The sequence below is a fragment of the Grus americana genome, chromosome 5 (genome assembly GCF_028858705.1).
Source record: "Grus americana isolate bGruAme1 chromosome 5, bGruAme1.mat, whole genome shotgun sequence".
In the NCBI taxonomy this organism is placed as follows: Eukaryota; Metazoa; Chordata; class Aves; order Gruiformes; family Gruidae; genus Grus; species Grus americana.
The window spans coordinates 19164310-19376483 of NC_072856.1; the positions used below are offsets into that span (position 1 = coordinate 19164310).

The 212174-nt window shown below is 40.1% G+C and overlaps 2 protein-coding genes and 1 long non-coding RNA gene across 10 annotated transcripts; 1 reads left to right on the forward strand and 2 right to left on the reverse strand.

Moving 5' to 3' along the window:
* Positions 1-81705: 81705 nt before the first annotated feature.
* On the forward strand, positions 81706-94663 carry LOC129206512 (uncharacterized). 3 transcript variants are annotated; one of them, XR_008577181.1, is made up of 5 exons: positions 81706-82291; positions 84457-84627; positions 87807-87868; positions 92390-92539; positions 94522-94663. It is a non-coding gene; the product is annotated as an uncharacterized LOC129206512 (long non-coding RNA). The 3 variants fall into 3 exon arrangements; XR_008577180.1 differs by lacking the exon at positions 94522-94663 and adding an exon at positions 93122-93739 and having other exon boundaries at positions 83033-84627; XR_008577179.1 differs by lacking the exon at positions 94522-94663 and adding an exon at positions 93122-93739.
* Positions 84627-136009, reverse strand: LOC129206511 (mucin-5B). Of its 6 annotated transcripts, none has more exons than XM_054825761.1 (49): positions 135928-136009; positions 129023-129222; positions 127140-127395; positions 126347-126461; positions 124849-124936; positions 122707-122840; positions 122098-122323; positions 121170-121295; positions 120332-120449; positions 118919-119057; positions 118182-118283; positions 117070-117139; positions 116711-116848; positions 115870-116034; positions 114927-115021; positions 113281-113407; positions 110249-110501; positions 109150-109202; positions 108672-108772; positions 108222-108373; positions 106820-106958; positions 105962-106072; positions 105022-105201; positions 104409-104645; positions 103345-103501; positions 103028-103156; positions 102506-102590; positions 102262-102299; positions 101060-101215; positions 100166-100231; positions 99746-99838; positions 97965-98206; positions 97249-97426; positions 96701-96951; positions 96097-96280; positions 95490-95682; positions 94642-94820; positions 94049-94118; positions 93775-93896; positions 93379-93410; positions 92754-92931; positions 91663-91767; positions 90997-91037; positions 89794-89916; positions 88766-88861; positions 87466-87594; positions 86553-86592; positions 85765-85888; positions 84627-85182 (listed from the first exon to the last, which is right to left on the reverse strand). In XM_054825761.1, the coding sequence occupies exons 2-49, from the start codon at positions 129102-129104 to the stop codon at positions 85008-85010; spliced, it is 6393 nt and encodes a 2130-aa protein (XP_054681736.1). In that variant the 5' UTR covers positions 129105-129222; positions 135928-136009; the 3' UTR covers positions 84627-85007. The 6 variants fall into 6 exon arrangements, with proteins under 6 accessions (XP_054681736.1, XP_054681739.1, XP_054681735.1 ...); XM_054825764.1 differs by lacking the exon at positions 135928-136009 and adding an exon at positions 131814-131984 and having other exon boundaries at positions 127140-127265; XM_054825760.1 differs by lacking the exon at positions 135928-136009 and adding an exon at positions 131814-131984.
* A 3830-nt stretch (positions 136010-139839) lies between these two features.
* Positions 139840-195145, reverse strand: MUC2 (mucin 2, oligomeric mucus/gel-forming). The gene is made up of 55 exons (XM_054826477.1): positions 195076-195145; positions 193178-193442; positions 190641-190755; positions 189855-189945; positions 189352-189461; positions 188900-189116; positions 188322-188447; positions 187499-187616; positions 187043-187181; positions 186292-186402; positions 185282-185351; positions 182519-182656; positions 181801-181965; positions 181097-181191; positions 180048-180178; positions 179121-179372; positions 178171-178223; positions 177782-177891; positions 177206-177357; positions 176598-176736; positions 175919-176029; positions 175429-175608; positions 174189-174428; positions 172802-172958; positions 171540-171668; positions 169507-169654; positions 168597-168640; positions 167829-168026; positions 167428-167457; positions 166589-167056; positions 164864-165064; positions 163950-164159; positions 163036-163245; positions 162122-162331; positions 160386-161039; positions 159472-159681; positions 154539-158372; positions 152320-152597; positions 150977-151151; positions 150189-150436; positions 148870-149053; positions 148534-148738; positions 147722-147900; positions 147242-147311; positions 146819-146919; positions 146623-146654; positions 146273-146450; positions 145569-145673; positions 144909-144949; positions 144149-144271; positions 143576-143674; positions 142779-142907; positions 142063-142102; positions 141642-141771; positions 139840-140223 (listed from the first exon to the last, which is right to left on the reverse strand). Exons 1-55 carry the CDS (start codon positions 195143-195145, stop codon positions 139968-139970), a joined length of 12474 nt encoding a protein of 4157 aa, XP_054682452.1. The 3' UTR covers positions 139840-139967.
* Positions 195146-212174: the final 17029 nt, after the last annotated feature.

The window sequence follows — 212174 nt, forward strand, 5'->3', positions numbered from 1 at the left end:
ACAGGGCTACACAGTGAAAATCCTTCAGCACTGGACAGTCGGTAATAAGGACCTTTGCTTGAGGTCTTCTTCTTCTCACACGGGCAGTTTTAGTGCTACTTCAGCTGTTTGCCTTCTGAGTAAACATGATTTCACCATAAACAAATTAGATTGATTTTACCTACAACAAAAAAATATCAGTTTTCTTAGTGACTGCTGTTCCTAGAGACACACAAAGACTGATTTGCAAGAATGTCCTTTGGAATGTTCCTTATCTTAGAAACAATGAGACAGTGAACAATGTTTTGTGAATATGTTAATATATTTATTTACAGCTATATTACTTTGGTGAATTAACCTTTTATAATGTTTTAACCTGGGGTGCAGAGAAATGGTCTTTCAGTAGGAGGGTGGATCCCATAATACCACATAGGATCAAGCAGTTCCTGTAAAGGAGAACGTACTGGGATGGTCTCCATATTCTCTAGCAGGAGGACAAGATGTAATTAGGATTTAAATTGGACATGAAGTTTAGGTTACAAATTGGGGGGAAAAAACCTTTTTGCAAGGATGGTGGAGTACTCATATAGGTTGCCCAAGAAGACTGTTGAATTTCTATTACTGGTGCTTTTTAAGAACAGATTAGACAAACACCTACCTGCGAATGGTGTAAGTGTGGTTGATAGAGCCCTGGTGCACGGGAGTAGACTAAAAGGCCATTTGAGATTCTTTCAAACATAATTTTTTATTATTTTTTCTGAAAGATAATATGTGTTCTCTCTGTCAGAGCCGTTATATTTGAGGAAGTAACTTCAATATTAAGAGAGAAATAAAAGGCACTTTTTTTTCCCTAAGTGATAAACAGAAGCAAGAAAAGATGATGTCTTTCCTGAACTTTTTAAAAGTACAATGGGTTATTAATATTTAAATAAAAGTGACATAACTAAATAAAATTGGAAGTGGTGACGAAAAGAATTGGTCGATTTCAGTCACGGGTTATACCTCTGGCAACTTCATTGACATGTAAGTGTGTAGAATTTACCTAGTATTATTTAAATGAGGAAAAGAAGATGACTACAAGATACTTGTATATACAGAAATACATATAGTGAAAAATTAAGGGAAATGTTATCACCTCTAACAGTTATTATCAAAGTTCTAGGATGAAGATCTAAAAAAGAAAAATTTTAATGGTAACACACATAAACTTATTAAGTGATTCTGTTGGTGAGAAGAAAAATATGCTTTATGAATCATTACATTGCTTACCATTGAAAAATCAATTCATATCAACAGTTGCTATGCTGTGGTTTCATATACACAGGTTAACATTTCCTGCATGTTCAGGGAAGTATTATGACCTCTCAGAGATCCCATCATTTTGGTCACTACTGATGATTCCCTTTGTATGACTGTCACAAATTAGGCTGAAACTGGTTTACAGTTAAATTTAAGCCCTTTGACTGAGCTTTAGAACATCATCAAAAGTGATTACCTATATCTGCATTTTTGGCTGAGTCTCAAATCTCTTATATGTCATTATCCATACACTCCTAAGTGGTTACTTCATTGATTAATCCTCTTGCGATGTTAACTTCCATTATCTTGTGCTGATTCTTTTCAAAAATTATTATAAAATGTGTCAGAGTATATGAGGCTTGCAAAAAAAATTCCAAATATTTATAATAAATTAATTTAGTAGTATTACTAATTATTCAAGGCAAAAATTAATCTTCAAATTACATTTCACCTCCATTCAGTCAATAGACCTACACAGGTGACATGGGAGTATATTTTTTTAAGATTCATTTGGAGTAATTAATTGTAATTATGATAAAATCAGTATACAGTTGACTGCATAAGCAGAAGCATTAATATATTAGAAAAATTTATTGATATATGGATTTTTTATTTTTTTAACAAAAAAGATAAAAAAATCTGACATTGCATTTGATCTGAAAACCCTGACACTTCTTTCTATAGCTTCTCTTTCTTTTTCACAGGATCGTATTCCTACTCTCTGCATCTGCAATATTAAATTGAATGAAACATTTCAGTAAAAGAGTTGTTAGCATTTTCAGATCCATTCTTTTTAATCCCACATGATCAAATGCTCCATGGCGATCATGTTATTCATGTATCTTACTGATGATTTCTGAATCTGGTTCTTCATAACAAGAAACAAGACATATATTATTTTCATACATTCTGTCTGTAGAATGCAAATCAAATGTCATTGCAAATTTGGTTAACTTTTGGGTACAGTAATGGTTGAAATCAATGTCTCCATTTATATTTCTAAGAGATAGAATGATGGACTCATAGAGACATACAGAAGGTGTCTAGTCCACCTAGTGCTATATTGGAGTCACTTCCTTTTGAGGGAAGGATGAAACAATTTGTAATTGATAGAAACTATGTAATTTCCTCTGTGCCAGTGCTAAAATACAAGTTAACAAGTATTTGTTGGACTTTGGCTGGTCATTTGTCTACTTCTAAGGTCAAGTTTAATGTCCAGAATTGGTGCTGGGACATTAGGCTTTGCATTCAGCTGAAGTACCATTCTGATTGTCCCTAAATTTTGATCTGTGCAGATTCAAATCCATGGTTTTTATCTGAAAGTTTCCATGGAAAAGTGAAACAAATGATCAGTTTCTACTCAAAAGTTGTTAATTAACTTTTTAGGTGTTCTCTTAATTATTCGAAGATGAACTGCATCTCAAACAGTTGCAGTAGGCATTTTGTAGTATGATATGATATAGTACACCTAAAGTAAAGCTATAGTTAAAGACTAAAATAGGGATAAAACTCCTTTTATGTCCTTTACTAGGTCTTAGTCAAACATGGTGCCATTGATCCATCCCTTTACTTCCAAATGCTTAAATAAAACACATTGATTGAATGAGATTTGAACAGAGATTTGAAATCCTGTTTCATTAACATGAGCAGTTCTGCTGCTGTTTTTTAGTGTGTACATTGTACAGGACCAAGTACATAATGCTTTGATCTCCATTGCAGCCTCTATGCTTTATTGTAAAACAGGTAATGGGTAATATGATTAGGATCTATTTCTGGTTTTATTTCTATTGTCTGTTCATTTCAAAGCTTCCAGTGTCATTTAGAAGAACCCAAGCAAAGCATAACAAGTTAAATCAGGAATTGCAGTCAGTGACAGAACATCTTACAGTACTGTATTAAGACATTCCACCTATGCGGTTAGCAAAGAGACCTCATTTTATAAGTATTGCATGTCAAATATACCCATGTTCTTATATTAACCAAGTCCCTTTCCTGGGAAAGATCTGAAATGTCATGAGTGGTGTGGACTGGGTCAAGTGGACAATAGTATTAGTATTAGCACAATAATGTGAGATTACCACAAGTTCCCAGAGTAACCCTGCAGTGGTATGTGGTGTTTCCTCTGTAATAAAACATTCAGAAGTTGAACAGCATTGTTTTAGCCCATGCCTTCCTTCACACCTTTTCCACAACTCCAGTGCCAAATTTCAGGTTGTCATTCCCAGGATTTTTGCATACAGAATAACCCTTCTCATGACTGGCTGCTTCTGCCATCTGTTTCTTTGCTTCAGATCTACCTGCAATCAATGCTGGTCTGCATTCCTCTCTTCCTCTTCTTCCTCTAGTGTACTTTATCTTCTTGACATACCCCATTGAAGACAACTTGAGATCTGGGTTTTTTTCAGAGTATTTGGCGTTACACACAATGCTATTTGTTCAGAGTGTGGCTCGCATTGGTTTCAGCAGTAACTGAATGCTCAGCACTTCTGCATGTTCAGTCTCAGTGTTTCAGCTGATTGTCCAGAAAATTGAGAATGCACAGTTAAAAACCACAATTATAATTTGATATAAATATTTTAACTGGCATCACAAATGAACTTTGTGGCACTCAAGCAGCTTGATGATATTGCCCTTGCTCTTTTCAGCATTTCCCTCATTCCTCAGTCACTTCAAATTTAAGTTCTGCAACAAACAAATAAATAAACAAACAAAGCAGGAGTTCTTAAAGACAGTTTTACTGGAGAGATCCCTGCAATGCTCTAAGAGAAGGTTCTGCAGAAAAAATAATGTGCATCCTGTACCATGAGGTGTATGAACACAGGGAAGAGAAAGGTTTCCATGTTGTCTGAACACGTCCAGTATATCTCTGTGTATAAAGGGGATAAACACTTAAGCCTCTTTATAGCTTGTAAACACAGACGCCGCCACTGTGCATACTAATATTTGCAATTGGTATTATAGAGTAAAAAATTGATGTACACACACATACTTGAGGACATATTTACATTGTGCAGTGGTGCGTGTTGCAGAGATCCCTCTGCTAGCAACAGCCAAGGTAAATTTATAATAGGAAATAGTGTCACCACATTGATATGAACTTGCAGCTAAGAGAATTTGCCTGTCTCTGAGACACTGACACCGGAACATTGTGTTTGGCATCTGAACTGTTCTCTCTATCCAGAGCTATGCTGTGCCATATGGTCATAGCAGCACTGCCTCAAGCCAGCTGAAAGCTGAACTCTGTTATGCAGCGCCATAGTGCCCCAAAAATCAAAACCCAGTCTTTACAAGCAATTGGTAAGTGTTTGCAGGTTCAGAGAAATAGATGGTACAATTAGTAAAAAAGCAGGTGAAACTGAATGCTAAGCTGAGCAGTATAGCTAAACTCTCAAAGGCAGCTGTTAGGGATGCACAACATGAAAAAAAGTCTACATGTGAGAATACTCTGGTGAACATCATTCTGCTGAATGACACTCAGATACATTTGTAATAATATGAACAACAGACTGTGTAAGAAGTGGACTTCTATATTATATATATAATATATATGTTATATATATATTATACATATATTATTACCAGTAGCAAGTTTTGTCAGAAATCCTGTTATTAGTGGAAGTTGTATAGTTTGTCCTCCACTGGACCCTTTCAAATATACCCTTAGTTTAAATCTGTAGCAGACTTTCTTTATCCAAAAAGTGCATGGAAAATATAACCAAATACATATAAACAAAGACAAACATGGAGAAAGAAACAAAATTCTTTAGTCCATGTATGATTCAAGACTCTGAGAAATTAATTAAATTTATAGCTGTGGTATAAAAGTTAGCAGAGACCCCTTTAGTATTTCAATTCAAATATTGCCATTCATTTTAATAAAGTTTCAGTTATGTCATCCTCCTTGACGATGGGGGGGGGGGGGGTATGTGTGTTGAATCTCTATTGTAAAATAACATTTAAAAGTTCATTTTCTATATTTAGCACTTCAGTTTACAAACTTAGATAACAGTACAGCAGAAGACTTAAACTAGTGGAAGACGTTGTTCAAAATACAGGAAAGTACAAATTGACCAGAAATTAATTTCACACAGAAATTTGGATGATGTTTGTAAGCATCAAAGGATCACCATCAGTTCTGCAAGACCTTATTGCAGTAGCAGGGATCAGGACCATAAGTACTTTGAAGACAGTCCTTATGTTCACTCATGTGTTGTGCTTTGGATTAACATTGTCTTCATCCATTGTTTTATTTTTAGTTTAGCAAATTTTATGCAAAGCTTCTATTTACTTTTATAAAATATTGTTAAGTTTTCAAGGTCAAAACATTAGAAGCTATTGGTGTTAAGAACATCAGTGTAGTTTCATGGGATGGTTTTAAATCACATGAGTGAAATATTATGGGTTTTAGAGGGTTTTTGCTTTTTTTTGACAGAGTTTAAATAATGAGCATCTCTTCAGTAATTTGTTCAATTATTTTCAAATATGTGTCCTAACACTTTTTAACCGTGTGTTATTCAAACCTTACTCTGAATATAGACTCATCAATTTCCTCATTTATTTTTCTGTCCATCACTGGAGTACCTGAGAAGTTCATCAATAATAATGTATTGCTTTTGAAAATATGTTTGGAAATACTTGGAGTTTGTTATCTTTGTTTTACACATTGCTAGATGAGGAACAGAACAGTTATGAGTATCTGGTAATTTCAGTGAACAGTCTAACACTCCTAGGATTGATTTTTCAAAGTACTGAGCTTTATTTTGGTAATGTGCGTGCATAGACTGTAGACTTCAGGTAGAACTGTGAAGGTACCACAGCTGAGATGCTGAAGTTTCCAGCACGTCATCTAGAAGAAAACAAATCACTAACTGTGAAAATTGCAGTTTAAACAAAACGTGCAGCATTGAAAAAGAACTATTCAAATTGAGGGATAAATAGAATCCATTTCAACATAGAATCATAGAATCCTAGAATGGTTTGGGTTGGAAGGGACCTTAAAGATCATCTAGTTCCAACACCCCCGCCATGGGCAGGGACACCCTCCACTAGACCAGGTTGCCCAAAGCCCCATCCAACCTGCCCTTGAACACTTCCAGGGAGGGGGCATCCACAGCCTCTCTGGGCAACCTGGTCCAGTGCCTCACCACTCTAACAGTAAAGAATTACTTCCTAATAGCTAATCTAATTCTAGCCCCTTTCAGTTTAAAACCATTACCCCTTGTCCTATCACTACTCGTCCTTGTAAACGGTCCCTCTCCAGATTCCTTGCAGGCCCCCTTGAGGGAAGGCTGCAATAAGGCCTCCCTGGAGCCTTCTCTTCTCCAGGCTGAACAACCCCAACTCTCTCAGCCTGTCTTCATAGGAGAGGTGCTCCAGCCCTCTGATCATCTTCGTGGCCCTCCTCTGGACCCACTCCAACAGCTCCATGTCCTTCTTACGTTGACATCTGTGTGCCACATTCACTCCACAACAGACAAATTCTCCAGGCAACGAGAGAGAGGACTGTGGACAACCACCAAACTCACAACATGCTCTCATTCAACCCTGAATCCGGGTTCACCCTCCCTACAGCAGGTGCTTGATGTGCACCATTGAAATAGAAACCCAGTGGAGAACAGCAGGATCCAATCATATGCTTAGAGATTGTGTAATACTGCATACGCACAAAGATGGCACATTATGACTTCAGATAGCCCGCACTCATTACTCACGTAAGTAATCCTTCCTCATTGAGTCTGAGCGGGTAGAGGAGAACTCATGAGAAATTTTCTTTCTCTGGGCTCTATGTTGTAAGTTATCATAGACAGTGGTTTTTAGATATATTCTCTAAATATGCATCATGGAGGTGACTAATTGGTCCGCATAGTTTGTTAAGCTGAGCTGTCAGCCTCCTTATCATTTTGGAATGCTGAAGTATGATATAAAAAAAGAATGCTGTCAAACTTGAGCAGCTAGACTTGTACTGTATTGAACATTCAATACGTCAGTGGATGAATTGTCTGTTGACCTCTTTTATAGTCAGTTTTTTGCTTTATTGATCTGAAAACTATGAAAATCCTTATCTGCTTTGATCTGTTGCTGCAAGTGACTGAAAACTGGTGTTGCACGTTCATGTTTTGTACATAAGAACTGTATTCAGTGAAATTTCTTCCCTTGGCCTGAAATGACTGCCAGAGTTATGGATGAGTAAAAGATGATTCTGCTCCTTTCTATTGTCATAATCACGCAAACTTTATCAATGGCAGTTCTACTGTCAAACAGTTTTCAATAGGATTATGATGTTATAACCTGGTAGTGATTGCTGTAGCCATTGTCTAATTTTGACAGAGTCCATCTTCTAACTCTGCAGCTCCTTGGAGTGTTAACAATATTTGTGACTAAATGAAGGCAGCATCTGCATTATTAGTAATAAAGCGAACAGAGAGAATCCAACATAGACTTCAGATCTGAAGCAGATTTTGGTGAACTGCTGATTAGGAAAGTAAGACTAACTTATAAACTGTTTGTAGTCACCCTAGAAATCAAAATAATGATATTTCTAGATTCCCTGTCAAATTCACCTAGTTTTCGTAACAAAAATGATATCGAAGTACTTAATTTCTAGAGGATTGATTGCCTTTTTATTTGCTTCTCTAGGTTTTCAAACACTTGATCTTCTTCTGTATCTCACCTGTCTCTTGATACAGTGGCCATTGTGGTAAGGTGGAATACATGCAATATTTTTTTGTCAAATTTTATCTTCCTGATACTTTTGTCCTACATTATGTTATCTTAAGACTTACTCTGTGCGTGGTTAGTTCTGATACAAGCCCTGTTGTTGAATAAAGTCAAGTAATTTTATGGAGAGCAAGCTTTTGACTGTTGACTCAAACTAACCTCAAGACTGTTGTCCATTCCCCTCTTAGTAAAATAGGAATGTTGTTATTGTTTCTGGAAAGTGTTTTGGACACTACAGACAGAAAACACTGCATTAGAGCAAATAAGATATGCAATAATGAATGCATCACATGCAGATCTGAACTGACAATCCTACAATCTCTAGCAGCGGATGCTGAAGAGATCTGAAGAAAGCTTGTCCATTGTAGAATTAATTAGACCATCATGAAAATGGCTTCAAAACATATTTCTGTAAAAGGCTGACTTTTTTGGAAATTGAAAGTGAAGTAGGGTTTCTTGTTGAAGTTTCTCTCAGATTAATATTGACACAAAGGGTTGTCTTCCATTGTTAGCCTTATCAATGCAATAACAGTTTTGATAGAGAAAATGTTGTCATGAAATGAGGAGACATTTTTTCTGTCTTTGCCAAAAGAAACAAATAAATTAGTCTACTACAATCCTTAGAAAGAAACAGAAAAATTTGACATATGTTTCATAGCAGACAGTGAGCTCTTAAGCTTTCTGAAACAAGTACAATCCAGAAGGCTGTCCATCTCCATTTTCTGCTTCTGTCCAACAAGAAGAGAAACAGGAAAAGTAAGTTTGCTTTTATGGTGTGGATCCTGCAGTTTTGGAACTCCTTTGTATGCTCATTTGTTCTCTCTGAATCATTCTTGCAAACAGGTGGGGAGCGCTTTCTTTTCTTACAGGTTTTGGATTGAATTCAAGACTCCAGGAAACTCAAGCCTCTTATGCTGGTGTACTTTCAAAGTAGTTCAGCATAACAGTTGAGCTGCGCAGAAGTAAACCTGCATGTGAGTTCCATGCTCTTTCAAACAACTTCTAGTACATTTCAAGACACAAAGATTTAAAGCCATCAGAGATCATTGTGATCATTTTTATTGAACCAGACCTCCTCTATAACCTAGACTGCACTCTCATACATTTTTTACCCTGTACATTTTTCATGTAACTTACCAATTTACATTTGATTTAGGGCAAAGCATTTAGGCAAACATCCCCTCTTGGCTCAGAGATTCCTAATGACAGAGAATTGTCTGCATCTGTTGATTAGCTGTTCTAGTTGTTGTATACTCAACATTGCCAAATGACAGAGTCTTGTTTTCCTAAGGGAAGAGTCAAGGGGAGGAAGCATACATACATCAGCAGCTGAAGCATTGTTCAGCTGAGCACTAAGTCAGTTTACCGAAAGATCAATGTTAAAATTTGACTAAAATAGGTTTGACTGCCCTGTTTTTCATGGACAGTTTCAGTTCCCAGGAATTCAGTCCAGTTTTATCCCACACCAAGTGAAGGTGGATCAGATCAAGACAAAATACTGCCTGTAGCAGAAAAAAAATGAAAGAAGCCATTCACTGTGTTAGGAATCGTTTGGGTTGCATGTAACCAAAGGTGTTTTGACCACTTTGGAGCTGTAAAATGATCACTTCAGCATACTCTTAAGTTTTGTGGTGTATTTCAACTTTGCTGTAACTGCTGTGTATCGAAAAGCTTAAATGATTTTATGTTTTGTCTTACAATTTGTATAACGCTTAGTAATCAGTGAGCTATTTATGCACATTACGGCTCGAAGCTCCATCAAACTAGACCCCCGTTTGAACCAGCTTGTCTCACATGAATTCATTGTATTTACACTGATTAAGCTAGCTGAGGAAATACAAGATGTTTTCTTACTGCAATTACTTTCCCCTCTAGTGTTTCCAAGCTGAACTTACAAGTATTAGTAAGAGTTCCTAATGCAAATTTTGTACTTTTTCTCTCATGCAGTAGCCTAGATTCTTAGGTAGTAAAAACATGTTTCAGTGTATCCGACCTATAAAATCTTCTGATATTCATTAAACTTTGCCCACTGAAAAATTCCTTTGCAGATATTCACAAAACTTACTATGCTGTTCTCAAATCCAAAAGCAAAATCTTTGCTCAGCTTGCCCTCAAGTCTACAGGAAGTAATGATTATCTCTGTGTTGTGCAATACATTAAATTCAGTGGTCCTGAGAGATGATCCACCTTGATAAGCAGTCGTCTTTGAGATCTGCTTTTCCACTAGAAAAGCTAGGGGAAAAATTCCATGGACTTCGAATATGAGTCTTTTTAACTTGTAAAGTGCAAAAGGAGGGGGTTTTGTGTGTTTGTCGTAAGTAAAAATAGATATGCGCAGTTGTCTTCTAGCTTTGAAGTTTATCAGAGGCATTGAAGGGATGGTGATTTGTGCTGGTTTCCACCTTGTTAAATAAAGGTATAGGGGTAGAAACACCTGAGAAATCTGGTCAGAGCCAGAATTGTAAATGAATAGGTAAATAAATAGGTCTAAGGACACTTTCCCTATGTAAAGAGCAATGACTGTTTTACACCACACAGTTCCAACATACAAGATTAGCCAGGACAAATCCCATTAAAATCTTAAATACACAACAAGCGTAGCCACTGTCTAGGGTAGTGTATAACAAAGCTCAGTATTTAATAACACCGGATGGCAGGTTAAGCGCTAAGAAAGAATGGAGGCCAAAGCTATGGCATTGATGATGATTTTAAATGCTCATACTCGGGTTGCATGAGTTCAATCACTCTTCCCTTTGCCATTCCCTGAAAATAAGGCACTTAAAACTCAGAGCCACATTTCATAGTGTGAAAACAGTATTTGTTGAAATACTGGAAGTCTGAAACAGTGCTTTTGTTGGCAAACTTCTTGACATGTGCCTATTCAAACCAGGGAAGAAATGGTGTGATACACAGTATTTGAGAAACAGCGCCAGATAAAGATCACCTCTGCATTGCTTTTTCTCTTCATTCCAATTGCCACAAAAATAAAACTACCATTGATGGAAATTCTGCCACAGAATGTGACCCAGCAGGCATGCAGAGAATTTTCTTGTGTTCCTCTCATGGGAATTTTGGGAGATAAAGGAAGAAAAGTGGAAGGAATGATTGTTGTTAGTAGAATCTTGTAGAGTGGTAATGTTGCATCTTAAGCTCTCACCACAATAACAAAAGAGATTTGCTTATAGCATGCTGTTTCTTGAAGGTATTGCAAAACTGGTTAAGATGAGCTAAAAGAGCACCTTCTGGAAATACAGTTGGGAGAGGTTGCGCTGAACTGAAGGTGTTATGAACAGACTTCTTCCTTAATGTGTCACTACCATAACCTGCAAGTAACATCTTTAGGCTCAAAGAGAAGGCTTACCTCTACAATTAATGATGTATTTAGAGAATTATGCAGCTATCTAGCTTACTGGCAATTGCTTCTCATGTCCCCAACACTTTGGGTCTCACTAGTATATCCTTGACTGCTTTATTTGAAGATAGCTGTAAGTCTGATGGTGATTCCTGATGCTCTACTATTGCCAACAGGAAATGTAATCATTGTAAGAACCACTGGTAGTTACAGGTTGAAGTTGAAGTCTGATTTAAAATATCTCTAATAAGGATGAAGCTGCAGTATAAATTCCTGGCACCTTGCATACATAAGGTTGTGCAGCAGTGCTCTGGATGCTCTGTAGTTTCAAACTTACTCAATGGTAAACAGAGAATAACTGAATGGAACTACTATGGTGCTATTTTACTAACATGCTAACTGGAAATTATAGCAAAATTATAAAATATATATTTTTAGCAAAATTATAGAATTATAGCAAATTATATACAGTTTATCTGGATAATTTTGATGCCAATTATTTTTTCCAGAGTACTTGTTGCCCATCCAAGGTTGGTATCATCAAGAAATGCCATTATCCAAATCATGAATGAAACACTAAATGGATCTATATCCAGAACAGGTACCAATTTACATGTTCATACAAAGAACTAGTAGTATTTGTGATATTAGTACCACATATACTAATGATGTGCTATATTAGTTTAATAAATAATAATTTATAGAATTCCTGTCTTAGCAATTTCCCATTCTGTTAACTATTAGTGCAGAATCTGTGCTGTTTGAACATGTCAGTATTTTCTATTGGAATGAAGAGCGGATTCTTATCATAACAGTATTTTTTAACAAAATATTTAGCAAGTACACAGCCATAGAGAATGCACGGCACTGCCAAAAGGTTGTTCTCTCTGGTGCCAAAACACTAAATGAACAACTTCGAGCCAAGCATCTGTGAAAACAAAGACCAGCCTGTTCAAGCCATTATCTAGGAGAACAAGAACAACAACAAAGAATACCATTTGTTGGTTGGTTTACACCCAGAAATGTATGTTTAATACTAAGCAGTGCTGTGCAGACAGGTATCTGAAAGGAAATTTCTCATGTTCAGTAAGAACAAAATACAGAACTCCCACTTTATTTTATCCCAGATAAATACCAAGCTTTCTCTTGATAGTGACCATACAGACCATAACCATACAGGTCCCAAATTTGGAATTCTTATTCAGCCAAAATTTCACATGTGAAGCACTACAAGGTTAAATCTGTTTGTTTCTGCAATGACTGCAAAAAAGAAAATTGCAGTTTTACCTGAAGTGGTGTCCTGGTCAATCTAATGTAAATAAAACAATAATTTATTCCTGGCGGATGTTGTGGAGCAGCAAGGAGTTTAAATGTACTGAGCTGAATATCTCAGTCAGCCAGCGTATATACTAAGCATGCCAGTTTACATATGGCTTCTGGGGATGTCAGACAGCATCTTTTACACAACAGAAGAGACAAATGTTACTGTATCTGTCACAGGTCCTTGGAAACAACCCTGAGCATCAGCACAAGCTTTATTCTGGACTGACTAAACAGAGAGCAACACATCTGAAAGGTCATGTTCTAGTTGATAGCTATGGTGCAGCAACAGCAGGAAATAAACAGAGTCCTTGGACATCTGTCTTGCCACTGCACATGCCCCAGGTTCTTTCCATAACGACATTCACTTGCAGATCAACACATTTCAGTCAGGAAATTTAACTCTATTTTGAACTGAAACACTGTGGACAGGTTAAACCCTGGATCATGAAGTGTATTCTGTCTTTATCTGTAGTAAAATCTACTGTTGAAGTAATGAAATATGTTGACCCTATAGTCCTTGTAATTAATTATATCAAACATCTGTGCAATTATCCCGTGACTTCTGATTGTTTGCTTGGCTGTTTGAGAACATGACTACTTGCAGTGTGTGACTTCCTGTTGACAAGATCGCGCATTTTCATTGCTTGGAAAAGTAGTACTTTAAATTCAGAAAACACTCTGGTGCTGTCCCAGTGAAATTCAGTCCAAATCAAGCCTTGTTCCAAGTCCCATTTCCCACTTGTTTGGTAGAGATTTGGCTGATGAGTCCTGACTATGTCTCCTAGCAGGGCTGCCTAGGGAGGCAGCAAGACTCTCTGCAACTGCAGAGTCTCTCTTGGCTGCTTTGCTGTACTGGCAAGGAGTGAAGTAGGGATTCGAGGAGTAAAGCTTGTGTGAGAATAGAGTGATGACGCTGACAGAGTTCGATCTGGGCAGTTTGGATGAAACAGATTCCTTTTGTGGCACAAAGGGGAAAAAGTCCATTTTTCTAGTTGGTAAAGTCAGAAAATGAGGGAGGAATGTTTTGAGCCTTCTCACCATAACTCATTTCATTTTCAAATATCACTTAAAGAGGAAATTATGCATTCACATGAACTTAATGACCGATGATTGTGGCTAGAGTTGCTTATTCTATAATTATTTGTTTCAATTAACAGCTTCCAGATCACCTATTTGTATCTGCCATCTTTAAGAGTTATAGAATATTTGTCTACTTTTATTTGTTTAAGTTTCCATATTTACTCAAGGTGCCAGCTGGGAAGTGGCTTTTGGTAAGCACAGAAAATAACACCTACCTTATCATGGAAAAAAATTTAAGTCACATTTCTAACATGATTCTTACATTGGAAAAATGGGTCAAAGTGGTGCTCTCCACACTATAATGCCATCTTGGGATCAGATGGGAAAGTCATGTTTAATGCTGCTGGAGAGGGAAACAGGATTCACCAGTAAGATCCAGCTCAAAAGAAGCAGAGGAGCCTGGCAGAGATTTTCAAGGCAAAAGGTGAATTGTCTGAAAGTGCTGCATCTCTCCACTGAATTAAGGACACAGATGCTGGAGTACTTGGTGTTTGTGGTAAGGCACCCTGGTCTCTTGCTGCATATAGCAAACAGTACTGCAAAAGTTTGGAAGGTGACCTCTAGTCTCCCAAATGGTGAGGCAACAAGAAAGGCTGCCTGAAGGCACACCAGTCATGCAGATCTCTCACTGGAGGAGAAGAAAATCATCTTGGTCGCAAGTAAGATGAAGGGAATACACAACACCTTAGATAAATGCTGCTTTCATATAAAACCATAGAGATGCATTGCTCAGAAATGCAATTTTTCATATGAATAGTGGGATGGAAGTCGGTTTTTTTGCAGAACTCTTTAAGGTTTCTGTTTTCACCTGCTGTTTGATTATTGACCTTTAACTAACTGAAGCAAGGAAGGAAGTGTCCTGGACCAGCTAACACTGGATTTTTCTGCCAGTTCAGACCCTCTAGCTCCTTTGTGAAATTGTTTTCTGTGACATTTGCTGATCTCATTTAATATCCCCTTTGATATTAACACCCTTCTAGAGGTGTTTGACCACTTTACTAGCTCTGCAGCCAGCAAGGCAAGAGACAGTAACCTTTGAAAAGCTGCCATCGCTGAGACCATTGCTGAATTTTTAGAAAGAGTAACTTAGAGGAAATCCTGCTGACAATATTTATTTGGTTTTTATTGTGTAGTTATGTAATACTTTAAAATTAAAGATATTTATAACTTAAATTAGCCCTTTGGAAAGACTGAAAAGTCTCTTTTAAAGAAAAAAAAATAAAGTAAGTCAAACTAGGACTTGAGGTAAAGTTCAGCTGAACTTGCAAGTTAGACCTGGTGGAATAACTATTGACCAACTCAATTTTATTTTTTTAAATGGGGATAAACCCACTGACTTTGATTTACAAGCACATAGAATTAGGTTTGAGTTTAGCCTACTCTATAGCGGGGAATGATTATTATATCAGTGTATAGACAATTATTAAACCACTCAAAGAAGATATAATGCTTTAGGATGGATAGGAATTTTTTCCTTTATCCCAAATTCAGTGGATGTGGACACCTAGCTATAAAAGACCTGTATTTCTAATATTTGATCTCCCTAAACACTGGTCCCTTAAATGAGGTTTCAGAACAAAGGTTGTGCTACACTTCAGTCTCACACTTAAGCCCTCTAAATATTTAAATTAAAACAGGATTCTAGCAGGGTAGATATTCTTTGCTGTCTATCCATGAAAATTAAATACAAGCCAATCAGAATATCATGTGCTATTCCTAAACCTGTGACAGCACTGCAGTCTTGTAATACTGTTCTGGTAAAATTGTCCCCAAAAAACTGAAAAATTGACATTAATTTAAATAAACATTTATATTAAATGTCATAGGAAGACATTGTTTGAAAGCACCTGGCTAGAAAATTTCTATTTTGTTACCAAAAATTAATGGAGGTAAATTCTTGGGTACTGTAAACCATCTCTCTTCTACTTGCTTAAATCTCTCTCTGTTGATTTAATTATGAGTCTGGTCCATAATTGTCATGGTTTAACCTGGCTGGCAGCTAAAACAACCACACAGCCATTCGCTCACTTCCCTCCCCACTCTCCCCTCCCCACAGTGGGATGGGGGAGAGAATTGAAAATGAAAAACAAATAATATACAAAACAAGTGATGAACAGCACAATTTCTCACCATCCAAAGCTGATGGTCAGCTAGTTCCTGAGCCAAGACGCCTCCCGGCCAACCTCTCAGTTATGTATGGAGCATGACGTCATGTGATATGGAGTACCCCTTTGGCCAATTTGGGTCAGCTGTCCTGGCTGTGTCCCCTCCCAGCTTCTTGGGCAACCCCGCCTTCTCACTGGCAGGTCAGTATGAGAAGCCGAAAAGTCCTTGACTGCTTGGCAACAACTAAAACCATCAGTGTGTTATCAACATTATTGTCATCCTAAATCCAAAACACAGCGCTATACCAGCTGCTAGTAAGAAAATTAATTCTGTCCGTGCCGAAACCAGGACAAGGAGAGGAGCAAATAGCCACTGGAGCTAACCTTTAGAAGAGATGCTAAACTAGGATCCTCTGCCCTCCACTGTGGCAATTCAAATGTACACCTGAACATTAACCCTGAAACCATAATTTACATCTTCCAAAAGCCAGAGAAAGTTTTGATTTGGATTACACTCTTCTCTTACTTCTGGTTGCAGACTGGGCTTTGCATGTTCCATATTTATGACAAGCAAAGGTCTCTTATTTTATAATACATGGCTCAGACCATGTCTAGTAAAAATGAACTGTTGAGAATTGAGGGAAGATGGCCCATTACAGGAACAATGAACTAAGAAAGAAGGAGAAGGATTTGGGTGACCCTGATCTACAGACAGTCTTGAGTAAGTTGCTGTGGAAGGTGGTATGAAGTTGTGAACATATGAAGAGAAGTTGAACTGCTGTCCTTCACACACACACACACATATATAAAAATATATATATATATGTATGTATTTGGTCTCAGGTCAAATCTCTGCTCTGCTAGAAGTGCAATTACAGGGCAAAATATTTCTCTCTGCCACAAAGTTCTTGCAACCGAAGAATAAAACAACAGACAGCAAAATAAGCCACGGATGGTATGCAAATAATAGTGTATGGGGAAACAGTCTTAGTTAAAAAAAAGTGCAAAGGCTAGAAAGTGTGGAGAGCAGGGTATAGTGCAACTGTTCCATGGAATATGCACAGAGGACAACTCTCTGAGTAAATATTAGCAGAGAATTACTGCAGATGTTTATCCAGGTCCAATGAAAGTGGACATGTGTGTGAAATCGGCTGATCTGTTCAGCCATTACACACCTGTTCTCTTGGAGGCATTCTTTCAAGCGGAAGAAGCAATTGTGACACTGAAATGCCAAAACACCCTGCCACAGCCCGTTCTGCCAAACTCATGGCATTGCATAAGATGCTCATAAAAGGAGAAATTAATGAAAATGCATGCAAAATGAAAATACCCTGCAGGAAAATCGTCTGCCCCCTCCAAACATTTACCTCCAAGATGTTAAAGTTAAGGCTGGGACTAAGTCAAGGAGGGAAATGAGCTGCATTTTAAACCTCTTTACCTTCCAGTTATTTGTGTTCAGTCAGTCACCCAAAGCTAATGTATCTCCTTTTTTTTCACTCTCTGTTATCACAGATCTGAGCTAGTCAAGACATGTACCATTTGTAGAAACAGCACTCTAGTGAATAAGGAGGTCCATGAGGACCTCCTTCAAGACATATTCACTGTATCATGATGCTGATGGAAGAGGCTCTCAACCAAAGCTCACACCAATAGCCACTGTTTATTGCTGCTTTAATAGCCATGTCAACAATGTTCAGAGTGGAGAGTGGTCATGATAATGACCTTTTTTTAATTTTTTTTTTTCAATAATGGTCTTAAAAGCAGATTTGACAGTGCCACACATATTAGCAGTTCCCAACAAGTTTGCTGTGCCAACAGGAAAGATGACATTTGGAGCAGAAAACAATCTCATCACAAACAGTTTTGCTCTTAGTGCAGGCTGGGAGGTTGACTCCAGGCTTCCAGGCATTTGCGCTGCGGTGAGTTTGTGGAGGTCAGAGGAGCAGGGACAGTATTGGGGCTGAGGGGAAGAAGCTGGGAGGTGAGAGGGAGGAAGGAAGCAGTGACTGGGTTGGAAGGAGTAAGAAGAAAGAGAAGCATGTAGCAGTAATGAAAAAGGCTGGAAACTAGCTGCTTTTATACTAGGGTGGGAAAGGTGATGTGATTTAAGCAAGATAATAGAAAAGATGGTAGAGGTTTTTTTAAGTGTAGTGAGATTCACTGATATATCTTTAAACATTTAGTTAGGATGTCAGATTAAAAAAAAAGGATTCAAACCTACAATGAAAATGAAATTGCTGGCTTTCCATGTAAGGTTGTCTGAAGAGTTGTGAACATGTGTCTTATTAGCTTGATGCTTTGGATTTGTGGCACATTGGTGAAAATCTTTTAGAGAAGCTCTGATAAATTCCTGAAAAGCTCTTAAAGCTTGCTGGGTGTCAGTATGAAACAGCAACTGGAACAGAACAGAGTTCAGTTCAGGTAAAAAGGATAACAGTATGAGATTTTTTTTGTTATTATCATTTTAAAGACCTGAAAGTTAGAACCCCATAATGCTGAGCACCACACACATGTAGAGTGAGATTTAGTCCCTTCCTAGTCCAACTCACACTCTGAATAGATGTAAATACTGAGAAAGAGTAGTCACGACACCAAGCTGTGTGGTGCAGTTGACACACTGGAGGGAAGGGGTTGCTGTCCAGAGGGACCTTGACAGGCTTGAAAGGTGGAGCTGTGCAAATTGTGTGAAGGTCAACAAGGCCAAGTGCAAGGTCCTCCACATGGGTCAGGGCAATCAGCATCCCTGAGGAGAAGAACTTGGGCGTCTTGGTGGATGAGAAGCTCAACATGATCCAGGAGTGTGCACTTGCAGCACAGAAAGCCACCACATCCCGGGCTGCATCAGAACTAGCATCACCAAGCAGGTCGAGGGAGGTGATCGTCCCCCTCTGCTCTGCTCTCGTGAGACCCCACCTGGAGTACTGCATCCAGTTCTGGGGCCTCCAACATAAGAAGGACATGGAGCTGTTGGAGCGAATCCAGAGGAGGGCCATGAAGATGATCAGAGGGCTGGAGCACCTCTCCTATGAAGACAGGCTGAGAGAGTTGGTTGGGCTTGTTCAGCCTGGAGAAGAGAAGGCTCCAGGGAGGCCTTATTGCAGCCTTCCAGTACCTCAGTGGGACCTACAGGAAAGATGAGGAAGAAATCTTTATCAGGAAGTGTAGTGATAGGACAAGGGGCAATGGCTTTAAATTGAAAGTGCGTAAATTTAGATTAGATATTAGGCAGAAATTCTTTACCGAGAGGGTGGTGAGGCACTGGACCAGGTTGCCCAGAGATGATGTGAATGCCCCCTCCCTGGAAGTGTTCAAGGGCAGGTTGGATGGAGCTTTGGGCAACCTGGTCTAGTGGAAGGTGTCCCTGCCCATGGCAGGAGGGTTGCAACTATATGATTGTTAAGGTCCCTGCCAACCCAAACCATTCTATGATTCTATGATTCTATGTAGCTTGTTCTTTGCTCTCACATATGTCTGTGGTGGAATTCGGGAGGGACTGCAGATATGCTAGTGTGGTTATAGCCACTAGTTGTCATAATTTCCCAGATTTTCTCTCCTTATTGACATCCTACTCCATCCTTCCACGCTATAATGGATGAAAAGTTCTAGTGTTAGTGAAGGATCATGATTCATTTCCAAAGTTTGGTGGATTACTAATATTTAAGCAGCTCTTACTCCAAAGTATTCTTGCCCTTTACAATTGCATGTTTTTAAATATTTTCAAATCACAGATCTTTGGCTAGCAATCAACTACATTTCTTAATGGCTTGAGACTAGTATTCGGCTAGTTGCTCCTAGGCATAAACCTTGCATATTAAGCTTATGCGTTCTTTTCTGGAGTCCAGTTACACAGCCTGTTTCTCATTTAAAAAAAAAAAAAAAGTTTGGATATTTCAGAACAAAGCACACAGGAAAATGTTTAGAGTTCTCAGTATGTAATATGCATCACAAATGTAGCAGTCAAGAATTGGCACATATTTTTCCTCTCTTCCCCTGACTTTCTTCATGGTCCCTAGATCAAATCTCAAGATATCTCCAAACATGACTTCTCATTTCCCTACTTAGTCCAGAATTTTTGCGAGAGTAACTTCTTACCTTAATAGAGTCTTAGCACAGCTAACTTTGGTTCAGCACCTGCAGTCAGCTCTTTCAGATGCGGTGACCTTCTTTACTGGTTACCAGTCTGCTCTGATAATACCTTTTGATGACAAAGAGTAATTAGGAGAATGGCTCATAAAGAGATAACTCACAGAGATACAGCCAGAGGTCACCAATTAACTGCATGGGATGCTTGTTCTGCTCAGTAGCTTCCTGAAATAACCTTATATCAGTTCTAGGATTAAATAAGAATCCCTGCTCCATGTTAACACAGGTCCTTATTTGTGTGTGTGTCCAGGGAGGAGGGATAGGTGCATCACTAATAGTGGAAAGGGAGAAAGTGGAAAAAATCTTGAAACGTATAAGCCCTCTACTGAACAATTGTTTATGCTGATGTACTAAAACATCTCTAAAAAGTTACAAGTTATGCTGCCTACCAGCTATGGTTCTTTCACCTGATTTTTGTGAATAAGCTGATTGTTTGGACATTTGCATGTCAGAATTGCAGCCAAAGCCAGAAGACATATGAAGCCATAGTAACATGGACATTTCATAGATACTTATAATGGGATGTGGTATATGCTCTGGACATAGAGAAAAAACTGCCAACTTTTTTTTAAGAAACAGGGAAACCATTTTTAATATTTAATAAAACAAAAGCAAACTCATTTATTCTTCTCTTTGACACACTACTGTGTCAAAGTAGAGCTCATATTCTCTATCTGGCCAATGAAAATGTTAGCAGTGTGTGTAAAAGTAAAGAGAGAAGTATTTTACTTTAAAGAGAACACAAAAAAGATATAAAGAGAGCACACGTATATGAAATCCATAAATGTTACAATAAAGAGCTTGAGATAGGTATATGTACATCAGAAGAAAGCAAGCCAGAAGCTCACAAAAAGAAAAAGGTAAATATAAGGAAGAGGGGAAAAAAATTAGTTGGCAGTAGCCAAGAAAATGTCAAGCAGAAAGTTGCCTGGTTTAAAATAATTTAGAAAAAGAAATTCATATTTTTTTAAAGGAAAAATATGGACAGAGGAAAGAAAATAGGTGAAAGAAGCAGAAATACAGCTTAATTTGAAATTAATTCCTTTGGGAACAAAACTAATGGAAGTGGCTTGTGAAAGACAATATTTTCATATTAACAGGAAGCACAGAAAAACTAAAAGCAAATATGTAAAAATAATGTACAGGAGTAAAGATGATAGTTATAATTATAGTTATTTTTCTTTTATAGACTTGCAAAATCCCCCATTCCTCCACCCCTTTCACCTGATTATTTTTGAAGTATGGACCCTTTCCTCTCCTTTCCTTTCCTTTCCTTTCCTTTCCTTTCCTTTCCTTTCCTTTCCTTTCCTTTCCTTTCCTTTCCTTTCCTTTCCTTTCCTTTCCTTTTTTTCATATTCAATGCTACCATAATGTAGTGCAAGCATGTGCAAGTGCTTCTCTGAATGCCTGCTACTGGTAGCACTAACTGTAGTTCCATGTAGCATTAAAAATGGACTTCATCACCTACGTGGAACTTACATTTCTCAGCCTGCTGCTTATTTCCTGTGCAGCACTTCAGTGTCCTTGTAACTGCCAAATTCCTTGACTTTACTTCTGAGTTAGAGGAGGTGTTGCTCAAGGAAGCATTTAGACTGAGAGCATCTCTGAAAGTCCACTTATAGGTTCAAAAGAATGAATATTCACAACCAAGTCAAAATAGAGTTTCCCTCCCCATCAGGGGAATATACCATTCTTGTACTGAGATATGAATACAAATACTTACTTCCTTTGAAGTCAGGAAACCCAACCATTTACTGTCTGAAAATGGAGGTGAACACTGAACCAGGAAACTCAAAGGAACCTAAACTCTCCCATTGCCTGGAACATCCTGATTTAACAACTCAACATAATCTTGGCTTCCATGACAGCTTAGTAATGTAGGTGCTATAAGTTGTTTTCCAGGCATGATAGAAAAATGTGTCACCTCTGACACTTTCCGCTGAAAGCTCTGCTCACTTCTTTAAAGTAGAAACCACGGCTATAAGAAAATTTGTACAGTGAGTAGAAAGCATGGTGGAAAAATCACCTTTCCACCAGATACGTAATAAAGAATTGTAAGGGGTGTCAAATTAACATATTCAGCACACTCTTCTCCCTGACCTTTCAGGTGTTTATGAAAATGAGAAAGGAAAAAAAGTAATTTCTCTTGAGGTTTTTATTTTAATTTCCTATGTAGTTGTTGGGTTTTTTAAAGTGAATTCACATTTACTCAAAAAACCATTTTTATCTTTGGGACTGATTCTAATGGGAAATCTTTTGATTACATTATTGTATATTATAGCTAGAAAAATAAAAGTATAATTTTTTCATGCTCTGTCATTTATTTTATGTCTTTTGATCTTGTCTCTGTCCTAGAGATCATATTACTGTGAAAAGTCTGTGGTAAATCACCAGAGTGAGAAAGAAAGGAGCTTAGTTCTTTGAAATTAATGTAGTCAAATTTGTGTTACACCCTCTGTGATCTGATAACAACAAATTTAACATGCAAACTATATAGACATAGACACGCAAGTAATCCACTTATTTGCAGACTTGAACAAATATTGACAGAAGAAACACCATACCTGTGGGTAATGACCCACCACACTGATGACAGATCACAGCCCTAACTAGAGCTGGAATATGAAAATACTGGATGTACAGGGCTTAGCTCCATTTTTCTAGCAGTATGATGTGTTTTCTTCTTTTGCATTAAAATTGATCAAGTCAAAGGAGTAATACTGACCTTCCTGGATCAGGTGTCAGAAGCTGCTTCTCAATGCTGCTTTAATGGTATTTGCTAGGGAATGGTAACTTCAGGTTTATCTATACTATATGTTCCATTCAGAGGAACTCTCCTGAGGTAGTCTGTGCCAAGGATGCAAGGAGCCTCCGGGCCAGTCAGAATCAGAATGGTTTGGGTTGGCAGGGACCTTAACAATCATATAGTTGCAACCCTCCTGCCATGGGCAGGGACACCTTCCACTAGACCAGGTTGCCCAAAGCTCCATCCAACCTGCCCTTGAACACTTCCAGGGAGGGGGCATTCACATCATCTCTGGGCAACCTGGTCCAGTGCCTCACCACCCTCTCGGTAAAGAATTTCTGCCTAATATCTAATCTAAATTTACGCACTTTCAATTTAAAGCCATTGCCCCTTGTCCTATCACTACACTTCCTGATAAAGATTTCTTCCTCATCTTTCCTGTAGGTCCCACTGAGGTACTGGAAGGCTGCAATAAGGCCTCCCTGGAGCCTTCTCTTCTCCAGGCTGAACAAGCCCAACCAACTCTCTCAGCCTGTCTTCATAGGAGAGGTGCTCCAGCCCTCTGATCATCTTCATGGCCCTCCTCTGGATTCGCTCCAACAGCTCCATGTCCTTCTTATGTTGGAGGCCCCAGAACTGGATGCAGTACTCCAGGTGGGGTCTCACGAGAGCAGAGCAGAGGGGGACGATCACCTCCCTCGACCTGCTTGGTGATGCTAGTTCTGATGCAGCCCGGGATGTGGTGGCTTTCTGTGCTGCAAGTGCACACTCCTGGATCATGTTGAGCTTCTCATCCACCAAGACGCCCAAGTTCTTCTCCTCAGGGATGCTGATTGCCCTGACCCATGTGGAGGACCTTGCACTTGGCCTTGTTGACCTTCACACAATTTGCACAGCTCCACCTTTCAAGCCTGTCAAGGTCCCTCTGGACGGCAACCCCTTCCCTCCAGTGTGTCAACTGCACCACACAGCTTGGTGTCATTGGCAAATTTGCTGAGGGTGCACTCAATCCCACTGACCATGTCACTGATAAAGATGTTAAACGGTGCCAGTCCCAATATTGACTCCTGAGGAATGCCATCCATCGCTGGTCTCCACTTGGACGTCAAGCCGTTGACTGCAAGTCTTTGAGTGTGACCATCCAGCCAATTCCTTATCCACGGATTGGTCCATCCATCAAATCCATGCCTCTCCAATTTAGAGACAAGGATGGCGTGCAGGATAGTGTCAAATGCTTTGCACAAGTCCAGGTAGATGACGTTAGTTACTCTTCCCTTATCCACCAACACTGTAACCCCATCATAGAAGGCCATCAAATTTGTCAGGCACAATTTGCCCTTAGTGAAGCCATGTTGGCTGTCACCAATCACCTTCTTTTTTTTTCATGTGCCTGAGCATAGCCTCCAGGAGGATCTGCTCCATGATCTTGCCAGGCACAGAGGTGAGACTGACTGGGCTGCAGTTCCTCAGGTCTTTCTTTTTTCTGTATTTAAAAGTGGGGGTTATGTTTCTCCTTTTCCAGTCAGTGGGAACTTCACCGGACTGCTACGACTTCTCAAATATGCTGGATAGTGGCTTAGCAACTTCATCCGCCAGTTCTCTCAGGACCCATGGATGCATTTCATCAGGTCCCATGGACTTGTGCACCTTCAGGTTCCTTAGGTGGTTTCAAACCTGATCTTTTCCTACAGTAGGCAGTTCTTCATTCTCTCAGTCCCTGCCTTTGCCCTCCGCAACTTTGGCGGTGTGGCTAGAGCACTTGCCAGTGAAGACTGAGGCAAAAAAGTCATTGAGTACCTCAACCTTCTCCATATCCTAGGTAACCAGGTCTCCCGTTTCCTTCTGGAGAGGGTCCACATTTTCCCTAGTCTTCCTTTTATCACTGATGTAACTATAGAAGCTTTTCTTGTTGCACTTGATGTCCCTGGCCAGATTTAATTCTATCAGGGCTTTAGGTTTCCTAAGCTGATCCCTCGTTGCTTGTACAATTTCTCTGTATTCCTCCCAAGCTACCTGCCCTTGCTTCCGTCCTCTGACTTCCTTTTTGTGTTTGAGTTTGTCCAGGAGCAACTTGTTCATCCATGCAGGCCTCCACAGCTTCCTGGCATTTTTGCCTTACTTCCTCTTTGTTGGGATGCATCTCTCCTGAACTTGGAGGAGGTGATCCTTGAATATGAACCAGGTTTCCTGGGCAACTCTTTCCTCCAGGGCTTTGTCCCCTGGTAGTCTACCAAGCAGATCCCTGAAGAGGCCAAAGTATGCTCTCCTGAAGTCCAGGGTAGTGAGTTTGCTGTGCGCCCTCCTCACTGCCCTGAAGATCTTGAACTCCACCGTATCATGGTCACTGTAGCCAAGGCTGCTCTTGAGCTTCACATTCCCCACCAGCCCCTCCCTGTTGGTGAGAACAAGGTCCAGCATAGCACCTCTCCTCGTGGGCTCCTCTATCATGTGAAAGAGGAAGTTATCATCAATGGATTCCAGGAATCAAGCATCCTGGATTGCTTATTCCTTGCTGTGTTGTCCGTCCAACAGATATCAGAATGATTGAAGTCCCCCATGGGGGCCAGGGCTTGTGAACGTGAGACTGCTCCTATCTGTCTTTAGAGGGCCTCATCTGCTTGGTCTTCCTGGTCGGGTGATCTGTAGCAGACCCCCACTATAATGTCAGTTGTCCCTGCCCTCCCTTCAATCCTCACCCATAAGCTCAGAGGTATGTCTGATTTTAAGACCTCTCTAATTATGTTCCATAGCTTGCTGAAGTGAAGCTAAAATGATACCTTTCGTGATGACAGTAAATCAACTTTTCTACCTGTTTGGGTGGATATGAAAGCTTGTGTCCTGCTGATGCCTTTGGCTCAGGACTGCTAAAGGAAGTCTGTGAAGGAAAGTCTTATCACTTGGCATTTCTTACTTGCTAATCTGATTTCAAAGAAAAATTGTTTATGGGAGTTCCTGGTTCAGATCCTCTTCCTTGCTGAAGTTGATGTCAAAGCACATGCAACAGTAACTGGATGAGCAAGTCAAGCTTGCTGAGTTCAGACTCAGATATGCTAACTATTTACTGATTTAGCAGGTCTCAGATGCCAGTTAATAACCAGAGAAATAGCAACCCATTCAAAGTTACTGAGTCAGACAATCTGACTTCTTCCTGTACTGGTGCCAAAACCAAGTCTGGATGATGTTCCAAGTCAGTGAATCTCTGTGTCAATGATTATGCTTATCTGATGCCCCTGGCTAGATGAACTGATTAAAAAACAGCCTGCATTTTCTCTCCTCCAACCCCTCCTCCCCCCTTTACTTCCACTTGCTACTTACGTGGGTTTATTACCCACACTGTCTGTCTCTTGCAGCATAGTCTGACCAAGCAAGTGATACGGTGAAAGAAGAATGCAACTCAGGCTACTTTTCGTGTACCCATTCAGCCTCTTCAATAATAGTCTGCACTCAGACACATCAGAGAAAATACCTGCCTGAGGAAATCATGTGAGGGGTGACAAGATATGTGGTACCCTTCACAGGATCAAATGGTATAGTTAGAGAAGGTGATGAGCTCATCACGCTTTGGACAGAATAGTTAGCATTTTCCAGATGTTTTCCTTGTGCTTCAAATCAAGCTTCCAGTTCGGTCTTTAAAAGTCTGTATTCCTGACAACATATAAAATGTATTACAGGAAATAAACATCTGTGGTCACAAAAAGAAAAGTTTTCATGAGTTTTCTTTTTCTTTTTTTTTTTTTTAACTAAAGTATTGACTTGACTTGCTCAAGAGAGAGAAGCCTTGGGAAAATAATAATAATAGGACTCTTACTTATTTACTCCAAAGTAGCAAAGACTTCACCTTTGTGATACCTTTAGGGACTCTGTCCAAGCAGTTGGTAAGAATCTTTACGTTGATACCCTTGAGCATACCCACCAACAGAAAGACTCCATCACTGAGGTCTAACAGGGAGGTGGACATCTTTTGGGAGACTTCAGAATTCAATTCTGCATGACTGGTGTCAGCACTCAGAGCCCATGTGGTGAGTCTGTCAGCTCATCTGCACCCATGGCCAGTGGTAAGCCATATTCCTTTATGGTAACACTGACTATACATCAGTTCCCTTAAAAAAAAAAAAAAAAAAAAAAAAAAAAAGGTGTCCAGGAGGTGGGCCACTTGCATCCTGTTGGCACAGTCCACATTCATGGTTTTTCCTATTTGGCTTCATTCCCTTGAAGAGTCGAGGAACAGCTGTGCAGGAAGTGATGTCCACACCACCTAATTCTTCCTCCTATACAAACAAATAGTGAGCTACACAGCCTGGTTAAAGGCATGCACAGTAGTGCTGGAATCAATTCTCCTCATGTACATGACCACATGACTCCAAATGAGGGCTGCCACAACTCGTGGCCAGGCTGGAGATGTCCCATAGCTGGGATCTGACCTCTACAGCTGACAATATTGCAGAGGCTTGTGAATGACAACTTGACATATCCAGCTCTTAGGCAACAGCCTCACAGAGCAAAATTTTTCTACCAAAATATCAAAAACTTTCAGTTACTTTAATTCCATTATAAAAAGTTTTGAGCCCTTTTCCACTGATTATTCTAAAATTAATTATATGTGGGGTTGTTTCTTTATTGATTTTTCTATTTGCCACTTCTGAAAACTTTCAAAAGGAAAGTGAAACTCCTTCTGTGCCACATCACTGTGCCAGCAGTGAGCAGAAAAGTAACAGGACATAAACCCAAAAGTGCAAGAGAAAATATGAACATAAAAGAACCTCTGTCATCTTATTATATTTGCCCTAAAGAGAAGAAGGGCTTGGAGATGCAGAAAAGAAGGGAAAGAAGGCAAAGGTGGAAACAAAAATCTGATCATTTGAAACATTCAGAAGAATATTTTCTAAGTATGCTTGAAGGAATGAAAGTATGTTGGACTTTAGTGTAAAACAATTTCAGATGTCTAATTTATGATAGGCTTGTATGTGCATGTGTGTGTGTGTGCATGTTTAAAACTGTAGAGATTGATATAAAAAAGTATTTCGCTTTAGAAAATCAAAAGCTAATATGAGATGCCAAGTTTTAGCTACGTGATTATTACAGAGGAAAGTAAAATTAGTCTGTAGACATAAACACCATATTACACTTTCACAGCTAAAGACATCATCCAAACAACCTCTGACTGCCAAGGCTAGTTTCCTCTGGAGCAGACTGGCCACATTCATGTTGGGAAGCTCTTGACCTGGATTTTCTCTAGGTGCTATGTGGGGCTTCTGTGGCACTAAAACCTAGTTATTCTGCATTTGGTTTGGGCCTTTTCCAGTCTAAAGTGCACAAATCAATGAGAGGGAGAGGTGTGTCTTAAAGCATGATGCCAAACACTTGAGTTGTGAACCCTGGGCATGGGACTAGGACATTTGATGATTTAAGACCTGGTTGGATAATGCTAAAGGACCACGTAGGTCAGAGGGAGCTGGTCCTAACATGGGCTTCTCCAATCTGTCTCAGGAGGAAAGTTCCAAAATGGGGGTATCTCTCAAATCCAGGTTTCACCCTGGGTGGAGTTAGACCATTTCCAAAAAGAGCCTGGGAGTAAGCTGGCATACATGCAACATGAGTGAGCAATTGAAACCAAGACTTAGGAATGAGTATGAGGGTGTAGAAATTCAAATTTCTTGTAAGGGAGGAACTAACGTCTGACTTTGCAGGTTCATGGCACCAGGGATGTGGAATAATTAGACTTGCCAATATATATTTTCAACATTTTTTTTTTTTCTGTTCTGTGTTGAATTCTTTGGCAGACTGCCCACTTGCTAACTTTTGTTGGCCTGCAGAGCCCTATTAGTCTTTAGGCCAAACTGTAATTAAGGGCTTTTCAAATCCATGGGTGGATTTCGTCCAGGTGACAAACACATTGAACCATTAAACATGGTCTTGTGTATTGCAGTATCTCTCTGCCTGGAAATCCCCATTTCTTTTTGGTGAAAGTATGAGCAAATATTTGAAGCAATGTGAAAATGAGATCCTACAGATTCTTACAACAGCTTGTTGATCTGAATTACTGCTAGTAAAGAAACATACGCTGCTTTATTCAAAAAAGGTCAGGTAGTTTTCATTATAAAGTGCGTGAGATATGAGGTAGCAAATAGGGAGATATTTTGTAAGATCCAGTTTACTTTGCAGTGTATAAACCTGGTTTTTTTGTAGTGGCTGCAGATGTGGTAAAACATACCAACTTAATAACACAGCAGTTTTCAAATGAGCAGTTTAATTCCTAGTCATTTAGTGTGACTTTATTTTTCTTCCTCAGTTTCTTAGCTTGGGTTCTTTTCCTTAATTTACCTGCATGCTGAACTGAAAACAAAAGGGAATTATTTTTCTTTAATAAGAATGCTCATTTTACTTCTTCATGCTACTTTCAGGCTTGAGGTGCTTGCAATGTTCATGCCTGACAGTGGATTTCAGGCTTTATTTTAGTGATGAGAAAAGTTCATAGTCAGATCCAGCACCCAATTGACCCAAGATGACATATGTGAACATAGGATTAAAGATCTCACTGAAATGTGGACAGGGTTTTAAAAGCTGAAGCTACCGCACTTTGGTAGAAAATTGCTTGGATTGATCTTTAAGAAACCATTGCATTTCACATAGAGATGGGAATCCTGTCTTTGTTTTATGAGACTGGCTTTTCTGATGATACAGTAGATCGTCACGGTTCCAAGAGCAAGTACATTGCCTTGTCATCACATAAAAAGGTGTTGTCACATAGTGGTTGTATGGAGTTCATAAAATCTTTTCCATAAAGAAAAGAATAAACACAGATAAGGGAAAAATAACAAGCTGGTGAAAAATGAAGTTATAGATCCATAAAATGCGACTTCCTCCTTTTAAAAATACACTTACAAGAGTCAGTCTGAAAGAAAACATTGCATTTTATTCACCAACACAGAGAATTTAAAGCATTAGTGGTCAGCTGGAGGTTCCCTCTCATATCATGAAGTCAAATATGATTTGGAAAATGTTTGTAATGATAGAAAAGGCAGATCTACAGGACGGTAGAATTCAGAAAGACATTAATTGCTCATTTATATGGACAATGAATATGTCTTCAGTTCTGTTAGGTAAGCTATATACATCATATTTCAGAATCTCTTCAAATTATTAATTGACAGGAATTGGATAGAAACTTGCAGTGTGGTTGAACTATTTTTTACTTGACTGATGTGAGAGTTTTTGCACCACAGTGTTGAATTTGTTAGATCACTGTAGCATCTCCTAGCAACCTAATGGTGTAAATTCTAATATACACCAAAGAATGGAAAAGATACTTCAATTTTGTTTATTTCTTGTAATATTAAAATAGAAACAACAGGCTCAAAGAACGGAACACTGTATATTCTTACATTCTTGGTGTAAGAGAAGGGAAAAGTTAGTGCTTGTCAGCTTGCTTTCCATGAATGATCATAATTACATTTTGCAAGCTTTGTTGATGTAGATAAAATTTATTTCTGTTTTCATGGGATAATTATAATAGACCATGGATACTATTGCAGTTCTGTCAGGGGTTACAGAAGGGGTTTCCCAGACTGTACAGGGAGTGGGCTTATACTTGGAATGAGAATTCAAGGTCAGCAGGTATGAGCCATTGACATACCTGCCCAAGTCAAAGTGGATTTCAAAGCCCATGGAAACTCACTTTACTTGTACACCAAATACCTGCCAGTGAGGTAGAATACCAAGAGCAGGATTCCTCCTCTTGTATAGTGCCATAAAAGTATAACTATTATGCAGCAATAATTTATATTTGGTAGGCATCTTAGCAAGCATGTTGGAAGGACATCACATAGTACTATTCTGAAAAAAAGGTAGTGCCTGTTTCATTCTTCAAGCGTCTTCCCTTTTAATCTTTGACAAATGAACTAAATTATCTCTTGATGTATCTGTTTTATTACTCTGTACCTGTGACTACTGATAACTTAGGCTTGGAAATTTAGGCTGTTATTTTCTATATGGCTCGAAAACAGGAGCTGGAATTTTCCATGGGCTCTGTTGACAGTGGGTCAGATGAGACTGGGCTTGGATGGATGATGCACCATTTTTATGGTTATAGATAATGCATCACATCTTATTTTTCATTTACAACTTGTACATTCTTGTGCCCTCTTTTCCAAATAGGGCTGAAAGTGAAACCTGTTATCACTGAAGAAAACTACTCGATAGATTAGCAAGGAGTTGTTACTTAAGAATAGAAGAAATGCTTCCTCCCTCAGCACTTTGTTATCTTTTTGCATTTGGGAGCACCGGGGACTCCCAAGCACAGCCTGATTTTGGACATCCTTCTTTAGACCCCAGAAGGAGGATTTATTTGCCTGAATGCAGTGACAATGAAAAAGCCTTGTGGCCCTTTAAACGGCCCAGGATACCTGAGAGGCACAAACAGAGAATTTGTGCCCTTCTACCTCTGCAACCACAGGCATTGCCAGATACTTTCGAAGGGCACCAGGTGCCTGTGTTCATGTAGGCTGTATCCCACCTCTTCCACTGCTAGGAGAGCATAGCAGGATGCTAAATTTGATGCTGTAAATATCCCCCTGGAAGAGCTTGATTCCTTCCATTGACTTTAGAGGGAATGTGGTCTTCCACCTCAGGTGTCTGAGTTGCAACCCTGAACTTGAGTTTTGTGACTATTCACTGTTGCTGCAGAGTTGGCCAGTTGGGAGAAGTCAGCAATCCTAGAACCTCGTTATGGCTACTGCTGTGCAACAGAGCCAGCCACACTATTGCCATAGCCTTTGACAATGGCTCACTTTGTCCCATTGATAGTAGGAGAAGAATTCAAGCATGTGGAATGAGGAGGTGAAAGAGAGATTGAATGGGTTGTTTGCTCTTGTCTTACCTTGTATCACCTGTATTAATTACCACTGCAAGTGTTATTAACACAGGCTGTGTGACTTCCCATCAGGCAATGAGCTCAAAATCTGCCTGAAATTCTGCAAAAACACACCCATTGATCCCTGCTGGTATAAAGATACTATCATAAAAATCTGTGAGTTGAGTACCTCTCTCAGTGCAATCTTTTGTATACAGCTTGAGCAACATACCTAAAAAGCTCAGCTGCATTCACTCCCTTGGAAACCTGGAAATTAGGTCATTCTACATGACCATATATAGAGCTGCCTTTCTGAAGGCTGTTAGCAATGTTGTGGTTTGATGGCAGTTGTCCTAATAGGAAGCCACTGAACTACAGCATAGGTTGAACTGTCCCACGTAGCAGTCGGGAGATGGTAAATGCTAGTCAATGGAGCTAAGGCTCAGAGTTGCCTCAGTGTTGGTAGAAAAAAGACTTTACATTTCACTATTGATTCTCTAAGCCATTCAGTACTTGTGCTTCATTATCAGGATAAACCTGTGTAACCTAAGATTATCAGATTCTCATTTGGACAATACACTCTTCATTTATTATCTCATATACATCAACTAAGTGAATTAATCTTCTTTAAAATTTATTACTACACTGGTCTATAGTATGACACAGTTACCCAGTGATACAATGAACTCGTGTGCATACGCATATGTCATGAAACAGGGAATCGATTTCCAGCTTCTCTGGAGTGCCTTCGTAAGGATACTGGAGCTTTTAAATCTGAGAAGCAACATTCAAATTAAACTTTTGGCTTCTTAGCTGAATGTTATCCTTTTTTTTTTTATTGCACACAATCTTTTCATTAATAATGTCAATGCTGACTTAAGCAATGGTCTACTACCTGATCTGTTAAGGGCAGTATGCACAGAATGGGTCTAATGGCAGTAAGGTGATTGTTAGGATCTGTGTCTGTCTAGGAGGGTAGAAATTTGTTCAGTATAACTTTGAGCTGTTCAAAGTCAGTGGCAGAGAGAAGCTCTCTGCTTAGGGTTTCTGATTCTCCTAAGACCATTCAGATTCTCTGATAATACAATTAGGGATCTGAGGCACCTATGTTATCTGTGAATGTTTCCTTTGAAGCCTGTTGGCTTTAGTAGTATGTGGGATGGTCTTTTGTAGTTTTTCATCTCACTTGAAGCTGAAGCTTCAGGTCATTTTGTAGGGTACACTGGGAGGGTTTTTTAATTGTAAATTTATAATGAACATAATTGGTTTAATCTTTAGGGCTTATTAATTTCCTGTGACAGCTGATATCTTCTGTTCTTCTGGTCATTCTTGTTGCATTGCTGCTTGGAAGCATTTCACTGCTGCTGTTGCTCCTTTTTAACAGAACAAAGTTATTTATCCATTGGACATAATGTTTAACACCATTTCTGGCAGAAGATAAAACATTACACTTGATGTGACTGACCAGACTATTGCATTAATTAACTAAGTGGGCAGAAAGGTGGGAGAAGTCATAGTGTCAATGTGCCTGGTAAACCAACCCCTGATGATGTTTGTAATGAAACAGTGAAACTGAGTTGCTCTGTATTCTATGCACTAGGGATGCTGTACAAGGAAACCCAGCACACTGTAACAAGTTGGGCACTTCTGCCCTGTGTGTATTTGTCAGGTTGAAATTCGTTCATAGATGTTTGTCTAACTACCACCACTGATGAATTCGACACCAATAAATTGGACTTGATGATCCTTGTGGATGCCTACTAACTTAAGATATTCTGTGATAAGGAAAATCCTCCTTCTTTCTGCCTTTTATATTTGCATAATTCTATGTTTAAAAGCATTATTAAGGGCTTGAAGGTGAAACAAAATATTTCTAACAAGTACACAAGATGTTTTAATCAACTTAAAGATTTTTGGTTTGGTTTAAAAAATAATTTCACAAAGAAAATTTTTTGCATGCTGATCTCGTGACTGGCTCTTGTAACACAGTGTGTTGTTTTCTCTGACTTAAAGCATTAACAGCTAGATGATGGCACTAGTATGGAAGTAATTTTTTTATGACTGGGCTTTATTAGGATTCTCCTAAGAGTTAGCTGAATGCCTTGGTTTTGTTTATGGACTCATTCTCTCCTAATTTATAGACACCACAAAAAAAAAAAAAAGCTAAGAAAACTCTAAGGCACTGGTTTTCATGCAGGAGTACAACACCAAGAGTTAGGTACCTAAGAGTTGTAGAAAATCAAAGACAAAATGCTTGCTAAAAATTATACAAGAATTCAGGTATGAAACCAGGAGTCATCACAGCCAGATCTCCAAGATAAGAAGTCCAGTGCTGACCGGCAGACATTCTGAAGATAAAATTTTATTAAAACTGTGAAATACTTCATTCATAATATAATGTTCATTTTTCTTTACTTAATATGAGTGAGTTGGTTGTCAGTTTAACCACACAAAACTCAGTGCTTAGAGAACGCATTCAGCTTAGCTAAATCAAAATCTCAGCTATGTGGCAATTTAAAATCCATGGAACTACAGTTGTTTATGAGAAATTAGGCCCTGGGTTCAAAATGTCACATAGCATTGCCAAGGCAACAATATCAAATCATGATTAGCAGCATTACTCTGAACAGTAGACATAGCTTAAAATGAGGTTAAACCAGCTTTTTCTGAAGGTCGAAGAGGGCCACAACACTCACCAGTTGCCTTTAAGTAAACAGCACCTACAATACCTACAATATCTTTAGCCTCTATAATGCATAGCATTGCCTTTGTGCTAGATATCCTATTGACTCTGTGTGACTCATATTTTATGACCTCACCAATGAGATAACACCCTCATTCGATAAAAGGCTATATCGATTAAGAAAAGCCCTGCTGTCTGATAACCTGATTAAGAGCTGAGTACTCAGGGTGGTGTTGTGAGACCTTTCATTTCTAATCACTTCTGGCTTCTTGCTGAGCAGCTTTATGGAATTATCCAGCCTTTGGCAAACTTTTGTGTGATGCTTATTGCACCTAAAGATAAATTATTCTCTATTTGTTCAATTTGCTGCAAGGTGGGGCCCATCTGCTTGTAGGGATCAGTTTTCTAAAGACTTGGTATCAAAAGGTTCATTTTCCATTTGAGTGTCCTTAGGGGTTTTGTATTTTTGCCATCTTTAGAAGTCAAAAAAAAAAAGAAAAAAAAAAGTAATATAGAAACTTGAGTTTTAAGATTACAGATGTAAATGCTGGTTTATATGTTCTCTGACCGGAAATGTCAGCAATTTATACCAAATTTAAGAAAAATTCCCAAATCCAGAACTGGAAGCAAAGTTTTCCTTGTTTACGTAATTCCTTAACTGCAGATCTAACATATATTCATTATTCCCACAACGTGGCCAAACCCTTCCCTCTGTGAAACTGTTGTCACACATCTCTATCAGAAAGTAATGGAAAATTTGATACATGTTGTGAGACATACTATTAGGCCTTACGTTCCCTTTTCTAAGGGTGGAAACATCTATGGGGAAATTGTCATGTAGTTTACTTCATAGCTTGGTTCTCCTTTTGTTGCTCCCCTTTGAATGTCTAATCTTAGGATCAATGTTGAACTTTTACTAACACAACCCTTAACAAAGCACCTGTGTGGCAAAGACATGTGTCCATTTTTTCTCTTTCAGTTTAAATAAGAAAAACTTCTGATAGCACTGATGTAGATAGCAGTGAGGTTTTGCTCCTTGGTAACCAGCAGTGTTTTGTGGTGGCAGCACGAGCCCCAAGCGGTTCTGGAAGGCATTGGTAGGGCACTGGGGCTCAGGATAAGCCTGTCCCCACCCTGCCTAACAACATGCAGGCAAACCAGAAAGCACTGTGCTACTTTTTTTTTTTACTTTTTTTTTTTTACTTTAAGATTCAAGCCCATCTGTTTAGAACCTTCCTGTCACTCACCTGGCTTTTGCTGTTAGGATCACTACAGTTTTACTTCATGAGCTGAGACCCAGTTTAGAGAGTGCTTCCTCTGATAGCAACCTCTCACAAATATTTTAGAAGCTAGTAAACAACATCCCATCTTAGGCAAAGACTGTTGGATCAAAATTCAATCCTCCCAGGATCTCCCTATTTCAATCAAAGTCCTGTGTCCATTCTTAGATTAAGTCTGGATTAGGTTATGTTCTTTGTCTAAATCAGAGCCTTCTTTTGACCTCTGGTCCCTTTTGTATTTTCAGGTCTCCTGAACCATGTATATTCACTTAAATGTTACACTGCCCAAGCAATGCTTAAGTGGAATAGGTATCTGCAGACATCTCACACTAGAAACATCATTTCTTGCACAAAACCTCCCTTAGCTGACTCATCAGAAAAGTGATTGTTAACAGACAAGTAGCAGTTATAACAATACATATAATAATATATACAACTATACAATAGCCTTCAAATATTCTTTGTTCATACATCAATCATGCCTCAGTAAAACGTTTGAACACTACATAATTTTACAACAGTCTTCAGAATAATTTGTGTGAGAGCCCAAAGGCAGAAAAGCTGATAGTCCCAGCAGGTGTTGAAGGAAGAGAGTGTCTAGAAAAGCACTTGCAGTGTTGAGAGAGCATAATGTCAGATACAAACAACAACCTAGGTAGATCAGGCAGAGGTGGGATCAAAACAGCCACTTGCCATTGCTGGCAGAAGTGTAGATCAAGGGAACATCTGTGGAATCTCCAGAAGTGGAACAGACACCTCACCAAGAATGTGGACATTGTGGTCTAATAAATATTCTACTGAAAATATAAGAACCTAAAAAGTGTGAATAACTGGGTGAATAGCAGAAGATGCTTACAGAATATTGTGAGTACAGGGCATGTGTAAGCTGTATTGTTCCTCTGGGATATCTCAGCCATACCTTACAATAAGCAGTTTAGAAACTTCCTGGAACATGAAAAACACCAAGAAAATACACCATCAGATATTTATACATAAGGCTAAGGCACCTTGTGAGCCGCCTCTTCTCCAGTCTAACCAATCCCAGCTCTCAGCCTGTCCTCACATAACAGATGCTTCGGTCCCTTTATCATCTCTGTAGCTGTTTGCTGGACTTGCTCCAATAGCTCCATATCTCTCCTATACCGAGGAGCCCAAAACTGCACACAGCACTCTGCATGTGCCTCACCAGTGCTGAAAGGATCCCTCCCCCTCTCAACCAGCTGGTAACACTGGGCCCTGTGCAGCCCAGGAGGTTGATAAGACATAATTTGTACTGGCAGTATGCAGATGGATGGGGCAATGTACAATAAAAGCATTCTGAGATAGTGGGCAAAAGCAGTTGAAAGCTAATGAGATAGCTCACATTGCCTCTTCTGTATGGGAGTACCACCCACTACTGGGCAGCAACACAACAGAAACTGGATTAAAATTCAGGACATCAATGTAAGACCTGAGTCACGAGTACCATAATGATGGGCCCTGCCCAGAATTGTACCAGGATGCAAGAACATATAGCAAGGTGACAATCTGGTGAAGTTAGGACCAGGCACCTTTGAGAGTATACTAATCATATCACATCATACCATACTATATCATATCTAATAGATACATATAAATATATACACATATATGTACAAGCAAAGGCATAGAGGAATGTACTAGAAAATCTGTAAAGAAGAGGAAGACTTCCCCAATTAGCATGGTCACACTGGTAAATTTATAGTCTGGTAGCAGTGAGAAATCTTTCAGGTATACCACCAGCCTGCATGGATCCCAAACTGCTCAACAGTGCATTGAAAAGCAGTCATTAGCTGTTACTGGTAGAAGATGTACTATCTGATTTATCCTGGGCAAAATATCCAGAGTGGATGGTGGCACATTAAGTTAGATGAGCTATCCGTGGCATATCTTTCACTTGTTATCAGCTGTGGGTGATAAACTGATCCCAGAGACGTTCCAGTGTAAACTGAAGTAGGAATATTGCAGTCATAAAGACTTTCTATTTTGCAAGAAGTAAATACCAGGGAAGAGTCAGGATAGGACCTTGTTATCAAACAAATGAGGGCCAATGTACATTTATAGTGAAAGCAGCAAATGGAAATCGTAGAGAACTGAGAGCATATTTATTGGCTCTGAATTAAGCCATAAGGAAATGCTTAATCAAAACTAGAGGATGGGAGTCCAGAAGTTGTGGAAATCTTTCCAAATTATACACATCCCATTCTTGTCCTGCAGTTTTGTTTCTCCTGCAAATGTTTCACTTTTTTTTTTTTTTTTTTGCCTCCCCCTCTGGCAAATATGCCAACTATGCAAATGTTTGAGCCTGTGAACATTCAAAAATTGATTGTGTTTTTTGGCCTTTCTGAACATAAACCAACCTGTGTCTGCAGAAACAGTATTTTCCAGAAACAACAGTGAGTATGCACAGACATGTGCTCTGCTTTACTAAGGACACATGCCAAAGCCTTGTGAATGTGTCCAGAAAAGAGAAATACTCCTGATCAGTCAAATCACTCCAACCTTTATCAACAGTAGTTAGTAGAAAAAATCCCCTTTTAAAATAATGACCTCTTATTTATGTCTTATGCAATAATAATATGTACCCTGGTGGGTGCAAGCATCTGTCTGTTCACCAGAACATTTTCTGGACCTTTGGGCAATTTCAATCAAATTTGGCAGATGGCTAGATGTCTCAAGTTTCTGTAAGTTTCTGTAAGACTAGAGAAATTAGTTAGCCAAGTAAAAGAAAGAAACTTTATTAGGATATCTCTGTTAATGACCTTCCACTGTAGGAGAAGCTTCAGTATTAATTTACCCCTTATTGCACAGGGAATCAACATGAGAGCTTAACATCAAAATGCTTATATGTTGGAAACCAGGCTTCATTTCCCCACACCTTAAAAAACCTCTGACCTGACGTGATGTCTATTAAGATTAATATACTGACTGAAAGCTGGCACATTCGTAACATTCTTAGCTTGGATGAATGATGTTAATGTAACTCAATTAAAGTTTCAGTGGACCAAAAAGACAGAACCGACTAGGAAAACAGACTTTGTTAGGTCCAATGCTTATGGATACTGTTCAGGAGATTTTTTGCACTGGAACTAAATGAATCCACTGTGGTCATCCCTCATCACACACTACTATTCTGAGAGGAATGAATGAGCTTCCCCTTTAGCTGTAAAAAAAAAGATGTACTTTTTTATGCAAACATGTACTTTCCAGTCATTGTGAGTCATGAAGGCACTTTCAGCTCTCCTGCCCTTTCTTCCCCTTTCTTCCTTCTGTCCGAGACTGAGAGCGTCCTGGTTGTCTGAACTAGCTCTTGTGCTCTGTTCTGCCATCTGTGCACACCAAGATAATGTTCTTCTTGTCTGTGACTTCGAGAGCTTCACTCATCTTCCTACTTTCAGATCTTTGTTCCTGGTACTTTTATTGAACTACTATTCCTCCTTTATAAATTGCATTTGAATTTCAGATTTTTCTGTTGTTTGTCAAACTCTTTGTTGTTAGTTCTTAACTCTTAATTTCAAAATTGTTTTTTCAGTATTCAGTTAGTTCTTCTGCAGTTTTCTATTTGGGTCACAAGGTTAAAACCAGCGTGTTTAGGAGGTTATTTTGAGAGATACAAAACTCGAGAAATCCCACAAAAAAAGCAATACTGTTTCAGAGCCAGCTTCCTCCAGCTGCATTCACGAACAGGGTTAAAACGCACACAGTGCATCAGAACTTGCCGCTATCAGAAGTAAGGCTACTTTCTCATTGTCTTGCTTTCCACTGTCACTCATCCTTTGTAACTATGGAGATAAATGCTCCTGAAATCTTTTCTTTCATCTTTATAGGGAATCTTGCAAGTAAGCAATCATTTGCACAAAATCACAAGGATGGGCTTCAAAGGGAAATATTGAGGAGCAAAATCCAGCGCGTTACCATGAGGGTGCAAACTGTAGTAAGAAGAATAATGATGGATCTAATTCAGATGTGAGGATGCTCCCTCAGGCCTATCTGTGGGAGAGAGCGAGCACTGCTTCCTCTTACAGATGTGTGTTGAGACAGGGAGCTCTTGGCAGCTGCTCTTACTCCCAAGATAAGTGCATTGCAAACCTGGTCTAAAGTTTCTTCTCATGGACTTGGGACCTGTGGAGGTAAGCTTGATATTTATTTGGGCAAGTTTTGATACTTCTGGTAAAGTGGGAACAGCATAGATTCTGAAACCTCTGCTGATCTCCAAGGCACCTTTTCCCAGGTGACTCCATGACCATATCTACCATGATATTCACCCAAAACACTCCCCTGGACAACATAGTGCTATAGACAAAGGTTCTGCATCAGACCTCCTCGTCTCCCTGCAAACTGGAGTCTCCCTTCCTTGATTAGGTTAGCCATAGTCATCTTCTGGACAGTATTTTGACTTTGTCACATGCTCAAAGCCCAATCCCATAGGTGACTTCCTGCCAGTCTTTAGCCTTGTACAAGGAATAGCCCCCTTTAACATGTTACTACCTGAAAGTCAAGTCATATTGACCAATAATTTCAGGAAACGGAGACTGCTCTGTCGTCCCCATAGCTCACAGGAAATGACTTTACACTGTTTGGAACTTGGGTTTGAATGCTTGTAGTTTAAGAGGTACTATTTCCCCAGTCAAATGCTTGATGGAGAGTGGGCAGGATGCAAGCATTTCTGTCAGTGTGTCAGGTGGAAAAGGCAGCAGACACACCTTCACAAGCGCATGTATAGCTCCTGGAGAAATTGGGAAAGCAGGCTGGGGCATTTTAGCTCTCCATGCTGCAGTATTTTCATTTGTGTTGTTCCTGGTATGACATCCACATTTTCCCCTTTCCTCTCCTCTTCTTAATATACATGCAAAGGTGAAAGAAAATCTGCTCATGAATGATTTATCGAAGTGCTACGAGAGGGTCAGTCCTTCTGGTAGATTTGTCAGGTAATGTGACATATTGCATTACACCACATGAGTTATTGATCTTTGTCATATTCCTGGGGAGGGGTTAGTGAGGGAGTGTTGAGTTGCGTTACCAGCAGTGTAAATTTTACTGTAAGCTGTGTGTGACATGCAGATTCAGATTCTCTTCCTCATTCTGCAAAGTTATGCATTTGTAAGGGACACCTTAGCAAATCCTTCAGCAGCTGAGAAGGAAGTCTCTAGTTGTGTTTCAGTCACCAAGAAGAGGTTTTCTGGAAAATACAGTACAGGAAATAATACAATTTATTTGTTTTCATTTGGCTGGGGGACTATTTTAACTCCACAGCTTCAGCATGGGTAATGTTCCCCCCCGCCAGCTTCCTTCAGTTCACTTCTCAGTCTCCAGTTAACTTATTAAAGATGTGTTCCAGGAGACATTTCCAGATCTGGTGTCTTGATTTTGTTTTAAATCAGGGCTTCCTTGGCATTGGCACAGTAGCGGAATGTATGGTCTGACAGCCTGTGGTGGGTGGGAAGGGGCAAACAGGGAATGAACAAGGGTTGTTGGTCTTTCTGCTTTTGGAGAACACAGGCAAGGAGCAAGGTGCGTTGGGGACCAGGTAACTGAGGACAGATAGGACAAATTCAAAGGCAGCTTTAAAAATTAAGAAAGCTGTTTCAAAACTGATTTGAATTGAAAAAAAGAGACCAAAACTTGTAGTAAATTGATTGTGTGTTTCTCTTTCCCAGAGCAGCTTCAAAATTCTGAAGTTTACAGTTTCATAGAGTGGGGTACAGGTCCCTCTGCACATTTGGATTAGATAACTCTTCTGGGTCATTCATATTTAAAGAAAACAGTAAGATGGTTAAAAAAAAAAAAAAAGACAGACCATGGCTTTGGGAGGAAGAGCAGCCTGCAAGATCTGGACTTAGAATTGATCATGTTTCCTTCCATCTTGCCTATTTTGGATTTTTTGTAAGCTATGGCCTTTGTGAGGCAGATTTTTTCCAAAAATGGGATTGAGAAAGGTAAGAAAAAGAGTTAGAAGTCTGGTTTTCCAAAAAAGGACCTTCTGCTTATCAAACAATTAGGAAAATTAATAGTGCAATTAGTTAATTTTGATATGAAACAATGTCTTTCTGTTTCTGGTAGGAGGGACATGACTAATACTACATTTCTTCTGAGTGTAATGAAGCCTAAGATTGTATTTGCCTTACTGACTTATACATAGCTGATGTCTCCATGCCCCTGTTTTTCATATAACTGTGACTCACTTATTAAATAATAATAACCTTATTTGTATTATTCCTCTCAACTTTTTATTTTATCTATATGTTTAGCTAAGGAGGTAACACGTCATACAAGTTACCAAACAGAAAACAAGTTCAACGGATGAAGATTGCAAAAATTACACGAGAGAAATAAACACAAGAAACATAAAGATATGTAAAACAGGAGTTAATCTCCAGCACGCCTGGGTGGATGCAACTCTACAACCCTTATCCAGCTTGTCCTTTGACTTTTTTCTTCCACGGTGAAATAAAATCATTTGGTATGTGGGAATCCTGGAGATCCTTTCTGGCTTATATGGCCTCTCTACCTCATTTCTGTCAAAAAGGTAAGAAAAAAACGGGCATACCTTGGAGGAGGGACCTGAACAGGCTGTATCTGCAATTGTTGTCAGCAACTCCTGCTCCTTCAGTTTCACTAGGCTTACTTACCTTGAGTTTTAGCTAGTGCAGGATCTGGTCTATTAACTCTCTAACTTTAAATGTTTCACAGCGATATGCTCCATGTCAAAGTTTAATTCCCCATTGAGAGAATTTGTGAGGGTTTGCTGCTGATGGAGAAACTATGTAGAGGCAAGTGCAACTTCTTTCCTGGTCCTAGTTTTGTATTTGTGTGACTGTTAAGGTTAAGTTCCAACCATGGCTGTAAGATGAAGATACACACAGTCTCTAATAAATATTATATGTGCCTTAGAAATTGTATTGGCTAAAGAGAAAGTCTGTAACGCTTAGACAAGTAGGGGAGTGACTCTGCTATCTAGTTCTGCGATCAAATGTGCTCAAAAGGCAGTGCTGACAGACTGAAAAGCATGTTAAAATACTACTGAACAGCGTCTAGATGGGCAGAAAAAGATCAATTATTTATGTTGGAATGTGGAAGTATAAGCATCCCCCAGGAAACACTAGGGAGGGAGGGTTTAAGGTTAATCTAGAGGAAAAGGAGAAATATGAATAAGCTTTTCTACTGAAAATCCAAAAAACGTGAATATTTGAAGAGACTGGGATTTCCTGTTAGATTAATTTTTCAAAGTGGGTTTTCATTTTCTCCCCTTTTTTTTTTTTCCTCAGTGTCTTGATAGATTTGGATCTGTGTAATAAACTGTGTGCACAGGCAAAGCTTCTAAGGGACATCAGTTTGCATACTACTTTAATTTCAGTCTATATGCCTTTGATCTGCATATTTTAAAGGCAATAGATTATGGAAGGGAATATTTTTTTATCCTTTAGCTCTCTAAATTAGATATTGTTCAGTTGTAAAGAAAACTGATAGTGTCTCAAGGAGAAAGAAACCCTAATCCAAATCCAAAGTCATCTTCAGTGCCCATAGAGGGAGATGTCCTCCTTCACAGGGATTCAGTCTTCCACAGGCTGGAACTGCCTGTCTCTCCTACCCATGCTCTGGCCTCCCAGGACCTTCTTCCCTCTCTGCACAGTTCATGTCTCTGGGGTATAAAACAGCCCTACCTCTTGGAGTAAGAGGAACTGGTGCTGGCAGACTATGTACAGTCTTCTCAAGTGCTGGCAGTCCAAGAAGCCCTTCTGTAATTTCCCGGGAATAGTTGTGAAGCAGTTATGGCAGGAAAATACCAAGAACACCCTTACAAAGAGGTACGTCAGACTAATTCTGGCAGCCAAGCCTGCAATCCTGTAAGTTACCTTTAGCAGTAACTGGCCAAGTAGTGCCTTACAAGGAAAGTGCAAGAAACCTCACGACAGACAGCAAAAAGGAATAGCTCACCAATAAGAGGAATTTACTCCTACCTCTCCTCAGGTAATGGAGCCTGAAGGTTTGTGTAACGGTATCTTCAGTATCTGCCTATCAGCCAGAGAGACCCAGCCACCTACTGCATGGGGTTAGGGGCTGTGGGGTGAAGTAGCAGCTTTGTTTACTGCTGTCGATGTGGATGTAGCTGCCACGTGAAGGAGCTTCAGTGATATTCCAAAGAAAGGAAAATATGTGGATTTGAAGGATATCCGAATGAGCAGTAGAGACACAGGGAGTGATGAGCTTGTGGTAGGGGTTGGTAATTCTGGTAGAGTTCAGGGTGATGAGTTAGGAAGACTGGAGATGCAGCATGCTCTGTATGAACCTCTGTGTGTACATCTAATGAACCAAGGGGATCCCTGATATTTTTACTCTGGGGCTAGACTGAACTAGCTTTGTGAATCTCAGAAATAATTCTGTAACCGTAGTGTAATGAAACCTCTAGATTGAAACTAACACTCCGGCTGTAAGTAAACATATTGGGTCAAAAGCATAGATGTGCTACTGTTCACGTAAATGGTGTTTTATCAGTTTGCTTAAGTGCTGACTCTTAGCTTATAAAACACTTGAATTTACTGCATAATACAGTCAACTTCAAGAAACTGCTTGTAAATAAATGTTTCTGATGAAGACTGATAAGTCTCAGGGCCACAAAACCATTTTTGTTTGCCAGTTGAGATTCAGTGGCCTGAAGAAAAAGTAGATAAGGAAACAGATATTTGTTCTCTACAAATAGCTTGTTTTTACTTTTGGTAGTTCATGCATGTTTGAGATAAACACCAGATAAACAGGTATAGTTTCTAATTCTTTCTACATTGTTCCCAAGGAAGAGAAACAATGACTTCAAGATTTAGTGCTGCCTTTTTAACTGTACCACTTATTTAAGAAAATATTGCTGATGTCAGGAAACCACCTGCTTTTTTTTTTTTTTAATGAGAGATCTGAGAATTTCAGAAAGAACCTAGACCATGATGATTTCCATCATGTAGTGTCTAGTTTGTTTCATGGCTTTATTTTCAGTTGTTTGTATTACTTTAAAAGAGCATTATAAATTACTAAACAAGTAGTACACTCGAGTACTACTGAACAGTGCACACCCAGTGGTACCCAGCCTGCATTGAGCACATTCACTGTCAAGGCTTCGGGGCTCTCAGTGCCTTACATGAATCATTAAACAAACTGACATCCTGTTTCCTAAAGGCATATCTTCCCTGTTGTCACTCCAACTCAGCAAAGTGCAGACATACCACAAAGCCTAATTAAAACAAAGCTGATTTATAAAAGTATCTGTATTTTTTACATAAGCTAAAATCTCTAAGCTAAATCTCTCTTAACATGACATGCTGTCATGTTAAGCAGGACTCCTTTCACTTAACCTGAGCCATCTGAAGACAGCTCTCTGGCCTTATGGGTTCATATAGATCTCCCTTAGTCCAGAGAGAGAGATGGGCACCTCTAGAAGACGATTCTTCTCCCTTGGAGTGACTGGGAAAGTGAGGTGGTTATGTGGTCCTATGTGCTCAAACTTCAAATCCCCAAAGTTAGGTGAAAAGAGCCTTCTGCAATGTGGTTGCTCTGTGTTTCTATCCAGTTACTGTGCACTCACAAATCTTTCCAAATCAGGACTAAATTGGTTTTTCGTGTGACACAAGAGCCCAATATGGCCCCTTTTGGTGTCCCCACTGAAGGTCCTACACAGTTCTGTGAAGAACAAAGTCTGATGCTACGTTGAAGATGTGCACATACAAAATGAGAGCTGAAATTAGTAGCCTGTGTCAGGCTTTTTAATACATCACTACATGAATGTAGAAGGCAATCAGCTGGTCATATTCACTATATTAAAGCTTTTGACTTTAATGGCCATAGAGCTGTGCAAACAGAAACCAGTAAGTGTTTGAGAGAACTTGCTAAAAGCTGCATAATTGCTTGGACAGACAAAAGAAGATATGAGCATTGAACATGAGAATAAAATAAGTATATTATGATTTACTTAATATAAGAACAGTCACATGACTGCCTTTCAAAGAATAATATGAATAATTAATCTTGTAGTGCATTCATGTGGTAAGATTGAAATATTTATAAATCACACAGTAAAGATATTTTAACATCAAATATCCTTTTAAGTCCAGCAGTATTTTTCGAGACGTTTACAAAGTTAATATTTGACATTAAGTTTCTAGTGATATTAATAATATAAAAGCGATGTAATTATAATGCTAACCAATAAAATAAGGGGTATAAAATACAGAACCAATACAAGCCCAATCAAAACAATTAATTAAATAACTCTTCCTTTCCAACATCTGCTATTCTTTCTTCTCTTAAGCAAAAAATGTTGAGTATGAGAAGAAAAAACTGTTCTGATATGATATTATTACTGAAAGCTTCTAGAGTATTAGGACTACTTAAAATAGTTCCTATTATACTGTAATAAATATTGCGATTGCATTGAAACATGATACTGATTTTAAAAAACAACTTTTTAACTTGCCTGTCATTGTTTAACATTCTATGCATGTAGTTCTGTATCATTGACTTTAAATAGTTTGCATATTTTGAAAGCCTTATTTAAATGGGTAGCTTTTACTCCACTTTTTCCATGTTTGCAATCTCTGATTTTTGTTAAAGTCGAGTATGCCTGGTATCCCTAATATTCAATATGTATTGACACTGTGACCTTTAATATGCACTTTAATGGATGTTTTTGTGGACTTTCTTGACCATTGTTATTGAGTGTGTGCAGGTAAAATATTTAACTTGGGAAGTTTAAAAAATACCTCTTACGTCTGGTTTTTGAAGAGTTCATGATCGGGAATTTCAATCCAAAACCAAACTCTGAACCATTTAAAATCAAATAGTATAGAATATTGTTTTCATGTAAACCTGAAACCCTTTGGAAAGATCCATCAGTGCCAGAGAACTGTCTGGGGGAGCCCTACTTCTAACAAAGCCTCAGGCTTAGAAGCCCAAGAGCCACCAAGTGAAAATGGCATTGCTGGATATAATTTTTACTGATTTCCTGGGAATTGGCTAGTATTTTTAAAACTTCATATGCTAGCTTATGAACTAACATTTTCATTTCCAGCTTGTTTGTTTCTTTAGTCTTAATCAGTTTGGTCAAAAACTTTCCCTTTGTTCTTTATCAGCATTGAGAATTACACTGCAGTCACTGGATAGATGTTGATTTTTTATTTTTTTTTTTTGGCAGTATTTGCAGACATTAAGTCTGTAAGTAGGTCTATACAGTAGTTACTAACTTAAGGTATTTGAGTTCTGGTGACAGGTGAAGGCAAATATTTGTAGTTTAGTTACATTTGCTAAAAAGAGGAGACAGCAAAGTAGTAAAGCTGGGAACAATTTTATTGTAAGTTATTGTATAGAGTACCTATACTTGGAAGAAAACATAGATCTGGTACAGTCACACTCAATCAGTCTATACTGTAATCCTTTCCCTGCAGTCCTCCTTGTTTGATGTCATTTTTAGACTTGGATCATACAAGAAATAGAGCCATGCTGTCCATGTCATCATTTCCTCTGTTTTACTTATCACTGGGTGGAAGTCCAAGCAAAACTTTGATTGCTGTTTCAGCAGTGACCACCAGTTTTTGGTAAGATGCATTCTTTTAAACCATTTTCCCATCCCCACCCCTTCTTTCCTAAAGCTGGTCATTGACAGTCCTCAAATCAAACTACAGCAGTTGCAGCCCATTCCCCAGAAAGTTTTTAGATACCTAGTCAAGATCTTACAGATTTATATCCTGTTTGTATTTAAAAGGGCTCATTCAGTAAGATCAACTTCACTAGCTTGTACTCTATATCCCTTCTTAAAGCATCTGAGAAGCTGCTGCAAGTTTTTGCTCTAAAACTGGCAGGGGATACATAAGGTTATTTGCTATTTCTGTACTCTAAAGAGATATGAATCATTGACAGGCTAAAGTTGTAACTTTTTTTTGAACAACCTAAATACTTCTAATTGATTGGCAATTGAAATAGTCCCAGATGGCAGAACACAAAGTGGTATCAACTCACAGGTCCCACATGGAAGGTGTTGTCCCTTCTATAGCTTGGAAACAAATAAGGAAATGAAAGTATTTGTTGAGGATGGGCTGAAAGGAGTGGTCCTCATTGTTGGATCTGTTTTGCTTCTGTGCCACACAAGACTGAAGGGGATGCTGGGAGGGAAATGCCACATTACAGCCGATTTATTTTGCTCCAACATACGCCGGTTGATCATTGTCACTGAGTCAAGATACTGTCTGGGAACAAGGACAGTTTGGAAGAGATGCACCCACCAGGTGTGCAAAACCTGTGGCACAGAGCCGACTGTGTTGTCATCCTTTGCTGAGGAGTCTCTCACCCAAAGGTTTCCTTCTGTCATCGGAAAGGCTTTTTACATCATTCCCTGGGGGAAGGGGAAATTCTCTGTGTGATTTTCCAGGTAAAGGGAGTCTTCGTATAGGCGCATGAACTTCATTGCCCAGGAGTGTACAAAGAGTTGGTGTGGGAGGAAAGCTTGGGCTTCCTTGCGTAGGCGAAACACCAAACCTTTCATTGCTATCTTGCTTCACTGCTCCTCAGCCTCATCTATGCTCCTCTCCCCTGCTGCTCTATGTGACAGCCTTAGGCTCGCTGAGAACGCTGTGCATCAGCACTACACCTCACTGCCTAGCACTGGTCACCCCTTCCTTGGCTCTGCTGCAGGACCTGTCAGAAAATGCAGACTGCTGAAAGCCACAAGGCCTTTCTGGAGATTCAGCTGTGCTAAGGGCATTTTTGCATCTCTGCCTTCAAGGTCTTTTTCTACCCCCGGTTATGGTGCTCTGTTTCACTGATGTACTGGACTTGGGAACAGAGACAGGAACAGAAAAGCGGAATGTTGGACAAAGGTATATTTAAGGGAGTACAAAAACCCACTGCTTCCATCTGTCTACTGTATTGAATAAAACCTGTCTTTTTTTTCTCCTTGGTTCAGGTTTTTTTGTGGGAGTTAACGTCATTCAGTGATGCAGCATGGGTCTATCTGTCTATTCATCCTGCTGTTCCAAGAAAACACCTGAGGCCAGTGGCTGATTTCAGTGAAATCTGATAGAGGTATGTGATCCCAGAGGCCCTATATTCTTGCAAGCTCCATGAAACTAGGGGGTCAAGCAAAAGAAAAAAATGTCTCTACTAAAAGAAAGGCCATTGTGTGAGCTCAACCCTTGTTATCAATTAGAAAAGCCATGAACTAATCACCAATAATGCAGATCTGCATGAAACCAGGCCTTCTTGTTCCACAGCTCATGCAACATGTTGGGTTTTTTCCTCATAACCTTGCTTATTTTGCTAAATTTTACATGTATCCCTCCAAGCAGACAATGTTTTTTGATTGGTTGTTTTCAGATTTGCTTTGTCTGTATGTAGAAGTCACGCACCTTTACCAGAACAGAAAATGTAGCATGGCTTTAATTTGAGTAGTACACATATGGTGTGCTCATAGTGTTTATTTCTACACTAAGATGAACCACTTACAATAGAATGTAATACCTCTGTGCTGCTATAATCACGGTCACACTATAGACTGTACTGGTGTAGGAATGACAAATCATTCCTCAGGAGAATATGGCCCATTATTTTTCTTAATTGAAGTGATGGGTATTTCTCCACATGAACTTGCCCACAAGTCAGATGAAGTGATGTTTTATAAAAAGGGCAAATGATTTGACATACTTATGAATAATGAATTTTCACCTATCTAGAGGCTGCAGTGCAGTTCACTTGGGTAGTCACCCATCTGGCATATCTTTACTCCTCACCATCCAACCTTTGAGCTGGGCACTGGATTTTTATCTTTATTATATGTATAATATTTACTTTTTATTGGGGGAGCATATTTCACACAATCCAAGAACATTCTGAAAATTTGTTCTGCACCAGACCATCAATATAATTCATGTTTCAGCCTCGATGCGATGAAGTCATTTGTTCATTACAGACTTTTGGTTATTTGTCAAAAATTCTTCCTAGTGGAGTGATTTAATATGGGGTTTACAAATTACTCTGTGCCATTGCAAACCAAATCAGACAGATTCGGACCTGGTGATCCACCGATCTAGGAGTATAGATGGGAAATACAACTTCTCCCTTGCTTCTCTGACTGTGCTTGACAAAGTTAGCTGTATATAGCAATCATTTTCCCTTTGGCATAGTATTTACCCCACTGACTCACTAGTACCAAGAGATACTGTACCCATGCATGGAGGAACAAAACCATTAGGCCAAAGTTGCCTCAAAACAGGCAGGGGGTGAATGTGTAGATCTTTTTCTTTAGTAACCATAACAAACCTCACTACATTGTATTGCATATTTTTAAGTTAACAATATTGAATGAAATGGTATGACGTAAAGGAACACCTCCCAATAGATCCATAACAGCGATAACAGTTTACAGATATGGCCATTATTACTAGAATGTAATTAATTAGACAAAAGAAAAAAGGTGGACTTCATCTTACCCACTGTTGGTGTGGCGGGTTGACCTTGGCTGGATGCCAGCTGTCCACCAAGCCAATCTATCACTCTTCTCCTCAGCAGGACAGGGAAGGGAGAAAAATAAGATGGAAAAAACTTGTGGGTCAAGATAAAGGCAGTTTAGTGAAGCAGAAGCAAAAGGCCATGTGCAGAAGCAAAGAAAAACCGGAAGATTTATTCTCTACTTCCCATCAGCAGGCGATGTCCAACCACTTCCCAGGAAGCAAGGCTTCATTATGCATAGCGGTTGTTCTGGAACATAAACATCATAAATAACAAATGTCGTCCCCTCCTCCTCCTTTCTCTTAACTTTTATTGCTGAGCAGATGCCATACAGTATGGAATATCCCTTTGGTCAGCTGTCCTGGCTGTGTCCCCTCCGAAGATCTTGCCCTTGCCATCCCTGTGGGGGGGAAACGTTGGAGAGACAGCCTCGATACTGTGCGAGCACTGCTCAGGAGCAGCCAAAACACTGGTGTGTTATCAACATCTTTTTAGCTACCAATACAAAGCACAGCACTACGAGGGCTGCTATGGGGAAAACTTACTCCATCTCAGCCAGACCCAATACAGTTGGATATCTGCAGTGTTTGTGTTGGATGCCTATGCCTCCATTTGCAATGTCTGGACAGAAATGGGCTCTTTTATAGCACTATTCACACAATACAATTCATAACATAGTACTGAAAGAAAGTTGGATGAACTTCATCATAAAAGTTGTGGTCTCAGGGCTCATGGAAAAGAGGTTGAGTAAGGAGTGCAGTACTGATAGACCTTCTCAATGATTGTACAATCTCATTACACTTTTGTCCTGTTTCCATATAATCCAAGAAACTGGAATTAGCTGAAAGCATAGTTAAAGAAACAAACTGAGATCATTTATACGCAATTATTTAGTTTGTTCTGATGATGATTAATTTATCTTTTTTGAAGGTTAACAGTCTACAGTAAAAATATTATTTTCACAAGAGGTAGATCCAAGCTTCCTCAGTGTTTGTGGACATACTTATATCTGCTTGTGTCTTTGACTAATTGCATAAAATCTTTATCATACTTTTGAGATTATCTCCAAAGGGGCTTAAACTTCCATTTCCTCAAACAAATCTGTCAGTAATTTCTCCAGGTTGTCAGCCTTCCCTGAACTTGTTTCAGCCTCCTGGATTTCAGTTAGGTCTTGAGAAACATTGATTGAATTTGATTGTCAGAGAAGATAAACTCCTCTAACATAAATAATACTGCAGCATTCATTAATTTCAACAAAAAGTTGTCTGTTTGAATCCCTTTTCATCTTCCTGATGCACAGCTAGCAGGTCAATCTGCGTATGGACGTAGACAAAATCCCTGCTAACTCCTTTCAGTTTGGTAACATATTAAAGCATTGATCACTAAGTAGAGATGTGGCCAACAAATGAGTGATGTACAATAAGTTCACTGAAGTTAATGGTAAGATACACAATAACTGGTTTTTGGAGCATGTCCCACCTGAGGAAGTAAAGCTCAGTTTCTCACCCTTGGGCCAAAAATAGGCAGGCACCTGAAAGTTTATTGTGAAAACAGGTCAACACTGCAAAGAAGGTTGCATCCAGTTAATTCACTGACAGGTTACTTTGATTTGAGAGAAAAAAGGAACAAAGAAACAAACAAACAAACCCCCAAACAATAAAGGACTTTCCAAATTGTTCAAAACACTACTTACTGCATGTGACAAATAAATAAATAAATAAATAGATAGATAGATAGATAGATTAAATAAAACTATTATAAGAGGAATTTACTGAGGCAAAGTAGGAACTGGTTGCTTTAAGAAGCTTCCAAACCAGTATTAGATTGCCCTTCTGGATGGAAATCTGATGGGATGTCACCATAAATCAAAAGTACTCAGAAGTGTACTAGACATAGACCAAAACCTGTTGAGCCACTCTACTACAGTCACGCAAAGCTCGTTTACAGTATCTCATCTGTGATTAGATTATGATATGTGAATGTTTCCATGAATCTTGTTGTCTAGGTAAAAACAGTGAACCAACAGTAAGACCTAAGTAAACATCCACAGAGATTATATGGCAGTGTGTGCTGGTCAAAATGAATGCCAGCCCTAGAGATTAGAGTAAGGTCATTAGGAGGAAGTTTTAACCATATTGCTCTTCTTTCTTCTGGGGTCCCTAAGGTTTAATCACCAAAGATAGTGTGGTAACACCTGATATCTTCAAGATGATCTCTACATTCCTAGGTATATTTTTACTATACTAGTAATACTTAAAAAATTTGGAACAATACTCCAAACTTTGGAGTAGTTTGCCACATAGGTGTGGGGGTTTTTTTCTAGTAAAGCAGCAGCTAAAAATACTAAGAGTCTTGACTTTTAAACTGTCAAAAATTGGGAAAGCAAGGCAGAAGTGACCATTGGCTCATATCCACTGAAAATTCAGTAATGTATGTACAAAGTCACATACTTTCTGATTTGTTCCAATGGAAAATAGAGCAAATTCTTAGGCATGGTGATCTTGGTTAAAATGCCAATTAAATCAATGGAAAGGCTCCACTTGACCTCACTGTGTTTTAGAGCAGAACCACTATGATAATAACTGTCAAAACCCCCAAGAACAAAGACCTGAGAGATATGTTCAGATATTGATTGTTAAGACCAACCCTTAAGAGCTTTGTTTTGGATATCTTTTCATCCCTGTGTGTATTTATGAGTTTTCCAGTGTCATGAAGGACATGAAGTTTTAATAAAAACATTATTAAAGGAGAATTAATTATACTTTCAGGAAAGTAACCTCAGAGAACAATTGCATATCTGAATTTAGCAAAGATTTCTGATACTATGCTTCTTTAGTTTTCAATGCTAGTAAGCGCACATGATATCTCTGATTCCTGTACTTACTTTTGCTGGATATGGTCTGATAGCATAATCTCAGCCATTTTGTATTTGAATGGCACCTTTCAGAGACCCTTAATGAGTGGCATAAGCAATCCAGTAGGTGACTCATTCACCTTTTATCCCAGCATTAGGCCATTGTTTCCCATTCATCATGCATACCATTAGAAGATGATATTTTGCTAAAAGAACAATTATACAGATAAAAATTGATGACCAGAGGTAAATTCAGTAAAGGAGAAGATACTAATCCCATGGTGGTCTGATTCCAGTTTGGAGGAATTTTCATGGTGAGAAAACTTGCCTTATATTTTCAACTAAACATAGTACTATTGCGATCCTGTATTCTGTGGTTCTCTGTGCTCTGCATTGCCTACAAATGGAAATCACCTATCCACGCAATATTCTTAAAAACAGCTTGTGAAGCCATAGAGGATGAAAGGCCCTGAATTAATCTGAGACAGTGTTATTACTGGGGATGTGTATGTGCTTGAAGTGCAGAGAATTGGACAGTAGAAATGTTTATTCCAGTAGTTTTCATTCTCATTCTGGTTAATTTTTGTCCTGTCTAGCATTAAAAACTAGCAGGATTAAGGTAAGTGAAAGACCAACATTTTTTTCTCCAGCTATGTCAACATTAGAGATTATCACTTGGGAAAACTTTTCTGGAGCAAGCCAACACCTTGCTGCTTTGCCTAAAGCTTAACCACTGCAAATAATGGGGTGGCCCAAGGAATGCATTCAGTGAAGAATCTGTGTACGTGTGTTCTTACCCAGTTTTGCATAATTCTGCTATGTCAGTAAAGCTGTAACTGTCGTCAAGATTACATTGTCCTTAATGTTGGCCTTGGGCCTCTGTCTGTTTTTCATCTCAACCCTAAGTTTTTTTACTTGACCCCAAACAGCAGTGCAGCCTGACGGTGGTGGGAGATCTGGTCACCTCCACGTAGCAGACTGACCCGGTTGCTGCTGACTTTGCAGCCAGTGTCTGTGGAGTTGGAGTCTACCCATGTGCAGATCTTAACACAGAAAGCTGATGGACAGGAATTGCACAATTCCTTGTTCCTGGCTTCTGACCTGTCAGCATACCAACTCTCTCATTCTGCATGGAATAGAGAGATGTATGGAAGAGAAGCAAGTGTCTGCAGAGATGTTCCTCACAGGAATGGAGATCGCATGGCAAGGTGATGCCCCTTTGGCATCATTTGGCCATTGGCAGGAATCTTGGTGCTGACTTAAGAAATGAACATCAGCAGAGACAACTCTAAGTGAGCTTTTGCAGTTGCAGAAAGGATGTGCATTGAAGCCAGGTTCTAATCTACTTCCAAAATAAGACACTAGTTTTGTGTTTCTAGATTGTTTCTAGTCCTGTGTTTATAAATCAGTATATACATCCTGAAAGAAGTTAGTAAAAATGACTCAACTCTTTGGGGCAAGTCAGGTCTGTTCAAACATGTAGCAGATGCTCAGCATCCTGTTCTCAGGGGTGAAAAATGAGTGAATTTGGTGAGCAGCAGCTCCTAGGGTTGAAGGACGTGGGGACTGCTGGAAGCAGTGGAGGTATATGGGAAGTTTAAAGGTGTAAGAAAAGGTGATGAAGGTAGTGGCAAGACTCCTTGGGAATGTGATAGGCTTTGAATGAAGACAACAACCACTTTCTTTCATGATGTCTCTTTTTTTCTAAAAAAGATAAGGTAGAGGGTGGGGACCCTTACAGACCTTGCCTGCATTTCAAAGGTAACTACCCAGGCTTTTCAAACAGCTGTTCATATAATTCCTAACACAAAGGTAGATGTGGTATTTCTAACAAGTTAAAATTTACATTTGGATAATATCTTTCATCCAAAAGCATTTCCAAGAGGATTCACCGGTAGCACCTGTATGTCAAAAGCATCATCATTCAAACAGCATAATGAGGCCAGAGAAATGCGTCAGATAATTTCTCATTCCTTGGGTAGAAATATGCAGAGATTTAAACTGCATGCCACAGACCTCCCAGGAGTTTACATTTATCTAAAATTTCATAGCAGGGGAGATATCATAAAAGGCAACTGCCAAAATTATATGTAGAGGGAAGTAAAAGCTTAAAGAGCATATTGATGGCTCATGTCCTCATCAAGCTTAACCATCTGTATTTAGCCAGTGTTACTGCTGCAAATAAGTTTGTGTCTTATCAGCTTGACCACAAAGGTTTATTAAACTTCTTTCTGGATTTGATATTTTTCCAAGAACATGTAGCAAATGATTTGTAGAGGCTAGGCAGTTTGCTACAAGTAATGCTGTTATACACAAGAAAAGACAAATCAATCAGGGCACAATGAACCTATCAGAAATCTGCCAAGGAAACAGGGAGTAAGTTCCACTTCCATAAAATTTCCTTATGTCAAAGAGACTATATGCTTAAAGTCAGGCTTGGCATCACTCACTATTTCATGACAAGCCCCAGAGTCCTCTGGTGCCTGTCTTAGCAAACATTGCTGATGTTGAGAGGTTGCATGAAAATCTCAACTTTCCATTCAATGCAGTGGTATCAGGATAAAGCTCTAAAGTGAGAATGGAGCTGTCAATAAAATAAACAGTGTTATGTAGGCAGAAGATCTCATAGAAATGCTGGAGCAGATATCTGCTTGTCACTATTGCTGCATAGGAGACATGACATAAAAATGTCACTGTGCCCTACTGTATTTTATTTCCTAAAAGCATTTGCCTTGCCTCTTGAATGGATATCACATCAAAGGCACAATTTCAAAAAACTGCTTTCCTAGAAGAGGCTCATCTGGAGGCCATAAATCAGGAAAGCATAAACAAAACAGCCTAGCCAGAGCTTATGTCTTTACAGACATCCTACAATGAGGAACAGAGCAAAGGATACAGAAAGGAACAGCATGTGGGTTTTGCTGTTCACATCAACTTTAACGAATCACACCCACATCAGACAGAAGAGGAGAAACACCACCACCACCACCCCCAAACCCATCAAGCCCTTCCAATACACTTCAGTGAGAAAAAATTTTCTCAAGAATTCTGCTCAAGATCTGGTTTAACCCTCTGTGTGCAAACAGGTTACAGCAGCTGGGTATCTGTGAGAGGGGAATGACAGATAAGCACTGCTACACCCTCTTTAGCTCTGCCCAATCTCCAGGAGTTCAGAGTCTGAAAAATACACCTGGCAGCCAAATCATGCATGAAGGGACATGGGGGGGAAATGATTGCTTCCTACTCTGTCCTTCAACACCCTCCCTGTCCCTGGAGCTATTGCGAGGATGGGGTGGCGAGGGGGTATCACAGCTGTAAAGTCTATTTCCAGGATCTCTCCTCCAAATTTACCTCATCCCTTCTGTAGGGATTGAGCTCCATCTTCAAGTTATCTAGTTTTCTAATAGTCTTTTGGAAGACCAATGCCAAATCTGGTACTTTTTGAGGTCATGACTGGTTTCTCATTGTCTGATATTGTGCCTGCTTCAGTTTCCAGTCTGCATCATTCTCTTTGCATTGTTCTTCTCCCCACTTCAGATTCAAACCTTTTATGTGTATACCAAAAAAAAGTCATAGCCACCTTTGAATCTCTGGCTAAATAAGCTATGCTATTTTAACTTATTTTAATATACTACTTCATAGTCCTTACTTCTTTTGAGCAACAGAAACTCAGAAAAAAAAAAGAGAGATCACATGCTAAAATATATGTATTTTATAGAAAAAAAAGAAAGATTGAGCAGATTAGACAAGCAAAAGTTTGAGTGAAAGACCTGGGAAAAGAAATTAAGCAATCCATATTTATATTCAGATATGTATAAGTACAAGTGCATTTATGCACACATTTGTTTTCCTCTCCATATAAACAGAGATTTTACACAACGAACTGTCTCAATCTCTTACTATACATAAAAGTGATGAACATGATGTTTTAGTACGACAAGGAAATATGTACATTTGTGATATTAGAAGATACTCAGAATCACTGCCTAACTCTTCATTACCCTTCAGTAGTTTCTGTCCAGACAGGAGCAGCTAGTCAAGAAATTTCTGATTTCATGTGCAGTGAGAAAATACCTACATGAGGTAAAACAATTTTTTTTTTTCTTTCTGGGCAATGATTGAAAATCAGAAACTTTGCTGAGTGTCTTCACAGAGATGACGTTAGTTGAGAGGACTTGGGAATTTGGCTTTTTTATTATTATTATTCATTCTGTCTTAACCCACATCATAGCCACGAGTGTTTGAATCTAGGTTTTGGCTCTGGGTAGGTTTTGTCTCTTCCTTTGTTTTGTTCATGGACCCTGTCAGTGCAATAAGCCAAATGAAACTAAACTCTTCCACTTCGAAAGTGTCTGAAATTCAGATCTGATTTGTTTTATGGCTTGAACCCTTTCTTATCTTCCTGCAGCGAGCACCTGAAGAGTTAGGTCTCTGATATCAGAGACATTGCAGCAGACGTTCACAGTGTTTGATACAGATCCTCTGACTTACGCTCTGGTTTCCATGGAAATCTCTATAATCCCTATAGTGATTGTTCAGTGATTATACAGTGATCTACATAAGCTCCTGTCTAGTTCTCTTAATTGTGTGTAGGATAAACCTGAACCATGTTATATCTATTCAATTGTATGCATATTAGGGGGATTTAAACAAATCAACACACAATACCAATATTAACTTTAAAGATTTGTACTTTTTGGAAAATATGTTCAAAGACGATGTCCACACATCAGGTAGCTTCCTCCTAACCAAGGGAAAGCTACAAAATGGCATTAAGCTTTTTTGCTCACTCTGGTGGACCTTGTACTAGGTCCAGGCACATCACAGCATTTTAGTGGACTATTGGAGAACTAGTTACCCATGAATAATGTTGGATAAATAATGATGTTATCATGTTAAGTTAAATGAATGCATTTTTAAAAGTATAAAACATCTATTTTTCCATTGGGAATCATAATCCACTTCTGTTTTTTTACCAGTTAGCATTTCAGAAGATCTAGTAGAAGTTTGTAGCAAATGTGATATATAGTAGTAATAAGCTATCATTTTAACCCAAACTGCTGTATAAATACAGAATGCTAAAGGCAAAGTGACTCAAATGTTAAGAACTGAGCTAATCTGAAAAATATTAATGAAAATGCCATTGATGCATTTTTGCCTTGAAAAGAAAGAAAAAAAAGGAAATATTTTGCAGGACCATGTTAAAGACAATGACACTTTTAATCAAGAAAAAAATTGTTTCAGCAAAGTAAAAATGCCGCTTTAGAGCCACTTTTTGTGGCTCTAACTTGCATTAATTTTTGGTTGTCTGTTATGCTATGGGAAAATATCAATATTAAATACATTGACTATATTCAATGCTAAGAGAAATGTATGTGTATGCTTGTATGCTTATCATAGAACAATAGAATCATAGAATCATAGAATGGTTTGGGTTGGAAGGGACCTCAAAAAATCATCTAGTTCCAACCCCCCTGCTGCGGGCAGGGACACCCTCCACTAGACCACATTGCCCAAAGCCTCATCCAACCTGGTCTTAAACACTTCCAGGGAGGGGGCATCCACAACCTCTCTGGGCAACCTGTTCCAGTACCTCACCACTCTAACAGTAAAGAATTTCTTTCTAACACCTAATCTAAATCGACCCTCCTTCAGGTTAAACCCATTACCCCTTGTCCTGTCACTACACTCCCTGATAAACAGTCCCTCACCATCTTTCCTGTAGGCCCCCTTTAGATATTGGTAAGCCCCAATTAGATCTCCGCGGAGCCTTCTTTTCTCCAGGCTGGACAATCCCAACTCTCTCAGCCTGTCCTCATAGGAGAGGTGCTCCAGCCCTCTGATAATTTTTGTGGCCCTCCTCTGGACTCTCTCCAACAGCTCGATGTCTCTCCTGTACTGGGGCCCCCAGAGCTGGATGCAGTACTCCAGGTGGGGTCTCACAAGAGCGGAGTAGAGGGGCAGAATCACCTCCCTCGACCTGCTGGTCACACATCTTTTGATGCAGCCCAGGACACGGTTGGCTTTCTGGGCTGCAAGCGCACACTGCCCGCTCATGTTGAGCTTCTCATCAATCAACACCCCCAAGTCCTTCTCCTCAGGGCTGCCTTCAATCCATTCCTCGTCCAGCCTATAGCTGTGCTTGGGATTGCGCCGACCCACGTGCAGGACCTTGCACTTGGCCTTGTTGAACCTCATGTGGTTTGCACGGGCCCACCTCTCCAGCCTGTCGAGGTCCCTCTGGATGGCATCCCTTCCCTCCAGCGTGTCGACCACACCACACAGCTTGGTGTCATTGGCAAACTTCCTGAGGGTGCACTCGATCCCACCGTCCATGTCACCGACAAAGATGTTGAACAGTGCCGGTCCCAGTACCGACCCCTGAGGAATGCCACTCATCGGTGTTCTCCACTTGGACATTGAGTCATTGACCACAACTCTTTAAGTGCGACCATCCAGCCAATTCCTTATCCACCGAGTGGTCCATCCATTGAATCCATGTCTCTCCAATTTAGAGACAAGGATGTCATGCGGGACAGTGTCAAATGCCTTGCACAAGTCCAGGTAGATGGCATCAGCTGCCCTTCCCTTATCCACTGACACTGTAACCCCATCATAAAAGGCCACCAAGTTTGTCAGGCATGATTTGCCCTTAGTGAAGCCGTGTTGGCTGTCACCAGTTACCTCCTTATCTTCCATGTGCCTGAGCATAGTCTCCAGGAGGGTCTGCTCCATAATCTTGCCAGGCACGGAGGTGAGACTGACCAGCCTGTGGTTCCCTGGGTCTTCCTTTTTACCCTTCTTAAAAATGGGGGTTATGTTCCCCCTATTCCAGTTGGCGGGAACTTCACCAGACTGCCAGGACTTCCCAAATATGATGGAGAGTGGCCTGGCCACTTCATCCGCCAGTTCCCTCAAGACCCACGGATGCAACTCATCAGGTCCCATGGACTTGTGCACCTTATATGTGAGGGCACTTAAACAAATTACAACTATAATACTATAACAAATAAACTCAAAACTGAGAAAAAAAATTACTTTTTTCCCCTTTTACAACATCAAAGAACTCATTTTAAACCAACCTGGATGTTGAGTATCTCCTGGTTTAGTTTTCCCATTGAAATCCCAGCAGCTAAACTGTCAGCTGTGTCGCTTATAAACTTTCATGGTTCAGGTGTTGACAAAAGACAAATTGCTGAAGAGGGGCTCTGTCCCTTTGTCAAGGAAAACTGAGGATTGAAGATACAAGTCCTCTTTATCCTAAACTGTGTGGATAGCATTCTGCACAGGCAGCTGTGTTAATGATTTGATTTTTATGACAAGTAAACAGTGCTTAATAAAAATGGATTTATTAAGATATATAAGACAGCCTACCTTCTGCTTTCCTGTGAGTGTCAACATTGCTGAAGCCTAATATTGTATAGACTTTATGACACTCTTAACTTGCACTTGTCTGATCTCTGCTATTCACATAACCTGATAAGGCACCATTGAGGCATGTAACTTGTTATAAATGCTTTATCTTTTTTTCACTTGTAATCTTGTTATGCCACGATCAGAAAGACTCTGAAACTTATTTATTGGTTCCAGATGAATTTTCTATGTTTGCTGCAATAAAACAATCTGTGTTTTCCTTTTGGAAACATAAGAAAAAGCTTCTTACATGGTTGCCAGGTTTCCAAGAGCCCCCATGGGAATACACAGGCATTTGGTACTTTCTAAAACATGTTACTTTTCCTACATAATTAAGTTAATCATATTTTTTGCTAGCTCTTTAACATCAATTTATTGCTTCAGTTTTGTCCCCCCTGACTCCAAACACACACACTCATGGGCAGAATGGCCTAACCCCTCAGGTAAAATACACTACCATCAATTCAGCCAAATCAATCATGTTTTTGAATGAAACCTGCAAAATACCTCTGATCATACTGAAATTTAACCTTTTAAGATTTTGTTCAATTCCATGCACTCCTTAGCATCTGCAAGACTAGGACTTTCACATGTGGAATTAACCCATTCAATTCACATAGCCTTAGGATAGCAGCTGCTCCAGTAGATTTTGGGGTACTTTTTTCTTTTGGAGTGCTACCTCCTATTAAATTTAATAGAAAATAGGGTCCTGCCTCTTAAATAAAGAGAGATCCTTTGGGTAATTTTTTCAGATGCTCTGTAATTGGCATTTTGCTGTTTTACTTTCCTCATCTCTTTGTGGACTTGCTAGCCCTGCTCCATAGTAGTGCTATGACAGCTCCAGCACCAAATAAGACTGGTTTGGGGTAAAGGTCAACATTCCCTTTGGGTTAATGGTTTCATATAAATATTTGAAAAACTGATTTGGAATTAAATGGGTAATATTATCATGAGGAATAAGCACCTCAGATCTCTTTAGCTAGCTACTCTGTCACTGTTAAGCCATTGATACCACTGGCTTTCAAAGTTTGAAATAGCCCCCATGACAACTTGCATTTAGCTGTAAACTGTATTGTTTTGAATATGGGAAAGAGAAGCCATAAATGTATAAAATCAATGACTCCTGGCCATTCCAGTGGTGTAACATTTTTGTCAGGAGCCTTTTTATATCAGATTTTTAAGCATCCTGACCAAAAAAAATGTATGATTTATGGTACTTTAACCCTGAGAGCTGTCACATAAGTAGCCACTATGAAGCAAACAATACGCTGTGGATTTTAACTGCTTAGGCTATGGGGAAGAGTTCTCTGGGGGGAAAAGCAACCTCCCCAACCTACAATAGATCACGTTTCCTTCACTTCTGTTTTTCTGGGACACATGTCTGATGTATTTTGGTCTATAGGGACTGTTGTCCCTACTCTTATTCACCTCCAGCCCTGCCTACTCTGAAGTCATTCCTGCAGTAGAAGCCAAAGATTTCTTCCTGGCAGAAGTGTCCCACAGTGAGCTCCATATTCCTCTTTGCTGATGTTACTCAAACCTTTCCAATCCCTTCTGTATCGGTAGCATTTCCAACCTTGACCTGCTGCTGCAAGGGTCCTGGCCTTGAATGTCCATCCACTGAATGTTGCTGTGCTCCCCATTGGCAGCACAAACATGATCTTAAAAATTAAGGATATGCCTGCTAGGAAAATAATTCTATATAGGGGCAATCACTGCTAAGAGAACTCTGGCACTTACAGCTCAGTAACTTCTCCCTCGCTCTTGATCTTCACCAATTCCTAGTTAAAAGCAAGATGGGGGGTAGGAGTGATGTATCTTTATGAGGATTAGGGGAGGTAGGATAGGGAAAGGACTCAAAGTGGTAGAGCAGACCTTACTAAACCTCCACCTCCTTGGTCAGTTATAAGAATTAGTTAGGTGTAAATTGAGCAATCCAGATCATCCCTTTGGGGTTATCTCTGGCTCTGCTTCATCCAGTCAGTCAAAGCAGACTGTTTAGCATAGACTTTAACAACTTTGGTTTTAAACAGGTAAGAGTATCCCAGCAAAGGAAATCTTCTGGTCTGAGTACAGCTATGCAAACATACAATCATGGTTTCATTACTGTGGAAATGTTATCTAACTATTCCCTTTTATTTACCTATGACTTCATCTCCCCTCAAAGGGAAGTAATTAACATTCATCAATGCACATTTAGTTTTGCAAAACAATTCAATGATCTTGTAAAACTATAGGAATATTTTCTTAAGTTCTACTTAATCAGGATATTTTTAATCTAAGAAAAAAGTCAAAGAAAGAAGTGTTCTGAAGAAACAACAAAATCCTAACATGTAAAGATGGAGGGTTAATAATATTGTTTTATAAGTCCAACAATTTAACAGTACCCTGTACTATTATTTCCCAGAGTTGATAGGAAAGCCTAATCCATAAAGAATGGTTTCATTTTCCTGGGTCTTGTAATTGACTGTCCCTGCTATTTTAACTTGAAGGTTTTGCGGAAGGTTGGAAAACAGGTAGAGGCCAAAAGTAGGATAAAAATCCAGCAGCTGAATTTAGTAGGTGGGTCCTATATTTTAAAAAAGGATTAGCCTTCATTAAGTGACACTTTATAGAATAGCATGAAATACAGTATTATTATCCTCAGTGCCCTGATAACACCAACAAAGTAACCTAGTAAATGTAAGTTTGCTGTGACAGATGGGATAAAGAGAGCAAGCTGTGAGGGAAATTCACAATGCAAAGTTCTTATGGGATACAAGGAAGCTGGATGAACTGATGCTAATAAAGGTGAAGAACCCTGACGGTTTCCAAAAATAAATATTCTTTATAATTAATTTTAGTCATGCTATAGGAAGTTCCTACATGTTTACAACTGCTACCACTGTTCACCAGCAGTGGATATTAAGCACAGACATGGAGGCATGAGGCCTTCCTCATACTGATTAATGGGTGGACCTCTTTGTTGCTGAGTTGTTCCTGCTGTTCTGCTGAAGAAGGTCCTTTGATTTCCTGCAGCCCCTGCACAAGGCTTCCCTCTTGGCACCCTGTATTACATGTACCTACGACCCTATTTTGGAGTGCTTTTCCTTTGTGCCAGCTGATACACAAAATCACCAGAGGCAGTGAAATGAAGATGACAGATGGGATGCAAACCCAGCTGTAGTCAGTGAGGATTTTTCCCTTGACTTCTCTGCCCTTGAGATCTGATGCTTCATGTGAAACGGACTCAGCTCAGGATGCTGAAACTGACCCCGGAAATATGGTCCTTCCTGGAAGCTCATGTGTCTGCTGACTTGAGCTGACTTCCACGAAAATGCCACCGATCACAAGAGCACACATGACAAGGGTGATGCTAGGATTGGGCAGCTTTGCAGGACTAAGAGATGGAATCAGTGACTGCCTTCGGAAATCAAAGTAATATTTAACTTGACATTTGCTGACAGCACAACTGAACTCTGCTTCCCCAAAGTTATGGAAAATTTCCTTGATTATGAAGTTACTACCATTTTTATGCTGTTTTTCAAATCTTCACTGAGAGTCTGTAATCTCAAAGCAGAGCCATCTCAGGATTTATTGTGGCTGCTGCTGTATGATTGAATGTAAATGCAGGTTAGACTGTGAGCTCTGTGGACAAGAGGGTTTACAAAGCATTCAGTTCCTCCAAGGAGCACACAGAAGGAGTTGCAAAGTATCTGGACAATAAATTACAGCATAAAAAATGGAAGGTCAAGTCTAGGGCCTATTTCTGATAGAATCTCTCTCTATCAGACAGGTGGTCTATATTTGACAAGTGGTCAAATTTTTGATAGGTAGGGAGGCTGAGAAACACTTTGTGCTTGGTAAGTCAAGGCTAGTGCCCTGCTGAGTATATTTAAATGACTACTCACAGCAAATTCTGGTTTTAATGGATGCCAAAAGCTTACCTACCAATAAAATATGAGGGCCCTAAATACACTCAGTCTGATGTGGGCACTTAACTGAGGTACTTACATTAGGACCTGAATCAGTGGAGAGTAACACAATGAGATTTGTATCTCTAATGAGCTGAACTGCCTTGATGAGGTATTTACTTGATGGGCAACTGAGGGTCTTAACTCACTAACACACTTAAACAGATGAAATTAGGTAGTATAAGCCCAAGGTGGAATTTAGAGTGTTCAGGGTCTGGTCTCACCTATACAGATTAAAACTTGAAGAGGATCATAGGAACCAAAATCTAATTTGATGAACCCCTGACACTCAGAAAATTTGTATTTATATGAAGTCCCCTTGAACTAGGGAAGTCCCCTTGAGGTCTGTAGCTGTGAACTACTGCCTAAGACTTGACAGCTGAGCTTCTAGGAGTTTCTTTCATGCCTAAGCATTGTTATAATACATATAACAGATGTGTTTTGTTTCACAGGACTATGATCCAGATGCGTTTCCATCATGCTACGATACATTATGCTTATCCACCAAGCAAACTTGTGCTCCAGCTCTTCTGCTTAGGCACCTGACTCATGTAAACACAGGAACAGATGGAGCAAGGATGTATATATTATCATACAGTGGGCTCCACAAAATTTGTCACTAATGTTGGTATTATGCCAACCTACGATTATGCAGGGTAGGTCAAGCAGCAGGTTGTATTTTCTCATTAAATGAGCTTAAACCAGTGTTCCTATGGAAATGAACTGCTGAGAACCTTCATGAAGAATGCAAATACTTAGAAAATATTTTAGTTACCTTGGGAAGAAGCAGTCATCTAGGGAAAGACAAGGCATGGTTCAGGAGAGAAAAGAGACTGAAAATTGGATCTACTGGTCAACAAATAAGTGTCAACACTGTCATGTGTCATGACACTGGAGAATCTGCATAGCACTTTTTCTGGAGATTTTTCTTCTAGATCTGCTCATTTCTTTTTCTAGAGATAAATTTATTTTTACAGATAGTTCCACATAGCAGCTAATGTTGTTTTGACCAACTGGATAACATCTTTCTTAGAAGATGGATTTTAGAAGATGTTAATACAATTGATAGCCACTTTTAGCAATTCACTGTTCAGATTGGCTTTTCTATGTATAACTCAAGGTGCTCTGGTTACCCTTCTAAACACTCACCCCTCTCAGCTTCAGCCAGTCACTTCCTACTGTCCTCCACGGTTAGCAGAGCTCGAAGACTCAGTCTTACATATATCCATCCAACACACTTCTCCCTTCCCATTGCTGCAACTCCAATCACAGATGTTAAACACTACAGCTCTGATCACAAGTGTTAAATCTTCACTGAATGATATATCAGGAAGAAGACTAAACAACTTCAAAAGTTTCAGTTTACTTGGAATTGTTTAGAGTAAATTGCTAAGATATTTTTTCTGATGGTGTGACCAGACTCTACCAATCACAACTGCCTTTAACAGGAAAAGTTTTGACTTTACTCTCCATGTAAAACCATTAACCCAGAAAACAATGCCTCAATTCTTAACATCTCTCCCTCCTCTCAAGTTGCCTGTTGCCATTTACTCTTCATTAACTCTTCCAGCTCTACAAATGCAGTAATCTTGGGGCTATAACATTTCTTCTGTGAGCATGGGCTGTGAGGCCACGTGCTGTTCCTGCAATTGCATCACAAGCATACGATATAGGAAAGAATGAGTAGAGGAATGAAGATAAGCAGTGGGAGAGGCAATTCAAAAGGAGCTTAGCCTCTGCAATGCAAAGCCACATCCTTCTATTTTCTCTTTTAGACAAGTTGTAAAATAGGGAAAGGTCCCATATGGAATATCAGAATGCAGAATTTGAATGCCTTAAAGTTTGGTTGGCTTTGGTTCCAGGATCTGGTTTGGAAAACACCTGAAGTCTTTCTGGTTTGTTTGAGGGAGAGAACAGGTTCTGGCCTTAGGCATAAGGAACAGTGTGTGTCCACATAGGGCCTCTGTTTATTTAGTAATTGAAGATGGTACGTAGTGAAAGCTATTCTAATTACTCTCACTTAGAACTTTGAGTTTTAAATCTTCTTCTTCACTTTACTAGAGAGAAATCCCAGCTGATATAAAGGAAGATTATCTATCTCATTCCAGCCTCCTTATTCTTCTGCAAAAATGGAAGTGATCAAAACAACTACAGGAATGGCCACTAGAGAACAGTAATTATATGGGGGGCAGGGGTGGTGGTGGTGTGTCACATCATGTAAGGGTAACAACCATGCATGAAATGGGTTGGGAAGAGCACTACACCCTGAGGAGCCTTTCACTTACAGCATAGTTTTGAACACCCTTGAACGGGCCTATTTACACCAAAGATGGGCAGGTCCCAACCAGGGCAGGGTCTTTATTCGAGAAGCATATTTTAGCATTTGTTTCACTTTAGGCCTAAGTTCCACTGACTTCACATAAAGGCTTGTTCAAGCGAGGAGCAAAAAAGTGACAATTTAAGCCTTTTTTCCCCTCTATTTATATTACATTTCAGTGACTGCTCTTCTTGCTCTGGCTTTCCTTTGAAAAGAATGCTACGGACCAATAGCAACTCTGGTTATCAGCCATGCTGATGCTGTTCTTGGCAATGAATGCGGGGAGACTGGAAAATGATTTTATTGATGGAATTTCCTCAATACCTTTGGCATTAGACACAATGGAGTGACCATGACTTTGACGTAATGAATTCATTGGGATATTTATTTAAGACCAACCCTCCATGACTCTTGAACGTACCTCAATCAAGAGGGGATGGGCTAGAAGCTCAGTAATTAATTTTTTAAAGGAAAAATATCCTATTTGCAGAAATATACACAGCTTTAGGATCTATAAAGGCAATAGATTGACAAACTAAGGATTTTTCATTATTAGGACAGACATGATCCATCAAACACTTGATACTTCTGATATGGTATCAGCAAAAATGTAATCAGCTTCCTAGACTGTGTGTGTTTTGAAGTCACAGAACTGCATGCTGTGACCCTTTAAGAAAGGCAGCAGGTCCATAGCTGTGGCTTCAGCTGTTCCACAGCAATTTCTATCTGCAGGCACCTAGGCTGGGAGACATATGAAGTACCAAAAAAGAAGGGGTGGTGGGGGAAGTCTCCATGTGGGTGCACGCTGTGAAGTTGGTAGCCAGATGTAATGTGTTGAGGGGTAGAGATGGCCTACAGGACTGCCAGTTCAGGACTGCACGTAGTGGCTTGCATTGCTTACACCTGGAGTTGCCAGAAATTTATCTATAACCTCGAAGAAGGTCCTTGGATAATCTTGAACATTTTGCAACTGCCACTTCCGTCCCTCCCTCTCCCACCCCACCAAATACTCTTACCACGTACAAATAAGGCAGCTGGGATGCAGGAATCATTCTCAGAGAGTGCTCCCAGTTGGTGAGGGAAGGAGATTGGGCAATCCATGCAGGCTCTTGCAATATCATTCAGCACGATTCCCTATCCAACACCTCCCCTCCCCCCACCCCATCCCTCGCCATGTAGCTTTTTGTGCTATTAAAGAGGAAATGTGTTAACAACTCTTAGCAAAGTCTGACTGGGATTGGTGTAAATCTAGAGCACCCACTGGGCTGGAGATCCTGAGGAGCAAATGGTGGTGATGAAAAAGCAGCACAGGAGTTCTTTCACTGCTTCTGAGAGAGAGGCAGTGCCAAGAACATGTAATTGAGGGACAAAGGGAAACGCCAGTAGTAAAATCGCCATCTACCTGGGGAAGCTTAGAGCCAAGTGGGGTCAGGATAGGGCACCAATGCATCAGGCTGGGGACCATCTAGTTCTGTGATAGATGCACTCATTCAAAATACAGGGCTGCTTTTTCTTACTTGCAGCAAGTTAAAAAAAAAAAAACCCACAAAACCAACCACATGCAGCAGAATGATAAAAATGCCAACACTGGCTTTAAAAGTCTGTAGCACATGGAATAGAGGGGTTTTCCCCTCAGCTCACATGTCCTAGGAGCATTATGTAACCTTGTTTTGTAAGAAGCACACCGATCTCCTGGCACTGAAAAAAAAAATAGATGTTGACTGCAAAAATGAGAGCCAGGAATGTATTATATAGGAACAGGTCTTGCCAAAGTAAGCAAAGTCCAAACATCCCACACTTCCCAAATTATCTTTCTTTCCTGCTTAATGCACTGTAAATGAAATTCAGTTGGACTTTGACATTATTGTGGACTGGATTCAATCCCATTTATACTGAACATAGATTGGAATTGATGATAAAATTATATTGTTTGAACAAATAGCTCACTTCCTTTGCAATAATTCTTACAACTGTTAACATATTAATAATTATAATAATGTGTTGCATTTATAATAGCGCCTTTCTTCACCAAGAATCCTAATGCTCTTATGAAATAAAGTGATTGTACTGTGTGTATGCTATCTTAAGTGAAAACATATCCGACATCACAGCTCTGCTTGTAAAACATGCTTTAAAACATAAGTAGGTTAAGTTTCCTACCAATCCATTGCATTTTCAGTGCCTTTTTTATAGTTAAATATGCCTCTGCTCATTCCTCCATAGAGCTTATAAAATGCTTTCCCCCAAAATAAATGTATAAGAAATCTGCAGCATTAAGCAATCTTCCTAGGGAAACTCTTCATTTCTTTTCAGTGCTGCAGCCATTCCAGTTAAGTTTGATTTCCCTTGATTTTCGAAAAAACAAGACAAAAATCAGTGGCGGAAAAAGTAGACTCCTTAATGAACAATATTAGTATTTCAACGGTTCCATTCCGCCATTACTGTTGACACTCTGGGTGTGCAGAAAAATGAGGTAAGCCCTCATTGCCCAGTCTTGAGTGAAGCAGCAAGATGCATGCTGGTTTTACTCAAGAAAGGTATATGAGATCAGTCCTGGGAAAAACACTCTTAAAAGTAGTTCATGCTGCTTAATGTCATTACACTATACATCCTGGCAATTTAGGCTAGGTATCTCAATTAAAAATAAACAAACAATCCCTGCATCTTTATGTAGATGAACTAACAAAACTACTCTTAATTCTTGATTCAGTAAACACAGACAGGCTAACGAGGGTCATATAGTTTTGTTTAGCTGTAACGCAGGATTTCAATTGCATGTTATGGAAGTTGCTACAGCAGGAACCCCTTGCTGCTAGCCAGGCTAAGAGCAAGGGGAGGAGTTCATTGCAATATTAAATCTGATGGTCTGGCCCAAAGGGACCAGGGGTGGAGATTGCGATAGAAGTACCTTTGAATTGTTGTAACCCATGATTTGAGTTGCATGTTATAGGAATTACTGTAGCAGGAACCACCTGAACCAATGGAGGACAAGCCTTACAAGAAGCAATGCAAGTGCAGCAGTGGACCTGACCTGAGCTGGCTTTCGTGCCCAGTAACTCCATGCAACATACCACCTCTCCTGCCCTGAGTGACCACCATAACAGATGGAGCCCAAAGTCAGGGACCAAATGAACTCAATGGACATTTTATGGACATTTCTGGATATTTTACAGACATTTCATAGGGGTGGTCTACAGACTAAGGGAATGATATCTATTATATCAAAGGATGAGAAGGGTGGTGGTGGTTAATGAAGTTGGATTGGATAGTGTGGTACCTAAGCATGACATAAATGATATGGAATAAGGGGTGGAGAATGTGCTGGCTTTGGCTGGGATAGAGTTAATTTTCTTCATAGTAGCTACTATGGGGCTATGATTTCAATTTGTGCTGAAAACAGTGTTGAACATATAGAGATGTTTTTGTTACTGCTGAGCAGTGCTTACACAGAGTCAAGGCCTTTTCTGCTCCTAACGCCACCCCGCCAGCAAGTAGGCTGAGGGTGCACAAGAAGCTGGGAGGGGAAACAGCTGGGACAGCTGACCCCAACTGACTGAAGGGATATTCCATACCATATGATATCATTCTCAGCATAGAAAGCTGTGGAAGAAAAAGAAAGAGGGGGATGTTTGGAGTGATGGTGTTTGTCTTCCCAAGTAATTGTTATGTGTGATGGAGCCCTGCTTTCCTGGAGATGGCAGAACACCTGCCTGCCCATGGCAAGTGGTGAATTAATTCCTTGTTTTGCTTTGGTTGTGTGTCCAGCTTTTGCTTTACCTATTAAACTGTCTTTATCTCAACCCACGAGTTTTCTCACTTTTCCAATTCTCTCCCCCATCCTGCCAGGGGGTGAGGGAGGGAGTGGCTGCATGGTGCTTAGCCGCCATCTGGGGCAAAACCATGACAGTCCACAGGGACAGTCGCATCAGAAACTAAAACATACAGAGTAGTGTTTAAGGGAGCTGGGTATTTCTTTAAATCCAAAAGTAAAAACTTTCCAATACAAACTTAATATGAATGATTCCTCTTTCTCTTACTGCTCAAGGGTTAAACACAGATGCTTTGGAGGAATTTGTTAGGAACTGGACAGTGAAATGTTTTTCACCATGTATGGCACATAGCCATTGTAAATATAGTGTGTCCCATCACTGCTTTCACTGCCTCAACATCTCTGAGTGATGGGGAAAAAAGCACAGATTCTGTGCTACTTTCTGAGAATGCTGCAAAATGATTTTTTTTTTTTTCCTCTCTTAGGACCTGTGAGTATTTTATTATTGTCATTAGCCAATGTAGATAGTAGAAGTAGTCAATACTGGCACAGCTTACAAGCCCAGTGTCAAGATTTAATCAATCTCTATTCTTCTTGGTGTAGATTTTTATTTGTGATCTTAGAGTTAGTATGCTACTTGTATCTATTGGCCCTTTTAATCATACCTACAGATCAGAAAATAGGGAAAAGACAAAGAACGGCAATCACTCATGACAAAAACAATGATGTCAGACAAACAAGTCAAACTATTTCTGAAAAACAAAGTCAAAGTCTGGAAACTATTTTTCCAGTAAAAACAAAGCAAAACAAAACAAAACCCAACACAAATCTCTTATTGGCCAAGAATGGAAAATGAATATTCCTGAGGTAATTGTTTGAATAGCTAAAATAATGAGGGAATCATGGTGTTAGCTAAAATGTTTTGTGCTTGGGTGATATAACGAGCTTTCTTTACCAGACAGATGTAATAACAGTGCGAGCTGTAGGAATGCCCTGCCCTGTGAGTCAACAGACTGACAACATGGCTATTATTTGCCAGTTTAGAATAAGAAGCAGCAAATGCTTCGGTTACAGGAGCTGAAACCACAGGGCATGGATAAGCAAAATGGAAGTATGCATGCTGGAATATATCCAGGATGCCAAGTTGTTAACACTTCTACCTCTATGAAAAATACTGTAAATACTGTATTGCCCACAAATAAGGAAGAATTGTAAATGTTGTCCAAGATTCCAAATCATTCACAGAAGGTATATGGAGACTTAACAGCAGGAAATCATGTCTTTTGTCTCAAATGTTATCAGCTCTTGCTGGTTACGGAAAAGGTGGTGGGTTCATGCTTGATGCTTTATAGGGCGAATAGCACAGTCCTTGTCTTCCAGCCCTTCCTGCCTCTTTTAAGCATCACACAGCCCTGTGTGACCCTGTTATTCCAGAACAGATGTACTTTGTAAATTAAGGCAATTCAGAAAAAAAAGCTTTATGAAGCTAGAAAGAGTGTTTTATTCTGAATTGGCTTTGTGCACAGACCACTCTTAATTTCCAGATAAGAACAGTCACCCAGGAAGCCAATCAATGACAAGCAGCACAGTTTAAATTCATACACACACCCTTAATCCAAATTCACTTCCGTAAGGAGATAAGCTTTCAGTAAGTTTACTAATCAACCAGCATAAGTGGAGAAAGCAGAATGGGAGGTGTGGTTTCACTACTTAGTTTATTTTCCAGGATTTACATTTAATTTAAGTCAAAGGTAAAATGAGAGAAATGCTCCCATACTGGTTTCCATCAGAAACATTTATTTTTTAACAAGCCAGCATTTGCTGATAAACTCAGTCGAAAAAATAAACTGAGAACCAAGAAATAAAAGTGTTGCAAAATTATAAACAACCATTGAAAAAGATGGGCTGAATACAAAGGAAAAGAAGAGTGAGGAACCTCAGTAGGCAGCAGCTTTTCCAAAGCCAGTGGTGTTACTGGGAATGGTTTTATTGCATACATGAACCATTCAGGACATTGGGTGATGTGCAATACAGCTGACAAGCTTAGAGGCAAACCCTCCAGCAACTATACTAACTTTTGGCTCTGCAGAGGCCCAGCCTTGGTGGCTCATGAAAAGAAACTGAATTCTTCTAAAAAAAAAATAGAGAATCTTTAGTAACATCATTGGGAAAAAAACATGAGGGCACCTAGTTTTAGCCCATTTCTTGGGAAGTTTGTTGCACAGGAGCATTTCCAGATTGTGAACCTGAGGTACAGTTTAAAAGGGAGGAGATGGGTCCATCGTCTTTGCAACTAAGTTGCTTCATTAAGTCTGGGTCGTTTTTACAGGAAAACAGCGGACCTTTTGTAGCAGACCTGGGTTTATCTCATTACTGCTATATTAACATCTCCAATGAGCACATTAAAAGCCTTTTGCATCAATACTTTTGTGCAGTGTTGGCCCTCATCATCTTCCCTGCACATGTTTTGAGCGACAAGCCACAGAACTTCTCCAGACCCCATGCAGATCATCCGCTGTTCCCCAGACAGCTCCTGTCACTTACGCTGACATTGCAAATTTACTAAACTCCTGAATTTGTTCACCTTTGGCATGGAGCTCACAGGTACATGGCGAAAAAGACTCAGGGCTGGACACAGATAGGAAGAATGAAGTCCATAGTGCCTTAAAAGCTGTTCAGAAGTGCTTGTTCAGTTAGAGTACATAAAAGTTTTGTCTGGGTAGCACTTTGTCCTGTTTTCAGAAATGCAATGACTTTAAATTGTAGCTGCTTCCTTGTAATTAACTAAGCACAAAAGCTGAACCCATGGAAATTGTACAGTAAACACTACTGCTTGCTGGTATACTGGAAAGAACAAAGAGGGCACAGACTCCCATGCTAAAACGTAACAGCAACACAATATACTGTATTTTGGGGTGATTCCATTGTGCTGGCATTTGATTTAGGGAGAAATAGTTGCTTTTGCCAACACAGAAACAAATTTTCTCCTGCCATTATGTTTGGGCCCCTTTGCACCTCTCCTGTGTACCAGTGTTTACTGAAGTCTGCCTGGCCAGTTAAGCAGGAGGTTAACTGTGCTGCAGCAGACATGTGGAAAGCAATTAAATGATTTATTACCTCTATTGAACACAGGCTTTGAAAAGCAAACATTGTCCAGCACAAGAACACCACTAGTGACACACAGCAGTTTGCTTCACTAATGTTTTCCTTTGGGACCTCCCAGAGCATGGCAGAATACCACTGGAGTAACACTTGGTCCCACAGGATTATGCTATCCTAAGGAAAATATGGCTGAGCTAGGATGAAGGAGATACAGTCACCTTTTTTTGCAGTATGAACGCCCAAGAGAGTCTAAATTTGCGACAGGCAATTTCAAACAATACATGAATCATGAAACAGAGGCCTCCACATCTCCCTGTCAGGCACAGCAAAGAAAAGCCAGGTCACTTGATTTAACTTCAGGCTTTGAGATCAGCACACTCATGGTGAAGAAAGGATCACAGATAAGGTAAGGTGACATTCAGTGACATTACCGCACTTATAATAGAAAATTACAAAGCTAGTGCTAAAAGCCCAGTGTGGGAGCAGGGTGAGAAACACTAGCTATTTCAGTATGTAAGCTACATTAAATGCTCAGTCTGGCAAAGGTCCTGAACATGCCATTGCAGCCATGATTTATGTCAGATCATGTACCAAAAGCAAGAGGATGAAGTTTGACTTGGCTCTTTGTACAGAAATATGCCAACGGTTGGGAACGTATTGTTCAAACAGGCAATATAGACTTTAATGTGCACTAAAAGCATCAACATGGCTGTCCTGACTTGTGTCACTGAAACTCATGTCCCTGGTCTACCCATGAAATTTGTTAAGAACCTCAAAGTGGAAGAGAGTTCTCAGGTCACCAGATTGCCTTCTTGTATCTAGAAGGAATCATATCAGGTAATCTCTCATAAATGTATTGATCTCTACCTTAAACCAAATAGTTTTTGTGCCTTTGCTATTCCCTAAGAAAAATTGTTACAGGGCCTTTCACTTTTGATGGCTTACAAACTGTATCTGACTTCAGATTAAGGAAGAAAAAGCAAATACCTCTGTAAAACCTGTTGATTATTCCACCCTTCTAGTATTGACTTTCTGGGTGCAGATGGTGTGTGCACCAAAATATGGAAACTGGCTCTTTATCCTTCACCTGAAAAAGCTCTGTCAGCATCAGATCTTTTTGGTTCTCAACAAACATTCATATTTACAGACAGAAGGACTATGGTTCTAAGTAGGAAAAAGAAGAACTATAATATGGGATACATGAAATAACAGGATCAGTATACAATCTATAAACAAAAGAATTACTCTCTCTTCACACCATTTCTTTATTGTCTCACTAAAGTTCTGTTAACTTCAACAAATTTTGTTCTGGCTTATATTGGCCTAAGTAAAACCAGTAACACCTGCAATAGCAACATAGCATTGTTTCAAGTGAACTTAAAAGATAACACAATCAGCAGTACTTACTATTTTCTCTATACATGCATATGCTATGCTAAAACTGATGTAAAGTCATCCATAATAAGATGTTCTGTAACTGATAATATAAATGTATTGAGAGAATGCCATTAGTAATATGACTGCACTAGACCCTGGTGCAAGCAGGAAAAAAAATACTATCAAAATACATAGTAGGAAATAATAAATTATATCTTAAAAAATGAAAAAACTATTTAAGAATAGTTAAGTATAGCCATAAGGATTATAAATAAAATTCTCATCATGATAAATATTCTGACATTTAATGAAATGGAGGGCCATCAAGAAATTTCTTTCTAGAACTGCTTTAAAAAGAAATTTTCTCCATGTTTCCCTTAAAACCAAAAATAATTTCCAGTAAATCAAGAAAGTGTTTACCTAGGATTGATACATGGTCAAACTGTGGCTGTTTTTTCTTAAAATTTCACCTTTGTGGATGCAGTTTAGTCTAATCCTCTATCAAAACATGAGAAAGCATCTCAATGCTTTTAGGTCTAACATAGACTTTTGGCTTTTAATTTGTCCTGTTAATAGCTTCATTGTATTAATTGTGCTCTCTAGATATTGTAAAGGAAAGATCAAGGTCTGCCAGAGTGAATGAACTGGCACTTTATAAAGTTTCATTTCTGGAATGCCTACAGTAGCCCTGGTATAATTTAAAAGCCAGAACACAAATAATATTATTAATATAGCAGTATAGTAATCTAATCTAAGTTAAACAGTTTTTAAAAAATTGCCTTCTGGATTTTTTTCACCTTGGCAATTTGTCACATTTAAAAATACTGCAAAAGGTTCAGACCAAGGTTATTTTCTGACACAGTATTGCAAATCTTTGCTCAAAGAAAACCAGGATTTATGTAAAATAAATAAGATGCCACGGTCAGTATTCGTAGTGAGCCTAGGAGTAACAATGTCACTGAAGAGGAAAGACAGATTTGCAAGAGGTTTCTGTTCCAGTGATGCAATTATGCATGAAATTTTTTAACAGCAGAAATTACTACAACTTACTGTTACTTTGCTAACATTTTTGTGGGACAGAAGGCTGCAAAATGGCTGACACCAGCTGCAAGTTAAACAGCTAGAAAGCCAGTGGATGTGTCCTGGCAGGTTAGACACAGAGGCCCAGAGAACAAGCAAGGAGGTTTTGGTGGTGGTGGTAGGAGGTACTGAAGTGATTTCCTCTACCTAAGAGGGATGCAGAGAACTGCCATGCTTTTCATTGGTCTTTGTGTTTATTAAAAATAAACACCCCTCAGAGTAACCATTACTGATTTTCAATTTGGTGAAAATAACTGCTGTTTGTTGCATGTTCTGTTAAAGAGTGTATCTCTGTAGGAAAAACACTTAGAATCATAGATTCATAGAGTGGTTTGGGTTGGAAGGGACCTTAAAGATCATCTAGTCAACCCTCCCATGCTAGGGGCATCTTTCACTAGATGAGGTTGCTCAAAGCCCTGTCCAACCTGACTTTGAACGCTGCCAATGATGGGGCATCCACATCTTCTTTGAGCAACCTGTTCCAGTGTCCCACCACCATTACCATAAAAAAAAAAATTCTTCCTTATATCCAGATTAAACCTACCCTCTTTCAGTTTAAAATGGTTGCCCTTTGTCATGTCACTATAGGCCCTGGTAAAAAGTATTTCTATATCTTTCTTATAAGGCTCCTTTATACATTGAAATGCTGCTGTAAGTTCTCCCCAGAGACTTCTCTTCTCCAGGCTGAACAACCCCACCTTTCAACTTCTCTTCATAGGAGAGGTGCTGCAGCCCTCTGATCATTTTCATGGCCCTCCTCTGTACCTAACAGGTCTGTGTCTTTCTTGTGCTGGGTGACCCAGAGCTGGACGCAGTACTCCAGGTGGGGTCTCACAAGAGCAGAGTAGACGGGCAGCATCACGTCCCTCGATCTGCTGGTCACGCTTCTTTTGATGCAGCCCAGGGTACGGTTGGCTTTCTGGGCTGTGAGCACACTTTGCTGCGTCATGTCCAATTTTGCATCCACCAGTATCCCCAAGTCATTCTCTGCAGGGCTGCTCTCAATCAATTCATGACCCAGTCTGCTCTGATACTGGGGGATGCCCAATACATGTTGCAGTCTGAAGTAGACCCTCTGGAGCAGAGGGTGAGGAAGGGGAGATGGCTCCTTTCCTGAGAGTAATTGCACAGGCTTTGCTGGGAGAAGATTTGGGAGGGCAAATGGATCTAGACAGAGTGTAAAAGATATGGGATGAGCCTGCAACAGGAGTACAGACAGGCAGAGAAGGAGCAGGGGGTTTCTGCAGCCAAGAGCAGAAAGCCAGTCTTCAGAGGTGAGGGAGAGAAGGAGTCTTCCCAGGGTCCCTGAAGAGACCTGGCAACCCCAGTGGTGCTGGCAGGACCCACTCTTCACAAGCACAACTGACAGGGGATCCATTTAATCAAACCTTTTAAAATCAGATTTGCCCAACAGTTCTGCAGTTCCTCTGCTGAGAGTCACCCTGTTGCAGATTACTATTTTGCACTCTAGTAAAATCCACCTGTAGGGACTGGAAGTATCTGGTATTTTTTTGGCATGGGAGAGCCCTTTTTACTTTAAAAACATTCCACTTCAGTGAACTGGCTGGCTAGGTATCCTGTCACACCAAGTTTCTGTCACATCGTAACACCACTTTCAATATCAACTCATATCAAATGACAGGTTGGGTTTTTCACAGAGAGCAAGGGCTTTTCTCACTTTCAGATTCTGCTGGTGTAAGCATATATTTCACTCTAAATGACAGTACTGACTCATCTCATGTCTCCAGCTGTAGTGCAGGCTGAACATATAACTAATTTGTACTTTCTTCAAAGCAAGCTGTGCAGATGAAGCAGGACCTGCTAGTCCAGTCAGAATCCATTTTGCAACAAAGATTACATATTTCAATGTTTGCTCCGTTGTTTTGACTGTGGGAACAAGGAGAAACAGTTCTTAATTACAAATAATCCCTTGCATGCATTTTTAACAGACTATTCTGTTCAAATAATTGGAGCCTGCAGTGTTTTACAAGCTCCACGTACAAATTATTCATCTTTGCTGATGAAAATGAAAAACTTTGTTATTTATTGTTCTGTTAGGAGAATTTTTCTCTGGCAAGAAGACCACCTTAGAGGGAAATAAAAACTAAAAATGTAGTTCAGTTTTACAGCTTTAATAAAAAGCTGTGATTAAAAAAAAAATTATTCCTGAATTATCCCAGATTTATAAACTAGAAACTAGAAAAGAATCAGGCTCAAAGCTATTAGAAACCAGAGAATTCAAAGTGAATTCACAGTACCAGTGAAATGTAACTAAATTATGGAATCCCCCAGTATCTACGAGCAAGGGTGACATTACACAGTGATGTAGAACTGTTCATCAAATAAAATAATGACTAATTTCTTTAGGATTTTTATAGAACAGATAATTTTTTTATCAGAAGTGCCATGCTATCCCAGGACAAATATCAGTCAGGTAGACTTAAAACACAGCAATGACACTCATATCCAGGACGCAAAGAAACTCCTTTCACTGAGTCTTACTCTGCAGTGAAAAATCAACATCAAAAGCAAGCAGCTTAATTCATTAGTTATTAATAAAAACACATCAGGGAAGTTGAGTACACTCTCAAGCATTGCTCTGAAAGCAAAATATGAGACTGCTGGGAAAACTTTGTTTGTTTAGTTTTTCCCTTGGGTTTTTTTTTTCAAATGTTTTTTGAGTCATTGAGCTTGAGGGAAAAGTGAATTAATAGGCATAGCTTCTGTTTCTGCCAGAAATCTTTGCATGACCAGTAATCAAATACCTAATTATCCAATTATGAAAGTGTGGATGTAGAGTGAGAACATGCCTGAAACTGCTTTTCCTTTTATGAAGGCTATAAGGGTTATTATTATAATCTAGTGTGAGCAGCACAACATGGGATACAAAAATGTCACCCAATCAACTACTTGCTGCTGGAAAGGCACAGATGTCTTTAGGAAGATGTCCAGTCCAATTTATTTGGTGATGTAGAAGAGTAAGCATGCACACTGGTGCTACAGGGGCTATTCTGGTTCTCAGTGAACAGCCCCAGACATGCACTTCACCATACAGAGCAAGCATTGCAAGCTATAAAAATTATTTTAAGGATTTCCCAAACTAGTTATTTAGGAAGGGTGTAATGAATTGTAGCAGTTCCTGAAAATTTTCCTGGGGTAGCAGTTAAGAAAGATGAATTTATAGCATATAATGCATACTGAGGAAATCTTTCCATGCCTATCCTGAAATGACTGCATCTGAAAAAGCTGGAGATCATCAAGAGCCAACAGAAAGTATAAGTGGGCAAGCTAGAAGTAAGTTGGGGTGCTGGGGGATGTAAAAGTATCTGCTGTGGTCCTTGAGAGAAATAGCACTGGGGGGAAAAGCTAATTCCAGGCCATAAAATAGCAGCTGGTATGGCTACATTGCACTTTGGTAGCCTTTTGTTTATAGAACAATGCTTACTGAGGGTCAGATTAAACTCTGGTTTTAAGCCAGGCTTTTATGGCATTATGCAAAATGGATCAGTCAATAGAGGAAAATGCCTGGATATGTAAGGAAGTGAAGGCAAGATGCTGTAAAGGAGTGGCAATGGACTTGCCTAATAACTATCTTTGAATAGCAGCATAGGGAGAGGTGGTGACGTGGAAAAAGCATTTCAGAGCTGGAACACTAAAGAGTTTACACACTTCTTCAGTGACCTTCAGAAATTCAAGCTGAATCTAATTTACATAGAAAATACATAGGAATGTCTGCAAACCCCCTGCCTAATAAGTTGTCCCAATTTTAACCTCCCTTTGATTTGTTGGAGTCATGCTAAGGGGCATTGGTGTAGGTCAAAATAAGACTCTGTGTCAGGGTTGAGAATGAGATCACTTACTGAGGACTACATTTGAAAAACCAAAAGGAAGTAAAGGGAAAATTCACATGACCCCTACAAATGTTAAAAGGGAGATGGAGCCCTCACCAAAGAACCTGTCAAAAATAATGAAACTGTCCTCAGTGTAATTCTTATTAGAAATCAAGAGTGAAAGGGTCTTTCACTGAAAGTCCTGAGCATGGTTGAGATGTTCAAGGCAGGACATAGGATTGGCAGATTTGTGGTAAATATCTGGTGCTTTCTTTTACAAATATTATGAAATGGCATTTGGGATCAACTTCTTACATTGCTTTAAAGAATTTAGATGAGATAGGGCTGTACTTACCTTAGACTGCCTATGAAGTCAAAAGAGGAAGAGGTAGCAGCATTTCCAGAAAACAGTTGAACTCTAGGTGAGATGCATAGCAATTTTCAGTAACTACTCAGAAAGATTACAGTGCATCAAGTCCTAATTTACATTTACTTTTTTTTAGGTAAATGGGATGAACCAGAGCCTACCCACGCAGTCCTCCTTGATTTCTTCACTTATATCAATGGGATAACTCACTGGACTGAATCCTCTGGAGGATCAGTAGTTAAATAATTTTCTTTCAGAGGATATTTTAAAAACAGGCCTTCACAGAATGCAGGTTTTAGTGAAACAGAGGCATCAACCTACAGTTACAGGAAGCCACTGGACAGATTCCCTTGGCATTAAAAAAATCATTAAATTAAAGCCAGTGAGTATCAATTAAACTGCCTTAGAGACTACTGATGAAAACTGGGCCTTCACACCTAGAGAAACGTAAAGTGCATAAGAAATTACAACCTCTCTGTAGCTTTATGATCAAACCCTGGCCTACTTTTGACACAAAGCCAGTTGCCTGGGCTCACGGCCGATGGAGTTGCAATGAGAGGGATTGCTGTTGTCAAATAATTAAATGGATGTGAGAATGGCCTTGTATATGTAAACTGAGACTCTATTGTTGGCCTAAAGACACTGAATAATCAGATCCTTTGAAGTGTAAAAACCAGAAAGATTTTCACAACTGATACCTTTGTCTTGGTGTCTTTGGAAAATTGTCACAGTTCTTTCTCCTGAAGGATGTTTGGGATGCCTGACAAAAGTGAGTGTAGCTGCTTCAGGTTTGCAAATAGCATGTTATATACTACTGCAAAAAGGCTTTATGAACTTAAATGTTACAATCATATAAAAGAAACAAAGGCCTACCTTTATCGTTATCTTAGATCAGAAAGGAAATATAAACAAGGCCAAGAACATGTATTTGAGCATGGAATGTGTAGAAGAGTCAGGCACAGCTTTGAGACCACCCAGTGCTTGGTCTCCCCCTCTAACCTGCAAGATGATCCATTGAATTTGCCAGATTATTTTTTTTTCTGGTTCATTACTAATCAGATAACTTTCCTGAGTGATATTTAGACAATTTTTTTTCATGCTTACATTGCAACTTTCTCATTCTAATTGTTAAGCCGGTAAGCTGAAACAAAATAGGTGCAGCATTCTTTTAAACAATCCCTTCTGTATTAGAGGGCATTTACAGTTCACAGTCTTTGTTTTAGGCTCGAGATTCTAGATACCAGAATAGATTGATATCAATACAGCACACCATAGATAACAGTAAATGTCCGATTCCACAGCCAGGAGATCCGCTCAGTGGAAAAGTTTTTAAAAGAACAGTGCTTCTCCCCAAATAAAAATCCAGAGTACACCTTTAATTTTCTTTTCTTCCTTGCGAATACCAATAATTGGTAACAAAAGTCAAACAAAAATTTAGCTAAACTACGTCAAAGTAGTGTTGGGAACTGACCTTTCCAAGCCACAAATCAATAGGCAAATCAGAGTTCATCTCATAATGGCAACCCAGGCTCAGTGCACACCAGTGACACGATAGAGTGTCTTAGGACTTGTTCACCTGACACAAGGCAGTATGTCCGGCAAATATTTATTTTAGCAATATGGGACAATACTTCCTGGTGTGTTGCTTCAGAACTGTTCTCTGAGTGGGAGTACCATCCTCGCATGATAAGAAAAGAATGGCTACAGGCTGAAACCAGCTAAGCCCTGACCCAACTGGCTCACCTGAAGGCTGGTTCTCCTGGAGTTACCCTATTGAAGTGGATGCTGGTGTAAAGAATTCACGCAAAAGGAAGAAACAGTACTTGGAGCAATGCCACTGATTTTTCTTGAGTTACGCCAGGGAAATGTTTGACTTGCAGAGACTAGTCACTAACTGGAAGAGATGGCCTGGGGCTACAGATGAGGGCTTGACTGTGTACACGTGAGAAGCAGCCACACAGCAGTGGCAACAGGGTGATGGTCAAGTCAAGCATTCACAGAGAAGCTTTTCCTGGAAGAGCCACCTTTGTTCAACTTTGCCAGTTCTGGTGGGGGGCTTGTGACAACAGTCTAAAGAAGGACACACAGACCTTACCTACAGTCCAGCTTGCTCTGGGCAAGCAGCAATGCTGCTGCATGCAGAGGCAGAGCCACCCAGCAAGAAGGGCCAGCTTGCAAGTGAGTCATTAAATCTATTTGCTTCCAATGTAACACATTCCCAAGATGGAGCAGCTTTCAGGCTGATTTTTGTTTCTGTGCATTTCTGGGGGGAGGAGGAGACATGTTTGATTGACTGTCTCTGAACTGAGGAAGCTGAAAGTTCTCATTAAGGAGGCTTTGCCTTGCTGGCTGCATCTCAGCTAAATAGGATTCTGCAGCTGTGAACAGAGGACTAATGAATTCACTTTAATACCCAGCCATCAGAGCTGTAAATAGTATTGCACAGGCCAGTTAGATGCTGAACTGAGGGAGTAAATGAAGTGCCAGGTGTAACTGGGAATGAAGCAGGAGTATATGAGTTTTCACATGATCCTCTGTTCAAAAGCACTCTGGAGATGGGAATATGCCTTTGGTTCCAGCATTTCACTTACCTGAAAAGCAAAATGTATGCCAAAAATGAACAGGAAAGTATACCTTTAAATCAATGCCATTCTCAGTTTCTGTATAAAGTCTCATCATCAGTAAAACACACAGGAGAACAGAAATCTAATTACACCTGGTAAGATTATCATAGAATCATAGAATACCAGGTTGGAAGGATTAGATTGTGTTTTATGCCCTTCTTCCACCTGAAAATAATGCAGAGGTGGGAAAAGTTTCTGATCACGTTCTTGCTAAGCTATCCTGCTGAGAGGCATTGATTTTCAGGGTTTACATGAGTGTGTATCTGACTATTTACAAAGTCTGTTTACTCTTCAGATGACAAAAGCACTCAAGAACGATTTCTCCCCCCCTCAGGGAAAGGCAAGAAGAAAGAAAGGAATGTCCTTTTTTGCTGCTGTTCTTTGCATTGTAAAAGCATGCATGCACTTGATTTGTATCAGTAAGAACGTTTTCTGGGCTAATGTGAAATTTATACATGAGCCTCACTATCAAGCAATTGCAACACATGCCTTCCAAGGGAGTTGCATTGCAGTGACAGTTAACTGAATTATTTGGAGAATCTTATCATTTATAATCAAGCAAACTGGTCCACTGACTAGTGCAGAGGCTGGGAATGGGAGAGTTAGGTTCAATTCCATGATCTTTATGGGTCCTTTCCAACTTCAGATTTTCTATGATTCTGTAATTCATTACTTCAGCATAAACACCTTGTTGAATTGTGTTGTTCATGTTTCCCAGACACCTGCAGCGCACCTATTGCTACTGTGATCATTAGGTACATCCAGTATCTCTTTTATTGTTTATAAGGAAACAGAATAAAAAACAAAGGATGAAATTCACCTCTTCTGAGTTCAGCTGTCTAAGCCAGCTACCCTGGATTTCAAAATATCCAATGCTGAGAAACTGATAACTTCCCAAGAGCTCTTATGCACCAGTCTTAGGCTGAGACAAATCATTCCAGAAAGGGGCTGGAGAACGGGTTAGTTAAAACAATCTGAGCTGAATCCTGCAGAGACATAACATGGACTGCCCTATTGCATCACACTGATGACCCAATAAGCATGGGACTCTCCGGTGAGAGCAGAGAAAAACACATATCATTCAACTCCTATGCTTATTCAAAGTCAAGGATTCTCACAATTTTGACATCAGTAACACCATAACGAAACAGAACACAGGAAAGTAATGTGACATCAGCTGAAATGATTTATTATGAAAAATAATTAAATTAAAGGTTACTTGGGGCTCAATAGCTGCAGCATTTTAAAATGGAAAGCTAACAGTTAATGCACTTCATATCTACTTGGTTCGAAAGCATTCCCTTCAAAACAATTCCCATAAGCCCCCACACAGCAGACTGAGGACACCACACTCTAAGAAAGTCACAGTCCTCAGTTCTCTTTCAGGTCACACAAGACTAAACTGTTCAAGTAGCAGAAGCATCTGCCTTCCTTGTGTACTCCAAAGGTATTGTTGGACTATTTTGATCCCTGTCCATATAAGATACCGTCACTAGTACCATTGGGCATGCTAGCTGGGACTCAGCCGTTTATAACACAAATCATAGTCACATAACCAGTAGTGAGACTGAACATCAGTCTCTCACCTGACACCCAGCTCAGAGTTTGATGCTGACAAATAATAAAAAAACACTAGTGAGATAAGGACTCACAATAAGGATGCAAATATAGCAATTTTGTAGAGTATATGTAAAACATGTTTTTATACTCCTGATGTAGTGCTCACTGTGCAGAAGGAAAAAAGCACCTTGCTTTCCTCCAGTGACCCAGAGTCACAGCCAAAGTAGGTGCAGGACCACGGGGGAGAAGAACGCAAATGCTCTTCTGAGCTGAGTCCTGCCTGTCTGACTGAACCGCAGCTGTGGAAGTGATTGCTGTTTCCCTTCTAAGGTAAATGAAGTGATGCGTGTAATTATGGTTTTACAGTGTGCACTTTCTTCAGGCTGGACTTTTGAAAGGCATCAGCTGTCTCTAGACTGTCTTGTAATAACCTTGGTTTATACACCACTATATGATTAAAGACGTTAGCCACCTTGCCCCATTAGCAGTATCACTGAAACAGGAGAACAAGTCCTCTTTGAAATGAAGTTTATTCTACAAACATTTAGAGTAAAAATTTTAGCTAATTTCCATAACTGCATATAATACCAGAAGGAAAAAGCACAAGAGAGAAGTATGGTCATTTCAAGGTTACTCACAGCTGTTTTCTAAACTACTCACTTGCTAGGGAAGCATTAAATGGGAGCTGAAATATTTCCTTTCTTTTATGCTCATGTTCTCATCTTTGGACATTTTGTTTTTACGCATCCACATTCATCTACATGCACATATGTGAATTGGACTGTCTTATGCTCAGAGCAAACCAGTTCCACCTTCACTTCGTGACTCCTTTTTTCATGGCAGCAAATACATTTGTGTTCCATTTCACTGGCCTCAAAGGAATACCTATAGAAATGAGATTTGCACATCAGTCTGCTGCCTGTTGTCTTCCCAAACTGATCCATATTTGCTGCTCCAAATGGAGGTACTTCTAAGAAGCAGAGGAGCAAAATTTCCTATCTATTTTTCTGCTTATTCAGAACAGTCTTTCCTCAGGATGCTACTAGACATGCAGGGCCGGATCCTCTGACACCAGTGGGAAAAATCCCAGTAACTTCAGTGGATTTTGGATTAGGCCCATTTTGGCAAGACAGAAAGGAACAATTCATGCAGAGCCCAAAGAGCAGGAAAAAACTCGACTAAACACCAGAGCTGTTCAAAAACAACATAAGGAGATGTTTAAGAACAGGTAGTTAATAAATTTGGCTGATGTCTTTTCAAAGGGACCTCTTTTCCTAACTAAGGTAAGACACTCCTGTCACACTAAAGACATTTAGTCACACTGCTAATGACTGCTGTTCTGCACACCCAGTTTCCCAACCAGGTCCTTTTAAACAACAGGAAGGGTACAAACAGCTGCAGCCAACTGGTGACAAGAACCCAGGAAGACCAGACATGGGGGAGGACAGAGAAAAGTGTCCTACTTACACAGAATAGGTACTGCATGTCCCTTCACAAAAGGGCACTGGGACTGGAGCAGCTGACTTACAGTTGTTGTGGACGATATACTGCTCTTTCACATTGCGTTTGCATTTATGCGGCAGGTCAACACCTGTGTAGGAGAACACTTCTGTTAGACTTCTTCAGACTGGGGAGTAAATGTTTTGAATGGCATCTGCTAGGAAACCAAGGGCAGATCTTTTTAAAGTTCAAATGCATAACCAAAGAAAGAAGTTAGAGTGCAAAGAGGCACTAATTCAGCAAAGCAATTTCCTGTTGGTCAAGGCACTTTTCTATTTGTGGACTAGCTTAAATGAAGACTTGTGTGTAAGTTTGTGTAAAAATACTGTTGAACCAAGAACTAGAGGAGACATGAAGGGTTTTGGTTTTTTTTAAAACTGCTGTAAGTGACATTTGTGACTCTGTAATGACCTATGATTTGTGGATGGATGCTAGAGAAAAAAAGACCTTTTTTCCATGCAATTTCCAGATGGTACAGAGCATATTTTCTACAAATTTTCTTACAGTTCAAACTAACAGTGTTTCAGTTATTTAAACACACAGAAAAGATCAAAGAATGCTAGTGTCCCCATTGGAAGAATGAGACAGATTTTTAGCCTCAGCTGTGAGGTACAAAACAGCTCTGCTGCTGTAAGAACAGTCTTCCAGTCTGTGGAAACTGCAGACTCTCAGTGCATGCAGAAACAGGACAGGACTACAAGCAGGGGAGAACTTAACAGTATTGGAATAGGGAATCAGTGATTTAATGCACTCACATGTCTTACAACAGCCATCTGAAGTCACATCAACTGTCCCCTGTATTGAAAGCAAACATAACCAGAACAGTTCAGATGCACATACTGCTAAGCAGCTAGTAGCAACAATGAGAGTTCAGGTATATTCACTCATCTCTAACCAACACAGATTCCTCATCAGACCTATTTGTGTACCAATTATATACAAAATTGTTTTAAAAAAAATAATCCAGGAAACAAGGGAGTGAATTGTCTTAAAACTATATATCCTCTCACAAGCCAGGTAAGATGTCCCGTAACACGTGCTTGACATTATGTAGGTCCTACTGAAGCCAGCACAAAAAAAAACCAGCCCCAGAGAATGACAGTTGCTCCTGGAATTGAACAGCCTGACCTGCGCAGAAACTACCCCAAAGCTAATTCAAGTCAATGACTGTCCCTGCTTTGGTTTTCACACAATGCTTCTGAAAGTTACTGGAAACCACTAATTGCTGAAAGCCAGAGCATGAATGATACCACTTGCACATTCATGTACCACTTTTTTGCTTAGTGGTGCACCAAGTATTTCTAACACAATGTTCATTGGTTCCCCAAGGGTCCATGGTGAGTTACCAGTTGCTCAATTGCATTTTGTAACACTGGCATTTCTCAAGTCATGAAAAATCCCAACTTGCTAATGCCCCAATACTCTTCTCTTTCAAGTTCTAGCGCTTATCCCACAACAAGTAAAATGTGTGGGTTGTTTGCAAATAGTTTTGGTTTACTGGGACACTCCATTTAGGGCTGAAAAGACATATTTCCTTCAAACAAGGATGATCAGCTCAGAAAGATCAAGAAACACTGAAGTGGCTCATACAAAACAGAAAACTCCCAGTGCAGCAGCAGGACTCATTCCAGAAGCCTTTTTTTTTTTTTTTTTCTCTAAAATACTTACTGGGACACAGTTTGATTCTTCAAATGGTAGGCAGACCTTTACCGTACTAGTCAAGGAAAACTGGCCAGCTGATTCAGTGCATGTGTACTGAGTACAGTTATCATATGGAGCTTTATAACTCTTCCCAACCTGAACAAAAACAGGAAAAAAATCTCGACCCAATATAGTATAGCAATAAAAATACATTAATGCAACAGTAATATGGTCAATGAACTGGCAGGAGGGACTGGGTTGTTCATATCACTCTGAAAGTGCTGACATGTTTGGAACTCACATCTGTAAATTATGTGCCAAGTTCACCCACTACTAGCCTATGCAAAATCCCTTCTCTCGCCACCTAGGTGGAAAGAATCAAAAGCTGGTGGCAGAATGAGGATAGAGGTATGAACAGAAATGCCAGAAGGTAGGTGTGTTACTGTATGTGGAATAAAATATACACAAAAGAAAATAATTCTTTTAAAGGATTTCAACAGTTTTTTAATAGATGGGGAAAAAGCAAAAAGTGTGAAAGAAAAGTCTTTATATTAGAGGTTAATGAATAAATGCAAAGCCTCCTCATGGAAACATAAAAATTGTATATTGGCACAGGAGAAGCTAGCTTGCAAGATAATTTATCAATAAAAGGATGAAATAGAAAAGATGCAGAACAGAAGAGCCACCAGAGAAGCAATAATATGTAAGACAATAGTCACTGGTTGAGGCAGCATCATTAACTGTTCACAGGAGTAGTAGGCTGTAATAAAACCAAAGAGCTAGCCTGAGGCTCAGCCCATGTCTACACAATGCTACGCTCACAATAATGTATTACCTGGGTGTGTTACCAAGTCACACTACACCACAGCAGCCATGCCACTTTTGATTTCTACCTCAGCAAATTCAGAACTAGTGGTAGTACAGCTGTATCAGCTTGCTCACACTATTTAGCCCTGTATCTTCAGGGCAAGATAATGACACTGTTTCCAGATCAGAGTAATATGATGTGAAGCCAGCTCACGTATCTCTGCAAAAGCAGTATTACACAGTGTCACCGTCCCCTCCAAATTCTTTCTCTCTGTTGCATGTCAGGAGGAGGTGGGGGTAACATGATTTCCATTCCCGCCAGAGATGCATAATTTTCAACACAGTGGTGCCTGTGAGATGTACACAGCAGAGAGTAGTTGTATAAACATCTACATCTACTCTGGAAATACAGACATTTTTAAATCTCCTAGAGGACTTCCCAAATGTATGACACTGGTTCAAAAAATGCTCAGGTCTTTTTGATAATTCAGCCTTGTGTGCAGCGCAAGGGAGTGCTTACCTCAATGGTCACATTGCCAGATGGAAAATTTGCCACACATGCCACTTGCTGGCACTGGCTGCAGCACTGACCCTCCTCTTCCACATAGCGGAAACCCTGTGGAAATAAAGTTTCCATTTCGCTATGTTACTTGATGTCTTGTCCATGAAGCACCTTAGGATCAAAGCCACAGTGGAGATGGCAGAGGAAATGAAACCTTCTGGTTTCATTTCTGTTGTCTTTAGAAACCCATTGGAACCACTTTAAGCCTGACAATCAAAGCTGGCAATTTCTTTCCCTTATTGAATAGTGATTTCAGGGCACTTCGGTTACCACGAAGAACCTGTCATTGGCTGTTCTTTGGGCTAATGCACATCAGGCCAAATAAATTAATTCAGCATATGATTGCTTGCACAATCCAGTGCTAGATCTGATATGATTATCCACAAGAATTGCTGCTGTGAGACATGCAAAGATCATGCATCAGTTATTTCCTTCCCTGTGTTTTAGGTATCCATTGTTCTCTTGATGGGTGTGGGTGTGGCTGGCTTCAGGATAAAGGATAATTGTTTTGTCCATTTTTAGGATTGGTGATGGGTCTGGCCTTATCTGAGCAAGAATGGAAAAGAAACCACTCTTTGCTTACATTCAGTAATAGACTGAACAGTTTGTGTGCAGACTCTCAGCTCACGAGTACTGAGAAGTGTCTGGAAACATACAAACCACTGTGTAGTTTCTTTACAATTTTAATTTTTGAGCTGACAGTGGGCAACACCAACAGAATGGCACAAACTTCATCTTTCAGCAGTCGGACTTCTCTTTAACAGGTTTGCAATCGTTCTCCCTCAAGGCATCTTTCCAAGGGTGATCTCTTAAATTTGCTAGAGCAAAAATAACCAGCACCCTAAAAAGGACTTTAGAAAAAATCTAATAGAAGATTGCATCCTGGTATCTTTCAGTGAGGAAGCAGTTATACTATTTCAGTTTTACAGTACATCTCCTCAACAGTGATTGTTCGTGGTCAGGGAGGCTGAGCATGCAGCGCTGACCTGCTGGCAGGTGGTTTGACATTTCACTGGAACACACTGGATGCGGTTGGTCTGTGTCACAACATCCTGCACATCTGTGCACACACAGTCTTCACAAGAGCTTTTAGGTACCATTGCCCCAGGCTGGAAATAAAGAGGAGAGAGGAGACAGGCCATGGCAAGAATTCAGTGGATTTTAGAATAAACATACATCCCTGGACTATTGAAAATGACGGCTTATGCTTGGGATTTATTTTTGGAAGAACTTCCTGAAATGAATACCCGCAGATCTCTAAAACCTCACACTGTCAGTATGCACACTGTCACTCTACTGCGTCCAGCTCTGGGGTCCCCAGTACAAGAAAGACATGGAGCTGTTGGAGCGAATCCAGAGGAGGGCCACAAAAATTATCAGAGGGCTGGAGCACCTCTCCTATGAGGACAGGCTGAGAGAGTTGGGATTGTCCAGCCTGGAGAAAAGAAGGCTCCAGGGAGATCTAATTGCAGCTTTCCAGTACCTGAAGGAGGCCTACAGGAAAGATGGTCAGGGCCTGTTTATCAGGGAGTATAGTGACAGGACAAGGGGTAATGGGTTTAAAGTAAGAGAGGGTTGATTTAGATTAGCTATTAGGAAGAAATTCTTTACTGAGAGGGTGGTGAGGCACTGGAATAGGTTGCCCAGAGAAGTTGTGGATACCCCATCCCTGGAAGTGTTCAAGGCCAGGTTGGATGGAGCTTTGGACAACCTGGTCTGGTGGAGGGTGTCCCTGCCCATGGCAGGGGGATTAGAACTACATGATCTTTGAGGTCCCTTCCAACCCAAACCATTCTATGATTCTATGAGTCTATAAAATGAACACTCCCAAATGTATCGTGTTAAATAAATTACTACATTATCTCATAAATTCCATGCATCAATTTTCACTCAGTTTAACCTAGTAATTAAACTTACCACATCAAATGAGATTTAAAACTTGTATTCGATCACAATTCTGACTTCTTGACACTAAAACATAGGTAAGATCTCATCTAGTAAGCAAGCTACTGGTCTCTAGCGTTACCTGTTCAGTAACATTTCCAATAGTACATAAGACTACTGGCAGGGAAAAATTACAGGCCATTCTAATCTTGTTTTTTTATGTGAGTGTTGAAAATAACAACTTCAGAAAATTCTGACTCAGACAGCATTAACTTGGGGAAGGAAGTGTCTCGAAGAAAACCTACCTTAAATTCAACTCCTTCAGAAACACATACACCTTTTGGTACTGTAAGAAGAAAATAAAATGAAAAGCATGTGCTAGGAGTGATGGAAACAGTTACTGTACCCATCTCTGAATTGTGAGTGATTTAGAGGAGACAAAGAGTAGAACTGAACTTATTCACTAGCCTTAATAGCCCACACAAAATTGTGGAAAAAACCAAGTAGTACATGGTGCTAATTGTTATTTGGAAGCCCACATGTAACATCTGCTCAGATGTTATGCATGAAATGGGGGGATAATTCTATATCCTGGTATTTTCCATATAGAAAAATCTATTCACCTCATAGTTTTTTACCAGTGCTTGAAATTAGTTGAGCTTTTCTTTATTGTTAACCACCTTGCTGGTAACAGAGCCAATGGGAACTGGATCAGGTATGTGAATCTAGAAATATAATTTGGAAGCAGAGCTTCTGGATACGTTCAATGTAACTGACATTCAGTATCTGACCAATAACTTAGACTCATTGAATACTGCACCAGTTAATTCTACCTCCAAAAAAAAAAAAAGCACCAATTGTAAATGCTGAGAGAGAAGGGGACAGGCTACTGCTTATGATTGTAACTCATTTAGAAAACATTAAATAGCTCCAGGAATAAATAAAACACCTTATGGAAACATGGTACTTACTACAGGAGAAGATAGGACAACAACCATCCTCAGATATAGCAACCACAGGTTGAAAGCCTAAGTCACATGCTGTTTTGTTGATAATGCAGGTTTTTATATCACATTCTGCAACAAACAGAGATAAAGTAAGACAAAGCATCCCGTCCAGCAGTGTTACTTGCAGACAAAGCTTGAACATCCAGGAAATTGAGTAGAAATAGATGATTCTTGAGCCACACTTTTTTGGAGTTTGGGACATGTTCAGGTGAAGTATCTCTAAGCTTGCTCTACTGTAAAGCTCTTTCCTGGACATAGACTTCCGGCCGTTGTTCTTGCTTCTCTTCCCCCACTGGATGTCATCTCTAAAAAAACTGAACACCCTCATGTCAGAGAAGTGACAGAGAAACAAGTTGGGGCAATGAGTCAGAGAGTGGAAAAAATGAAGAGGCAGTGAATGAGAGTCAAAAATGTAAAGGTTGGGACATGCAAGGCAGAGTACCCTGACAGTGCCCACTGCCCCCTCAAGGCATCCAAGGAGCCTAACAGACCTCTGCCTGTCAGCATGAAGGGATGAGGAACAGAAAAACACCATTGTCAGGATTATCTGTCCTGCATCTTCTTATAGGTGCTGGGAATGGCCAGGGTCAGGAGCAGGCTGATGGGGACATTCTGTGCTGTGGAGGGCATTTGGGACCAGGAGGATGCAAATGGAAAGGTGAGGGCAAACATATATCAACAACCTCCACAGGAAGCCTTGGGGGGGCCTGGAAGATGAGCACATCCTCCCTTACTGGATGGATCTCTGTGCAAGGATCACCCTCTCATGTCAGAAGGGACAAGAGCCAGAGGATCCAGTGAAGTGACTGCTGGTCCCAGTGGTCCATGGAGATTTTCTAACGTAAGTATCTGGCAGGTCATGGTACTAGTTTAGAATACAAGCTGGACCAGAGGAGATCTCTGCTGATAGCAAGAGCTCCTGGCATGTATTTGGAAGAAATGACCACTCCAGTGTGTTTATTTGAATCTGGTGCCTGTGGGGTACCAGATCTCACTTGAGGATAGCTACTAAAGGCAAATGATGCTGCGTTATGACATCTGAATTATCTACTCACCACAGACTGTCTCTGTGCAGCATGGGTCATCCAGACGTGTTTTTATTTTGCGTACAAAGCCCTCTTTAGTGCAGTTGATAGGTGGAGATTTAATACAAGGGCGGGGGAAGCAAGAGATATTCAAGGTTGCTTCATCACAAGTACAGTATTGACAGTCGTGTTCCCAAGCCTCTCTAGGCTGTGAAAATAATAGGGACAGTAGTTCAGAGAGCAAAAACTAGGAGCATTATGTTAATAAATGCCTGATGCAAGATGGTGTAAGGCTGGGTTGCCCTAATTTATTATGTGGGAAAATCAGAGTTCAAATCCCCGAGGAAAGAGAAGGGAACAGTAAGAAAAATGCTATTATCTGCCACCTTCCTTTGCAGGTTTATGTGTTTCCAGAACAGAAGCATTGTACTTCTATCAGGAAACAGTGATTCCCACAAACTGCTATTTCTGCTCCTGTACCTCAAGTAATTAATAAAGTTCTGGAGTTAATAAAATCTGCTGTTATCTTCCTCACTGTCATTGTAGTTCACTGGTATTTAAGCTTAGAATTAAAAGAATAAACTCATGCAGTAATTTTTACAGGAGGTCACAGCACCCAGCTATAGTATAATGACAGTATTTTCTTTTTTCTTACCTGTTTCACTGACCCATCTTGTGCAGTGCAACCTATAAAATGAATTATAGATTCCTTTAATGATAACTGAACCAGGGAAAACAGAAGCCGGAGGACAGGAATAGAAGGAAGGTCTTGAAATCTGAGAAACAGCCACAAAGAGAGATCCAGAGTGCAAAGTCACAGGTTGCATACCCAAAACATCTTAAAGATCCTCCTCTTTGTTCTTTTGAAAGTTGCACTTTCTGCATAAGAGCAGGCAGAAACTGCCAATTTGAAACATTTCAAGCCTAACTAGAAAGGGTCAGTATCAAGGTCTCCCCCGTTTCCTCTATACCCAGAACCTCCACCTTAATGTGCTCTTCTAGTCAGGGTCTTATCCTCCCTTCCCATCCCACCATTTACATTATTTCTTACCACAGACAGAAACACAAATGCCATCATGATCATTCAGCAGAATTTTTCCATCAGGACAGTAGCATCCCTCAACAAACACTGGTGTGTTATTTTGGGAGGGGAGGGTGTCCATAACGACTTCTCTGCACAATTAGAATATAAACAGGAGCAAATGAGAAGCAGAAATGTGCCCCAGGACAATCAGACACCTAAATCCCAAGGGAATGTGAACTTCCAGACTTCCTTGGCAATTTTCAAGTTATGGACTTGAAAAGTGCCTTAGGAAATGACCCACCTGCTGAAGCAAGTGTTTCTTTTTGCTTTCCCGCATGGCCTATATACCTGATCCCGAGCACAGACGGCCTCTGTGGAGCATTATAACACACAGGTTAGAAAGCCCAGACCCATGCGAACCCTTCAATTCACAACACATGAACTGAACACGCTAACACAGCCCGCCCCATGGATCCGCACAGCCCAGGCTCCGGCCCAGCAAGGGGGTCCCTGCGTCTTCAGCAAGAGAGGATCAATGGATTCAGCAAGGTGCTTGTGACAATCCTAGTAGTGCTTACCCCAATCACTGGGTCCCCCTGAGCAGGGCAAAGCCCGCAGAGAGAAGCTGTGTGTTGCCATCTAGTGATGAAGCTCTAGGACACACAGGGCTCCTCAGCTGAGCTGCTCAGGAGAGACTATGGGCCTGTTTCACAATTGTTTTGCACCAGTTCTGGACTGGAACAACCTCTTTGATTTTTTTCTGCTTTTTCTCAGGTCCAGAGCAGCTCAGGAAAGATTGAAGCCTGATGATGCAGAGGAACACAAACAGGCGTGTAGGTGAGGAAAGAACAGACCAGAGCTGCTTCACCACCAGCAAGTCTTTCCCAGGCTTACCGCACTGCCCATTCGCCTGCCTCCTCCAGTCCACGCAGACCCCATGGAGCCCACACAAGGCTGCATACGTCTGCATGCTCTGGCACTCAGTGCTGGTGTGCTGTTCTGAGCACCCGCTGGCCACACAGGCCTCGTAGTAGGGCTGGGGGGGGACCACGCTATGGCACTCAGTCAGGTTCCTTCATAAAGCAAGGACATAGACAGGGCATTTCACTTCCTTGGGCTACTTCCAAAGCAGAATTCAACTCAGAACCAAACCCATCCCCACCCAGAGAAAGCCTCAAGGTAAAGACACAACTACAAATTGCTCTGATAGGCAATACACCCACACAGCGTAATTAAGAATGAGCTTTACCTCCAAATCCTTACAATGCTTTGAAAGGAAGCAATTTTATGTTGGACTGATACCTGCAAGGAAAAGTCTCCTGCACAGCTTACAGCTATAATTCTATATGCTGACAATTTTATGTCAGCATGTTTGACAATCCTGTTTTAAACCACAAAATTATTTTTAAAACAGACACACACTTACTATATTCTGACTGCGTTCCTTTTTATCCAGAGCTTTCAGATACTGAATTATAGCTAGTTTCTGGTAGGCCTCTCTAGAACTGACAGGCAGAGGGAGTGCCAAGCAGCAGACACTATTAAGGGAGGACTGATTTTCATCATGCAGCTGAAAAATATCTGCCAAATGCAGGAGCACATCTGTTCGCTGCTCAGTTTTTCAAGGTATGCTAGATTTCACATTTTCATCATGTCCTATAAGCACTTCACCCAAGTCATGTAGTGAAGCACAAAATTATCTTGTGGACTTATTTTTCTGGCACTTTTGGGAGGTATCTTACCAGATGATTTTACATAGATTGGAAGGCTCACAGTGCTGATGATATTCAATCTCAGCTGGTTCTAAGACACCTGGATTACAGTATCTGTTGGTAGTATCTGGGACTTTCCAATCTAATGCCATCTCTTTGAAGGACTCGATAACCTCACCATTCCTCTTCATAGCATCATCAGACTTCTGGTTGGTGCAGGTACCTGGTAGCAATATAAAAGCAAAGTGACAGTTTGTGGACAGTTAATGCTGATGAAGCTGCTTTTAGAGAAACGTGGTGGTTGATGCATTTCTTCTGGTGGTTAAACTGAGATGGCTCTGTCTAGCACAGGACTCTCCAGATTTCATACATTCCCATATTGAGTAGATACGATTGAGAGGAAGGGCTTAGAAAGAGCCTAACTCCATCCACCAAGACTGTGAATAGAATGAAAGGAAGTAACTTAAAACTCTGTTGCCTGACATGTCTTTCCACCAAATAGAGATAAATTTGTTAAAATTTATGAGAAATAGAAATCAGTGGAGTTGCAAGCATTTAAAGATGCTTACAAGGGGTTGAGAGAAAGAAGGAGGAAAATTTATTGCATTCATTACTGTCAGCTGATGAGGACACTCACCACACAGTCCCATGGTATTGTTATAAAACTTTCCAAAAGGGAGTTTTATATAAAATGCAAGTCGACTGTAGGAGATATAAACATCTAATTCAGGTATTTCAACTATGACGTAAAGGCCAGAACTGGTTATCCTGATACCATTCTTGGAAATGTCTGGAACAACTTTCTTATCATTAAACAAAATCTAAAAGGAAGAGAAACAAAAGGTCTCTATGGACATTCTTCTGTTGAGTAAGGTATATGGTTTGTGCAACTGGAAAGTAGAGGAGTACAAATTCAGACCTCAGGTGCACCAAATGAAGTATATCAAAGGCAGTCATTTAAGCAGTTGTCTCTGATTCCTTTTTAATATGTTGTAATTTATATTTGAATACTCATGCCAGGAAGAAAACCACACCTTTTAATTATGTGATCATTTCCTAAATTTTTAGAATATACAAATTTTTGTTGACACAAAAGAAAAAAGAGGCAGAGAGAAAGCAATGAAATTGAATTTCCTACCCATTCTTTACAAGCTTCATCCTTTGTGACAGGACATTTGGCAGAACAGTAATAGAACTACAGCAAAACAATAATGAAAATTCATTTTAACATAATACTTTACCAAGTTTGTTTGTTTTCCATATTCCATTGCTTGTGTCAGAATAACAACAGAGTTGGAGTGAAAAATGAGAAGGGACATTGAACAAATTGCTCCATCAATGACACCACAGTAGTAGTTGTCTATGTGAATCCAAAAGTTGTGAGAGTCAGGGTGAATTGACTTCGCAAGGACATAGGTACAGTTTTCTTTAAAATGATAATATGTTCCATCAAAAGTCACATAATGCTCATTTCCCCATCCACTGCAAATACCTGGAAGACAGAGTGACAGACTTCGAGTTTGGCTTCTGAGTTTCCTGTAAGTACAAGCTGGTTTTAATTCCTTTACTCATTTTCAGTGAAGGCTGAAATAACCAGTTTGATAAAGAAAAATTAGCCTGGCAAGAACGCTCTTATCTGCTCTTAACAGCCAATGTTTTAGATGGGACTTCTGTTCCATTACATACTACTGAATTAATATGAATAGATGTTGACCACATAGACTTCTCTCTCTTGAGGCCCAGCTGAGCATAACATAAATTTCAGGAATTCTCCTGCTGCAGTACTTACACTGACACTCGAAGACTTCACAGCATCCAGTTTCATCATAGTGTTTTGTGAATGGGAAGCCATTGACACAGAGTTTCAGTTGCTGAGGAGGGCAAGTCATGCTGGACAGTTTAATATTGTTTTCTTCTCCCAGGCAAGTGGCAATCTGGCAGTTTCCAAAGTTCCATGTTTCATTAAACTATTGACGGATTGAAAAAGAAGAGAAGAGATACATAACAAAGTAATGTAACAAAACTGTAAAAATCACACACAGCAGCTATGCTCCATTCAGTTAATTCTCTAGCATGGCAGTATTTGGTATCTACTCTTTCTCTGGAGACCAGGCAATACGAAACATATAACAATCAACAAAGCCTCGATATCTACTTCTGTTCTACAACATTTTGTACAGGACTCACTGTTAAGGTCCTGACCACTTCTGATGATGGCACAGTGCCAGACGTGGTTTCCTAGCCTTTGTTGAGCTTAGGTAGCTCTGCCCATGTACAATCATTTAGATGTTTCAGGTGAACAGAATACATACAATACAGAAAAGAATACAGAATCTTCAACTTATTTCTTCAATTATTTGGGGGCTTCTGGTATACTTCTAAATTATCTAATTCAGCCACATCTACAGTCCAACTGTAGAGGTGGTTACCTGCATCAGAGGAGAACATCAAATTTGTCTGTAGGCAATGCTATAGCTGAAGAAACAGATCTTTCAAGTCTCTCACCTTTCTGGGAGGAATGAGCCCAAGACAATCGCTCATAGGAGTCACCATAGAAGCAGGAACTTGGCTTGTTGCACTGGGAGCCGATGTTGGTGGACAGGCTTCGGAGTCTGGATCACAGATCTTGAGGGCCTCATTATGACCAATTTTACATTCTGCCCAAATTAATTCAATCTGGCACGATGCATTGCAAACAGAGTAAGCACAACGACCTGATATATTCACTGGCAGAGAAACATTTTCTCCTGCAAGGCCAAAACCAGACTGTTAGTGCTGGACTGTGCATGAAACTGGTAACTTAAGGTCTATGCATCACAGATCAGCCACATACTTAGACCTGTATTTAACTAGTTGGGTCTGCCTGTACCTGAGGGCCCTGTTCAGGTGTGACTGTCTGTCTGCAACTGCTTGAATTCAATGACTGAACCTGAGCTCAATTCATCCAAATGGCAAAGACTGAGGGAAGGCTACCAGCGGCTAATCTGAAATTCTGCTTTTAAGTACATTAGCAGGAACTGAAAATCACTACAAGAGGTGGGAATACTGAATACATCACTGAGTGCATCTGGTCTTCACAAAGACCAGGAGATAGGTGGTTCGGGAGCTGCAAAGAGATAAAGAAGAGACTTCCATCCTCTGCTTTTGGAATATGACTGTGGATTAGAAGCCCATGTTCAGCAGTTTGGGATTCAGAGTTTGTGCTGGAGATCACTGAAGTTAACATATGGTATAAGCTTCCTTACACCAGGTATATCCTAACCAGGATAAAGTTATAGGATATGGGAGAGCTGTATTTCTGAAGGCGTTAGAATTCAAAGATGTAATAACCTGTGGTAATGTGTAAATGCAGCAGGCTGAATAAGCACTTGCTGAAGCACCTTTATCTAACAGTACATCTTCCCACATCCCTTGAGGGTAGGAAGGGTCTACAGAGGGATCTGGACAGGCAAGATAATAGACTGAGGCCAATTGTATGAGGTTCAACAAGGCTCAGTGGTGGGTCCTGCACCTGGGTCACAACATCCTCAGGCAATGCTACAGGCTTGGGGAAGAGTGGCTGGAAAGCTGTCTGGTGGAAAAGGACCTGGGGGTGTTGGTTAATAGCTGGCTGAAAATGACCCAGCAGTGTGCTCAAGTGGCCAAGAAGGCCAACAGCATCCTGGCTTGTATCAGAAATAGTGTGGCCAGCAGGACTAGGGAAGTGATTGTGCCCCTGTACTCGACGCTGGTGAGGCCACACCTAGAATACTGTGTTCGTTTTTGGGCCCCTCACTACAAGAAGGACATGGAGGTGCTGGAGCGTGTCCAAAGAAGGGCAACGAAGCTGATGAAGAGTCTGTAGCACAAGTCTTATGAGGAGCAGCTGAGGGAACTGTGGTTGGTTAGTCTGGAGAAAAGGAGGCTGAGGGGAGACCTTACCACTCTCTACAGCTACCTGAAAGAGGTTGTAGCCAGGTGGGTGTTGGTCTCTTTTTCCAGGTAACAAGTAATAGGACAAGAGGAAATGGCCTCAAGTTGTGGCAGGGCAGGTTTAGGTTGGATAATAGAAAAAAATTTCTTCACTGAAAGAGTTGTCAAGGCGCTGGACCGGGCTGCCCAGGGTAGTGGTTGAGTCAGCATTCCTGGAGCTATTTAAAAGATGCGTAGATGTGGTGCTTAGGGACATGGTTTAGTGGTTGGACTTGGCAATGTTAGGTTAACTGTTGGACTTGATCATCTTAAAGGTCTTTTCCAACTGAAACGATTCTATGATTCTATGAAAAAAAATTTGCTTGGTTTCTCACCCATTTTTATCAATTGTCCATTGTCATTGCAGAAGCAAGGAATGGCTACCATCGATGATGGAGATGCAGATGTTACAAGTTGCATATGTGGTTCTGCCGGAAATGAAATCAATTAATATTCAAATCCCCTACTACTCTACTTTCAAGCCCTATGGCATCTATTACATTCTCTACAATCACAAAAAGAGGAAAGTAGTCATTTTTATAGGCCCACCACATTCTGTACAGGTAAACACTAAAACCATGCTCTCTGTATTTATATACATCTCTATGACACTGTATGCTACCAGAATAATACACACATACTCCCCCTTGTAGTCAGATTTTTTCTATATAGAATACAATAAACAGCCCTTCTGCTGTCGCTTATTCATTCCAATTTAAGGTTTCTTTGAACTTTCTAGTCCTGCAGGACTTCACCTGACTTTGGAGAGGTGATTTCCAGTGGCACTCCATTTTGCCCTTTAATGCCTTCTTGCAAAGAATCTGTTGGTTCAAATACAGACAGATCATTTAGACATTTTACTATGCAACCTACACTCTGCTTTCAATAGCCCTTCCTTCCCTACCTATTACTCCATTATACTTCTTATTCCACTTGTTAACACATTTAGTAAATACCAAACACAGGTTCACCATCAAGTCTTTAGCTCTTCCACTTGCTTGAGTAGAGAAGCTAGCTTTTAATTTTCCTTGTCCCCTTTGTATCATTTGCTACTAGGATAATATACATTTTTTTTAGCCACTTATTTTTCTTTGCTATAATCATGTGGCAAAATTCCACCTTTTCTTCATTTCTTTTTACTTCCTATTTTCTGTTCATTCACATCCCCTTCACCCTGCAACTTCTCTTTTAGGACAGGAGTAAACCGCCAGGCAGCTTTATTTTCTTGCTCCGGTGACCCATTTGAGACTGACTTATTCCAATGAAGAAAACAGTACAGTAAGAACCATAGTGTGATATAGGTGATGAGAAGGAGAAAAACAAGGTTTAGAAGTATGAAATATTAAGACTAACAACACAAGAATGTCAACTGTGGTATGCCCAAGGTTATTGTAAAAGCTGTACTGAAAAATGGCCAAATCTCTCTATTCTCTCTTTACCCCATTGACAGTAAGAATCTATAAAAATTACACTTTTGGTCCCCACCATGAGACCCACAAACTCTGACCCTTCATTCCTGAACCTGCAACTGCTTTAAATTCTGTGTGTATCCTAGACATGCGGTGAAAGTCTTTTTCCAAGATGGAAGAATCTTATTACCATTACAGATTTTCATAAAGTCACCACCAAACCTCTTATAAATCTAGTACCTTTTGCTGGTGTGGATGATGTTCTGCAATGGACAAGTGTTTTAATGATCACTCCGTTAGGGCCACAGACAGCATCACCACACTCAGTCCCATATACTTGGCTGTATACAGTTTCACTTAAGGTGTAGGTCTTTCCATTGTAGCAGCAAAGGCAATCTGAGACACCAAAAGAGCAAATGCCATGGTAACAGGAGACACTTGTAATATAAATACAAATTACAAGAAAACCAAATTCTAGATTTACCCTTCTGTAGCTCATATCATCAAACAATTACCCAGCTGAAACACTTTCTCAGTCTCTACTTGAGAAGTTGCACTGGGAGTCTACCTCGTTTATTTAAAGTTGCTGGATTTTTGTTGTTGCTGGTGTTCCTTGGAGTCAGCTTGCATGGAGGAACTACTGGCTGGTGAAAGCATCAGAATTGGCACTGTCCTCACCCAGCATGCAGCATGGGTGCATTCTCTCTTGGCAGGGAAAGTGACTGGGATTGCTGCCTTGCTGACTCATAAAACACTGGCTCAGAAGGTGTTGCACAGTCATTTCCATCCATTAATGATGAACATGCAGTGATAAACAATTTCATTTAAATATATAAGAATCTCTTCAGGTTTTGGAGAATGTACTTTCAGGAACCCAAGGCAATATATCTATTACTGTAGCAAACCCAAAGATATGTTGTCTACTGGGTCACCCTGCATTTTGGGATGTGGTTTCTCCCAGATATGGGAATGAACTGATACCATACCTTAAGCAAGTGTGTCCTTAAGGCACACAAACATGTCTCTCGCAAGCTGTCTGTCTAGGCTTATTATGAAATTAGTGAACAGGAAATAGCACCTCTACAAGATTTGCCCTGGTCTAAAAGTGCTCATTAAAACAGGTACCATGAATGGCCTGCTTCAGACTACTTTCTGACTGTCCTCTCTGACTACCAAGGAAATGTAAATGTAGAGAAGTGGTATTTACCTGGGTGAGATGAATCCCACATTTCATGCCTCTCTCCTTCCTCCCTATGATTATCCTTTAGACAGTTCTTCAGGTCAAAGGCTGCATTTTGCTTATCAAATATATCTGTACTGCTGTGCACCTATTGAACTATCTGGCTGGAGTCCTACTACCAATATGCCTGCAGTAACATGTGATGTTGGGTTGTTTCAGTCCTGTCATCACTCAGTAAATGGTGAGGGTAGTGAGAAGTTACCTTTGAAGTCTTCAGTACATAGTTTCTCTTCAGGATCACTGAAGATAAAGAGAAAAGTAGAAGACTTGTTTTTGACTTGAATCAGTATGTGGAATAACAATATCTGCAATGGTATCTACTTTTACATAAAAGCCTACTCCTGGAGGATTTAATGATAATTGCCATTGCCTATGAACATAAACCAAATGTTGCCTAGCTTGTCCTTTCCAGTCCTATTCTACTCTCTCACCATCAACTGACCTACCATGAAGTGCAGTCGGGGAGGGACACACACTTCCTGCTCTCCTCATCAAAATATGGCTTGTCAGGACTACACTCTGGGTAACAGCCTGGAAAGTTAAAGTAAACAAAGTATTCTTAGTCTGCTGTATATAGATCCAGGGAAAACACGTAAATAACTCTATCAGATGCAGATTTGATCCCAAAACGAATGTCATCACAGTGTGAATGTTCTTTATACTACCAATTATTTTTCCACATGCTCTTTTTCCCTCTCTCCCAAAAGTTTTAATTAACTCTGTTTGTCAACATATAATTACTCTTTGCAAATTTAGACCGAATGATCTTTTATCTCTCCCCAGATTTAAAGGCAACAAATTATGCTATGAATGGCACCATCACACAGGGAATTAGCCCAGGCAAGGCATGGTCAACAAGTTTCTGGGGCAAATAGGATATCCTTTCAGCAGCTTTGAAGCTTAAGACATTTAAAACCAGACTAATAGCTTCAACTCCCATAAACTGCATCAAAGCCAAGAAGAATTACCTTCTAAACTGTACAGCAAGTTTCCACATTTCCCTTGTGGGTTCCTGCAGGTCTTTAGACAAGGGGCTCCACAGGGTTTATAGAACCACTCATGTTTGTCAGGTGGATTGTAATAATCACAGAACACAGCTGGAACAGAACAATAAAAAACTCCAAGTCTCAGACACAAGGCAGGGGTTATTTTCTTAATCTTGTAAACAAGAGATTGTTATGTCATGCATGTACAGTGATGTCAAAGTTCCACTGCTCTTTATCTCCCATGTGCCTGAGCACATGGAACACTGCTTTTCTGTGTGCATTTTCAGTGCAATACTTACGGCAAATGGCAGGTGTTCTCCAGTCGATACAGACACCAGCTCTGCTACAACTTCTTGAATAAGCAGCAACTGAGGTACAAAAGCACTCACAGTCTCCCACACTGTCACAGCCACAGAAGTCAGAAATACAAGATTCATAATATGGTATTGGGTTCACCTATCAAAATACCAACAGATCTATTACCACAGGTGTACCTGCTGCACTGTGTTTTAATGAGAAAAAGGGCTCTGCATTTCTGCCATCCACTGACAGTTTCTTTGGCAGAACCAGGTTGAGTCTGTCACAGACTAGGATTGTCATGAAGCAGCGAAGATATTTTACAACAGGTTGTTTTCTATTTTCACCTGCCTGGTAGAATTAGACTCCAAATCTTCTTATTTTCATGTGTGTAATACTGGCATTTACACTCAAAATGTCTTTACAGTGTAATTTCTGCAGGACTGAACTACCTTGTTTTGGGTTGGCACAACTATACGGTGTGTGCACTCTCTAGCTGAGAGATAGTGATTAAGTGAGTATAAAAGGAAATACTATTTTCACTGAACTTCACATCTCTTGTGTTTTAACCTGTGCCAACATGAACTAAACAAGGAAATTAAGCCAAGTTTGCTTTTAAAATGGCTTATTAAACTGCACTGGAGCTTTGTATAGACATTCTCGTTAAGAATTAGTAGCCTTCTTTCTGTTTAGATTAATTCAATTTGTGTCTAAAATAAACCAAATAATTAATCTCTGTAGGTAATTTGAATAAACTTTCCCATACAAACAGACCTACACTAACTTATCTCTAGATTTTACAAACCGATACCTAACCTTTTACTTCTGGTGGTCAACTATTATCCTCTTTGTCTTCCGTTGCTTAAAACAGGCACTGCTGTTTCCTTAACACTGGGCAACAGGATTCAACTGGCATAGCTGTAAAGTGAGGTTTTGAGAGAAGTAGCCCTTGTACTCAGGGATGCTGTGCAATTGCCTTTAAGAGTAACAATTTGTGTTCAAATGTGCTGCATAATAGCAACAAATATCTAGTGTGAAAATACTGAGGATGAGAGAACAATATTACCTTACTGTGACAAGCTTCAAAGATGTTACTCTTAATGATGCTGCAGTGCTTCTGTCCCAGGACAGACTTGAAAGGCTGATTGGCACACAGGTCAGTCATGTTTATATTGGAGCAGGTGCTTGTTATTTTCCAGCTGTTTCCAAACTCCTGGATGCTCATCTCCACGGACTGCCCTCTGGTTGTGAAGTCATTCCTTGAGCGGCCATCAAAGTCGCCACAAAGACCACAGACTTTTCCCTGGGTAATTTGTGTAGGAAGAGTACATGGTTTGGTTATTTTGAGTGCAGTCCACTGTTTGACAGAAATAAACCATAGAACAGGCCAAGGTACAAGAGCTGCAAATTTCTAAACAGCCATCAAAATATGGCTTAGAAAAAGATGGACTTCAAGTGACAAGATCACTTTGTTAGCCCTCCAGTACTGCCCAGTATCTGACTTTCTTCTAGCTCCAAATATTCTGGAGTGTTTCATACTGATTGAACAATGAAATAAAACACAAGACATGGCCTGCTTGCTTCTTCTTGTCCACTGAACTGAACACTTTTCCAAGCTCAGCTTTTCAAACTGGAACTCCAGTTCTGGATACATAATTTTGAGGCCATCCCATACCTACCTGGAAAGATGGTGCCACGTGAACAACAACAGTAGTCTTCTGGTCCCACATGAAGTTCATCCCTTGATTTGTTTCAATCACAATATAACCTCCTCTGAGATCTACTTTGTAATTCTTCTCAGCTCCTGGATTAGTGGCTATCTCCTGAATTCTTCCTTCCAAGAGCCTGATTTCACTGCTCTAGAAGGAATGGATACATTGCATGGAAGGAAATGAAATAGAAAACCTAGTGTGACAGCACTGGTATTCTGCCTCTTGACCTTCATCTCATTTTTCTGTAGTCTTTACACTACATCTTGGTCATCACCAGACATGTGAGCCACAAGCAAGACCCACTGAGTTCAATGGGAAATGTCTGCCCTTGCATGATAAGTCTTACCTCACAGCCACAGAAATTGTGCTCATTCTAGATGAAATCTACTGTGCTGGCACAGCAGGTCCTGAGTACACGGGTAATTGGGCATGCTAGAACACCCCTTGTCATGCTGCTTTGTTTCACCATCCCCTCACTCCCTGCTATGGGAGAAATCTCTTTTGTGTACAGTTTGGGGAAATGCTAAACCTGAGCTGGAGGGAAGAAATTCTTCCATCTGTAGTTACATCTGCCCCATGCTCAAACCATGATACAGAAACATGCTCCTCTAAAAACTTCACCATCACTCCTATACCACTAATGTCACAGATGCAAATACACACACACACACACACATACATAGAGTGCTGTTGACTCCCTGCATCTATCCCCTCACCTGCAGAAGTGTCCAGCCCTGTTAACACCAAACACCTAAACCTTTCCCAGCTTGTCTGCCTCTGCTTTCTGGCTGTTGGACTTCCATAGGTACACTCTAGCAGCAACTGAGTTGGAAAATAAGGAGATACTACGCTAACTGCCACAAAATCAAGACTACAGGTCCTCAGTTATAAGCAATTCTAGACAAACCTCAAAAATCAGTGTGATCTTTAGGGAGCAGATGGAGAGTGACTTCCCACAGGCATTGTTCTGAATTACAATTCGGAAGGTGCCAGCATCCATGTTATTGGGGCAAAAATCCTTAGAAAAATAGATAACATTGTATTAGAACTTTTCAGGCAACTACACCAGTCTTAAACATTTTCAGGAGCTCTAAATGAATGACACTCCAATCTGACTTCTGCTATTTTGTTATTTTTTTATTCACCACAACTCTGGGTATTTTAGAAGAATCTGGTGGCAGCTGATCTGGTGGCAGGTTCGTACTTGACCAGGAATTTCAAAGAGAAAAGCTAAGGGAAAAAAAAATGAGCTTTTCATAACACCAGTCTTGCAGAGTCAAAAAGATAAAATTATTTTTTCTTAAAATTAGCAAAACCAACTGTAATTTCGGGATGACAAAACATCTCAGTACTGTCCCATTACATGCAATTACTATACATGAGGCTCACACATTACCCTTTACGTGCTTCTGTCAAAACAAAAGTACCGTCAGTCTTGGATGGTTGAGAGAAACACTTAGCTTTTCAACACCACACGAATTCCTTTCCCTTGCAGATGTTGGATTACATCAGGAAAGGGCGGTCCAGCCCAGGACTTAATCGTTTAGGATCACACAGTGCCCTCTTGTGTCACTACTGAGGGTTATTTGCTTGGCTTTTATATGGAAAATCTCACTGTATCTGCTCTAGGTACAAGAGGAAGAAAGTAGCCTCTGCTCATCAGTGTTGACTATTTTGCATGGGATAGCCCTTAAATTACTCAGACTGAATACTACAGTGTAAGCTGTGAAACGCATATGGATGGGAAGTGAAAAAAAATTGTTACCTGAGCTAGGATATAGTCACAGTCTCCCAGGAAATCAAACTTCTCCCCATCAAAGCTCATGTAATGCCCGTTTCCATATAAAGTGCAGGTTCCCTTGCAGGGATTGTCTGTGCAGTTCCACTGCCTTTTGTTACAGGTGCTGGGAAGTGAAATGCAAAGAATCAGAGTCTTTGTATGAAGCCTGGTTTTTCCTTAACCCCAAAGAGGGGCAGAGTAATTCAAAGGTTTGTCTTTTGCGGTACCCCAAAGAAAGCAATCACATTTCACTCTTCCAGGCTTACCCTCTCAACTGTTCTGAGACCATGCCATGAGATGGCTTACTAATCAGAAAGTTCACGTTTGCTACCAAGACACATTTGAACTTTATCTATTTTTTATTTTATTTTTTTCCTTCAAATATATTTTAAATCATTAAGTCCTAGGAGCAGATAGTGGGGATTTAGGAGGTAATTTCAAGGTGAAGAACTGAATATTTCAACTATTTCTGAATATTAATCTGTGAGGTACCATGTGGTCAGTTCTGTTCCTGACTATAGCAGTGTGAGTCAATATTATCCCTGTCGTCCCTTGATAAACTCTATGGCCAGTTCAGAAGGACCACAGACAGAAAATTTTAGTTGTTATACCCTTCACACAGAGACTGCAATTTTTTTCCCCATGTGTGTCCTGTTCCCATAAGAAAACAAAGCCCTCACTGCAATAAAACCTCTTAATGGCTTCTGTGATATCAACAACTGCTTATCAGGGTTTGGCTTCAAATGTTAAACCTAACTGTTAGTAGCAATGGTGATCAGACCAAAGTGTTTCTGGCTCTTATTTTCTGTGCAGCCTCTTGGCAGGACTATACAGTCTCATCCTCCCTAAATAATGGGTAAGGATTCAAAGCGTTTTACCTACCATGATCAGTAATAACAGTGAAGTCTATGGCAGTGTTATACCAGCAATAGGACCAACTAGAGCATTCATCTATCTTATTTGAGAACTACGCATCTAGGAGCACTGCAAGTCACTGGAAGATCATTGTGATTCCTCCCTCCTCTAAATTCAATCCTTTTCTGGTATTCAGCTGCACCCAACAGACACAAACTCGCTTCCCTCTTGTAGAATGACCAGCCACAGACCAACCTGGATGAGGCTGGTACTTCTAAAGCTGGTGTGAAAACAGTTTGCAGAAATGGACAGAAATTATTTTACGGAACGCCTTGGTACTTATTCTCCCCAAGTGCAGGCTTGTGCAGCATGTTGCAGAGAGGAAACATTTCCCCTTTTATTTTTACTTGAAGCCTGATGGCTCTAATGATGAAGAGGAAGGCTTCAAAACACATCCTGCCCCATGGGCGCACTATACACTGACAATTTTAACAGCCTTTGTTATAAAACAAGGCTCCCTGGAATAACATACCATGTGTTGCAGTCCACTTTGATGATTTCCCCAGGTTTATAAAAGTGTCCTCCATGGACACATGGACATTGATCTTTGGGAATACATCCTCCACTGCCATCCAATACCAGCCCATCGGGACACATGCAGCCAGAAACACATTCTGTGACATACTGCATATATAAAGATACAACACAAGGCATCTCGTTAATGCACAGATAGTACAGGGAATGAGCAAGGTGCCAGCTCTGGATGCCAAACTTTTGGATTTTTTTTTTAAATCCCATAACTGTAAGTTAGTGATGATAAAACTACAAGTATCATGGCTATGTGGGCAGCTATAGCTGCTGTGTTATCAGTAAAGTAGTTGGTCTGTGAACAGCGTAGCATGTTACCGTCAGCGTTTGTTAAGGACAAAATCATACATGCACAGTCATGTCCCATTCTCCTGCTAGGAGGTGAAGTCCTTACACAGTGCATATCCTGCGTCTTACAACTTTTCTGACACTCTGATCCAATCGCACCAGGACCCGCAGAGCTGCAGTTGAAGTAATACATAGGAGCTGGGCAATCTATAGGAGGAAGAAAATATTTTAGGAAGGTAATTTAGTGAAAGCGATAAGGATGCTGTCAGTAAAACAGAGCAGAGCATTTCAGAAGGCAGCATGTGTCTCTTATTTACAGTTTCTATTTGCTTTTGTTTCTGCCCACCACCAGTTAGGGGAAAAGGAGGCAGATAACATCTAAGCCTTGGGAAATATCATCTTTTAAAGAATTCAGCAAGTCTGATGACATTTTTACAAAGACAACTATTATCAATAACCAGCACATTTCAGGGAGGAGGCAAAAATGTACAGAATACTAACATGTTACAGAAAGTGAGAGATACACAGGAAAACTTTATAAATACTATCTGGCACCATAATGCCATTATTTAACAAAATCTTACCTTTTACCAGGACGGTTTCTCCAATGCAGTCTAATCTTCCTTGAATGCATTTGCTAGAAAGATACCATAAAATGAAACACATCAGCTCTTTGTACATTTCTCTCTCACTAGAGAGAAAGGCATTGCAAAGCTTCACTAGTCACACAAATAACAAATTCCTGTCAAAATTAATATTTGGTACTGCTATCAGGTTCACAGACATGAATTACCATCCCCAGAAGGAAGATTAAGACACCCACCTCTTAAATACTCTTCCCTCCTCTGTCACTGGTTTCTTGTGTGTTTTCCCTAAATCAAGTTTTTCCTAAGCATCTATTTTCCACTCTGTGAGATGAGACTAATACTTTCTTAAATAAGAGACCTCTTAAATTACTAAATTAATCTGCGTTTACAAAATAGTCTAGAATCCTCATAAAAAAATATGGGAGTTGGAAGAGAGAGAGAGAGAGAGAAAATATGTAGACATCAAAAGATACAATATTTTTTTTTTTAATAAAACAGCCTTCCCTTGGTATTTGTTTGCATTGCTGCCCTGAACTGGTTGAAAATGAGAAAACAACAAAATGTTTTTCATTGCAGACACAAATTAGTTATGTTAGCTTTAGTATTTTCCCCAAAATTTCTCTCTATCTCTCTCTTTTAAAGAATGCTTTTTAAAAACTGAGATTTGCGGTTTTTTTGCTGGACCATTTTTATTTTTTAAATAGTCTTCAGGATGGTGTGTTGGAGGGTGTTTTTTACTGTGCTTTTTCATTTCAAAGCCAGAAATTCCCCCAAGCCCCTTGTCTTCTAGAAAACTTGCTCCCACTCTATATGGATATTTTTTACACAACAATGAACTTTGCATAGAGGTAGATTGCAAACATTATCCTACTTAACACGTTTTCAGGTTCTTGTTTGCTAGCAGGAATATAGGATCTTAACCTTTGCTGTGGCTGCACTTCCTGCCAGGGGAATATTTGCTTTGGTACAATCTAGGAGAAATTTATCACTATTCCTTACAGTAAAACGACACCATTCAGGGATTAGAGCTGGGAGCTCTCCAGTGAGCCCTGACGTCCCCCAGCTATGCAGCCTTTGCGTCATCAGAGCAGCTTACCACATCAGTTTGTCCTCTTGGAAGGAGTTGCCAGGCTGAACAATCTTGCCTTTGTAGTAGCAGGGACAGTCATCTGGAGTCACACATTCCTCCTCATCATTGAGGTAGGTCCCTTCAGGGCAACCACAGCCCTCCATAGGAGCGATCTGAACTTTACATAATGGATCAGGTTCATCCAGCGAGCGGCAAGACTGGTTACAGTACTTCACACTATAGTTGTAAACCATAGTCTCAGGACACTCCTCAGTGGGATCTTTGCAAGAGAAATAAAGTAGATGTACAGCCTTCTCTGTGCTGTTAATGCAGCTTTCTGCACAGTTAGCCATAAATATGCTTTTTTCAAACTAGAAGACCTAGACTAGAAGTCCCAGTGGTCTGGGGGAAGTCTGCTCACATAGCTTAAACTATGTGACATGGAATACTGAAACACCCTTTGTTGTCGTCCTCTGGGGCAATGAGAAACAACGGTTTCTAAGACCTCTGGGTGGACCAAACAGTTAAATACCAAAATCTAAAGAGTTCAACTGACCCTGTAAGACAGTGAAAAGCTGGTTGATTTTCACAGGCTAATAAGAAAAAACCACCTTCAAAACTCTGCCATAACATCTGCAGTAGAGATCCATAGGGATGACATCAAATTTTGTCAGGAAATATCACTCGCATTAAGGCTGTGGTTTTCAAGAAAGCCTGGCATCCAGATTCCTCTGAAATTCAGTGAGAATTGGGGATCTAGTAATCTTGGACTTCTTTCTAACTCACATCCGCAGATTTAACCCCACAGCTATTTTTCAGATACACACAGATGTACTAGAAGGTACAGGGGAGTTGTTCATTGGCAATCATGTTAATCAACTTTCCAACAATGTTATCACCATATCAGCAATAGGTTCCATGCTTCAACAAAGCTATGTATGGTTTTCCAGTCCGTGACCATAGTACACTTTCTTAGATTAGTTAGTATGCTAGGTTTGTGTACACATTCAAAACCACCACCTCCAGCAACAAAAACCAGTTGGTTTCCTGGTCTTAGCTGGAGCAGACACGATATCCTGTGTATAAATCAGGCAGGTCATGTTATCCTACTTTATAGGCATAGTATGAAAATGCAGCAACTTGTATTTGTAAATCAAAATAGGCCAAATGAGAAAGATATTAATAAAGATGTTGAACCTGAGTTTACATCAGATTTACCTTAATGAGTGTCTCAATTGTTAGCTATTAATGCAATAAAATAATGTGTTTACTTTTTCTCTTTAATTAGTCACAGAAAAAAAGATCAATTTTGGTAAAGTGAGATCTGGTAAGAAAAAGGTTATTTGATTATAGTGCTCATAGTCTTAGATTACATACATCAGAACTGGAGGCGCGAGTGCAGAGAACATGAGCATACCAAAGATAGCTTCAAGCTAGCTTGCACAAGGAGCACTAGAAAAACAGTGCCATGACTTAGCAGAGGCTACTAACCCAAATGGTCTCCTGGGTAACCAGTAACTCAAGTAATGGTTTGTGCTTCCACTAGAGATTGTGTCACATACACGCACTGCCAACAGCTAGCTAGTAGGGTTTACTTATTTCATGGACTCTACTGACAGCAACATAGACATCCATTTAGGATATAACCTGCCTTGGATGCTGCCTGCAACCCGGCACAGCTGGACACAGCTGCATGAGCTGGAAGAGCATTTCCAAACCCCACAATGGGACAGACCACTGAGAGTGACTGTTCTGGACCACTTATTCTTTCACTCATGAACAGCACAACCTTCAATCTTATCACCGGCATGTTCCTAAAAGATTATTTCTTTTTAAATAAGGCCTAAAATGATTGTGCTGATTAAGCCATTAGCATTTTTTCCCAAGGTTACTGCACTGAGACAATACTACCTACTGTGCCATGAGTCCACAGATTTCAGTCTAACCCATGCTGCAAACCAGTCTCACTTTGGCATAAAAAATGTCAGCAATTTTATGTCGATAACAAAGCTTTCAATAAACAGGGACTGTGTCTAGTACATAAATCTGCACGATTCTAGGATAATTTGCTGTGGACTACACTGTGTTCCATTTGATTTATTTCAGCACAGGTTTTTAAATTGTTTTTACTGCAATCTTAAATGCATTTGACAAAGCGCCATGCCAGTCACATTTTTTGTCTCTATCAAATATCCCAGCTAGCCTCTAAGTCAGGCAATTAAATAGATCATAGCTGCATCAAAGCTGATTAAAAATAATTGTTGTTATGTTTCCTATTCAGATGTGTTATTAGTCAAAAACAGATACATTTTCATGTTGATATAGGCAAATCTCACTTGAACTATCTGATTGTCAATGGAAAAATGGAAATGTTGAAGTAAAAATTCAGAAGCTGGGACTTGTGAGTTTTACTCTCAGCTCTGATACCATTGCATAATAAATTCTGGCAGTGCCAAAGAAAAATATATACATATGTGGACTCTGAACCCAGGATTTAGTGACAATGTGTATGTCCAAGAAACTTTTATTCAGTTGTTAGATAGTCCTGAGCTGAAAACGCCTTTAAACACTTTCACATTCTCAGATATCACGGATATGTATTTATTAAAAACCATTACTATTTTACTATAACATGGAAAAATGTAGTTAATGTGAGTGATACCATTTGTATGGCCAACGTCTGAGACAAGAGGGCTGAGATGAACTGCAAAAAAGGTATCATCAGAATTAAAATACATGGGGAGGCCCCTGTGTTCAAAACTAACCTAATTGCAACTCCTTGTTGTGATTTGATTAATACACCTTATACTCTTTTGCTTCTCTGAGTACTGAATTCATCTAATGTTTTACACAAGGAACATGCATCATAAGAGCCTTTTCATGAAGTGGACGTGAACTGGGTTTGGCAAGCATAAGTTTTTTATAGAATATAGGCTTATTCTATTTTTCAAAGACACACTAACTTGATGACTAAGCACAAAAGATACCGACTGCCACAGAGTGGGCTCTCCTGAAGCTGTTTCCTCATATCCCTACCCAAGGTATTTTAGGATGCATACCACAAATTTCCTGCCTCCAGCCCTTCAGGATCACGCCTGCTGCAGCACAGTCTCTGGAGTACGTAGAGAGCACACTACACAGTGCAACTTCACTCTTCTCAGCATTACAGGTGTCATACATGCATTTCTAGGGGACAGAAAAGGACATGGGTATTAGTATGCCCAGCTCACAGAAGAAACAGGGAAAGAAATAGCAATTCAAAAAGTAGTCAACCAATATATTTTTGAAAAAATATTATTACCAATGAAACTTAATTTGTAGTATCTCGAAGAGAAAATGTATGCTAATGAAATACTGTGCAAATCTGAGAAATAGGAAATCAATTACAGTCATGTAACTGCAAAGACAGTATGTCTAACACTCATGAATAGATGAATAATAAGAATGATAAGGGCATCTATATTTCATTAAAGCATTAAAGCACCAGCCTTCCACAAGGAAGTACAATCTAGGACATGTCAAAATACATCATCTGAAAATATACAGAACTGAAAACATTGCACAGCAATGACTGGCACTTGTGTACCTATCTAGTTCATAGATAAGATGCACCCAATTAAATGACGGGTGCATAACAGAAGATGCTTTAATAGAGAATCATATGTAATGTGATCTAAAGAACTAGTTAGGCAAGTATAAAGGGGACTTAAAGCTCAAATTCTTTTAATTGGGTAGCTGGACAGAAGAATCCAGATGCAGCCAGTCACTCAAGAGCAGTAGGATCATACTGGATAGATGGTGACTTATCCTGCCATTACCGATGTAATGGAAAATGCTTCCATGAATCATGGTTTAAAATCTGATGAGATGAGCAGGAGTAACAGATATATCCATAAGAAACTGGTTATTACTGTTCCTTAACTGAAAATTGCAAATTCCTATTCTACTTATAGTTAACATGAGTTCTCAAGCAGACATGTTTTCTGAGAGAAACCTGGCAGAGGTAAAGCATAAGCCATATTTTTAAAGGTACCTGAAGACACATTTAATTTTGGGCAAAATTTCAGGCTCGGGTACTTTCTCAGTAAGTTGTATCACATACACCCCCTACATTAATTTTCTGCATTTTTGCAGAAACTTCTTTACTATTCACATAAGTGTGGCAACTCTCTAGCTCAGCCAACTTCCTCAACAGCATTATAGAACTGTACACCAAGACTACATATGGGCAGCTTTTTGCATTCCAGATACAAGGAGACTAACATCATTCCACAGTAATAAATGGGATATAAACGATGTAAATATAGTATATATTCTTCCCCTAGATGCGAATTTTAGACCAAGTCAGAGGGAATCCATGGGCCTGAAACAACTCTCAGTTCAATTCCACACGGAAACACTTATCTAGCTTTTCAAAGAGTGAACAGTTTTCAAGAACAGTAAACCCTTTATTTCCTATTTTGCTTCTGGATCATGCAACAAAACTGCCAGTAATTGCAATCATTTAATATTTTCAGGGCTGCAACCAAAAAGGCCCATTGTATCTTGCATAAACTATCATTTTGTTATTTTTCTCATCAGCATCAGTAGACTTCTTTGCAAAGGGGCATTACCATAACCTGTTCCACTCCCCTAGGCCTGACTACCTTCATGGCAGATCAGTCTCTGGACTGTATTAAACCACCCATTTAGACCAGCACCTTACCTTGATGTACACAGAAGCGTCTACAACAGAATGGCAGGCAGCAAATGCACTGTTTGTATTAGACAGAAGAGCACACCAATGCTGGGCAAATTTTTCTGAAGTGGGAAAAAATATCATTGTCTATAGTCACTTAAACCACATTACTATCTGAATCAATATTCTTATCAGTGATCACACAGAACTAGAATGTCCTGAAATGTTCAGATAATGCCAAAAGGAAATATGGGGCATATCAAGGCGATTAGCATAGTTGGATGGGTGACCAGCCATCTCCCTAAAAGAAAGGATTCACCTTCTAAGTATGAACATTATTACTGTGGCTGGATTTGCAGAACATCTGCAAAAATTCCCCATTTTCATCATTTTCCATCAAACTTTCCTATTCTTTACAGTCAGGTAATTCTCTACAGTCGATCAATAACATCAAGCATGTAATAATCAATGAGCTGTGTGGCTATGAGCTGTAGATTTAATTACATGTGGCAATACCAAGGAGAGTACAGTCTGAATCCTACATATATCTAAACCCAGTCCAAGTGAGAAACCAGACATGGCACCTAGTACAGTACAATGCTTGCTGAACTCAGTACTGTTGATAACTCATTCCTATTGACTTCAGCACAGCTGTAACAACCTAGATTGGATAAAGATCTTGCCCAAATATTGACAACCAAGTATTCTCTGGCTTAAGACTAAATTGTTCTCATTGATGCTGCGTGTGCTTTTCAAGTCATTAGTGAAGGTGTTGGCTCTTTCTCCAGCAGTGCGATCTTTTGGTTTAAAAGCAAGGCTGTCACCTTAAAGACCTGCAAAACCCAATGTGCTGTCTCTAGTAATAGCCTCAAAGACTATTTGATGTTTGTGAGATTTCTAAAGCTTTTTTGGTTATCCATCATGTGAAAATTGTTTAGCACTGATAATGCAGGGATGAAAAGCCTGCTACCTTTATCCACACTGTTTGAACAAGGATCTTCAAAGCTGTCCTCAACATCAAAACAGCTGGCTCTAGTTTTCCATGAGTTACCAAAAGCAGAAGCTGAATCTTCCACAGCTCCAGTGACTGTTCTGAAGTCGTCAGTCTGGATGTTATTGAAATTGCCACAAAGACCTTGTGTGGGTTGCAGGAAAGGAAAAAAAAAAGGCAAAAGAAAAGAAATCACTACATGAGTGGAAAAAGGAATGGCTTCTAGATGAACACCCCTAGCTCTATAATAGACCTCGCCTGCAAGAAGCCCATTTTGCTTCAGAGACTTTGTGATGTTCCCACAAATCAGACAGGACACTGACTTTAGACTGTAATTATTATTTTTCTGCATTACAGTAGTACTCAGTAGTAGCACAGAGATTGGAAGCTGCTTAAATGTGCTTCAGTAAACACTGGCGGAGAAGTGCCTTCCCCAAAGGCTAAGCAAAGGAAATTTCGAAAACAAAATAAAACGAGTTGGAGAGACAGGATGTAATCCCATTACACAGACAGGAAACAGAAGCACAGAAAGCTTCAATAATGTAATCAGGAGATTCGTGGCAAAACCAAGAATGTAGTCTGCATCTCACAAGTCTCTGATGAAGGCCTGCTTTTATAGGCAGAGTCTAAAAGACCTGCATGCACTAAACATTAGAGAGATTATCTAATTTTTTTCAGGAAATTGAAAGGTTTAGCCAAGCCTTTGTTTCAGGAAGGCTATAGATTTAACCAAGGGTTCTACATAAAATAAAATAATTTGTTCACTTAAAGCGAGAGAGAAGCAGCTATAAGCAAACTGAAAGAGTATCATGTGTCCTACCAGATGTGTGATTCTGATAAGAATGATCGACTGTTATGGAGAGCTGCATTATAGGTTTCATTTGCACTCGAATCCGTACTCCAGTTGAGCTCAAGATTTTGATGAAAAATGTAGAGGGTCTGAAGATGGTGATGCCATCTAAAGAGGAAAAAAAAAAAGAAAAGTATGCACCTGCAAATCTTTATGAAGCTGAGTAAACAGGAACTTCTGATTACCAGTGCATCCAGTGTAACACAGGAATTCCTAGGGAGTCCCAGACCTAGTATCCGCCTAAGTCAAATGACCTAACAATGGGCAGGATCATGTTTTTTATGATAGATGTAGGCTAGCCTCGGGAAGATGTGAAGAAGGACATTTACCTTTGCTCACTGGCAACTTCACAATGAAATTGTTCATGTAGATATTGCCACAGGAACATATTTTTATAGTCTGCAGGGGAAAAGAAAAAATAAAAAGCCCACAGTAGTGAATGCACGTGACATGAGACAGACAGCAGCAACCTGACAAGCTTCACTAAGCATTAAGAAGTAGTGTCTTAAAAACATTATCACTTCTGGAGTCAGTGTAGCTCAGTGTCTGGATGCCATACAGTAGCATACAGCAATTCTCTAGGCCATAACGAAAAATGAAAAACCCTCTCCATAAGCAACAGTTTTGATTGAGTGCTCTCACATACCTAAGAGGTTAGTTATCTTTTTGAGAACCATTATGTGTAGGTTTGGATCCATCTCACTGGAAATGAAACATACCCAAAATAAGAGCTATCTGACTCAAACTTCCTCAGTAGTCAATGGAGGGCGACCATCTTTTCTCCTGGCCCCTCCAGAAGAACACCTCATGCCTTAGGTGGGCTGACTTGTCCTTTGGAGATCCCAATCTTCATTTATTTAATATAGAAGGTTAGGATGTTGTATCTCCTAACAAGGTTAGGACTGCACCAGTTAAATACCAGGTGGACAGAATTAATCTGTATAACTTTAGGAGTGCATAAACACCAGCTCTAACTCGGCTTCCACTGAATTCAGTTTGAATCATGGCATAATCTTCAGTAGGAGAACCCTCAAGCCTTCATTTGGAAAATTCTGCTGCTTCACTCATTGCATTAGGAAAAACCTCAGGACTCAGAACTGTTGTAAAAAGGGGATCTTTTCTTGCAGAAATTGCAATCTTCCAAAAAGAAACAAGTGAAAACATTTGAAGTCATGAAAAAGAGGGAAAGACGACAAAGATAATTTTTAGCCATCACCTCTAAAGAAAACGGAAAAGCCAGAATCCAAAAGAACTGGAAAGGAAATAACTCTCGTAGAACAAACCCAATAAACACATGCACCGCATCATCTGCTGGTATTAATCTTGCAGACACAGGACTGCAACAGACCAAAATAAGTCCACAGTGTTGGAGAAATCCCATCTTTGAACCTAAATAAAAGTGACATATATTATGTGTCACTAACTAAAGCAAGTTACTTACAGTTCTTCCTAGTGTGATTAATACATTCTTTAAGCAAGTCATTGTCTTTGATGTCCCACACTGGATGATCTCTCCAATCACCACAAATGTGTCATCAGTATTCTGAAAAGATGGGAGAAAAGGGATGTGCAGACATTGTTAGTTAGAGTGTTACAGGAAGGGAGCTAGAAGGAAAATAAGGTGTCTCTGAAAGGCTAAAAATGGAATAATGAAAGAATTGGGGCATTTAATCTCTAACTGCAAACTGTTTTATTTCATTGCCAAAATCAATAATGTTCACTGCCTTTCCTCTGCACTCTGTTTCCTTGCTATCAACCTGTGTATCATGTATTTGCAGACAGCCACATGGAATTCAATCATTTTGCAGGAATTTTTGCTCATCTATTTCCTTCTGATAGTCATACATGAAGAAAGCTTCAGAAGAAATGCTTAAATCTACACTAATACATCCAATAAGAAAATTAATTATTAAAAAAAAAGATGTAAAACTATGTTGATGCTGCAAAACTTTGATGCTAAGAATCAAGTAATTGACTTGTAATCCATTGCAAATGGGAAAATTTATGGGGTTTAAGACTGAGCATGTGTGGAAGTGTTTTGCTGGATTTTTTTAATTTTAATTAAAATTTAATTTAATTAAATAATTAAGTCATTTAATTAAATTAAGTCATACAAAGCTCCAGCACAGCCTCATGCGACTCAAGAGATTTAGGAGTGAAATGGGAGATTGTTCATACCTTAGCTAAGACATAATGGCAGTTGCCATGAAAATTGAATCTCTTATTATCGAATGTTGTTACATGGAATCCTCCATCTATATTGCAACTTCCAGAACAGGGCAGAGAGATACAGTTCCAGTGGCCTCCTTTGCAAGTACTGTACAAAACCCAAAAAGTAGCAGTTAGAATAAACATAGCTTTAAAGGAGAAAAGGTAAGATAACATCTAGATCTGAATCTGCACAGATAACATCCTCTTTGTCTTTTTAGGCTGCTTATTAAATGCTTGTGGGAGGAAGACTTTGTGTTAGACCCTTAAAGTGTGGAGATTGAATGCCTCTCAATGAGAGAGTTAACTGCACTGTGCTTTGAACTAGCTCCTTCAGAGAGACACTGAGTTGGTCAAGCAAGAAATGTTTTTCAGGGCCTAAATTGTTTACATGACTTTGTAAAGAAAGAAAGAACCTCTTCGAGCAGGATCTTACAACATTTTACGCTACTGATGCAACTGTTCAGCAAGTTGCTGATGCAACATTTCAGCAACTAATTGTGGAGGACCTGAGATAATGAGCAGTTACAATTCTTAGAGCTCTTGTGCACACAAGAAGAGAACAGCCCAGCCTATTAGCTCAGGCTTTGTGAGGAATGAGGATGTGACTAGATGGGAACCAACCAGAGACCATCAAGTTCAGTTCCACAGAATTGCAGGTTTTGAGGAATATTTCCTCAAAGTGCAGGAAATATTCAGTCCAAAGGGGGTTGCAGAACATCTGGCCTACCCCACCATGCACCACACCATATTTCATTTCTCCCTATAGTAAAGGTATAGGCCAATGGTCAAGAAATGATGCTGTGTGATAGGAGCTCAAATAACACATACGACTGTTCATTCAGTAGATGGATATCAGAATGAGAAATAAAACGGTTTTGAGAATAATACACCTGAGGTCTTAGCACCTTTCACTAGTGTAGAGTGGAAGTGGGTTCAAGCTACAGGGTTTTTTCTAAATCAATTCATTCTCATGGATCAGGACTTTTGAGATCCAGGCCTTGAAGCAGCCTTTTGTAGATCTAAAGGTGGTGGAAATGTAACTCATTAACATGGTATAACTCCTTGCCTCACTTTAGTGGCCAGTGTCTCTGAGCTAACCAGTGAAGAATCTCATTTTTCTGCATTCTGAAATCTTGAGCTCAATTTTTGCTGGCAGTTCCAAGTGAGGGTGGTAACTATGTGAGGTTGAGGACTACCTCTAAGTTTTCCTGTACTGTTGAAATTCAGACTGAGGTTTTGCATTACTATTCAAGACAAATGCTGGGGGCGGGGGGGGGGAGCGGGGAGAAAAAAAAAAAGATAAAAGAACAGAATGCAATTCATCGATGTTCTGAAATAAATGCATCTGTTTTGTTAGTGCATTAAAATTCACAACAGTACCAGTTTTGGCAGGGAGTGGAGTAAGTCCCTCCAGATGAGTAGACTCTGCCTTGAAACATACAGGGACAGCTCTCTCTGGGGATGCATTTTTTGCCACTGAGGTCATCAAGGATAGTTCCTGTTCAGACACATTGGCTAGTTAATATTCCTTTGGTAAGTCTGGGAAACACCATCAAGGAAGATTAGAGAAAGGAAAAAACTCTGGAGCATTCAGTATTTCTGTAAATGAATGGGATGTTTTAAGGAAAATACCACACCAGGCCCTTTCAGGTATTGATAGATGGGAAACATTTCATACTAGAGCTCCAATGAAAGTAATGCAAAACCCAAAGTGTATCTCTGGATGTTACTGGAATTTGTCACTGTGAGCAGGATGTGAGCCAATTTCCATCCATTTCTAATAGTGAATCTAACAGAAATCAGACCCTCATCTTACCCTCTACTTCACGTGCAAACTTACACATGCACATACCTGGCAATGCATTTATATTTTGTGTGACTTAAGCTACAGCAAGATCTAGCCTCGTAACAGGGAGGCACCTCATCAGACATCTTCACCTGCATTCTTACTGTATAGAGAACACCTCTTTCCACATCTGTACCATTTTTTTCTGTCTAGTCCTTAGAAATCTTTCCCTCCCCTCCTCCAGTGTCAAGACACCTTTAGAGATCTGGTTCTTCCAAGAAGAAAGTTGTTAAATTATGCTAGAATAAACAGTTTATTCATTGGTTTTAGTATAAAATGTTAAAGAAAAAAATTGCCACTACTTGAAAGGGAACAACGTCCCTCTTTGTCCCTTGCTATGTGTGACCCATTGGCAGAAGCAAACTGCCTTACCAGGAGGACAGAAACAGCCATCTGTACATGGGGCTTTACAAATCTTGCTCCTTTCTGGGTCAGCGCATGTGTCAGCACAGGAGTTTCCACATTCCATGTACTCCATGTTGTTTGGGCATTCCTGATCTGTAAGACCAAATGAAAATGGGGTATGTTGATGATGTATTTATAAGAGCTCTCAAATCATTGTATCACTACCCAACTCCTTCTTCCTCCTTTCCCTCATATCTTATTTGCAAAACTTTCTATCCAGATATGTCATGTTTGTCTAACCTCTAAAGGAACTTTTTATGGTCACTTTTACTTCATCTTTGGAGAAAACAGTAATGCTGGGAAATATGAGTTTTTTCACATTATTTTACTAGCTCAAGGTTGACTGAAGTCATGATACAAGCAAAGGACACTGAAATTATTTATGGAGTCATAATAGTTTATTTTTGCCTGAAGCATCAGTCATTCTGGCACTAATTTTCTAACCCAATTCACACCAGCAGTTTGGGAGAACTACCTGTAGCCTTCCCCCTGGATTTACAGTGATTTCCTGCTCGGTAACTGTGACTGCTGGATATGAAAGCACAGGATAAGCTAAGGACAAACACATTAGACTTCTCAGGGACTTCTTCTGACTAGACTTCAAGATTTAAAACAAGGCTATTTATGAGTTAATTATGCATGTTAAAATTCAAAAAAGAGCTAGAGAAAACTTAGCCATAAGGAGGAGGTGGAAAAAATTAAGATATATTTCTAATTTAAGGAGCAAAATTAAGTTAAATTTGTAGAACCTTTTCCATTAGCAATACTTCTGTCGAAGTATTTCTACAGATTGATTCACAGTAGTTAACGGAGCTCCTGGCTTTGCTCTGCTGGGATCAGAGTACATGCGTATATGTCTAACCTGAAAGAAACCTCCAGAGCAGTAGTTACTTACAGCAAAGTTCTTTGGTTCTCCATTCCCCAGGGTCTCCCTTCCTGAGGACACAGTCTCGAGAGTACTGGTTTAAAGTGCTGCATATGCAGCTGGAAACCAAATCAGAGTGAGAAGAATTAACTGCACAGTGGCACATATCCTCAGTGCAGGTCTCTACATAGTCATCAAAAGCAACCACTTTGGGGCAGTTTCCAAAACGGGACATAAGTTTTTTGCATCTTTTTTTCTGTGAAAAAGAAGAAAATCAATACTTGACATTTTACCAACTTTCAGGTTTATGGATGTGCAGCCCAATTTTTGATGACAAAAGTCCAGGGTCTGTGATAATTCAGGTTGGAAGGGACCTCGGGATATTATCCAGTCTAACTTTCTGTTATGAGGTCCTTTTTCATGGACTGGAAGCTATCATTCAATTGTTCATTTTCCCACTATCTATTTCTTTAACATTGTAATAGGATATTCTTTCAGCTATGAGAAATTTACTCAGATTCATGGGTAGACTTCTGAAAAATTCAGTTCAGTGCATGCACTGTAATTAACACTTGTTTCAACACAGTCTCCAGGGCTGTCATTCAGGAGGGTTTATAATTCTTGGCCACATATACTTACATATTTATTGCATCTATCGTCTTCCCTCCTAGGATGTCTTCCAGTGTGGTCACCTGGACTCACATCAGCACACTTTTCTGATGGATCCTCTACTTTGTGGAAGTTCCCAAACTGCCTCGGATGCATTTTATACCCTGCAAAATCCCCAGACACATCTGAGTAACTGCCTGCAATTCTTTAGCTCAGTTAATGGGCTATAAAGATGCACTTAATCTTTGGGGTCTATGGCAGTATGCTCTTCACCAAATTCCCAAATTTAACCACAGTATCCATATTATAGGGGATGACAGCCTGATATAACTTCTGTTGAGCTAGAGCCAGGAATCTGGCACACTTGTATCAAGGCCTGCTGTCAGCCTGGGCATCTATTATCACATGAGATTCTTGACCTTTCTATTGCACCTCATCACTTTCAAAGACTTCAGTTCATTATGGGTGTTCTTGATCTTACAGAGTTTTGTATTTGCGTGTGTAATGGTCATAGATTTCAGTTTGCCTTCTACTATCACAACCTAAAGTACAGCCTTAGGTGCATATGTTTGTAATCATCTAGATATCTATTACTTTTTACAGGCTAGAGACATGGGAAGAGAGAGCAGGAGGAAGAGAGGCACATAATACATGTATGTATCCATTATACTAGCTAGGTGGGTGGTTTTCCCAAAGCGTTACCAGAAACTTCATCCTGGATGTGGGAAATATTTCTGAAAAATTAGAAATTTATACATTTTTATGGAGAGTATGCATAAATCCCCATTCTCTGATTTTTTTTTTTTTTTAAATAAAGGTTAATAGGTTTCTGACCAGGTCTATTCTCCTATACTGTCTCAGTCCCTTAACTAGGTGCAGGCCTGAGAGAATATTTCCACAAAAGCATTATTTTTCAGGTGCTTTACCACTACCTTTTCTGGAAACAGAAGCCCTTCTAAAACCCTGAGGTCTTGGAGCCATGTGATTTGCCAGGGATCTCAACTGACATTAAAAAACATAAAGAATAAAGTTTCAAGAAGAGCTGCTCCATGCAGAAATGGATTTTTCTTCCTGATAATTTTTTTCCTCAAGAGAAAAAGAGTCTGAAAGTGAGAAGAAATTTTGGACCTTTACATGCAGTGTGTCTTAGCACGGGCAGGCAGACTGACTGCCGCGTGCTCTGCCCAGGGAGAAGGATGTGTTCAGAGGTTAAAGGAGGGATGTGGGAGGCCACCTGGTCCCCGAGTGTGAGAATCTGTTATCTGTGCTGCCAGATGCATAAAAGAGCAGCCTGTTTTTCTTAGAGCAATGCATCTCAGTAGAAAACAGTTTCTTCAGAAAAAATTGGAGCCATCTTTAGTTTTTACCTGTTGCATTTGTGAAGTAAAGGGCAGAAGCATGACTGAGATGCACCCAAAAAGCTTAATATGAAATATGAAAATGAACCCCAGATCTACTACTACAAGTGGTATTTTTAATCAAATCTCAGGATTCTTTCTGAATGGGTGCGGTAGATGATAGTATTTTTCTGGTGAATTAAGAAGCCCAGGTATTATGTGAAGGGGTGATGTTATAACTTTTACTTCAGTCCTGCGGCTAGTACCCCAGTATGCTGGTTTCTTTCTGCGCATACAACTTGCTGCAGGATTGTAGCCTCAACTGTTTGCTGTGTTGGCCTCTTTCCACTTCAGTGCAATATCTGAAGGTGTCAGTGGATGGCACCACGGCTTCTGCAAAGATGCTCAGTGAAATCTTTCTGGCTCAGTGATGATGCTTTTATTTCATTACAGAGGCAAAATAATCACACTTGATACCCAACTGTAAAATGATGAAAATGGAAGGACAGAAAATGCACTCATGCCTAATTTGAGACTACAAGTTCCTGAAAATTTGCTACTATCAGTGGGAAACCTGGCAATGTTGCTGTATGATAACTAGGCAATCAATTAATTTGAGTCAAAGAGGTTTGAGACTCTTACAACTTTGCAAACAGCAGAGGAACCCAAATCATCCCAGAAACTCTTAAAATACATCTCCTGTATATAGAAATGTTCATGTATTTCAGAGTGCCTGTCAGGAAATCTGATACCCTGCTTAGAGGAGATACATCAAGTTTTGTGTCATATATTAACCATTCTGTTCTATGTGGAATATGCTGTATTCATGGCCTACCATCCAGAATCAAATCATTCTTCTCATTGCCATCATAGTTCCCACACAGACCACATATTTTCTCTTTATATGTTTCTTCCAAGTCCAGCTACAAAACAAAAGCAAAGAGGAAACTCAGAGTTCAAAAGGCTTTTCCCCCCATCAGCAGCACGTTACAAAGTGCTTCACAATAGAAAAGCAGAGTAGCAGAAATGCTCATTACCAATTTGTAGCAGTCTCCTTTTCCATTACAACCTGCCATAAAACTCACCTGCAGACAGGCTGAATTTAAATGGGAAGATAATCCTCTAGCAATTGTCATTCCTACCTTCAAAACAGCTAACTGAAGCACACTGAATACTAGACTAAAACTTGGACCAGTGGCTCCTAGCATAGAGACACTGGTATACAGACATGTGGTACCTCTTGGAAGGTTCCACAGCTTCACTCTGGGCAGGTCAGGTAACTGTGCTCTGATGCTGGATGCTGTGAAGGAACAGCTTCTGGTCAGCTTTTAGCCATATCTAAGGCTTTTTCTAGTACATAGGCTAAATAGAAAACTTAATAGCACTTCTAGGGGTGGGTCTGTCCAGCACAACTTGTTCTGCCTGTACTTGGGGGCAATAAAGAGTCAGGTTAGCACGCTATTGCCTTGCTAGGTAGAACTATTGCACCTAATCACTCCTACATGCTTGGAGGGTAGTACTGGCATCATTTAGGCCCAGCAAAAAAAGGCAATGCTTTACATACAAGTGTGTCACCCTAAAATTGTATCCACTCTACAGGTGGTGCTTGTAATACTTCAGGTGTTAATAAGTACAGGGGAAGAGGAGGGAGCAAATACTTCATTAGATTAGAATTTGAATACCACTTGATTGCTTCCTGATTTTTTTTTTTTCTATTCACCTTCTGCCCTCTCTCTGTCTCTCTGAACTGCAAAACATGACATACAACTTGCATTTATTTAATCTCAGTTCTGATTGCGGGGGGGGGGGGGGGGGGGGCGGGGGCGGTAAGTGTTCACACCCAAAAGTGTAAATAGACTGTTGCAGAAGAGGGTATTTCAGGGTGGATGTATAGAGGGGAACTCCTGTATAGCAAGGCTTTGGAATCAGAGATGCCAAGGTCTGAACTGGCCACACAGATTAGTTTCCCACACAAGATGTGCATTGAGACAGAGCATAACTAACAAGTCAGAGCTGGAGGGACTAGCTGTGCTGCTGCCAGTGCCCCATGGAGGAAGCAGACAGCTACAGAGGTGCTGTCTCCATGGTTAACAGTGGCACCTTTTGTCATATAAAATTAGTTGGTAAAATTAGTTTGGAATGCCTGGGGGTTGTGACTCCATGTCCCTGCCCCATGAAACTATTACCTAGTTTGGTATGTCCCTATCAGTGATACCTTCTGCCCCCCCCCCCCCCCCCCCATCTCTTATGTCAACATGGTGCCTGCATCCAGTTCTTCTTTTCATCACTGATGAGGTTCGCCAAGAGAAAAACAACTAACTGGCTGTTCATACTAGGAGAGTATCAGCCCAGTTCCACTTGAGTGTCAGGCCCAGCTTGGAAGTGACTTGAAAGTAAGCACAGGTGTCCTCAATCAGGATGCTCTTCAAGCTGAAGGGCATGGGGATCCTGGAAATTAGAGGGAACAAAACAGATTGCATTGAAAAAAAGACTGATTAAATCCTCTCAGAGATATAGGAAGAAAAACTAGAGTAAAAAAGAGCTAAATAAGCCATGGGGACATTATTTTCAAGGTCAGCTCCACATAATGCATTATATTCAGGTATGATCACCTTGTCCAGTAATCTTAGGCATGTGACCTTTTACCAACCTTAATCCATAAGACAATGTATTTTGGTCATGAGTGTGTCAATACTACATTAGCCACTTGACTGATACCAATGCAGCTCTGCTTATAGGGTTAGTACCACAGAAATAATGTTTTGAGAAAAAAAATACAAAGTTTCTACAAAATCAAAACCTTCTATAAATAAAGTATTGGTTTTATCTCCTTCTTTCACTCTCAAATCAAAGCAACCTATACCTTCTTTTTTCTGTAACATACACATTGCCTTTTGCTTAACATGTTGGTGTTGATGCCTGGGAGATGTAGTTTATGTGCTTCTTGCCTCCTCCACCACTATGGGGTGGACTCTTTGCAATACCCTGTTCAAAGTGCTATGAACATATCAGAGACAGCCATTTGCACTTCTGCAGAATAAGACCTCTTTCTAGACAGACCACCTGTTGCTAATATATAGCAATAAAACTGCTGCACAAGAAAACAACAGTATGGTCTTTACTCACTTGTTCCCGTTCACTGTGATGCCTGTCTCCTTCACCTCCAAGATCACTCCATCAATGGTGACAGTGAAGTAGATCAGGAAGCTGTTCTTGTCACTGCGCCTGATTTGGATGTTAAAGTCCTGGTAGCTGTCATTACAGTGCGAAGCGAAGACGTATGTGCAGGTTCCAGGAAAAGTGAATTTAACATGGTCAAATGTATGAAAGTGGAAATTGCCCCAGGTGGCACATTCACTCCTACTGACAGTAGAGACCTGGACTAAAGACAGAGTCATAGGAGGGGAGCTTAGAAAATCACCCCACATGAGGTGCTTGCTTTTTTTTTTTTTTTTTTTTAAAAAAAACATTAATGGAGAGTTTTTCAAAGGTAAAAATGTTAACCCTTGGAAGATACTAGCTTGTGGGAAGGAGCTTCATCTCACTGAACTTTTGAAGTCCATTCCAGAGACATCTCCAATGTGAACAGATGAACCCAGGCTCCTTTGAAGTTAACAGTGAGAAGCAGAAGAGGCTCAGCTTCCCCAGCTTACATATCTACCTAGAAAGATGCTCCAAGACTGCATGTGTCTCTCCATTGCCTATAAAGGTTGCCATCTATGTTGGCACCCCTCAGCATTTACACTGTAGATACATTTACACTGTAGATATCTGAAGTGAAGTGAGGGGAATCCCATCCTGGCTACCTAAATCTCATTTCTACTTTTGAAATCCTGCTTTGGTCCAAAGTCTTTAATTGAGTCCCTTCCAGGAGATATCACAGGTGGCATGACTCTTCAGCAAAATGGCAGCTTCTGATCTCACCAGTTGAGGCTGCCACCAGCTTCAGCAGTCAGCACAGAGCTACTTGTTTTTCATCTCAACCAAAACTCATGTCTTGGACCTCTGAGTTGTACCTCTTTTGAAGGTATTGATACATACTTTAAGTGCATGTAAGACATCATTTCAGAAAGTAGTTTTCATACTACCAAGCCGCACAAAGTCAGTATGAATCACCTTGAATTAAATAAGATATGCTTGCTACAAAATGCTTTTAGCATTTCTTCTAGGCCCATCTGAAAGAATGACAAATGAAATTGGGCAAATTCTGTTGTTTATGTAGCACATTTAGGAAAATCAACATAGCAAATCCATCACAGATCAAATAAAAAATGGTCATTAATATATTTAGTGAATTCTAAAACATTATGAAATACTCCTACCTAAGAACCAGCAAGGGAACACTGAAAAATTCAGATCTTGATGTTAGAAATGTGGAACACAAACTCAAGTGCCAAGAAGTCAGTCCTTACAGAAACAGCTTTTTAAAGGGACTGTTATTTGCCATAGGTGTTTAGAGCACTAAAGTGGAGTAGGGTAATTCAGCACTTAGAAAAGTGAATAATGAAGGTAAATGAGAAAGTTTGGCTATTCTTGGAAATGGAGTTTCTAGAATTACTAAGAGAGCAATAACTGTCACATCAATTGTTTGTGTATTAAGAAACTGGGAAAAGTGTAGGACATTTAAAACCAAACCAGGAGGTAACAGTGCAGCAGACCACAAAAAATGTGATTACTCCTAATGCAGTATTTCATACTGGTCAATCAAGCCTAGCAGGCATTATGGTAACACCAATTTTTAATGATGCAAACTGCATCCAGAGAGTCTCCTCTGTAAGATTAGTTACTTATGACATAAAACAGTTGATAAACTACCTAGTAGTGAAAGAAAAAAAGTAAAATATTGAAATGGTTGACATTAAAGATGAAAATGTAGAACGTTAAACAGTATCTGGCATACCTACAGCTCTTACATGAATATGTTACACATTTTCATTTGACAACTCTAGTTGTCACCTATGGAGAGCAATACGTGAACAAATAATCTGAGAATTAGATTTTTTTCTTACCTATCTGAACTGGTTCTTTGCCCTTGCAACAACTCCAAATTAGGCAGAAGATCCAAAATGACCTCCGTCTATTTATTTCCATCTTGCCATGAAGCGGTAACTTGAAAATCCTTCCAGGGGAGTGTTTTTTTCTTGGCTTATAGGCAGATTTTTATAGTCCAGGAATTTGGCGTGAGAACAAAACATTGATGGCAGGGTCCCTGAAAGGTGGAGCTTCATTCAATTTTCTTTCAGTGGTTCATGTTTCGCACCCAGCAACCTCCTGTCTTTCAGACAACACAGGTATCCAGTTCTCTCTTGCTTCATGTGGAGACAGAGAGCTGTCCATTTCTTATTTCCTGTCTTCAATATAGGTTCCCCCCACCCCTCACCCCTGCAGTGTTGCTTTTCTTTGGTAACAATAGTTTTTCATAAGATCTGATGAGTAACAAGCAACCATTGCCCTCTTTCTGAGCTTTTCTCTGGCTTGCACGTAAGTACAGTCCCCCAGCTCCAGAAAAAGTATTCGTTGCCTCTACTAGCTTGATGGTGGCTTCTAAATGAGGGCAAAAAACATTGTAAGGTCGGATATAATGTATGTTTTATGTAGAGCAAAAACTTTTGGCAGGAGGGCAATGTCCTTTAAGTGTATCCAAAATATCTTACAAAAAAGGCCAGAGATTTACTGCTTCGACGAACCAGGAATGACATTAGTCCACAAAGTGCAAACTTCTCATCTCTGCTGCACAAATGGGATTTAATTGCACCAGCCAGACATGGGAAGTTAATTTATTCTTTAAGCACACAGAGGTGGTGGTTTCTCCAAGCAGTAAAAGGGAGCAGTGCCCAAGTCCCACCAAAATGTAGACTACAATTAATTTCTTCACCTCCTAAATTACACTGCTGCGGAAGGGTTCCTTCATGCTATCAGAGTGCTTTAATGTCCTATCACATACCCATAAAAAATCTAGAGGGTTCAGTCATGAGCTGATCTGCATCCCACTGTAGGTCAGTTCTTAGGTACCCTGTCACAGATGATTGATGGCAGTAAATTTGGGGTTCCTTTTAAAGATTTGTGTGCTCTGTTGGCACAAGCTGACCTAGCATTGCTTCACCTTATCCATACTATGGGGGAACCACCTCTGACACAGAGGAAGCCTCTCACCTAGTACCAGCAAATCAAACACAGGTAACAGACATTCCCACACTTTCAACTGCTCCATACCCCTTTGGGAATACACTAATGCCAGAATGATTGCCAGTAGTAAGTGGGCACAAAGACAGTTTAAAGTGGACTTAGGTTTCACCCCTGTTGCAAGTCCTCAGGTCAAGTCTGTTTATGCACTCACGCAGGGGAATATGCGTGCCTTCTATCTGGCTGGTAGGCAGTAAGCTGGTCCTTGAGAACTGCATCTTGCTCACTGCTTTACCAAGCTTTCTGGCATTTACAAAGTTAAGTATCCTAATGCTGGCCCACTGCTTCTTTCAGCTGTTCCCCCTACACAGTTATGAGCCGCTCACTAAGTCACTTACAGAATTGCAGGTGCAAATGTCTGCCAGATGAAGATTTGCTGCTGCTGTTGCTTCTAAGGAAATCCTGCACTAGCAGGCGAGAGCATTGTGCAGTACATGAAACATGAGTTCATGTTACCCCTTTCCCACTGTCCGTGCCCCATTAATTCCATTGTCAGTTGCACTTGAGGCAGGGCACTACTGGAAGGTAAAGTCTGTTCTTGAAACCCTGCCATTTTGGCTGGAATACAGAACTAACAGACTTTATGGCACCAGTGATGGAAGTAATAGGTTTCTGCTGCTTTTCCTTTTAATCACAATACATCTTCCCTGCTGATCTCCACCTAAATAGTTATTAAGTAAACCAGCAGAATGTCTAGTAGATAAACCGAACCACAAGAATATGACATTGTAGGTATGAGGATGATCTGAAATCAAATACAGTGCAATAGTAACACTCAAATATAGCAGATTCCAATGGTAACTTTCAAATTGAATTCTTGTTCAGGCCACAAAACAGTACTAATGGCAGGTGTGGGGAAGGGCTATGAAGCCCAGGAGAAAAAGCACGTAGGTCAGTAGACCACAGCCATTGACAAAGAAAGCTTAGCTGAGGACAAAGATGGAAAACTGAAACCTATTAATTGTCCCAAATCAGTGTTAGTGTCAAAATCCAAATGCAGAACCCTGCTGAGATGAGTCCTTTTTTTTTTTTTAAAATCATGGTCCTCTTTTTTCCCATTCCCACCCAGTCAGTCAAGGCCCCTATATCATTCACATTGGTATGAGAGAAGAAAGAAGAATAGGACTCTAGGAGATTTCTGACCCTAGGGAAAAAATCTCTTTATTCCCATCAGGCAGTGCAAAAGCAGCAGGAACCACATATGAACTACTTGCCAAAGATACCCTTCATGTTGGAGTAATCCTTAGATGACAGAGACATGGTGAAGCTGGCCACTGCAACTACCAACCCTTCGTCTTCTACATGTGGGTGGTGCAGGGGCATGCCAGGGTGGGCAGGAGGGATGAGCTAAGACATGATTTCCCACTGCAAGACCCACTTAGCTCTTAGGGGCCTGGGAAGAACATGAACAGCACATGTTAAAGCTGTGTCTCAGGAACAGATAGAATAAAATAAATAAATAAATAATTTAACCACCATCCACTTATGCTCCACTCAGCAGAGAAAGTAGTATCAGTCACCTGGGATCCTCCCCTGAGACAAGAAAGAGCACTCCTCTTGCTACTCAGAGAAACAGGAAACCCAGTCCTCTTGCTCTGTACCTAGCCATTTTCTTACCTCTGCTTGTCTGCTCTGTCATTTTTGCCATTCCTTTGCCATTTCTTGTGGAGCAGAGTTCCTGCCAGTGACTAACCAGAACTGCTGCTTCTGGCTTCTCCGCAGATAGCACTGGCTACACTCCTTAGAAAGAACTGGATGCTTCAATCCCCTGCAATGATTTCAGGGCTACTGACAGGGAAAGGATATTTGCATTCAAATGAAGTTTTTACATTCAAGTGTGGCGACACTGAGGTTTTCAGAAGAGATACATGGTAGCTTTTCAGAAGGAAATTTAGACTGACAGGGAGCTTGTGAATATGTTGATCACTTACAACTGAATCATTGCTACTGCAAGCACGCAAGTTGTAACTATTCCCCCTGCAGTGACATACTGGGATTAATAATTCTTCCCTTTATTGGGCCCTGTAGCCTTCACTCTGCTGCAGCTGTACTAGCAAAAAGAACAATTCCTCCTGGCCCCTTTACAGCCCATTTCATGGATCATTTGCTATTAAAGGGTATGTGATTTTAGTAAATACGATAGGTAAATATTAACTCAGCTTCTTTATCACCACTGACTCACTGGAGATAAACCGTCATGAAGCTAATATAATACACCAGTAACTCAGATCTCATATTTTTTGATACAAACTTGGTAAAGAAGCACTCAAATTGGGGGCATCTGGTGGTTTAATGCCATTCATAGCCAACTACCATACTGAAGCCTGGTAGCTGCATATGTATCATTCCCTTCTGTCAAAAGGTGATCCCATACACACTGTAAAGCATTAAGGCTACCAAGACTTATGTAACACACCATTCTGCGTCAGTCCAAGCGCTGGTGGGGTTCAGCCTGGAACCCATATTCCAGTTCATTTCAGGCGAAGCTGATGATACTACTTCTTAAAATGTGAATCCACTATAAAATCATGTTTTACAAGCACTGCCTAGATAATAATGTTAGAGAAATGCTGTATACTTCATTGACAAGGTAATGTTAGCTAGGAAAACAATTAATTTGGATTTGGTGTCAAGCCTTCTTGTGCCAATAATCCGCATGATAAAAACATCTGAAGTGAATTTGGCAAAATATTTTACATAATTGATGGTTACAACACATTCTAAATTGCCAGAAGAATTCAAGAATAACATGGATGATATTTTTATCCTTGGTATAATCCTAAATTTCCCATTTTAGGAAATTCATATCAAAGATTTATTTGATCCACCAGGTTTGCATCAACCACACAGTTTGAAATAGCTGGCAGTAAGTATAAGGTGATCTGTAACAGGCAGAGGAAAACCAGGGAATAGATCTCTGTCATTAATTGCTGATTAAAGAAGAATACCTTCAGTATTTTAATTTTGATAGGCGATGGTTGGGTGTTTTCTTCCATTTTGCCTTAGAACGAATATAAAGTTCCTTAACCTCTCATCTTGTCATAGGGTTCCTTGACTTTTCCTGAAGTAATCAAGGGCATTAGTTACTCCTGTTTGCAAGGAATCAGTTCAGCTCTCTTTTCTGGTTTTTGTTGTTTGGTGGTTTGTTTTTTGGTGGGTATTTTGTGTGTGTGTGTGTTTTGGGTTTTTTTTTAAGAAGATGTAGATCTTTCAAAATACACATACAAGAAGTAATGACACGGCTGATTGGTGTTTGTGCACACAGGTCTCATTGACCTATTGGCACTTCCTCACATAAAGACTCCCTACATAGAAAGCCATCTCATCAGGAGGTTGGGCTATTGAGCTTTTTCTACTTGAAAGATCTTTCTTTAAACAACCTTCCTGGTTGAAAATATGGAGTAGCAGAACAAAGGGAACCCAGGACCCCATGTGGGGAAGGATATGAATATTCTGATTTTAGAATTACAGCTTTATGGGTTTCAGGTTAGAGCCGATTCCACCCTTTTATTTAAAAGCAATTTCTCATTTCATGGATGCCAAGACAATCCAGAAAAGGCTACTGCATTCTTAATACTGAAGTCTGTACAACCCTGAAACTACATGAAATTACATACCATGTCCACCATGAATGAAAGCTACTGCAAGCCAAAAGGAAGGCAGAGAGATGGGGCAGAGATCAGGTTGAGGTGAGAAGCTAAACAACCTTGGCTTGTTTTTTTTTTTCCTACATTGGACTTACATTATGTCAGTATTTAGAACCTGATCTAAAATTCTGTCTCAGCATTTCCACTGGACTCATGAGATTGTGATCCTTCCAACATGAACTGTGATATTTTGCAGTAAGCAGCTAATTTTTCTATGTCATTCAAGTTTCAGAGCTTGCCATGCCTTGAATGCTGTAGCCACTAAAACCAAAGCAGTTTTGTAGGTGGCTGAATACCAAATTTCTTTTAAATTGAAATTACTATGCAGAGAGAGGAAAAACAAGACAAATGGGGCCACAGTCTTTCCCCAGGCTTCTGCTTAGCATGTTGCAGATGTTAGAATTAGCCACCCAATAGCTAGCTGCCCTTGGCGTGCTGTGTTTAGCTCAGGCTCCCTGTGTTAAGAAGAAGAATGAGCATACAGCTCCCATAGATGCTGCAAACAATGTTCAAGAGGTGCTCAGCTACACTAGTCCAAAGGGACAGGCTATTGAAATTTCACTGCTGTGTCAGGTCACAGGCACTGTGTAAAGCCACGTTCCTTGATCACAGTTCCTGTTGCCTTTTGTTACTGCTTAAAAGAGAGCTGCATGAAGCAAAGGTGCTCCTTCTCAGCCCCAGCTCTACATACTTCCTCTCTACTTAATTTCTGCCAAATAGGGTAGTTGTATGTATGTTGCTTCACTTAGTATCCAAGATTTCTTCTCCAGTTACAACTTCCCATATACATGCTAATCTTTGCACAATTTGAAAATCTGTGATGCTTCTCTTATCGTTAGGTCAGACTGAGATAAATGGCCTTGGTATGGTCAGGCAGTAGCTGCTTCTATGTGCAAAAATTAGCATTTGTGTGACTAACTGAATAGGGTCTCATGACTAGTGCTTCTGTTTAGCCTTCAAAGCAAATGAGAAAGTTTTCACCTGCCAAATATACCGTATAATATGACCAGGAACACATTTCCAGAGTGATTCTTACAAGCTACTCTTTGTAAGAGTAATTGCTTATCACTGGAAGATCCATGATTTCCTGAAAGTAAGGAAGCTCAATGGCAGTTGGGAGAACTCATTTCTTTGTCAAATGTGGAGAGAAGGCTAGCCAAAAGCATAGCAAAAGTGACAGAAAGTGTTTTCTGTCTTTAAACCATTCTGCAACAGAAAGACATTCTGATATGGAAGTTGTTGCACTGAAGGAATATCAAAAATACATTATGAGTTCTACTGTGATTGGTGAGTTTTCTCAAAGTCTTGGAATAAAGAAAAAAGTGTTTTTCACTGTTCTAGAGAAAGTTTGTGAAAGGAATTTAAGCATTTTACATATGAATGCTGAAAAATTGGAACATTAAATGAAGTCCAGATTAAAGATATCAGATTTTAAAAGGGTGATGCTGAAAAAAAACTTACAGGATTTTCTACAGTAGTGATGGGAATATGGCTTACATAGCTTGGTTGGAAGTTAGTCTAGGAGGCTGCCAGTTAAGAACACAGTTATTTGTGGTAGGCTGCAAAGACTGAGTTAGTTTAGGAAATTTGGCTTAGGAAGAGGACTGCTTAACTTGAAGAACTTGTTCTGCCTTAAAATACCCCCACCTGTCAAAGCTTCTGCTGGGAGATGAAATTTCAGAAATTGTATATCGATGTTACAGTTATTTAAATGTATTTTAGTTTTTGTGGGACCTAAAGTTCACAAGAGTTTTCTTTCCTATAATCTTAGAGTTTGTAAGTCTATTTCTGCCTATTTTCCCAGTATCTGAGTTTGCTTTGCTACACAAGTTCAAACAGTGTATAATAAGCACAGTAACTATGTGATTATTTACTTAGGGCTTTGCCTTTGCTGAAGTCATTGGGGCTTATGTGCAGAATTGCATATGCGTAGTTCAGTGAAATGTGGTTTAGCAAAGTACAGTCCAACAGTAAACATACTGAAAATTTTATCTTACTCTTTCTCTCCTACAGCACAAAATGATAATGTCATAATACATAGTTACATCACTAAACAAGGTAGTTATTAGATCAGAAATCCCTACCTTCTATTATTTTGGGGATGGTTCTTCTTGGTTTGCATGTGGCTTTTTTTCCCCCTTCTGCATCCCATCTGCCTCACCTCAGATAGCAGCAGTAATTTTTCTATATTGCTCACAAGCATTTTCCTTTCTGCTCCTGGCATTCTCAAAATAGTTATTCAGTAATGGTTCATAAAACAACTATGCTCACTTTATCAGCAAATCTGAGAACTTTTTAACTCCAAATGAAAGTTCTCACTGTATTACTGCAGAGTCATATGAACAACATTGAGTTTCCAGTGCACCTCCAGGTAATTAGGAAGAAATTGAGCTTCAGACTATCTCGGAGTAGACTACAACTGGGAATGAAACCCGTGTACTTCCACAGATAAGGTGCACACCACAATCGCCTTGCTTCCAGGGAAGCATGTAACCCAGTGTAAGGAAGGCTCAGGGTGCATCTAAGAGAGTGCTTGTGTGTATACCCCTCAAATGGCCCACAATGCAACAGGACAATGAGCATTTTCTTTTTGCTTGTTAGAGTGCACAAGTGTGTCAAGAGCTGCACTGGAGGCCCACAGCTGCAGTGGTCTTTACTCTTGTGGCAACAGCACCCTCCCTGAGCTGCAGCCAATGCTAGTTCTATGCTGTGAAGATCTTCCTGTAAGACTGCAGCTGTCTGGGAAGGATCTGCTTGAGCTTCCAGCTGCCTTGAGGAAGCCTGCACCTGAGGCAAAGACTCAAAATCACAACCTCTGGCAACCAAGGCGATAATCATGCTTCAGGTAAATCCCAGTTCTGGCCTGTACTTTGGAATTTCAGCCTGCCCATATCTGCCCTTCCTTCCCTTAGGGAAATCAGCAATAATGCCATGATTTTTGTTTTGTTTTGTTCACTAGAATGTCCAAGCAGGTTCAAGCACTACTTTGAGGACCTCAGGGACATGTTCAAACCCCATGCTTAGAGGAACTCTGCTCATCTCTTGCTTAGGGACAACGTGACAAAGTGAAGCCAAACCATGCAGCAAAAGCAAGGACTCTGGCTTTTGGTGCTTTCAAAGGCTGTGTGGCTAGAAGTCCCACTTGCCTCCCAAGAAGGCTTCCTCCTTTTTCAAGGCAAAACTAAAACTGCTAAGTAACTGGAGATGAAGAAAAAAACAACTAAAAAAGAAACCCTTTGCCACCAATGAAAGTAGGAGGCTAGACAGAAAGTCTAAGAGGAGCTGGACACAGAACTTGGGCATGGAGACAGGACAGTGTTTTAGCTGCTCTGCCACACAGCTGAACTCTGCTGGGGGTCTTGCTACTGCTCCCTTCTTGCTAGAGTCCAGAAGACAAGGAAATTCCTAGAGAATGGTGTCATTCTTGAGGACAGATGGAGTCAAGCCCATTCCCTTCCAGCACCAATGCTTTTTACGAAGCTGTCAGTGCCCTTTGCAGTAGGTCCTGTCTGAGAGACAATGGGATCAGAAGGTTCTACCATCTCCTGTGAGCCCCTAAAGGGCTGACATTGCCTTGTGAGAGATTTCTTTAGTTTGTCCCCTGGGTTTTCCAGGTGAATCTCTGCTTGTGGCGTGCAGACCCAACAGCTCTTCCTTAAGAAAGAAAATGTTCCATGGGATCAGATAGGGCAGGTCTCCATTTACTTCCAAGAGGGTTGAGGGAAGGAGCAAAAGTGCTGCTGACTGCTACTACTACTCTCTTTGTAGGGTTACACAGTTAAAGCTTCTTTCTTTCCTTTCTCTCCAAAAGACTATTTGTGGATTTCTCTGCTGGAAAAAGTTTAAGCTGTTCAATTTTATTATCCAGTTTCAGTGGAAATACAGGCGTAGAACTAAACTAAGTTCTAAGGTGACTAAGAATGCAGAAAGGGGTGGAGGTTTGACATGTACAGTTTGACCTGGAGCTGCCAAGCGCTTGTAAGTAAGAATTCTCTGACAGCACCCACTTGGGAACCCGCTTATGGGCAGTGCTGACCCAGCACTAAAACTGAAGGGGCTGCTATAATCCAGAGCACTGTAAGGAACACCATCCTGTGCATGCATGTAAATTCCTGTCAGAATAATTTTTTCAGTGCTTTCTAAGAGCATACATGTGTCTGTGGGGAAATAACAGCATTTTTTCTTCTCATAGGTAAAACCCTCTACTTGGTGAAGTACAAACTCCTTTTTGGAGGCAGCTTGCTTTTTTTTGTCCAAAGTAATTTTACATTCTTAGCCATAGACTGCCCTATAGTGGCGAAGCCAAAATCTGCAGCCTTATTGGCTTTTATAAAGGATCTTTTAACTTCCTTATTTAGAAGTAGTTTGCCCATCACTAGAAGGGACAGAAAGAGCCCGTGCAAACTACAAAACAAACAAAAAATGAAGTAAGGGAGATTGTAGGCTTCAGTGTAAATATAGCATGAAGCAAAATGCCACTCCTGACTTGGAATATTTTATGTCTTTTTCAAAGGAAACAAGGCAGATTTGATCATACCTTGTATTTGTTTGTCTCCAGAAGCTATTTGCTGACTTCAGCCAAATTTAACTGCAAAAATGAAAATCTCAAACACAGCTAAATGTCAACAGATTTTGAGGAAAGTGTTTTTTAAAAATGAGTCAAAGAAAATAATGGCTATAGTGTCAGCACAGAAATTGTTAGACAACAAAGAATCCACGGAGGAGAGTGACCTTGTAAATGCCCCAGGAAAAATGTCTCAGTTACATCTCACAATGAAACCAGAGAAAGAAATTCTTAGAAACCCATACCAAAGCAGAAATAAGGCTTCATTAGTTCTGGAGCTTGCTTTGTAAACTGATGAAACTTCTTCTTAGGTCAGCTACCTCTCCCCTCCAAAGAAATTAGCTCTCTAATCATAGTATTCTAAAGATACAAAACTTCTGGAGTTTCATTTTCTGTGTATTCCTACCAATGTCTGTATTCTAAGCTGCAGTACATTTGGTAGGGCTAGTAGTAGCACAAAATGGTGCCACCGATTCTTTAGGTAGCAAAGATGCTTGTATACAGGTTTCACTGTGGCTCAAGCAGTTACTTTAAGTTCTCAGAAAGGTAAAGCACAACTAGTGTTCATTAACAGAGACAAAATAATGCTGAAAGATTTTCACACACAACACAAGCTATGGATTACCCTCATTGTACTTCAGATGATTCAAGACAGATGTCCATCTCTCAGCAAATCACCTTCAGCTCCCCTTACACTAAGATCAGATAAACAGGCACTTTAGAATGCAATTCAGCTAACCTCCTTTGGAGATATCCCTTGTTGTGAGACAAAGGAATCTAAAAAATGGCTATTGCTCTCCATTTCATGTAAAGGAAGCCTAGGATTACTAGGTCAGAGATGGACATCTGTTTTGCAAACCTAATTTGGAGACCTCTTACTAACATACTATCTATACATCCCTCAAAGTTCAAGCACTGTGAATGAACTTCATATTCTCATAGCTGAGGGACTACCTTCTTAGTGAGAATACATAATTGTGATGAACTGAGACAGTTCTAATATACACAGCCCTGCTAAAATAAGATCTGATGCTGAACTAGAAGTTTCTCTGAGTCATCTGAAACACTTCATAATGTAATATTCATCTTTGACTTTGTTCTGGCAGACAGCATCAACTTCTGCCCCACCTTACATGTTGGGTCCTCCGGACAGTACCTTCTAAGATTTCGATTTTTAAAGAACCAGAAATAGATACCTCCCAAAATTTAGGAAATATGTCGGTTGACTTCCTATAACATGAAAAAGAACTTTTCTTCTCTTTTAAAACTCAGGCTTATCAAGACAGCACATGAATTAAGTACAAAACCAGTGTTTTTTTGAAATGTGCTTTTAATCATTCAGAGAAAATAAGCTGATTATAAAAGGAACCAAAAGGCTCAGTACTTGGAAGAATACAAATTTGTGTTCTTATTTTGTGCACAAATAAATAGAACACTGTTAACAATAATCAGAGAACAAACAGGATACAGTAACAAGGAAGAGCAAAGTTCAAAAATAGTCAAGGAAGATGAGAATGGTGCATAGTCCTTTTAGTTGAATGCTGCTAGGTTTTTTCCCCTTCATTTTGATGTTAAGCTGATGGCCCTCTTGATACGGTTCAGAGTGCTCACCCTGTCATTTTCTTCTGTGTTCTGCAACTCACTGGATTGTGAGCTGCTACATTCAGTGTCTTGACAGCTGCAACTTTCCACGTATACATACTTATGTGAAATCGAATGCCCAGTGGGGCATTTCAGCTCCACTTCCCTCACGCTAGTGCTTGATTCCCTGCAGCAGGAACAGCTGTGCTCCATAGAATTGGCCTCAGCAGAGTATCTGTTAACATGGAAAATGGCAACATTACTCTGTGCCAGATGCCACCATACAGGAGAGGGTGAAATTAGGTACAGAACTCCCGTGAGAAGTTTGGAATAATATGTAGAAGAGTCACAGTTGTGGCTAATGAAAGTGCTATGCTCATCTGACAGAGCAGTGGTTATAACAATATTCCTTTAATATTCATTGCATTTGCTCAGTTTTTTTTCTGGTAAAACAATTAATATGGAAGTCCTAGTAAAAAAAAAACAACAGTGAGTTCTAGGAGCTCAGCTTCCTTAGATTTTTCTCATCATCCCAGTGCTGATGGATGTTAAATACACCAGATCAACAATTAAGGGCTAACAAAGCCCTGACCTGAATAAGAAAACTGCATAGATAAGTGGCTGCAATGCCATCTACAATGCCATCACATCAATCAACTGGCTACAAGGCTATAATCACATCACATAAATCAAAGTGCTTATTCCAAACCAGGCTATGTTAACAGGAAGGGGAAGCAGCAGGTCTTTCTGTTCCTATCTCACAGCAAAGTATTTTTTGCAGCCTTTTGTTCATCTGCTTCCCAAGCACCATTCTTAACCTGCAGAATCTGTCAATATCAGGCTATAAACTGTGTCGACAGCCATCTTTTTCTTATATTTGTGTGCAGAAGCAACCACAGCAAGACTCTAAGATGATAAGACATTTCAAAATACTAATAAACCCACTGGCTAATTGGGGTTCAATCTGAGACTAAAGATCAGTTTTCTCCCATGTAAGGTGCCGGGTGGCATATTCAGCAAATGACAGTTTCTTTGGTGAGTTAGAATGATGTTTCTCCCATGTTTTAATAGCTCAGTACCAGGTGTCCTTCTAGCCACTTTCTCATAGCCACTTTATTGTAGATTCGCTCATTTCAGAGAAAAATGTACAGTGAAACTATTAACACCACCCCTAAAGCTTTTTTTTTCTGATTTCTTTACTGTATAAAAACTGCATGTTTGAATCTTCCTTTAAAAGATGTATGTATATTTCATTTTAGATGTTAATTATTGAGAAGCAGCTTTTCAGCTTATGAGCGTCAGGTCTGGCTGCTCTCTGGGCTTATTCCCATTACAGGAAATAATTCATGTTCTTTTGTGAAGATTTCTAGCTAAGATGGTCTGACATAAATGACAGACAAACCAGCTCTTAATGAATGAATAGACCTTATCATAGCTGTCTGAATCCTAAGGCAATTTAATGCACTTTTCTGCTTTGTATTAAGACGAATCAACTGTTCAGTCACAGATTTCATGATTTTGTGCCTGTGATTTGGGGAGCTGATAGTTTCAGGTCTTCTACCATTCTGTAGTCTACCTATTTATTGTTCCTTTTATGTAAACAAGCTCAGTGCCAGCAAAATTCAAATCTCATTGTCCGATCAGTTTACTTACAGCGAGAAGGTTCCACATGTTCCTTCACATTCAGTCATGACAACTCTGTCTACAGAACGGCAACCCTTATAGACGATAAAGTCTTTTCTTTGACGGACAGAGCATGGCGTGGGACTATCCAGAGGTGCACCTATAGGGAAAGATCAGAAAATACTTTCAGTAAAATAGCTCCAAAAGTTTCTTGCAGTTCAGCACTCTCTGGGCTTCACTAGTGCACTTAAAGAATTGTCTTAAGTGGTCTTTCTGCTTCAGTTTAAACTTTCCCAGAGAGATCAGATAGTGAATGCTTGGAATAACAAACATAAATATAGAAGTATCTATTTAAATACAAAAATATCAGCCTCTATGGCTGGAAAATGGGTTTATTGAAGAAAAAAATTCATTCTCTGTATTGTTGATTCAGGTACACTGGCATACTTACAGGTTCTGCAACAACCATTAGGTAAGAATGTAATAGTTCCCTGAAAGAACAAAGAAACAGGAAAAATAATATTATTTTCTTTCCCTGTATTAAAGAGCTTTTAGGCCAATAACTGAGAAGAGCAATTCTTCAATGGCTGGAAATAACCAGCGAAATCTCTAGCATTGATCCAAATAAACAAAGATAATGGACTCTTCCAGACTTGAAATCTATCAATTTACAAAGGATTGTGGAAATAAATATAATGCTTTGAAGGAAGTCTACAATTAACATCATGCAATTTTTCCTCAGAAATAATTCCAAAAAATGTTTTCTCAGAGACTTCTATATTTGAATAGGGAGTATGCATGGTATTACTGGCAGCCTACTGACTAAACAGCTTGTGTTTCTGTGACATTCAAGAAAACATGGTTCTTGTTCAGTCAGGACACCACACAAAGCAGTCAGTGAGGACTTTGTATCTCAGTGCTGACCAGTGTTTTGGCTGCTGAGAGACAGCCACCAGTTATAAGCCTTGAGCTTTCACCCAAATATCTTATTTTATACACTCTATAGGTCTGTGCATGGATGCAGCAGAAACTTTTGCCCTTGTGACTGAGAAACTTTGGTGAAAGGTCATCAGAGCTTAATTTGACTTTTCCTGCTAACTAGATAGCTGAACTAAACTGAAGTAAACTATGCATTGAGTAGAGGGTAACTTTTCCATATTTACTTACAGGTTTGCAGCTGTCCTCATTGAATGCTGGACAGGTAATCTCAGATGTGGAAGAGATAAGCTGGTTGTGGATATTTACACAGCTATAAATGGTGCAGTTGTTGTAAGGATCATTTTTAAACTCTCCAGGCTGCAAGCAATATACAAAATGTAATAAGAAAAGCTGAAGGGAGCTCAGACAGAAATTTTCCTGTCATCTGACAATGACTTTCCCCTTGTTTCCCAGTCAATTATTTTTAGGTTAACAGTCATTTTCAATACAGATTGTTACATGAATTGCAGTATACCATATGTGGAGAGAATCTTCAGTTTTACATGGAATTTCCATCGGGAAAGAAAAATTCTTCTAAAGTATGTAGCGTATATTAGAGTTATTAACAAAATCATCCATGCCAATGGATTTTGCCTAGGGAAAGCTAAACTGTTATATGGTAATTAAGAACAATTCTAAACTTTCACCCTGCGGGGCAATAAAATTGTTTCATATGCAGGCTTCACTAGTGTTTTTTGGTACACAGAAATCAAGTAATACAGAAAAGCCCAAGCTTCCAGACATCACAAGAAAAACCCTTCCAATGGTATTGGATTTGTCATTCCAGGAAGAGCCTTCCAGAAAATTTGATTTCATGAGTCCTTCATTCAGGCCAAAAAATTGTAGATAGGCTTTGCTTTAGGTGAGCCTCTGACCTTTCAGGTGCAAACTTACACTAAGCCTTATCTCTGACAAGGAGATGTTCTCTCTCTGAAAGGGGGAACTGCACAAATTTGGTAGAGACATATGATGTAGAGCATACTTACACTTAAGATGAGGTCAGAAGTGTTTGCTGTATGTATAACACACTTAGTCTGCACACATTTTCCACAACATTCACCTTTCACTGGTTGATGTTCATATCCCTAGATATTAAAATTAATTAAAAATGAAAGCACTGTGATAGATGCATTTTTGCGAAATAAATGAAAACATACTAACCCATTTATTGATTATGCTTTGAAGTGCACTCTAGATTTTCGCCTTTGTGTGCCTTCCTGTGTTCCAACCCAATGGAAGACAAGTAATAAAACCAGGCTATCAATGGAATAAATTAAAGCACTATAATAAATATGCCTAATAATTAAATATCACTCCATTAAGTGCTCTACAGAAATTTCCCAGCTAATCCTCCCAGTGTGAACTGAACACTGTAAGTTACGCTGTCAAGCTTCATGCAATGGATTGCTCAAGGACAGTTGATGTCCACACTGGAGGTGGACTCTGTATTCCTGCTCCCTGGCCTTTGCTTATATCACTCATTGATCAAACTGCTTTTCACGTACATGGATTTTTTTTTGGGGGGGGGGCGGGGGGAGCATGTTCTTTGTTCAACTTACTGGTTGACAATATGTGTTGCATGGAACATGTTCACATGAGATGATATTCAGTTGAGTGCTGACATTAACTTCGTTAGTGCAGAAACAATTCTGACACTTATCAACAAAGACTGAGGAATTAGGCTACAAATTTTAAGAAAAAAAAAGTTCTATATTAATGAGATATTACATGCATGACAGACATTTCTTAATTTCAAAAAAATCTGTAAACCAAGCAATGGAAAAGGACACAATCATAAACACTATTGGATAGCTATTTGGCTAGCCATTTATGAAGACAACATTTTAAATATTGAATTTAATTTATGTCTTTACTGAAGTCCTATATAGCAATGATAAACTCAGATATTAAAAGGACAGGTGTCATACAAATACCTGCAATAAAACAATTACTAGACTCAACAGAATTTATTAAGAATCAAAGTCTGTTTAGAATAATACTTCTTTACAATTCTTTTCATTTTTGAAAGCAGTCTTAAAACTGCAATAGCATGCTGACAGTAAATGTGGACTGACTTTTTAAAATGCATTCACACTTTAAACCCAAATCTCTCTCTGATACTGACATACAAACAACTCTTCAGTCTCTTTCATACATAGCAACCTTTTCAGAAAAGATTTAGACTTTGTGAAATTGATTAACTCCTGACAGGAATTTCAAAAATATTGATTGCACTAGATAAATCTCCTCATAGTACTTCTGATAAAGTATACTAACTGGTCTTTTAAGCATTTTCATACTGTTGAAATAGAAACTTACCAAGAACTCGGCATTCTGATGTACACAAACTCTCTTGGGAACTGTTAATAAGCAAAGAGTTAGGTGGTTACATAGGAGGGGGAAAAAAGTATTCACCCGACTCAAGTCAAACTGATTTCTTCCACAATGAATCACAATGCATATGGTCAAATACATTTGTTATTCCCCATTTCTGGTAGCAGATATGACATATATAAAGTATAAGAACAAATACCGCATGTGCAAAAAGGGAGGAAGAGTTGGCCCAATATACACAGTCCAGTTCATAGCCAAGAATGTCCACTTAATATGTACAAGTAGTTCCCTGTGTCAATTACCAAGAACAAAGCAAACTTTGAAAAGTTATCTTCTATTGGGCATGCTTACAGGGACATTTTGCTAGATCAAGCTGAGACCACAGGCCCAGCTAATTCTGTAGCTGTTCCTGCATGTATTTACAACCAGGAAAATTGAACTTAAGCTACCTGAGCTATTTCTGATTTCTTAGTTGTTTGTCATAACCCTAGAAGTAGTAACCAATGTTAATAGTAACCAATTTGTAGAATCTGACTGTGTTTATTACCTCTTTCAAGAGGCTATTGCATACAGTCTTACTAAGTATGATGCTACATTATGTAATATATAATGCTAATAATTATAATATATTTCCAAGGGACTTACCACACTGGTACACAGGACAACACTGACCACTGGGAATATGAGAATGAACTTCAAATCCCAGTTTACACTTGGGGGCTTTAGTTGTGCACAAGCTTGTATTGCATTCTGGAAAAAAAAAAAAAATGCACTAAATCATGGCTACTAGAAACAGGCATGTATCAAAGCATTTAGGGTAGACTTTCCATTGCTAGGAAATAGTCCAAATCCTCTCCAGAGAAACAAATTGCAGAAATAGAGCACATTTTTTCCCACTGAATCCAGGCACTGGATTGGGGGACTGCACTAGTTTATGAAACTTTTTCTACTATGTAATTACCAAGTGTTAAAAATATATCACAATTCTTTGCAGAGAAGTAGTGGACAACTGTTAGTCTCTCCAAGGTTGTAAGTAACTGCTGTAAAATGTAAACCCACGTAGAATTCGATAATCTATCTGTATTTTACTTGAATAAAACATGGTACTGAACTCAAGAACTGTAGATTCAGTTATGTTGAGTCCCATAATTGTAAATTCAGTTATGCTGAGTCATTGCAGTATTAAAATACATTTTCCCTAACACTGGGCAAGCTGATTTTAAAAAGCATGAGGAAAGATATTATTTTGTGACTCCCTGCTGCAAGTCTCTGGTGCTAAACTAGTTCAGTTCTTTTCCCTTCTATTCCTAAAAACTATAGAAAGACTAGAAACAAAAGTAAAAACTCACTGCAGGTGACAATGGGGCAGCAGGAGTCTTCAGAATTGACTTCATTGACTGCATAGAAGCCTTCTCCATCACAACTGGTCTTATTTTGTTTGGCACATTCATGAGGCTTACATACAATGCCATTTCCACCTTCCAGGCAAATACAGTCCTGACAGTCTACTATAAACTTTTCCCCAAACTGTCATTAAAGAAAATAAAGTGAGTGATTTCATAGTTACCAGTTAAAAAGAACAGAAGTAAAAACAAATGAAAAATTGGGAGACCACAAAACAAGACTGCACCAGTGGAGACCACTCTCCTCTCCCCACTCCCAGCCTCTACTTGAAATACAAAACCATATGGCAGCTTACCTCTCTTGGTATCTTATCCACTCCAACACAGCCTATGAAAATATAAAAATAAACTTCCATTACCACACATGTAACAGTAGATATCTCTGCTTTATGTTGTGTGAGTATTGCATACAGTCAGATCTATGCTGTATGCATGAGAAGGAAACAACAAAGAGGAAACAAACATGGATCCAAGTGAAGCAGTAAAACTCACCACAGGTTTTCACACAGACATCCACACCGGAGTCATACAGCATTGTTCCATTAGGACAGAAACAGCCTTCAACTTGTTGAGTTGAAGTTTCATTTTGTTGACTGTGTGAGACAAAAATGTTCAGAGGAACACCATTAGTGTCAGAGGCACACAGAGGAAGATTATGCCAAATAACCTTTCACTGAAGATACAGTGGTAAGTGATCTGCACATTTGTGATTTAGGGATTGTCAGTCTTCATATTTGGTGTAGCCAAACAACATAAACAGTGCAGGCACCCAGATTTAGGATCAAGAGAATAGTGGTACCAAATTTGACAGTCAATTTAAGACACGACAGGAAATTGATGTCTCTCATCCATCTCTGCATTAGGTATGACTGAACAGTTTTATGAGCTATGACTAACAGTGAAGGAATTATTTACCTTGATGTGCAGGTCATCTCTTTAATAGGACCACATGCTCTGTATTCTTTATCTGAGGGGCAGTTATAAGCTGGAATGGGAGAATAAAAAGGAGGAAGAGCTCAGTAACAATATCATATAAAAGTCACATGACCTTATGCCAAGAAATTAAACACTGACTACTGATTTTCATATGTATCATCTTTGACAATCTTGAGAAGCAAAGAAAAAAAAACCCTAGATATCAGACCAGATATCATATGTACAAAAAAGTATCTACTGATACAGATGTTGCTGGCACAGTCAATAGAGGTATATTTTTGCAGGCTCATTTATCATTTCCATTGTTAAAAATGTTACCTGTAAAATTACTTAAGGAAAACAGCTAGTGTGATTTATTGGTGTCTCGGAAAGCAATATGACTTACTCTTAGGACATTATTGCTGAAACAGTTCCATATATGCTTCCCTAATAGTTCAAGATAAATGGCCAAATACTTACAGCAAACACCATTGGTATGACTTCTCCAGTCAATGCATACACTTTGATCAGCACAGGTGGCAGCATAGATCTGCAGACTTGAGCATTCCAGGTCTAAGTTGGGAAGTACACAACTGTCAAAAATGCAGGCTGCATAGTACTTTTCAGGACGGACAAAGCCATGACAAGGCTCAAACACACTAGAAACAGAAACATATATCATTATTAGATACTGAATAATCCATTAATTCTACAGTGGGCTTAACATGCTATAGCAACTTAAGGAGATGTGAACAAGGACTTTTACGGAGACACTTCTACTAAGAGCACTTATCTACATTGTAATCTTTCAACATATTTTAAAGTATTCTCCCCTCACCTACAAAACACTCAGGCACCAGTATTTTCTGTCCAGGAGCTACATGAATATTGAGTGTAATCATGAACTACTTTTCAAAAGATATTTTATTTGATTTTTTTGTTTTGTTTTGTTTTAATTCTGACACCATGCTCTCAAAATGAAGATCTCTGTTTTCAATTGGTCTCCATTTTCTGCTAAGTGAGTGTGGGAAAAGGCAAGAACGTAGGACAGTGGAGGGCAGAGAGCATAGAAGAATGTGAGAAAATCAAGAAAGTTTAATGTAGCAGCCAGAGGGTGGGAAGCAAGCTATCAGCAAAGAGTGACATCTAGAAACAGTAAAAGAAAAGAAAGCAACCCATAAAGCTACAAGAAATGGAGCAATAGTTAGAAACACTTTTTATTGAGAAATGAACCCTAAAATTGCCACTAAATTTGAAGATCAAAGGCTTATAAACCCCAGAGGAATGTCTACCTTCCCAAAAGAAGCTCGCAGATCGAAGATTCTTTGCAAGGCTGCATTGGGATTGTGCTAGGTGCTTTTGTAGGACTTAGGCCTGGAGAGCACTGTGGTTTGGAAGGATCAACAACTTGCCAATGATCTGCCATGGTTTCACAGTTTTCTGCAATGTTTCCATTTGGCAACATGCAGTCATCTGCCGTGTTGTTATTGCAAGTACCTGAAATTGGTAAGGAGAGAAAGAATTTGCTCACAGATTTGTTAGCAAATTCCATTCACCTTTGTGGCAGGGCTGTCATTTACCTGTTTGTGGTTTACTAAGAGTACAAAAATTAAAAGAGTAAGCCTTACCACACTGTCCATGAGTGTTGTTACCAAACAGGCTGTAGGGCATTCTGATAGAAAAGGACAAGCCATTGTAGGTCACATTCATTTTTAGTTCAGGAATTTCCACTACACGATTTATGCCTGACTCATAGATGCTCAACCCAAATTTTTTATAAGGTAGAGCCACTGCCTGTTTGTTTACTGTCACCTAATGCAAAGAAAACAGGAGAGAGATGGATGTTTAGTTTGACTTTAAAAAGCAATTGATTATTCATTACTTTGCATCCAAGATACAATGTAAAGGCAAATAATGTGCTTTTAGTTTCTAACAAGGGTCCCTGTGTTTCTTTTTATGTTACTGGAAAGTTGAACTTTCCTTCTCTGAGCCAAAGAAAAGGCCTATCGGCACTGATGAACTAGTCTAAAATTCAGATTTTTAACCAGGTAAATTCTAACACTCAACAGTTTTATTAGAGTGACTACAGCATTGAGGACACCTCATGAAAGTGCGATATAAAATTCTTCTAAATTTCTAGTGCACAAAGTTTTAGCTTTCTTGGCATAAAGGGAACATGCTTGTAGGAAAATTAAATGAATGAAATAAGCCAAAATCTGTATTATTTATTTAAATACCATAGCCATGATACACCTATGGAACTAAAGCAATAGTAGATTTCCTTGCTTTGGAGGAAGAAAAAAGGGGGGTTCAAACATTGCAGATTTTCAACAATATGGTGCAACCTAATCTGTAATATTCCCACATAGTAATGTACAAAAATAAACCAAACAAACCCTGCAAAAGCCTCAAAACAAACACTTCTCACACAACTTTTAAGCCCCAAAGCTGGGGCATCATTTTTATCAATGAAATAAACACATAAGAGCCCCTATTCTGAAAAATTAAAAAAAGGTGACACCAATCAAGGCTAGTAATGGTAGTTTTAAAAAATGCTTAAGCCCAGTACTTTAATCGTTATGTCAAGTTTATATCGTATCCTCCCATTCAATATTAATTCTTTTCCTTTGTTACATTAATAATAATTATAAATGAGTTTATTTTATATCCTTAACTCATAGCAACTTGTTCACATTTGTGTATTTAGGAGAGATAAGACACTGCAAATATTTGAGATAAAAAAGGAAAGAAGTTGTAGAAATTCTTCCCCATATTCAGAGTTAAAAAAGCAGTCCTTCAAAGCAGTCCTATTTTATAATCCAAACTGTTATTAAACCTAAAACACAGATTCCTTTTTAATTTCTTCCCTAACATTCTGAATATAATTATCAGCTTCATGCTGTATTAATGTATTAATCAAGAAATCAAAGGTAACATTCTCCAATACCTCTACTTGTAGAGTATTTGGTTTGACTGTTGCTATGCGCACTTCCTGAGTTTCGTGTCTCACAATGAGCGTTCGAGGACAGGAGACTACATCCCGTGTATCACAATGGTAGTTATCAATGTAGACACCAAAGTTGTCAACTGTCTTATTAATCTCTTCCACAAGGACATATGTGCAATTCCCTTGATAGCTGTAGTACAGTCCATCAAAAGTCATGTAATGTGGGTCTCCCCAGCCAGTGCAGTAGCCTACAAAACCATATAGCTAGGTTAGCTTCTTACAGCAACATACGGAATCAGATTAGACTACAAACAAAATCTGTAGATGTGGGATTCATTTCATCTGACCTAAAGCATTTAAATTTTAAAGTGTATATGTCAATGCATGAGCTTATTATCTAGAACTCTTCTATAATAAAGAAAACCAGGCACTTTCATCTGACATTTCTGGTAGACAGTTGAGAACTGCATCCTAAAGCTACCTTTACCAATAGTCTGAACAAGTAACTTATATGTAGGCTTCTAGCCTATAGGTATCTGCATCTGGACATTTAAATTCTGCCTTGGGAGACCATTTTATTCTACTAACACAACAGAAATTATGCCAATCAAATTAAGTAAAAGCCCCTTATTAGCTACAAAGAATCAATGAAGCACTTCAAGCAGACCAGCACTGGAAGTCTGAGGGTCACAGCCTTGCACGATACTTGTCCCCTGATAAATATTGTTGCTCTTGACACTAGTATTGTTCCCACAAGAGATAAAATATTCAACAAAATATATACTTACAATCACACTCCCAGTGCCAACAGCATCCATCCTCATCAATGACTTGCACAGGAGAAAGCCCATTGGCACATGTTGGTTTAGGAGGTGGATCACAGATTACAGGAATCACCTGGACTATATTGTCTTCTATACATATTACCTTAGTGCAGTTACAGAGCCACCATGACTCACCTGGCTGTGTTTGGAAAGAGAGAGGGAGGGGGAAGAGAAAGAGAAACCTTATGAAACAGTCAGACTGCAACAGTTATGCCTGAATACGTTTTGCAGAGTTTTAAATCACCGTATGTTTATTGCCAATTTTTTACCCACTAGAAGTCTGAAAATGGGAAGGAAGTGCAGCAGTCAGCACCATCAAGACCTACAAGATGAGCTACCACTACTGAGATTTGATAAGTGAAAAACATTACTTAAAAAGTCAAGCCAGTAGCCTGAATTGAGAATTCCCCTTTTTTTAGTTTCAGCTATCTAAAAATTAAATGTCTTATCTAATCTCATCACCTAGACTCCCTCTCTAATCAACAGTGAAAGACACCGATCAATATCAGTGATCAATATATGATTAATCCTCTTCCATGAATGCCTAGAACAGATTAACAGCTAAAGCTGCAGTGAACACCAGCTATTTGGGGATTAACGTCTAAGGTGATTATGTGCATGCATTGTGATTGTACGTGTTTTTTCTATCTTCCACCAGTTTTTCAGCCATGTATAATATTTATCCCTGCAGATCTATTCAGCAAGTTTGCAGACATCTAAGCTGTGAGGAGGCTTTAGAAATGTACAAGACATTAGCTTGTCTGTGTCAGAGGTGGAGGGTTCAAAAAACCCCAGAATTCTGAGTCAAATTTCATGAGCATTTGAACATGGTGATTTGTTACATAGTCCTCTCCTGAAACCAGTCTAGGACCCAGTACGACTCATTCCAAACTCAGACTAGTTCAGCCCTATGTTTTCTTGTTGGGCTGCACTGTAAACACACAAACAACTTTTCCCCACTTTTGATCTACACAAAAGCAGAAACAGAAAAGATAGTTTAGCACCATTTAGCCCTTGGTTACATCCTCTTCAAAGCTATCCTACAATAAAGACAAACAATGAGCTGTGATCTAACTGCTTGAAGAAAGTCTTTTTAAAACTATCCTTGAAGAACTAATAGCAGTACATAAGCAATCAAACCAAATATCACTGAAAGTCATGTTGATATCCAAGAAAAGAAATAGAATGGAGTGATACTTCCTTTTCTATCCAGATTAATACCTACTCTGTATGTTACTACCATTGAAATTATGTGCCTAGTGTCCATTCAAAGCAGAATGTTAAAAAAACTCATGAAATCTACTCACTGCATAAGATTCATTAGGAAAAATAGAACAATTTCTTCCAGGAGTGGTTGGTGGTGGACTTGTAGTTGAACTAGAAGTACTGAGTGGAGTAACTGTACTGTACGTGGAACTTCCTTCAGTAGTGATGGAACTTGATGTTGCAGTTGGCCCAGAAGTACTAGCTGAGCCAGAGGAAACAAATTCGGAGGTGATAGTGGTGGTGGTGGTTGCCGTGATTGTGGTAAAATTACTAGAGGTTGTTCCTGAAGTGGTGGTAAAAGATTCTGTTGCAGTTGTACTAGAAGTGGCGGTTGCCACAGGGCTGGTTGATACTGATGATGGTGATACAGTGGTGCTGGCTGTAGGCTCTGGGGAGGATGGTCCTACAGTTGTGGTTATGGTCATGGCAGATGATCCTGTAGGAGTAGTGACAGTTGCTGTTGTTGTCATTGGGCTGCCAGTTTCTGTTACTACTGTGGTGCTGTAGGGAGTGGGTCGTGAGGTTGTGGTGCTGACGGTGGTGGTAGGTGATCCTGTTGGAAGGCTCCCAGTTCCAGTGGTAGTGGTCTCGGGGCTATGGGTTTGTGTTACTATTGTGGTGCTGTGGGGAGGGAGTCCTGTGGTCGTGGGGCCCGAAGTGGTGGCTTCGGTGGTCGATCCTGTTTCAGTGACTCCAGAGGTGGTGGCTGTCCCTGGGCTTGTGGGTACTGACGGTGGCGATACAGTAGTGCTGGCCGTAGGCTCTGGGGAGGAGGGTCGTGAGGTTGTGGTGCTGACGGTGGTGGTAGGTGATCCTGTTGGAAGGCTCCCAGTTCCAGTGGTAGTGGTCTCGGGGCTATGGGTTTGTGTTACTATTGTGGTGCTGTGGGGAGGGAGTCCTGTGGTCGTGGGGCCCGAAGTGGTGGCTTCGGTGGTCGATCCTGTTTCAGTGACTCCAGAGGTGGTGGCTGTCCCTGGGCTTGTGGGTACTGACGGTGGCGATACAGTAGTGCTGGCCGTAGGCTCTGGGGAGGAGGGTCGTGAGGTTGTGGTGCTGACGGTGGTGGTAGGTGATCCTGTTGGAAGGCTCCCAGTTCCAGTGGTAGTGGTCTCGGGGCTATGGGTTTGTGTTACTATTGTGGTGCTGTGGGGAGGGAGTCCTGTGGTCGTGGGGCCCGAAGTGGTGGCTTCGGTGGTCGATCCTGTTTCAGTGACTCCAGAGGTGGTGGCTGTCCCTGGGCTTGTGGGTACTGACGGTGGCGATACAGTAGTGCTGGCCGTAGGCTCTGGGGAGGAGGGTCGTGAGGTTGTGGTGCTGACGGTGGTGGTAGGTGATCCTGTTGGAAGGCTCCCAGTTCCAGTGGTAGTGGTCTCGGGGCTATGGGTTTGTGTTACTATTGTGGTGCTGTGGGGAGGGAGTCCTGTGGTCGTGGGGCCCGAAGTGGTGGCTTTGGTGGTCGATCCTGTTTCAGTGACTCCAGAGGTGGTGGCTGTCCCTGGGCTTGTGGGTACTGACGATGGCGATACAGTAGTGCTGGCCGTAGGCTCTGGGGAGGAGGGTCGTGAGGTTGTGGTGCTGACGGTGGTGGTAGGTGATCCTGTTGGAAGGCTCCCAGTTCCAGTGGTAGTGGTCTCGGGGCTATGGGTTTGTGTTACTATTGTGGTGCTGTGGGGAGGGAGTCCTGTGGTCGTGGGGCCCGAAGTGGTGGCTTCGGTGGTCGATCCTGTTTCAGTGACTCCAGAGGTGGTGGCTGTCCCTGGGCTTGTGGGTACTGACGATGGCGATACAGTAGTGCTGGCCGTAGGCTCTGGGGAGGAGGGTCGTGAGGTTGTGGTGCTGACGGTGGTGGTAGGTGATCCTGTTGGAAGGCTCCCAGTTCCAGTGGTAGTGGTCTCGGGGCTATGGGTTTGTGTTACTATTGTGGTGCTGTGGGGAGGGAGTCCTGTGGTCGTGGGGCCCGAAGTGGTGGCTTCGGTGGTCGATCCTGTTTCAGTGACTCCAGAGGTGGTGGCTGTCCCTGGGCTTGTGGGTACTGACGGTGGCGATACAGTAGTGCTGGCCGTAGGCTCTGGGGAGGAGGGTCGTGAGGTTGTGGTGCTGACGGTGGTGGTAGGTGATCCTGTTGGAAGGCTCCCAGTTCCAGTGGTAGTGGTCTCGGGGCTATGGGTTTGTGTTACTATTGTGGTGCTGTGGGGAGGGAGTCCTGTGGTCGTGGGGCCCGAAGTGGTGGCTTTGGTGGTCGATCCTGTTTCAGTGACTCCAGAGGTGGTGGCTGTCCCTGGGCTTGTGGGTACTGACGGTGGCGATACAGTAGTGCTGGCCGTAGGCTCTGGGGAGGAGGGTCGTGAGGTTGTGGTGCTGACGGTGGTGGTAGGTGATCCTGTTGGAAGGCTCCCAGTTCCAGTGGTAGTGGTCTCGGGGCTATGGGTTTGTGTTACTATTGTGGTGCTGTGGGGAGGGAGTCCTGTGGTCGTGGGGCCCGAAGTGGTGGCTTCGGTGGTCGATCCTGTTTCAGTGACTCCAGAGGTGGTGGCTGTCCCTGGGCTTGTGGGTACTGACGGTGGCGATACAGTAGTGCTGGCCGTAGGCTCTGGGGAGGAGGGTCGTGAGGTTGTGGTGCTGACGGTGGTGGTAGGTGATCCTGTTGGAAGGCTCCCAGTTCCAGTGGTAGTGGTCTCGGGGCTATGGGTTTGTGTTACTATTGTGGTGCTGTGGGGAGGGAGTCCTGTGGTCGTGGGGCCCGAAGTGGTGGCTTCGGTGGTCGATCCTGTTTCAGTGACTCCAGAGGTGGTGGCTGTCCCTGGGCTTGTGGGTACTGACGGTGGCGATACAGTAGTGCTGGCCGTAGGCTCTGGGGAGGAGGGTCGTGAGGTTGTGGTGCTGACGGTGGTGGTAGGTGATCCTGTTGGAAGGCTCCCAGTTCCAGTGGTAGTGGTCTCGGGGCTATGGGTTTGTGTTACTATTGTGGTGCTGTGGGGAGGGAGTCCTGTGGTCGTGGGGCCCGAAGTGGTGGCTTCGGTGGTCGATCCTGTTTCAGTGACTCCAGAGGTGGTGGCTGTCCCTGGGCTTGTGGGTACTGACGGTGGCGATACAGTAGTGCTGGCCGTAGGCTCTGGGGAGGAGGGTCGTGAGGTTGTGGTGCTGACGGTGGTGGTAGGTGATCCTGTTGGAAGGCTCCCAGTTCCAGTGGTAGTGGTCTCGGGGCTATGGGTTTGTGTTACTATTGTGGTGCTGTGGGGAGGGAGTCCTGTGGTCGTGGGGCCCGAAGTGGTGGCTTTGGTGGTCGATCCTGTTTCAGTGACTCCAGAGGTGGTGGCTGTCCCTGGGCTTGTGGGTACTGACGGTGGCGATACAGTAGTGCTGGCCGTAGGCTCTGGGGAGGAGGGTCGTGAGGTTGTGGTGCTGACGGTGGTGGTAGGTGATCCTGTTGGAAGGCTCCCAGTTCCAGTGGTAGTGGTCTCGGGGCTATGGGTTTGTGTTACTATTGTGGTGCTGTGGGGAGGGAGTCCTGTGGTCGTGGGGCCCGAAGTGGTGGCTTCGGTGGTCGATCCTGTTTCAGTGACTCCAGAGGTGGTGGCTGTCCCTGGGCTTGTGGGTACTGACGGTGGCGATACAGTAGTGCTGGCCGTAGGCTCTGGGGAGGAGGGTCGTGAGGTTGTGGTGCTGACGGTGGTGGTAGGTGATCCTGTTGGAAGGCTCCCAGTTCCAGTGGTAGTGGTCTCGGGGCTATGGGTTTGTGTTACTATTGTGGTGCTGTGGGGAGGGAGTCCTGTGGTCGTGGGGCCCGAAGTGGTGGCTTCGGTGGTCGATCCTGTTTCAGTGACTCCAGAGGTGGTGGCTGTCCCTGGGCTTGTGGGTACTGACGGTGGCGATACAGTAGTGCTGGCCGTAGGCTCTGGGGAGGAGGGTCGTGAGGTTGTGGTGCTGACGGTGGTGGTAGGTGATCCTGTTGGAAGGCTCCCAGTTCCAGTGGTAGTGGTCTCGGGGCTATGGGTTTGTGTTACTATTGTGGTGCTGTGGGGAGGGAGTCCTGTGGTCGTGGGGCCCGAAGTGGTGGCTTCGGTGGTCGATCCTGTTTCAGTGACTCCAGAGGTGGTGGCTGTCCCTGGGCTTGTGGGTACTGACGGTGGCGATACAGTAGTGCTGGCCGTAGGCTCTGGGGAGGAGGGTCGTGAGGTTGTGGTGCTGACGGTGGTGGTAGGTGATCCTGTTGGAAGGCTCCCAGTTCCAGTGGTAGTGGTCTCGGGGCTATGGGTTTGTGTTACTATTGTGGTGCTGTGGGGAGGGAGTCCTGTGGTCGTGGGGCCCGAAGTGGTGGCTTTGGTGGTCGATCCTGTTTCAGTGACTCCAGAGGTGGTGGCTGTCCCTGGGCTTGTGGGTACTGACGGTGGCGATACAGTAGTGCTGGCCGTAGGCTCTGGGGAGGAGGGTCGTGAGGTTGTGGTGCTGACGGTGGTGGTAGGTGATCCTGTTGGAAGGCTCCCAGTTCCAGTGGTAGTGGTCTCGGGGCTATGGGTTTGTGTTACTATTGTGGTGCTGTGGGGAGGGAGTCCTGTGGTCGTGGGGCCCGAAGTGGTGGCTTCGGTGGTCGATCCTGTTTCAGTGACTCCAGAGGTGGTGGCTGTCCCTGGGCTTGTGGGTACTGACGGTGGCGATACAGTAGTGCTGGCCGTAGGCTCTGGGGAGGAGGGTCGTGAGGTTGTGGTGCTGACGGTGGTGGTAGGTGATCCTGTTGGAAGGCTCCCAGTTCCAGTGGTAGTGGTCTCGGGGCTATGGGTTTGTGTTACTATTGTGGTGCTGTGGGGAGGGAGTCCTGTGGTCGTGGGGCCCGAAGTGGTGGCTTCGGTGGTCGATCCTGTTTCAGTGACTCCAGAGGTGGTGGCTGTCCCTGGGCTTGTGGGTACTGACGGTGGCGATACAGTAGTGCTGGCCGTAGGCTCTGGGGAGGAGGGTCGTGAGGTTGTGGTGCTGACGGTGGTGGTAGGTGATCCTGTTGGAAGGCTCCCAGTTCCAGTGGTAGTGGTCTCGGGGCTATGGGTTTGTGTTACTATTGTGGTGCTGTGGGGAGGGAGTCCTGTGGTCGTGGGGCCCGAAGTGGTGGCTTTGGTGGTCGATCCTGTTTCAGTGACTCCAGAGGTGGTGGCTGTCCCTGGGCTTGTGGGTACTGACGGTGGCGATACAGTAGTGCTGGCCGTAGGCTCTGGGGAGGAGGGTCGTGAGGTTGTGGTGCTGACGGTGGTGGTAGGTGATCCTGTTGGAAGGCTCCCAGTTCCAGTGGTAGTGGTCTCGGGGCTATGGGTTTGTGTTACTATTGTGGTGCTGTGGGGAGGGAGTCCTGTGGTCGTGGGGCCCGAAGTGGTGGCTTCGGTGGTCGATCCTGTTTCAGTGACTCCAGAGGTGGTGGCTGTCCCTGGGCTTGTGGGTACTGACGGTGGCGATACAGTAGTGCTGGCCGTAGGCTCTGGGGAGGAGGGTCGTGAGGTTGTGGTGCTGACGGTGGTGGTAGGTGATCCTGTTGGAAGGCTCCCAGTTCCAGTGGTAGTGGTCTCGGGGCTATGGGTTTGTGTTACTATTGTGGTGCTGTGGGGAGGGAGTCCTGTGGTCGTGGGGCCCGAAGTGGTGGCTTCGGTGGTCGATCCTGTTTCAGTGACTCCAGAGGTGGTGGCTGTCCCTGGGCTTGTGGGTACTGACGGTGGCGATACAGTAGTGCTGGCCGTAGGCTCTGGGGAGGAGGGTCGTGAGGTTGTGGTGCTGACGGTGGTGGTAGGTGATCCTGTTGGAAGGCTCCCAGTTCCAGTGGTAGTGGTCTCGGGGCTATGGGTTTGTGTTACTATTGTGGTGCTGTGGGGAGGGAGTCCTGTGGTCGTGGGGCCCGAAGTGGTGGCTTTGGTGGTCGATCCTGTTTCAGTGACTCCAGAGGTGGTGGCTGTCCCTGGGCTTGTTGATACAGGTGCTGTTGACTTTTGAATTGTGGTGCCTATGGAAGATGCTGTACTTTCTATTTCTGTTGTTCTTCTTGTTGGTAGTGGAGTAGATGAAGGAGTAACTGTAATACTTGTTTCTGTTGGTATTCCTGTTTCTGGTGTTGGATACTCTTTAAGACAGGGAGAAAACACAGTATTTTAAGTAGGCACATTGCATTTGTTATTAACTTAATTTCATTTTCTAATAAGCAAATGAAATTCAGCAAACCTAAGCGTAAGGCATTTATACAGAAATAAAGCAGAAACTTTCTTATTACTGACTTTCATAATAGAAGGATTATTAAAAAAATCTCCTACATGTTGCACAGAGACATTGATGTAAACACTTTATCAACGATCAGTGTTGTCATGGTATATTCTATGGATAGACCACTGTTCCCTGTGCTACTTCATGTGGCATGTTCATGCTGACATTCATTATGCTCAGTCATTTGATTCCACTGAAACTGAGCACTTGCTGGAACAATCTGTGTTCCATGTGGAACTCCCATGCCTCTAAGACTACTCACCCAGCTATTTTTGCATGCTAGGAACCCCATATTCACTTTTCTGCTGAAAAGTGAATTCCTTCTCACATGACCAAGCCAGTTTTCATTATGGACCTTTAAAATAGTTTTTGATTAGCATTTTATAAATTGTTCTTGATACTTAGAGTCCAGCATCAGAGCCATCTCTTTGTGCTTTTACAGCATAATGTAAGAGACACATGGTAGACAGAGAAGCATAAGAGTACAGTCATAATGATGGAGGATAGGAGGAAGTACGATACGTTCCTTCTCCTCACACAGTCCAAAAGGTCCTTCAGCTAAAATTTATTCACATTTTGATGAGGATGGTAAAACTCCTTCATGTTCAGAGAAATACAGGAACAGATGGTGTACTATAACAGAGACAGGTTCACTGGGACATTAGGGGGTCTCACATTGTTGCTGAAGCATCAGCTTGCTTCACAGCAATGTGGGGTAAGCTGGAGAACAGTGCTCATGGGAACCTGGGAGATCCCAGCTGCCCAGAGCTTTGGTCCGTAGCAAGGGGCAACCTGCAAACTGAAACATTTCCCCAAACCCTGACAGGGAAAACCTAAGCTAATCTATGATTCTGTGATTTTTTTGGCAATACACATAAAAATTAAGACACACAATAAACTGTCAGTAAAGCTTGATTTCTGCCATAACAGGACAACAAATAACAACTCAGTCAGAGAATTACTTATTGGTTGTGAAGTTGGAACTGGCGGGGTTTTGGTGATTATTATTACTGTTGAGGGCGTGCTTGCAGTAGTCGAGGTGGGTGCCGGTGTGCTAGGAACAGTCGTCGTTGTCCCCGGAGTTGTGCTGGTGGTGGTGGTGCTGGTGGGAGACTCCGATGGCATTGGCGTGGGAGCAGTTGTCGATACAGGTGGGGAGGATGGAGTTGGGCCTGTTTAGAAACAGCAGAGACAGAGAAAACAAAGGTGCAAGATGCATGAGTGGGACCCAATAGGCACTGAACAATGTCAGCGTGATGACGAAGTTCACTGAGTACTAGTGGATTTCATCAACCAAAGACCCCAGTTCACAGCAAGTGGCAAGCTGCAGAGTGAAACTGTTCCTGAAAGCCTGCCGGGGAAAAGCTTCAAAGCTTCCTACGGCCAGAACTGCAGGTGAGCGGCAGAAAAGGCCACAGGGGCAACGCAAGAGAAGAAGGGGAAGAAAGTCTGCACAGCTGTGCCCAAACAGCACCGGAAATGGCAGTGCCACAAAACCAAGCCCTACTCCCATGGCACGCCATGGGTCCCGCTGAGTACATTCTCTCCAGCTGAAGGGCGAGGTCCAACAACAGCAAAAGCAAGATGTCCCATCAGCTCCGTATCTGCCTAAGCTGGGCAGAGGCAGCAGGATGAAAAAGCTCCTCAGAGCCGTGTTGAGTCAGGGAACACAAGACCTTCTACCCAGGAACCCTGCACCCTCCTCACTTCTGAAACAGCCAGCCCAAGGGCTACCTTTGGGCACCAGCTGTGTCAGGGAACGCACAGCAATTACTCCCACCCCTGACCCCATACAGAAGGCACAAGTTGAGGGGCTCATGGGCCTCCATTTCTCCCGCAGCAAGGCAACACACAAGAGCACAGACCAGACAAGTACCTATAGGTGTTGTGGTCGGAGGTGGTAGGGAGGTGGTGTATGTTGGCGTGGGCATGGATGTGCTTGTAGTAGTCGAGGTGGGTGCCGGTGTGCTAGGAACAGTCGTCGTTGTCCCCGGGGTTGTGCTGGTGGCGGTGCTGGGGGGCAACGTAGTGGTGGCGGTGCTGGTGGGAGACTCCGACGGCGTTGGCATAGGAACAGTTGTCGATACAGGTGGAGAGGACACTGTGCTCGTGGTGGACGAAGGTGGGGCAGTTGTGGTGCTCGTAGTAGTAGCAGTGCTAATGCACTCTGGAAAGTTGGGGGTGCAGCAGACACTGATCTCATAATTGAGGCAGACTGGCATCGGTATTATACCTCCTATGGGCTGATCACTATTGTTACAGGTGAGCCCTGTGTTAACATTGCATTCGACCTTTTGCCCTAAATCTGCAATGGGAATGTCAGGGAATTTCTCTGCTCTGCATGAAATATTCTCAACTTTCACACAGTCCCAGGAGGGGTCGTTCTTCTGAATATTCTCAAAGGTTTCGTAGTCACCACTGTTTCTGTCAGAACTATCTGGGTAACTCACATCAATCCAGTCTGTCCAGATGCACTCACACTCTGGAGGACAACAGCAAGAAGAACAAGTAAAAATAGTCAGAACAGAGACTACAAGCCAGGGCACCAGCACACTCTCGGGTGCTGCTCTGGGTGTCCACTGTACACAAGGGTGCCGCTCGGCCACTGCTACACCAGTCAGCCAGCCCTGGCCACAACAAAGGTCACTTGTGTGGGCAGGCCTCCCCTTCTTGGCCCTACAAAGCACACTAGGGCCAAGTCAGGACACAGGCACTGCCGAAACACATGTGTCTCCCCCTTGCAGTGAGGACACGTTGCTGTATTGGGCTTCTCATGTGCAAAATACACCCACATAAGGACAATACATGAGATGGAGCAGGACTAAGCAGGGACTCCCACCAGTCTCTCATCTGCTCGTGCCACTCACACCACCTCACTGTCTCAGGGAGAAACCAAACACTGGGAGTGTTGTCACCACAAAGGAAGCAGGCACAGGACACCCACTGCTGACAAATCGTTGGCTCGTGTCAGAGCAGTGTGCAGACAGCACGAGAAAAATGCTGATGGGAATGCTGGGAGAACCCAGTTGCCCAGAACTTTGGTTTGTAGCGAGGGACAATCTGCAGACAGAAACCTTTCCCCAAACCCTGCTGGGGAAAAGCTTCAAAGCTTCCTACAGCCAGAACTGCAGGTGAGCAGCAGAAAAGGCCACAGGGGCAACGCAAGAGAAGAAGGGGAAGAAAGTCTGCACAGCTGTGCCCAAACAGCACCGGAAATGGCAGTGCCACAAAACCAAGCCCTACTCCCATGGCATGCCATGGGTCCCGCTGAGTACATTCTCTCCAGCTGAAGGGCGAGGTCCAACAACAGCAAAAGCAAGATGTCCCATCAGCTCCGTATCTGCCTAAGCTGGGCAGAGGCAGCAGGATGAAAAAGCTCCTCAGAGCCGTGTTGAGTCAGGGAACACAAGACCTTCTACCCAGGAACCCTGCACCCTCCTCACTTCTGAAACAGCCAGCCCAAGGGCTACCTTTGGGCACCAGCTGTGTCAGGGAACGCACAGCAATTACTCCCACCCCTGACCCCATACAGAAGGCACAAGTTGAGGGGCTCATGGGCCTCCATTTCTCCCGCAGCAAGGCAACACACAAGAGCACAGACCAGACAAGTACCTATAGGTGTTGTGGTCGGAGGTGGTAGGGAGGTGGTGTATGTTGGCGTGGGCATGGATGTGCTTGTAGTAGTCGAGGTGGGTGCTGGTGTGCTAGGAACAGTCGTCGTTGTCCCCGGGGTTGTGATGGTGGTGGTGGTGCTGGTGGGAGACTCCGACGGCGTTGGCGTGGGAGCAGTTGTCGATACAGGTGGGGAGGATGGAGTTGGGCCTGTTTAGAAACAGCAGGGACAGAGAAAACAAAGGTGCAAGATGCATGAGTGGGACCCAATAGGCACTGAACAATGTCAGCGTGATGACGAAGTTCACTGAGTACTAGTGGATTTCATCAACCAAAGACCCCAGTTCACAGCAAGTGGCAAGCTGCAGAGTGAAACTGTTCCTGAAAGCCTGCCGGGGAAAAGCTTCAAGGCTTCCTACGGCCAGAACTGCAGGTGAGCGGCAGAAAAGGCCACAGGGGCAACGCAAGAGAAGAAGGGGAAGAAAGTCTGCACAGCTGTGCCCAAACAGCACCGGAAATGGCAGTGCCACAAAACCAAGCCCTACTCCCATGGCACGCCATGGGTCCCGCTGAGTACATTCTCTCCAGCTGAAGGGCGAGGTCCAACAACAGCAAAAGCAAGATGTCCCATCAGCTCCGTATCTGCCTAAGCTGGGCAGAGGCAGCAGGATGAAAAAGCTCCTCAGAGCCGTGTTGAGTCAGGGAACACAAGACCTTCTACCCAGGAACCCTGCACCCTCCTCACTTCTGAAACAGCCAGCCCAAGGGCTACCTTTGGGCACCAGCTGTGTCAGGGAACGCACAGCAATTACTCCCACCCCTGACCCCATACAGAAGGCACAAGTTGAGGGGCTCATGGGCCTCCATTTCTCCCGCAGCAAGGCAACACACAAGAGCACAGACCAGACAAGTACCTATAGGTGTTGTGGTCGGAGGTGGTAGGGAGGTGGTGTATGTTGGCGTGGGCATGGATGTGCTTGTAGTAGTCGAGGTGGGTGCCGGTGTGCTAGGAACAGTCGTCGTTGTCCCTGGGGTTGTGCTGGTGGTGGTGGTGCTGGTGGGAGACTCCGACGGCGTTGGCGTGGGAGCAGTTGTCGATACAGGTGGGGAGGATGGAGTTGGGCCTGTTTAGAAACAGCAGGGACAGAGAAAACAAAGGTGCAAGATGCATGAGTGGGACCCAATAGGCACTGAACAATGTCAGCGTGATGACGAAGTTCACTGAGTACTAGTGGATTTCATCAACCAAAGACCCCAGTTCACAGCAAGTGGCAAGCTGCAGAGTGAAACTGTTCCTGAAAGCCTGCCGGGGAAAAGCTTCAAAGCTTCCTACGGCCAGAACTGCAGGTGAGCAGCAGAAAAGGCCACAGGGGCAACGCAAGAGAAGAAGGGGAAGAAAGTCTGCACAGCTGTGCCCAAACAGCACCGGAAATGGCAGTGCCACAAAACCAAGCCCTACTCCCATGGCACGCCATGGGTCCCGCTGAGTACATTCTCTCCAGCTGAAGGGTGAGGTCCAACAGCAGCAAAAGCAAGATGTCCCATCAGCTCCGTATCTGCCTAAGCTGGGCAGAGGCAGCAGGATGAAAAAGCTCCTCAGAGCCGTGTTGAGTCAGGGAACACAAGACCTTCTACCCAGGAACCCTGCACCCTCCTCACTTCTGAAACAGCCAGCCCAAGGGCTACCTTTGGGCACCAGCTGTGTCAGGGAACGCACAGCAATTACTCCCACCCCTGACCCCATACAGAAGGCACAAGTTGAGGGGCTCATGGGCCTCCATTTCTCCCGCAGCAAGGCAACACACAAGAGCACAGACCAGACAAGTACCTATAGGTGTTGTGGTCGGAGGTGGTAGGGAGGTGGTGTATGTTGGCGTGGGCATGGATGTGCTTGTAGTAGTCGAGGTGGGTGCCGGTGTGCTAGGAACAGTCGTCGTTGTCCCCGGGGTTGTGCTGGTGGTGGTGGTGCTGGTGGGAGACTCCGACGGCGTTGGCGTGGGAGCAGTTGTCGATACAGGTGGGGAGGATGGAGTTGGGCCTGTTTAGAAACAGCAGGGACAGAGAAAACAAAGGTGCAAGATGCATGAGTGGGACCCAATAGGCACTGAACAATGTCAGCGTGATGACGAAGTTCACTGAGTACTAGTGGATTTCATCAACCAAAGACTCCAGTTCACAGCAAGTGGCAAGCTGCAGAGTGAAACTGTTCCTGAAAGCCTGCCGGGGAAAAGCTTCAAAGCTTCCTACGGCCAGAACTGCAGGTGAGCGGCAGAAAAGGCCACAGGGGCAACGCAAGAGAAGAAGGGGAAGAAAGTCTGCACAGCTGTGCCCAAACAGCACCGGAAATGGCAGTGCCACAAAACCAAGCCCTACTCCCATGGCACGCCATGGGTCCCGCTGAGTACATTCTCTCCAGCTGAAGGGCGAGGTCCAACAACAGCAAAAGCAAGATGTCCCATCAGCTCCGTATCTGCCTAAGCTGGGCAGAGGCAGCAGGATGAAAAAGCTCCTCAGAGCCGTGTTGAGTCAGGGAACACAAGACCTTCTACCCAGGAACCCTGCACCCTCCTCACTTCTGAAACAGCCAGCCCAAGGGCTACCTTTGGGCACCAGCTGTGTCAGGGAACGCACAGCAATTACTCCCACCCCTGACCCCATACAGAAGGCACAAGTTGAGGGGCTCATGGGCCTCCATTTCTCCCGCAGCAAGGCAACACACAAGAGCACAGACCAGACAAGTACCTATAGGTGTTGTGGTCGGAGGTGGTAGGGAGGTGGTGTATGTTGGCGTGGGCATGGATGTGCTTGTAGTAGTTGAGGTGGGTGCCGGTGTGCTAGGAACAGTCGTCGTTGTCCCCGGGGTTGTGCTGGTGGTGGTGGTGCTGGTGGGAGACTCCGACGGCGTTGGCGTGGGAGCAGTTGTCGATACAGGTGGGGAGGATGGAGTTGGGCCTGTTTAGAAACAGCAGAGACAGAGAAAACAAAGGTGCAAGATGCATGAGTGGGACCCAATAGGCACTGAACAATGTCAGCGTGATGACGAAGTTCACTGAGTACTAGTGGATTTCATCAACCAAAGACCCCAGTTCACAGCAAGTGGCAAGCTGCAGAGTGAAACTGTTCCTGAAAGCCTGCCGGGGAAAAGCTTCAAAGCTTCCTACGGCCAGAACTGCAGGTGAGCGGCAGAAAAGGCCACAGGGGCAACGCAAGAGAAGAAGGGGAAGAAAGTCTGCACAGCTGTGCCCAAACAGCACCGGAAATGGCAGTGCCACAAAACCAAGCCCTACTCCCATGGCACGCCATGGGTCCCGCTGAGTACATTCTCTCCAGCTGAAGGGCGAGGTCCAACAACAGCAAAAGCAAGATGTCCCATCAGCTCCGTATCTGCCTAAGCTGGGCAGAGGCAGCAGGATGAAAAAGCTCCTCAGAGCCGTGTTGAGTCAGGGAACACAAGACCTTCTACCCAGGAACCCTGCACCCTCCTCACTTCTGAAACAGCCAGCCCAAGGGCTACCTTTGGGCACCAGCTGTGTCAGGGAACGCACAGCAATTACTCCCACCCCTGACCCCATACAGAAGGCACAAGTTGAGGGGCTCATGGGCCTCCATTTCTCCCGCAGCAAGGCAACACACAAGAGCACAGACCAGACAAGTACCTATAGGTGTTGTGGTCGGAGGTGGTAGGGAGGTGGTGTATGTTGGCGTGGGCATGGATGTGCTTGTAGTGGTCGAAGGGGTTAGGGAGGTGGTGTATGTTGGCGTGGGCATGGATGTGCTTGTAGTAGTCGAGGTGGGTGCCGGTGTGCTAGGAACAGTCGTCGTTGTCCCCGGGGTTGTGCTGGTGGTGGTGGTGCTGGTGGGCAACGTAGTGGTGGTGGTGCTGGTGGGAGACTCCGACGGCGTTGGCATGGGAGCAGTTGTCGATACAGGTGGGGAGGATGGAGTTGGGCCTGTTTAGAAACAGCAGGGACAGAGAAAACAAAGGTGCAAGATGCATGAGTGGGACCCAATAGGCACTGAACAATGTCAGCGTGATGACGAAGTTCACTGAGTACTAGTGGATTTCATCAACCAAAGACCCCAGTTCACAGCAAGTGGCAAGCTGCAGAGTGAAACTGTTCCTGAAAGCCTGCTAGTGGAATCCTTCCTTCCTACATCTGTAACCACAGGCACTGAAAGAGGGACAGAGGAGGAGAACGCAAGGACAGCCAAACCCAGAGGACTCCTATAGTCATGGTACTCTCAATAATGGCCTACTCTAATCTCGCACAATGGATCCTTCCAGGAATCTTCTGCAGAAGGATAGGCCTCCAAAGCAGCTTAAGTTAGACTTCCTGCCAGCTCAGTACCTGCTATGGTATTGACATGCCTTTAGTAGATGGCAGCCCTTTATTTCTCCTATGGCAAAGCAAGAGCAGAGAGTATTGGTCTTCTAAATACCTGGAGAGGTTGAAGTTACAGGGGTGGTGACTGATGGCGTGAATTCGCTTGTGATGGTTGGAGTGGGTATGAGCGTGGTGGTAATCGTTGTTGATTGCCTGCCGGTAGTGGTGATGCGTACTGTTGTGCTGATGGTGGTTGAACTTGCAGTTGGTGTTGGACTTGGTGTACTTGTAGTTCCACAAGAAATTTCACTCCACTCACAACAGTTTACCCTGATTTCATAATTATAACAAAGTTGCCACATAGTTGCATCTTGCTCCTCATTTTTACAAATTAGTCCATATGTAACATTACACTCTACTTTCTGGCCAAGTTCCTCTAAGCTCATATCCGGTTTTTCTTTAGCCCTGCATTCAATTTTTTCAGGAGCTTCACATATTTTGTTTCCATGTTTTCTTATTTCATCATAGGTTTCATAGTCACCACCACCTTCGTGAGGTTTACTAACATCAAACCACTCCGTCCAATCACATATTAATCCAAAGCATGGAGCTGCAAGAGAAGACAGAGATTCAGCATCTGAGTTTACAGAGAATATTCTGAGAAGCTTAATTTTGTATTCTGTTCTATTAAGTACTGGAGCAATGCATTGCAACTTGTTTTTTTTCCAAGAGAAAAGTGTTCTAAAACTGGTTCTATATTACCAGGTTTTTCAACAGGAAGGTTCACACAAAAATAAAATCACCAAGCTGAAGCCTTTAAAGGTCTTTCTTCTGTCTATGCTTATCACATTTTTGCAATTTTTAAAAAAATATTTATTTTTGTTCTAAAAATATTTTTCTGTCATGGCCATCTTTAATTTATGCTTCCTTTAAATGTTCCTTTGACATTTTTAACAACTTATTTTTCCGTTTAAAACTTACTTGTAGTTACTGGAGGACTTGTAGTGGTAACTGAAATAGAAAAAAAAAGGTTACTCCACCATCTGCAAGCTTTATAAAAAGAATATAATAGTAGTTTTAAATATCCTAGTTATAGTTTTTTGCTGAGACTACTGACACATTTTCTACTATCTCAGCAGGATATTGAGATGCTAACATATTTTTCAGAATTAGGAAGGCACGTTGTACATTTATAGTTACAATTTCTTCCATGAGAAGTAAATCAAAGTGTTAAAATGTTTCTTAGTGTAGTGTGATAGGACTATTCATAAGTATCACTGCATCTGTGTCAACTATAAGCCCATATACTTGTACATTCTATCTCTAAAGTTTTTTCCTTAAAGAAAATAATTTTTAGATGCACATTTCTTTTGAATATTTACCTGTGGTGGTGAGAGTACTGGTAGGAATGGAAGTTGAAATAGTTGTAGGTGAAGTAGATATTGGGCAAGGAAAAGTACTTCCAACAACTATAGAACCATTTTCTGCGCAAATGTATATTATACACATGTCGCCATCCTGTATTTGTGCCACAACCTCATTCACTTCAAAACTTGTTCCGTTGATGAGACAAGGACACCCTGCAAGAAAGGGCTTTACTGTGCAATTTTTCTACTACCAGGTAAGAGACAAAGGCAAAATACTTACGGACAAGTAAGCATTTACATGAGTCATGCATGCTCCTTTCAGAGCTATACCGGGAGCTTAGATCTAACACATAGCACTAATTTATCTTTACATTTAGAGGAGTATTAGAACATATCTAATAAAGCCCTGCATAAAATGCTTGGAAGAACAGACTTACAAACCAAGTTTTAAAGTATTCTGAGAGAAATAACAACTGCAATTTACTATCTGACACTTTTTGGTAATACTACATTTTCTAGGAGTGCAAACTCTTGTAGTGAAATCCATTAGTCTGGATACGGCACATGGGGCGAAAGAATAAACAGACATGAGAAAAAGGTTGAACAAGAAGTACTAACACCAAGGTTCAATGTAAGTGCTGCCCAGTTTTCTTTGGCCAGAATTTTTGCTTGCTCTGGAAAGAATTATTCCAAATCAGTACTAAGACTTTTGTAGAGACAGACATAGCAGTTCTATATATTTTTTTCTTTTTATTTGTAGAAAAAAACCCAAATGTTATTTACCTGGGATTGGTGTGCACTGTATGGATCCTGAGGGGCCACAGACACTAAAAGCAAAATTTTTAAAAATTAAAATGTTGCAGATGTTTTAGGGCACCTGTTAGCAGAGCCAAGAGCACAGAAACAGAAATTTGTCACTTGATCTTCATTCATACTGCTTTTCTGGGTGTAATATTTTCCCATATTGCCTATCGTTATTTCATTCAAAGTCATCACTTTAATTCTTTAAGTACAACATATTAAAATGATCAAGAACTGCTTTGTGTTGCAAGTTGCAATAATGCAATAAGAAGAACTCTTTTGCGGAGCAGTGAACTTACAGCTAGATCAGAGGTTTTTTGTCTCTGGTCAGCATGTGGTGTAATAGATGTCAGTTCTACCATTAGTAAGGCTCTAGGAATGAGCAGTTAGGACTCAACTATCTCTTTTGGGTCTAATACAGATCATTTCAGATTACAGTGATTTTGAAATCCCACTTTTAAGTGAGAATGCAAGGCAGAGTAGCCCCTCTCTTCCCAAAGAGCAATGTGAGAATCAAAATGTTGTTCTAGAGACACACCCAGGTTTCATGCCATTATATCATTTATGACACTTTAAAGAATATATTTGGTAATTTACTAATACACTTATTATAACAACACTATCAACCTGAAATCCGAATTCTTATGGGTTTGGAAAATTATGAATGAAAAGTCTAGAAACTATATGTATTTTAAGTGCAGCATTTTTGAGTTTAAGTCTCAATGGGAATAAATGGCATTGTTCCTCTCATTTGTACAGATAAATAGAATATACCAGCTTTTCAGTTGAAGTTGCATCTCTATTTGCTTGAGGGCCAGTAAAGTAAATGAGGTGCTCAGCATACATAAATTCTTTCCTGAATTACTGCAAATGTTTTTGCATTTTTATATACCATTTTGTACAGTTCTCTTCTGTGGGTATTTCATCCCCAGGAAGAACAGGAATTCCATTGATGTAACACCAACATTGATCTTCAGGCACACATTCCTTTGTCTCTTCATTATAAATAGGCTTGTCCTTAGGGCATCTGGGGTAGCAACCTGTTGATGACAAGTAGAAGAGTATACAGGATGAAGAAAACGTATAGAGTTAACTCAATGATAGGATACCTTCTGAAGTTAAATGATTCTTACTGAATCAAGCAGAGTGAAAGAAATTGAAAATTTCCAATTCGAATTTATCCTTGGACAATTAGTCTTTCCAAAAGACTTAAGCCAAACAGTTCTTATTGATAATACTGGAGTGCGGAGGATTAAATAAGAGTTTAGTTGTGAAAACTAAGGAAGTTGTTTTTTCCTAGTTCAATATCTTGGAGAAACCACTAATTTATATTAATTTCTATGGGCAGCTAGTAATTTTAAGATATAGAAACATCTAGATTTTTCTACAGATATTGAAATGTGATCACTGTATCAATAACACTTTTGTGAAGAATATGCAAGATTCATTAATGAACAGGTTTTTCACTACATTTATTGGAACACTACATCTTGTTTATGTGCCTTTAATAGACCAGGTATCTCCAACCCAAACAAATAATTTATCTGCATTTTTCTGTACCCTTGGCCAGTGACCCAAACCCCACCTGCAAGGGATTAATTGTCTGCCAGTGGTCATTGCATTTTTCATGTAAATACACCTTTAAAAAATTATTGTGTCATGCTTCCAAAGAAACTCTCATAAAATCCAATTCTTAATTACATAAAGTCCTCTTTCTATTGTACTGGAATTCTAAATGGCCTATAAACTGAATGACCATGTAATTAACTGCTATTTAAAAGTCACTTCACACTGCCAGACTGTACTAAAGATGTCGTAACAAAAGTGTTCTCTGTATTTCCACTGAAGAGAAAAAAACAAAAACAATTTAGAAAGATAATTGGATATATAATAATCTGCTTTCTGGAACTTTCCAAATCTTTTTAATAATCTAAGACAATCTATTTCAAAACAGAGAGTCAACTTTTTAAAAATTTTTTTATATTTTGGTTAGGTTTTTTTGGTTTTTGTTTTGTTACGAGTGGTTCAAGGATTAAAATAGCTAAGTCAAACTCTGGGCAGTTCTTTCCAGTCCCTAAACTGGAGATAATTGCTTCCAGTCCAGACAGAAACATGTTAGCCATGTTTTCTGTAGCCAAAAACGTGTCTGTTTTCTCCAACTTTATCATGTGGTAAACCAGAAGATATTTGTAAACTCATTCGCATTCTTGGATCATTGCAGTTTTCATAACATGAAGTTCCTTTTCAGTTATCAAGCACAAGGACTTTAACCTACCAATATCATAACTCTACATACTTTGAGGGGTTCAATGGGATTTAAATGGCTTGTGCATCCTGTAAGGATGGAATGCAGAATAATCTGGTTTAGCCACACATCTTGGTCTTAAAGCCTAAACAAAAACTACAACACTAAAAATGGAGGTAGCCCCCAGTAGCCCTCTGACAACATTTTGTGGTCTCCATTAAGAATCCCATATATAGCAGCAGCAGTGGGTCTGATATCAAAGATATTTTCAATTATAAAAATAGGAGGATGCCATCAAGATGGATCTGATGCATAAAGAATGATAAAGTTAAAAAACCCCAACTATCAGTAACTTGTTTCTTTGCCATGTAAAAGGTTTTCTTTCTCCTGAAATGCCCTTAGGATGGGCAAAATAACAAGGAAGTAGTAATCTTGCATGTTTCAGGATATTATCGAAGCAGAGACTTAGTTTTCTGGCTGACAGCAATGTAACTATCACCCACTGATGTTAATAAATAATGAATTACATTATAGGAAACATTTATGTAAGACTGGAGACAAATTCAATGTAACAGATTTAGGAACAACTTGTCAAGCTGACTGACTATTCCATATTCATTAAATGATACGTGGACAAAGTTATATGAAATATAATACAAAAATGGCAAGGAATTTACTACCTTCCAGGTATGGTACTGAAAAGTTGGTGATGACATTATTAATCATCCTGCAGGTTGTGACATTACTGCCACAAGGCTCATAGTGCCAGTCACACTCATTACGAGGGTTGTAGTAGTCACAAAATATCGCTGATGAGAAAAAAAAAAAGAGAAGCTGATTAAAAACATGGTTCCTAGAATGCAGCTCTCATCAGGTCTTAAAAGGTACAGGCTAAATCAATCTACATGTTAACCTAGCAAAATTTCTCTTGAGGTATAGGATCTGGACTTTCTTCTATCATACTTAAACATAGGGTACATAAAAATTTGGGGTCAAAACTCCAGTGTCCAAGATTTTCATATTAAACACTCAAGCTGCAGGGTGAAAACATTTGATTCAGATCACAAAAAAAATAAAAAAAGAATTAGCGTTGATTTTAATTTAAAGTGCAAATTTCTGACAGTATTTTTCTTCCCTAGCTACTAGCAAACTCCTAAAACTCTTTCAGTATATTCAAAATTGTTCTGCCTCGCTGTATCACATGGGCTGAGAGTCACCTCCAGCAGGCCAAGAACAAGCATATGAGACATTACAACTTAAAACAGAATTCAGTTTAGATGACTACAGATAGAGGAATGAGCTTTTCTAAACTTATATATCAGAGCTGACTGAAACTTACAACTTCTGTTTCACTGACTTCTTACACTGAAAAACAACAATTAGCCTTAATTCTGAACCAAAATGAATTTTTAAAACTAAAAAAATATATTTCTGCCATTTAGAATCTCAAAATTTTGTTTTGAGCACTTTTTGGGGAAATAGTAATTTAAATATTATTTTACATTATTTTCTGACATACTGGTATGACCATTAGCACCACTAATGGACACTGCTCAATACCGATTAGGTTAATCTACACAGGAGTACTTCTATATACTTTTGCTAAAATCAAATTCTGAATAATCTGAAAAAAAGAGGAGAAAGATAACAGGAATTGCAGTTCATGAATTATCAAGCAAAAAAGAAGGATGACTTGAAACTTAGCCTTAATACAAAAAGAAAAGAGAGAAAAAAGAGAAAAAGAAAAGAAAAAGAAAACCCAAGCTAAAGAAAAGATAATTGAAATATACAAATTTACTAGTTCTGTTTGTTCCCTAATATGCTGTGAAAATTAATTGCATTGCATAGCCAGCACAACCTTGCAGTGATAGTATTAATGATTTATTTGACAGGCTTTCTGACAGCAGCCAGAAAGATACAGTTGTGTTTAACTGTTACTCACGGCATATATCAGGAGTTCTCCAGAAAACACAAGCCTGAGCCTTGGTACATTCTTGAGCATACGCAGCAACTGCAGAACAGAAGCACTCACAATCCCCACCGCTGTCACAAGAGCAGGCATCATGAACACAAGCTTCATAGAAAGGAATTGGGTCCACCTGTTGGGGAAAGAAATGATGCTCCAGTTCGCCTCCAAATTAGTTTTCAAACTAGTAAGCTTGAGAGATCTCTTGAAATATGGGAATTGAGCTGGGCAGGAATGCAATTGTTTCTAAGAATTACCCAATCTCAAACAAACATTATAGGATTGAAGCTATTTAATGTATTTTGGATGATAAAAAACTTAAAGTAATATAGCACCTTCATAATTTGCTATGACTGAAAAAATAAAGTAAGAGTCCTTGGCAGTGCCCACATTTTCTAACAGAGTTCCATTTTACTGCTCTCAAACCCAAGATGGATTGATGACAATGAAGTCTTATCTTTCAGCAAGCTTTGTCAACCAAGTGGTGAGCAATATCAGAAAGGCTGCACTTCACAGTGCAGAAGAATTTTACGAAGCAGAGAATTTTATGCTTGCCAGTTTTTGGAGTTTATCTAATGATACATTAGCAAAACATTTCCATTTTTTTGCTTGGAACTGCAAGAGTAGAAATTTAGACTAGACTTTAGCTACTGAAGGAATCAACATAGAAACACATACTAAGTTAATTAAATTAATAATTCTTTGTGACTTTTCCACTGTGAGTTAAAAATAAACTGTTGTTAATATCACCATACTTCACGAGAGAGACAAGAAATAGAGACAAGTGCTCTCTGTACACTGCTCTGGAAGCTGTGGGCCCACACAGCTGTGGGCTATGACAATCTGGAAGCACAGTACTAGCAATTAAGCCTGTCTAAACTGCATGAAGTCAGTGATTTCCAAGAAAATCCCTTTTGTGTGTTGAATATTACAAGCAGTGGTCTCTTCAGCAGCCATCTTTCAAGCGTAGTATGCATTTCTGTCAGAAGACAGGTTTGATGATCACAAGGCCTTTCGGAACTTATAGTATTGACAGTCTCTCAACAAGAGAATGTGCAACTGCAGCACACACAGACCTATCCAGGCTAGATTTATGAAGCTAACTTGAACAGCAGTAGCAGCATATCTGTAGTGATGAATATGAGCTTGTAGAGTTGGGGCTGGCACCACTACTGACACAGTCCAGTTGCAACAGATACTCAAATTACTTTGACTAAGGCTAGCTGAAATGTGCTGACATCTGTAGTTGTACTTAATTGAAGATCACTAATTAACCATCTCCTCATTCACTTCTGATGATCTTTCTGCTTCTCCAGTAACAGAAATGCACTTGCTGTCCCATCACTTACTGCCCTCTACAAACCTTGGAGTGGCAAATTTTAAAGACTTCACTCCGGATGATGCTGCATTCTTTCTCTGCCCAGGACTTCCGATGTGGTTTCACATCACAGGGCTTAATCTCTTGTGTGACATCTGGGCACATGGAGGACTGTTTCCAGGAATTCCCAAACTTCAGAGCATCAGTCTCCTGCAGCCCATTCCTTGTTGTAAAGTCATTGTTAGACTTGTCATCAAAGTTACCACACAGACCACACACTTTGCCCTGGAAAAGAAAATTAACATATACATAACTTTTAAATATACCATGGAAGTAAGAAACAGACTCTAGTAAAGAGCAAAACATTGACATTAAAAAGGACAGCTGACTCTCTACGTAAATTATGTATTTTCATCTTTACTTCCAAACCATTTGTACAGAAATGAAACCTTGATTTGTCTGTGTACTCACCAAACTATTCAGCTGCCATGTCTTCCCTCCTTGTAACCAATTATATCTAGTGTATTTCCATGTTTCTGTGGCCCTTCATCCAAGCTGTAACACTAAAGAGTAGCTAAGACTCAGCTGAGAAGAATTAATTTATTTTCCATTCTTCTCAATTTATCATAACTCATCTGTTAATATAAGCCTGAGGGAATTTCATTCTGCTCAAAACTGTCTTTATTAAAAGCTTCTAGCATAATGAGAACCATTTCTTGATCCGTGAAAAAAAATGAGAAGCACTCACAATAGTGATAGTCACAATAGTGCATTTTTGGTAGTGCTATTTAAGGTACATCAGCCCTCTCAAGCAACAGTATGTCCCTGTCATACAGCCTCTCACCTCCTCATTCAGCCCAAAGAATTCAGTACGCTATAATTCAGCATGGTGATTTTCAGAAATCAGAACCATCTCCCTGTATTGCATAGGGAGTTTGGTTTTAACTCAGGGCTGAGATTCCATGCAGGTTTCCAAGTACATGTACAGTCAGTTCGCATCCCCTAAATTACTTTGGATGCTTGGCTCTGAATATTCACAAACTCAGAATACCTTAGATGTTTCGCTTTACTGCAATTATATGCTATGCATCCTCTTCAATGCATTGTGAAGGCCTGTAAGAAACTCCAGTAGCACCTCTGCAAGCTGTGATAGGAATAATGCAATCATCAATGCGCAAAGGATATCGGAATTAAACACGGAGTCGGAATAAAAGAACATTTATGTTTCCTTATCTCATTTATCTAATCATACTACTACTTCAGAAAAAGACAGACAGGTCCTAACCTTGTAATCAGGGGTCAGCTTGATGAAAACAGTAGTCTTCTTATCCCAGATAAGCATCACACCATTGCTAGCCTCAATAACAAGGTAGAGGCCTACTGTCCTGTTCCAATAATGCACGTCATCACCAACATCTCGCTGAATTTCTTTATAATCTTTGTTTTCCAATTTCAGTTCAGTTTTCTGAAAGGTAAAAAGAGAAATATTATAGTACTAACTTTTATGATGAGATAAAGTATTATATACTTATAACAATAGAAATCATTCTGAAACCAATAGCTCAAAGTCTGGGATAACTTTCCAAGATGACAGAAAGTGGTGTAACACCTTTGTTTGAGAGAGGTTTCAGTACCTGAGAATCTACACCTTTACAGATTAATTTGATAGGGCCTCTAACCTTTGCTTGTTATAGCTGCTTTTAGGAACGTGGCTTCGAAGCATTACCTTTTTTAATATACTGGAATACTTATATATACTCGCTATCATTACTCACCCCTAGAAACATTTTAATAGCCTTTGAGCAGGTGACTCCTGTAGTTCCACAAGGGACATTCTCTGTGATGATACTGAACGAGCCGCTGGAATTTTTGTCACCACAAAAATCCTATTGAAAAAGGAAAAAATGCACATAAGAAAATTAGGCAGAATACTTATTTTTTAGTTCAATCTAATAATAATTACAACCATTTAAATCTCCACAATGTATAAATATTTACTGCTGCTTCATATGTGAAATCCTACATACATATATTTTTACACACGCACCAACATATACACATACATCTCTGCATACATATAAAGAGCTAATACAGTCTCATGTGTGGCAAAACCTGGGAAACAAGTGGGACAATAGAACAAAATGAGGAACATATCTTTAAATACAAATATCTTTGTTTTGTAAACTTAGAATTTTGATTTATTTCACAACTGATAATGAGCTGTTAGCTCGCACTATAAAATAGTTATTACATACAATTTATGACCACTGTATCTGAAAAAAACCCCAAACATTCACACAGCTAGCCTGCACTAAAAATACAGAATTTATCTTGGCAGAATGTATAAACAGCTCAGGAACAGAGATGGCAGGCAATGAAGAATGACAAAACTAAAGAGGAAAGTAGATTTTCAAGGCATTCAGATGCCATTTAAGTCCTCCTGCTGAGCATTACCTGAGTAGCCACATATTCACAACTCCCATCAAAGTCATAGAATTTTCCATCAAAGGTGATATAATGGCCACTTCCATATATCATACAAGTCCCATAGCACAAATCTTCAGTGCAGCTCCAAACCCCTTTTTGGCAGGTACTAGAAGAGAGCAGAAGACCTGAATTTTCAGATTTTGTCAAGTGTGCGCTGTTTGGAAAACTGCAGAATAAACCAGGCAGCTACCTGATAGAGTGTGATAATGTGCACAATATCGATTTCAGTGTTACAGAGTGTCTGAAGTCTCAACTTCGATAGTTTAGTTTAGTTTAGTTTTAAGCCTATGACATGATTTTTAACTCTGGCCAGCTACATTTTTTTAGATCTGATAGTGTTTATATTTTAAAAATGATTGCACTTTCCCAATGAGAGATGCCTACTGAAAACAGAGGTAGCTATTACCACAGTATTTTCAGCATAATCTGTATTTCCTCTGATAGCAAAAAGCATGCCTAAAAATGAAGGTTTATACTTGCAACCATCACAGCCACTGTAGTACATAAGCCTAGACATGACTATTAATTTACCGCATAGAATACATTTTAGAAGAGAATACAAAATTATAACTTACCAGGTGTTGCAGTCCACTGTTATCTTCTGTCCAGGAGAATACCACTGGTTGTTATGAATGCATGGGCAATCCTTCTCCTCAACACAGCCCCCTTTCCCATCATCAAATAGACCTTCAGGACACACACAACCTGAGACACACTCGGCTTGGAACTAAGGAATGTAAGGAGAAATTGTTACTTTATGAAAAAGCATTGCACTCCACTTCTTCATAAGCACTCTGGTAAAAACTGCATTTATAACCAAACTACCTAATACTGATTAGTTTTGTAAAGTCTTTCTTTCTAGGTTTCTAATGTTTTCTTTTTCTTTTTTGATTGCCTAAGAACCCAAATCCTATTTCGCTTGGGAGGCATGACACTACCGAAGACACAGTAAAAAGAACAAGGAGAAGGAAACCATAAGGGGAATTATCATGAAATCGGCAACAAAGTAATATCACTGGGGAGAAAACAAAAGAAGGTTAAGCTAAAGAGAAATAAACTGTGAGTTACAACTGTATTTTCTGTATTGCATTGTGCCATTTAAAGAATATAGAATAAAGGAAATGTGACATGCAGAAAGATTGAATACATACATGATCAGTTCTAGGAGTATGACAGCTAAGTTGTACAGGTGTTTGGGAAGTCCACTCTGGGGATGTGTTGCAGTCAAAGTAGGTCTTGTTAGAAGAACATTCTGTTGTACCTGAAAGGTACATTGCTGGTTTAGATGAATCAAGAAAAGGCAAAAGAAATGTGTGTGAAAGGTGGTAGTTACTGAGACAGAAATCTTGTGTCTATCTGTATGGAAAAAAGAGGCTCAGTGAAGAGAGAACAAAGTGAAAATGCGTAACTGTTTCACAGAAAGAGAAAAAACAAACACTCAAAACAACTGGAGAATTCAAATGGAAAGTGGAGGTTTGGGTTTGGAGGTTGGGTTATGGTTTTCATTTTATTTTATTTTATTTTATAGAATGTCACTTACTTTTCATTCTTATTGTCACTGAAGTACACTGGACCTTTGCATTTCTGCAAACACTAGAAAAGAAGTGAAGATAGAAATTTTTTAAAAAAAAGCAAGCTCGGTGTCCTCAATTTAAATCTAAGGATTTATTTATATAAATTTGAGAGTATTTATCAGAGACATCCTGCATAATTTCTATTGATATTTCAAGGTGAACTCTATTGAAGCGCACTTATGAATTTTCACTTGTAGAAAAAGTATAGCAAGATTTTAGGCATAATGCCCAGAAAGGTTATGTTTTAAGGAATGACAGATCTTCAATTAATCTTTAATTCTACGCTTTTTGATGATTCAGAAAACAAATAATAATGAAACAGATAATGATGATCACTGAAATCAAAGCCTTCATTTGGATACACAGTATATGTTATGCCTGTTCAAATCATATGCTGTAAATTTGTTGGCCTGTATGCTTCATCTGCCAGATGAGAGAAGGAAGAATTTCACAGTTCGCACTGATGATTCATGCAGCAAACAGTTGTCAGAGTTCATGATAAAAAATCGTCAAAGTTGCTTTCAAAAGCCTGTGCTACACTAAATACATGTCAAGGGGACCTTCCTCCAGTGGAAAACACAAGCAATCTGTCTCTGACAGAAGAGGAAACAGCAATATAACATTATAGCTGGCCTCTTATCTTATTTTTACCCCTCTGTTCAACAAAGCCCTATTAACAGTGCAGCTTCAGACTAATGTTTATCTATGAAGGCCAGTACTCACGCTTCCAAAGCTACACTTCTCAATTATTAATAAATTACATGGCGACAGGATGATGCTTTGCGCAGCATGAATATGGTGTGAAGCATACTGCAAATGCTCATTAAAGCACTACAAATCTAAGCAGCTTACATGTAATACACAAATTTTAAAAGAGCTTTTATCCTTACAAACAAGAAGCCACAATAAAACATACCAACGTTCTCCATCTTTTGCGACGTATTCCCCCGGTTCCAGGTATGATCCCTTGTAATAACATGGGCACTTGGAGATGGACACACAGGTATCCTGGTTATCCAAGTATGTATTATATGGGCAGCCACAGCCATCCACAGGAGCAAAGTCTTGCAGGCAATGCTTTTCACCATCAGCAAGGGAACGACAGGTTTGCTGGCACATTGTAAGATTGTAAAGGAAGATTTGATTTCCTGGGCAAGCAGACTCTTCACTAGCTGGAGGGAAAATAAACAAGCTGATAAATAAGGGATGCAGGATGGACGATTTGACCTTGATGTTTCCATTTTGGTTTCTTTGGCGGTGCAGCATGTAATGGTAAAAATACTCCCTTAGATTTTACTGAGTACAAAAAAAAATATCACAAGTCACAAGTAATGCTAGCCTAACTTTGTTCATTGGTTGAAGACTTCTTTTTAGCTGCTACTAATGGTTTCTACTTTCATACCCATATTTGTTTCACATAATAATGTGAAGTGATAATCAGAAAGAGAGCACAATATGATAAATTCCTAATCTCAACAATACTGTACTGTTGATGAAAAACAAGCACAATGATAAACAGACACAGATAAGTAAACACAATGTAAAAGCCATGATGGCTGGGATCCATTAGTCTAAGATAGAAACAGCATTATTATTTAAACTGGGGAAAGAAGGTGAAAGTGAAAAATATTGCTTTCTTCTTTTAAAAATGTCATGAATAAATGACAGCTAAAGAATATAACATGAATTAGTAAACATTATAATCATTATCACTTTTAAGTCCATTAGACATTTCTAAGATACTCCAAATCCCTTAACATTGAGATCACTGACAACCAAATTCAGAGAGAACCTGCTTATTTCTCCTGGCTAATTAATTCCATGGGGATTACAGTTACACTACTTACTGCAGACACTTTTTCTCCAGCCTCCCAGTATGATCCCTTTGAAAGCACAGGCTCTCGAGTAAGAGGACAGGGCAGCACACAAGCATTCTTCATTGTCTTCACAGAGGCAGGTGTCATATTTACATTTCTGAAAAAAAGAATGAAAGGGTCAGTAAGCCCACAGGAAGCCAATGGGTAATTGCAACTCAGTTGCTGTGAAATATCCTGTGTCCTTTTTCTGACATTTTTATTAATTCCCATGATCAGAGAACAATGGAAGGCATGGACAAAGACCAGAGACTGGAAGCGTTGTGTCATTTCATACACAATGAAAATGTTTGGATGCTTATCCTAACCTAAGCAAAGACTCTTGAACCTTTAAAAAGTAGTCAGCCTCCTAACAACACCTTTCTTAAAGGATTTTGATACCATTCTTTCTCAGTTACAACTTCAAAATGCAGAGATCCATAAAAATTAAAAATCATAATGGCAAAATATTAACCAGATCTATGAAGCTCTTTACAAAATTTGAGCTCAGACTGAGTTCCAGGTATGAGCAAAAACTTAGGAATTTCTTCTTTTTTGCTCAGGTATGCCTAACTTACTGCTCAACAGTGATGAGCACAGGGGAAAAAGAAACTGGAGATTCTGGCATGAAAATGAGTTGGTGTTACATTCCAGCCAATACAGGACACTTAATAAATATTTATTTTTTCTGACGTAATAGCAACTAATGTGTAAGAGTAGACTTAAACTTTCTGTGCACACCCCCATCTCTTGAATCTTCTTTCCAGTTCAAATATCCAATCCAATAGAAATGTACATTAAATACAAATCATAAGAAATCAGAAGACATTTACCTTTCTTCAGCAGCATGCCGAAAGAATCTCATCATAGGAGATACTTCGGATGCATGCTATGCTGCCTCAGTTAATCAGTGCAAAAACTTCACCAGGTCTTATGGGCAAGCTACTCAGTAACATCTCAAATGTTTGAACAATGATAAATGTCTACAGTCATCTGTCTGAAATAAAGCAGTACTAAAAAGAGTGCAAGATTACAATACCTTATAGTATTCTGAAGGATCAATAATTGCGTGACATCTTGCAAAAGGACCAGCAGAGTTTTTAAGCAAAGAACACCAATGCTCAGCATAATTTGCTGGAAAAAAAAAAAGGATAAAAATTAAATTATGTCATTATATTCACTACATTCACTTATCTTCCTAGTGCCATGTCTAGTTATGTTGTCACGTAAATGCAATGCAACAATACAAATGTGAGAACTGTGCACACTTTGGGGAGTGGAGAAACTACATACAATCACTGTACACATTTCTATTCTCTGATTCAGTTATCTAGCAGTACACACGCAATCATAAAATAAAAAATCATATCTTACTGCTGTAACTTATCTACATGGAATTGTGACAGCCCTTTCCATTTGGGGACAATAAAGCTAAGTTAAACATAGCGATAAATAATACTAGGAAATACAAGCTACTTTTGCAGATAATATAAATTAATGACCTTGTTTCCCTATCTTCCAGCTCAGGATTCCTCTACAATCACTCCTTAAACTTTCACTTCAATTTGATGAGAAATTAGTGCTTGTGTGTATACATACTTGCAGAAATTAATTATTCATTTGACAGTCCTCTAAAAAAACTTCAATGTTACATTATGACTTTTACATACCTGTTGCAGTAATATACAGCAAATGCTGCTCATTCTGGCAGAAGCCAACCATCTGACTTACTAGTGAACTTACCACTTTCAATGCTAAGACTGCAGGGGTCTTCCAGCTTTTCTAGCTGGTCTGTACAGGTGGACTGAGCTTTCCATGTGTTAGCAAAGGCAGATCCTGTAGCTTCTATCAGCCCAAGGTTTGTTTTAAAATCATCACCTTCCATTCCATTAAAGTTTCCACAAAGACCTATTGAAAAAGAAGGCAAAAAATTTTACTTTTTAAATATTACTCATTGTCATTCTAAAAGGTGAAAGGGGAAGGGGCAACTGATCACAAACATTTGAAACAGAAGTTCATACAGCGGATTCCACCTCAATATTAATGCTGAAGTACTGAAGATTTGGGAGCCCTATTTTAAATTTTTAACCTCTTGAGAAGAATACTCTTCATGAAGATATCTCTGCCTCAGGAGATCATCACCCTAAGCTGTATTTTTTGTGTTTTCTGATGATATTAAAACCACAAAATGCACCAAAAGTCTGGTTTTGTGGATAGGTAAAAATTAAACTGAATAGAAAAGTAAGGAATATTCTAAGAAACATTCATGTACTGGCATCAGTGATAGGCCACTTCAGTATGAAATAATAAAAACACATTTCTAGTTTGCTTGAGTCAATTCTCTTCCAGTGTTTTAGTTTCTGCTTTTAATTTTCTCCTCTTGAATCACCCATGTAAAGAACATAGGACTCTTCAGCTATGGAACAGCATGGCTTTGCTTCCCATTTGAATAGACACTTGCCTTGAAGTTTTCCTTGAACTGACTGATCAACAGTCACAAACAGCTGCATGATTGGGAACAACTGGATCTGCAGCTGAAGTCCAAAAGAAGTTTGTACAACGAAGTAGTAGGAAGATGGCTTGAATACTGAGAAGCTGGCTGAAAAATAAAACATGAACTGTGCAGTAAACACACATATAAGCTGCTGAGAGAAACACTTCTTATTTGATTCTAAGGTATCACTTGCCATGAAAACTCTGACATCAGGATCAAATTAATAATTTTTTTTCCTTTAAAAACTGCTTGCCAACATATACAATGCTGGTCTCCACTAACTTAACAAGTTGATTACCTATAATGACTCATCCCTGGGATCAGAACCAAATTCAGATTTTCTGCAATACAGCTTCAGTGCTAACTCATTAATGCTGAGCAATCTGAAGATCAAGAAATTTTCTGAGAAAGCATTATCCCAGCACTATTGCATACAATAAGTAAAAGGCATGTCTCTAGAAGCCAATACATAGCTAAATACTACTACTAATAAAATGTTAGATGCTTATAGATAAGGTAATCAAGCCATTATAAAAAAATCAACAGAAATGACATACAGAATCAGCATAGTGGAGGAACTGAGCTTCCTAATTAGAGTGATAGAATCATAGAATATATCGAGTTTGAAGAGACTCATAAGGATCATTGAGTTCAACTCCTTGCTCCTTGCAGGACTACCTAAAACTAAATGATATGACTAAGACCATCGTCCAGACGTTCCTTGAACTCTGACAGGCTTGGTGCTGTGACCACTTCCCTGGGGACCCTGTTCCAGTGACGAACCACCCTCTCAGTGAAGAACTTTTTCTTAATGTCCAATCTGAACTTCCCCTTATGCAGCTTCATTACATTTCCTCATGTCCTATCGCTGGTCACCAGAGAGAGGACATGAGCACCTCCCACTCCACTGCCCCTCTTGAGGAAGCTGCAGACTGCAATGAGGACACCCTTCAGCCTTCTCTTCTCTAAACTGAACAAATCAAGTGACCTCAGCTGTTCCTCAAAAGTCTTGCCCTTGAGACCTTTCACAACCTTGGTCACCCTCCTCTGGACACATTCTAGTAGTTTGATGTCTTTCTTATACTGAGGTGCCCAAAACAAGGTGGGGCCACACCAGTGCAGGGCAATCATCTCCCTCAACCGGCGAGCTATGCTGTGCATGACACACCCCAGGATATGGTTGGCCCTTTTGGCTGCCAGGGCACACCATGGACTCATTCAACTTGCCATCAACCCAAACTCCCAGATCTCTTTCTACGGGACTGTCCTCCAGCTTCTTGTCCCCCAGTTTGTATGTCTAACCAGGATTACCCCATCCAGGTGCAGAATCTGGCACATGCTTTTGTTAAATTTCATATAGTTGGTGATCTCCCAGCTCTGTAGTCTATCCAGATCTCTCTACCCTTGAGGTAGTCCACACCTCCTCCTCATTTAGTTTCATCAGCAAGCTTACTTAATGCACATTTGACTCCTGCATCCAGACCATTTATAAAAAAAAAACCATTAAAGAGCACTTGCCCTAAAATTGAGCCCTAAGGAGCCTCACTGGTGACTGGCTGCCAGCCTGATGTAACCCCATTTATTATAACTCTTTCAGCCTGATCCATCAGCCAGTTGTTCACCCAACATATTATGGACTTGTCTAGCTGTATGTTGGATGTTTTGTCCAGAAGGCTACTCTGAGACACAGTATCAAAGGTTTTGCTAAAGTCCAAAAAATCAACATCTACTGGCTAATCAATTTCTTACAGCAAATCTGTTATTATATGCTCTATTTATCCATTTAATCTACTTATTAGATGGTCTATTTTATTGCCTAGAGTACTTTAATTTCTCTAAACTTTCAGCTACAGACTGTAATTGGTTTTGTGCAAGCATTCATGAATGTATCATCTCATGAATACTTGTCCTTTCATATAAAGAATTACTTTCTTAAAAGTAACTTGCCATCTGCAGATAGGCCAGTAAATAAGCAGCAACATGTACTCTGTCAGTGTGCTGCCTGAACATATCTAAAAAGGAGTGATAAAGAGAAGTTCTAAATTCCTTTCAAAAGTTACTCACTCACAGCTCACAGCTGCTGTCTGATAGTGACCTTCCACCAGAAGTTAGGCTCCTAAATTAGGTGATCTAAGTCAGCCTCTGAAAGTGTGTGTCTAAATCCACTGATTATATAAAAAGATGTTGATGTCTCAAGTGAGCTGGGAAGATGAGAGGATGCTACACAGCACATCCTTCTTTCCTGTCCTGATTGACTAGAAAATACAGCAGTTACCTTCTGCCAGACTTTCTTCCCACAGGAAAAAAAAAAGGATGGGGAGGAAGTGGGGAGGGATAGTCATGCCTGAGCCTCACCATGACTGAGAGCCAGGATGTGCCCACACCATGTAGTCAGACTTGGAGAGTGCTAAATACCCCTCTTTATAGGCAGGTTAAGTTATCAGCTTTAAATTAAGCCATGACAATTTTTCTTTCCCAAGCTACATGCTGGAGTATATTCAAGATGTATGAAAAAAGTGAAGGGACATTTCTTTCAATCATCCTCTGTATACAGAGTCAGTATGCCCATGAAATTCTCAGTGATAACTGCTAAATCACATTCATCCCCAAGTTGTGCCAAAATCTGAACAAATTTCATATGCCTCTCTTCCACTTTTGCCTCTGAAAAAATACACCCCCACATGAGAAGTCAGGTGTGTGACACATGACACACAAGGCTATGTCCCTTACCTGACACATGAGGCACGTTCACTGTCATCTCATTCAGTAACACACTGCCATCTGATCTGAAAACCACCACCTGTATAATAGCAAATAGAATCAATGAGGTTCCAGGTACTGAGAGGAAAAGGAACTAATTAAAAAAAAAAAAATTTTAGAGGGGAAACATTTTGTACACTTAGACTGTGACTAGAACTTAATATCTTTGAAAGGAAGAATCTCTCTGAAAATTGAATGAGGCAGCAGACCTGTAGGATAAAAGCAAAGCTCATTTATATTAGGCACCTTGGTTTCAGCAAGTAAAAGAAAATATTGAGCCTTCAGGATCTGTAGGAAGATCCTGCTCCCTATAAAAGCATGTGCCACTGCTTCATTGTAATGGTTTAGTATGCTTCTGTCATGGTAAAAAAGCAGTTTGTTAATCTTCCTCATACAATTTCTGCAGATACAGAAACAGTAAAATGATGGGTTTCTGATTTGGTTTGGTTTTGTTTTAGTTATGCTGGCAAGGACATGGAAGACCAGAATCACAGGAGGAAAATTATGTGTACTTATATGTAAAATTATGTATAAATATAGTCAAGATATTCCCATAACCAAACAGAATACTAAAGTGAATGAAAATGTAAATATTTAAGAAGGCTGGATTCAACATTCAAAGATGGGATCTCTCCTCAAAATTACTCAATTAGATCTATGAAATTATATCTTATTAAAGTAAAATACTGTGAGGGGAGGAAGAATGGTACTCTTACTTCCAGCCAGCCTGGAATACAGTGGGAATAATCATATAGCACAGAGCAGGGAAGGGAAGAGGGGAAAATATCAGCTTATTCGAATCTCATCTTTTGTTCAGTTTAGGTCTATTTTGAGTTCTAGAGGCGGAAGCCCAAGTTGTTTTTCAGCCTGAGATGCCTTATATATCTACAACAGTGACTCCAGAAGAATTAGTTATTGCTCCACAGTAAGGGAAATATGCTAATTTTCAACATATCTAGCAGAATCCACAGAACACTTACATTTTTCTTGTGATCTACTAACAGCACAACAGTCTTCAAACAGGTCTGCCTGTCTGTGGAGCCACAGGGAGTCAACTCTGCCAGGAGAGCATGACTGTCATTAACAGTACCCTACAATCACAGGGAAATAAATGTCCATTAGTCCAATCAAAAATCTCACAAGATGATTTCCAAAACAAAGACTGAAGTTACAATAACTTAGATATTAAGACCACCATTTCAGCACCAGCTCTGGAAGGTGAACCGTCTTTCAAACAAATTCAGTGGTATGGTTTCTAGTTCAGCAAGATCTTTGTCATTCTCTAGAAGAAGAGGCCCCAGATATTTTAGGAACAGATGAATAAAAAAGTTGCCTAGCTCCTTTCCCTAACTGACTTTGACACTCAGACACAGAAACAGCTGTTACAGATCTGGCTGAGAGCTTCTAATCCTGAGAACTACCAATTTTTGCTGTCTGCCTATCCATGCAGCCAGAGTGATCCTTTGATTTCTTATACATGAAGGACTCCACTGGATAATGAAGCATACATAGTCTACTATCTGACTAAGTTAACCACGCATTGCAGTAAGGGCCCAACTCCCCCCTAGGGCTATTACAGCCCATCCTGAATTTTCCGGTACAGATTTTAGCATTTCTGCTTCCCTCATCCCATAAAATATTGAATAAAACAACAATTCACAGCTGTTACATATCAGCATGCAGACATTCTGCATTTACTCTACAAGAGAAAATCCCTACAGTACACAGTACCTTGGCCAACACATAGTAACAGTCTCCGTGAAAGGTGTATTTCTTCCCATCAAAGGTGGTAATATGGGAACCTCCTTCCACTGAACATGTGCCTGGACAGGGCAGATCTTTGCACGTCCATCTGCCTGAATCACAGGTGCTATAAACAGACAAATAAAAAAATGCTCGTAGATACCACAGGAGCTGAGAGCACTGAAAGCATCTGTATACCTAGCAAACAGCAAGATATCCCCAGGTGTTTTAAAACTGTATCTTTGAACCTTTCCTTAAGATTTCCCCTCTGCCATATGCCATAAATACACAAAAACTTTTCAGAAAATTGGTTGTATAGACATGCAACATAAACATTAAGCTCAGAATGTTTTCAAGAAGTCTCCTGACTAAGTGGAAAATCAAAAAACTCAGACCCATTCACAATCACTTGAAGAAAGGTGTATAAACAACCATGATCCTTACCATTCTTCACATTCATTGGTAATGTTTTCTCCAGGTGAATAAACCTTTCCATGGAGTTTGCAGTGGCACTGGCTAACAGGTATGCAACCTTTTTCAGTAATATCATCATACACGGTTCCTGTAAAGCACAACAGTAAACTATTCCAGCTCTTTCTGAAATAAACAATTTCCAAAGAGGAGGAACTCTCAGGGGAGGCATGTTTCAACTTGACACAGAAAGCAGAGGCTGAGATTATCAAAGCTGTGAAGAATACTGTTTCTACTTTTTGTAATATAAGACACATGGAAAACACTTTTATCCAGCTTTGAAAATCTAAGTCTATCCACTTATATAACTATACACAGATGAAAAGCTTAATATACGTATACAATAACAATCTCAGAATTTTATATGTTTAGATTTTCAGTCCTTCTGGCATACTCTGTAGACTATCACTGTAATCTTTTTTCCTAAGTTTGACAGTAAGTCTGAGAATTTCACTCACTGTCCCTCACTATCACTCTCTGGGTAAATTATGTCCATTGTCTCAGAATTATTCAACCTAAAAACCATTATTTTCTATATATTAGCAGAGGTCCGTTTGTTGAGAAATAAAAAGCAGATTTATTACCTGTCATTCTGTTAAATATAATTTAACTATAAAATCAATTATGACCTCCATTTTTAAAAACCTTATAATAATGCTGCCGGGGGAGGTGGGAATAATGAGAGGCAGTGTTAATTTTTAAGATATAACTTGACTACTTTTAATATTTTAGCTATGACCTCCTTTGCCAGAGCTCTTGGTTTTGTTCCGTATACAATAGCTAGAATAACACTTGCCTTCAGGGCAGAAACAACCATCCATGTAGTGTTCCTCACAAAGGCTGCTGACCTCCAAGTGTGCACAAGTATCCATGCAGGGTGAGCTGCTTTCTCTATAGATCATGGTATCAGGACAGGTCTTGGCTGAAAGAGTGAGAAAGATACCACCAGTTATTTGAATGTAAAATCCATCATCCTTCAGAAACCACAGATCACATTCCCTACTCCCCTCAAGTCAGTGGTGTCCCAAGCCAGACTCCATCTGGCAAAATATTTTGGTCTGTTTCTGAGATGCTTTCCTTGCTTTTCTTACTCTCTGCTATTAGTGTCAAATAGTTCAAATTATCCCAGTCATCTGCAGCATCAGACCTCACAGTTTTTTGGTGTGAACATAGTTTCTACTTGCTGAAAAAGATTTCTTAATAACAAAGGTAATAGAAGAAGAAAACAGGAAGAACATAAACTGTAGTTTATTGCATTACTGGTATGAAATTTATAATACATGCAAATAGTTTTGTAAAGAAGGAATGAATTTAGATGTTTCACAGTGCTACATCCATTTGTTTCTTTGTAAAATTTATATAGCTGCTACTTACGGCAAAAGTTTTGTGTCCTCCATTCACCCGGCCGGCCACCCACATGTGAACACTGGCGAGAATACTCAGAGATGGTGCTGCAGAGGCAGAAGGAGTCCTCATTTCCATTACATGCACACTTGTCCTGCATGCAGGCTTGGATGTATGTTTCCACATTAAGACGTAACCGACAATCAACAAATGCAGAGGAAGTCAGCAACCTCTCACACTCATCACGCTAAGGAGGAAGAGTAATAATATTTAGGAGATTTGTAAGCACTTGAGCCTCTAGACACTTCCTGTCTTGTCATAAAAACTGTTGCTTCTGAACAGCAACAGTTATTCAAGAAAGGAAGAAGAAACCATTTGTCCTGGATGGGACAAAGTCTTCCCAGCTTCTCACACATAACTCCCTGTAGCACAACGATGTGCATGTGCCCATGCAAATGAAGTTCATCACTAGGAATACTCACATGCCCATTACAGCTTGGAAGAGCCTGAGTTTCATCAGGGTCTTCACATTTGGCATTGGGTTTGCTGATCTTCTGTAAATTCCCATAAGTAATTGAATTGTAGCTTATATCTATGAGAAAAAATTACAAAGAGGACTTGCTGAGCCACAAAAATTGACAACAAGGAGCATCTGATTCCTGGGACTCTACTGATCAAGGAAAACAGCTACTATGGTATTAAATATGCCTGTCAGACACAGGTCTCCGCTCTGAATTATGTCTATTATGTCTAAGTGCGTTTAAAAATTTAAAGTGGTAACAAGAAGGCCAGTAGAGAAAAGGACAAAGTGATTCATCTGGAATAAAATAACATTAGACCAGGAATGAAGCACTGGAACATAACATTTATTCTGGGGCAATCACAGAAATCTCTCAGGTGAAATAGGCTCTCCTGTGATGCCCCTGTGCACAATGCTTATTAGCCTATCTTCCATGATAACTCTCAGTATGGTAGGATGACTTACCTCCATTGATAAATTCATTGTAGATTGGAACTCCATTGTAATCCCCACAGAGACCACATGTATGGTTATTAAATTTGCTGTCCAGCTCCACCTACGTAATGGAAAGGAAAATTAAAACCAGAAAAGAATTATCTGGAGAATGAAGACATTCCAAAGCAAATACATTTACTCAAAACAGAAGTTGCTACATGACAGAAGTGATGATGAACTCAAAACTCTTAGAGAAGTAGCTATTGCAAATGAATTTGCAACATAGTTTGTAAACACACAGTTAGATGCAAAAAGTAATACAGAAAACAGAAAAAAAGTGACTGAAGCTTCCCTATTTCAATAATGGTGGTAACCACCACAGTGATAAAGATAAAAGGGAAAGCATTCTTAAAATCAAAGGATTTCCCCCCATCCCCTTTTTTTTCCCTACTGGGATAAAATATAAGCCTTACTATAAAGTAGGAAAGTCGATGACGGTAGTCCTTTAAAAGACAAATGAAGGAAAATGCAGATTGGACTGTGGGGGTGCTATAGCAAAAACATTAACTATTTCTTAGAAAGCTCTTTCTCCACTTCTTGAGATCAGTAAGATCATCTGCATGCCATACGGCTACCTCTATCACATTGCAGAGAAATGAACTTTATGTTTTTAAAATAAAGTACTATGAGTGTCAGCTGGATGAGTCAGCCTAACACTCTAGCTCTGTTCGGTTCATGAGATTCTACTTCTGTTCAGTATACAGTAATCTGTTAAATCCAGGAAATACTAATAAAAAAGACTTGGATCATACATACCATCAGTGCATCTTCATGATTCCATATCAGAACCAGGCCTAATTTGGCAAAAACCTTGGTGTAAATGTCATTGCTCTCAATAAGCACACCAGAGCTGTAGTAAGGTGTCTTCACACTAGGAAGAAAATCAGACACTTTGCATTAGTAAATAAACATAATGGGTGACATGAATGTCTACAATAAGCCAAATACCCTAATGAATAAACCAGTCTATGTCTACCTGATCATAGCTGCATAAGATGCCTGGTTTTAATGAGGCATAAAATCCTTTTTCTCTGATACTTGACATAATAACTCACTGTCTTTAAAAGGCAAAGCAATTTCAGAGGCAAAGCCTCTCCGAGGGTATGGGTTCTTTAAGAAAAAGTCAACATGTCAGATATCTTCAACTTAATCAAAGGAAAATCCATCATCATTGTGGTATTAAGAGAGGATATTCAAATGCTCACTGGTAACTTATTTCAATGAAAGAAGTAACTATATAAATGGAAGCTTTTCTTTACCAAAAGATCTGACAACCATTTCAGAGAAAATGAATGTTCCTTTGCAAAGATCCTCTTCCTCAAGAGAGAGTTAAAAAGCACAGGCTGATACAGTAACTACGAACAAAAGTTTGAAAAGAAAGGGTAATGTTAAGAGGAATTCAATAGTTTGTTTCAGTAGTTAGTTCATTAGTTTTCAGTTCACAGGACCAAGCTTGTTAATGGTGACAGCAAGGCATGTTAAGGTGACAGAAGGTTTTTGTCTGATAAAGAATCAATTCACAAGATCTCCCTCCTGTTCTTGTATGTCTGTCTTACACTGCTGAATTTCATTCAGCAATAAAGGGATTGTGGCAAGCAGCCTCATCCTATAAAATCTAGAGAACTAGAGTCTGTTCAAACAGAACAATATAATTGTTAACTATCAGGATTCATGTATGTTTATGCATTTCTCCCCTTAACCAGTCTCTTGAATGGGAGAATTTTATCTCCTAATTTCGTGTCACTGGGATTTTTCCAACTTTTCACCTCAGGCATTTTTAACATGGTCAAATGACTTGCACGTCTAAATACTAGGTGGAAACTGAGAAGTTGTTATTTTAACTTTTGGATGCATTGTTCATCCTTCAGACAATGAGGCCTGAAGACATCGTGGTTTTGGAGAGGTATTGTAAAACATTGGGCAGCTTTTCACCTTTCAGCTATTACAGCATGGAATATTTATCTTTTTTTCTAATACTAGGACATTCAATCAATCAGTGGATCGGGTACCAAAAGGCAAATTCATACATTTTTCTACTTTACAGTTTTCACTTCAGTAGTGTGAAATGCTATTTTACATGACAATGGATCATATGCCATTTAAAGAGCAATATGGGAAATTAAGTTCTACAAAAACCTAAATTCACCATGCAGCAAAAACCTTTTCTAGAAGCTTTCTGTTCAGAAGGGATCTATTGTTTTATGAACACTACCTAAGACAAAAAAAGGCTTGGTTTAAGAAAAACAATTTTTAAAGGATTTCTAAACTTGTTTTTCATGGAGTTCTTTTTCAAACCTGAGTACACAACAAAGGACTTCTTCAATTTGGAGGAAGAATGCATTTTTTATAACATCATGTCATTCTGGTATGATCCTTGGAAAATGGAATGTTATTTTCTATCTTTGAACAGATTTTCATTGCAGTGGCTTCCAAACTTCAGAGCAAAAGCTGAGTTCTGAAGAAAACCCAGTCCCACAATGACAATAGAAAGGATTTTTTTTTCTTTTTTAAATTACACTAAGATATACTAACAGCCAGTTCCTTCCATTTTCGGAATTATGTCTTAACCTATGAGTTGCTTCACTTGTTTCAGTGTGTATATATACACACACTGAAAGGACAGGCTAAAGACAGGAAATGCTAGGTTAAAACACTACTTGGCACCAGTAATAGTGTCAGTCTAGTTCCTTATGCGACCATAGTACAGAGGAGAAAAATACTACAGCTCACTGTGGGAAAGTACATCTTGCCACATACAAATAACTGTAAATTTTGACCTGCATTATATCTGTTATAATCCCTTGAGGAATGGCCATTGGACCTTGAAGAATTTTTTATGAAGATCAAAAAAAAGCCCTCTCTTCTGCCATAAAATAAGAGGAAAAGACCCTGGAGAAATGCATCTTCATTTTTGAGAATTTACTAGACCATCTGCTAAGGTAAACTCAAGGTGATGCCATAGAACAAATAAAACTATGTCATTTTATGTCAGTGAAAAATCTGGTGCATGAGCCACATTGTTTCCTGCACAATCGGAAAAAAGAACAATTCTCTCAAACGTCTTCCTGACTTACATTTAAATCATGCCTTATGCCAGTGTAGAAATGACGATTAATACTAAAGACCCCCCCCCAAAGCAATTTTAATGCTGGATTTCAAAGGGCTTTTTTTAGCCTGGGGAAATGCTTATAGTGGTTACCTTAATGGTATACAGACAACTGTGTAAAGAATCGATCTTGCTTTTATCTTCCCAGCACATTTCTCTGAAATACTGTTATATTACAGGAACTTACATTTGCCCATCCACCACAGCCAGTTTTGGTCTGAGGTACACCGTAAAGTCCTTGATTGTTATGAGAATATACTGGATCTCAGGGTGGTTATTGCTGTTCAGAGCACGCTGAATGTGGACAGAGAATTCCTTGTAAGACTCTTGGCAGTCAGAAACAAAATTATATTCGCAAATGCCAGGGAACTGATAGAAGTCTCCATCAAAAGTTTTGAAATGGTTGTTTCCCCAAGTGCTGCAGACATAATGGCCATGGTTTCTTGTCCTTCCTGTTAAGTGATGAAAAAGAAAGAGGCGTGAAATGAATGAGCTATTGTCAAGAAAAGGTAAGTGTTGCATTATACAGTAGAAACCACTTGCAGCTACATGCACAGTGATTCCACAGATCTCAAGCCTGATCAAGTAGTTGCCTATTAAGCAGAAGAGATGTGAATCTCTAATGGAAAATAAGACATTAACAAATACTGCTGAGACCTGAGTATATCTTATAATCCTCACTGAGTTGAAGGAACTTGTCTGCATGAGATGGGGAAACTTAACCCTCTGACCACTAAAGCTGGTGCATCAGTGCAATGGAGCTGCCTTGCCAAACATATGAATTTATTCTGAAACACAGTATTATTTTTAGCAATATTTAATATTCCTAAGAGTTATTTTCTTCCCTGATGCAACATGCACTAGAAAGGAAACAGAGGTAGGAAACCAAGGAAGTACCACTCTTACTCTTGAAGGCAAATAGGGTAAATGTTATGAAGGGACTTGTGCACAACAGGAGTTTTTAAAGAATTCCTTCTTTTCTTAACAGAAGCAGTGATTTGTATTACTGCAGAACAGAAATTCTTCAGACAATAATTCAGAAAATAACCATGGTAGGAGAAAAAAAAAATTTTTTTTTCAATAGCAAAAGATGAAGCTGATGATATTTGTTGCCTTCCTGGGCATGTATACCAACAAGTAATACAAATTAACACAGTATCTGATAAATCTCAAGATACTGTAGATTAGGGGTGAATGTAAAAGCTAGGCACACTTCGGAAGCTTGCCAAGGTACCAAAAGCACACATGCCACTCAACTTCCAAGACTTTTTTGCAGTGTTTAATTTGAGAAAGTAGAACTACCTGGTTAGGGGACCTCTAACTTACTGTAATTTGATGGTATCAATCATGCCAGATACATCCAGCCAAGCTGGTATGGTTCTCTCTCCAGAAGGAAGGCTACACAGTGATTCTCCCAGAGTTCACAGCTGGGACACCAAATGCAAGATCATGCTTTCCTCTCATTGCTGAATTCAAGACACAGAAGACCAAGACCAATACCCCAAACCTGATCACTGCACAAAATTCATCACCTATTCCTCCAAAAATAGCTTTTGGTATGAAAGCTCCATTTCAACACTTCAAACACAGTTGACAATAAATAGACTAAATAAGAGCTTTTACGTAAGGATTATTAACATCCTGAATGACAAACTTACCTTTGTCCAAAGTTACTACATTTAGTTTTGAAGAAAGTATTTATGTCATTCCAAAGTAACCGAATGCACAATCATCCACTTTCTTCATTGCTGTAACAATGAACCTTCCAAAGTCCTATAGCTGCTTTCTGTGAATCAGTTGCCATAACTAGCAAAGTCTCAACACAAGGAAAGAAAAGTAACACTTTCCAAGCACACCAAACTAGAAATTAATACAGTAGATATAGGTACTAATCTCTGCAGAGAGAGCAGTATGTACCTATGTTGGCTGCTCCATGTAGTCTCAGTATTTGGAAGTTTAAGAAATTTAAGGCACCTTACAACTCCAGTGCATTATTCAAATATACTGCCTCCTACGTCTGTAGTGATATTTTAATTCTCCCTTTTCTATGAGGGAATCTACTACCATTTCATTTCAAGAACTTACCTTTTCTTATTTCATTCGCATAGGAAAGAGCCAGCCAGAGCATAAAAAGGCTGGCAACTCTTAGCCCCATGGTGGCTAAGGTGGGTGAACTGGGAACTCCACTGAAAACTTTTCTTTATATAATATCCATTGATGCAATTGATTCTATCATAGGGGAGGAGATAAAAAGGGAGGAGGAAAGAGGAGGGGTAAAAAAAATAGGCGTGATATTTACAGAAGATAAGAAGTAAACAGACAGGTATTTTTCACCATAAATGAAGGAATTCAGTATACAGGAAATGGTACAATATTGATTCAGTAATTATGCAGTTTTTTTATTGCTCTAATTCTTCTACAGGATGCTGGCTTTTAAATCCTTCAAATGCTTACACCACGTTTAACCTTCAGTAACTCCTATAACAAATAGGGAATTTTGGAGTGGCTGAACAAATTCCTTGAAGGAAGTTTAGGATGAGATACCTTCAAGCAATGGCTTCAAAGCCAAAGGATTTTTCATTTTTCACTATCACATAGAATGATTTCTGTAAAAATTAAACAATGCTTGTGAAGTTCCTTGTAGACAACAGTAATCCTTACAAATGAAAATGATACACCATGAACTGTAAAATTATTTTGCAGTCAATTGCTGGATTCCTTTCATTTGTAAAGCTCTGGGGAGCATCTAAAATAAGGTATAGCCCACACCACATATTGTGCCCAAAATGTAATTGAGATGGGGTGACAAGGTAAGTTCAAGGAATTCACAGCAGAAGAGATGCTCTATCGAACATTTTCATTGTACAACAGAAAGTCCATCAAAAAGGCTGTAGACTTTCACAACATATTAAGATTTAGGGAAAAAAGAAAAAAAAAAAAAAAAGAAAAAGGGGAAAACATTACTCTCCAGGCTGAATAACAATTGTTTTTCAGGCAGAATCCCCCTAAACAGCTAGTTCTTGCTTACCTTCTACATGAATGATAAATTTACAGTCTATTGTCCCACATCAGGTCCTACAAAAGCTATAGGGTCAGCTTTTCTTTCTGCAGATAAAGATGAAAAGGGTCCTTGGGAGAAGAAGAAAGCAGAAAACAGAACCAGGAACCAGTTCAGAATGCTGCTTCAGAAATACAAGATTTCTGCATGCACTGTATTTTACTCTGAAAAATTCCTTTGAGAAGGTGTTTCTGCAGCTCTCTTCAGAAGAAAAAACACAGGCTCCTCGAGGTAAAATACACTTACTTCAACAGATCTTTTAACACAGCTGCTTCCTAGCACTAACAGGGTTTACTTCTTACAGGTCCCAAGCAAGGCTCTATATTTTCTCATCAAAAGTTTTTCAATGCAGTGTCTAAGAAATCTTTAATTCTGTTAATTGTTCAGAGTGTTCCTTACTTTCATTGCTTAAATTATAAGTAGGACTTTTATATTTTGTATAAAAGCCCTTTAGGCTGCTCTAGTCAACTAGAAACACCCTTTTGTCATAAAGGCATGTGTTTTAGCTGTTTTCTTTTATTTGCTATTTTCCCCTCAAGTACAGCCTAGCCTCAACCGGAACATCTTCCTGTTTTCCCTCAATACGTCTTAAAAGGTTTTAGACTTTCTGCTTTTCCTATTTGACTATATAGATTTGCACTTATCTCACCCGTACATAGGATATAATTCACTCAACACCTGTCACTGAAATTAAGTAGTTGCCCTTTTCTCCTTTGGGAGTCTCTCAGTAGAAGAATATAGAATTGATTTTCCTTCTTGAAAAATAAAAATAAAAGTAGGAATAATCGGTTAGATCAAACCTTTTAGAGAAAAAAAAAAGAAGAAACATTGTCTACAGAGACCTTTCCCTGATGGTTACTTTAGTAGGTCTAACTTCTTATGACACATCAGAGACATCTCCTGTCTTGGAATAATCTTTCTTTTATGCCACCAAAACTCTTAGTTCAGAAATGTTTTCTAAAAATACTTAGATTCCCGAAGGACTTTATTTTGAGTTTTTCTTTTCTTCCCTGTGTTTTTCCAGACAGTCTCCTGTCTAGAACTACTACTGACCCAGAAAATTCCTTCTTGGGCTATAAAGTTAAAACAGGACTATTTTTCTTCTCCAGTCTTTTCTTCTCAGAGTGACAACTTCTCATCATCCCTTCTTCTGACATATAGGAAGCTGTGGCTTGCTGTGACATCCCAAACTGAATAATGGAAAGCAACATGCCTTTGAGCATTGAGATCACTCTTACAGAATTTGTACTCAAGCTTAGTTCACTGTGTTGACCTGAGGAGAAGCGAGTACAGATCCTTATCTTCACAATTCATCAGTATTTGTACTTTTGCTAGCATTAGAAAGTGTCCTAAAATATACCATCTCTGTTTCCTTATTGCCAGAAAGGTAATGATCCTGTCTACCAGCTGCTTTATATGCCTTTCAGAAATAATCAGTATTTAAGGTAGACAATCATAGCCTGTTTTATTTCATACTCAGCTACCTTACAAATTGTTGGATTACATATTTTAATGCAGAAGAATCTTACAGTTAATGCACAGATAACTCTGCATCTGTATGTAAGCACTAATTTATTTACTATCAATTTTTCAAAGTAATCAATCAATTTTGGAACAAAGATAATTGTGCTTTAGCATTAGCATCTTTGCTTTAAGCTTACATCAGTTCTCTGCATCTGAGTTGCCCTCTCTGTGGAACTTCATGCCATTCCTTGCTTCTGGTCATCTTAATCAGAAGTCAGTTTCCTATTTCCAATGGAATACCAATGATACTTCTTATAATTCTGCATGCAGATTCAATCCTCTCCCAGTAGGGACACTACAATTGAGAACATATGGAATCCTAACTGGGTAAAAGCTATCACTATGCAAGCGGCATCACCAGATCAAGTGATGAGTAGGAGTGTTTTCATATTTACGTCCCACTGCTGAGTCTTAACAGAGATAGTTTTTTAAAAGTTCCTGAAGTCCATGAGTAGAAATACAAGTTCCTATAATCATCCACTGTATGCCTGACCTAGGACCCCCAACACTAGTGCTACAACAGCAACAACAATAGCAACAGGCAATGCTAAAATTCAAAGTTTAAAAAAGATAAAATTGATTGCATGGCAAGTGTGTTTGTTGGAGCAGCAGATGCAGAAGAGATAGAAAACGTGTTTTGAGTCATAGCTGTGTCAATGCATTGAGTGTTTCCCTACTCTTAAACTTTTATGAGACTATTTCTAATCATTCCATCAGCATAGCTAACTTTTAATGTTCATATTAATTACAATGTAAATGTATTTTGCAGTAATGTAAGTATCTGTTTAAAAGATAACCTACACAGAAGATTATCTTCATTCTGACTCACACTGCAGAAGAAAATGGCCTATATGGTAAATTATATTACTTTAAGATAAAATTAAGCAGAGACCTGGCGAGGCTTAATGTTTTAGGAAGAATAAATCATTTTTCAAGAACTTGGACTCTGTTTCTATCTGTTAACATACTGAGAGGAAATCTCATTGCAGTCTTGTCATAGCAATCCCAAGATGATCACTGCACAAATACCTCTGAAAGTACAATTACACCTGGTGACTGAAATTTTTTCCATATCTGTTTTTCTGTTCCTGACTTGCTGCTGATTACAGGCTGTCAAACCAAAACCCGATGTTCTATCAGTGATGTTGCTCTGCAGAAGTAGCCATTTTGTTCTGCTACTCTTCCACCTGCCAGTATTTTACCACAGCACACAAAGCCTTCTGCATGGTGATCCAACTGCACAATATACACATCACTCCCATTATCTCAAGCACAGTGATGGGCTGTCTGAGCATAACATTCTCACATCCCCTTCCTTAAATGGTTTGGCACAGAAATTTTAAGATAGATTAAACTTTTCCCATTTTGCTCAACCTTGATGGAATGGCTTACTTAATGGCACGTAGTCAACACTTCTACTGATCTGACAGAATTTCATAAGTTTAAGATTTAACATCAAATAGGTGAGCTAAATGATATTCTGAGCCATGGTATAACTAAGGTGCTGGTTCCACAAGACACTACGGAAACTTGACGTCACTTGCATGAACATTTAGCTAAGAATTTTTAGTCTTCCATCTCCTCCCACTAAATATTATGATCCTGCTGGTACAATTTACTACATTTGCTATAGTTATGATAAACTTTAACTTTTTTCTGTTATGTAAATAAGCAGTTACGTAATTAACAGTGCCTTCTGTTGCTTGTGAGAGGGAAAAACCACGTCAAATGCAAGAATACATCTGACTCATATCCAAGTCTTCCAGATGCCATGTACATTTTTTAACAACATTACTTTATAATTAACTTTTGAATCATCAAAAAGGCAACACTGTCAGTACAGAGTGCTGTATCACAGCAACATTGTGAGTATAATAGTATATATTGAAGGACACAGAGAGCTGCTACCTCCCACACAGCAAAGGAGAGGGAAGGATGAAGTAGACAACCTGAGAAATATTTCCTTCACACAGTTCCATGATATTTTTCACTGTTTGTGTTTATTTTCCATGTATTTTTACAATTTGAATCGGATCACTTGTTAAGGTCTTTTGAAAGGGAAAAAACAGAACAAAACCAGGTTTAATAAACAAAAAATACTTCTGAGCATTCCTTAATACTTTTCAGTTACAGCTTTTTAAAATGTCAATTCTCAGAAGCAGATCATCTGCACTATAAAATATCAGCAGTGAAACTGAGAGTCCATGCCATCCAGTGATGTATTGCGTCTACTAGGAGTACCTACATTCAAATTTTGGAAGGGCTGGACAAAAACAATTTGGAAAAAAAATCCCTGATTATAACTTCATATTATAGGTAATTGATGTCCAGAAGAATTGTTTCCCAGAGTATCAGGAGACCTCACAGTTTTGATCTATGTGTCTCCACAAAACTCCTGTCCCAATATTTACAAATGTAGAATTAAACACACAGCCAGAGATACAGAACCACAAAAGTACATAGGCAATATACAGCAAGGGCTCAAAATGAGATGTACACATCCAGCATTCTGAACAAGGAGCTGCCTGGACGAGGCAAGAGGAAAATCTAAAAAAAAAAAAAAGAAAGAAAGAAAGAAAAACAAAAACAAAAAAAGAGTATTTCTAAATTTTAACTATTTCTGTGCACCATGACTAATACCTTCATAGACACAACTGTCTTCATTAAACATGGGTACTTCATGTCTTTCAGAAAAACAGAGTCTTTTCTCAAAATGGTGCCAGAGAAGGAGTCTTCATTCCACAGCTCACTGAATACTCATTCAGTGAGGAGTGCCATACCTAAATCTGTCTTGGGGACTCACATTCACATCTCCTGTGAGAATATAGTTGGACTATATGATTGTTGTAGGTCCCTTCCAACTCAACAATTCTATTCTAATACTTGAATCCCTGGGGCCTAAGGCTCCCTCCTGCTTTTCAAACTCTTCAACTTTGCACAGAATACTTAAGAGTTTCATTGTTCCAAAGACAAGGAAAGCAGCAGTGAGCATGACTCTACAATGCAGAAATTAGAGGGACTAGTTGACAAGAAGAGGGAGGAGGGGCATTGTCTCAGTTAATCCAAACATTTGATATAAAATATAGCTCATGTTCTGGGAATAGAAACTTTGGTATGGATATAAGCCCAAATTGCTTAAGGTCATTTATGAAGACGTTTTTCAGTTTATGCAAAAGAAAAATTAAAAAAAAAAAAAGTTAAATTCTTATCTTGACCTGGACAGTAAGACTTAGTTGAACATACCACAGCAGAACAGATACCAGAGTAAAATCATCTTTCCCTGCCCAGTTTGAAGAAGTTATTTTTCCAGCAATGCTTCCGTAAGTTAGAAACATTACACAGAAAAATTTCATAACAACTCCCTAAGAGATGTTTGCTGTAAGCAAATAGCTTAATAAAAAGGCTAAATTGAAAGCAGGTCCAGGAGATAAGTGATAATATCTTTGTACTTTCCCAAGACAGAGACGAGAGTAAAGTTTCCAGTTCAGAACAGTACTTCATCAATACTGCTTTAAGTGTTGCTCTAGTCAGGCAAACCTATAATTAGATAAAAAGCTTTATTTTTCCTCTTGTGGTGGGTTAACCTTGGCTGGCCACAAAACCCTCACCCAGCAGCTCTCTCACTCCCCCTCCTCAATAGGACGTTTCTTCCTCCCTCCTCTCTCTTACTGCTACACAGCATTTTACCCTTAAATATATTTCCACAGAGGAGCCACCAGCTTGGCTGATGGGCTCAGCTGTGCCCTGTGGTGGGTCCACTGGAGCTAGCTGGCAGTGTGTGTCCGGCATGGGGCTGTCCCAGTCTCTTCCTACAGAGGCCCTCCCCTGAAGCTCCCATGCTACTAAAATCTTGCCATATAAACTCAATATACCTGTTCATAAATTATCACAGAAACATGTTTACCATCTCAGCAAGCCACGTTTCTAAAAGGATCTTTTTCTAGTATTTTAGACCAGACTGAACATGCTTGTCTACAAACTAACAATGCAATTAGACATTTACCCTTCAGGTATTGAATCCAAATGCTAGGACTGTCTAACAATAGGGTAGCATTCTGTAAATCATCCATTGTTCAAAAAAGGTGTTTAAAACAACAAAAATGGTAAAAAATGGTCAGACTTATTACAAAACGCTCAAGGTAACGTAAGATGTTATGGAAATGTAAAGACTGAGACAGGCACATGAGCTCTTGAAGAGGACTAGTATAATAAAACAAAATGTAAATCATACTTCTAGCCATCATCTGAAAAATTATTATTTTCTTTTAATGTTAAATGCATTTGGTGGTAAACTTTTCCCTTTCTTTGCAAGAAATTTATGGGAATACAGATATGTCAAAGAAAACCCCATTTTTCAACTCTTTTTCTCTTGTCCTAATTTTGTCATTACAGGAATCTTTACAGCTTGGATCATTCAAATCAAATAAAAACTCCCCCTGAATTTACTGTATGAGATTTTAATATGCTACTAACTATGCAAGAGACAGTACTGATTATACACAAAACTGTATCAAACACACAGAATATAAATTGATTAAACATACAGATTACAAAACATAGATTATCTGAGTTTTAATTGGAACTACTTGGTAGTGGTTGTAGGAAAAACTTCCTCTTTTCATGAAACTGCCATGTTTCATGTCTGTACTTGCCAGGTCTCTCTCATGCAAACTAGTATGTGGAACATAGCCAAAAAAACCTGTGAACAGGAAACTTAATTTTAAACTGAGGGGAATTGAGTGAACTTGGAAAGAGTGTTTCACCTTATCCTAAACTGGGATGCACAGATGAGATTTGCATGAAGGGTGCAGGCAATAATTTTGAACTGACAGAATTTGGTTTTAAGAAGCTAAATACCATGTCTATAGTCCTGTATGTTATCTTGACTCCCGTTCTGTAAACAATGTTAAAATAAGCTGATAAACAAAGCACACCTGAATGAACTTGGAAGTGATTGATGCTTAACTTAAGGCATTTGCCTTCATAATAAGCTCTCTAATTGACTAAGAAGGTGTATCTTTTTTGTGTCATTCCTGAGAAACTACCATACAATCTGGTAACTCCCATTCCACAAAGTAAATTTAAAAAAATATAAAAGGAGTCTGACGTGAACAGAAGATTAGTGTCTACTACTGAGTCATGGAGCATAAATTAGGTAAGAGTATATGCACAGTCTACATGAGCTTTAGCAAAAAGCTTTCTTATTTAATTAGCTGGAAGAGAAGATAACAAAACAGAGACAAAGATATGTAGTGAAAATGAAAATAACAGAAGATTTCAGTTTCTAACTTTCCACACAATCCATAAACAGATATTTGCATTCAATCCAAGACAGGTGTGTCAGAATAATGATTGCCTAAATATTGCCATTTGGACAGAAAAATGCACTGGATTTTAGTTCCTTCATATCCTTCATTGCCACCACTCTTCTTCTCATTTCCTGTTACCCCATTTAGTAATGAAACGAACCTCACAAAAGCTACTTCATGTCTGGAACTGCTTCAATACAAAAATCACTAAACAGATATGAGTCAAAAGCTGCAAAAGAACAGTAAAAAACGAGGTATTAAAAAGAGGAAGAAGGTCTGGTCAGTACTGTAAAATACCATGAACCACACAGCAGTCGAGTTATATTTCTGTCATGGTCTAACCCTGGCCAGAAACTAAGCACCATGCTGCTGCTCGTTGACTTCTCCTCCCTGCCCGGTGGGATGGTGGAGAGAATCGGAAGAGTAAAAGTGAGAAAACTCATGGGTTGAGATAAAGACAGTTCAATAGGTAAAGCAAAAGCTGTGCGCACAACCAAAGCAAAAAAAGGAATTCATTCACTACTTCCCATTGGCAGGCAGGTGTTCAGCCATGTCCAGGAAAGCAGGGCTCCATCACACATAACAGTTACTTGGGAAGACAAACTCCATCACTCCAAATGTCCCCCTTTCCTTCTTCCCACAGCTTTATATGCTGAGCATGACATCATACAGTATGGAATATCCCTTTGGTCAGCTGGAGTCAGCTGTTCCAGCTGTGTCCCATCCCAGCTTCTTGTGCACCCCTAGCCTACTCACTGGTGGGGTGGTGTGAGAAGTAGAAAAGGCCTTGACTCAGTGTAAGCACTGCTCAGCAATAATATCCCTGAAAACAATAGTGTTTTCAGCACAAATCCAAAACATAGCCCCATACTAGCTTCTATGAAGAAAATTAACTCTATCCCAGCCAAAACGAGCACAATTTCCCAGGAACCTTTTTCTTGACTCTGGGGAAAACCTACTGAAAACATTCAAATGGTCCTGAGCATTGCTAGTTGCAAACATATTTCCATAAGACACAGCCTGATCTTTCTGTACCTCCCCAGTTCTAAGACTAATTAGTTTGCATACCTCCTCTGTAACATAAGTCACAGAGATACAGCATTAGAAAAGACAGTTAGATCTAGAGCACCTACAGGCATAATACCTCTATCCATATGCTACATACCTACTTGAGAAAGTTGACACAGTAGCCTCTTTCTGTTGCAGGTTTATGGCTTATCCTTGTGGAATGTATATTGTTCAGCTACTAAACCAGCAATAGTTTTGAGTCAAGGATTCATTTTTATCTACATTATCAACATGTCTTTTTAAAAGTGACTTTTTTTGCTGGGTAGATTCACAAATTCTACTGTGACACATTTCTAATGTTGTTCATTTCTTTTTCTTTAAATGTTAGGGGGCAGGGTTGTTTGGGGGAATTTTTGTTTGTTTTTCTTGCACATGAACATTAGCTAAGAACAAGATTTTCAGTAAGGCAGAGACTACCAGAACTACAATGTTGGGAATCTTATTATCAAGCATAGATAGAACTGGGTTTACAATGCGTCTATGTGGGGACTTTTCCACTATGGGTAGGAATGGAGATATGAGACGCTATATAATAATGCTTTAATATACATAATTCAACACCTCTAGCAGTAATAAAGCCATTAATGGCAGATTAATATTTAACTTTAAAAATAGGAAATGCCCATACACAAGTTAAACAGTCAAAATAAGGAGTGACCTGGTTGCTATTTGAAGGCACCACATTAGACACTTAGAATAGGTGAATACTACCAATCAAAACAGACCTAAAAGGACTAAAAATGAGAACAAAAGCCAGCATGGCCAAACAACACACCAATACAGGCAAAATAACATCTTAGTACAAACAAACAAAAGGAAATGAGACCCAAATAATAAAAAAAAGTATGAACTTTAACAAAAGACAGGCTTATTTGAGTAATTAGAAAACAATAACATACTATTCAATTCTATTAGAAGCAGGAAAACTGTTACTTAATGAAGTGGGAAATGACAAAAACAACATTCAAGGAAGAAACTATGACAGTTGAATAGTTAAATGATGTTTTTCTACCACTGTTCACTACAGAGGTGATAACTCACTATGGAGAGATACTCCAACATAACAGCCATTTTTTATGGAGCATGACTCAGTTATTTTTGCAATTCAAGGTATGAAAACAGGAGATTTTAGAATAAATTGATAAAATGAACAGTAAACAACCTGCGAAGGCTGGATGGTATTCCCTAAGTGTTTCTAAAGAATCTCAAGTATAAAACTGCTAAAGTTCAACAAAAGCTCTTAAATGGACAAGCTCCCACAGGTGGTCATTTCCTGGACTAGCAACAGTCTTAGAGATTTAAACAAACTGTGGAAAAGTTAGTTGTCACAATGGACAGAAATAACTGATGCACTTCACCAAGGTTTAAGAGTAGTGAACTTCGAAGTTACAGGTTTGTTACAATCCTAGATTATCGAGGAGAGCCAAAACTAAACTGAAAGAGAACTGCAGAATTAGCCTGCAATACTGAGAGAGAATAAAGCAGTAGATGAAAGTCAGTGACTACCAGTGAAAAGCCGTGAACGCAAAAAAAGATTCCAGTGTGCCCACACTGTCTTCCTATATCACACACATGCACACACAGAGGGCACAATGTTAGTCATCAGCTCTCAGGAAAAATATCTTGAAAGCAATGTGACAAGTATCAGAATAATACCATCTAAGTGACCAGTGACAGTCAAAAGGTTAATACAGCATTAGTAAAGGCATAGAGAACAAAAGACAAAGTAACACTGTAATACTCTATATGCATTCATGGAGGGACCACATTTAAAAAAAAAAAAAAATTACTTCCCATTCTGCTCAGTCCATTCCAAGAAGCATATTTTAAAACTACAAAAGGTACCAAGAAGGAGAACAAGAGTCAGGATAAGATACATTCCCAAAAGTGGCAAAAAGTTCACTTGTAATGTTCTAGTGATGATCTGTTAACCTCTTATAAGGACCTTGGATATCTTCAGATGCATTTCATCAACTGAATATGGACAGCTAGGAACATGGAAGACTGGCTGGCTGTTGTCTTCTACACCATTTTCTCCATCGCTAACATATGTGTTATATATTAAGTGCCACTGAGTGTGGGTTACACCATTAAAAGGCAATGACTTCCAGAACTAGATGGTGGTGAGATCCACTAAAGTTCTGGTAGTCTATTCTAAAACCACAGTACTGGTCTTTAAAGACTTTTTTTTCTTAAAGAAATTTTAAATCGAGTAAATTCACTTTATTGTAGGACACAGCAGGCTAGTGTCCTGAGGCACAGATATCCCTTGTCCTGCATCTGAAACAAAATTACTAATTCATCAAGTAATGCCACCAGGACAAGACATGCATGCAAAACAACATATTTAAAATGGAGAAGGGAGAAGCTTTGGAAAATATGATGTGCTTGGATTGCTCACCATGAAAGAGAGTATCTCTTGTTGAGTACTCCCAAGATGCTTAAATGATGTTGCTATCCTGAAAGGTATCATAAAAGCATCAGCAAATTCCTTAGTCTTGCTCTTGCATTTGTGATACCGTATTTGTTCACACAGCTTTTTGCTTCTGTTAGCCATGGACAGCCAACATTAACAACAGCGTATGTGAGACAGATGAACTCTATAGCCTGACCAAAACAGAACTGTTCATTCAGTCACAATGAGTTATGACTCTGAAAAAAACCACTGTTCAAGATGACGGATGAAAGTGAAGATCCAGTTCAGCCTACTAAAATATTTTCAGACACATGACACATGATTTGGAGCTGATATGAATGTGAATGCAATACAAATGGGAATGTGTATGTGTTTAAGCACTGGAAGAAGTAGCAGAACAAGGGTTGAAAGACGAGCACACAATTATAATGAAGAACACTGTTGCCAAGACACTGGTCCCAGGGATAAAGTGGAAGAGTGTTGTTTACATCCAGAAAAAAAGGCCTGCACTCTGCTAAGACCACAGCACAGGTAACTTGACAGTGGAAGACCCTCCATTCTGATATCAGGAGGATGGCAATGAAGCAGCAGCATGTTACATATACCATTCCTTTTTCCATTAGTTCACCAAGAAAACAGATGAAAGACATATATATCAAATAGGGAAAAACAGACGATGAGCAGAAATCAGATCTAAAATTTAAGAAAGCTGAAATAAGCCATATTTGGTGGCAAAGGACCACGTCTTAACAGCCAATGACTACAAAAGGATATACAGATCTGTCCAAAGTAGTGTGTCATCACCAATCAAGAAGAAATTAAAAATGCAATCGAGACTTGACAACAGTGTCTCTTGTCCTCAACTTTACACATCAAAATCCTGGCCAAACCTGGCAAAACTTGGTATCCAAAACTTGATGCCTGTAACTATGTGGGTGTGCAAGGGCAAACGAGTGAAATTCAGGAGAGAATACAAGAAGATAAAATAAACTCCTTTAGAGATTTTTTTAAATAAGTATTGCTCTCCTTTTCCATAAGATCACGTATTTAATTTTATTACATATGTTTTCTCACACAGTGATATGCTGCTGATTAGAAACTGATGGTGGTGCACAGGTTAAGATGACCATTTTTATACTTGCAATTCAGAGAAAGAGAAGCAAAATCATGCACATCCATCATATTCTTTATTCACTCCCTGAAGCTAAACTACACCATCAGTTGTTTTCAGTTTCAGTTTCTTATGCTTACTGTGTTTTTCTCATACTCAAAATATTTCCTAGAATAAACATTTGAACTCCTGACTTGTGGTGCCAAGGAAGAAACCAAATAAGACAACACTGAAGAGGACATGAGTGTAGTTTCCTTTGGGCCTGATTTAAAATCTGGAAAAATCTTTAACACCTTTCACTTCTGATTAAGAGATTACAAAAAAATGCTGCAATTTACCTTACTTGCTGGCGGCTCTGACTTACAGGAGAAACAAACATACTGTTAAGGGCTGTCTATCAGGAGGAGAAGGAATCAAGCAGTTTCTTGACTCTGAAATCTAGCTGACCACATGCTACTGATCATCCACAGAAAGTACAGTCAGCAACATAACCATAGTAAAATTATTTTTTATTACAAATGACTTATATATTCCATTCTTGTCGCCTCTGTTATGTATTCCCTACCTTGTGCCCTGGCCATGGTACTGAAAACAAAAACTAGCTTAGGCAAAGGTTTTATTAGTTTCTTTACTGCAAGAGTAGAGCATAACTTCCTCACCTGCAGAGGTGTGGGGCCAAAATCACAACTGATGGTAAATTTCATTGGGCCTAAACCATTCCACAGCATGCTGCATGCAAAGGTCTTAAGAACATATATTAAGCACATGCTACTAGTCTCTAGGCAGTATACTTCTGAAGGAAGACTTCAGAATGATGTACGGTCATTTGCATATAAAGAATAATACATTGCAAGAATAGAGGTAATTCAACACTAAGAACCCTATCTTGGCCATTTCTATTTATGCACCCTCCACAGCCTCTCAATAAAGGTGGTGATGAATAAAAACACCCTAACAAGGTAACATAATATTTGGGAAAGTCCTATCTCATTTAACAATGGGATGTTTGATTGGTATCCATTTCATCAAGTCTTTTCTTCAGCAAGCCAGAATACAGCATAGTAGTGTTTGCAGTACAGTCCCATAGTTAGTTTGACTGGCTTTAGAACTCACAGAGATGAACTCACAGAGAAAGTCTGTTTAGTCAGTAATTCATTTTTTTCCAACTCATTTAAAATGTTTTTGGTTTTTGGGGGTGGGGGTGGGTTTTTTCCCAGGTGTATGTTTTCAAGAGTCCATTTCACCATCTTTGGAAAAAAAGTGTGAGAAAAAAGTGACAGTTCTTTTGAACATATAACTGCTGTCTGTGTACACTACTAAACAGACAAATACTCTGTTCTCTCAGTCTTATCTGCTCTCTCCTTCTTCTTACTCCTTTCTCCAGTTCCGCCTCTTCCTACGTTGCATGTAGAATCAAAAGTGCATTAACACAGTCCTAACCTGTAACCAGTATCTTCTGAAAAGTAGGATAGGAATTTGTGTCTATAGTTAGTACTGTGATTTCTGTTAGTACAGTGATTTTTGCTCAGTTTTAGATACCATGAAGTGCAGAAAAAGTCCTGAATTCCTCTTTGGGTTTATCAGGAAAAATGTATTATGTAGGAAGGGAAAACCAATATTAAGCACTTTCTGCCAAGATTGGACTTGTGAAATTAAAGCCCCAATTTGCCCCACAATTAGAACCACTAACTAGTCCTCTTACTCTGAGGGCTGGACTTCTTATTACTGTCTCTTTCTGTCAGTTTTCCAGTGAGATGCTATGTAATATGTAGGTCCTTGGTAGACTTCTTTTACGGGGTTCATTTCTTAGACAAGACTTGCCTTTTCACCTCTATTTACCTACTTTATTTAAATGTATCCTTTTTACAAACTAAGTTGCTTATGTACACAATAGTTTTATAGATGCTAGTGCTAGTTACTTCTTATGTCATAAAAGTTATTTCAAGCTATTGCAAAAAAAAGACTGACAAAAACCACATTGAAAGAGTGAATATAAACCTATATTTGATCAATCATGCACATGTTGTTTTTTCCTGTCAAAGAATACAGACAAATGTGATTGGAAGATACTGCCCAATTTATTTGAATGCAGAGACATACACTTCTTTTTGTTGCCTCTGCTCTTTGCAGACATGCTTGCTTTCTGGAGTATACTTTTTCTTAAATCTAGTTGTAAATTACTCACATGATGGCATTTCCAGGAGCTTCCACTGTCTAGTTTCCTTGTCTTATTTTTGAATTCCAGAAAGAATTTATATTCCACTTTTTGGCATCTATAAATGCATTTAATATGTATAATATATACATATTAATGCACATATAATATATACATATAAATGCACATATACACATATATGACATACAGATTGACTAGTGCCTTCACATTTGGTACCATTACTACCGCACGCCTTCTAATGCATTGTACTGACTTCAATGTTTTTAAAGCAACAATTACATGGGAAGCAGAGTTTAAGGGGTAATAAATAAAACCCTGTCATTACAGCTTAGCTTTTTCCTTTTATATGCCATCTTAAAGTCACAGTGAAGACACTGCACATCCAATTTGAAAGGAAACCTTTACAAGTATGGTAACTTTTCTAGTGATCACACATAAAAGTAAGCATGATTGGGATAAAGGTTAAAAGATAAATACCTAGAAAGGTTGCACATTCAAAACAAAAGTTTGAAGCCTAAAACAGGTATCATGGTTTGCATAGTACTGTACACTGTAGACCATTAATGTTCTTAATAACTGCTAATGGGATTTAGAGACTGTTTTATCTTGGCCAGAAGTTGAAAACCAGCTTAGATAATGGTACTGACGTTAAATCACTATAGCTTTAGTACCACACATATGAATGTGATGTTTTCTTTCTAGCTTCTGTAGGCAGGCATTCGTCTGACTCAAATCATAATCAAATGCAGCAATAATTCACACATTTTTCATTACTGCCAGTGGTCACTCTGCCTATGATGACACAGGGTGAAGAAGCACATATTGGTACTGACTGTGTTATATTAAGTGCTTTATGCCCCTAGGTGTGGAAATTTATGCTATTCCTTAAGTACTGAAGTATTTTTTCAATTTAAAAATAGATACTTCACACCATGTTTCAGTGCACACATTCATTTTTCAGAAGTGTGAAAATTAGAAAATAATTACCATCTCTGTGCACTGAATGTTCCTCCAATCCCACAAATACAGCCTGCTGCTTGTGCAACTATCTTACCAAATGCTATAACTCAGGATTTCTGCCTTCCAGAATTGTGTTGCAATAAGCTACACTAACATGCAGCTCAACAGGTGAATGATACTTCATTCATCAAAACATGTACATGCACTTTCAATTTATTGGACATAACACGCTTATTTTCACTAACTGGATTATCAATCAAAAGATAAGGCCATCACTCAGTGATTGCTCTTTGTGGAGGAAAGCTTCTCTGAAATTGGATCATTTTGGTAGAGAAAACTCAGATCGGCTCTAGGGAAGAACACTAAAGAGAAGCTGATGGTTCTGAAGAAGTAGTTTTAAATTCTCTGAACGCTGTAGTAATATTGAGATACTGAAAATGAAAACTCTTTTTACAATAGAGAAAGAACAGCACTCTCATTAAAGTAGCTGCCTGGCCCAAGATAAACACCCAGTAAGGACAGTCATTATTTAGTCTCTGCCCAGTTTTCAAAGGGAACAAACAATAAATGTTCTGGGAGGAGCTGAAGAATTAACAACAGCTGCTTGTTACAGCTGATAAAAAAAATAACGATTATGAGATTGCATATATGTGGAGTCTGCACCCGTCTTCACGTTTGTGATTTGACAATTTCACTTATAGCAAGTTCCTGGTGCAAGGAAAGGGAGTTCCGGTTTTGTAAACAAATGCTGTTCTTACAGCTGTGTGAATATAGGATTCTACTAACCATTTCCTAAGAAAATTAGCCTCTTCCTGTAATGTAAAAATAGATAGACAGTTCTCATGCATGATAACATTGTGACCTTATGTCATGTTAGTATGCAACAGAGCAGGTCAATGAGTTTTGACTGTGACCGAAGGTTAAGATGCCACATGTTCTGTTGCACAGTGTATTTTGTTATAACCATCATACTGAAATGAAGTGACTGTTAGAGCACCCAGATTGAAAACAGGGCTACAAACAGAAAATGTGAAAAAATCCCAATATTATTTAGTCTATGTTTCTACATTTAGACTCGATAGTACAATATATTGTCCACTTAAATACATTTTGGTTAATATACTTAAATGCATAAGTACATTTTATTTTCCAGCATTTAAATCTATACATCTTCTTGCTATTAATTTAAAAGAATATATATTCTTAAGTTTATGGGAGATTTTCCATTATTTTTTAATGAATGCTTTGTAACTACATTTGTTGGACGCAGACTTAGACCAAGACAAAGAACTTCTAAAAATCTAGCTCTCCCATTTTGTAGCAGTAGCATAGGTCTGTCCACCCAGACATGAACTTCTTGTGCTAAGCACTAAATAAACTCTCATTCCATTGTATTCCTCAACCCAAAGATCTTTCAATTCAATGTTAAAGTTAATGGCATTCACACAAATATAACATTTCCATTATAAATGTGAATTCATTAATCTTACGGCAACTATCACCACTGAATAGAAAGCAACTTTTGTACATTCCAGATAATCCAGCAAAAGTCTTATCTTTTT

Bases quoted from the DNA above. Each gene is read 5' to 3' on its own strand.
- MUC2 (XM_054826477.1), bottom strand. From the start codon at position 195,145: ATGGGGCTAAGAGTTGCCAGCCTTTTTATGCTCTGGCTGGCTCTTTCC. The intron at 175,609-175,918 runs GTGAGTAATGAT...TTTACCTTTCAG, and splicing joins CTATTAAAATGTTTCTAGGG to AAAACTGAACTGAAATTGGA. The intron at 148,739-148,869 runs GTAAGGCTTACT...TACCAATTTCAG, and splicing joins CAACACTCATGGACAGTGTG to GTACTTGCAATAACAACACG.
- LOC129206511 (XM_054825761.1), bottom strand. From the start codon at position 129,104: ATGGAAATAAATAGACGGAGGTCATTTTGGATCTTCTGCCTAATTTGG. The intron at 101,216-102,261 runs GTAACTTCTCAC...TTGGTGTCTCAG, and splicing joins ATGTACTGAAGACTTCAAAG to ATTGCCTTTGCTGCTACAAT. The intron at 91,768-92,753 runs GTGAGTAGATAA...TGTTTGTTGCAG, and splicing joins CTGCACAGAGACAGTCTGTG to AATGTGATATAAAAACCTGC.